Raw genomic sequence first — 288358 nt, 5'->3', positions numbered from 1 at the left:
CAGAAACCTGTAAACTGACAGTCTTGAGCATTGAAGTCCTAACATAAGTTTTTGTGCATATAACTTCTAACACATTATAAACTGTCTTACAGCATTGCAAAAACATTGTATTTCATAAGGCATAAGCATCTTTCAGTTTGGCAAGATTTGCACTGAACATTGAATGAAGCAGCTCTAACTCACAGAGAGACAAGCTTTTGAGCAGATTTGGGCTAGATTTCACTTCATTTGAACAGAAGCACTATTTCAACATTACTGGTCTCAGAAACCTGTAAACTGACAATCTTGAGCATTGAAGTCCTAACATAAGTTTTTGTGCATATAACTTCTAAACACATTAAAAACTGTCTTACAGCATTGCAAAAACATTGTATTTCATAAGGCATAAGCATCTTTCAGTTTGGCAAGATTTGCACTGAATATTGAATAAAGCAGCTTTCTCTCATAGAGAGACAACCTTTTGAGCAGATTTGGGCTAGATTTTACTTAATTTGAACAGAAGCTCTATTTCAACATTACTGGTCTCAGAAACCTGTAAACTGACAGTCTTGAGGATTGAAGTCATAACATAACTTTTTGTGCATATAACTTCTAATACATTAAAAACTGTCTTACAGCATTGCAAAAACAATGTATTTCATAAGGCATAAGCATCTTTCAGTTTGGCAAGATTTGCACTGAATATTGAATAAAGCAGCTTTCTCTCATAGAGAGACAAGCTTTTGAGCAGATTTGGGCTAGATTTCACTTCATTTGAAAAGAAGCACTATTTCAACATTACTGGTCTCAGAAACCTGTAAACTGACAGTCTTGAGGATTGAAGTCATAACATAACTTTTTGTGCATATAACTTCTAATACATTAAAAACTGTCTTACAGCATTGCAAAAACAATGTATTTCATAAGGCATAAGCAGCTTTCAGTTTGGCAAGATTTGCACTGAATATTGAATAAAGCAGCTTTCTCTCATAGAGAGACAAGCTTTTGAGCAGATTTGAGCTAGATTTCACTTCATTTGAACAAAAGCACTATTTTAACATTACTGGTCTCAGAAACCTGTAAACTGACAATCTTGAGCATTGAAGTCCTAACATAAGTTTTTGTGCATATAACTTCTAACACATTAAAAACTGTATTACAGCATTGCAAAAACAAAGCATTTCATAAGGCTTAAGCATCTTTCAGTTTGGCAAGATTTGCACTGAACATTGAATGAAGCAGCTCTAACTCACAGAGAGACAAGCTTTTGAGCAGATTTGGGCTAGATTTCACTTCATTTGAACAGAAGCACTATTTCAACATCACTGGTCTCAGAAACCTGTAAACTGACTATCTTGAGCATTGAAGTCCTAACATAAGTTTTTGTGCATATAACTTCTAACACATTAAAAACTGTCTTACAGCATTGCAAAAACATTGTATTTCATAAGGCATAAAGCATCTTTCAGTTTGGCAAAATTTGCACTGAATATTGAATGAAGCAGCTTTCTCTCATAGAGAGACAAGCTTTTGAGCAGATTTGGGCTAGATTTCACTTCATTTGAACAGAAGCACTATTTCAACATTACTGGTCTCAGAAACCTGTAAACTGACAGTCTTGAGCATTGAAGTCCTAACATAAGTTTTTGTGCATATAACTTCTAACACATTAAAAACTGTCTTACAGCATTGCAAAAACAATGTATTTCATAAGGCATAAGCATCTTTCAGTTTGGCAAGATTTGCACTGAATATTGAATAAAGCAGCTTTCTCTCATAGAGAGACAAGCTTTTGAGCAGATTTGGGCTAGATTTCACTTCATTTGAACAGAAGCACTATTTTAACATTACTGGTCTCAGAAACCTGTAAACTGACAATCTTGAGCATTGAAGTCCTAACTTATGTTTTTGTGCATAGAACTTCTAATACATTAAAAACTGTCTTACAGCATTGCAAAAACATTGTATTTCATAAGGCATAAGCATCTTTCAGTTTGGCAAGATTTGCACTGAATATTGAATGAATTAGCTTTCTCTCATAGAGAGACAAGCTTTTGAGCAGATTTGGGCTAGATTTCACTTCATTTGAACAGAAGCACTATTTTAACATTACTGGTCTCAGAAACCTGTAAACTGACAATCTTGAGCATTGAAGTCCTAACATAAGTTTTTGTGCATATAACTTCTAACACATTAAAAACTGTCTTAAAGCATTGCAAAAACAATGTATTTCATAAGGCATAAGCATCTTTCAGTTTGGCAAGATTTGCACTGAATATTGAATAAAGCAGCTTTCTCTCATAGAGAGACAAGCTTTTGAGCAGATTTGGGCTAGATTTCACTTCATTTGAACAGAAGCACTATTTTAACATTACTGGTCTCAGAAACCTGTAAACTGACAATCTTGAGCATTGAAGTCCTAACATACGTTTTTGTGCATATAACTTCTAACACATTAAAAACTGTCTTACAGCATTGCAAAAACATTGTATTTCATAAGGCATAAGCATCTTTCAGTTTGGCAAGATTTGCACTGAATATTGAATGAAGCAGTTTTCTCTCATAGAGAGACAAGCTTTTGAGCAGATTTGAGCTAGATTTCACTTCATTTGAACAGAAGCACTATTTCAACATCACTGGTCTCAGAAACCTGTAAACTGAAAGTCTTGAGGATTGATGTCCTAACATAACTTTTTGTGCATATAAGTTCTAACACATTAAAAACTGTATTACAGCATTGCAAAAAAAAATGCATTTCATAAGGCATAAGCATCTTTCAGTTTAGCAAGATTTGCACTGAACATTGAATGAAGCAGCTCTAACTCACAGAGAGACAAGCTTTTGAGCAGATTTGGGCTAGATTTCACTTCATTTGAACAGAAGCACTATTTCAACATTACTGGTCTCAGAAAACTGTAAACTGACAATCTTGAGCATAGAAGTCAAAACATTTGTTTTTGTGCATATAACTTCTAACACATTAAAAACTGTCTCACTGCGTTGCAGAAATCATTTTATTTCATAAGACATAAGCATCTTTCAGTTTGGCAAAATTTGTACTGAATATTGAATGAAGCAGCTTTCTCTCATAGAGAGACAAGCTTTTGAGCAGATTTGGGCTAGATTTCACTTCATTTGAACAGAAGCACTATTTCAACATAACTGGTCTCAGAAACCTGTAAACCGACAATCTTGAGCATTGAAGTCCTAACATAAGTTTTTGTGCATATAACTTCTAACACATTAAAAACTGTCTTACAGCATTGCAAAAACAATGTATTTCATAAGGCATAAGCATCTTTCAGTTTGGCAAGATTTGCACTGAATATTGAATAAAGCAGCTTTCTCTCATAGAGAGACAAGCTTTTGAGCAGATTTGGGCTAGATTTCACTTCATTTGAACAGAAGCACTATTTTAACATTACTGGTCTCAGAAACCTGTAAACTGACAATCTTGAGCATTGAAGTCCTAACTTATGTTTTTGTGCATAGAACTTCTAATACATTAAAAACTGTCTTACAGCATTGCAAAAACATTGTATTTCATAAGGCATAAGCATCTTTCAGTTTGGCAAGATTTGCACTGAATATTGAATGAATTAGCTTTCTCTCATAGAGAGACAAGCTTTTGAGCAGATTTGGGCTAGATTTCACTTCATTTGAACAGAAGCACTATTTTAACATTACTGGTCTCAGAAACCTGTAAACTGACAATCTTGAGCATTGAAGTCCTAACATAAGTTTTTGTGCATATAACTTCTAACACATTAAAAACTGTCTTAAAGCATTGCAAAAACAATGTATTTCATAAGGCATAAGCATCTTTCAGTTTGGCAAGATTTGCACTGAATATTGAATAAAGCAGCTTTCTCTCATAGAGAGACAAGCTTTTGAGCAGATTTGGGCTAGATTTCACTTCATTTGAACAGAAGCACTATTTTAACATTACTGGTCTCAGAAACCTGTAAACTGACAATCTTGAGCATTGAAGTCCTAACATACGTTTTTGTGCATATAACTTCTAACACATTAAAAACTGTCTTACAGCATTGCAAAAACATTGTATTTCATAAGGCATAAGCATCTTTCAGTTTGGCAAGATTTGCACTGAATATTGAATGAAGCAGTTTTCTCTCATAGAGAGACAAGCTTTTGAGCAGATTTGAGCTAGATTTCACTTCATTTGAACAGAAGCACTATTTCAACATCACTGGTCTCAGAAACCTGTAAACTGAAAGTCTTGAGGATTGATGTCCTAACATAACTTTTTGTGCATATAAGTTCTAACACATTAAAAACTGTATTACAGCATTGCAAAAAAAAATGCATTTCATAAGGCATAAGCATCTTTCAGTTTAGCAAGATTTGCACTGAACATTGAATGAAGCAGCTCTAACTCACAGAGAGACAAGCTTTTGAGCAGATTTGGGCTAGATTTCACTTCATTTGAACAGAAGCACTATTTCAACATTACTGGTCTCAGAAAACTGTAAACTGACAATCTTGAGCATAGAAGTCAAAACATTTGTTTTTGTGCATATAACTTCTAACACATTAAAAACTGTCTCACTGCGTTGCAGAAATCATTTTATTTCATAAGACATAAGCATCTTTCAGTTTGGCAAAATTTGTACTGAATATTGAATGAAGCAGCTTTCTCTCATAGAGAGACAAGCTTTTGAGCAGATTTGGGCTAGATTTCACTTCATTTGAACAGAAGCACTATTTCAACATAACTGGTCTCAGAAACCTGTAAACCGACAATCTTGAGCATTGAAGTCCTAACATAAGTTTTTGTGCATATAACTTCTAACACATTAAAAACTGTCTTACAGCATTGCAAAAACAATGTATTTCATAAGGCATAAGCATCTTTCAGTTTGGCAAGATTTGCACTGAATATTGAATGAAGCAGCTTTCTCTCATAGAGAGACAAGCTTTTGAGCAGATTTGAGCTAGATTTCACTTCATTTGAACAAAAGCACTATTTTAACGTTACTGGTCTCAGAAACCTGTAAACTGACAATCTTGAGCATTGAAGTCCTAACATAAGTTTTTGTGCATATAACTTCTAACACATTAAAAACTGTCTTACAGCATTGCAAAAACATTGTATTTCATAAGGCATTAGCATCTTTCAGTTTGGCAAGATTTGCACTGAATATTGAATGAAACAGCTTTCTCTCATAGAGAGACAAGCTTTTGAGCAGATTTGGGCTAGATTTCACTTCATTTGAACAGAAGCACTATTTCAACATCACTGGTCTCAGAAACCTGTAAACTGACAATCTTGAGCATTGAAGTCCTAACATAAGTTTTTGTGCACATAACTTCTAACACATTAAAAACTGTCTTACAGCATTACAAAAACATTGTATTTCATAAGGCATAAGCATCTTTCAGTTTGGCAAGATTTGCACTGAACATTGAATGAAGCAGCTCTAACTCACAGAGAGACAAGCTTTTGAGCAGATTTGGGCTAGATTTCACTTCATTTGAACAGAAGCACTATTTCAACATTACTGGTCTCAGAAAACTGTAAACTGACAATCTTGAGCATTGAAGTCAAAACATATGTTTTTGTGCATATAACTTCTAACACATTAAAAACTGTCTCACTGCGTTGCAGAAATCATTTTATTTCATAAGACATAAGCATCTTTCAGTTTGGCAAAATTTGCACTGAATATTGAATGAAGCAGCTTTCTCTCATAGAGAGACAAGCTTTTGATCAGATTTGGGCTAGATTTCACTTCATTTGAACAGAAGCACTATTTCAACATAATTGGTCTCAGAAACCTGTAAACCGACAATCTTGAGCATTGAAGTCCTAACATAAGTTTTTGTGCATATAACTTCTAACACATTAAAAACTGTCTTACAGCATTGCAAAAACAATGTATTTCATAAGGCATAAGCATCTTTCAGTTTGGCAAGATTTGCACTGAATATTGAATAAAGCAGCTTTCTCTCATAGAGAGACAAGCTTTTGAGCAGATTTGGGCTAGATTTCACTTCATTTGAACAGAAGCACTATTTTAACATTACTGGTCTCAGAAACCTGTAAACTGACAATCTTGAGCATTGAAGTCCTAACATAAGTTTTTGTGCATATAACTTCTAACACATTGAAAACTGTCTTACAGCATTGCAAAAACATTGTATTTCATAAGGCATAAGCATCTTTCAGTTTGGCAAGATTTGCACTGAATATTGAATAAAGCAGCTTTCTCTCATAGAGAGACAAGCTTTTGAGCAGATTTGGGCTAGATTTCACTTCATTTGAACAGAAGCACTATTTCAACATAACTGGTCTCAGAAACCTGTAAACTGACAATCTTGAGCATTGAAGTCCTAACATAAGTTTTTGTGCATATAACTTCTAACACATTAAAAACTGTCTTACAGCATTGCAAAAACAATGTATTTCATAAGGCATAAGCATCTTTCAGTTTGGCAAGATTTGCACTGAATATTGAATAAAGCAGCTTTCTCTCATAGAGAGACAAGCTTTTGAGCAGATTTGGGCTAGATTTCACTTCATTTGAACAGAAGCACTATTTCAACATAACTGGTCTCAGAAACCTGTAAACCGACAATCTTGAGCATTGAAGTCCTAACATAAGTTTTTGTGCATATAACTTCTAACACATTAAAAACTGTCTTACAGCATTGCAAAAACATTGTATTTCATAAGGCATAAGCATCTTTCAGTTTGGCAAGATTTGCACTGAATATTGAATAAAGCAGCTTTCTCTCATAGAGAGACAAGCTTTTGAGCAGATTTGGGCTAGATTTCACTTCATTTGAACAGAAGCACTATTTTAACATTACTGGTCTCAGAAACCTGTAAACTGACAATCTTGAGCATTGAAGTCCTAACATAAGTTTTTGTGCATATAACTTCTAACACATTAAAAACTGTCTTACAGCATTGCAAAAACATTGTATTTCATAAGGCATAAGCATCTTTCAGTTTGGCAAGATTTGCACTGAATATTGAATGAAACAGCTTTCTCTCATAGAAAGACAAGCTTTTGAGCAGATTTGGGCTAGATTTCACTTCATTTGAACAGAAGCACTATTTTAACATTACTGGTCTCAGAAACCTGTAAACTGACAATCTTGAGCATTGAAGTCCTAACATAAGTTTTTGTGCACATAACTTCTAACACATTAAAAACTGTCTTACAGCATTACAAAAACATTGTATTTCATAAGGCATAAGCATCTTTCAGTTTGGCAAGATTTGCACTGAATATTGAATGAATTAGCTTTCTCTCATAGAGAGACAAGCTTTTGAGCAGATTTGGGCTAGATTTCACTTCATTTGAACAGAAGCACTATTTTAACATTACTGGTCTCAGAAACCTGTAAACTGACAATCTTGAGCATTGAAGTCCTAACATAAGTTTTTGTGCATATAACTTCTAACACACTAAAAACTGTCTCACAGCATTGCAAAAACATTGTATTTCATAAGGCATAAGCATCTTTCAGTTTGGCAAGATTTGCACTGAATATTGAATAAAGCAGCTTTCTCTCATAGAGAGACAAGCTTTTGAGCAGATTTGGGCTAGATTTCACTTCATTTGAACAGAAGCACTATTTTAACATTACTGGTCTCAGAAACCTGTAAACTGACAATCTTGAGCATTGAAGTCCTAACATAAGTTTTTGTGCATATAACTTCTAACACATTAAAAACTGTCTTACAGCATTGCAAAAACATTGTATTTCATAAGGCATAAGCATCTTTCAGTTTGGCAAGATTTGCACTGAATATTGAATGAAACAGCTTTCTCTCATAGAAAGACAAGCTTTTGAGCAGATTTGGGCTAGATTTCACTTCATTTGAACAGAAGCACTATTTTAACATTACTGGTCTCAGAAACCTGTAAACTGACAATCTTGAGCATTGAAGTCCTAACATAAGTTTTTGTGCACATAACTTCTAACACATTAAAAACTGTATTACAGCATTACAAAAACATTGTATTTCATAAGGCATAAGCATCTTTCAGTTTGGCAAGATTTGCACTGAATATTGAATGAATTAGCTTTCTCTCATAGAGAGACAAGCTTTTGAGCAGATTTGGGCTAGATTTCACTTCATTTGAACAGAAGCACTATTTTAACATTACTGGTCTCAGAAACCTGTAAACTGACAATCTTGAGCATTGAAGTCCTAACTTATGTTTTTGTGCATTTAACTTCTAACACATTAAAAAATGTCTTACAGCATTGCAAAAACATTGTATTTCATAAGGCAATAAGTATCTTTCAGTTTGGCAAGATTTGCACTGAATAATTAAACGAAACAGCTTTCTCTCATAGAGAGACAAGCTTTTGAGCAGATTTGGGCTAGATTTCACTTCATTTTGAACAAAAGTACTATTTTAACATTACTGGTCTCAGAAACCTGTAAACTGACAATCTTGAGCATTGAAGTCCTAACATAAGTTTTTGTGCATATAACTTCTAACACATTAAAAACTGTCTTACAGCATTGCAAAAACATTGTTCTTCATAAGGCATAAGCATCTTTCAGTTTGGCAAGATTTGACATGAATATTGAATGAATTAGCTTTCTCTCATAGAGAGACAAGCTTTTGAGCAGATTTGGGCTAGATTTCACTTCATTTGAACAGAAGCACTATTTCAACATTACTGGTCTCAGAAACCTGTAAACTGACAGTCTTGAGGATTGAAGTCATAACATAACTTTTTGTGCATATAACTTCTAATACATTAAAAACTGTCTTACAGCATTGCAAAAACAATGTATTTCATAAGGCATAAGCATCATTCAGTTTGGCAAGATTTGCACTGAATATTGAATAAAGCAGCTTTCTCTCATAGAGAGACAAGCTTTTGAGCAGATTTGGGCTAGATTTCACTTCATTTGAACAGAAGCACTATTTTAACATTACTGGTCTCAGAAACCTGTAAACTGACAATCTTGAGCATTGAAGTCCTAACATAAGTTTTTGTGCATATAACTTCTAACACATTATAAACTGTCTTACAGCATTGCAAAAACATTGTATTTCATAAGGCATAAGCATCTTTCAGTTTGGCAAGATTTGCACTGAATATTGAATGAAGCAGCTTTCTCTCATAGAGAGACAAGCTTTTGAGCAGATTTGAGCTAGATTTCACTTCATTTGAACAAAAGCACTATTTTAACATTACTGGTCTCAGAAACCTGTAAACTGACAATCTTGAGCATTGAAGTCCTAACATAAGTTTTTGTGCATATAACTTCTAACACATTATAAACTGTCTTACAGCATTGCAAAACATTGTATTTCATAAGGCATAAGCATCTTTCAGTTTGGCAAGATTTGCACTGAACATTGAATGAAGCAGCTCTAACTCACAGAGAGACAAGCTTTTGAGCAGATTTGGGCTAGATTTCACTTCATTTGAACAGAAGCACTATTTCAACATCACTGGTCTCAGAAACCTGTAAACTGACAATCTTGAGCATTGAAGTCCTAACATAAGTTTTTGTGCATATAACTTCTAACACATTATAAACTGTCTTACAGCATTGCAAAACATTGTATTTCATAAGGCATAAGCATCTTTCAGTTTGGCAAGATTTGCACTGAATATTGAATAAAGCAGCTTTCTCTCATAGAGAGACAAGCTTTTGAGCAGATTTGGGCTAGATTTCACTTCATTTGAACAGAAGCACTATTTTAACATTACTGGTCTCAGAAACCTGTAAACTGACAATCTTGAGCATTGAAGTCCTAACATAAGTTTTTGTGCATATAACTTCTAACACATTAAAAACTGTCTTACAGCATTGCAAAAACATTGTATTTCATAAGGCATAAGCATCTTTCAGTTTGGCAAGATTTGCACTGAATATTGAATGAAGCAGCTTTCTCTCATAGAGAGACAAGCTTTTGAGCAGATTTGAGCTAGATTTCACTTCATTTGAACAGAAGCACTATTTCAACATTACTGGTCTCAGAAACCTGTAAACTGACAGTCTTGAGCATTGAAGTCCTAACATAAGTTTTTGTGCATATAACTTCTAACACATTATAAACTGTCTTACAGCATTGCAAAAACATTGTATTTCATAAGGCATAAGCATCTTTCAGTTTGGCAAGATTTGCACTGAATATTGAATGAAGCAGCTTTCTCTCATAGAGAGACAAGCTTTTGAGCAGATTTGAGCTAGATTTCACTTCATTTGAACAAAAGCACTATTTTAACATTACTGGTCTCAGAAACCTGTAAACTGACAATCTTGAGCATTGAAGTCCTAACATAAGTTTTTGTGCATATAACTTCTAACACATTATAAACTGTCTTACAGCATTGCAAAACATTGTATTTCATAAGGCATAAGCATCTTTCAGTTTGGCAAGATTTGCACTGAACATTGAATGAAGCAGCTCTAACTCACAGAGAGACAAGCTTTTGAGCAGATTTGGGCTAGATTTCACTTCATTTGAACAGAAGCACTATTTCAACATCACTGGTCTCAGAAACCTGTAAACTGACTATCTTGAGCATTGAAGTCCTAACATAAGTTTTTGTGCATATAACTTCTAACACATTAAAAACTGTCTTACAGCATTGCAAAAACAATGTATTTCATAAGGCATAAGCATCTTTCAGTTTGGCAAGATTTGCACTGAATATTGAATAAAGCAGCTTTCTCTCATAGAGAGACAAGCTTTTGAGCAGATTTGGGCTAGATTTCACTTCATTTGAACAGAAGCACTATTTTAACATTACTGGTCTCAGAAACCTGTAAACTGACAATCTTGAGCATTGAAGTCCTAACTTATGTTTTTGTGCATAGAACTTCTAATACATCAAAAACTGTCTTACAGCATTGCAAAAACATTGTATTTCATAAGGCATAAGCATCTTTCAGTTTGGCAAGATTTGACCTGAATATTGAATGAATTAGCTTTCTCTCATAGAGAGACAAGCTTTTGAGCAGATTTGGGCTAGATTTCACTTCATTTGAACAGAAGCACTATTTTAACATTACTGGTCTCAGAAACCTGTAAACTGACAATCTTGAGCATTGAAGTCCTAACTTATGTTTTTGTGCATAGAACTTCTAATACATTAAAAACTGTCTTACAGCATTGCAAAAACATTGTATTTCATAAGGCATAAGCATCTTTCAGTTTGGCAAGATTTGCACTGAATATTGAATGAATTAGCTTTCTCTCATAGAGAGACAAGCTTTTGAGCAGATTTGGGCTAGATTTCACTTCATTTGAACAGAAGCACTATTTCAACATTACTGGTCTCAGAAACCTGTAAACTGACAGTCTTGAGGATTGAAGTCATAACATAACTTTTTGTGCATATAACTTCTAATACATTAAAAACTGTCTTACAGCATTGCTAAAACAATGTATTTCATAAGGCATAAGCATCTTTCAGTTTGGCAAGATTTGCACTGAATATTGAATAAAGCAGCTTTCTCTCATAGAGAGACAAGCTTTTGAGCAGATTTGGGCTAGATTTCACTTCATTTGAAAAGAAGCACTATTTCAACATTACTGGTCTCAGAAACCTGTAAACTGACAGTCTTGAGGATTGAAGTCATAACATAACTTTTTGTGCATATAACTTCTAATACATTAAAAACTGTCTTACAGCATTGCAAAAACAATGTATTTCATAAGGCATAAGCATCTTTCAGTTTGGCAAGATTTGCACTGAATATTGAATAAAGCAGCTTTCTCTCATAGAGAGACAAGCTTTTGAGCAGATTTGAGCTAGATTTCACTTCATTTGAACAAAAGCACTATTTTAACATTACTGGTCTCAGAAACCTGTAAACTGACAATCTTGAGCATTGAAGTCCTAACATAAGTTTTTGTGCATATAACTTCTAACACATTATAAACTGTCTTACAGCATTGCAAAAACATTGTATTTCATAAGGCATAAGCATCTTTCAGTTTGGCAAGATTTGCACTGAATATTGAATGAAACAGCTTTCTCTCATAGAGAGACAAGCTTTTGAGCAGATTTGGGCTAGATTTCACTTCATTTGAACAGAAGCACTATTTCAACATCACTGGTCTCAGAAACCTGTAAACTGAAAGTCTTGAGGATTGAAGTCCTAACATAACTTTTTGTGCATATAAGTTCTAACACATTAAAAACTGTATTACAGCATTGCAAAAACAATGCATTTCATAAGGCATAAGCATCTTTCAGTTTGGCAAGATTTGCACTGAACATTGAATGAAGCAGCTCTAACTCACAGAGAGACAAGCTTTTGAGCAGATTTGGGCTAGATTTCACTTCATTTGAACAGAAGCACTATTTCAACATCACTGGTCTCAGAAACCTGTAAACTGACTATCTTGAGCATTGAAGTCCTAACATAAGTTTTTGTGCATATAACTTCTAACACATTAAAAACTGTCTTACAGCATTGCAAAAACAATGTATTTCATAAGGCATAAGCATCTTTCAGTTTGGCAAGATTTGCACTGAATATTGAATAAAGCAGCTTTCTCTCATAGAGAGACAAGCTTTTGAGCAGATTTGGGCTAGATTTCACTTCATTTGAACAGAAGCACTATTTTAACATTACTGGTCTCAGAAACCTGTAAACTGACAATCTTGAGCATTGAAGTCCTAACTTATGTTTTTGTGCATAGAACTTCTAATACATCAAAAACTGTCTTACAGCATTGCAAAAACATTGTATTTCATAAGGCATAAGCATCTTTCAGTTTGGCAAGATTTGACCTGAATATTGAATGAATTAGCTTTCTCTCATAGAGAGACAAGCTTTTGAGCAGATTTGGGCTAGATTTCACTTCATTTGAACAGAAGCACTATTTTAACATTACTGGTCTCAGAAACCTGTAAACTGACAATCTTGAGCATTGAAGTCCTAACTTATGTTTTTGTGCATAGAACTTCTAATACATTAAAAACTGTCTTACAGCATTGCAAAAACATTGTATTTCATAAGGCATAAGCATCTTTCAGTTTGGCAAGATTTGCACTGAATATTGAATGAATTAGCTTTCTCTCATAGAGAGACAAGCTTTTGAGCAGATTTGGGCTAGATTTCACTTCATTTGAACAGAAGCACTATTTCAACATTACTGGTCTCAGAAACCTGTAAACTGACAGTCTTGAGGATTGAAGTCATAACATAACTTTTTGTGCATATAACTTCTAATACATTAAAAACTGTCTTACAGCATTGCAAAAACAATGTATTTCATAAGGCATAAGCATCTTTCAGTTTGGCAAGATTTGCACTGAATATTGAATAAAGCAGCTTTCTCTCATAGAGAGACAAGCTTTTGAGCAGATTTGGGCTAGATTTCACTTCATTTGAAAAGAAGCACTATTTCAACATTACTGGTCTCAGAAACCTGTAAACTGACAGTCTTGAGGATTGAAGTCATAACATAACTTTTTGTGCATATAACTTCTAATACATTAAAAACTGTCTTACAGCATTGCAAAAACAATGTATTTCATAAGGCATAAGCATCTTTCAGTTTGGCAAGATTTGCACTGAATATTGAATAAAGCAGCTTTCTCTCATAGAGAGACAAGCTTTTGAGCAGATTTGAGCTAGATTTCACTTCATTTGAACAAAAGCACTATTTTAACATTACTGGTCTCAGAAACCTGTAAACTGACAATCTTGAGCATTGAAGTCCTAACATAAGTTTTTGTGCATATAACTTCTAACACATTATAAACTGTCTTACAGCATTGCAAAAACATTGTATTTCATAAGGCATAAGCATCTTTCAGTTTGGCAAGATTTGCACTGAATATTGAATGAAACAGCTTTCTCTCATAGAGAGACAAGCTTTTGAGCAGATTTGGGCTAGATTTCACTTCATTTGAACAGAAGCACTATTTCAACATCACTGGTCTCAGAAACCTGTAAACTGAAAGTCTTGAGGATTGAAGTCCTAACATAACTTTTTGTGCATATAAGTTCTAACACATTAAAAACTGTATTACAGCATTGCAAAAACAATGCATTTCATAAGGCATAAGCATCTTTCAGTTTGGCAAGATTTGCACTGAACATTGAATAAAGCAGCTCTAACTCACAGAGAGACAAGCTTTTGAGCAGATTTGGGCTAGATTTCACTTCATTTGAACAGAAGCACTATTTCAACATCACTGGTCTCAGAAACCTGTAAACTGACTATCTTGAGCATTGAAGTCCTAACATAAGTTTTTGTGCATATAACTTCTAACACATTAAAAACTGTCTTACAGCATTGCAAAAACATTGTATTTCATAAGGCATAAAGCATCTTTCAGTTTGGCAAAATTTGCACTGAATATTGAATGAAGCAGCTTTCTCTAATAGAGAAACAAGCTTTTGAGCAGATTTGGGCTAGATTTCACTTCATTTGAACAGAAGCACTATTTCAACATTACTGGTCTCAGAAACCTGTAAACTGACAATCTTGAGCATTGAAGTCCTAACATAAGTTTTTGTGCATATAACTTCTAAACACATTAAAAACTGTCTTACAGCATTGCAAAAACATTGTATTTCATTAGGCATAAGCATCTTTCAGTTTGGCAAGATTTGCACTGAATATTGAATAAAGCAGCTTTCTCTCATAGAGAGACAACCTTTTGAGCAGATTTGGGCTAGATTTCACTTAATTTGAACAGAAGCTCTATTTCAACATTACTGGTCTCAGAAACCTGTAAACTGACAGTCTTGAGGATTGAAGTCATAACATAACTTTTTGTGCATATAACTTCTAATACATTAAAAACTGTCTTACAGCATTGCAAAAACAATGTATTTCATAAGGCATAAGCATCTTTCAGTTTGGCAAGATTTGCACTGAATATTGAATAAAGCAGCTTTCTCTCATAGAGAGACAAGCTTTTGAGCAGATTTGGGCTAGATTTCACTTCATTTGAAAAGAAGCACTATTTCAACATTACTGGTCTCAGAAACCTGTAAACTGACAGTCTTGAGGATTGAAGTCATAACATAACTTTTTGTGCATATAACTTCTAATACATTAAAAACTGTCTTACAGCATTGCAAAAACAATGTATTTCATAAGGCATAAGCATCATTCAGTTTGGCAAGATTTGCACTGAATATTGAATAAAGCAGCTTTCTCTCATAGAGAGACAAGCTTTTGAGCAGATTTGGGCTAGATTTCACTTCATTTGAACAGAAGCACTATTTTAACATTACTGGTCTCAGAAACCTGTAAACTGACAATCTTGAGCATAGAAGTCCTAACTAATGTTTTTGTGCATAGAACTTCTAATACATTAAAAACTGTCTTGCAGCATTGCAAAAACATTGTATTTCATAAGGCATAAGCATCTTTCAGTTTGGCAAGATTTGCACTGAATATTGAATGAATTAGCTTTCTCTCATAGAGAGACAAGCTTTTGAGCAGATTTGGGCTAGATTTCACTTCATTTGAACAGAAGCACTATTTCAACATTACTGGTCTCAGAAACCTGTAAACTGACAGTCTTGATGATTGAAGTCATAACATAACTTTTTGTGCATATAACTTCTAATACATTAAAAACTGTCTTACAGCATTGCAAAAACAATGTATTTCATAAGGCATAAGCATCTTTCAGTTTGGCAAGATTTGCACTGAACATTGAATGAAGCAGCTCTAACTCACAGAGAGACAAGCTTTTGAGCAGATTTGGGCTAGATTTCACTTCATTTGAACAGAAGCACTATTTCAACATCACTGGTCTCAGAAACCTGTAAACTGACTATCTTGAGCATTGAAGTCATAACATAACTTTTTGTGCATATAACTTCTAACACATTAAAAACTGTCTTACAGCATTGCAAAAACAATGTATTTCATAAGGCATAAGCATCTTTCAGTTTGGCAAGATTTGCACTGAATATTGAATAAAGCAGCTTTCTCTCATAGAGAGACAAGCTTTTGAGCAGATTTGGGCTAGATTTCACTTCATTTGAACAGAAGCACTATTTTAACATTACTGGTCTCAGAAACCTGTAAACTGACAATCTTGAGCATTGAAGTCCTAACTTATGTTTTTGTGCATAGAACTTCTAATACATCAAAAACTGTCTTACAGCATTGCAAAAACATTGTATTTCATAAGGCATAAGCATCTTTCAGTTTGGCAAGATTTGACCTGAATATTGAATGAATTAGCTTTCTCTCATAGAGAGACAAGCTTTTGAGCAGATTTGGGCTAGATTTCACTTCATTTGAACAGAAGCACTATTTTAACATTACTGGTCTCAGAAACCTGTAAACTGACAATCTTGAGCATTGAAGTCCTAACTTATGTTTTTGTGCATAGAACTTCTAATACATTAAAAACTGTCTTACAGCATTGCAAAAACATTGTATTTCATAAGGCATAAGCATCTTTCAGTTTGGCAAGATTTGCACTGAATATTGAATGAATTAGCTTTCTCTCATAGAGAGACAAGCTTTTGAGCAGATTTGGGCTAGATTTCACTTCATTTGAACAGAAGCACTATTTCAACATTACTGGTCTCAGAAACCTGTAAACTGACAGTCTTGAGGATTGAAGTCATAACATAACTTTTTGTGCATATAACTTCTAATACATTAAAAACTGTCTTACAGCATTGCAAAAACAATGTATTTCATAAGGCATAAGCATCTTTCAGTTTGGCAAGATTTGCACTGAACATTGAATGAAGCAGCTCTAACTCACAGAGAGACAAGCTTTTGAGCAGATTTGGGCTAGATTTCACTTCATTTGAACAGAAGCACTATTTCAACATCACTGGTCTCAGAAACCTGTAAACTGACTATCTTGAGCATTGAAGTCCTAACATAAGTTTTTGTGCATATAACTTCTAACACATTAAAAACTGTCTTACAGCATTGCAAAAACAATGTATTTCATAAGGCATAAGCATCTTTCAGTTTGGCAAGATTTGACCTGAATATTGAATGAATTAGCTTTCTCTCATAGAGAGACAAGCTTTTGAGCAGATTTGGGCTAGATTTCACTTCATTTGAACAGAAGCACTATTTCAACATCACTGGTCTCAGAAACCAGTAAACTGAAAGTCTTGAGGATTGAAGTCCTAACATAACTTTTTGTGCATATAAGTTCTAACACATTAAAAACTGTATTACAGCATTGCAAAAACAATGCATTTCATAAGGCATAAGCATCTTTAAGTTTGGCAAGATTTGCACTGAACATTGAATGAAGCAGCTCTAACTCACAGAGAGACAAGCTTTTGAGCAGATTTGGGCTAGATTTCACTTCATTTGAACAGAAGCACTATTTCAACATCACTGGTCTCAGAAACCTGTAAACTGACTATCTTGAGCATTGAAGTCCTAACATAAGTTTTTGTGCATATAACTTCTAACACATTAAAAACTGTCTTACAGCATTGCAAAAACAATGTATTTCATAAGGCATAAGCATCTTTCAGTTTGGCAAGATTTGCACTGAATATTGAATAAAGCAGCTTTCTCTCATAGAGAGACAAGCTTTTGAGCAGATTTGGGCTAGATTTCACTTCATTTGAACAGAAGCACTATTTTAACATCACTGGTCTCAGAAACCTGTAAACTGACAATCTTGAGCATTGAAGTCCTAACTTATATTTTTGTGCATAGAACTTCTAATACATTAAAAACTGTCTTACAGCATTGCAAAAACATTGTATTTCATAAGGCATAAGCATCTTTCAGTTTGGCAAGATTTGACCTGAATATTGAATGAATTAGCTTTCTCTCATAGAGAGACAAGCTTTTGAGCAGATTTGGGCTAGATTTCACTTCATTTGAACAGAAGCACTATTTCAACATTACTGGTCTCAGAAACCTGTAAACTGACAGTCTTGAGCATTGAAGTCCTAACATAAGTTTTTGTGCATATAACTTCTAACACATTAAAAACTGTCTTACAGCATTGCAAAAACAATGTATTTCATAAGGCATAAGCATCTTTCAGTTTGGCAAGATTTTCACTGAATATTGAATAAAGCAGCTTTCTCTCATAGAGAGACAAGCTTTTGAGCAGATTTGGGCTAGATTTCACTTCATTTGAACAGAAGCACTATTTTAACATTACTGGTCTCAGAAACCTGTAAACTGACAATCTTGAGCATTGAAGTCCTAACTTATGTTTTTGTGCATAGAACTTCTAATACATTAAAAACTGTCTTACAGCATTGCAAAAACATTGTATTTCATAAGGCATAAGCATCTTTCAGTTTGGCAAGATTTGCACTGAATATTGAATGAATTAGCTTTCTCTCATAGAGAGACAAGCTTTTGAGCAGATTTGGGCTAGATTTCACTTCATTTGAACAGAAGCACTATTTTAACATTACTGGTCTCAGAAACCTGTAAACTGACAATCTTGAGCATTGAAGTCCTAACATAAGTTTTTGTGCATATAACTTCTAACACATTAAAAACTGTCTTACAGCATTGCAAAAACAATGTATTTCATAAGGCATAAGCATCTTTCAGTTTGGCAAGATTTGCACTGAATATTGAATAAAGCAGCTTTCTCTCATAGAGAGACAAGCTTTTGAGCAGATTTGGGCTAGATTTCACTTCATTTGAACAGAAGCACTATTTTAACATTACTGGTCTCAGAAACCTGTAAACTGACAATCTTGAGCATTGAAGTCCTAACATACGTTTTTGTGCATATAACTTCTAACACATTAAAAACTGTCTTACAGCATTGCAAAAACATTGTATTTCATAAGGCATAAGCATCTTTCAGTTTGGCAAGATTTGCACTGAATATTGAATGAAGCAGTTTTCTCTCATAGAGAGACAAGCTTTTGAGCAGATTTGAGCTAGATTTCACTTCATTTGAACAAAAGCACTATTTTAACATTACTGGTCTCAGAAACCTGTAAACTGACAATCTTGAGCATTGAAGTCCTAACATAAGTTTTTGTGCATATAACTTCTAACACATTATAAACTGTCTTACAGCATTGCAAAAACATTGTATTTCATAAGGCATTAGCATCTTTCAGTTTGGCAAGATTTGCACTGAATATTGAATGAAACAGCTTTCTCTCATAGAGAGGCAAGCTTTTGAGCAGATTTGGGCTAGATTTCACTTCATTTGAACAGAAGCACTATTTCAACATCACTGGTCTCAGAAACCTGTAAACTGAAAGTCTTGAGGATTGATGTCCTAACATAACTTTTTGTGCATATAAGTTCTAACACATTAAAAACTGTATTACAGCATTGCAAAAAAAATGCATTTCATAAGGCATAAGCATCTTTCAGTTTGACAAGATTTGCACTGAACATTGAATGAAGCAGCTCTAACTCACAGAGAGACAAGCTTTTGAGCAGATTTGGGCTAGATTTCACTTCATTTGAACAGAAGCACTATTTCAACATTACTGGTCTCAGAAAACTGTAAACTGACAATCTTGAGCATAGAAGTCAAAACATATGTTTTTGTGCATATAACTTCTAACACCTTAAAAACTGTCTCACTGCGTTGCAGAAATCATTTTATTTCATAAGACATAGGCATCTTTCAGTTTGGCAAAATTTGTACTGAATATTGAATGAAGCAGCTTTCTCTCATAGAGAGACAAGCTTTTGAGCAGATTTGGGCTAGATTTCACTTCATTTGAACAGAAGCACTATTTCAACATAACTGGTCTCAGAAACCTGTAAACCGACAATCTTGAGCATTGAAGTCCTAACATAAGTTTTTGTGCATATAACTTCTAACACATTAAAAACTGTCTTACAGCATTGCAAAAACAATGTATTTCATAAGGCATAAGCATCTTTCAGTTTGGCAAGATTTGCACTGAATATTGAATGAAGCAGCTTTCTCTCATAGAGAGACAAGCTTTTGAGCAGATTTGAGCTAGATTTCACTTCATTTGAACAAAAGCACTATTTCAACATCACTGGTCTCAGAAACCTGTAAACTGACAATCTTGAGCATTGAAGTCCTAACTTATGTTTTTGTGCATAGAACTTCTAATACATTAAAAACTGTCTTACAGCATTGCAAAAACAATGTATTTCATAAGGCATAAGCATCTTTCAGTTTGGCAAGATTTGCACTGAACATTGAATAAAGCAGCTCTAACTCACAGAGAGACAAGCTTTTGAGCAGATTTGGGCTAGATTTCACTTCATTTGAACAGAAGCACTATTTCAACATCACTGGTCTCAGAAACCTGTAAACTGACTATCTTGAGCATTGAAGTCCTAACATAAGTTTTTGTGCATATAACTTCTAACACATTAAAAACTGTCTTACAGCATTGCAAAAACATTGTATTTCATAAGGCATAAAGCATCTTTCAGTTTGGCAAGATTTGCACTGAATATTGAATGAATTAGCTTTCTCTCATAGAGAGACAAGCTTTTGAGCAGATTTGGGCTAGATTTCACTACATTTGAACAGAAGCACTATTTCAACATCACTGGTCTCAGAAACCTGTAAACTGAAAGTCTTGAGGATTGAAGTCCTAACATAACTTTTTGTGCATATAAGTTCTAACACATTAAAAACTGTATTACAGCATTGCAAAAACAATGCATTTCATAAGGCATAAGCATCTTTCAGTTTGGCAAGATTTGCACTGAACATTGAATAAAGCAGCTCTAACTCACAGAGAGACAAGCTTTTGAGCAGATTTGGGCTAGATTTCACTTCATTTGAACAGAAGCACTATTTCAACATCACTGGTCTCAGAAACCTGTAAACTGACTATCTTGAGCATTGAAGTCCTAACATAAGTTTTTGTGCATATAACTTCTAACACATTAAAAACTGTCTTACAGCATTGCAAAAACATTGTATTTCATAAGGCATAAAGCATCTTTCAGTTTGGCAAAATTTGCACTGAATATTGAATGAAGCAGCTTTCTCTAATAGAGAGACAAGCTTTTGAGCAGATTTGGGCTAGATTTCACTTCATTTGAACAGAAGCACTATTTCAACATTACTGGTCTCAGAAACCTGTAAACTGACAATCTTGAGCATTGAAGTCCTAACATAAGTTTTTGTGCATATAACTTCTAAACACATTAAAAACTGTCTTACAGCATTGCAAAAACAATGTATTTCATAAGGCATAAGCAGCTTTCAGTTTGGCAAGATTTGCACTGAATATTGAATGAATTAGCTTTCTCTCATAGAGAGACAAGCTTTTGAGCAGATTTGGGCTAGATTTCACTTCATTTGAACAGAAGCACTATTTCAACATTACTGGTCTCAGAAACCTGTAAACTGACAGTCTTGAGGATTGAAGTCATAACATAACTTTTTGTGCATATAACTTCTAATACATTAAAAACTGTCTTACAGCATTGCAAAAACAATGTATTTCATAAGGCATAAGCATCTTTCAGTTTGGCAAGATTTGCACTGAATATTGAGTAAAGCAGCTTTCTCTCATAGAGAGACAAGCTTTTGAGCAGATTTGAGCTAGATTTCACTTCATTTGAACAAAAGCACTATTTTAACATTACTGGTCTCAGAAACCTGTAAACTGACAATCTTGAGCATTGAAGTCCTAACATAAGTTTTTGTGCATATAACTTCTAACACATTATAAACTGTCTTACAGCATTGCAAAAACATTGTATTTCATAAGGCATAAGCATCTTTCAGTTTGGCAAGATTTGCACTGAATATTGAATGAAACAGCTTTCTCTCATAGAGAGACAAGCTTTTGAGCAGATTTGGGCTAGATTTCACTTCATTTGAACAGAAGCACTATTTCAACATCACTGGTCTCAGAAACCTGTAAACTGAAAGTCTTGAGGATTGAAGTCCTAACATAACTTTTTGTGCATATAAGTTCTAACACATTAAAAACTGTATTACAGCATTGCAAAAACAATGCATTTCATAAGGCATAAGCATCTTTCAGTTTGGCAAGATTTGCACTGAACATTGAATAAAGCAGCTCTAACTCACAGAGAGACAAGCTTTTGAGCAGATTTGGGCTAGATTTCACTTCATTTGAACAGAAGCACTATTTCAACATCACTGGTCTCAGAAACCTGTAAACTGACTATCTTGAGCATTGAAGTCCTAACATAAGTTTTTGTGCATATAACTTCTAACACATTAAAAACTGTCTTACAGCATTGCAAAAACATTGTATTTCATAAGGCATAAAGCATCTTTCAGTTTGGCAAGATTTGCACTGAATATTGAATGAATTAGCTTTCTCTCATAGAGAGACAAGCTTTTGAGCAGATTTGGGCTAGATTTCACTTCATTTGAACAGAAGCACTATTTCAACATTACTGGTCTCAGAAACCTGTAAACTGACAGTCTTGAGGATTGAAGTCATAACATAACTTTTTGTGCATATAACTTCTAATACATTAAAAACTGTCTTACAGCATTGCAAAAACAATGTATTTCATAAGGCATAAGCATCTTTCAGTTTGGCAAGATTTGCACTGAATATTGAATAAAGCAGCTTTCTCTCATAGAGAGACAAGCTTTTGAGCAGATTTGGGCTAGATTTCACTTCATTTGAAAAGAAGCACTATTTCAACATTACTGGTCTCAGAAACCTGTAAACTGACAGTCTTGAGGATTGAAGCCATAACATAACTTTTTGTGCATATAACTTCTAATACATTAAAAACTGTCTTACAGCATTGCAAAAACAATGTATTTCATAAGGCATAAGCATCTTTCAGTTTGGCAAGATTTGCACTGAATATTGAATAAAGCAGCTTTCTCTCATAGAGAGACAAGCTTTTGAGCAGATTTGAGCTAGATTTCACTTCATTTGAACAAAAGCACTATTTTAACATTACTGGTCTCAGAAACCTGTAAACTGACAATCTTGAGCATTGAAGTCCTAACATAAGTTTTTGTGCATATAACTTCTAACACATTATAAACTGTCTTACAGCATTGCAAAAACATTGTATTTCATAAGGCATAAGCATCTTTCAGTTTGGCAAGATTTGCACTGAATATTGAATGAAACAGCTTTCTCTCATAGAGAGACAAGCTTTTGAGCAGATTTGGGCTAGATTTCACTTCATTTGAACAGAAGCACTATTTCAACATCACTGGTCTCAGAAACCTGTAAACTGAAAGTCTTGAGGATTGAAGTCCTAACATAACTTTTTGTGCATATAAGTTCTAACACATTAAAAACTGTATTACAGCATTGCAAAAACAATGCATTTCATAAGGCATAAGCATCTTTCAGTTTGGCAAGATTTGCACTGAACATTGAATAAAGCAGCTCTAACTCACAGAGAGACAAGCTTTTGAGCAGATTTGGGCTAGATTTCACTTCATTTGAACAGAAGCACTATTTCAACATCACTGGTCTCAGAAACCTGTAAACTGACTATCTTGAGCATTGAAGTCCTAACATAAGTTTTTGTGCATATAACTTCTAACACATTAAAAACTGTCTTACAGCATTGCAAAAACATTGTATTTCATAAGGCATAAAGCATCTTTCAGTTTGGCAAAATTTGCACTGAATATTGAATGAAGCAGCTTTCTCTAATAGAGAGACAAGCTTTTGAGCAGATTTGGGCTAGATTTCACTTCATTTGAACAGAAGCACTATTTCAACATTACTGGTCTCAGAAACCTGTAAACTGACAATCTTGAGCATTGAAGTCCTAACATAAGTTTTTGTGCATATAACTTCTAAACACATTAAAAACTGTCTTACAGCATTGCAAAAACAATGTATTTCATAAGGCATAAGCAGCTTTCAGTTTGGCAAGATTTGCACTGAATATTGAATAAAGCAGCTTTCTCTCATAGAGAGACAAGCTTTTGACCAGATTTGAGCTAGATTTCACTTCATTTGAACAAAAGCACTATTTTAACATTACTGGTCTCAGAAACCTGTAAACTGACAATCTTGAGCATTGAAGTCCTAACATAAGTTTTTGTGCATATAACTTCTAACACATTAAAAACTGTATTACAGCATTGCAAAAACAATGCATTTCATAAGGCATAAGCATCTTTCAGTTTGGCAAGATTTGCACTGAACATTGAATGAAGCAGCTCTAACTCACAGAGAGACAAGCTTTTGAGCAGATTTGGGCTAGATTTCACTTCATTTGAACAGAAGCACTATTTCAACATCACTGGTCTCAGAAACCTGTAAACTGACTATCTTGAGCATTGAAGTCCTAACATAAGTTTTTGTGCATATAACTTCTAACACATTAAAAACTGTCTTACAGCATTGCAAAAACATTGTATTTCATAAGGCATAAAGCATCTTTCAGTTTGGCAAAATTTGCACTGAATATTGAATGAAGCAGCTCTAACTCACAGAGAGACAAGCTTTTGAGCAGATTTGGGCTAGATTTCACTTCATTTGAACAGAAGCACTATTTCAACATCACTGGTCTCAGAAACCTGTAAACTGACTATCTTGAGCATTGAAGTCCTAACATAAGTTTTTGTGCATATAACTTCTAACACATTAAAAACGGTCTTACAGCATTGCAAAAACATTGTATTTCATAAGGCATAAAGCATCTTTCAGTTTGGCAAAATTTGCACTGAATATTGAATGAAGCAGCTTTCTCTCATAGAGAGACAAGCTTTTGAGCAGATTTGGGCTAGATTTCACTTCATTTGAACAGAAGCACTATTTCAACATTACTGGTCTCAGAAACCTGTAAACTGACAGTCTTGAGCATTGAAGTCCTAACATAAGTTTTTGTGCATATAACTTCTAACACATTAAAAACTGTCTTACAGCATTGCAAAAACAATGTATTTCATAAGGCATAAGCATCTTTCAGTTTGGCAAGATTTGCACTGAATATTGAATAAAGCAGCTTTCTCTCATAGAGAGACAAGCTTTTGAGCAGATTTGGGCTAGATTTCACTTCATTTGAACAGAAGCACTATTTTAACATTACTGGTCTCAGAAACCTGTAAACTGACAATCTTGAGCATTGAAGTCCTAACTTATGTTTTTGTGCATAGAACTTCTAATACATTAAAAACTGTCTTACAGCATTGCAAAAACATTGTATTTCATAAGGCATAAGCATCTTTCAGTTTGGCAAGATTTGCACTGAATATTGAATGAATTAGCTTTCTCTCATAGAGAGACAAGCTTTTGAGCAGATTTGGGCTAGATTTCACTTCATTTGAACAGAAGCACTATTTTAACATTACTGGTCTCAGAAACCTGTAAACTGACAATCTTGAGCATTGAAGTCCTAACATAAGTTTTTGTGCATATAACTTCTAACACATTAAAAAACTGTCTTACAGCATTGCAAAAACAATGTATTTCATAAGGCATAAGCATCTTTCAGTTTGGCAAGATTTGCACTGAATATTGAATAAAGCAGCTTTCTCTCATAGAGAGACAAGCTTTTGAGCAGATTTGGGCTAGATTTCACTTCATTTGAACAGAAGCACTATTTTAACATTACTGGTCTCAGAAACCTGTAAACTGACAATCTTGAGCATTGAAGTCCTAACATACGTTTTTGTGCATATAACTTCTAACACATTAAAAACTGTCTTACAGCATTGCAAAAACATTGTATTTCATAAGGCATAAGCATCTTTCAGTTTGGCAAGATTTGCACTGAATATTGAATGAAGCAGTTTTCTCTCATAGAGAGACAAGCTTTTGAGCAGATTTGAGCTAGATTTCACTTCATTTGAACAAAAGCACTATTTTAACATTACTGGTCTCAGAAACCTGTAAACTGACAATCTTGAGCATTGAAGTCCTAACATAAGTTTTTGTGCATATAACTTCTAACACATTATAAACTGTCTTACAGCATTGCAAAAACATTGTATTTCATAAGGCATTAGCATCTTTCAGTTTGGCAAGATTTGCACTGAATATTGAATGAAACAGCTTTCTCTCATAGAGAGGCAAGCTTTTGAGCAGATTTGGGCTAGATTTCACTTCATTTGAACAGAAGCACTATTTCAACATCACTGGTCTCAGAAACCTGTAAACTGAAAGTCTTGAGGATTGATGTCCTAACATAACTTTTTGTGCATATAAGTTCTAACACATTAAAAACTGTATTACAGCATTGCAAAAAAAATGCATTTCATAAGGCATAAGCATCTTTCAGTTTGACAAGATTTGCACTGAACATTGAATGAAGCAGCTCTAACTCACAGAGAGACAAGCTTTTGAGCAGATTTGGGCTAGATTTCACTTCATTTGAACAGAAGCACTATTTCAACATTACTGGTCTCAGAAAACTGTAAACTGACAATCTTGAGCATAGAAGTCAAAACATATGTTTTTGTGCATATAACTTCTAACACATTAAAAACTGTCTCACTGCGTTGCAGAAATCATTTTATTTCATAAGACATAAGCATCTTTCAGTTTGGCAAAATTTGTACTGAATATTGAATGAAGCAGCTTTCTCTCATAGAGAGACAAGCTTTTGAGCAGATTTGGGCTAGATTTCACTTCATTTGAACAGAAGCACTATTTCAACATAACTGGTCTCAGAAACCTGTAAACCGACAATCTTGAGCATTGAAGTCCTAACATAAGTTTTTGTGCATATAACTTCTAACACATTAAAAACTGTCTTACAGCATTGCAAAAACAATGTATTTCATAAGGCATAAGCATCTTTCAGTTTGGCAAGATTTGCACTGAATATTGAATGAAGCAGCTTTCTCTCATAGAGAGACAAGCTTTTGAGCAGATTTGAGCTAGATTTCACTTCATTTGAACAAAAGCACTATTTTAACATTACTGGTCTCAAAAACCTGTAAACTGACAATCTTGAGCATTGAAGTCCTAACATAAGTTTTTGTGCATATAACTTCTAACACATTAAAAACTGTCTCACTGCGTTGCAGAAATCATTTTATTTCATAAGACATAAGCATCTTTCAGTTTGGCAAAATTTGCACTGAATATTGAATGAAGCAGCTTTCTCTCATAGAGAGACAAGCTTTTGATCAGATTTGGGCTAGATTTCACTTCATTTGAACAGAAGCACTATTTCAACATAACTGGTCTCAGAAACCTGTAAACCGACAATCTTGAGCATTGAAGTCCTAACATAAGTTTTTGTGCATATAACTTCTAACACATTAAAAACTGTCTTACAGCATTGCAAAAACAATGTATTTCATAAGGCATAAGCATCTTTCAGTTTGGCAAGATTTGCACTGAATATTGAATAAAGCAGCTTTCTCTCATAGAGAGACAAGCTTTTGAGCAGATTTGGGCTAGATTTCACTTCATTTGAACTGAAGCACTATTTTAACATTACCGGTCTCAGAAACCTGTAAACTGACAATCTTGAGCATTGAAGTCCTAACATAAGTTTTTGTGCATATAACTTCTAACACATTAAAAACTGTCTTACAGCATTGCAAAAACATTGTATTTCATAAGGCATAAGCATCTTTCAGTTTGGCAAGATTTGCACTGAATATTGAATGAAACAGCTTTCTCTCATAGAAAGACAAGCTTTTGAGCAGATTTGGGCTAGATTTCACTTCATTTGAACAGAAGCACTTTTTTAACATTACTGGTCTCAGAAACCTGTAAACTGACAATCTTGAGCATTGAAGTCCTAACATAAGTTTTTGTGCACATAACTTCTAACACATTAAAAACTGTATTACAGCATTGCAAAAACAATGCATTTCATAAGGCATAAGCATCTTTCAGTTTGGCAAGATTTGCACTGAACATTGAATAAAGCAGCTCTAACTCACAGAGAGACAAGCTTTTGAGCAGATTTGGGCTAGATTTCACTTCATTTGAACAGAAGCACTATTTCAACATCACTGGTCTCAGAAACCTGTAAACTGACTATCTTGAGCATTGAAGTCCTAACATAAGTTTTTGTGCATATAACTTCTAACACATTAAAAACTGTCTTACAGCATTGCAAAAACATTGTATTTCATAAGGCATAAAGCATCTTTCAGTTTGGCAAGATTTGCACTGAATATTGAATGAATTAGCTTTCTCTCATAGAGAGACAAGCTTTTGAGCAGATTTGGGCTAGATTTCACTTCATTTGAACAGAAGCACTATTTCAACATTACTGGTCTCAGAAACCTGTAAACTGACAGTCTTGAGGATTGAAGTCATAACATAACTTTTTGTGCATATAACTTCTAATACATTAAAAACTGTCTTACAGCATTGCAAAAACAATGTATTTCATAAGGCATAAGCATCTTTCAGTTTGGCAAGATTTGCACTGAATATTGAATAAAGCAGCTTTCTCTCATAGAGAGACAAGCTTTTGAGCAGATTTGGGCTAGATTTCACTTCATTTGAAAAGAAGCACTATTTCAACATTACTGGTCTCAGAAACCTGTAAACTGACAGTCTTGAGGATTGAAGTCATAACATAACTTTTTGTGCATATAACTTCTAATACATTAAAAACTGTCTTACAGCATTGCAAAAACAATGTATTTCATAAGGCATAAGCATCTTTCAGTTTGGCAAGATTTGCACTGAATATTGAATAAAGCAGCTTTCTCTCATAGAGAGACAAGCTTTTGAGCAGATTTGAGCTAGATTTCACTTCATTTGAACAAAAGCACTATTTTAACATTACTGGTCTCAGAAACCTGTAAACTGACAATCTTGAGCATTGAAGTCCTAACATAAGTTTTTGTGCATATAACTTCTAACACATTATAAACTGTCTTACAGCATTGCAAAAACATTGTATTTCATAAGGCATAAGCATCTTTCAGTTTGGCAAGATTTGCACTGAATATTGAATGAAACAGCTTTCTCTCATAGAGAGACAAGCTTTTGAGCAGATTTGGGCTAGATTTCACTTCATTTGAACAGAAGCACTATTTCAACATCACTGGTCTCAGAAACCTGTAAACTGAAAGTCTTGAGGATTGAAGTCCTAACATAACTTTTTGTGCATATAAGTTCTAACACATTAAAAACTGTATTACAGCATTGCAAAACAATGCATTTCATAAGGCATAAGCATCTTTCAGTTTGGCAAGATTTGCACTGAACATTGAATAAAGCAGCTCTAACTCACAGAGAGACAAGCTTTTGAGCAGATTTGGGCTAGATTTCACTTCATTTGAACAGAAGCACTATTTCAACATCACTGGTCTCAGAAACCTGTAAACTGACTATCTTGAGCATTGAAGTCCTAACATAAGTTTTTGTGCATATAACTTCTAACACATTAAAAACTGTCTTACAGCATTGCAAAAACATTGTATTTCATAAGGCATAAAGCATCTTTCAGTTTGGCAAAATTTGCACTGAATATTGAATGAAGCAGCTTTCTCTAATAGAGAGACAAGCTTTTGAGCAGATTTGGGCTAGATTTCACTTCATTTGAACAGAAGCACTATTTCAACATTACTGGTCTCAGAAACCTGTAAACTGACAATCTTGAGCATTGAAGTCCTAACATAAGTTTTTGTGCATATAACTTCTAAACACATTAAAAACTGTCTTACAGCATTGCAAAAACAATGTATTTCATAAGGCATAAGCAGCTTTCAGTTTGGCAAGATTTGCACTGAATATTGAATAAAGCAGCTTTCTCTCATAGAGAGACAAGCTTTTGACCAGATTTGAGCTAGATTTCACTTCATTTGAACAAAAGCACTATTTTAACATTACTGGTCTCAGAAACCTGTAAACTGACAATCTTGAGCATTGAAGTCCTAACATAAGTTTTTGTGCATATAACTTCTAACACATTAAAAACTGTATTACAGCATTGCAAAAACAATGCATTTCATAAGGCATAAGCATCTTTCAGTTTGGCAAGATTTGCACTGAACATTGAATGAAGCAGCTCTAACTCACAGAGAGACAAGCTTTTGAGCAGATTTGGGCTAGATTTCACTTCATTTGAACAGAAGCACTATTTCAACATCACTGGTCTCAGAAACCTGTAAACTGACTATCTTGAGCATTGAAGTCCTAACATAAGTTTTTGTGCATATAACTTCTAACACATTAAAAACTGTCTTACAGCATTGCAAAAACATTGTATTTCATAAGGCATAAAGCATCTTTCAGTTTGGCAAAATTTGCACTGAATATTGAATGAAGCAGCTCTAACTCACAGAGAGACAAGCTTTTGAGCAGATTTGGGCTAGATTTCACTTCATTTGAACAGAAGCACTATTTCAACATCACTGGTCTCAGAAACCTGTAAACTGACTATCTTGAGCATTGAAGTCCTAACATAAGTTTTTGTGCATATAACTTCTAACACATTAAAAACGGTCTTACAGCATTGCAAAAACATTGTATTTCATAAGGCATAAAGCATCTTTCAGTTTGGCAAAATTTGCACTGAATATTGAATGAAGCAGCTTTCTCTCATAGAGAGACAAGCTTTTGAGCAGATTTGGGCTAGATTTCACTTCATTTGAACAGAAGCACTATTTCAACATTACTGGTCTCAGAAACCTGTAAACTGACAGTCTTGAGCATTGAAGTCCTAACATAAGTTTTTGTGCATATAACTTCTAACACATTAAAAACTGTCTTACAGCATTGCAAAAACAATGTATTTCATAAGGCATAAGCATCTTTCAGTTTGGCAAGATTTGCACTGAATATTGAATAAAGCAGCTTTCTCTCATAGAGAGACAAGCTTTTGAGCAGATTTGGGCTAGATTTCACTTCATTTGAACAGAAGCACTATTTTAACATTACTGGTCTCAGAAACCTGTAAACTGACAATCTTGAGCATTGAAGTCCTAACTTATGTTTTTGTGCATAGAACTTCTAATACATTAAAAACTGTCTTACAGCATTGCAAAAACATTGTATTTCATAAGGCATAAGCATCTTTCAGTTTGGCAAGATTTGCACTGAATATTGAATGAATTAGCTTTCTCTCATAGAGAGACAAGCTTTTGAGCAGATTTGGGCTAGATTTCACTTCATTTGAACAGAAGCACTATTTTAACATTACTGGTCTCAGAAACCTGTAAACTGACAATCTTGAGCATTGAAGTCCTAACATAAGTTTTTGTGCATATAACTTCTAACACATTAAAAACTGTCTTACAGCATTGCAAAAACAATGTATTTCATAAGGCATAAGCATCTTTCAGTTTGGCAAGATTTGCACTGAATATTGAATAAAGCAGCTTTCTCTCATAGAGAGACAAGCTTTTGAGCAGATTTGGGCTAGATTTCACTTCATTTGAACAAAAGCACTATTTTAACATTACTGGTCTCAGAAACCTGTAAACTGACAATCTTGAGCATTGAAGTCCTAACATAAGTTTTTGTGCATATAACTTCTAACACATTATAAACTGTCTTACAGCATTGCAAAAACATTGTATTTCATAAGGCATAAGCATCTTTCAGTTTGGCAAGATTTGCACTGAATATTGAATGAAACAGCTTTCTCTCATAGAGAGACAAGCTTTTGAGCAGATTTGGGCTAGATTTCACTTCATTTGAACAGAAGCACTATTTCAACATCACTGGTCTCAGAAACCTGTAAACTGAAAGTCTTGAGGATTGAAGTCCTAACATAACTTTTTGTGCATATAAGTTCTAACACATTAAAAACTGTATTACAGCATTGCAAAACAATGCATTTCATAAGGCATAAGCATCTTTCAGTTTGGCAAGATTTGCACTGAACATTGAATAAAGCAGCTCTAACTCACAGAGAGACAAGCTTTTGAGCAGATTTGGGCTAGATTTCACTTCATTTGAACAGAAGCACTATTTCAACATCACTGGTCTCAGAAACCTGTAAACTGACTATCTTGAGCATTGAAGTCCTAACATAAGTTTTTGTGCATATAACTTCTAACACATTAAAAACTGTCTTACAGCATTGCAAAAACATTGTATTTCATAAGGCATAAAGCATCTTTCAGTTTGGCAAAATTTGCACTGAATATTGAATGAAGCAGCTTTCTCTAATAGAGAGACAAGCTTTTGAGCAGATTTGGGCTAGATTTCACTTCATTTGAACAGAAGCACTATTTCAACATTACTGGTCTCAGAAACCTGTAAACTGACAATCTTGAGCATTGAAGTCCTAACATAAGTTTTTGTGCATATAACTTCTAAACACATTAAAAACTGTCTTACAGCATTGCAAAAACAATGTATTTCATAAGGCATAAGCAGCTTTCAGTTTGGCAAGATTTGCACTGAATATTGAATAAAGCAGCTTTCTCTCATAGAGAGACAAGCTTTTGACCAGATTTGAGCTAGATTTCACTTCATTTGAACAAAAGCACTATTTTAACATTACTGGTCTCAGAAACCTGTAAACTGACAATCTTGAGCATTGAAGTCCTAACATAAGTTTTTGTGCATATAACTTCTAACACATTAAAAACTGTATTACAGCATTGCAAAAACAATGCATTTCATAAGGCATAAGCATCTTTCAGTTTGGCAAGATTTGCACTGAACATTGAATGAAGCAGCTCTAACTCACAGAGAGACAAGCTTTTGAGCAGATTTGGGCTAGATTTCACTTCATTTGAACAGAAGCACTATTTCAACATCACTGGTCTCAGAAACCTGTAAACTGACTATCTTGAGCATTGAAGTCCTAACATAAGTTTTTGTGCATATAACTTCTAACACATTAAAAACTGTCTTACAGCATTGCAAAAACATTGTATTTCATAAGGCATAAAGCATCTTTCAGTTTGGCAAAATTTGCACTGAATATTGAATGAAGCAGCTCTAACTCACAGAGAGACAAGCTTTTGAGCAGATTTGGGCTAGATTTCACTTCATTTGAACAGAAGCACTATTTCAACATCACTGGTCTCAGAAACCTGTAAACTGACTATCTTGAGCATTGAAGTCCTAACATAAGTTTTTGTGCATATAACTTCTAACACATTAAAAACGGTCTTACAGCATTGCAAAAACATTGTATTTCATAAGGCATAAAGCATCTTTCAGTTTGGCAAAATTTGCACTGAATATTGAATGAAGCAGCTTTCTCTCATAGAGAGACAAGCTTTTGAGCAGATTTGGGCTAGATTTCACTTCATTTGAACAGAAGCACTATTTCAACATTACTGGTCTCAGAAACCTGTAAACTGACAGTCTTGAGCATTGAAGTCCTAACATAAGTTTTTGTGCATATAACTTCTAACACATTAAAAACTGTCTTACAGCATTGCAAAAACAATGTATTTCATAAGGCATAAGCATCTTTCAGTTTGGCAAGATTTGCACTGAATATTGAATAAAGCAGCTTTCTCTCATAGAGAGACAAGCTTTTGAGCAGATTTGGGCTAGATTTCACTTCATTTGAACAGAAGCACTATTTTAACATTACTGGTCTCAGAAACCTGTAAACTGACAATCTTGAGCATTGAAGTCCTAACTTATGTTTTTGTGCATAGAACTTCTAATACATTAAAAACTGTCTTACAGCATTGCAAAAACATTGTATTTCATAAGGCATAAGCATCTTTCAGTTTGGCAAGATTTGCACTGAATATTGAATGAATTAGCTTTCTCTCATAGAGAGACAAGCTTTTGAGCAGATTTGGGCTAGATTTCACTTCATTTGAACAGAAGCACTATTTTAACATTACTGGTCTCAGAAACCTGTAAACTGACAATCTTGAGCATTGAAGTCCTAACATAAGTTTTTGTGCATATAACTTCTAACACATTAAAAACTGTCTTACAGCATTGCAAAAACAATGTATTTCATAAGGCATAAGCATCTTTCAGTTTGGCAAGATTTGCACTGAATATTGAATAAAGCAGCTTTCTCTCATAGAGAGACAAGCTTTTGAGCAGATTTGGGCTAGATTTCACTTCATTTGAACAGAAGCACTATTTTAACATTACTGGTCTCAGAAACCTGTAAACTGACAATCTTGAGCATTGAAGTCCTAACATACGTTTTTGTGCATATAACTTCTAACACATTAAAAACTGTCTTACAGCATTGCAAAAACATTGTATTTCATAAGGCATAAGCATCTTTCAGTTTGGCAAGATTTGCACTGAATATTGAATGAAGCAGTTTTCTCTCATAGAGAGACAAGCTTTTGAGCAGATTTGAGCTAGATTTCACTTCATTTGAACAAAAGCACTATTTTAACATTACTGGTCTCAGAAACCTGTAAACTGACAATCTTGAGCATTGAAGTCCTAACATAAGTTTTTGTGCATATAACTTCTAACACATTATAAACTGTCTTACAGCATTGCAAAAACATTGTATTTCATAAGGCATTAGCATCTTTCAGTTTGGCAAGATTTGCACTGAATATTGAATGAAACAGCTTTCTCTCATAGAGAGGCAAGCTTTTGAGCAGATTTGGGCTAGATTTCACTTCATTTGAACAGAAGCACTATTTCAACATCACTGGTCTCAGAAACCTGTAAACTGAAAGTCTTGAGGATTGATGTCCTAACATAACTTTTTGTGCATATAAGTTCTAACACATTAAAAACTGTATTACAGCATTGCAAAAAAAATGCATTTCATAAGGCATAAGCATCTTTCAGTTTGACAAGATTTGCACTGAACATTGAATGAAGCAGCTCTAACTCACAGAGAGACAAGCTTTTGAGCAGATTTGGGCTAGATTTCACTTCATTTGAACAGAAGCACTATTTCAACATTACTGGTCTCAGAAAACTGTAAACTGACAATCTTGAGCATAGAAGTCAAAACATATGTTTTTGTGCATATAACTTCTAACACATTAAAAACTGTCTCACTGCGTTGCAGAAATCATTTTATTTCATAAGACATAAGCATCTTTCAGTTTGGCAAAATTTGTACTGAATATTGAATGAAGCAGCTTTCTCTCATAGAGAGACAAGCTTTTGAGCAGATTTGGGGTAGATTTCACTTCATTTGAACAGAAGCACTATTTCAACATAACTGGTCTCAGAAACCTGTAAACCGACAATCTTGAGCATTGAAGTCCTAACATAAGTTTTTGTGCATATAACTTCTAACACATTAAAAACTGTCTTACAGCATTGCAAAAACAATGTATTTCATAAGGCATAAGCATCTTTCAGTTTGGCAAGATTTGCACTGAATATTGAATGAAGCAGCTTTCTCTCATAGAGAGACAAGCTTTTGAGCAGATTTGAGCTAGATTTCACTTCATTTGAACAAAAGCACTATTTTAACATTACTGGTCTCAGAAACCTGTAAACTGACAATCTTGAGCATTGAAGTCCTAACATAAGTTTTTGTGCATATAACTTCTAACACATTAAAAACTGTCTCACTGCGTTGCAGAAATCATTTTATTTCATAAGACATAAGCATCTTTCAGTTTGGCAAAATTTGCACTGAATATTGAATGAAGCAGCTTTCTCTCATAGAGAGACAAGCTTTTGATCAGATTTGGGCTAGATTTCACTTCATTTGAACAGAAGCACTATTTCAACATAACTGGTCTCAGAAACCTGTAAACCGACAATCTGGAGCATTGAAGTCCTAACATAAGTTTTTGTGCATATAACTTCTAACACATTAAAAACTGTCTTACAGCATTGCAAAAACAATGTATTTCATAAGGCATAAGCATCTTTCAGTTTGGCAAGATTTGCACTGAATATTGAATAAAGCAGCTTTCTCTCATAGAGAGACAAGCTTTTGAGCAGATTTGGGCTAGATTTCACTTCATTTGAACTGAAGCACTATTTTAACATTACCGGTCTCAGAAACCTGTAAACTGACAATCTTGAGCATTGAAGTCCTAACATAAGTTTTTGTGCATATAACTTCTAACACATTAAAAACTGTCTTACAGCATTGCAAAAACATTGTATTTCATAAGGCATAAGCATCTTTCAGTTTGGCAAGATTTGCACTGAATATTGAATGAAACAGCTTTCTCTCATAGAAAGACAAGCTTTTGAGCAGATTTGGGCTAGATTTCACTTCATTTGAACAGAAGCACTTTTTTAACATTACTGGTCTCAGAAACCTGTAAACTGACAATCTTGAGCATTGAAGTCCTAACATAAGTTTTTGTGCACATAACTTCTAACACATTAAAAACTGTATTACAGCATTACAAAAACATTGTATTTCATAAGGCATAAGCATCTTTCAGTTTGGCAAGATTTGCACTGAATATTGAATGAATTAGCTTTCTCTCATAGAGAGACAAGCTTTTGAGCAGATTTGGGCTAGATTTCACTTCATTTGAACAGAAGCACTATTTTAACATTACTGGTCTCAGAAACCTGTAAACTGACAATCTTGAGCATTGAAGTCCTAACATAAGTTTTTGTGCATATAACTTCTAACACATTAAAAACTGTCTCACAGCATTGCAAAAACATTGTATTTCATAAGGCATAAGCATCTTTCAGTTTGGCAAGATTTGCACTGAATATTGAATGAAGCAGCTTTCTCTCATAGAGAGACAAGCTTTTGAGCAGATTTGGGCTAGATTTCACTTCATTTGAACAGAAGCACTATTTTAACATTACTGGTCTCAGAAACCTGTAAACTGACAATCTTGAGCATTGAAGTCCTAACTTATGTTTTTGTGCATTTAACTTCTAACACATTAAAAAATGTCTTACAGCATTGCAAAAATATTGTATTTCATAAGGCAATAAGTATCTTTCAGTTTGGCAAGATTTGCACTGAATATTGAATGAAGCAGCTTTCTCTCATAGAGAGACAAGCTTTTGAGCAGATTTGGGCTAGATTTCACTTCATTTGAACAGAAGCACTATTTCAACATAACTGGTCTCAGAAACCTGTAAACCGACAATCTTGAGCATTGAAGTCCTAACATAAGTTTTTGTGCATATAACTTCTAACACATTAAAAACTGTCTTACAGCATTGCAAAAACATTGTAGGCTATTTCATAAGGCATAAGCATCTTTCAGTTTGGCAAGATTTGCACTGAATATTGAATAAAGCAGCTTTCTCTCATAGAGAGACAAGCTTTTGAGCAGATTTGGGCTAGATTTCACTTCATTTGAACAGAAGCACTATTTTAACATTACTGGTCTCAGAAACCTGTAAACTGACAATCTTGAGCATTGAAGTCCTAACATAAGTTTTTGTGCATATAACTTCTAACACATTAAAAACTGTCTTACAGCATTGCAAAAACAATGTATTTCATAAGGCATAAGCATCTTTCAGTTTGGCAAGATTTGCACTGAATATTGAATAAAGCAGCTTTCTCTCATAGAGAGACAAGCTTTTGAGCAGATTTGGGCTAGATTTCACTTCATTTGAACAGAAGCACTATTTTAACATTACTGGTCTCAGAAACCTGTAAACTGACAATCTTGAGCATTGAAGTCCTAACTTATGTTTTTGTGCATAGAACTTCTAATACATTAAAAACTGTCTTACAGCATTGCAAAAACATTGTATTTCATAAGGCATAAGCATCTTTCAGTTTGGCAAGATTTGCACTGAATATTGAATGAATTAGCTTTCTCTCATAGAGAGACAAGCTTTTGAGCAGATTTGGGCTAGATTTCACTTCATTTGAACAGAAGCACTATTTTAACATTACTGGTCTCAGAAACCTGTAAACTGACAATCTTGAGCATTGAAGTCCTAACATACGTTTTTGTGCATATAACTTCTAACACATTAAAAACTGTCTTACAGCATTGCAAAAACATTGTATTTCATAAGGCATAAGCATCTTTCAGTTTGGCAAGATTTGCACTGAATATTGAATGAAGCAGTTTTCTCTCATAGAGAGACAAGCTTTTGAGCAGATTTGAGCTAGATTTCACTTCATTTGAACAAAAGCACTATTTTAACATTACTGGTCTCAGAAACCTGTAAACTGACAATCTTGAGCATTGAAGTCCTAACATAAGTTTTTGTGCATATAACTTCTAACACATTATAAACTGTCTTACAGCATTGCAAAAACATTGTATTTCATAAGGCATTAGCATCTTTCAGTTTGGCAAGATTTGCACTGAATATTGAATGAAACAGCTTTCTCTCATAGAGAGGCAAGCTTTTGAGCAGATTTGGGCTAGATTTCACTTCATTTGAACAGAAGCACTATTTCAACATTACTGGTCTCAGAAACCTGTAAACTGACAATCTTGAGCATTGAAGTCCTAACATAAGTTTTTGTGCATATAACTTCTAAACACATTAAAAACTGTCTTACAGCATTGCAAAAACAATGTATTTCATAAGGCATAAGCAGCTTTCAGTTTGGCAAGATTTGCACTGAATATTGAATAAAGCAGCTTTCTCTCATAGAGAGACAAGCTTTTGACCAGATTTGAGCTAGATTTCACTTCATTTGAACAAAAGCACTATTTTAACATTACTGGTCTCAGAAACCTGTAAACTGACAATCTTGAGCATTGAAGTCCTAACATAAGTTTTTGTGCATATAACTTCTAACACATTAAAAACTGTATTACAGCATTGCAAAAACAATGCATTTCATAAGGCATAAGCATCTTTCAGTTTGGCAAGATTTGCACTGAACATTGAATGAAGCAGCTCTAACTCACAGAGAGACAAGCTTTTGAGCAGATTTGGGCTAGATTTCACTTCATTTGAACAGAAGCACTATTTCAACATCACTGGTCTCAGAAACCTGTAAACTGACAATCTTGAGCATTGAAGTCCTAACTTATGTTTTTGTGCATAGAACTTCTAATACATTAAAAACTGTCTTACAGCATTGCAAAAACAATGTATTTCATAAGGCATAAAGCATCTTTCAGTTTGGCAAAATTTGCACTGAATATTGAATGAAGCAGCTCTAACTCACAGAGAGACAAGCTTTTGAGCAGATTTGGGCTAGATTTCACTTCATTTGAACAGAAGCACTATTTCAACATCACTGGTCTCAGAAACCTGTAAACTGACTATCTTGAGCATTGAAGTCCTAACATAAGTTTTTGTGCATATAACTTCTAACACATTAAAAACGGTCTTACAGCATTGCAAAAACATTGTATTTCATAAGGCATAAAGCATCTTTCAGTTTGGCAAAATTTGCACTGAATATTGAATGAAGCAGCTTTCTCTCATAGAGAGACAAGCTTTTGAGCAGATTTGGGCTAGATTTCACTTCATTTGAACAGAAGCACTATTTCAACATTACTGGTCTCAGAAACCTGTAAACTGACAGTCTTGAGCATTGAAGTCCTAACATAAGTTTTTGTGCATATAACTTCTAACACATTAAAAACTGTCTTACAGCATTGCAAAAACAATGTATTTCATAAGGCATAAGCATCTTTCAGTTTGGCAAGATTTGCACTGAATATTGAATAAAGCAGCTTTCTCTCATAGAGAGACAAGCTTTTGAGCAGATTTGGGCTAGATTTCACTTCATTTGAACAGAAGCACTATTTTAACATTACTGGTCTCAGAAACCTGTAAACTGACAATCTTGAGCATTGAAGTCCTAACTTATGTTTTTGTGCATAGAACTTCTAATACATTAAAAACTGTCTTACAGCATTGCAAAAACATTGTATTTCATAAGGCATAAGCATCTTTCAGTTTGGAAAGATTTGCACTGAATATTGAATGAATTAGCTTTCTCTCATAGAGAGACAAGCTTTTGAGCAGATTTGGGCTAGATTTCACTTCATTTGAACAGAAGCACTATTTTAACATTACTGGTCTCAGAAACCTGTAAACTGACAATCTTGAGCATTGAAGTCCTAACATAAGTTTTTGTGCATATAACTTCTAACACATTAAAAACTGTCTTACAGCATTGCAAAAACAATGTATTTCATAAGGCATAAGCATCTTTCAGTTTGGCAAGATTTGCACTGAATATTGAATAAAGCAGCTTTCTCTCATAGAGAGACAAGCTTTTGAGCAGATTTGGGCTAGATTTCACTTCATTTGAACAGAAGCACTATTTTAACATTACTGGTCTCAGAAACCTGTAAACTGACAATCTTGAGCATTGAAGTCCTAACATACGTTTTTGTGCATATAACTTCTAACACATTAAAAACTGTCTTACAGCATTGCAAAAACATTGTATTTCATAAGGCATAAGCATCTTTCAGTTTGGCAAGATTTGCACTGAATATTGAATGAAGCCGTTTTCTCTCATAGAGAGACAAGCTTTTGAGCAGATTTGAGCTAGATTTCACTTCATTTGAACAAAAGCACTATTTTAACATTACTGGTCTCAGAAACCTGTAAACTGACAATCTTGAGCATTGAAGTCCTAACATAAGTTTTTGTGCATATAACTTCTAACACATTATAAACTGTCTTACAGCATTGCAAAAACATTGTATTTCATAAGGCATTAGCATCTTTCAGTTTGGCAAGATTTGCACTGAATATTGAATGAAACAGCTTTCTCTCATAGAGAGGCAAGCTTTTGAGCAGATTTGGGCTAGATTTCACTTCATTTGAACAGAAGCACTATTTCAACATCACTGGTCTCAGAAACCTGTAAACTGAAAGTCTTGAGGATTGATGTCCTAACATAACTTTTTGTGCATATAAGTTCTAACACATTAAAAACTGTATTACAGCATTGCAAAAAAAATGCATTTCATAAGGCATAAGCATCTTTCAGTTTGACAAGATTTGCACTGAACATTGAATGAAGCAGCTCTAACTCCCAGAGAGACAAGCTTTTGAGCAGATTTGGGCTAGATTTCACTTCATTTGAACAGAAGCACTATTTCAACATTACTGGTCTCAGAAAACTGTAAACTGACAATCTTGAGCATAGAAGTCAAAACATATGTTTTTGTGCATATAACTTCTAACACATTAAAAACTGTCTCACTGCGTTGCAGAAATCATTTTATTTCATAAGACATAAGCATCTTTCAGTTTGGCAAAATTTGTACTGAATATTGAATGAAGCAGCTTTCTCTCATAGAGAGACAAGCTTTTGAGCAGATTTGGGCTAGATTTCACTTCATTTGAACAGAAGCACTATTTCAACATAACTGGTCTCAGAAACCTGTAAACCGACAATCTTGAGCATTGAAGTCCTAACATAAGTTTTTGTGCATATAACTTCTAACACATTAAAAACTGTCTTACAGCATTGCAAAAACAATGTATTTCATAAGGCATAAGCATCTTTCAGTTTGGCAAGATTTGCACTGAATATTGAATGAAGCAGCTTTCTCTCATAGAGAGACAAGCTTTTGAGCAGATTTGAGCTAGATTTCACTTCATTTGAACAAAAGCACTATTTTAACATTACTGGTCTCAGAAACCTGTAAACTGACAATCTTGAGCATTGAAGTCCTAACATAAGTTTTTGTGCATATAACTTCTAACACATTAAAAACTGTCTCACTGCGTTGCAGAAATCATTTTATTTCATAAGACATAAGCATCTTTCAGTTTGGCAAAATTTGCACTGAATATTGAATGAAGCAGCTTTCTCTCATAGAGAGACAAGCTTTTGATCAGATTTGGGCTAGATTTCACTTCATTTGAACAGAAGCACTATTTCAACATAACTGGTCTCAGAAACCTGTAAACCGACAATCTTGAGCATTGAAGTCCTAACATAGGTTTTTGTGCATATAACTTCTAACACATTAAAAACTGTCTTACAGCATTGCAAAAACAATGTATTTCATAAGGCATAAGCATCTTTCAGTTTGGCAAGATTTGCACTGAATATTGAATAAAGCAGCTTTCTCTCATAGAGAGACAAGCTTTTGAGCAGATTTGGGCTAGATTTCACTTCATTTGAACTGAAGCACTATTTTAACATTACCGGTCTCAGAAACCTGTAAACTGACAATCTTGAGCATTGAAGTCCTAACATAAGTTTTTGTGCATATAACTTCTAACACATTAAAAACTGTCTTACAGCATTGCAAAAACATTGTATTTCATAAGGCATAAGCATCTTTCAGTTTGGCAAGATTTGCACTGAATATTGAATGAAACAGCTTTCTCTCATAGAAAGACAAGCTTTTGAGCAGATTTGGGCTAGATTTCACTTTATTTGAACAGAAGCACTTTTTTAACATTACTGGTCTCAGAAACCTGTAAACTGACAATCTTGAGCATTTGAAGTCCTAACATAAGTTTTTGTGCACATAACTTCTAACACATTAAAAACTGTATTACAGCATTACAAAAACATTGTATTTCATAAGGCATAAGCATCTTTCAGTTTGGCAAGATTTGCACTGAATATTGAATGAATTAGCTTTCTCTCATAGAGAGACAAGCTTTTGAGCAGATTTGGGCTAGATTTCACTTCATTTGAACAGAAGCACTATTTTAACATTACTGGTCTCAGAAACCTGTAAACTGACAATCTTGAGCATTGAAGTCCTAACTTATGTTTTTGTGCATTTAACTTCTAACACATTAAAAAATGTCTTACAGCATTGCAAAAATATTGTATTTCATAAGGCAATAAGTATCTTTCAGTTTGGCAAGATTTGCACTGAATATTGAATGAAGCAGCTTTCTCTCATAGAGAGACAAGCTTTTGAGCAGATTTGGGCTAGATTTCACTTCATTTGAACAGAAGCACTATTTCAACATAACTGGTCTCAGAAACCTGTAAACCGACAATCTTGAGCATTGAAGTCCTAACATAAGTTTTTGTGCATATAACTTCTAACACATTAAAAACTGTCTTACAGCATTGCAAAAACATTGTAGGCTATTTCATAAGGCATAAGCATCTTTCAGTTTGGCAAGATTTGCACTGAATATTGAATAAAGCAGCTTTCTCTCATAGAGAGACAAGCTTTTGAGCAGATTTGGGCTAGATTTCACTTCATTTGAACAGAAGCACTATTTTAACATTACTGGTCTCAGAAACCTGTAAACTGACAATCTTGAGCATTGAAGTCCTAACTTATGTTTTTGTGCATAGAACTTCTAATACATTAAAAACTGTCTTACAGCATTGCAAAAACATTGTATTTCATAAGGCATAAGCATCTTTCAGTTTGGCAAGATTTGCACTGAATATTGAATGAATTAGCTTTCTCTCATAGAGAGACAAGCTTTTGAGCAGATTTGGGCTAGATTTCACTTCATTTGAACAGAAGCACTATTTTAACATTACTGGTCTCAGAAACCTGTAAACTGACAATCTTGAGCATTGAAGTCCTAACATAAGTTTTTGTGCATATAACTTCTAACACATTAAAAACTGTCTTACAGCATTGCAAAAACAATGTATTTCATAAGGCATAAGCATCTTTCAGTTTGGCAAGATTTGCACTGAATATTGAATAAAGCAGCTTTCTCTCATAGAGAGACAAGCTTTTGAGCAGATTTGGGCTAGATTTCACTTCATTTGAACAGAAGCACTATTTTAACATTACTGGTCTCAGAAACCTGTAAACTGACAATCTTGAGCATTGAAGTCCTAACATACGTTTTTGTGCATATAACTTCTAACACATTAAAAACTGTCTTACAGCATTGCAAAAACATTGTATTTCATAAGGCATAAGCATCTTTCAGTTTGGCAAAATTTGCACTGAATATTGAATGAAGCAGCTTTCTCTCATAGAGAGACAAGCTTTTGATCAGATTTGGGCTAGATTTCACTTCATTTGAACAGAAGCACTATTTCAACATAACTGGTCTCAGAAACCTGTAAACCGACAATCTTGAGCATTGAAGTCCTAACATAAGTTTTTGTGCATATAACTTCTAACACATTAAAAACTGTCTTACAGCATTGCAAAAACAATGTATTTCATAAGGCATAAGCATCTTTCAGTTTGGCAAGATTTGCACTGAATATTGAATAAAGCAGCTTTCTCTCATAGAGAGACAAGCTTTTGAGCAGATTTGGGCTAGATTTCACTTCATTTGAACTGAAGCACTTTTTTAACATTACTGGTCTCAGAAACCTGTAAACTGACAATCTTGAGCATTGAAGTCCTAACATAAGTTTTTGTGCACATAACTTCTAACCCATTAAAAACTGTATTACAGCATTACAAAAACATTGTATTTCATAAGGCATAAGCATCTTTCAGTTTGGCAAGATTTGCACTGAATATTGAATGAATTAGCTTTCTCTCATAGAGAGACAAGCTTTTGAGCAGATTTGGGCTAGATTTCACTTCATTTGAACAGAAGCACTATTTTAACATTACTGGTCTCAGAAACCTGTAAACTGACAATCTTGAGCATTGAAGTCCTAACATAAGTTTTTGTGCATATAACTTCTAACACATTAAAAACTGTCTCACAGCATTGCAAAAACATTGTATTTCATAAGGCATAAGCATCTTTCAGTTTGGCAAGATTTGCACTGAATATTGAATGAAGCAGCTTTCTCTCATAGAGAGACAAGCTTTTGAGCAGATTTGGGCTAGATTTCACTTCATTTGAACAGAAGCACTATTTTAACATTACTGGTCTCAGAAACCTGTAAACTGACAATCTTGAGCATTGAAGTCCTAACTTATGTTTTTGTGCATTTAACTTCTAACACATTAAAAAATGTCTTACAGCATTGCAAAAATATTGTATTTCATAAGGCAATAAGTATCTTTCAGTTTGGCAAGATTTGCACTGAATATTGAATGAAGCAGCTTTCTCTCATAGAGAGACAAGCTTTTGAGCAGATTTGGGCTAGATTTCACTTCATTTGAACAGAAGCACTATTTCAACATAACTGGTCTCAGAAACCTGTAAACCGACAATCTTGAGCATTGAAGTCCTAACATAAGTTTTTGTGCATATAACTTCTAACACATTAAAAACTGTCTTACAGCATTGCAAAAACATTGTAGGCTATTTCATAAGGCATAAGCATCTTTCAGTTTGGCAAGATTTGCACTGAATATTGAATAAAGCAGCTTTCTCTCATAGAGAGACAAGCTTTTGAGCAGATTTGGGCTAGATTTCACTTCATTTGAACAGAAGCACTATTTTAACATTACTGGTCTCAGAAACCTGTAAACTGACAATCTTGAGCATTGAAGTCCTAACATAAGTTTTTGTGCATATAACTTCTAACACATTAAAAACTGTCTTACAGCATTGCAAAAACAATGTATTTCATAAGGCATAAGCATCTTTCAGTTTGGCAAGATTTGCACTGAATATTGAATAAAGCAGCTTTCTCTCATAGAGAGACAAGCTTTTGAGCAGATTTGGGCTAGATTTCACTTCATTTGAACAGAAGCACTATTTTAACATTACTGGTCTCAGAAACCTGTAAACTGACAATCTTGAGCATTGAAGTCCTAACTTATGTTTTTGTGCATAGAACTTCTAATACATTAAAAACTGTCTTACAGCATTGCAAAAACATTGTATTTCATAAGGCATAAGCATCTTTCAGTTTGGCAAGATTTGCACTGAATATTGAATGAATTAGCTTTCTCTCATAGAGAGACAAGCTTTTGAGCAGATTTGGGCTAGATTTCACTTCATTTGAACAGAAGCACTATTTTAACATTACTGGTCTCAGAAACCTGTAAACTGACAATCTTGAGCATTGAAGTCCTAACATAAGTTTTTGTGCATATAACTTCTAACACATTAAAAACTGTCTTACAGCATTGCAAAAACAATGTATTTCATAAGGCATAAGCATCTTTCAGTTTGGCAAGATTTGCACTGAATATTGAATAAAGCAGCTTTCTCTCATAGAGAGACAAGCTTTTGAGCAGATTTGGGCTAGATTTCACTTCATTTGAACAGAAGCACTATTTTAACATTACTGGTCTCAGAAACCTGTAAACTGACAATCTTGAGCATTGAAGTCCTAACATACGTTTTTGTGCATATAACTTCTAACACATTAAAAACTGTCTTACAGCATTGCAAAAACATTGTATTTCATAAGGCATAAGCATCTTTCAGTTTGGCAAGATTTGCACTGAATATTGAATGAAGCAGTTTTCTCTCATAGAGAGACAAGCTTTTGAGCAGATTTGAGCTAGATTTCACTTCATTTGAACAAAAGCACTATTTTAACATTACTGGTCTCAGAAACCTGTAAACTGACAATCTTGAGCATTGAAGTCCTAACATAAGTTTTTGTGCATATAACTTCTAACACATTATAAACTGTCTTACAGCATTGCAAAAACATTGTATTTCATAAGGCATTAGCATCTTTCAGTTTGGCAAGATTTGCACTGAATATTGAATGAAACAGCTTTCTCTCATAGAGAGGCAAGCTTTTGAGCAGATTTGGGCTAGATTTCACTTCATTTGAACAGAAGCACTATTTCAACATCACTGGTCTCAGAAACCTGTAAACTGAAAGTCTTGAGGATTGATGTCCTAACATAACTTTTTGTGCATATAAGTTCTAACACATTAAAAACTGTATTACAGCATTGCAAAAAAAATGCATTTCATAAGGCATAAGCATCTTTCAGTTTGACAAGATTTGCACTGAACATTGAATGAAGCAGCTCTAACTCACAGAGAGACAAGCTTTTGAGCAGATTTGGGCTAGATTTCACTTCATTTGAACAGAAGCACTATTTCAACATTACTGGTCTCAGAAAACTGTAAACTGACAATCTTGAGCATAGAAGTCAAAACATATGTTTTTGTGCATATAACTTCTAACACATTAAAAACTGTCTTACAGCATTGCAAAAACAATGTATTTCATAAGGCATAAGCATCTTTCAGTTTGGCAAGATTTGCACTGAATATTGAATGAAGCAGCTTTCTCTCATAGAGAGACAAGCTTTTGAGCAGATTTGAGCTAGATTTCACTTCATTTGAACAAAAGCACTATTTTAACATTACTGGTCTCAGAAACCTGTAAACTGACAATCTTGAGCATTGAAGTCCTAACATAAGTTTTTGTGCATATAACTTCTAACACATTAAAAACTGTCTTACAGCATTGCAAAAACATTGTATTTCATAAGGCATTAGCATCTTTCAGTTTGGCAAGATTTGCACTGAATATTGAATGAAACAGCTTTCTCTCATAGAGAGACAAGCTTTTGAGCAGATTTGGGCTAGATTTCACTTCATTTGAACAGAAGCACTATTTCAACATCACTGGTCTCAGAAACCTGTAAACTGACAATCTTGAGCATTGAAGTCCTAACATAAGTTTTTGTGCACATAACTTCTAACACATTAAAAACTGTCTTACAGCATTACAAAAACATTGTATTTCATAAGGCATAAGCATCTTTCAGTTTGGCAAGATTTGCACTGAACATTGAATGAAGCAGCTCTAACTCACAGAGAGACAAGCTTTTGAGCAGATTTGGGCTAGATTTCACTTCATTTGAACAGAAGCACTATTTCAACATTACTGGTCTCAGAAAACTGTAAACTGACAATCTTGAGCATTGAAGTCAAAACATATGTTTTTGTGCATATAACTTCTAACACATTAAAAACTGTCTCACTGCGTTGCAGAAATCATTTTATTTCATAAGACATAAGCATCTTTCAGTTTGGCAAAATTTGCACTGAATATTGAATGAAGCAGCTTTCTCTCATAGAGAGACAAGCTTTTGATCAGATTTGGGCTAGATTTCACTTCATTTGAACAGAAGCACTATTTCAACATAACTGGTCTCAGAAACCTGTAAACCGACAATCTTGAGCATTGAAGTCCTAACATAAGTTTTTGTGCATATAACTTCTAACACATTAAAAACTGTCTTACAGCATTGCAAAAACAATGTATTTCATAAGGCATAAGCATCTTTCAGTTTGGCAAGATTTGCACTGAATATTGAATAAAGCAGCTTTCTCTCATAGAGAGACAAGCTTTTGAGCAGATTTGGGCTAGATTTCACTTCATTTGAACTGAAGCACTATTTTAACATTACCGGTCTCAGAAACCTGTAAACTGACAATCTTGAGCATTGAAGTCCTAACATAAGTTTTTGTGCATATAACTTCTAACACATTAAAAACTGTCTTACAGCATTGCAAAAACATTGTATTTCATAAGGCATAAGCATCTTTAAGTTTGGCAAGATTTGCACTGAATATTGAATGAAACAGCTTTCTCTCATAGAAAGACAAGCTTTTGAGCAGATTTGGGCTAGATTTCACTTCATTTGAACAGAAGCACTTTTTTAACATTACTGGTCTCAGAAACCTGTAAACTGACAATCTTGAGCATTGAAGTCCTAACATAAGTTTTTGTGCACATAACTTCTAACACATTAAAAACTGTATTACAGCATTACAAAAACATTGTATTTCATAAAGCATAAGCATCTTTCAGTTTGGCAAGATTTGCACTGAATATTGAATGAATTAGCTTTCTCTCATAGAGAGACAAGCTTTTGAGCAGATTTGGGCTAGATTTCACTTCATTTGAACAGAAGCACTATTTTAACATTACTGGTCTCAGAAACCTGTAAACTGACAATCTTGAGCATTGAAGTCCTAACATAAGTTTTTGTGCATATAACTTCTAACACATTAAAAACTGTCTCACAGCATTGCAAAAACATTGTATTTCATAAGGCATAAGCATCTTTCAGTTTGGCAAGATTTGCACTGAATATTGAATGAAGCAGCTTTCTCTCATAGAGAGACAAGCTTTTGAGCAGATTTGGGCTAGATTTCACTTCATTTGAACAGAAGCACTATTTTAACATTACTGGTCTCAGAAACCTGTAAACTGACAATCTTGAGCATTGAAGTCCTAACTTATGTTTTTGTGCATTTAACTTCTAACACATTAAAAAATGTCTTACAGCATTGCAAAAATATTGTATTTCATAAGGCAATAAGTATCTTTCAGTTTGGCAAGATTTGCACTGAATATTGAATGAAGCAGCTTTCTCTCATAGAGAGACAAGCTTTTGAGCAGATTTGGGCTAGATTTCACTTCATTTGAACAGAAGCACTATTTCAACATAACTGGTCTCAGAAACCTGTAAACCGACAATCTTGAGCATTGAAGTCCTAACATAAGTTTTTGTGCATATAACTTCTAACACATTAAAAACTGTCTTACAGCATTGCAAAAACATTGTATTTCATAAGGCATAAGCATCTTTCAGTTTGGCAAGATTTGCACTGAATATTGAATAAAGCAGCTTTCTCTCATAGAGAGACAAGCTTTTGAGCAGATTTGGGCTAGATTTCACTTCATTTGAACAGAAGCACTATTTTAACATTACTGGTCTCAGAAACCTGTAAACTGACAATCTTGAGCATTGAAGTCCTAACATAAGTTTTTGTGCATATAACTTCTAACACATTAAAAACTGTCTTACAGCATTGCAAAAACATTGTATTTCATAAGGCATAAGCATCTTTCAGTTTGGCAAGATTTGCACTGAATATTGAATGAAACAGCTTTCTCTCATAGAAAGACAAGCTTTTGAGCAGATTTGGGCTAGATTTCACTTCATTTGAACAGAAGCACTATTTTAACATTACTGGTCTCAGAAACCTGTAAACTGACAATCTTGAGCATTGAAGTCCTAACATAAGTTTTTGTGCACATAACTTCTAACACATTAAAAACTGTATTACAGCATTACAAAAACATTGTATTTCATAAGGCATAAGCATCTTTCAGTTTGGCAAGATTTGCACTGAATATTGAATGAATTAGCTTTCTCTCATAGAGAGACAAGCTTTTGAGCAGATTTGGGCTAGATTTCACTTCATTTGAACAGAAGCACTATTTTAACATTACTGGTCTCAGAAACCTGTAAACTGACAATCTTGAGCATTGAAGTCCTAACTTATGTTTTTGTGCATAGAACTTCTAATACATTAAAAACTGTCTTACAGCATTGCAAAAACATTGTATTTCATAAGGCATAAGCATCTTTCAGTTTGGCAAGATTTGCACTGAATATTGAATGAATTAGCTTTCTCTCATAGAGAGACAAGCTTTTGAGCAGATTTGGGCTAGATTTCACTTCATTTGAACAGAAGCACTATTTTAACATTACTGGTCTCAGAAACCTGTAAACTGACAATCTTGAGCATTGAAGTCCTAACATAAGTTTTTGTGCATATAACTTCTAACACATTAAAAACTGTCTTACAGCATTGCAAAAACAATGTATTTCATAAGGCATAAGCATCTTTCAGTTTGGCAAGATTTGCACTGAATATTGAATAAAGCAGCTTTCTCTCATAGAGAGACAAGCTTTTGAGCAGATTTGGGCTAGATTTCACTTCATTTGAACAGAAGCACTATTTTAACATTACTGGTCTCAGAAACCTGTAAACTGACAATCTTGAGCATTGAAGTCCTAACATACGTTTTTGTGCATATAACTTCTAACACATTAAAAACTGTCTTACAGCATTGCAAAAACATTGTATTTCATAAGGCATAAGCATCTTTCAGTTTGGCAAGATTTGCACTGAATATTGAATGAAGCAGTTTTCTCTCATAGAGAGACAAGCTTTTGAGCAGATTTGAGCTAGATTTCACTTCATTTGAACAAAAGCACTATTTTAACATTACTGGTCTCAGAAACCTGTAAACTGACAATCTTGAGCATTGAAGTCCTAACATAAGTTTTTGTGCATATAACTTCTAACACATTATAAACTGTCTTACAGCATTGCAAAAACATTGTATTTCATAAGGCATTAGCATCTTTCAGTTTGGCAAGATTTGCACTGAATATTGAATGAAACAGCTTTCTCTCATAGAGAGGCAAGCTTTTGAGCAGATTTGGGCTAGATTTCACTTCATTTGAACAGAAGCACTATTTCAACATCACTGGTCTCAGAAACCTGTAAACTGAAAGTCTTGAGGATTGATGTCCTAACATAACTTTTTGTGCATATAAGTTCTAACACATTAAAAACTGTATTACAGCATTGCAAAAAAAATGCATTTCATAAGGCATAAGCATCTTTCAGTTTGACAAGATTTGCACTGAACATTGAATGAAGCAGCTCTAACTCACAGAGAGACAAGCTTTTGAGCAGATTTGGGCTAGATTTCACTTCATTTGAACAGAAGCACTATTTCAACATTACTGGTCTCAGAAAACTGTAAACTGACAATCTTGAGCATAGAAGTCAAAACATATGTTTTTGTGCATATAACTTCTAACACATTAAAAACTGTCTCACTGCGTTGCAGAAATCATTTTATTTCATAAGACATAAGCATCTTTCAGTTTGGCAAAATTTGTACTGAATATTGAATGAAGCAGCTTTCTCTCATAGAGAGACAAGCTTTTGAGCAGATTTGGGCTAGATTTCACTTCATTTGAACAGAAGCACTATTTCAACATAACTGGTCTCAGAAACCTGTAAACCGACAATCTTGAGCATTGAAGTCCTAACATAAGTTTTTGTGCATATAACTTCTAACACATTAAAAACTGTCTTACAGCATTGCAAAAACAATGTATTTCATAAGGCATAAGCATCTTTCAGTTTGGCAAGATTTGCACTGAATATTGAATGAAGCAGCTTTCTCTCATAGAGAGACAAGCTTTTGAGCAGATTTGAGCTAGATTTCACTTCATTTGAACAAAAGCACTATTTTAACATTACTGGTCTCAGAAACCTGTAAACTGACAATCTTGAGCATTGAAGTCCTAACATAAGTTTTTGTGCATATAACTTCTAACACATTAAAAACTGTCTTACAGCATTGCAAAAACATTGTATTTCATAAGGCATTAGCATCTTTCAGTTTGGCAAGATTTGCACTGAATATTGAATGAAACAGCTTTCTCTCATAGAGAGACAAGCTTTTGAGCAGATTTGGGCTAGATTTCACTTCATTTGAACAGAAGCACTATTTCAACATCACTGGTCTCAGAAACCTGTAAACTGACAATCTTGAGCATTGAAGTCCTAACATAAGTTTTTGTGCACATAACTTCTAACACATTAAAAACTGTCTTACAGCATTACAAAAACATTGTATTTCATAAGGCATAAGCATCTTTCAGTTTGGCAAGATTTGCACTGAACATTGAATGAAGCAGCTCTAACTCACAGAGAGACAAGCTTTTGAGCAGATTTGGGCTAGATTTCACTTCATTTGAACAGAAGCACTATTTCAACATTACTGGTCTCAGAAAACTGTAAACTGACAATCTTGAGCATTGAAGTCAAAACATATGTTTTTGTGCATATAACTTCTAACACATTAAAAACTGTCTCACTGCGTTGCAGAAATCATTTTATTTCATAAGACATAAGCATCTTTCAGTTTGGCAAAATTTGCACTGAATATTGAATGAAGCAGCTTTCTCTCATAGAGAGACAAGCTTTTGATCAGATTTGGGCTAGATTTCACTTCATTTGAACAGAAGCACTATTTCAACATAACTGGTCTCAGAAACCTGTAAACCGACAATCTTGAGCATTGAAGTCCTAACATAAGTTTTTGTGCATATAACTTCTAACACATTAAAAACTGTCTTACAGCATTGCAAAAACAATGTATTTCATAAGGCATAAGCATCTTTCAGTTTGGCAAGATTTGCACTGAATATTGAATAAAGCAGCTTTCTCTCATAGAGAGACAAGCTTTTGAGCAGATTTGGGCTAGATTTCACTTCATTTGAACTGAAGCACTATTTTAACATTACCGGTCTCAGAAACCTGTAAACTGACAATCTTGAGCATTGAAGTCCTAACATAAGTTTTTGTGCATATAACTTCTAACACATTAAAAACTGTCTTACAGCATTGCAAAAACATTGTATTTCATAAGGCATAAGCATCTTTAAGTTTGGCAAGATTTGCACTGAATATTGAATGAAACAGCTTTCTCTCATAGAAAGACAAGCTTTTGAGCAGATTTGGGCTAGATTTCACTTCATTTGAACAGAAGCACTTTTTTAACATTACTGGTCTCAGAAACCTGTAAACTGACAATCTTGAGCATTGAAGTCCTAACATAAGTTTTTGTGCATATAACTTCTAACACATTAAAAACTGTCTCACAGCATTGCAAAAACATTGTATTTCATAAGGCATAAGCATCTTTCAGTTTGGCAAGATTTGCACTGAATATTGAATGAAGCAGCTTTCTCTCATAGAGAGACAAGCTTTTGAGCAGATTTGGGCTAGATTTCACTTCATTTGAACAGAAGCACTATTTTAACATTACTGGTCTCAGAAACCTGTAAACTGACAATCTTGAGCATTGAAGTCCTAACTTATGTTTTTGTGCATTTAACTTCTAACACATTAAAAAATGTCTTACAGCATTGCAAAAATATTGTATTTCATAAGGCAATAAGTATCTTTCAGTTTGGCAAGATTTGCACTGAATATTGAATGAAGCAGCTTTCTCTCATAGAGAGACAAGCTTTTGAGCAGATTTGGGCTAGATTTCACTTCATTTGAACAGAAGCACTATTTCAACATAACTGGTCTCAGAAACCTGTAAACCGACAATCTTGAGCATTGAAGTCCTAAAATAAGTTTTTGTGCATATAACTTCTAACACATTAAAAACTGTCTTACAGCATTGCAAAAACATTGTATTTCATAAGGCATAAGCATCTTTCAGTTTGGCAAGATTTGCACTGAATATTGAATGAAACAGCTTTCTCTCATAGAAAGACAAGCTTTTGAGCAGATTTGGGCTAGATTTCACTTCATTTGAACAGAAGCACTATTTTAACATTACTGGTCTCAGAAACCTGTAAACTGACAATCTTGAGCATTGAAGTCCTAACATAAGTTTTTGTGCACATAACTTCTAACACATTAAAAACTGTATTACAGCATTACAAAAACATTGTATTTCATAAGGCATAAGCATCTTTCAGTTTGGCAAGATTTGCACTGAATATTGAATGAATTAGCTTTCTCTCATAGAGAGACAAGCTTTTGAGCAGATTTGGGCTAGATTTCACTTCATTTGAACAGAAGCACTATTTTAACATTACTGGTCTCAGAAACCTGTAAACTGACAATCTTGAGCATTGAAGTCCTAACATAAGTTTTTGTGCATATAACTTCTAACACATTAAAAACTGTCTCACAGCATTGCAAAAACATTGTATTTCATAAGGCATAAGCATCTTTCAGTTTGGCAAGATTTGCACTGAATATTGAATGAAGCAGCTTTCTCTCATAGAGAGACAAGCTTTTGAGCAGATTTGGGCTAGATTTCACTTCATTTGAACAGAAGCACTATTTTAACATTACTGGTCTCAGAAACCTGTAAACTGACAATCTTGAGCATTGAAGTCCTAACTTATGTTTTTGTGCATTTAACTTCTAACACATTAAAAAATGTCTTACAGCATTGCAAAAACATTGTATTTCATAAGGCAATAAGTATCTTTCAGTTTGGCAAGATTTGCACTGAATAATTAAACGAAACAGCTTTCTCTCATAGAGAGACAAGCTTTTGAGCAGATTTGGGCTAGATTTCACTTCATTTTGAACAAAAGTACTATTTTAACATTACTGGTCTCAGAAACCTGTAAACTGACAATCTTGAGCATTGAAGTCCTAACATAAGTTTTTGTGCATATAACTTCTAACACATTAAAAACTGTCTTACAGCATTGCAAAAACATTGTTTTTCATAAGGCATAAGCATCTTTCAGTTTGGCAAGATTTGACCTGAATATTGAATGAATTAGCTTTCTCTCATAGAGAGACAAGCTTTTGAGCAGATTTGGGCTAGATTTCACTTCATTTGAACAGAAGCACTATTTCAACATTACTGGTCTCAGAAACCTGTAAACTGACAGTCTTGAGGATTGAAGTCATAACATAACTTTTTGTGCATATAACTTCTAATACATTAAAAACTGTCTTACAGCATTGCAAAAACAATGTATTTCATAAGGCATAAGCATCATTCAGTTTGGCAAGATTTGCACTGAATATTGAATAAAGCAGCTTTCTCTCATAGAGAGACAAGCTTTTGAGCAGATTTGGGCTAGATTTCACTTCATTTGAACAGAAGCACTATTTTAACATTACTGGTCTCAGAAACCTGTAAACTGACAATCTTGAGCATAGAAGTCCTAACTAATGTTTTTGTGCATAGAACTTCTAATACATTAAAAACTGTCTTGCAGCATTGCAAAAACATTGTATTTCATAAGGCATAAGCATCTTTCAGTTTGGCAAGATTTGCACTGAATATTGAATGAATTAGCTTTCTCTCATAGAGAGACAAGCTTTTGAGCAGATTTGGGCTAGATTTCACTTCATTTGAACAGAAGCACTATTTCAACATTACTGGTCTCAGAAACCTGTAAACTGACAGTCTTGAGGATTGAAGTCATAACATAACTTTTTGTGCATATAACTTCTAATACATTAAAAACTGTCTTACAGCATTGCAAAAACAATGTATTTCATAAGGCATAAGCATCTTTCAGTTTGGCAAGATTTGCACTGAACATTGAATGAAGCAGCTCTAACTCACAGAGAGACAAGCTTTTGAGCAGATTTGGGCTAGATTTCACTTCATTTGAACAGAAGCACTATTTCAACATCACTGGTCTCAGAAACCTGTAAACTGACTATCTTGAGCATTGAAGTCCTAACATAAGTTTTTGTGCATATAACTTCTAACACATTAAAAACTGTCTTACAGCATTGCAAAAACAATGTATTTCATAAGGCATAAGCATCTTTCAGTTTGGCAAGATTTGCACTGAATATTGAATGAAGCAGCTTTCTCTCATAGAGAGACAAGCTTTTGATCAGATTTGGGCTAGATTTCACTTCATTTGAACAGAAGCACTATTTCAACATAACTGGTCTCAGAAACCTGTAAACCGACAATCTTGAGCATTGAAGTCCTAACATAAGTTTTTGTGCATATAACTTCTAACACATTAAAAACTGTCTTACAGCATTGCAAAAACAATGTATTTCATAAGGCATAAGCATCTTTCAGTTTGGCAAGATTTGCACTGAATATTGAATAAAGCAGCTTTCTCTCATAGAGAGACAAGCTTTTGAGCAGATTTGGGCTAGATTTCACTTCATTTGAACTGAAGCACTATTTTAACATTACCGGTCTCAGAAACCTGTAAACTGACAATCTTGAGCATTGAAGTCCTAACATAAGTTTTTGTGCATATAACTTCTAACACATTAAAAACTGTCTTACAGCATTGCAAAAACATTGTATTTCATAAGGCATAAGCATCTTTAAGTTTGGCAAGATTTGCACTGAATATTGAATGAAACAGCTTTCTCTCATAGAAAGACAAGCTTTTGAGCAGATTTGGGCTAGATTTCACTTCATTTGAACAGAAGCACTTTTTTAACATTACTGGTCTCAGAAACCTGTAAACTGACAATCTTGAGCATTGAAGTCCTAACATAAGTTTTTGTGCACATAACTTCTAACACATTAAAAACTGTATTACAGCATTACAAAAACATTGTATTTCATAAGGCATAAGCATCTTTCAGTTTGGCAAGATTTGCACTGAATATTGAATGAATTAGCTTTCTCTCATAGAGAGACAAGCTTTTGAGCAGATTTGGGCTAGATTTCACTTCATTTGAACAGAAGCACTATTTTAACATTACTGGTCTCAGAAACCTGTAAACTGACAATCTTGAGCATTGAAGTCCTAACATAAGTTTTTGTGCATATAACTTCTAACACATTAAAAACTGTCTCACAGCATTGCAAAAACATTGTATTTCATAAGGCATAAGCATCTTTCAGTTTGGCAAGATTTGCACTGAATATTGAATGAAGCAGCTTTCTCTCATAGAGAGACAAGCTTTTGAGCAGATTTGGGCTAGATTTCACTTCATTTGAACAGAAGCACTATTTTAACATTACTGGTCTCAGAAACCTGTAAACTGACAATCTTGAGCATTGAAGTCCTAACTTATGTTTTTGTGCATTTAACTTCTAACACATTAAAAAATGTCTTACAGCATTGCAAAAATATTGTATTTCATAAGGCAATAAGTATCTTTCAGTTTGGCAAGATTTGCACTGAATATTGAATGAAGCAGCTTTCTCTCATAGAGAGACAAGCTTTTGAGCAGATTTGGGCTAGATTTCACTTCATTTGAACAGAAGCACTATTTCAACATAACTGGTCTCAGAAACCTGTAAACCGACAATCTTGAGCATTGAAGTCCTAACATAAGTTTTTGTGCATATAACTTCTAACACATTAAAAACTGTCTTACAGCATTGCAAAAACATTGTATTTCATAAGGCATAAGCATCTTTCAGTTTGGCAAGATTTGCACTGAATATTGAATAAAGCAGCTTTCTCTCATAGAGAGACAAGCTTTTGAGCAGATTTGGGCTAGATTTCACTTCATTTGAACAGAAGCACTATTTTAACATTACTGGTCTCAGAAACCTGTAAACTGACAATCTTGAGCATTGAAGTCCTAACATAAGTTTTTGTGCATATAACTTCTAACACATTAAAAACTGTCTTACAGCATTGCAAAAACATTGTATTTCATAAGGCATAAGCATCTTTCAGTTTGGCAAGATTTGCACTGAATATTGAATGAAACAGCTTTCTCTCATAGAAAGACAAGCTTTTGAGCAGATTTGGGCTAGATTTCACTTCATTTGAACAGAAGCACTATTTTAACATTACTGGTCTCAGAAACCTGTAAACTGACAATCTTGAGCATTGAAGTCCTAACATAAGTTTTTGTGCACATAACTTCTAACACATTAAAAACTGTATTACAGCATTACAAAAACATTGTATTTCATAAGGCATAAGCATCTTTCAGTTTGGCAAGATTTGCACTGAATATTGAATGAATTAGCTTTCTCTCATAGAGAGACAAGCTTTTGAGCAGATTTGGGCTAGATTTCACTTCATTTGAACAGAAGCACTATTTTAACATTACTGGTCTCAGAAACCTGTAAACTGACAATCTTGAGCATTGAAGTCCTAACATAAGTTTTTGTGCATATAACTTCTAACACATTAAAAACTGTCTCACAGCATTGCAAAAACATTGTATTTCATAAGGCATAAGCATCTTTCAGTTTGGCAAGATTTGCACTGAATATTGAATGAAGCAGCTTTCTCTCATAGAGAGACAAGCTTTTGAGCAGATTTGGGCTAGATTTCACTTCATTTGAACAGAAGCACTATTTTAACATTACTGGTCTCAGAAACCTGTAAACTGACAATCTTGAGCATTGAAGTCCTAACTTATGTTTTTGTGCATTTAACTTCTAACACATTAAAAAATGTCTTACAGCATTGCAAAAACATTGTATTTCATAAGGCAATAAGTATCTTTCAGTTTGGCAAGATTTGCACTGAATAATTAAACGAAACAGCTTTCTCTCATAGAGAGACAAGCTTTTGAGCAGATTTGGGCTAGATTTCACTTCATTTTGAACAAAAGTACTATTTTAACATTACTGGTCTCAGAAACCTGTAAACTGACAATCTTGAGCATTGAAGTCCTAACATAAGTTTTTGTGCATATAACTTCTAACACATTAAAAACTGTCTTACAGCATTGCAAAAACATTGTTTTTCATAAGGCATAAGCATCTTTCAGTTTGGCAAGATTTGACCTGAATATTGAATGAATTAGCTTTCTCTCATAGAGAGACAAGCTTTTGAGCAGATTTGGGCTAGATTTCACTTCATTTGAACAGAAGCACTATTTCAACATTACTGGTCTCAGAAACCTGTAAACTGACAGTCTTGAGGATTGAAGTCATAACATAACTTTTTGTGCATATAACTTCTAATACATTAAAAACTGTCTTACAGCATTGCAAAAACAATGTATTTCATAAGGCATAAGCATCATTCAGTTTGGCAAGATTTGCACTGAATATTGAATAAAGCAGCTTTCTCTCATAGAGAGACAAGCTTTTGAGCAGATTTGGGCTAGATTTCACTTCATTTGAACAGAAGCACTATTTTAACATTACTGGTCTCAGAAACCTGTAAACTGACAATCTTGAGCATAGAAGTCCTAACTAATGTTTTTGTGCATAGAACTTCTAATACATTAAAAACTGTCTTGCAGCATTGCAAAAACATTGTATTTCATAAGGCATAAGCATCTTTCAGTTTGGCAAGATTTGCACTGAATATTGAATGAATTAGCTTTCTCTCATAGAGAGACAAGCTTTTGAGCAGATTTGGGCTAGATTTCACTTCATTTGAACAGAAGCACTATTTCAACATTACTGGTCTCAGAAACCTGTAAACTGACAGTCTTGAGGATTGAAGTCATAACATAACTTTTTGTGCATATAACTTCTAATACATTAAAAACTGTCTTACAGCATTGCAAAAACAATGTATTTCATAAGGCATAAGCATCTTTCAGTTTGGCAAGATTTGCACTGAACATTGAATGAAGCAGCTCTAACTCACAGAGAGACAAGCTTTTGAGCAGATTTGGGCTAGATTTCACTTCATTTGAACAGAAGCACTATTTCAACATCACTGGTCTCAGAAACCTGTAAACTGACTATCTTGAGCATTGAAGTCCTAACATAAGTTTTTGTGCATATAACTTCTAACACATTAAAAACTGTCTTACAGCATTGCAAAAACAATGTATTTCATAAGGCATAAGCATCTTTCAGTTTGGCAAGATTTGCACTGAATATTGAATAAAGCAGCTTTCTCTCATAGAGAGACAAGCTTTTGAGCAGATTTGGGCTAGATTTCACTTCATTTGAACAGAAGCACTATTTTAACATTACTGGTCTCAGAAACCTGTAAACTGACAATCTTGAGCATTGAAGTCCTAACTTATGTTTTTGTGCATAGAACTTCTAATACATTAAAAACTGTCTTACAGCATTGCAAAAACATTGTATTTCATAAGGCATAAGCATCTTTCAGTTTGGCAAGATTTGCACTGAATATTGAATGAATTAGCTTTCTCTCATAGAGAGACAAGCTTTTGAGCAGATTTGGGCTAGATTTCACTTCATTTGAACAGAAGCACTATTTCAACATTACTGGTCTCAGAAACCTGTAAACTGACAGTCTTGAGGATTGAAGTCATAACATAACTTTTTGTGCATATAACTTCTAATACATTAAAAACTGTCTTACAGCATTGCAAAAACAATGTATTTCATAAGGCATAAGCATCTTTCAGTTTGGCAAGATTTGCACTGAATATTGAATAAAGCAGCTTTCTCTCATAGAGAGACAAGCTTTTGAGCAGATTTGAGCTAGATTTCACTTCATTTGAACAAAAGCACTATTTTAACATTACTGGTCTCAGAAACCTGTAAACTGACAATCTTGAGCATTGAAGTCCTAACATAAGTTTTTGTGCATATAACTTCTAACACATTATAAACTGTCTTACAGCATTGCAAAAACATTGTATTTCATAAGGCATAAGCATCTTTCAGTTTGGCAAGATTTGCACTGAACATTGAATAAAGCAGCTCTAACTCACAGAGAGACAAGCTTTTGAGCAGATTTGGGCTAGATTTCACTTCATTTGAACAGAAGCACTATTTCAACATCACTGGTCTCAGAAACCTGTAAACTGACTATCTTGAGCATTGAAGTCCTAACATAAGTTTTTGTGCATATAACTTCTAACACATTAAAAACTGTCTTACAGCATTGCAAAAACATTGTATTTCATAAGGCATAAAGCATCTTTCAGTTTGGCAAAATTTGCACTGAATATTGAATGAAGCAGCTTTCTCTAATAGAGAGACAAGCTTTTGAGCAGATTTGGGCTAGATTTCACTTCATTTGAACAGAAGCACTATTTCAACATTACTGGTCTCAGAAACCTGTAAACTGACAATCTTGAGCATTGAAGTCCTAACATAAGTTTTTGTGCATATAACTTCTAACACATAAAAAACTGTCTTACAGCATTGCAAAAACATTGTATTTCATAAGGCATAAAGCATCTTTCAGTTTGGCAAAATTTGCACTGAATATTGAATAAAGCAGCTTTCTCTCATAGAGAGACAACCTTTTGAGCAGATTTGGGCTAGATTTCACTTCATTTGAAAAGAAGCACTATTTCAACATTACTGGTCTCAGAAACCTGTAAACTGACAGTCTTGAGGATTGAAGTCATAACATAACTTTTTGTGCATATAACTTCTAATACATTAAAAACTGTCTTACAGCATTGCAAAAACAATGTATTTCATAAGGCATAAGCAGCTTTCAGTTTGGCAAGATTTGCACTGAATATTGAATAAAGCAGCTTTCTCTCATAGAGAGACAAGCTTTTGAGCAGATTTGAGCTAGATTTCACTTCATTTGAACAAAAGCACTATTTTAACATTACTGGTCTCAGAAACCTGTAAACTGACAATCTTGAGCATTGAAGTCCTAACATAAGTTTTTGTGCATATAACTTCTAACACATTAAAAACTGTATTACAGCATTGCAAAAACAATGCATTTCATAAGGCATAAGCATCTTTCAGTTTGGCAAGATTTGCACTGAACATTGAATGAAGCAGCTCTAACTCACAGAGAGACAAGCTTTTGAGCAGATTTGGGCTAGATTTCACTTCATTTGAACAAAAGCACTATTTCAACATCACTGGTCTCAGAAACCTGTAAACTGACTATCTTGAGCATTGAAGTCCTAACATAAGTTTTTGTGCATATAACTTCTAACACATTAAAAACTGTCTTACAGCATTGCAAAAACATTGTATTTCATAAGGCATAAGCATCTTTTAGTTTGGCAAGATTTGCACTGAATATTGAATAAAGCAGCTTTCTCTCATAGAGAGACAAGCTTTTGAGCAGATTTGGGCTAGATTTCACTTAATTTGAACAGAAGCTCTATTTCAACATTACTGGTCTCAGAAACCTGTAAACTGACAGTCTTGAGGATTGAAGTCATAACATAACTTTTTGTGCATATAACTTCTAATACATTAAAAACTGTCTTACAGCATTGCAAAAACAATGTATTTCATAAGGCATAAGCATCTTTCAGTTTGGCAAGATTTGCACTGAATATTAAATAAAGCAGCTTTCTCTCATAGAGAGACAAGCTTTTGAGCAGATTTGGGCTAGATTTGCACTGAATATTGAATAAAGCAGCTTTCTCTCATAGAGAGACAAGCTTTTGAGCAGATTTGGGCTAGATTTCACTTCATTTGAACAGAAGCACTATTTTAACATTACTGGTCTCAGAAACCTGTAAACTGACAATCTTGAGCATTGAAGTCCTAACTTATGTTTTTGTGCATAGAACTTCTAATACATTAAAAACTGTCTTACAGCATTGCAAAAACATTGTATTTCATAAGGCATAAGCATCTTTCAGTTTGGCAAGATTTGCACTGAATATTGAATGAATTAGCTTTCTCTCATAGAGAGACAAGCTTTTGAGCAGATTTGGGCTAGATTTCACTTCATTTGAACAGAAGCACTATTTTAACATTACTGGTCTCAGAAACCTGTAAACTGACAATCTTGAGCATTGAAGTCCTAACATAAGTTTTTGTGCATATAACTTCTAACACATTAAAAACTGTCTTACAGCATTGCAAAAACATTGTATTTCATTAGGCATAAGCATCTTTCAGTTTGGCAAGATTTGCACTGAATATTGAATGAATTAGCTTTCTCTCATAGAGAGACAAGCTTTTGAGTAGATTTGGGCTAGATTTCACTTCATTTGAACAGAAGCACTATTTCAACATTACTGGTCTCAGAAACCTGTAAACTGACAGTCTTGAGGATTGAAGTCATAACATAACTTTTTGTGCATATAACTTCTAATACATTAAAAACTGTCTTACAGCATTGCAAAAACAATGTATTTCATAAGGCATAAGCATCTTTCAGTTTGGCAAGATTTGCACTGAATATTGAATAAAGCAGCTTTCTCTCATAGAGAGACAAGCTTTTGAGCAGATTTGGGCTAGATTTCACTTCATTTGAACAGAAGCACTATTTTAACATTACTGGTCTCCGAAAACTGTAAACTGACAATCTTGAGCATTGAAGTCCTAACTTATGTTTTTGTGCATAGAACTTCTAATACATTAAAAACTGTCTTACAGCATTGCAAAAACATTGTATTTCATAAGGCATAAGCATCTTTCAGTTTGGCAAGATTTGACCTGAATATTGAATGAATTAGCTTTCTCTCATAGAGAGACAAGCTTTTGAGCAGATTTGGGCTAGATTTCACTTTTTTGAACAGAAGCACTATTTTAACATTACCGGTCTCAGAAACCTGTAAACTGACAATCTTGAGCATTGAAGTCCTAACATAACTTTTTGTGCATATATGTTCTAACACATTAAAAACTGTATTACAGCATTGCAAAAACAATGTATTTCATAAGGCATAAGCATCTTTCAGTTTGGCAAGATTTGCACTGAATATTGAATAAAGCAGCTTTCTCTCATAGAGAGACAAGCTTTTGAGCTGATTTGGGCTAGATTTTACTTCATTTGAACAGAAGCACTATTTTAACATTACTGGTCTCAGAAACCTGTAAACTGACAATCTTGAGCATTGAAGTCCTAACTTATGTTTTTGCGCATAGAACTTCTAATACATTAAAAACTGTCTTACAGCATTGCAAAAACATTGTATTTCATAAGGCATAAGCATCTTTCAGTTTGGCAAGATTTGATCTGAATATTGAATGAATTAGCTTTCTCTCATAGAGAGACAAGCTTTTGAGCAGATTTGGGCTAGATTTCACTTCATTTGAACAGAAGCACTATTTCAACATTACTGGTCTCAGAAACCTGTAAACTGACAGTCTTGAGGATTGAAGTCATAACATAACTTTTTGTGCATATAACTTCTAATACATTAAAAACTGTCTTACAGCATTGCAAAAACAATGTATTTCATAAGGCATAAGCATCTTTCAGTTTGGCAAGATTTGCACTGAATATTGAATAAAGCAGCTTTCTCTCATAGAGAGACAAGCTTTTGAGCAGATTTGGGCTAGATTTCACTTCATTTGAACAGAAGCACTATTTTAACATTACTGGTCTCAGAAACCTGTAAACTGACAATCTTGAGCATTGAAGTCCTAACTTATGTTTTTGTGCATAGAACTTCTAATACATTAAAAACTGTCTTACAGCATTGCAAAAACATTGTATTTCATAAGGCATAAGCATCTTTCAGTTTGGCAAGATTTGACCTGAATATTGAATGAATTAGCTTTCTCTCATAGAAGAGACAAGCTTTTGAGCAGATTTGGGCTAGATTTCACTTCATTTGAACAGAAGCACTATTTCAACATCACTGGTCTCAGAAACCTGTAAACTGACAGTCTTGAGGATTGAAGTCATAACATAACTTTTTGTGCATATAACTTCTAATACATTAAAAACTGTCTTACAGCATTGCAAAAACAATGTATTTCATAAGGCATAAGCATCTTTCAGTTTGGCAAGATTTGCACTGAATATTGAATAAAGCAGCTTTCTCTCATAGAGAGACAAGCTTTTGAGCAGATTTGGGCTAGATTTCACTTCATTTGAACAGAAGCACTATTTTAACATTACTGGTCTCAGAAACCTGTAAACTGACAATCTTGAGCATTGAAGTCCTAACTTATGTTTTTGCGCATAGAACTTCTAATACATTAAAAACTGTCTTACAGCATTGCAAAAACATTGTATTTCATAAGGCATAAGCATCTTTCAGTTTGGCAAGATTTGACCTGAATATTGAATGAATTAGCTTTCTCTCATAGAGAGACAAGCTTTTGAGCAGATTTGGGCTAGATTTCACTTCATTTGAACGGAAGCACTATTTCAACATTACTGGTCTCAGACACCTGTAAAACTGACAATCTTGAGCATTGAAGTCCTAACATAAGTTTTTGTGCATATAACTTCTAACACATTAAAAACTGTCTCACAGCATTGCAAAAACATTGTATTTCATAAGGCATAAGCATCTTTCAGTTTGGCAAGATTTGCACTGAATATTGAATGAATTAGCTTTCTCTCATAGAGAGACAAGCTTTTGAGCAGATTTGGGCTAGATTTCACTTCATTTGAACAGAAGCACTATTTTAACATTACTGGTCTCAGAAACCTGTAAACTGACAATCTTGAGCATTGAAGTCCTAACATAAGTTTTTGTGCATATAACTTCTAACACATTAAAAACTGTCTTTCAGCATTGCAAAAACATTGTATTTCATAAGGCATAAAGCATCTTTCAGTTTGGCAAGATTTGCACTGAATATTGAATGAAGCAGCTTTCTCTCATAGAGAGACAAGCTTTTGAGCAGATTTGGGCTAGATTTCACTTCATTTGAACGGAAGCACTATTTCAACATTACTGGTCTCAGACACCTGTAAACTGACAATCTTGAGCATTCAAGTCCTAACATAAGTTTTTGTGCATATAACTTCTAACACATTAAAAACTGTCTTACAGCATTGCAAAAACATTGTATTTCATAAGGCATAAGCATCTTTCAGTTTGGCCAGATTTGCACTGAATATTGAATAAAGCAGCTTTCTCTCATAGAGAGACAAGCTTTTGAGCAGATTTGGGCTAGATTTCACTTCATTTGAACAGAAGCACTATTTTAACATTACTGGTCTCAGAAACCTGTAAACTGACAATCTTGAGCATTGAAGTCCTAACTTATGTTTTTGTGCATAGAACTTCTAATACATTAAAAACTGTCTTACAGCATTGCAAAAACATTGTATTTCATAAGGCATAAGCATCTTTCAGTTTGGCAAGATTTGCACTGAATATTGAATGAATTAGCTTTCTCTAATAGAGAGACAAGATTTTGAGCAGATTTGGGCTAGATTTCACTTCATTTGAACAGAAGCACTATTTTAACATTACTGGTCTCAGAAACCTGTAAACTGACAATCTTGAGCATTGAAGTCCTAACATAAGTTTTTGTGCATATAACTTCTAACACATTAAAAACTGTCTTACAGCATTGCAAAAACAATGTATTTCATAAGGCATAAGCATCTTTCAGTTTGGCAAGATTTGCACTGAATATTGAATGAATTAGCTTTCTCTAATAGAGAGACAAGATTTTGAGCAGATTTGGGCTAGATTTCACTTCATTTGAACAGAAGCACTATTTTAACATTACTGGTCTCAGAAACCTGTAAACTGACAATCTTGAGCATTGAAGTCCTAACATAAGTTTTTGTGCATATAACTTCTAACACATTAAAAACTGTCTTACAGCATTGCAAAAACATTGTATTTCATAAGGCATAAGCATCTTTCAGTTTGGCAAGATTTGCACTGAATATTGAATGAAGCAGCTTTCTCTCGTAGAGAGACAAGCTTTTGAGCAGATTTGAGCTAGATTTCACTTCATTTGAACAAAAGCACTATTTTAACATTACTGGTCTCAGAAACCTGTAAACTGACAATCTTGAGCATTGAAGTCCTAACATAAGTTTTTGTGCATATAACTTCTAACACATTAAAAACTGTCTCACAGCATTGCAAAAACATTGTATTTCATAAGGCATAAGCATCTTTCAGTTTGGCAAGATTTGCACTGAATATTGAATAAAGCAGCTTTCTCTCATAGAGAGACAAGCTTTTGAGCAGATTTGGGCTAGATTTCACTTCATTTGAACAGAAGCACTATTTCAACATTACTGGTCTCAGAAAACTGTAAACTGACAGTCTTGAGGATTGAAGTCATAACATAACTTTTTGTGCATATAACTTCTAATACATTAAAAACTGTCTTACAGCATTGCAAAAACAATGTATTTCATAAGGCATAAGCATCTTTCAGTTTGGCAAGATTTGCACTGAATATTGAATAAAGCAGCTTTCTCTCATAGAGAGACAAGCTTTTGAGCAGATTTGGGCTAGATTTCACTTCATTTGAACAGAAGCACTATTTTAACATTACTGGTCTCCGAAACCTGTAAACTGACAATCTTGAGCATTGAAGTCCTAACTTATGTTTTTGTGCATAGAACTTCTAATACATTAAAAACTGTCTTACAGCATTGCAAAAACATTGTATTTCATAAGGCATAAGCATCTTTCAGTTTGGCAAGATTTGACCTGAATATTGAATGAATTAGCTTTCTCTCATAGAGAGACAAGCTTTTGAGCAGATTTGGGCTAGATTTCACTTCATTTGAACAGAAGCACTATTTTAACATTACTGGTCTCAGAAACCTGTAAACTGACAATCTTGAGCATTGAAGTCCTAACATAACTTTTTGTGCATATAAGTTCTAACACATTAAAAACTGTATTACAGCATTGCAAAAACAATGTATTTCATAAGGCATAAGCATCTTTCAGTTTGGCAAGATTTGCACTGAATATTGAATAAAGCAGCTTTCTCTCATAGAGAGACAAGCTTTTGAGCAGATTTGGGCTAGATTTCACTTCATTTGAACAGAAGCACTATTTTAACATTACTGGTCTCAGAAACCTGTAAACTGACAATCTTGAGCATTGAAGTCCTAACTTATGTTTTTGCGCATAGAACTTCTAATACATTAAAAACTGTCTTACAGCATTGCAAAAACATTGTATTTCATAAGGCATAAGCATCTTTCAGTTTGGCAAGATTTGACCTGAATATTGAATGAATTAGCTTTCTCTCATAGAGAGACAAGCTTTTGAGCAGATTTGGGCTAGATTTCACTTCATTTGAACGGAAGCACTATTTCAACATTACTGGTCTCAGACACCTGTAAACTGACAATCTTGAGCATTGAAGTCCTAACATTAGTTTTTGTGCATATAACTTCTAACACATTAAAAACTGTCTTACAGCATTGCAAAAACATTGTATTTCATAAGGCATAAGCATCTTTCAGTTTGGCAAGATTTGCACTGAATATTGAATGAAGCAGCTTTCTCTCATAGAGAGACAAGCTTTTGAGCAGATTTGAGCTAGATTTCACTTCATTTGAACAAAAGCACTATTTTAACATTACTGGTCTCAGAAACCTGTAAACTGACAATCTTGAGCATTGAAGTCCTAACATAAGTTTTTGTGCATATAACTTCTAACACATTAAAAACTGTCTCACAGCATTGCAAAAACATTGTATTTCATAAGGCATAAGCATCTTTCAGTTTGGCAAGATTTGCACTGAATATTGAATGAATTAGCTTTCTCTCATAGAGAGACAAGCTTTTGAGCAGATTTGGGCTAGATTTCACTTCATTTGAACAGAAGCACTATTTTAACATTACTGGTCTCAGAAACCTGTAAACTGACAATCTTGAGCATTGAAGTCCTAACATAAGTTTTTGTGCATATAACTTCTAACACATTAAAAACTGTCTTTCAGCATTGCAAAAACATTGTATTTCATAAGGCATAAGCATCTTTCAGTTTGGCAAGATTTGCACTGAATATTGAATGAAGCAGCTTTCTCTCATAGAGAGACAAGCTTTTGAGCAGATTTGGGCTAGATTTCACTTCATTTGAACAGAAGCACTATTTTAACATTACTGGTCTCAGAAACCTGTAAACTGACAATCTTGAGCATTGAAGACCTAACATAAGTTTTTGTGCATATAACTTCTAACACATTAAAAACTGTCTCACTGCATTGCAAAAACAATGTATTTCATAAGGTATAAAGCATCTTTCAGTTTGGCAAGATTTGCACTGAATATTGAATGAAGCAGCTTTCTCTCATAGAGAGACAAGCTTTTGAGCAGATTTGGGCTAGATTTCACTTCATTTGAACAGAAGCACTATTTTAACATTACTGGTCTCAGAAACCTGTAAACAGACAATCTTGAGCATTGAAGACCTAACATAAGTTTTTGTGCATATAACTTCTAACACATTAAAAACTGTCTCACTGCATTGCAAAAACTATGTATTTCATAAGGCATAAGCATCTTTCAGTTTGGCAAGATTTGCACTGAATATTGAATGAAGAAGCTTTCTCTCATAGAGAGACAAGCTTTTGAGCAGATTTGGGCTAGATTTCACTTCATTTGAACAGAAGCACTATTTCAACATTACTGGTCTCAGAAACCTGTAAACTGACGATCTTGAGCATTGAAGTCCTAACATAAGTTCCCTTTCAAGGGAACTTCGAACTGCGTCCTCTGAGGGGACACTATGGGGAACACCTCGTCGTGACCCGTGTTTGAAGCATACTTTGAAAAACGCCAACGTGTTGGCCGGCGACAGCCTCTGACGTCACTACCAGCGCGACTATAAATACGCGCCCGTAGGACCCGTCACTATCTTCTTCGTCTTCAGTTGACTGTTTTGTTTGAAGCGTGCATCTGAGAAACGACCAAAACGGTAAGAGCGATCTATTACTGTTTTCATCATGGCTTCCACTAGCAAGGCGTTTAGACAGTGTGTGCATCCGTGTCAGCGTTATCTGACACCCGATGACACGCACACTCTTTGCGTCTCTTGTTTGGGCGAAGAGCACGCGCGCGATGTCCTTGAGGGGGCGGTCTGCGTGCACTGCGAGCGTTTCTCTCTGAGAAAGCTCCACTCTCGTTTGTCTCTCTTTTCGAGGAAAGAGGGACAGCCATCTGGATCCCGCGGCTCAGGTCCCGCCGTTGCCGAGGCACGGAGGAGAATGAGCTCGTGGGGATCACAAATGGATCTCGCTGAGGAGTGTAGAGAGGGACCTTCCTTTTCACACTCTCTGGCGGCGAACGAGAGCGAACTTCGGGAGGCAGATGTGGTATCATTAACCCATTCTGACACTGAAGTTAGTGCTCTGCTGGGTTCTACCCAGGAAGAGCAGGAGATGTCTGAGAGTGGTGAAGAAGCTGAGGCTGAGCCTTCTCAATCCTCCTGTCCCGCGTATGAGGAGCTGTTAGAGGTTATGGATCGCGCCACGGCAAAATTAGATTTGCCATGGAAGCGTGCCAGCAAGGTGGCGCCACGAGGTCGCCTTGCTGAGCGGTACTTGTCTGACCATAGCCCTCCAGCCCAGGTGAGCCTTCCATTCTTGCCTGACTTACATGCAGAAGTCGAAAAGGAATGGAAGAGGCCGTTTTCCTCTCGCATCCACCGGTTTCAGCATACGAGCTATGCTAATATCGAGGGCTTGCATGAGAACGGCTATGAGAGGATGCCCCCTGTAGAAGAGACGCTGGCTTGCTATCTCTCCGTGGGGCAAACATCCTCTCTTAAATCTCCCGCTTTGCCATCTAAGCCCCTCCAAGATACATCCCGCTTAAATGGCAGGTCATACGCGGCAGCCGGTCAGGCTGTGGCTTCACTGCACACGATGGCGGTGCTCCAGGCCTACCAGGCTGACCTGCTGAAGGACCTGGATACAGGTGAGGGCCTTTCACCTGACCAGGTAGCCGAGCTGCGCCGCACCACAGACCTCTCTCTCCGAGCTACCAAGCAGGCCGCCTCCGCCATGGGCAGGTCTATGGCGGCCATGGTGGTGACGGAGAGACATCTGTGGGTGAACCTGGCTGACATCGGGAAGGAAGAAAGGGGGTTTCTTCTCGATGCTCCGGTCTCGCCTTCTGAGCTTTTTGGTACCTCCATCGAGATGGTGGTCGGGAAGTTCAGGGAGGCAAGGGCGCGCTCAGCGGCCTTTAAATCCTTCATTCCACGAAGGTCCAGGTCCGAGCCCGAGCAACTCAGGGGTCCTGGCTCATCTCGATCTGAGGGTCGTAGAGGGGCGCAGAAGGCTAGTGTTGCGGCTCGCGCTCCTCCCCCGCCTAAGGGCAGGGGCAAGAGGAACCGCGGGTCACGGAGCGGTAAGCAGGGTCTGAGGGACGTGATTCGGACGAGGCAGCGTCCTCGCCCGGGTCTGCGATGCTTGGGAACCTCTCTGTACACACGCTTGCCTGTGTACTTTCTCAAAGCCACATAATGGTCAGTGTGCACGTTAACGCTTTGCGCACTGTCTGAAATCCACGTAAAGTGGTAAGTGTGCACGCAAGACTCTGCGCACTTTCTGAAATCCACATAAAGTGGTAAGTGTGCACGCAAGACTCTGCGCACTTTTCTAAAATCCTGTATGGTAAGGGTTACGCGCTCCGCTTCGTTCCCTTTCTTGGGATGATTCGCCCCCGGTGTTCCTTGGGCTTCATCCAACCAGTGTGTATTTGTTATGCACCTCAAGCATCGCTTCCCTCAACATGAGGGGCTGGGTGGTCTCCCTGGAGATTTGGCTCCCACATACTGTGCGTCTCCACTAAATAGCATATTGTGGTTTTCAGATAGTAGGCTTCACCAGGTCTCTCTGAAGGTGAGCTCCCACGTTCGGTGGTCGCCAGGTAGTAGGCCTCACCAGGCCTCCCTGGAGATTTAGCTCCCACATACTATGCGTTTCCACGGAATAGCATGTTGTGGCTTTTTTCAGATAGTAGGCTTCACCAGGTCTCTCTGAAGACGAGCTCCCACATACTGTGGTTGCCAGGTAGTAGGCCTCACCAGGCCTCCCTGGAGATTTAGCTCCCACATATTGTGCGTTCCACTAAATAGCACATTGTGGTTTTCAGATAGTAGGCTTCATCAGGTCTCTCTGAAGACGAGCTCCCACATACTGTGGTTGCCAGGTGGTAGGCCTCACCAGGCCTCCCTGGAGATTTAGCTCCCACATATTGTGCGTTCCACTAAATAGCACATTGTGGTTTTCAGATAGTAGGCTTCATCAGGTCTCTCTGAAGACGAGCTCCCACATACTGTGGTTGCCAGGTGGTAGGCCTCACCAGGCCTCCCTGGAGATTTAGCTCCCACATACTGTGCGTTTCATAAAGAAAATACGAGCTCCCGCGATTTGTGGTTGTCAGGTGGTAGGCCTCACCAAGCCTCCCTGGAGTTGAGTTCCATATTGCTTTCAGTTTCCACTGAGGTGGTTATCTGGTAACAGATAGTAAGCCTCTCTAGGCCTCTCTGTAGATGAACTCCCACATATTGTGGTTATCAGGTAGCAGGCTTCACAGGCCTCTCTGAATGTGAGCTCCCACATACTGTGGTTGTCAGGTAACCTTTCAGTACACACGCTTGCCTGTGTACTTTCTCAAATCCACGTAAAGTGGTAAGTGTGCACGCAAGACTCTGCGCACTTTCTGAAATCCACGTAAAGTGGTAAGTGTGCACGCAAGACTCTGCGCACTTTCTAAAATCCTGTATGGTAAGGGTTACGCGCTCCGCTTCGTTCCCTTTCTCGGGATGATTCGCCCCGGTGTTCCTTGGGCTTCATCCAACCGGTGTGTACTTATTGTACACCCCAAGCCCCCTCAACTTGGGGGGGCTGTGTGGGCAATTCTCGGGTAGTTCAGCAGCACCCCCCTTTTCTGAAAGGGTCACCTATGAGCATGCTGCTCGGAGCTCGGAGTCTTCCTCTCTTGGGAGACTGATTCCCGGTTCTTCAGAGCGCTCCAGTACCACATACTGTTTGAGACGCTCTGTGAGAGCAGGCATCCTGCTGAGGCAGGGGCTGAGGCCTCCAATTGCTCTGCTCCCGGGCCATTCTTCTACGAGCTGCTCTGACAGAGTCCCACGAGAACCCCTCCTTAGAACAGTATTTTAAATCCATGTTATGGTAAGTGTGCACGGGAGTCTTTGCGCACTTTCTAAAATCCACATTGTGGTAAGTTCGCACGCTAGTCTCTGCGTTCTTTCTAAAATCCCTAGATGGTAAGGGCTTCGCGCTGCTGCTTCGTGCCCTTTTCTTGAGTTGGTTTAAGCCCCGTTCATCTTGGGCACCACTCCACCTAGGTATCCTCGGATACCTATCTAGAACAGGGCGCCGCTACTAGAGTGCTGTAGGGACAGCCCTTTCGGCAGGTTTTTGCGAAAGCTAGCAGTAGCCCCTGTGTGACAGGCAAAGACTTGGTAGAGGAAAGTGCCAGGCTCTTAGCCGTATCCCTTTAAAGGAATCTCCGTGATTCCAAGCCTTTAGCTCTACCCCGGGCCAAGGCCCTACAGGATAAGTTGGGTATGTAGCTTAGGCCTTTGGCCGTAAGGGATAATGTCATAAGGCAGCCGTCAGACCGTCCCAGGGGCGACTCCCGGTGAAGAGAAAAGCGGTAGAGTTGGTACTTAGTGTTTGCCATGATTCTGGTCTGCACTCCCCTCAGCATGGCGGCGTGGGTATACTGTTCCCCATAGTGTCCCCTCAGAGGACGCAGTTCGAAGTTCCCTTGAAAGGGAACGTCTCAGGTTACGAATGTAACCATGGTTCCCTGAGAGGGAACGAGACACTGCGTCCTCTAGCTCCCTGCCATGCTTCGGACGCAAGCTTCACGAAGAAGATAGTGACGGGTCCTACGGGCGCGTATTTATAGTCGCGCTGGTAGTGACGTCAGAGGCTGTCGCCGGCCAACACGTTGGCGTTTTTCAAAGTATGCTTCAGACACGGGTCACGACGAGGTGTTCCCCATAGTGTCCCCTCAGAGGACGCAGTGTCTCGTTCCCTCTCAGGGAACCATGGTTACATTCGTAACCTGAGACGTTTTTGTGCATATAACTTCTAACACATTAAAAACTGTCTTACAGCATTGCAAAAACATTGTATTTCATAAGGCATAAGCATCTTTCAGTTTGGCAAGATTTGCACTGAACATTGAATGAAGCAGCTCTAACTCACAGAGAGACAAGCTTTTGAGCAGATTTGGGCTAGATTTCACTTCATTTGAACAGAAGCACTATTTCAACATTACTGGTCTCAGAAACCTGTAAACTGACAATCTTGAACATTGAAGTCCTAACATAAGTTTTTGTGCATATAACTTCTAACACATTAAAAACTGTCTTACAGCATTGCAAAAACATTGTATTTCATAAGGCATAAGCATCTTTCAGTTTGGCAAGATTTGCACTGAACATTGAATGAAGCAGCTCTAACTCACAGAGAGACAAGCTTTTGAGCAGATTTGGGCTAGATTTCACTTCATTTGAACAGAAGCACTATTTCAACATTACTGGTCTCAGAAACCTGTAAACTGACAATCTTGAACATTGAAGTCCTAACATAAGTTTTTGTGCATATAACTTCTAACACATTAAAAACTGTCTTACAGCATTGCAAAAACATTGTATTTCATAAGGCATAAGCATCTTTCAGTTTGGCAAGATTTGCACTGAACATTGAATGAAGCAGCTCTAACTCACAGAGAGACAAGCTTTTGAGCAGATTTGGGCTAGATTTCAGTTCATTTGAACAGAAGCACTATTTCAACATTACTGGTCTCAGAAACCTATAAACTGACTATCTTGAGCATTGAAGTCCTAACATAAGTTTTTGTGCAAATAACTTCTAACGCATTAAAAAACTGTCTTACAGCATTGCAAAAACAATGTATTTCATAAGGCATAAGCAACTTTCAGTTTGGCAAGATTTGCACTGAATATTGAATGAAGCAGCTTTCTCTCATAGAGAGACAAGCTTTTGAGCAGATTTGGGCTAGATTTCACTTCATTTGAACAGACGCACTATTTTAACATTACTGGTCTCAGAAACCTGTAAACTGACAATCTTGAGCATTGAAGTCCTAACTTATGTTTTTGTGCATATAACTTCTAACACATTAAAAACTGTCTTACAGCATTGCATAAACATTGTATTTCATAAGGCATAAGCATCTTTCAGTTTGGCAAGATTTGCACTGAATATTGAATGAAGCAGCTTTCTCTCATAGAGAGACAAGCTTTTGAGCAGATTTGGGCTAGATTTCACTTCATTTGAACAGAATCACTATTTTAACATTAATGGTCTCAGAAACCTGTAAACTGACAATCTTGAGCATTGAAGTCCTAACATAAGTTTTTGTGCATATAACTTCTAACACATTAAAAACTGTCTTACAGCATTGCAAAAACATTGTATTTCATAAGGCATAAGCATCTTTCAGTTTGGCAAGATTTGCACTGAATATTGAATGAAGCAGCTTTATCTCATAGAGAGACAAGCTTTTGAGCAGATATGGGCTAGATTTCACTTCATTTGAACAGAAGCACTATTTTAACAATTACTGGTCCTAGAAACCTGTAAACTGACAATCTTGAGCATTGAAGTCCTAACATAAGTTTTTGTGCATATAACTTCTAACACATTAAAAACTGTCTTACAGCATTGCAAAAACATTGTATTTCATAAGGCATAAGCATCTTTCAGTTTGGCAAGATTTGCACTGAATATTGAATGAAGCAGCTTTCTCTCATAGAGAGACAAGCTTTTGAGCAGATTTGGGCTAGATTTCACTTCATTTGAACAGAAGCACTATTTTAACATTACTGGTCTCAGAAACCTGTAAACTGACAATCTTGAGCATTGAAGTCCTAACATAAGTTTTTTTGCATATAACTTCTAACACATTAAAAACTGTCTTACAGCATTGCAAAAACATTGTATTTCATAAGGCATAAGCATCTTTCAGTTTGGCAAGATTTGCACTGAACATTGAATGAAGCAGCTCTAACTCACAGAGAGACAAGCTTTTGAGCAGATTTGGACTAGATTTCACTTCATTTGAACAGAAGCACTATTTTAACATTACTGGTCTCAGAAACCTGTAAACTGACAATCTTGAGCATTGAAGTCCTAACATAAGTTTTTGTGCATATAACTTCTAACACATTAAAAACTGTCTTACAGCATTGCAAAAACATTGTATTTCATAAGGCATAAGCATCTTTCAGTTTGGCAAGATTTGCACTGAATATTGAATGAAGCAGCTTTCTCTCATAGAGAGACAAGCTTTTGAGCAGATTTGGGCTAGATTTCACTTCATTTGAACAGAATCACTATTTTAACATTAATGGTCTCAGAAACCTGTAAACTGACAATTTTGAGCATTGAAGTCCTAACATAAGTTTTTGTGCATATAACTTCTAACACATTAAAAACTGTCTTACAGCATTGCAAAAACATTGTATTTCATAAGACATAAGCATCTTTCAGTTTGGCAAGATTTGCACTGAATATTGAATGAAGCAGCTTTCTCTCATAGAGAGACAAGCTTTTGAGCAGATTTGGGCTAGATTTCAGTTCATTTTAACAGAAGCACTATTTTAACATTACTGGTCTCAGAAACCTGTAAACTGACAATCTTGAGCATTGAAGTCCTAACATAAGTTTTTGTGCATATAACTTCTAACACATTAAAAACTGTCTCACTGCATTGCAGAAATCATTTTATTTCATAAGACATAAGCGTCTTTCAGTTTGGCAAGATTTGCACTGAACATTGAATGAAGCAGCTTTCTCTCATAGAGAGACAAGCTTTTGAGCAAATTTGGGCTAGATTTCACTTCATTTGAACAGAAGCACTATTTCAACATTACTGGTCTCAGAAACCTGTAAACTGACAATCTTGAGCATTGAAGTCCTAACATAAGTTTTTTTGCATATAACTTCTAACACATTAAAAACTGTCTTACAGCATTGCAAAAACATTGTATTTCATAAGGCATAAGCATCTTTCAGTTTGGCAAGATTTGCACTGAACATTGAATGAAGCAGCTCTAACTCACAGAGAGACAAGCTTTTGAGCAGATTTGGGCTAGATTTCACTTCATTTGAACAGAAGCACTATTTCAACATTACTGGTCTCAGAAACCTGTAAACTGACAATCTTGAGCATTGAAGTCCTAACATAAGTTTTTGTGCATATAACTTCTAACACATTAAAAACTGTCTCACAGCATTGCAAAAACATTGTATTTCATAAGGCATAAGCATCTTTCAGTTTGGCAAGATTTGGACTAAATATTGAATGAAGCAGCTTTCTCTTATAGAGAGACAAGCTATTGAGCAGATTTGGGCTAGATTTCACTTCATTTGAACAGAAGCACTATTTCAACATTACTGGTCTCAGAAACCTGTAAACTGACAATCTTAAACATTGAAGTCCTAACATAAGTTTTTGTGCATATAACTTCTAACACATTAAAAAATGTCTTTCAGCATTGCAAAACATTGTATTTCTTAAGGCATAAGCATCTTTCAGTTTGGCAAGATTTGCACTGAATATTGAATGAAACAGCTTTCTCTCATAGAGAGACAAGCGTTTGAGCAGATTTGGGCTAGATTTCACTTCATTTGAACAAAAGCACTATTTCAACATTACTGGTCTCAGAAACCTGTAAACTGACAATCTTGAGCATTGAAGTCCTAACTTATGTTTTTGTGCATATAACTTCTAATAAATTAAAAACTGTCTTACAGCATTGCAAAAACATTGTATTTCATAAGGCATAAGCATCTTTCAGTTTGGCAAGATTTGCACTGAATATTGAATGAAGCAGCTTTCTCTCATAGAGAGACAAGCTTTTGAGCAGATTTGGGCTAGATTTCACTTCATTTGAACAGAAGCACTATTTTAACATTACTGGTCTCAGAAACCTGTAAACTGAGAATCTTGAGCATTGAAGTCCTAACATAAGTTTTTGTGCATATAACTTCTAACACATTAAAAACTGTCTCACCGCATTGCAGAAATCATTTTATTTCATAAGACATAAGCATCTTTCAGTTTGGCAAGATTTGCACTGAACATTGAATGAAGCAGCTCTAACTCACAGAGAGACAAGCTTTTGAGCAGATTTGGGCTAGATTTCAGTTCATTTGAACAGAAGCACTATTTCAACATTACTGGTCTCAGAAACCTGTAAACTGACAGTCTTGAGAATTGAAGTCCTAACATAAGTTTTTGTGCAAATAACTTCTAACGCATTAAAAAACTGTCTTACAGCATTGCAAAAACAATGTATTTCATAAGGCATAAGCAACTTTCAGTTTGGCAAGATTTGCACTGAATATTGAATGAAGCAGCTTTCTCTTATAGAGAGACAAGCTTTTGAGCAGATTTGGGCTAGATTTCACTTCATTTGAACAGAAGCACTATTTCAACATTACTGGTCTCAGAAACCTGTAAACTGACAATCTTAAACATTGAAGTCCTAACATAAGTTTTTGTGCATATAACTTCTAACACATTAAAAAATGTCTTTCAGCATTGCAAAACATTGTATTTCATAAGGCATAAGCATCTTTCAGTTTGGCAAGATTTGCACTGAATATTGAATGAAACAGCCTTCTCTCATAGAGAGACAAGCTTTTGAGCAGATTTGGGCTAGATTTCACTTCATTTGAACAAAAGCACTATTTTAACATTACTGGTCTCAGAAACCTGTAAACTGACAATCTTGAGCATTGAAGTCCTAACTTATGTTTTTGTGCATATAACTTCTAACACATTAAAAACTGTCTTACAGCATTGCAAAAACATTGTATTTCATAAGGCATAAGCATCTTTCAGTTTGGCAAGATTTGCACTGAATATTGAATGAAGCAGCTTAATCTCATAGAGAGACAAGCTTTTGAGCAGATTTGGGCTAGATTTCACTTCATTTGAACAGAAGCACTATTTTAACAATTACTGGTCTCAGAAACCTGTAAACTGACAATCTTGAGCATTGAAGTCCTAACATATGTTTTTGTGCATATAAGTTCTAACACATTAAAAACTGTATTACAGCATTGCAAAAACAATGTATTTCATAAGGCATAAGCATCTTTCTGTTTGGCAAGATTTGCACTGAACATTGAATGAAGCAGCTCTAACTCACAGAGAGACAAGCTTTTGAGCAGATTTGGGCTAGATTTCACTTCATTTGAACAGAAGCACTATTTTAACATTACTGGTCTCAGAAACCTGTAAACTGACAATCTTGAGCATTGAAGTCCTAACATAAGTTTTTTTGCATATAACTACTAACACATTAAAAACTGTCTCACAGCATTGCAAAAACATTGTATTTCATAAGGCATAAGCATCTTTCAGTTTGGCAAGATTTGCACTGAATATTGAATGAGGCAGCTTTCTCTCATAGAGAGACAAGCTTTTGAGCAGATTTGGGCTAGATTTCACTTCATTTGAACAGAAGCACTATTTCAACATTACTGGTCTCAGAAACCTGTAAACTGACAATCTTAAACATTGAAGTCCTAACATAAGTTTTTGTGCATATAACTTCTAACACATTAAAAAATGTCTTTCAGCATTGCAAAACATTGTATTTCATAAGGCATAAGCATCTTTCAGTTTGGCAAGATTTGCACTGAATATTGAATGAAACAGCTTTCTCTCATAGAGAGACAAGCTTTTGAGCAGATTTGGGCTAGATTTCACTTCATTTGAACAGAAGCACTATTTCAACATTACTGGTCTCAGAAACCTGTAAACTGACAATCTTAAACATTGAAGTCCTAACATAAGTTTTTGTGCATATAACTTCTAACACATTAAAAAATGTCTTTCAGCATTGCAAAACATTGTATTTCATAAGGCATAAGCATCTTTCAGTTTGGCAAGATTTGCACTGAATATTGAATGAAACAGCTTTCTCTCATAGAGAGACAAGCTTTTGAGCAGATTTGGGCTAGATTTCACTTCATTTGAACAAAAGCACTATTTCAACATTACTGGTCTCAGAAACCTGTAAACTGACAATCTTGAGCATTGAAGTCCTAACTTATGTTTTTGTGCATATAACTTCTAATAAATTAAAAACTGTCTTACAGCATTGCAAAAACATTGTATTTCATAAGGCATAAGCATGTCAATGTCAATGTCAATGTCAATGTCACCTTTATTTATATAGCGCTTTAAACAAAATACATTGCGTCAAAGCAACTGAACAACATTCATTAGGAAAACAGTGTCAATAATGCAAAGATGATAGTTAAAGGCAGTTCATCATTGGATTCAGTTATGTCATCTCTGTTCAGTTAAATAGTGTCTGTCCATTTATTTGCAATCAAGTCAACGATATCGCTGTAGATGAAGTGTCCCCAACTAAGCAAGCCAGAGGCGACAGCGGCAAGGAACCGAAACTCCATCGGTGACAGTATGGAGAAAAAAACCTTGGGAGAAACCAGGCTCAGTTGGGGGGCCAGTTCTCCTCTGACCAGACGAAACCAGTAGTTCAATTCCAGGCTGCAGCAAAGTCAGATTGTGCAGAAGAATCATCTGTTTCCTGTGGTCTTGTCCTGGTGCTCCTCTGAGACAAGGTCTTTACAGGGGATCTGTATCTGGGGCTCTAGTTGTCCTGGTCTCCGCTGTCTTTCAGGGATGTAGAGGTCCTTTCTAGGTGCTGATCCAGCATCTGGTCTGGATACGTACTGGATCCGGGTGACTGCAGTGACCCTCTGATCTGGACACAGACTTGATCTGGTGGCCACGGTGACCTCGGAACAAGAGAGAAACAGACAAATATTAGCGTAGATGCCATTCTTCTAATGATGTAGCAAGTACATAGGTTGTTATGGGAAGTGTTTCCGGTTCCGGTTTACCTAATTAATGCAGCCTAAAAATCCTTTAACGGATTTGGATAATAAAAGCATATTAGTATGTTATGTGTATGCCAGGTTAAAGAGATGGGTCTTTAATCTAGATTTAAACTGCAAGAGTGTGTCTGCCTCCCGAACAATGTTAGGTAGGTTATTCCAGAGTTTGGGCGCCAAATAGGAAAAGGATCTGCCGCCTGCAGTTGATTTTGATATTCTAGGTATTATCAAATTGCCTGAGTTTTGAGAACGTAGCGGACGTAGAGGATTATAATGTAAAAGGAGCTCATTCAAATACTGAGGTGCTAAACCATTCAGGGCTTTATAAGTAATAAGCAATATTTTAAAATCTATACGATGCTTGATAGGGAGCCAGTGCAGTGTTGACAGGACCGGGCTAATATGGTCATACTTCCTGGTTCTAGTAAGAACTCTTGCTGCTGCATTTTGGACTAGCTGTAGTTTGTTTACTAAGCGTGCAGAACAACCACCCAATAAAGCATTACAATAATCTAACCTTGAGGTCATAAATGCATGGATTAACATTTCTGCATTTGACATTGAGAGCATAGGCCGTAATTTAGATATATTTTTGAGATGGAAAAATGCAGTTTTACAAATGCTAGAAACGTGGCTTTCTAAGGAAAGATTGCGATCAAGTAGCACACCTAGGTTCCTAACTGATGACGAAGAATTGACAGAGCAACCATCAAGTCTTAGACAATGTTCTAGGTTATTACGAGCAGAGTTTTTAGGTCCTATAATTAACACCTCTGTTTTTTCAGAATTTAGCAGTAAGAAATTACTCGTCATCCAGTTTTTTATATCGACTATGCAATCCATTAGTTTTTCAAATTGGTGTGTTTCACCGGGCTGCGAAGAAATATAGAGCTGAGTATCATCAGCATAACAGTGAAAGCTAACACCATGTTTCCTGATGATATCTCCCAAGGGTAACATATAAAGCGTGAAGAGTAGCGGCCCTAGTACTGAGCCTTGAGGTACTCCATACTGCACTTGTGATCGATAGGATACATCTTCATTCACTGCTACGAACTGATGGCGGTCATATAAGTACGATTTAAACCATGCTAATGCACTTCCACTGATGCCAACAAAGTATTCAAGTCTATGCAAAAGAATGTTGTGGTCAATTGTGTCAAACGCAGCACTAAGATCCAATAAAACTAATAGAGAGATACACCCACGATCAGATGATAAGAGCAGATCATTTGTAACTCTAAGAAGAGCAGTCTCAGTACTATGATACGGTCTAAATCCTGACTGGAAATCCTCACATATACCATTTTTCTCTAAGAAGGAATATAATTGTGTGGATACCACCTTTTCTAGTATCTTGGACAGAAAAGGGAGATTCGAGATTGGTCTATAATTAACTAGTTCTTTGGGGTCAAGTTGTGGTTTTTTGATGAGAGGCTTAATAACAGCCAGTTTGAAGGTTTTGGGGACATGTCCTAATGACAATGAGGAATTAATAATAGTCAGAAGAGGATCTATGACTTCTGGAAGCACCTCTTTCAGGAGCTTAGATGGTATAGGGTCTAACATACATGTTGTTGGTTTAGATGATTTAACAAGTTTATACAATTCTTCCTCTCCTATGGTAGAGAATGAGTGGAACTGTTCCTCAGGGGGTCTATAGTGCACTGTCTGATGTGATACTGTAGCTGACGGCTGAATGGTTGCAATTTTATCTCTAATAGTATCGATTTTAGAAGTAAAGTAGTTCATAAACTCATTACTGCTGTGGTGTTGGGAAATGTCAACACTTGTTGAGGCTTTATTTTTCGTTAATTTAGCCACTGTATTGAATAAATACCTGGGGTTATGTTTGTTTTCTTCTAAAAGAGAAGAAAAGTAATCGGATCTAGCAGTTTTTAATGCTTTTCTGTAGGATATGTTACTTTCCCGCCAAGCAATACGAAATACCTCTAGTTTTGTTTTCCTCCAGCTGCGCTCCATTTTTCGGGCTGCTCTCTTTAGGGTGCGAGTATGCTCATTATACCATGGTGTCAAACTGTTTTCCTTAACCTTCCTTAAGCGTAAAGGAGCAACTTTATTTAAAGTGCTAGAAAAGAGAGAGTCCATAGTTTCTGTTACATCATCAAGTTGTTCTGAGGTTTTGGATATGCTAAGGAATTTGGATACATCAGGAAGATAACTTAAAAAGCAGTCTTTTGTGGTAGAAGTGATGGTTCTTCCATACTTGTAACAAGAAGTAGAATTTACAATTTTGGCTATATGAATTTTGCAAAGAACTAAATAATGATCTGAGATATCATCACTTGGCTGAATAATTTCAACACCATCAACATCAATTCCATGTGACAGTATTAAATCTAGAGTATGATTTCGACAATGAGTAGGTCCTGAAACGTGTTGTCTAACACCAATAGAGTTCAGAATGTCTATAAATGCTGATCCCAATGCATCGTTTTCATTATCAACATGGATATTAAAATCACCAACTTTCAGCATCTTTCAGTTTGGCAAGATTTGCACTGAATATTGAATGAAGCAGCTTTCTCTCATAGAGAGACAAGCTTTTGAGCAGATTTGGGCTAGATTTCACTTCATTTGAACAGAAGCACTATTTTAACATTACTGGTCTCAGAAACCTGTAAACTGAGAATCTTGAGCATTGAAGTCCTAACATAAGTTTTTGTGCATATAACTTCTAACACATTAAAAACTGTCTCACCGCATTGCAGAAATCATTTTATTTCATAAGACATAAGCATCTTTCAGTTTGGCAAGATTTGCACTGAACATTGAATGAAGCAGCTCTAACTCACAGAGAGACAAGCTTTTGAGCAGATTTGGGCTAGATTTCAGTTCATTTGAAAAGAAGCACTATTTCAACATTACTGGTCTCAGAAACCTGTAAACTGACAATCTTGAGCATTGAAGTCCTAACATAAGTTTTTGTGCATATAACTTCTAACACATTAAAAACTGTCTTACAGCATTGCAAAAACATTGTATTTCATAAGGCATAAGCATCTTTCAGTTTGGCAAGATTTGCACTGAACATTGAATGAAGCAGCTCTAACTCACAGAGAGACAAGCTTTTGAGCAGATTTGGGCTAGATTTCACTTCATTTGAACAGAAGCACTATTTCAACATTACTGGTCTCAGAAACCTGTAAACTGACAATCTTAAACATTGAAGTCCTAACATAAGTTGTTGTGCATATAACTTCTAACACATTAAAAACTGTCTCACTGCATTGCAGAAATCATTTTATTTCATAAGACATAAGCATCTTTCAGTTTGGCAAGATTTGCACTGAACATTGAATGAAGCCGCTCTAACCCACAGAGAGACAAGCTTTTGAGCAGATTTGGGCTAGATTTCACTTCATTTGAACAGAAGCACTATTTCAACATAACTGGTCTCAGAAACCTGTAAACTGACAATCTTGAGCATTGAGGTCCTAACATATGTTTTTGTGCATATAACTTCTAACACATTAAAAACTGTCTCACTGCATTGCAGAAATCATTTTATTTCATAAGACATTAGCATCTTTCAGTTTGGCAAGATTTGCACTGAATATTGAATGAAGCAGCTTTCTCTCATAGAGAGACAAGCTTTTGAGCAGATTTGGGCTAGATTTCACTTCATTTGAACAGAAGCACTATTTCAACATTACTGGTCTCAGAAACCTGTAAACTGACAATCTTAAACATTGAAGTCCTAACATAAGTTTTTGTGCATATAACTTCTAACACATTAAAAAATGTCTTTCAGCATTGCAAAACATTGTATTTCATAAGGCATAAGCATCTTTCAGTTTGGCAAGATTTGCACTGAATATTGAATGAAACAGCTTTCTCTCATAGAGAGACAAGCTTTTGAGCAGATTTGGGCTAGATTTCACTTCATTTGAACAGAAGCACTATTTCAACATTACTGGTCTCAGAAACCTGTAAACTGACAATCTTAAACATTGAAGTCCTAACATAAATTTTTGTGCATATAACTTCTAACACATTAAAAAATGTCTTTCAGCATTGCAAAACATTGTATTTCATAAGGCAAAGTATCTTTCAGTTTGGCAAGATTTGCACTGAACATTGAATAAAGCAACTTTCTCTCATAGAGAGACAAGCTTTTGAGCAGATTTGGGCTAGATTTCACTTCATTTGAACAGAAGCACTATTTCAACATTACTGGTCTCAGAAACCTGTAAACTGACAATCTTGAGCATTGAAGTCCTAACATAAATTTTTGTGCATATAACTTCTAACACATTAAAAAATGTCTTTCAGCATTGCAAAAACATTGTATTTCATAAGGCATAAGCATCTTTCAGTTTGGCAAGATTTGCACTGAATATTGAATGAAACAGCTTTCTCTCATAGAGAGACAAGCTTTTGAGCAGATTTGGGCTAGATTTCACTTCATTGGAACAAAAGCACTATTTCAACATTACTGGTCTCAGAAACCTGTAAACTGACAATCTTGAGCATTGAAGTCCTAACTTATGTTTTTGCGCATATAACTTCTAATAAATTAAAAACTGTCTTACAGCATTGCAAAAACATTGTATTTCATAAGGCATAAGCATCTTTCAGTTTGGCAAGATTTGCACTGAATATTGAATGAAGCAGCTTTCTCTCATAGAGAGACAAGCTTTTGAGCAGATTTGGGCTAGATTTCACTTCATTTGAACAGAAGCACTATTTTAACATTACTGGTCTCAGAAACCTGTAAACTGAGAATCTTGAGCATTGAAGTCCTAACATAAGTTTTTGTGCATATAACTTCTAACACATTAAAAACTGTCTCACCGCATTGCAGAAATCATTTTATTTCATAAGACATAAGCATCTTTCAGTTTGGCAAGATTTGCACTGAACATTGAATGAAGCAGCTCTAACTCACAGAGAGACAAGCTTTTGAGCAGATTTGGGCTAGATTTCACTTCATTTGAACAGAAGCACTATTTCAACATTACTGGTCTCAGAAACCTGTAAACTGACAATCTTAAACATTGAAGTCCTAACATAAATTTTTGTGCATATAACTTCTAACACATTAAAAAATGTCTTTCAGCATTGCAAAAACATTGTATTTCATAAGGCATAAGCATCTTTCAGTTTGGCAAGATTTGCACTGAATATTGAATGAAACAGCTTTCTCTCATAGAGAGACAAGCTTTTGAGCAGATTTGGGCTAGATTTCACTTCATTTGAACAAAAGCACTATTTCAACATTACTGGTCTCAGAAACCTGTAAACTGACAATCTTGAGCATTGAAGTCCTAACTTATGTTTTTGTGCATATAACTTCTAATAAATTAAAAACTGTCTTACAGCATTGCAAAAACATTGTATTTCATAAGGCATAAGCATCTTTCAGTTTGGCAAGATTTGCACTGAATATTGAATGAAGCAGCTTTCTCTCATAGAGAGACAAGCTTTTGAGCAGATTTGGGCTAGATTTCACTTCATTTGAACAGAAGCACTATTTCAATATTACTGGTCTCAGAAACCTGTAAACTGACAATCTTGAGCATTGAAGTCCTAACATAAGTTTTTGTGCATATAACTTCTAACACATTAAAAACTGTCTTACAGCATTGCAAAAACATTGTATTTCATAAGGCATAAGCGTCTTTCAGTTTGGCAAGATTTGCACTGAATATTGAATGAAGCAGCTTTCTCTCATAGAGAGACAAGCTTTTGAGCAGATTTGGGCTAGATTTCACTTCATTTGAACAGAAGCACTATTTCAACATTACTGGTCTCAGAAACCTGTAAACTGACAATCTTAAACATTGAAGTCCTAACATAAGTTGTTGTGCATATAACTTCTAACACATTAAAAACTGTCTCACTGCATTGCAGAAATCATTTTATTTCATAAGACATAAGCATCTTTCAGTTTGGCAAGATTTGCACTGAACATTGAATGAAGCAGCTCTAACCCACAGAGAGACAAGCTTTTGAGCAGATTTGGGCTAGATTTCACTTCATTTGAACAGAAGCACTATTTCAACATAACTGGTCTCAGAAACCTGTAAACTGACAATTTTGAGCATTGAGGTCCTAACATATGTTTTTGTGCATATAACTTCTAACACATTAAAAACTGTCTCACTGCATTGCAGAAATCATTTTATTTCATAAGACATTAGCATCTTTCAGTTTGGCAAGATTTGCACTGAATATTGAATAAAGCAACTTTCTCTCATAGAGAGACAAGCTTTTGAGCAGATTTGGGCTAGATTTCACTTCATTTGAACAGAAGCACTATTTCAACATTACTGGTCTCAGAAACCTGTAAACTGACAATCTTGAGCATTGAAGTCCTAACGTAAGTTTTTTTGCATATAACTTCTAACACATTAAAAACTGTCTCACAGCATTGCAAAAACATTGTATTTCATAAGGCATAAGCATCTTTCAGTTTGGCAAGATTTGCACTGAATATTGAATGAAGCAGCTTTCTCTCATAGAGAGACAAGCTTTTGAGCAGATTTGGGCTAGATTTCACTTCATTTGAACAGAAGCACTATTTTAACATTACTGGTCTCAGAAACCTGTAAACTGAGAATCTTGAGCATTGAAGTCCTAACATAAGTTTTTGTGCATATAACTTCTAACACATTAAAAACTGTCTCACCGCATTGCAGAAATCATTTTATTTCATAAGACATAAGCATCTTTCAGTTTGGCAAGATTTGCACTGAACATTGAATGAAGCAGCTCTAACTCACAGAGAGACAAGCTTTTGAGCAGATTTGGGCTAGATTTCACTTCATTTGAACAAAAGCACTATTTCAACATTACTGGTCTCAGAAACCTGTAAACTGACAATCTTGAGCATTGAAGTCCTAACTTATGTTTTTGTGCATATAACTTCTAATAAATTAAAAACTGTCTTACAGCATTGCAAAAACATTGTATTTCATAAGGCATAAGCATCTTTCAGTTTGGCAAGATTTGCACTGAATATTGAATGAAGCAGCTTTCTCTCATAGAGAGACAAGCTTTTGAGCAGATTTGGGCTAGATTTCACTTCATTTGAACAGAAGCACTATTTCAATATTACTGGTCTCAGAAACCTGTAAACTGACAATCTTGAGCATTGAAGTCCTAACATAAGTTTTTGTGCATATAACTTCTAACACATTAAAAACTGTCTTACAGCATTGCAAAAACATTGTATTTCATAAGGCATAAGCGTCTTTCAGTTTGGCAAGATTTGCACTGAATATTGAATGAAGCAGCTTTCTCTCATAGAGAGACAAGCTTTTGAGCAGATTTGGGCTAGATTTCACTTCATTTGAACAGAAGCACTATTTCAACATTACTGGTCTCAGAAACCTGTAAACTGACAATCTTAAACATTGAAGTCCTAACATAAGTTGTTGTGCATATAACTTCTAACACATTAAAAACTGTCTCACTGCATTGCAGAAATCATTTTATTTCATAAGACATAAGCATCTTTCAGTTTGGCAAGATTTGCACTGAACATTGAATGAAGCAGCTCTAACCCACAGAGAGACAAGCTTTTGAGCAGATTTGGGCTAGATTTCACTTCATTTGAACAGAAGCACTATTTCAACATAACTGGTCTCAGAAACCTGTAAACTGACAATTTTGAGCATTGAGGTCCTAACATATGTTTTTGTGCATATAACTTCTAACACATTAAAAACTGTCTCACTGCATTGCAGAAATCATTTTATTTCATAAGACATTAGCATCTTTCAGTTTGGCAAGATTTGCACTGAATATTGAATAAAGCAACTTTCTCTCATAGAGAGACAAGCTTTTGAGCAGATTTGGGCTAGATTTCACTTCATTTGAACAGAAGCACTATTTCAACATTACTGGTCTCAGAAACCTGTAAACTGACAATCTTGAGCATTGAAGTCCTAACGTAAGTTTTTTTGCATATAACTTCTAACACATTAAAAACTGTCTCACAGCATTGCAAAAACATTGTATTTCATAAGGCATAAGCATCTTTCAGTTTGGCAAGATTTGCACTGAATATTGAATGAAGCAGCTTTCTCTTATAGAGAGACAAGCTTTTGAGCAGATTTGGGCTAGATTTCACTTCATTTGAACAGAAGCACTATTTCAACATTACTGGTCTCAGAAACCTGTAAACTGACAATCTTAAACATTGAAGTCCTAACATAAGTTTTTGTGCATATAACTTCTAACACATTAAAAAATGTCTTTCAGCATTGCAAAACATTGTATTTCATAAGGCATAAGCATCTTTCAGTTTGGCAAGATTTGCACTGAATATTGAATGAAACAGCCTTCTCTCATAGAGAGACAAGCTTTTGAGCAGATTTGGGCTAGATTTCACTTCATTTGAACAGAAGCACTATTTCAACATTACTGGTCTCAGAAACCTGTAAACTGACAATCTTGAGCATTGAAGTCCTAACTTATGTTTTTGTGCATATAACTTCTAATAAATTAAAAACTGTCTTACAGCATTGCAAAAACATTGTATTTCATAAGGCATAAGCATCTTTCAGTTTGGCAAGATTTGCACTGAATATTGAATGAAGCAGCTTTCTCTCATAGAGAGACAAGCTTTTGAGCAGATTTGGGCTAGATTTCACTTAATTTGAACAGAAGCACTATTTTAACATTACTGGTCTCAGAAACCTGTAAACTGAGAATCTTGAGCATTGAAGTCCTAACATAAGTTTTTGTGCATATAACTTCTAACACATTAAAAACTGTCTCACCGCATTGCAGAAATCATTTTATTTCATAAGACATAAGCATCTTTCAGTTTGGCAAGATTTGCACTGAACATTGAATGAAGCAGCTGTAACTCACAGAGAGACAATCTTTTGAGCAGATTTGGGCTAGATTTCACTTCATTTGAACAGGAGCACTATTTCAACATCACTGGTCTCAGAAACCTGTAATCTGACAATCTTGAGCATTGACGTCCTAACATAAGTTTTTGTGCATATAACTTCTAACACATTAAAAACTGTCTCACAGCATTGCAAAAACATTGTATTTCATAAGGCATAAGCATCTTTCAGTTTGGCAAGATTTGCACTGAATATTGAATGAAGCAGCTTTCTCTCATAGAGAGACAAGCTTTTGAGCAGATTTGGGCTAGATTTCACTTCATTTGAACAGAAGCACTATTTCAACATTACTGGTCTCAGAAACCTGTAAACTGACAATCTTAAACATTGAAGTCCTAACATAAGTTGTTGTGCATATAACTTCTAACACATTAAAAACTGTCTCACTGCATTGCAGAAATCATTTTATTTCATAAGACATAAGCATCTTTCAGTTTGGCAAGATTTGCACTGAACATTGAATGAAGCAGCTCTAACTCACAGAGAGACAAGCTTTTGAGCAGATTTGGGCTAGATTTCAGTTCATTTGAACAGAAGCACTATTTCAACATTACTGGTCTCAGAAACCTGTAAACTGACAGTCTTGAGAATTGAAGTCCTAACATAAGTTTTTGTGCAAATAACTTCTAACGCATTAAAAAACTGTCTTACAGCATTGCAAAAACAATGTATTTCATAAGGCATAAGCAACTTTCAGTTTGGCAAGATTTGCACTGAATATTGAATGAAGCAGCTTTCTCTTATAGAGAGACAAGCTTTTGAGCAGATTTGGGCTAGATTTCACTTCATTTGAACAGAAGCACTATTTCAACATTACTGGTCTCAGAAACCTGTAAACTGACAATCTTAAACATTGAAGTCCTAACATAAGTTTTTGTGCATATAACTTCTAACACATTAAAAAATGTCTTTCAGCATTGCAAAACATTGTATTTCATAAGGCATAAGCATCTTTCAGTTTGGCAAGATTTGCACTGAATATTGAATGAAACAGCCTTCTCTCATAGAGAGACAAGCTTTTGAGCAGATTTGGGCTAGATTTCACTTCATTTGAACAGAAGCACTATTTTAACAATTACTGGTCTCAGAAACCTGTAAACTGACAATCTTGAGCATTGAAGTCCTAACATATGTTTTTGTGCATATAAGTTCTAACACATTAAAAACTGTATTACAGCATTGCAAAAACAATGTATTTCATAAGGCATAAGCATCTTTCTGTTTGGCAAGATTTGCACTGAACATTGAATGAAGCAGCTCTAACTCACAGAGAGACAAGCTTTTGAGCAGATTTGGGCTAGATTTCACTTCATTTGAACAGAAGCACTATTTTAACATTACTGGTCTCAGAAACCTGTAAACTGACAATCTTGAGCATTGAAGTCCTAACATAAGTTTTTTTGCATATAACTACTAACACATTAAAAACTGTCTCACAGCATTGCAAAAACATTGTATTTCATAAGGCATAAGCATCTTTCAGTTTGGCAAGATTTGCACTGAATATTGAATGAGGCAGCTTTCTCTCATAGAGAGACAAGCTTTTGAGCAGATTTGGGCTAGATTTCACTTCATTTGAACAGAAGCACTATTTCAACATTACTGGTCTCAGAAACCTGTAAACTGACAATCTTAAACATTGAAGTCCTAACATAAGTTTTTGTGCATATAACTTCTAACACATTAAAAAATGTCTTTCAGCATTGCAAAACATTGTATTTCATAAGGCATAAGCATCTTTCAGTTTGGCAAGATTTGCACTGAATATTGAATGAAACAGCTTTCTCTCATAGAGAGACAAGCTTTTGAGCAGATTTGGGCTAGATTTCACTTCATTTGAACAGAAGCACTATTTCAACATTACTGGTCTCAGAAACCTGTAAACTGACAATCTTAAACATTGAAGTCCTAACATAAGTTTTTGTGCATATAACTTCTAACACATTAAAAAATGTCTTTCAGCATTGCAAAACATTGTATTTCATAAGGCATAAGCATCTTTCAGTTTGGCAAGATTTGCACTGAATATTGAATGAAACAGCTTTCTCTCATAGAGAGACAAGCTTTTGAGCAGATTTGGGCTAGATTTCACTTCATTTGAACAAAAGCACTATTTCAACATTACTGGTCTCAGAAACCTGTAAACTGACAATCTTGAGCATTGAAGTCCTAACTTATGTTTTTGTGCATATAACTTCTAATAAATTAAAAACTGTCTTACAGCATTGCAAAAACATTGTATTTCATAAGGCATAAGCATGTCAATGTCAATGTCAATGTCAATGTCACCTTTATTTATATAGCGCTTTAAACAAAATACATTGCGTCAAAGCAACTGAACAACATTCATTAGGAAAACAGTGTCAATAATGCAAAGATGATAGTTAAAGGCAGTTCATCATTGGATTCAGTTATGTCATCTCTGTTCAGTTAAATAGTGTCTGTCCATTTATTTGCAATCAAGTCAACGATATCGCTGTAGATTAAGTGTCCCCAACTAAGCAAGCCAGAGGCGACAGCGGCAAGGAACCGAAACTCCATCGGTGACAGTATGGAGAAAAAAACCTTGGGAGAAACCAGGCTCAGTTGGGGGGCCAGTTCTCCTCTGACCAGACGAAACCAGTAGTTCAATTCCAGGCTGCAGCAAAGTCAGATTGTGCAGAAGAATCATCTGTTTCCTGTGGTCTTGTCCTGGTGCTCCTCTGAGACAAGGTCTTTACAGGGGATCTGTATCTGGGGCTCTAGTTGTCCTGGTCTCCGCTGTCTTTCAGGGATGTAGAGGTCCTTTCTAGGTGCTGATCCAGCATCTGGTCTGGATACGTACTGGATCCGGGTGACTGCAGTGACCCTCTGATCTGGACACAGACTGGATCTGGTGGCCACGGTGACCTCGGAACAAGAGAGAAACAGACAAATATTAGCGTAGATGCCATTCTTCTAATGATGTAGCAAGTACATAGGTTGTTATGGGAAGTGTTTCCGGTTCCGGTTTACCTAATTAATGCAGCCTAAAAATCCTTTAACGGATTTGGATAATAAAAGCATATTAGTATGTTATGTGTATGCCAGGTTAAAGAGATGGGTCTTTAATCTAGATTTAAACTGCAAGAGTGTGTCTGCCTCCCGAAAAATGTTAGGTAGGTTATTCCAGAGTTTGGGCGCCAAATAGGAAAAGGATCTGCCGCCTGCAGTTGATTTTGATATTCTAGGTATTATCAAATTGCCTGAGTTTTGAGAACGTAGCGGACGTAGAGGATTATAATGTAAAAGGAGCTCATTCAAATACTGAGGTGCTAAACCATTCAGGGCTTTATAAGTAATAAGCAATATTTTAAAATCTATACGATGCTTGATAGGGAGCCAGTGCAGTATTGACAGGACCGGGCTAATATGGTCATACTTCCTGGTTCTAGTAAGAACTCTTGCTGCTGCATTTTGGACTAGCTGTAGTTTGTTTACTAAGCGTGCAGAACAACCACCCAATAAAGCATTACAATAATCTAACCTTGAGGTCATAAATGCATGGATTAACATTTCTGCATTTGACATTGAGAGCATAGGCCGTAATTTAGATATATTTTTGAGATGGAAAAATGCAGTTTTACAAATGCTAGAAACGTGGCTTTCTAAGGAAAGATTGCGATCAAGTAGCACACCTAGGTTCCTAACTGATGACGAAGAATTGACAGAGCAACCATCAAGTCTTAGACAATGTTCTAGGTTATTACGAGCAGAGTTTTTAGGTCCTATAATTAACACCTCTGTTTTTTCAGAATTTAGCAGTAAGAAATTACTCGTCATCCAGTTTTTTATATCGACTATGCAATCCATTAGTTTTTCAAATTAGTGTGTTTCACCGGGCTGCGAAGAAATATAGAGCTGAGTATCATCAGCATAACAGTGAAAGCTAACACCATGTTTCCTGATGATATCTCCCAAGGGTAACATATAAAGCGTGAAGAGTAGCGGCCCTAGTACTGAGCCTTGAGGTACTCCATACTGCACTTGTGATCGATAGGATACATCTTCATTCACTGCTACGAACTGATGGCGGTCATATAAGTACGATTTAAACCATGCTAATGCACTTCCACTGATGCCAACAAAGTATTCAAGTCTATGCAAAAGAATGTTGTGGTCAATTGTGTCAAACGCAGCACTAAGATCCAATAAAACTAATAGAGAGATACACCCACGATCAGATGATAAGAGCAGATCATTTGTAACTCTAAGAAGAGCAGTCTCAGTACTATGATACGGTCTAAATCCTGACTGGAAATCCTCACATATACCATTTTTCTCTAAGAAGGAATATAATTGTGTGGATACCACCTTTTCTAGTATCTTGGACAGAAAAGGGAGATTCGAGATTGGTCTATAATTAACTAGTTCTTTGGGGTCAAGTTGTGGTTTTTTGATGAGAGGCTTAATAACAGCCAGTTTGAAGGTTTTGGGGACATGTCCTAATGACAATGAGGAATTAATAATAGTCAGAAGAGGATCTATGACTTCTGGAAGCACCTCTTTCAGGAGCTTAGATGGTATAGGGTCTAACATACATGTTGTTGGTTTAGATGATTTAACAAGTTTATACAATTCTTCCTCTCCTATGGTAGAGAATGAGTGGAACTGTTCCTCAGGGGGTCTATAGTGCACTGTCTGATGTGATACTGTAGCTGACGGCTGAATGGTTGCAATTTTATCTCTAATAGTATCGATTTTAGAAGTAAAGTAGTTCATAAACTCATTACTGCTGTGGTGTTGGGAAATGTCAACACTTGTTGAGGCTTTATTTTTCGTTAATTTAGCCACTGTATTGAATAAATACCTGGGGTTATGTTTGTTTTCTTCTAAAAGAGAAGAAAAGTAATCGGATCTAGCAGTTTTTAATGCTTTTCTGTAGGATATGTTACTTTCCCGCCAAGCAATACGAAATACCTCTAGTTTTGTTTTCCTCCAGCTGCGCTCCATTTTTCGGGCTGCTCTCTTTAGGGTGCGAGTATGCTCATTATACCATGGTGTCAAACTGTTTTCCTTAACCTTCCTTAAGCGTAAAGGAGCAACTTTATTTAAAGTGCTAGAAAAGAGAGAGTCCATAGTTTCTGTTACATCATCAAGTTGTTCTGAGGTTTTGGATATGCTAAGGAATTTGGATACATCAGGAAGATAACTTAAAAAGCAGTCTTTTGTGGTAGAAGTGATGGTTCTTCCATACTTGTAACAAGAAGTAGAATTTACAATTTTGGCTATATGAATTTTGCAAAGAACTAAATAATGATCTGAGATATCATCACTTGGCTGAATAATTTCAACACCATCAACATCAATTCCATGTGACAGTATTAAATCTAGAGTATGATTTCGACAATGAGTAGGTCCTGAAACGTGTTGTCTAACACCAATAGAGTTCAGAATGTCTATAAATGCTGATCCCAATGCATCGTTTTCATTATCAACATGGATATTAAAATCACCAACTTTCAGCATCTTTCAGTTTGGCAAGATTTGCACTGAATATTGAATGAAGCAGCTTTCTCTCATAGAGAGACAAGCTTTTGAGCAGATTTGGGCTAGATTTCACTTCATTTGAACAGAAGCACTATTTTAACATTACTGGTCTCAGAAACCTGTAAACTGAGAATCTTGAGCATTGAAGTCCTAACATAAGTTTTTGTGCATATAACTTCTAACACATTAAAAACTGTCTCACCGCATTGCAGAAATCATTTTATTTCATAAGACATAAGCATCTTTCAGTTTGGCAAGATTTGCACTGAACATTGAATGAAGCAGCTCTAACTCACAGAGAGACAAGCTTTTGAGCAGATTTGGGCTAGATTTCAGTTCATTTGAAAAGAAGCACTATTTCAACATTACTGGTCTCAGAAACCTGTAAACTGACAATCTTGAGCATTGAAGTCCTAACATAAGTTTTTGTGCATATAACTTCTAACACATTAAAAACTGTCTTACAGCATTGCAAAAACATTGTATTTCATAAGGCATAAGCATCTTTCAGTTTGGCAAGATTTGCACTGAACATTGAATGAAGCAGCTCTAACTCACAGAGAGACAAGCTTTTGAGCAGATTTGGGCTAGATTTCACTTCATTTGAACAGAAGCACTATTTCAACATTACTGGTCTCAGAAACCTGTAAACTGACAATCTTAAACATTGAAGTCCTAACATAAGTTGTTGTGCATATAACTTCTAACACATTAAAAACTGTCTCACTGCATTGCAGAAATCATTTTATTTCATAAGACATAAGCATCTTTCAGTTTGGCAAGATTTGCACTGAACATTGAATGAAGCCGCTCTAACCCACAGAGAGACAAGCTTTTGAGCAGATTTGGGCTAGATTTCACTTCATTTGAACAGAAGCACTATTTCAACATAACTGGTCTCAGAAACCTGTAAACTGACAATCTTGAGCATTGAGGTCCTAACATATGTTTTTGTGCATATAACTTCTAACACATTAAAAACTGTCTCACTGCATTGCAGAAATCATTTTATTTCATAAGACATTAGCATCTTTCAGTTTGGCAAGATTTGCACTGAATATTGAATGAAGCAGCTTTCTCTCATAGAGAGACAAGCTTTTGAGCAGATTTGGGCTAGATTTCACTTCATTTGAACAGAAGCACTATTTCAACATTACTGGTCTCAGAAACCTGTAAACTGACAATCTTAAACATTGAAGTCCTAACATAAATTTTTGTGCATATAACTTCTAACACATTAAAAAATGTCTTTCAGCATTGCAAAAACATTGTATTTCATAAGGCATAAGCATCTTTCAGTTTGGCAAGATTTGCACTGAATATTGAATGAAACAGCTTTCTCTCATAGAGAGACAAGCTTTTGAGCAGATTTGGGCTAGATTTCACTTCATTTGAACAGAAGCACTATTTCAACATTACTGGTCTCAGAAACCTGTAAACTGACAATCTTGAGCATTGAAGTCCTAACATAAATTTTTGTGCATATAACTTCTAACACATTAAAAAATGTCTTTCAGCATTGCAAAAACATTGTATTTCATAAGGCATAAGCATCTTTCAGTTTGGCAAGATTTGCACTGAATATTGAATGAAACAGCTTTCTCTCATAGAGAGACAAGCTTTTGAGCAGATTTGGGCTAGATTTCACTTCATTGGAACAAAAGCACTATTTCAACATTACTGGTCTCAGAAACCTGTAAACTGACAATCTTGAGCATTGAAGTCCTAACTTATGTTTTTGCGCATATAACTTCTAATAAATTAAAAACTGTCTTACAGCATTGCAAAAACATTGTATTTCATAAGGCATAAGCATCTTTCAGTTTGGCAAGATTTGCACTGAATATTGAATGAAGCAGCTTTCTCTCATAGAGAGACAAGCTTTTGAGCAGATTTGGGCTAGATTTCACTTCATTTGAACAGAAGCACTATTTTAACATTACTGGTCTCAGAAACCTGTAAACTGAGAATCTTGAGCATTGAAGTCCTAACATAAGTTTTTGTGCATATAACTTCTAACACATTAAAAACTGTCTCACCGCATTGCAGAAATCATTTTATTTCATAAGACATAAGCATCTTTCAGTTTGGCAAGATTTGCACTGAACATTGAATGAAGCAGCTCTAACTCACAGAGAGACAAGCTTTTGAGCAGATTTGGGCTAGATTTCACTTCATTTGAACAGAAGCACTATTTCAACATTACTGGTCTCAGAAACCTGTAAACTGACAATCTTAAACATTGAAGTCCTAACATAAATTTTTGTGCATATAACTTCTAACACATTAAAAAATGTCTTTCAGCATTGCAAAAACATTGTATTTCATAAGGCATAAGCATCTTTCAGTTTGGCAAGATTTGCACTGAATATTGAATGAAACAGCTTTCTCTCATAGAGAGACAAGCTTTTGAGCAGATTTGGGCTAGATTTCACTTCATTTGAACAAAAGCACTATTTCAACATTACTGGTCTCAGAAACCTGTAAACTGACAATCTTGAGCATTGAAGTCCTAACTTATGTTTTTGTGCATATAACTTCTAATAAATTAAAAACTGTCTTACAGCATTGCAAAAACATTGTATTTCATAAGGCATAAGCATCTTTCAGTTTGGCAAGATTTGCACTGAATATTGAATGAAGCAGCTTTCTCTCATAGAGAGACAAGCTTTTGAGCAGATTTGGGCTAGATTTCACTTCATTTGAACAGAAGCACTATTTCAATATTACTGGTCTCAGAAACCTGTAAACTGACAATCTTGAGCATTGAAGTCCTAACATAAGTTTTTGTGCATATAACTTCTAACACATTAAAAACTGTCTTACAGCATTGCAAAAACATTGTATTTCATAAGGCATAAGCGTCTTTCAGTTTGGCAAGATTTGCACTGAATATTGAATGAAGCAGCTTTCTCTCATAGAGAGACAAGCTTTTGAGCAGATTTGTGCTAGATTTCACTTCATTTGAACAGAAGCACTATTTCAACATTACTGGTCTCAGAAACCTGTAAACTGACAATCTTAAACATTGAAGTCCTAACATAAGTTGTTGTGCATATAACTTCTAACACATTAAAAACTGTCTCACTGCATTGCAGAAATCATTTTATTTCATAAGACATAAGCATCTTTCAGTTTGGCAAGATTTGCACTGAACATTGAATGAAGCAGCTCTAACCCACAGAGAGACAAGCTTTTGAGCAGATTTGGGCTAGATTTCACTTCATTTGAACAGAAGCACTATTTCAACATAACTGGTCTCAGAAACCTGTAAACTGACAATCTTGAGCATTGAGGTCCTAACATATGTTTTTGTGCATATAACTTCTAACACATTAAAAACTGTCTCACTGCATTGCAGAAATCATTTTATTTCATAAGACATTAGCATCTTTCAGTTTGGCAAGATTTGCACTGAATATTGAATAAAGCAACTTTCTCTCATAGAGAGACAAGCTTTTGAGCAGATTTGGGCTAGATTTCACTTCATTTGAACAGAAGCACTATTTCAACATTACTGGTCTCAGAAACCTGTAAACTGACAATCTTGAGCATTGAAGTCCTAACGTAAGTTTTTTTGCATATAACTTCTAACACATTAAAAACTGTCTCACAGCATTGCAAAAACATTGTATTTCATAAGGCATAAGCATCTTTCAGTTTGGCAAGATTTGCACTGAATATTGAATGAAGCAGCTTTCTCTTATAGAGACAAGCTTTTGAGCAGATTTGGGCTAGATTTCACTTCATTTGAACAGAAGCACTATTTCAACATTACTGGTCTCAGAAACCTGTAAACTGACAATCTTAAACATTGAAGTCCTAACATAAGTTTTTGTGCATATAACTTCTAACACATTAAAAACTGTATTACAGCATTGCAAAAACATTGTATTTCATAAGGCAAAGTATCTTTCAGTTTGGCAAGATTTGCACTGAACATTGAATAAAGCAACTTTCTCTCATAGAGAGACAAGCTTTTGAGCAGATTTGGGCTAGATTTCACTTCATTTGAACAGAAGCACTATTTCAACATTACTGGTCTCAGAAACCTGTAAACTGACAATCTTGAGCATTGAAGTCCTAACATAAATTTTTGTGCATATAACTTCTAACACATTAAAAAATGTCTTTCAGCATTGCAAAAACATTGTATTTCATAAGGCATAAGCATCTTTCAGTTTGGCAAGATTTGCACTGAATATTGAATGAAACAGCTTTCTCTCATAGAGAGACAAGCTTTTGAGCAGATTTGGGCTAGATTTCACTTCATTGGAACAAAAGCACTATTTCAACATTACTGGTCTCAGAAACCTGTAAACTGACAATCTTGAGCATTGAAGTCCTAACTTATGTTTTTGCGCATATAACTTCTAATAAATTAAAAACTGTCTTACAGCATTGCAAAAACATTGTATTTCATAAGGCATAAGCATCTTTCAGTTTGGCAAGATTTGCACTGAATATTGAATGAAGCAGCTTTCTCTCATAGAGAGACAAGCTTTTGAGCAGATTTGGGCTAGATTTCACTTCATTTGAACAGAAGCACTATTTTAACATTACTGGTCTCAGAAACCTGTAAACTGAGAATCTTGAGCATTGAAGTCCTAACATAAGTTTTTGTGCATATAACTTCTAACACATTAAAAACTGTCTCACCGCATTGCAGAAATCATTTTATTTCATAAGACATAAGCATCTTTCAGTTTGGCAAGATTTGCACTGAACATTGAATGAAGCAGCTCTAACTCACAGAGAGACAAGCTTTTGAGCAGATTTGGGCTAGATTTCACTTCATTTGAACAGAAGCACTATTTCAACATTACTGGTCTCAGAAACCTGTAAACTGACAATCTTAAACATTGAAGTCCTAACATAAATTTTTGTGCATATAACTTCTAACACATTAAAAAATGTCTTTCAGCATTGCAAAAACATTGTATTTCATAAGGCATAAGCATCTTTCAGTTTGGCAAGATTTGCACTGAATATTGAATGAAACAGCTTTCTCTCATAGAGAGACAAGCTTTTGAGCAGATTTGGGCTAGATTTCACTTCATTTGAACAAAAGCACTATTTCAACATTACTGGTCTCAGAAACCTGTAAACTGACAATCTTGAGCATTGAAGTCCTAACTTATGTTTTTGTGCATATAACTTCTAATAAATTAAAAACTGTCTTACAGCATTGCAAAAACATTGTATTTCATAAGGCATAAGCATCTTTCAGTTTGGCAAGATTTGCACTGAATATTGAATGAAGCAGCTTTCTCTCATAGAGAGACAAGCTTTTGAGCAGATTTGGGCTAGATTTCACTTCATTTGAACAGAAGCACTATTTCAATATTACTGGTCTCAGAAACCTGTAAACTGACAATCTTGAGCATTGAAGTCCTAACATAAGTTTTTGTGCATATAACTTCTAACACATTAAAAACTGTCTTACAGCATTGCAAAAACATTGTATTTCATAAGGCATAAGCGTCTTTCAGTTTGGCAAGATTTGCACTGAATATTGAATGAAGCAGCTTTCTCTCATAGAGAGACAAGCTTTTGAGCAGATTTGGGCTAGATTTCACTTCATTTGAACAGAAGCACTATTTCAACATTACTGGTCTCAGAAACCTGTAAACTGACAATCTTAAACATTGAAGTCCTAACATAAGTTGTTGTGCATATAACTTCTAACACATTAAAAACTGTCTCACTGCATTGCAGAAATCATTTTATTTCATAAGACATAAGCATCTTTCAGTTTGGCAAGATTTGCACTGAACATTGAATGAAGCAGCTCTAACCCACAGAGAGACAAGCTTTTGAGCAGATTTGGGCTAGATTTCACTTCATTTGAACAGAAGCACTATTTCAACATAACTGGTCTCAGAAACCTGTAAACTGACAATCTTGAGCATTGAGGTCCTAACATATGTTTTTGTGCATATAACTTCTAACACATTAAAAACTGTCTCACTGCATTGCAGAAATCATTTTATTTCAAAAGACATTAGCATCTTTCAGTTTGGCAAGATTTGCACTGAATATTGAATAAAGCAACTTTCTCTCATAGAGAGACAAGCTTTTGAGCAGATTTGGGCTAGATTTCACTTCATTTGAACAGAAGCACTATTTCAACATTACTGGTCTCAGAAACCTGTAAACTGACAATCTTGAGCATTGAAGTCCTAACGTAAGTTTTTTTGCATATAACTTCTAACACATTAAAAACTGTCTCACAGCATTGCAAAAACATTGTATTTCATAAGGCATAAGCATCTTTCAGTTTGGCAAGATTTGCACTGAATATTGAATGAAGCAGCTTTCTCTTATAGAGAGACAAGCTTTTGAGCAGATTTGGGCTAGATTTCACTTCATTTGAACAGAAGCACTATTTCAACATTACTGGTCTCAGAAACCTGTAAACTGACAATCTTAAACATTGAAGTCCTAACATAAGTTTTTGTGCATATAACTTCTAACACATTAAAAAATGTCTTTCAGCATTGCAAAACATTGTATTTCATAAGGCATAAGCATCTTTCAGTTTGGCAAGATTTGCACTGAATATTGAATGAAACAGCCTTCTCTCATAGAGAGACAAGCTTTTGAGCAGATTTGGGCTAGATTTCACTTCATTTGAACAAAAGCACTATTTCAACATTACTGGTCTCAGAAACTTGTAAACTGACAATCTTGAGCATTGAAGTCCTAACTTATGTTTTTGTGCATATAACTTCTAATAAATTAAAAACTGTCTTACAGCATTGCAAAAACATTGTATTTCATAAGGCATAAGCATCTTTCAGTTTGGCAAGATTTGCACTGAATATTGAATGAAGCAGCTTTCTCTCATAGAGAGACAAGCTTTTGAGCAGATTTGGGCTAGATTTCACTTAATTTGAACAGAAGCACTATTTTAACATTACTGGTCTCAGAAACCTGTAAACTGAGAATCTTGAGCATTGAAGTCCTAACATAAGTTTTTGTGCATATAACTTCTAACACATTAAAAACTGTCTCACAGCATTGCAAAAACATTGTATTTCATAAGGCATAAGCATCTTTCAGTTTGGCAAGATTTGCACTGAATATTGAATGAAGCAGCTTTCTCTCATAGAGAGACAAGCTTTTGAGCAGATTTGGGCTAGATTTCACTTCATTTGAACAGAAGCACTATTTCAACATTACTGGTCTCAGAAACCTGTAAACTGACAATCTTAAACATTGAAGTCCTAACATAAGTTGTTGTGCATATAACTTCTAACACATTAAAAACTGTCTCACTGCATTGCAGAAATCATTTTATTTCATAAGACATAAGCATCTTTCAGTTTGGCAAGATTTGCACTGAACATTGAATGAAGCAGCTCTAACCCACAGAGAGACAAGCTTTTGAGCAGATTTGGGCTAGATTTCACTTCATTTGAACAGAAGCACTATTTCAACATAACTGGTCTCAGAAACCTGTAAACTGACAATCTTGAGCATTGAGGTCCTAACATATGTTTTTGTGCATATAACTTCTAACACATTAAACACTGTCTCACTGCATTGCAGAAATCATTTTATTTCATAAGACATTAGCATCTTTCAGTTTGGCAAGATTTGCACTGAATATTGAATAAAGCAACTTTCTCTCATAGAGAGACAAGCTTTTGAGCAGATTTGGGCTAGATTTCACTTCATTTGAACAGAAGCACTATTTCAACATTACTGGTCTCAGAAACCTGTAAACTGACAATCTTGAGCATTGAAGTCCTAACTTATGTTTTTGTGCATATAACTTCTAACACATTAAAAACTGTCTTACAGCATTGCAAAAAAATTGTATTTTTATAAGGCATAAGCATCTTTCAGTTTGGCAAGATTTGCACTGAATATTGAATGAAGCAGCTTTCTCTCATAGAGAGACAAGCTTTTGAGCAGATTTGGGCTAGATTTCACTTCATTTGAACAGAATCACTATTTTAACATTAATGGTCTCAGAAACCTGTAAACTGACAATCTTGAGCATTGAAGTCCTAACATAAGTTTTTGTGCATATAACTTCTAACACATTAAAAACTGTCTTTCAGCATTGCAAAAACATTGTATTTCATAAGGCATAAGCATCTTTCAGTTTGGCAAGATTTGCACTGAACATTGAATGAAGCAGCTTTCTCTCATAGAGAGACAAGCTTTTGAGCAGATTTGGGCTAGATTTCACTTCATTTGAACAGAAGCACTATTTTAACATTACTGGTCTCAGAAACCTGTAAACTGACAATCTTGAGCATTGAAGTCAAAACATATGTTTTTGTGCATATAACTTCTAACACATTAAAAACTGTCTCACTGCATTGCAGAATTCATTTTATTTCATAAGACATAAGCATCTTTCAGTTTGGCAAGATTTGCACTGAACATTGAATGAAGCAGCTTTCTCTCATAGAGAGACAAGCTTTTGAGCAAATTTGGGCTAGATTTCACTTCATTTGAACAGAAGCACTATTTCAACATTACTGGTCTCAGAAACCTGTAAACTGACAATCTTGAGCATTGAAGTCCTAACATAAGTTTTTGTGCATATAACTTCTAACACATTAAAAACTGTCTTACAGCATTGCAAAAACATTGTATTTCATAAGGCATAAGCATCTTTCAGTTTGGCAAGATTTGCACTGAACATTGAATGAAGCAGCTCTAACTCACAGAGAGACAAGCTTTTGAGCAGATTTGGGCTAGATTTCACTTCATTTGAACAGAAGCACTATTTCAACATTACTGGTCTCAGAAACCTGTAAACTGACAATCTTGAGCATTGAAGTCCTAACGTAAGTTTTTGTGCATATAACTTCTAACACATTAAAAACTGTCTCACAGCATTGCAAAAACATTGTATTTCATAAGGCATAAGCATCTTTCAGTTTGGCAAGATTTGCACTGAATATTGAATGAAGCAGCTTTCTCTTATAGAGAGACAAGCTTTTGAGCAGATTTGGGCTAGATTTCACTTCATTTGAACAGAAGCACTATTTCAACATTACTGGTCTCAGAAACCTGTAAACTGACAATCTTAAACATTGAAGTCCTAACATAAGTTTTTGTGCATATAACTGCTAACACATTAAAAAATGTCTTTCAGCATTGCAAAACATTGTATTTCATAAGGCATAAGCATCTTTCAGTTTGGCAAGATTTACACTGAATATTGAATGAAACAGCTTTCTCTCATAGAGAGACAAGCTTTTGAGCAGATTTGGGCTAGATTTCACTTCATTTGAACAGAAGCACTATTTCAACATTACTGGTCTCAGAAACCTGTAAACTGACAATCTTGAGCATTGAAGTCCTAACTTATGTTTTTGTGCATATAACTTCTAATAAATTAAAAACTGTCTTACAGCATTGCAAAAACATTGTATTTCATAAGGCATAAGCATCTTTCAGTTTGGCCAGATTTGCACTGAATATTGAATGAAGCAGCTTTCTCTCATAGAGAGACAAGCTTTTGAGCAGATTTGGGCTAGATTTCACTTCATTTGAACAGAAGCACTATTTTAACATTACTGGTCTCAGAAACCTGTAAACTGAGAATCTTGAGCATTGAAGTCCTAACATAAGTTTTTGTGCATATAACTTCTAACACATTAAAAACTGTCTCACCGCATTGCAGAAATCATTTTATTTCATAAGACATAAGCATCTTTCAGTTTGGCAAGATTTGCACTGAACATTGAATGAAGCAGCTCTAACTCACAGAGAGACAAGCTTTTGAGCAGATTTGGGCTAGATTTCAGTTCATTTGAACAGAAGCACTATTTCAACATTACTGGTCTCAGAAACCTGTAAACTGACAATCTTGAGCATTGAAGTCCTAACATAAGTTTTTGTGCATATAACTTCTAACACATTAAAAACTGTCTTACAGCATTGCAAAAACATTGTATTTCATAAGGCATAAGCATCTTTCAGTTTGGCAAGATTTGCACTGAATATTGAATGAAGTAGCTTTCTCTCATAGAGAGACAAGCTTTTGAGCAGATTTGGGCTAGATTTCACTTCATTTGAACAGAAGCACTATTTCAATATTACTGGTCTCAGAAACCTGTAAACTGACAATCTTGAGCATTGAAGTCCTAACATAAGTTTTTGTGCATATAACTTCTAACACATTAAAAACTGTCTTACAGCATTGCAAAAACATTGTATTTCATAAGGCATAAGCATCTTTCAGTTTGGCAAGATTTGCACTGAACATTGAATGAAGCAGCTCTAACTCACAAAGAGACAAGCTTTTGAGCAGATTTGGGCTAGATTTCAGTTCATTTGAACAGAAGCACTATTTCAACATTACTGGTCTCAGAAACCTATAAACTGACTATCTTGAGCATTGAAGTCCTAACATAAGTTTTTGTGCAAATAACTTCTAACGCATTAAAAAACTGTCTTACAGCATTGCAAAAACAATGTATTTCATAAGGCATAAGCAACTTTCAGTTTGGCAAGATTTGCACTGAATATTGAATGAAGCAGCTTTCTCTCATAGAGAGATAAGCTTTTGAGCAGATTTGGGCTAGATTTCACTTCATTTGAACAGACGCACTATTTTAACATTACTGGTCTCAGAAACCTGTAAACTGACAATCTTGAGCATTGAAGTCCTAACTTATGTTTTTGTGCATATAACTTTTAACACATTAAAAACTGTCTTACAGCATTGCAAAAACATTGTATTTCATAAGGCATAAGCATCTTTCAGTTTGGCAAGATTTACACTGAATATTGAATGAAGCAGCTTTATCTCATAGAGAGACAAGCTTTTGAGCAGATTTGGGCTAGATTTCACTTCATTTGAACAGAAGCACTATTTTAACAATTACTGGTCTCAGAAACCTGTAAACTGACAATCTTGAGCATTGAAGTCCTAACATAAGTTTTTGTGCATATAACTTCTAACACATTAAAAACTGTCTTACAGCATTGCAAAAACATTGTATTTCATAAGGCATAAGCATCTTTCAGTTTGGCAAGATTTGCACTGAATATTGAATGAAGCAGCTTTCTCTCATAGAGAGACAAGCTTTTGAGCAGATTTGGGCTAGATTTCACTTCATTTGAACAGAATCACTATTTTAACATTAATGGTCTCAGAAACCTGTAAACTGACAATCTTGAGCATTGAAGTCCTAACATAAGTTTTTGTGCATATAACTTCTAACACATTAAAAACTGTCTTACAGCATTGCAAAAACATTGTATTTCATAAGGCATAAGCATCTTTCAGTTTGGCAAGATTTGCACTGAATATTGAATGAAGCAGCTTTCTCTCATAGAGAGACAAGCTTTTGAGCAGATTTGGGCTAGATTTCACTTCATTTGAACAGAAGCACTATTTTAACATTACTGGTCTCAGAAACCTGTAGACTGACAATCTTGAGCATTGAAGTCAAAACATATGTTTTTGTGCATATAACTTCTAACACATTAAAAACTGTCTCACTGCATTGCAGGATTCATTTTATTTCATAAGACATAAGCATCTTTCAGTTTGGCAAGATTTGCACTGAACATTGAATGAAGCAGTTCCCTTTCAAGGGAACTTCGAACTGCGTCCTCTGAGGGGACACTATGGGGAACACCTCGTCGTGACCCGTGTCTGAAGCATACTTTGAAAAACGCCAACATGTTGGCCGGCGACAGCCTCTGACGTCACTACCAGCGCGACTATAAATACGCGCCCGTAGGACCCGTCAATATCTTCTTCGTCTTCAGTTGGCTGTTTTGTTTGAAGCGTGCATCTGAGAAACGACCAAGACGGTAAGAGCGATCTATTACTGTTTTCATCATGGCTTCCACTAGCAAGGCGTTTAGACAGTGTGTGCATCCGTGTCAGCGTTATCTGACACCCGATGACACACACACTCTTTGCGTCTCTTGTTTGGGTGAACAGCACGCGCGCGATGTCCTTGAGGGGGCGGTCTGCGTGCACTGCGAGCGTTTCTCTCTGAGAAAGCTCCACTCTCGTTTGTCTCTCTTTTCGAGGAAAGAGGGACAGCCATCTGGATCCCGCGGCTCAGGTCCCGCCGTTGCCGAGGCACGGAGGAGAATGAGCTCGTGGGGATCACAAATGGATCTCGCTGAGGAGTGTAGAGAGGGACCTTCCTTTTCACACTCTCCGGCGGCGAACGAGAGCGAACTTCGGGAGGCAGATGTGGTATCATTAACCCATTCTGACACTGAAGTTAGTGCTCTGCTGGGTTCTACCCAGGAAGAGCAGGAGATGTCTGAGAGTGGTGAAGAAGCTGAGGCTGAGCCTTCTCGATCCTCCTGTCCCGCGTATGAGGAGCTGTTAGAGGTTATGGATCGCACCACGGCAAAATTAGATTTGCCATGGAAGCATGCCAGCAAGGTGGCGCCACGAGGTCGCCTAGCTGAGCGGTACTTGTCTGACCATAGCCCTCCAGCCCAGGTGAGCCTTCCATTCTTGCCTGACTTACATGCAGAAGTCGAAAAGGAATGGAAGAGGCCGTTTTCCTCTCGCATCCACCGGTTTCAGCATACGAGCTATGCTAATATCGAGGGCTTGCATGAGAACGGCTATGAGAGGATGCCCCCTGTAGAAGAGACGCTGGCTTGCTATCTCTCTGTGGGGCAAACGTCCTCTCTTAAATCTCCCGCTTTGCAATCTAAGCCCCTCCAAGATACATCCCGCTTAAATGGCAGGTCATACGCGGCAGCTGGTCAGGCTGTGGCTTCACTGCACACGATGGCGGTGCTCCAGGCCTACCAGGCTGACCTGCTGAAGGACCTGGATACAGGTGAGGGCCTTTCACCTGACCAGGTAGCCGAGCTGCGCCGCACCACAGACCTCTCTCTCCGAGCTACCAAGCAGGCCGCCTCCGCCATGGGCAGGTCTATGATGGCCATGGTGGTGACGGAGAGACATCTGTGGGTGAACCTGGCTGACATCGGGAAGGAAGAAAGGGGGTTTCTTCTCGATGCTCCAGTCTCGCCTTCTGAGCTTTTTGGTACCTCCGTCGAGATGGTGGTCGGGAAGTTCAGGGAGGCAAGGGCGCGCTCAGCGGCCTTTAAATCCTTCATTCCACGAAGGTCCAGGTCCGAGCCCGAGCAACTCAGGGGTCCTGGCCCATCTCGATCTGAGGGTCGTAGAGGGGCGCAGAAGGCTAGTGTTGCGGCTCGCGCTCCTCCCCCGCCTAAGGGCAGGGGCAAGAGGAACCGCGGGTCACGGAACGGTAAGCAGGGTCTGAGGGACGTGATTCGGACGAGGCAGCGTCCTCGCCCGGGTCAGAGCGGTAGGATGACCTAGTAGCTCCGGATGTTTTTAACCTCTGTTTTTAACCTCTGTTTTTTGTCCTCCCCTGCCTAATTCCCCTGTAGCCACCAGCTTTCCACCTGATCGAGGTTAGGTGGACGGTCTCTCACATAACAGTCTCCTTCTGGACCTATGATGTTTTGGTTGGTTCTATGTTCATAGCAACCGCCTTACTGACGGTCCGGACCAGAAGGGGGCGCCCCGCAGCGGGACTCCAGTACAGGAGGGTGGGTGAGTACGTAATCCTTGCTCTACCTGTTTATGGACGTTATGTTGCTGGTGGTTATATGTCTACTAACAATCTCTGTGAGTTTCCTTTACAGTAGCTAGGTGGCCAAAGAATTGGCACAGCACTGCAGGGAATTCCATAGATGTCCGGCCAGGTCACCCTGAGGGGCCGCCTGGCCGCTTGGCGCATCCGGGGAGGTGGTGGTTACGGCAAGAAGCTCTGTATTTACTGCCTCAGGTGATGCTCCCCTCGCCTAGAAAAGAGGGTTGGAGCTCACCGCTCCCGTACGATTCAGCGCCTCTGCGACGCTTGGGAACCTCTCTGTACACACGCTTGCCTGTGTACTTTCTCAAAACCACATAGTGGTCAGTGTGCACGTTGACGCTTTGCGCACTGTCTGAAATCCACGTAAAGTGGTAAGTGTGCACGCATGACTTTGCGCACTTTCTAAAATCCTGTACGGTAGGGGTTACGCGCTTCGCTTCGTTCCCTTTCTTGTGATGATTAGCCCTGGGTTCCATGGGCTTCATTCAACCAGTGTGTATTTGTTATACACCTCAAGCATCGCTTCCCTTAACATGAGGGGCTGGGTGGACTCCCACATACTGTGGTTATCAGGTGGTAGGCTTCATCAGGCCTCCCTGATGGTGAGCTCCCACATACTGTGGTTGCCAGGTAGTAGGCCTCACCAGGCCTCCCTGGAGATTTAGCTCCCACATACGGTGCGTCTCCACTAAATAGCATATTGTGGTTTTCAGATAGTAGGCTTCACCAGGTCTCTCTGAAGGTGAACTCCCACGTTCGGTGGTCGCCAGGTAGTAGGCCTCACCAGGCCTCCCTGGAGATTTAGCTCCCACATACTATGCGTTTCCACGGAATAGCATATTGTGGCTTTTTCAGATAGTAGGCTTCACCAAGTCTCTCTGAAGATGAGCTCCCACATACTGTGGTTGCCAGGTAGTAGGCCTCACCAGGCCTCCCTGGAGATTTAGCTCCCACATACTATGCGTTTCTACGGAATAGCACATTGTGGTTTTCAGATAGTAGGCTTCATCAGGTCTCTCTGAAGACGAGCTCCCACATACTGTGGTTGCCAGGTAGTAGGCCTCACCAGGCCTCCCTGGAGATTTAGCTCCCACATATTGTGCGTTCCACTAAATAGCACATTGTGGTTTTCAGATAGTAGGCTTCATCAGGTCTCTCTGAATACGAGCTCCCACATGCTGTGGTTGCCAGGTAGTAGGCCTCACCAGGCCTCCCTGGAGATTTAGCTCCCACATACTGTGCGTTTCCTAAAAAGCGAGCTCCCGCGATTTGTGGTTGTCAGGTAGTAGGCCTCACCAGGCCTCCCTGGAGTTGAGTTCCATATTGCTTTCAGTTTCCACTGAGGTGGTTATCTGGTAACAGATAGTAGGCCTCTCTAGGCCTCTCTGTAGGTGAACTCCCACATATTGTGGTTATCAGGTAGCAGGCTTCACAGGCCTCTCTGAATGTGAGCTCCCACATACTGTGGTTGTCAGGTAACCTTTCAGTACACACGCTTGCCTGTGTACTTTCTCAAATCCACATGGTGGTCAGTGTGCACGTTAACGCTTTGCGCACTGTCTGAAATCCACGTAAAGTGGTAAGTGTGCACGCAAGACTCTGCGCACTTTCTAAAATCCTGTATGGTAAGGGTTACGCGCTCCGCTTCGTTCCCTTTCTTGGGATGATTCGCCCCGGTGTTCCTTGGGCTTCATCCAACCAGCGTGTATTTGTTATACACCTCAAGCATCGCTTCCCTTAACATGAGGGGCTGGGTGGACTCCCATATATTGTGGCTGTCAGGTGGTAGGCTTCATCAGGCCTCCCTGATGGTGAGCTCCCACATACTGTGGTTGCCAGGTAGTAGGCCTCACCAGGCCTACCTGGAGATTTAGCTCCCACATACTGTGCGTTTCCTAAAAAGCGAGCTCCCGCGATTTGTGGTTGTCAGGTAGTAGGCCTCACCAGGCCTCCCTGGAGTTGAGTTCCATATTGCTTTCAGTTTCCACTGAGGTGGTTATCTGGTAACAGATAGTAGGCCTCTCTAGGCCTCTCTGTAGGTGAACTCCCACATATTGTGGTTATCAGGTAGCAGGCTTCACAGGCCTCTCTGAATGTGAGCTCCCACATACTGTGGTTGTCAGGTAACCTTTCAGTACACACGCTTGCCTGTGTACTTTCTCAAATCCACATGGTGGTCAGTGTGCACGTTAACGCTTTGCGCACTGTCTGAAATCCACGTAAAGTGGTAAGTGTGCACGCAAGACTCTGCGCACTTTCTGAAATCCACGTAAGGTGGTAAGTGTGCACGCAAGACTCTGCGCCCTTTCTAAAATCCTGTATGGTAAGGGTTACGCGCTCCGCTTCGTTCCCTTTCTCGGGATGATTCGCCCCGGTGTTCCTTGGGCTTCATCCAACCGGTGTGTACTTATTGTACACCCCCAAGCCCCCTCAACTTGGGGGGGCTGTGTGGGCAATTCTCGGGTAGTTCAGCAGCGCTCCCCTTTTCTGAAAGGGTCACCTATGAGCATGCTGCTCGGAGCTCGGAGTCTTCCTCTCTTGGGAGACTGATTCCCGGTTCTTCAGAGCGCTCCAGTACCACATACTGTTTGAGACGCTCTGTGAGAGCAGGCATCCTGCTGAGGCAGGGGCTGAGGCCTCCAATTGCTCTGCTCCCGGGCCATTCTTCTACGAGCTGCTCTGACAGAGTCCCACGAGAACCCCTCCTTAGAACAGTATTTTAAATCCATGTTATGGTAAGTGTGCACGGGAGTCTTTGCGCACTTTCTAAAATCCACATTGTGGTAAGTTCGCACGCTAGTCTCTGCGTTCTTTCTAAAATCCCTAGATGGTAAGGGCTTCGCGCTGCTGCTTCGTGCCCTTTCTTGAGTTGGTTTAAGCCCCGTTCATCTTGGGCACCACTCCACCTAGGTATCCTCGGATACCTATCTAGTACAGGGCGCCGCTACTAGAGTGCTGTGGGGACAGCCCTTTCGGCAGGTTTTTGCGAAAGCTAGCAGTAGCCCCTGTGTGACAGGCAAAGACTTGGTAGAGGAAAGTGCCAGGCTCTTAGCCGTATCCCTTTAAAGGAATCTCTGTGATTCCAAGCCTTTAGCTCTACCCCGGGCCAGGGCCCTACAGGATAAGTTGGGTATGTAGCTTAGGCCTTTGGCCGTAAGGGATAATGTCATAAGGCAGCCGTCAGACCGTCCCAGGGGCGACTCCCGGTGAAGAGAAAAGCGGTAGAGTTGGTACTTAGTGTTTGCCATGATTCTGGTCTGCACTCCCCTCAGCATGGCGGCGTGGGTATACTGTTCCCCATAGTGTCCCCTCAGAGGACGCAGTTCGAAGTTCCCTTGAAAGGGAACGTCTCAGGTTACGAATGTAACCATGGTTCCCTGAGAGGGAACGAGACACTGCGACCTCTAGCTCCCTGCCATGCTTCGGACGCAAGCTTCACGAAGAAGATATTGACGGGTCCTACGGGCGCGTATATATAGTCGCGCTGGTAGTGACGTCAGAGGCTGTCGCCGGCCAACACGTTGGCGTTTTTCAAAGTATGCTTCAGACACGGGTCACGACGAGGTGTTCCCCATAGTGTCCCCTCAGAGGACGCAGTGTCTCGTTCCCTCTCAGGGAACCATGGTTACATTCGTAACCTGAGACGCTTTCTCTCATAGAGAGACAAGCTTTTGAGCAAATTTGGGCTAGATTTCACTTCATTTGAACAGAAGCACTATTTCAACATTACTGGTCTCAGAAACCTGTAAACTGACAATCTTGAGCATTGAAGTCCTAACATAAGTTTTCTTGCATATAACTTCTAACACATTAAAAACTGTCTTACAGCATTGCAAAAACATTGTATTTCATAAGGCATAAGCATCTTTCAGTTTGGCAAGATTTGCACTGAACATTGAATGAAGCAGCTCTAACTCACAGAGAGACAAGCTTTTGAGCAGATTTGGGCTAGATTTCACTTCATTTGAACAGAAGCACTATTTCAACATTACTGGTCTCAGAAACCTGTAAACTGACAATCTTGAGCATTGAAGTCCTAACATAAGTTTTTGTGCATATAACTTCTAACACATTAAAAAATGTCTTTCAGCATTGCAAAACATTGTATTTCATAAGGCATAAGCATCTTTCAGTTTGGCAAGATTTGCACTGAATATTGAATGAAACAGCTTTCTCTCATAGAGAGACAAGCTTTTGAGCAGATTTGGGCTAGATTTCATTTCATTTGAACAGAAGCACTATTTCAACATTACTGGTCTCAGAAACCTGTAAACTGACAATCTTAAACATTGAAGTCCTAACATAAGTTTTTGTGCATATAACTTCTAACACATTAAAAAATGTCTTTCAGCATTGCAAAACATTGTATTTCATAAGGCATAAGCATCTTTCAGTTTGGCAAGATTTGCACTGAATATTGAATGAAACAGCTTTCTCTCATAGAGAGACAAGCTTTTGAGCAGATTTGGGCTAGATTTCACTTCATTTGAACAAAAGCACTATTTCAACATTACTGGTCTCAGAAACCTGTAAACTGACAATCTTGAGCATTGAAGTCCTAACTTATGTTTTTGTGCATATAACTTCTAACACATTAAAAACTGTCTCACCGCATTGCAGAAATCATTTTATTTCATAAGACATAAGCATCTTTCAGTTTGGCAAGATTTGCACTGAACATTGAATGAAGCAGCTCTAACTCACAGAGAGACAAGCTTTTGAGCAGATTTGGGCTAGATTTCAGTTCATTTGAACAGAAGCACTATTTCAACATTACTGGTCTCAGAAACCTGTAAACTGACAATCTTGAGCATTGAAGTCCTAACATAAGTTTTTGTGCATATAACTTCTAACACATTAAAAACTGTCTTACAGCATTGCAAAAACATTGTATTTCATAAGGCATAAGCATCTTTCAGTTTGGCAAGATTTGCACTGAATATTGAATGAAGCAGCTTTCTCTCATAGAGAGACAAGCTTTTGAGCAGATTTGGGCTAGATTTCACTTCATTTGAACAGAAGCACTATTTCAATATTACTGGTCTCAGAAACCTGTAAACTGACAATCTTGAGCATTGAAGTCCTAACATAAGTTTTTGTGCATATAACTTCTAACACATTAAAAACTGTCTTACAGCATTGCAAAAACATTGTATTTCATAAGGCATAAGCATCTTTCAGTTTGGCAAGATTTGCACTGAACATTGAATGAAGCAGCTCTAACTCACAGAAAGACAAGCTTTTGAGCAGATTTGGGCTAGATTTCACTTCATTTGAACAGAAGCACTATTTCAACATCACTGGTCTCAGAAACCTGTAATCTGACAATCTTGAGCATTGAAGTCCTAACATAAGTTTTTGTGCATATAACTTCTAACACATTAAAAACTGTCTCACAGCATTGCAAAAACATTGTATTTCATAAGGCATAAGCATCTTCCAGTTTGGCAAGATTTGCACTGAATATTGAATGAAGCAGCTTTCTCTTATAGAGAGACAAGCTTTTGAGCAGATTTGGGCTAGATTTCACTTCATTTGAACAGACACACTATTTTAACATTACTGGTCTCAGAAACCTGTAAACTGACAATCTTGAGCATTGAAGTCCTAACTTATGTTTTTGTGCATATAACTTCTAACACATTAAAAACTGTCTTACAGCATTGCAAAAACATTGTATTTCATAAGGCATAAGCATCTTTCAGTTTGGCAAGATTTGCACTGAATATTGAATGAAGCAGCTTTATCTCATAGAGAGACAAGCTTTCGAGCAGATTTGGGCTAGATTTCACTTCATTTGAACAGAAGCACTATTTTAACAATTACTGGTCTCAGAAACCTGTAAACTGACAATCTTGAGCATTGAAGTCCTAACATAAGTTTTTGTGCATATAACTTCTAACATATTAAACACTGTCTCACAGCATTGCAAAAACATTGTATTTCATAAGGCATAAGCATCTTTCAGTTTGGCAAGATTTGCACTGAATATTGAATGAAGCAGCTTTCTCTCATAGAGAGACAAGCTTTTGAGCAGATTTGGGCTAGATTTCACTTCATTTGAACAGAAGCACTATTTCAACATTACTGGTCTCAGAAACCTGTAAACTGACAATCTTGAGCATTGAAGTCCTAACATATGTTTTTGTGCATATAAGTTCTAACACATTAAAAACTGTATTACAGCATTGCAAAAACAATGTATTTCATAAGGCATAAGCATCTTTCCGTTTGGCAAGATTTGCACTGAATATTGAATGAAGCAGCTTTCTCTCATAGAGAGACAAGCTTTTGAGCAGATTTGGGCTAGATTTCACTTCATTTGAACAGAAGCACTATTTCAACATTACTGGTCTCAGAAACCTGTAAACTGACAATCTTAAACATTGAAGTCCTAACATAAGTTTTTGTGCATATAACTTCTAACACATTAAAAAATGTCTTTCAGCATTGCAAAACATTGTATTTCATAAGACATAAGCATCTTTCAGTTTGGCAAGATTTGCACTGAATATTGAATGAAACAGCTTTCTCTCATAGAGAGACAAGCTTTTGAGCAGATTTGGGCTAGATTTCACTTCATTTGAACAGAAGCACTATTTCAACATTACTGGTCTCAGAAACCTGTAAACTGACAATCTTAAACATTGAAGTCCTAACATAAATTTTTGTGCATATAACTTCTAACACATTAAAAAATGTCTTTCAGCATTGCAAAACATTGTATTTCATAAGGCATAAGCATCTTTCAGTTTGGCAAGATTTGCACTGAATATTGAATGAAACAGCTTTCTCTCATAGAGAGACAAGCTTTTGAGCAGATTTGGGCTAGATTTCACTTCATTTGAACAAAAGCACTATTTCAACATTACTGGTCTCAGAAACCTGTAAACTGACAATCTTGAGCATTGAAGTCCTAACTTATGTTTTTGTGCATATAACTTCTAATAAATTAAAAACTGTCTTACAGCATTGCAAAAACATTGTATTTCATAAGGCATAAGCATCTTTCAGTTTGGCAAGATTTGCACTGAATATTGAATGAAGCAGCTTTCTCTCATAGAGAGACAAGCTTTGGAGCAGATTTGGGCTAGATTTCACTTCATTTGAACAGAAGCACTATTTTAACATTACTGGTCTCAGAAACCTGTAAACTGAGAATCTTGAGCATTGAAGTCCTAACATAAGTTTTTGTGCATATAACTTCTAACACATTAAAAACTGTCTCACCGCATTGCAGAAATCATTTTATTTCATAAGACATAAGCATCTTTCAGTTTGGCAAGATTTGCACTGAACATTGAATGAAGCAGCTCTAACTCACAGAGAGACAAGCTTTTGAGCAGATTTGGGCTAGATTTCAGTTCATTTGAACAGAAGCACTATTTCAACATTACTGGTCTCAGAAACCTGTAAACTGACAATCTTGAGCATTGAAGTCCTAACATAAGTTTTTGTGCATATAACTTCTAACACATTAAAAACTGTCTTACAGCATTGCAAAAACATTGTATTTCATAAGGCATAAGCATCTTTCAGTTTGGCAAGATTTGCACTGAATATTGAATGAAGCAGCTTTCTCTCATAGAGAGACAAGCTTTTGAGCAGATTTGGGCTAGGTTTCACTTCATTTGAACAGAAGCACTATTTCAATATTACTGGTCTCAGAAACCTGTAAACTGACAATCTTGAGCATTGAAGTCCTAACATAAGTTTTTGTGCATATAACTTCTAACACATTAAAAACTGTCTTACAGCATTGCAAAAACATTGTATTTCATAAGGCATAAGCATCTTTCAGTTTGGCAAGATTTGCACTGAATATTGAATGAAGCAGCTTTCTCTCATAGAGAGACAAGCTTTTGAGCAGATTTGGGCTAGATTTCACTTCATTTGAACAGAAGCACTATTTCAACATTACTGGTCTCAGAAACCTGTAAACTGACAATCTTAAACATTGAAGTCCTAACATAAGTTGTTGTGCATATAACTTCTAACACATTAAAAACTGTCTCACTGCATTGCAGAAATCATTTTATTTCATAAGACATAAGCATCTTTCAGTTTGGCAAGATTTGCACTGAACATTGAATGAAGCAGCTCTAACCCACAGAGAGACAAGCTTTTGAGCAGATTTGGGCTAGATTTCACTTCATTTGAACAGAAGCACTATTTCAACATAACTGGTCTCAGAAACCTGTAAACTGACAATCTTGAGCATTGAGGTCCTAACATATGTTTTTGTGCATATAACTTCTAACACATTAAAAACTGTCTCACTGCATTGCAGAAATCATTTTATTTCATAAGACATTAGCATCTTTCAGTTTGGCAAGATTTGCACTGAATATTGAATAAAGCAACTTTCTCTCATAGAGAGACAAGCTTTTGAGCAGATTTGGGCTAGATTTCACTTCATTTGAACAGAAGCACTATTTCAACATTACTGGTCTCAGAAACCTGTAAACTGACAATCTTGAGCATTGAAGTCCTAACGTAAGTTTTTGTGCATATAACTTCTAACACATTAAAAACTGCTCACAGCATTGCAAAAACATTGTATTTCATAAGGCATAAGCATCTTTCAGTTTGGCAAGATTTGCACTGAATATTGAATGAAGCAGCTTTCTCTTATAGAGAGACAAGCTTTTGAGCAGATTTGGGCTAGATTTCACTTCATTTGAACAGAAGCACTATTTCAACATTACTGGTCTCAGAAACCTGTAAACTGACAATCTTAAACATTGAAGTCCTAACATAAGTTTTTGTGCATATAACTTCTAACACATTAAAAAATGTCTTTCAGCATTGCAAAACATTGTATTTCATAAGGCATAAGCATCTTTCAGTTTGGCAAGATTTGCACTGAATATTGAATGAAACAGCCTTCTCTCATAGAGAGACAAGCTTTTGAGCAGATTTGGGCTAGATTTCACTTCATTTGAACAAAAGCACTATTTCAACATTACTGGTCTCAGAAACCTGTAAACTGACAATCTTGAGCATTGAAGTCCTAACTTATGTTTTTGTGCATATAACTTCTAATAAATTAAAAACTGTCTTACAGCATTGCAAAAACATTGTATTTCATAAGGCATAAGCATCTTTCAGTTTGGCAAGATTTGCACTGAATATTGAATGAAGCAGCTTTCTCTCATAGAGAGACAAGCTTTTGAGCAGATTTGGGCTAGATTTCACTTCATTTGAACAGAAGCAGTTTTTTAACATTACTGGTCTCAGAAACCTGTAAACGGAGAATCTTGAGCATTGAAGTCCTAACATAAGTTTTTGTGCATATAACTTCTAACACATTAAAAACTGTCTCACCGCATTGCAGAAATCATTTTATTTCATAAGACATAAGCATCTTTCAGTTTGGCAAGATTTGCACTGAACATTGAATGAAGCAGCTCTAACTCACAGAGAGACAAGCTTTTGAGCAGATTTGGGCTAGATTTCAGTTCATTTGAACAGAAGCACTATTTCAACATTACTGGTCTCAGAAACCTGTAAACTGACAATCTTGAGCATTGAAGTCCTAACATAAGTTTTTGTGCATATAACTTCTAACACATTAAAAACTGTCTTACAGCATTGCAAAAACATTGTATTTCATAAGGCATAAGCATCTTTCAGTTTGGCAAGATTTGCACTGAATATTGAATGAAGCAGCTTTCTCTCATAGAGAGACAAGCTTTTGAGCAGATTTGGGCTAGATTTCACTTCATTTGAACAGAAGCACTATTTCAACATTACTGGTCTCAGAAACCTGTAAACTGACAATCTTAAACATTGAAGTCCTAACATAAGTTGTTGTGCATATAACTTCTAACACATTAAAAACTGTCTCACTGCATTGCAGAAATCATTTTATTTCATAAGACATAAGCATCTTTCAGTTTGGCAAGATTTGCACTGAACATTGAATGAAGCAGCTCTAACCCACAGAGAGACAAGCTTTTGAGCAGATTTGGGCTAGATTTCACTTCATTTGAACAGAAGCACTATTTCAACATAACTGGTCTCAGAAACCTGTAAACTGACAATCTTGAGCATTGAAGTCCTAACATAAGTTTTTTTGCATATAACTTCTAACACATTAAAAACTGTCTCACAGCATTGCAAAAACATTGTATTTCATAAGGCATAAGCATCTTTCAGTTTGGCAAGATTTGCACTGAATATTGAATGAAGCAGCTTTCTCTCATAGAGAGACAAGCTTTTGAGCAGATTTGGGCTAGATTTCACTTCATTTGAACAGAAGCACTATTTCAACATTACTGGTCTCAGAAACCTGTAAACTGACAATCTTAAACATTGAAGTCCTAACATAAGTTGTTGTGCATATAACTTCTAACACATTAAAAACTGTCTCACTGCATTGCAGAAATCATTTTATTTCATAAGACATAAGCATCTTTCAGTTTGGCAAGATTTGCACTGAACATTGAATGAAGCAGCTCTAACCCACAGAGAGACAAGCTTTTGAGCAGATTTGGGCTAGATTTCACTTCATTTGAACAGAAGCACTATTTCAACATAACTGGTCTCAGAAACCTGTAAACTGACAATCTTGAGCATTGAGGTCCTAACATATGTTTTTGTGCATATAACTTCTAACACATTAAAAACTGTCTCACTGCATTGCAGAAATCATTTTATTTCATAAGACATTAGCATCTTTCAGTTTGGCAAGATTTGCACTGAATATTGAATAAAGAAACTTTCTCTCATAGAGAGACAAGCTTTTGAGCAGATTTGGGCTAGATTTCACTTCATTTGAACAGAAGCACTATTTCAACATTACTGGTCTCAGAAACCTGTAAACTGACAATCTTGAGCATTGAAGTCCTAACTTATGTTTTTGTGCATATAACTTCTAACACATTAAAAACTGTCTTACAGCATTGCAAAAACATTGTATTTCATAAGGCATAAGCATCTTTCAGTTTGGCAAGATTTGCACTGAATATTGAATGAAGCAGCTTTCTCTCATAGAGAGACAAGCTTTTGAGCAGATTTGGGCTAGATTTCACTTCATTTGAACAGAATCACTATTTTAACATTAATGGTCTCAGAAACCTGTAAACTGACAATCTTGAGCATTGAAGTCCTAACATAAGTTTTTGTGCATATAACTTCTAACACATTAAAAACTGTCTTACAGCATTGCAAAAACATTGTATTTCATAAGGCATAAGCATCTTTCAGTTTGGCAAGATTTGCACTGAATATTGAATGAAGCAGCTTTCTCTCATAGAGAGACAAGCTTTTGAGCAGATTTGGGCTAGATTTCACTTCATTTGAACAGAAGCACTATTTTAACATTACTGGTCTCAGAAACCTGTAAACTGACAATCTTGAGCATTGAAGTCAAAACATATGTTTTTGTGCATATAACTTCTAACACATTAAAAACTGTCTCACTGCATTGCAGAATTCATTTTATTTCATAAGACATAAGCATCTTTCAGTTTGGCAAGATTTGCACTGAACATTGAATGAAGCAGCTTTCTCTCATAGAGAGACAAGCTTTTGAGCAAATTTGGGCTAGATTTCACTTCATTTGAACAGAAGCACTATTTCAACATTACTGGTCTCAGAAACCTGTAAACTGACAATCTTGAGCATTGAAGTCCTAACATAAGTTTTTGTGCATATAACTTCTAACACATTAAAAACTGTCTTACAGCATTGCAAAAACATTGTATTTCATAAGGCATAAGCATCTTTCAGTTTGGCAAGATTTGCACTGAACATTGAATGAAGCAGCTCTAACTCACAGAGAGACAAGCTTTTGAGCAGATTTGGGCTAGATTTCACTTCATTTGAACAGAAGCACTATTTCAACATTACTGGTCTCAGAAACCTGTAAACTGACAATCTTGAGCATTGAAGTCCTAACGTAAGTTTTTGTGCATATAACTTCTAACACATTAAAAACTGTCTCACAGCATTGCAAAAACATTGTATTTCATAAGGCATAAGCATCTTTCAGTTTGGCAAGATTTGCACTGAATATTGAATGAAGCAGCTTTCTCTTATAGAGAGACAAGCTTTTGAGCAGATTTGGGCTAGATTTCACTTCATTTGAACAGAAGCACTATTTCAACATTACTGGTCTCAGAAACCTGTAAACTGACAATCTTAAACATTGAAGTCCTAACATAAGTTTTTGTGCATATAACTTCTAACACATTAAAAAATGTCTTTCAGCATTGCAAAACATTGTATTTCATAAGGCATAAGCATCTTTCAGTTTGGCAAGATTTGCACTGAATATTGAATGAAACAGCTTTCTCTGATAGAGAGGCAAGCTTTTGAGCAGATTTGGGCTAGATTTCACTTCATTTGAACAAAAGCACTATTTCAACATTACTGGTCTCAGAAACCTGTAAACTGACAATCTTGAGCATTGAAGTCCTAACTTATGTTTTTGTGCATATAACTTCTAATAAATTAAAAACTGTCTTACAGCATTGCAAAAACATTGTATTTCATAAGGCATAAGCATCTTTCAGTTTGGCAAGATTTGCACTGAATATTGAATGAAGCAGCTTTCTCTCATAGAGAGACAAGCTTTTGAGCAGATTTGGGCTAGATTTCACTTCATTTGAACAGAAGCACTATTTTAACATTACTGGTCTCAGAAACCTGTAAACTGAGAATCTTGAGCATTGAAGTCCTAACATAAGTTTTTGTGCATATAACTTCTAACACATTAAAAACTGTCTTACAGCATTGCAAAAACATTGTATTTCATAAGGCATAAGCATATTTCAGTTTGGCAAGATTTGCACTGAATATTGAATGAAGCAGCTTTCTCTCATAGAGAGACAAGCTTTTGAGCAGATTTGGGCTAGATTTCACTTCATTTGAACAGAATCACTATTTTAACATTAATGGTCTCAGAAACCTGTAAACTGACAATCTTGAGCATTGAAGTCCTAACATAAGTTTTTGTGCATATAACTTCTAACACATTAAAAACTGTCTTACAGCATTGCAAAAACATTGTATTTCATAAGGCATAAGCATCTTTCAGTTTGGCAAGATTTGCACTGAATATTGAATGAAGCAGCTTTCTCTCATAGAGAGACAAGCTTTTGAGCAGATTTGGGCTAGATTTCACTTCATTTGAACAGAAGCACTATTTTAACATTACTGGTCTCAGAAACCTGTAGACTGACAATCTTGAGCATTGAAGTCAAAACATATGTTTTTGTGCATATAACTTCTAACACATTAAAAACTGTCTCACTGCATTGCAGGATTCATTTTATTTCATAAGACATAAGCATCTTTCAGTTTGGCAAGATTTGCACTGAACATTGAATGAAGCAGTTCCCTTTCAAGGGAACTTCGAACTGCGTCCTCTGAGGGGACACTATGGGGAACACCTCGTCGTGACCCGTGTCTGAAGCATACTTTGAAAAACGCCAACGTGTTGGCCGGCGACAGCCTCTGACGTCACTACCATCGCGACTATTACTGTTTTCATCATGGCTTCCACTAGCAAGGCGTTTAGACAGTGTGTGCATTCGTGTCAGCGTTATCTGACACCCGATGACACACACACTCTTTGCGTCTCTTGTTTGGGCGAAGAGCACGCGCGCGATGTCCTTGAGGGGGCGGTCTGCGTGCACTGCGAGCGTTTCTCTCTGAGAAAGCTCCACTCTCGTTTGTCTCTCTTTTCGAGGAAAGAGGGACAGCCATCTGGATCCCGCGGCTCAGGTCCCGCCGTTGCCGAGGCACGGAGGAGAATGAGCTCGTGGGGATCACAAATGGATCTCGCTGAGGAGTGTAGAGAGGGACCTTCCTTTTCACACTCTCCGGCGGCGAACGAGAGCGAACTTCGGGAGGCAGATGTGGTATCATTAACCCATTCTGACACTGAAGTTAGTGCTCTGCTGGGTTCTACCCAGGAAGAGCAGGAGATGTCTGAGAGTGGTGAAGAAGCTGAGGCTGAGCCTTCTCGATCCTCCTGTCCCGCGTATGAGGAGCTGTTAGAGGTTATGGATCGCGCCACGGCAAAATTAGATTTGCCATGGAAGCATGCCAGCAAGGTGGCGCCACGAGGTCGCCTCGCTGAGCGGTACTTGTCTGACCATAGCCCTCCAGCCCAGGTGAGCCTTCCATTCTTGCCTGACTTACATGCAGAAGTCGAAAAGGAATGGAAGAGGCCGTTTTCCTCTCGCATCCACCGGTTTCAGCATACGAGCTATGCTAATATCGAGGGCTTGCATGAGAACGGCTATGAGAGGATGCCCCCTGTAGAAGAGACGCTGGCTTGCTATCTCTCTGTGGGGCAAACGTCCTCTCTTAAATCTCCCGCTTTGCAATCTAAGCCCCTCCAAGATACATCCCGCTTAAATGGCAGGTCATACGCGGCAGCTGGTCAGGCTGTGGCTTCACTGCACATGATGGCGGTGCTCCAGGCCTACCAGGCTGACCTGCTGAAGGACCTGGATACAGGTGAGGGCCTTTCACCTGACCAGGTAGCCGAGCTGCGCCGCACCACAGACCTCTCTCTCCGAGCTACCAAGCAGGCCGCCTCCGCCATGGGCAGGTCTATGACGGCCATGGTGGTGACGGAGAGACATCTGTGGGTGAACCTGGCTGACATCGGGAAGGAAGAAAGGGGGTTTCTTCTCGATGCTCCAGTCTCGCCTTCTGAGCTTTTTGGTACCTCCGTCGAGATGGTGGTCGGGAAGTTCAGGGAGGCAAGGGCGCGCTCAGCGGCCTTTAAATCCTTCATTCCACGAAGGTCCAGGTCCTAGCCCGAGCAACTCAGGGGTCCTGGCCCATCTCGATCTGAGGGTCGTAGAGGGGTGCAGAAGGCTAGTGTTGCGGCTCGCGCTCCTCCCCCGCCTAAGGGCAGGGGCAAGAGGAACCGCGGGTCACGGAACGGTAAGCAGGGTCTGAGGGACGTGATTCGGACGAGGCAGCGTCCTCGCCCGGGTCAGAGCGGTAGGATGACCTAGTAGCTCCGGATGTTTTTAACCTCTGTTTTTAACCTCTGTTTTTTGTCCTCCCCTGCCTAATTCCCCTGTAGCCACCAGCTTTCCACCTGATCGAGGTTAGGTGGACGGTCTCTCACATAACAGTCTCCTTCTGGACCTATGATGTTTTGGTTGGTTCTATGTTCATAGCAACCGCCTTACTGACGGTCCGGACCAGAAGGGGGCGCCCCGCAGCGGGACTCCAGTACAGGAGGGTGGGTGAGTACGTAATCCTTGCTCTACCTGTTTATGGACGTTATGTTGCTGGTGGTTATATGTCTACTAACAATCTCTGTGAGTTTCCTTTACAGTAGCTAGGTGGCCAAAGAATTGGCACAGCACTGCAGGGAATTCCATAGATGTCCGGCCAGGTCACCCTGAGGGGCCGCCTGGCCGCTTGGCGCATCCGGGGAGGTGGTGGTTACGGCAAGAAGCTCTGTATTTACTGCCTCAGGTGATGCTCCCCTCGCCTAGAAAAGAGGGTTGGAGCTCACCGCTCCCGTACGATTCAGCGCCTCTGCGATGCTTGGGAACCTCTCTGTACACACGCTTGCCTGTGTACTTTCTCAAAACCACATAGTGGTCAGTGTGCACGTTGACGCTTTGCGCACTGTCTGAAATCCACTTAAAGTGGTAAGTGTGCACGCATGACTTTGCGCACTTTCTAAAATCCTGTACGGTAGGGGTTACGCGCTTCGCTTCGTTCCCTTTCTTGTGATGATTAGCCCTGGGTTCCATGGGCTTCATTCAACCAGTGTGTATTTGTTATACACCTCAAGCATCGCTTCCCTTAACATGAGGGGCTGGGTGGACTCCCACATACTGTGGTTATCAGGTGGTAGGCTTCATCAGGCCTCCCTGATGGTGAGCTCCCACATACTGTGGTTGCCAGGTAGTAGGCCTCACCAGGCCTCCCTGGAGATTTAGCTCCCACATACGGTGCGTCTCCACTAAATAGCATATTGTGGTTTTCAGATAGTAGGCTTCACCAGGTCTCTCTGAAGGTGAACTCCCACGTTCGGTGGTCGCCAGGTAGTAGGCCTCACCAGGCCTCCCTGGAGATTTAGCTCCCACATACTATGCGTTTCCACGGAATAGCATATTGTGGCTTTTTCAGATAGTAGGCTTCACCAAGTCTCTCTGAAGATGAGCTCCCACATACTGTGGTTGCCAGGTAGTAGGCCTCACCAGGCCTCCCTGGAGATTTAGCTCCCACATACTATGCGTTTCTACGGAATAGCACATTGTGGTTTTCAGATAGTAGGCTTCATCAGGTCTCTCTGAAGACGAGCTCCCACATACTGTGGTTGCCAGGTAGTAGGCCTCACCAGGCCTCCCTGGAGATTTAGCTCCCACATATTGTGCGTTCCACTAAATAGCACATTGTGGTTTTCAGATAGTAGGCTTCATCAGGTCTCTCTGAATACGAGCTCCCACATGCTGTGGTTGCCAGGTAGTAGGCCTCACCAGGCCTCCCTGGAGATTTAGCTCCCACATACTGTGCGTTTCCTAAAAAGCGAGCTCCCGCGATTTGTGGTTGTCAGGTAGTAGGCCTCACCAGGCCTCCCTGGAGTTGAGTTCCATATTGCTTTCAGTTTCCACTGAGGTGGTTATCTGGTAACAGATAGTAGGCCTCTCTAGGCCTCTCTGTAGGTGAACACCCACATATTGTGGTTATCAGGTAGCAGGCTTCACAGGCCTCTCTGAATGTGAGCTCCCACATACTGTGGTTGTCAGGTAACCTTTCAGTACACACGCTTGCCTGTGTACTTTCTCAAATCCACATGGTGGTCAGTGTGCACGTTAACGCTTTGCGCACTGTCTGAAATCCACGTAAAGTGGTAAGTGTGCACGCAAGACTCTGCGCACTTTTTGAAATCCACGTAAAGTGGTAAGTGTGCACGCAAGACTCTGCGCACTTTCTAAAATCCTGTATGGTAAGGGTTACGCGCTCCGCTTCGTTCCCTTTCTTGGGATGATTCGCCCCGGTGTTCCTTGGGCTTCATCCAACCAGCGTGTATTTGTTATACACCTCAAGCATCGCTTCCCTTAACATGAGGGGCTGGGTGGACTCCCACATATTGTGGCTGTCAGGTGGTAGGCTTCATCAGGCCTCCCTGATGGTGAGCTCCCACATACTGTGGTTGCCAGGTAGTAGGCCTCACCAGGCCTACCTGGAGATTTAGCTCCCACATACTGTGCGTTTCCTAAAAAGCGAGCTCCCGCGATTTGTGGTTGTCAGGTAGTAGGCCTCACCAGGCCTCCCTGGAGTTGAGTTCCATATTGCTTTCAGTTTCCACTGAGGTGGTTATCTGGTAACAGATAGTAGGCCTCTCTAGGCCTCTCTGTAGGTGAACTCCCACATATTGTGGTTATCAGGTAGCAGGCTTCACAGGTCTCTCTGAATGTGAGCTCCCACATACTGTGGTTGTCAGGTAACCTTTCAGTACACACGCTTGCCTGTGTACTTTCTCAAATCCACATGGTGGTCAGTGTGCACGTTAACGCTTTGCGCACTGTCTGAAATCCACGTAAAGTGGTAAGTGTGCACGCAAGACTCTGCGCACTTTCTGAAATCCACGTAAGGTGGTAAGTGTGCACGCAAGACTCTGCGCCCTTTCTAAAATCCTGTATGGTAAGGGTTACACGCTCCGCTTCGTTCCCTTTCTCGGGATGATTCGCCCCGGTGTTCCTTGGGCTTCATCCAACCGGTGTGTACTTATTGTACACCCCCAAGCCCCCTCAACTTGGGGGGGCTGTGTGGGCAATTCTCGGGTAGTTCAGCAGCGCTCCCCTTTTCTGAAAGGGTCACCTATGAGCATGCTGCTCGGAGCTCGGAGTCTTCCTCTCTTGGGAGACTGATTCCCGGTTCTTCAGAGCGCTCCAGTACCACATACTGTTTGAGACGCTCTGTGAGAGCAGGCATCCTGCTGAGGCAGGGGCTGAGGCCTCCAATTGCTCTGCTCCCGGGCCATTCTTCTACGAGCTGCTCTGACAGAGTCCCACGAGAACCCCTCCTTAGAACAGTATTTTAAATCCATGTTATGGTAAGTGTGCACGGGAGTCTTTGCGCACTTTCTAAAATCCACATTGTGGTAAGTTCGCACGCTAGTCTCTGCGTTCTTTCTAAAATCCCTAGATGGTAAGGGCTTCGCGCTGCTGCTTCGTGCGTTTTCTTGAGTTGGTTTAAGCCCCGTTCATCTTGGGCACCACTCCACCTAGGTATCCTCGGATACCTATCTAGAACAGGGCGCCGCTACTAGAGTGCTGTGGGGACAGCCCTTTCGGCAGGTTTTTGCGAAAGCTAGCAGTAGCCCCTGTGTGACAGGCAAAGACTTGGTAGAGGAAAGTGCCAGGCTCTTAGCCGTATCCCTTTAAAGGAATCTCTGTGATTCCAAGCCTTTAGCTCTACCCCGGGCCAGGGCCCTACAGGATAAGTTGGGTATGTAGCTTAGGCCTTTGGCCGTAAGGGATAATGTCATAAGGCAGCCGTCAGACCGTCCCAGGGGCGACTCCCGGTGAAGAGAAAAGCGGTAGAGTTGGTACTTAGTGTTTGCCATGATTCTGGTCTGCACTCCCCTCAGCATGGCGGTGTGGGTATACTGTTCCCCATAGTGTCCCCTCAGAGGACGCAGTTCGAAGTTCCCTTGAAAGGGAACGTCTCAGGTTACGAATGTAACCATGGTTCCCTGAGAGGGAATGAGACACTGCGTCCTCTAGCTCCCTGCCATGCTTCGGACGCAAGCTTCACAAAGAAGATATTGACGGGTCCTACGGGCGCGTATATATAGTCGCGCTGGTAGTGACGTCAGAGGCTGTCGCCGGCCAACACGTTGGCGTTTTTCAAAGTATGCTTCAGACACGGGTCACGACGAGGTGTTCCCCATAGTGTCCCCTCAGAGGACGCGGTGTCTCGTTCCCTCTCAGGGAACCATGGTTACATTCGTAACCTGAGACGCTTTCTCTCATAGAGAGACAAGCTTTTGAGCAGATTTGGGCTAGATTTCACTTCATTTGAACAGAAGCACTATTTCAACATTACTGGTCTCAGAAACCTGTAAACTGACAATCTTAAACATTGAAGTCCTAACATAAGTTTTTGTGCATATAACTTCTAACACATTAAAAAATGTCTTTCAGCATTGCAAAACATTGTATTTCATAAGGCATAAGCATCTTTCAGTTTGGCAAGATTTGCACTGAATATTGAATGAAACAGCTTTCTCTCATAGAGAGACAAGCTTTTGAGCAGATTTGGGCTAGATTTCACTTCATTTGAACAGAAGCACTATTTCAACATTACTGGTCTCAGAAACCTGTAAACTGACAATCTTAAACATTGAAGTCCTAACATAAGTTTTTGTGCATATAACTTCTAACACATTAAAAAATGTCTTTCAGCATTGCAAAACATTGTATTTCATAAGGCATAAGCATCTTTCAGTTTGGCAAGATTTGCACTGAATATTGAATGAAACAGCTTTCTCTCATAGAGAGACAAGCTTTTGAGCAGATTTGGGCTAGATTTCACTTCATTTGAACAAAAGCACTATTTCAACATTACTGGTCTCAGAAACCTGTAAACTGACAATCTTGAGCATTGAAGTCCTAACTTATGTTTTTGTGCATATAACTTCTAATAAATTAAAAACTGTCTTACAGCATTGCAAAAACATTGTATTTCATAAGGCATAAGCATCTTTCAGTTTGGCAAGATTTGCACTGAATATTGAATGAAGCAAATTTCTCTCATAGAGAGACAAGCTTTTGAGCAGATTTGGGCTAGATTTCACTTCATTTGAACAGAAGCACTATTTTAACATTACTGGTCTCAGAAACCTGTAAACTGAGAATCTTGAGCATTGAAGTCCTAACATAAGTTTTTGTGCATATAACTTCTAACACATTAAAAACTGTCTCACCGCATTGCAGAAATCATTTTATTTCATAAGACATAAGCATCTTTCAGTTTGGCAAGATTTGCACTGAACATTGAATGAAGCAGCTCTAACTCACAGAGAGACAAGCTTTTGAGCAGATTTGGGCTAGATTTCAGTTCATTTGAACAAAAGCACTATTTCAACATTACTGGTCTCAGAAACCTGTAAACTGACAATCTTGAGCATTGAAGTCCTAACATAAGTTTTTGTGCATATAACTTCTAACACATTAAAAACTGTTTTACAGCATTGCAAAAACATTGTATTTCATAAGGCATAAGCATCTTTCAGTTTGGCAAGATTTGCACTGAATATTGAATGAAGCAGCTTTCTCTCATAGAGAGACAAGCTTTTGAGCAGATTTGGGCTAGATTTCACTTCATTTGAACAGAAGCACTATTTCAATATTACTGGTCTCAGAAACCTGTAAACTGACAATCTTGAGCATTGAAGTCCTAACATAAGTTTTTGTGCATATAACTTCTAACACATTAAAAACTGTCTTACAGCATTGCAAAAATATTGTATTTCATAAGGCATAAGCATCTTTCAGTTTGGCAAGATTTGCACTGAACATTGAATGAAGCAGCTCTAACCCACAGAGAGACAAGCTTTTGAGCAGATTTGGGCTAGATTTCACTTCATTTGAACAGAAGCACTATTTCAACATAACTGGTCTCAGAAACCTGTAAACTGACAATCTTGAGCATTGAGGTCCTAACATATGTTTTTGTGCATATAACTTCTAACACATTAAAAACTGTCTCACGGCATTGCAGAAATCATTTTATTTCATAAGACATTAGCATCTTTCAGTTTGGCAAGATTTGCACTGAATATTGAATAAAGCAACTTTCTCTCATAGAGAGACAAGCTTTTGAGCAGATTTGGGCTAGATTTCACTTCATTTGAACAGAAGCACTATTTCAACATTACTGGTCTCAGAAACCTGTAAACTGACAATCTTGAGCATTGAAGTCCTAACTTGTGTTTTTGTGCATATAACTTCTAACACATTAAAAACTGTCTTACAGCATTGCAAAAACATTGTATTTCATAAGGCATAAGCATCTTTCAGTTTGGCAAGATTTGCACTGAATATTGAATGAAGCAGCTTTCTCTCATAGAGAGACAAGCTTTTGAGCAGATTTGGGCTAGATTTCACTTCATTTGAACAGAAGCACTATTTTAACATTACTGGTCTCAGAAACCTGTAAACTGACAATCTTGAGCATTGAAGTCCTAACATAAGTTTTTGTGCATATAACTTCTAACACATTAAAAACGGTCTTACAGCATTGCAAAAACATTGTATTTAATAAGGCATAAGCATCTTTCAGTTTGCCAAGATTTGCACTGAATATTGAATGAAGCAGCTTTCTCTCATAGAGAGACAAGCTTTTGAGCAGATTTGGGCTAGATTTCACTTCATTTGAACAAAAGCACTATTTTAACATTACTGGTCTCAGAAACCTGTAAACTGACAATCTTGAGCATTGAAGTCCTAACATAAGTTTTTGTGCATATAACTTCTAACACATTAAAAACTGTCTTACAGCATTGCAAAAACAATGTATTTCATAAGGCATAAGCATCTTTCAGTTTGGCAAGATTTGCACTGAATATTGAATGAAGCAGCTTTCTCTCATAGAGAGACAAGCTTTTGAGCAGATTTGGGCTAGATTTCACTTCATTGAACAGAAGCACTATTTCAACATTACTGGTCTCAGAAACCTGTAAACTGACAATCTTGAGCATTAAAGTCCTAACTTATGTTTTTGTGCATATAACTTCTAACACATTAAAAACTGTCTTACAGCATTGCAAAAACATTGTATTTCATAAGACATAAGCATCTTTCAGTTTGGCAAGATTTGCACTGAATATTGAATGAAGCAGCTTTCTCTCATAGAGAGACAAGCTTTTGAGCAGATTTGGGCTAGATTTCACTTCATTTGAACAGAAGCACTATTTTAACATTACTGGTCTCAGAAACCTGTAAACTGACAATCTTGAGCATTGAAGTCCTAACATAAGTTGTTGTGCATATAACTTCTAACACATTAAAAACTGTCTCACTGCATTGCAGAAATCATTTTATTTCATAAGACATAAGCATCTTTCAGTTTGGCAAGATTTGCACTGAACATTGAATGAAGCAGCTCTAACCCACAGAGAGACAAGCTTTTGAGCAGATTTGGGCTAGATTTCACTTCATTTGAACAGAAGCACTATTTCAACATTACTGGTCTCAGAAACCTGTAAACTGACAATCTTAAACATTGAAGTCCTAACGTAAGTTTTTGTGCATATAACTTCTAACACATTAAAAAATGTCTTTCAGCATTGCAAAAACAATGTATTTCATAAGGCATAAGCATCTTTCAGTTTGGCAAGATTTGCACTGAATATTGAATGAAGCAGCTTTCTCTCATAGAGAGACAAGCTTTTGAGCAGATTTGGGCTAGATTTCACTTCATTTGAACAGAAGCACTATTTTAACATTACTGGTCTCAGAAACCTGTAAACTGAGAATCTTGAGCATTGAAGTCCTAACATAAGTTTTTGTGCATATAACTTCTAACACATTAAAAACTGTCTCACCGCATTGCAGAAATCATTTTATTTCATAAGACATAAGCATCTTTCAGTTTGGCAAGATTTGCACTGAATATTGAATGAAGCAGCTTTCTCTCATAGAGAGACAAGCTTTTGAGCAGATTTGGGCTAGATTTCAGTTCATTTGAACAGAAGCACTATTTCAACATTACTGGTCTCAGAAACCTGTAAACTGACAATCTTGAGCATTGAAGTCCTAACATAAGTTTTTGTGCATATAACTTCTAACACATTAAAAACTGTCTTACAGCATTGCAAAAACATTGTATTTCATAAGGCATAAGCATCTTTCAGTTTGGCAAGATTTGCACTGAACATTGAATGAAGCAGCTCTAACTCACAGAGAGACAAGCTTTTGAGCAGATTTGGGCTAGATTTCACTTCATTTGAACAGAAGCACTATTTCAACATCACTGGTCTCAGAAACCTGTAATCTGACAATCTTGAGCATTGAAGTCCTAACATAAGTTTTTGTGCATATAACTTCTAACACATTAAAAACTGTCTCACAGCATTGCAAAAACATTGTATTTCATAAGCCATAAGCATCTTCCAGTTTGGCAAGATTTGCACTGAATATTGAATGAAGCAGCTTTCTCTCATAGAGAGACAAGCTTTTGAGCAGATTTGGGCAAGATTTCACTTCATTTGAACAGAAGCACTATTTCAACATTACTGGTCTCAGAAACCTGTAAACTGACAATCTTGAGCATTGAAGTCCTAACTTATGTTTTTGTGCATATAACTTCTAACACATTAAAAACTGTCTTACAGCATTGCAAAAACATTGTATTTCATAAGGCATAAGCATCTTTCAGTTTGGCAAGATTTGCACTGAATATTGAATGAAGCAGCTTTCTCTCATAGAGAGACAAGCTTTTGAGCAGATTTGGGCTAGATTTCACTTCATTTGAACAGAAGCACTATTTTAACATTACTGGTCTCAGAAACCTGTAAACTGAGAATCTTGAGCATTGAAGTCAAAACATATGTTTTTGTGCATATAACTTCTAACACATTAAAAACTGTCTCACTGCATTGCAGAATTCATTTTATTTCATAAGACATAAGCATCTTTCAGTTTGGCAAGATTTGCACTGAACATTGAATGAAGCAGCTTTCTCTCATAGAGAGACAAGCTTTTGAGCAAATGTGGGCTAGATTTCACTTCATTTGAACAGAAGCACTATTTCAACATTACTGGTCTCAGAAACCTGTAAACTGACAATCTTGAGCATTGAAGTCCTAACATAAGTTTTTGTGCATATAACTTCTAACACATTAAAAACTGTCTTACAGCATTGCAAAAACATTGTATTTCATAAGGCATAAGCATCTTTCAGTTTGGCAAGATTTGCACTGAACATTGAATGAAGCAGCTCTAACTCACAGAGAGACAAGCTTTTGAGCAGATTTGGGCTAGATTTCACTTCATTTGAACAGAAGCACTATTTCAACATTACTGGTCTCAGAAACCTGTAAACTGACAATCTTGAGCATTGAAGTCCTAACATAAGTTTTTGTGCATATAACTTCTAACACATTAAAAAATGTCTTTCAGCATTGCAAAACATTGTATTTCATAAGGCATAAGCATCTTTCAGTTTGGCAAGATTTGCACTGAACATTGAATGAAGCAGCTCTAACTCACAGAGAGACAAGCTTTTGAGCAGATTTGGGCTAGATTTCACTTCATTTGAACAGAAGCACTATTTCAACATTACTGGTCTCAGAAACCTGTAAACTGACAATCTTGAGCATTGAAGTCCTAACATAAGTTTTTGTGCATATAACTTCTAACACATTAAAAACTGTCTTACAGCATTGCAAAAACATTGTATTTCATAAGGCAAAGTATCTTTCAGTTTGGCAAGATTTGCACTGAATATTGAATGAAGCAGCTCTCTCTCATAGAGAGACAAGCTTTTGAGCAGATTAGGTCAAGATTTCACTTCATTTGAACAGAAGCACTATTTCAACATTACTGGTCTCAAAAACCTGTAAACTGACAATCTTGAGCATTGAAGTCCTAACTTATGTTTTTGTGAATATAACTTCTAACACATTAAAAACTGTCTTACAGCATTGCAAAAACATTTTATTTCATAAGGCATAAGCATCTTTCAGTTTGGCAAGATTTGCACTGAATATTGAATGAAGCAGCTTTCTCTCATAGAGAGACAAGCTTTTGAGCAGATTTGGGCTAGATTTCACTTCATTTGAACAGAAGCACTATTTTAACATTACTGGTCTCAGAAACCTGTAAACTGACAATCTTGAGCATTGAAGTCCTAACATAAGTTTTTGTGCATATAACTTCTAACACATTAAAAACGGTCTTACAGCATTGCAAAAACATTGTATTTAATAAGGCATAAGCATCTTTCAGTTTGCCAAGATTTGCACTGAATATTGAATGAAGCTGCTTTCTCTCATAGAGAGACAAGCTTTTGAGCAGATTTGGGCTAGATTTCACTTCATTTGAACAAAAGCACTATTTTAACATTACTGGTCTCAGAAACCTGCAAACTGACAATCTTGAGCATTGAAGTCCTAACATAAGTTTTTGTGCATATAACTTCTAACACATTAAAAACTGTCTTACAGCATTGCAAAAACATTGTATTTCATAAGACATAAGCATCTTTCAGTTTGGCAAGATTTGCACTGAACATTGAATGAAGCAGCTTTCTCTCATAGAGAGACAAGCTTTTGAGCAGATTTGGGCTAGATTTCACTTCATTTGAACAGAAGCACTATTTCAACATAACTGGTCTCAGAAACCTGTAAACTGACAATCTTGAGCATTGAGGTCCTAACATATGTTTTTGTGCATATAACTTCTAACACATTAAAAACTGTCTCACTGCATTGCAGAAATCATTTTATTTCATAAGACATTAGCATCTTTCAGTTTGGCAAGATTTGCACTGAATATTGAATAAAGCAACTTTCTCTCATAGAGAGACAAGCTTTTGAGCAGATTTGGGCTAGATTTCACTTCATTTGAACAGAAGCACTATTTCAACATTACTGGTCTCAGAAACCTGTAAACTGACAATTTTGAGCATTGAAGTCCTAACATAAGTTTTTGTGCATATAACTGTTAAGAGTGCATATGGCTGTGAATTTCCCTTGTCACAGCAGGACAGTCTGTGGTTGAACTATCTTTTAACCCATATTAAACAGCGCATCATGTTAAAAAGTATGTTTTGCTGCTATTATCACATCAGTAATATATTAAGTCAACAATTAAGTGTTGCTATGTTGAAAAAAATTACATCTTTAGTGATATCCTAACTCTAACCCTAAGCATAACTTTAATGAACTACAAAAAAAGCGCATAGTTTTGCTTTTTTATTGATACAATGACAGAGGCTTGTCGGTAATGTAGCTTAAAACTTTTTCTTAACGAAATGAAATAAATTATTTATTTAATGGACATCTGGATATCTAAATATGTTAATTGTGCAAACCTCTTTGATATAATTGAGAGGCAGGCTGAAATTTGTTATTTTAAGTGAGCATTATTTAAAATAAAAAAAATGCCTTTATGCCAGCTTTCCATTTATTTCTGAAAACTTTGTTTATTCTGAAAACAACATTATTTTATCAGCATAGTTAATTGGATTTTAATTTATAGCCATTTGAAATATACAGTTCTTGGCTCTTCCGGGGTGTGCTACTGGGCCCCTGGGGGTATAAGGTCAGTAAAACCTACATATATGTGTGTGTTCTACTCATCATGGATAACAAACTGAGCTGTCACATTTATATCTGACAGTTTTCACAGACAAACCTTTTCTATTCTTACATCAAGGCTAGTATAGCTTTTGACAGGACATTGTGAGGCCATCTGAAGAAAAATGGAAAATTTGATAGAAATTATTTAATAATAAAAAGAATAGATTATTTCTTTGAATTTTAAGTAAATGGCAATAAATATAACGGATGAACCTGCAAAAACTTGCCATTATTTATTCCCCGCTGTTAAGCCATAATCAAGGGCATTGTATACACATTGTGATAATTCACTATTACACAAGGAAAAATTAATGCAGTACTAAGAATACTAATATATATATATATATATATATATATATATATATATATATATATATATATATATTATTTATACATACATATATAAATAAAAAAAAAATAAAAAAAATAAATATATATATATATATATACAGTACAGACCAAAAGTTTGGACACACCTTCTCATTCAAAGAGTTTTCTCTATTTTCATGACTATGAAAATGGTAGAGTCACACTCAAGGCATCAAGGGCTATTTGACCAAGAAGGAGAGTAATGGGGTGCTGCGCCAGATGACCTGGCCTCCACAGTCTCCGGACCTGAACCCAATCGAGATGGTTTAGGGGTGAGCTGGACCGCAGACAGAAGGCAAAAGGGCCAACAAGTGCTAAGCATCTTTCGGGAAACTCCATCAAGACTGTTGGAAGACCATTTCAGGTGACTACCTCTTGAAGCTCATCAAGGAAATGCCAAGAGTGTGCAAAGCAGTAATCAAAGCAAAAGGTGGCTACTTTGAAGAACCTAGAATATGACATATTTTCAGTTGTTTCACACGTTTTTTTGTGCCCAAACTTTTGGTCTGTACTGTATGTATATAAACTAATTATCAAGAGTCAGTGTAAAAATATCATCCTCACCCCCTTATCTTGCTCCTCACTTCCTGGACATCAGTAATGTGCATGCTTTTTTAATGCAGTACAAGATCCATGTTGATTATTCCTGCTACATTCTCAGTTATTCCTCAAGTGTTTGTAACAATAAAGCCCATGGCACCATCTTGTTATGCAAAAAAATTAAAATAAATAAGATCTTGGAACTACGTTTATTTCACAAAAAAATGGCATATTTGTTACTAAATATAAACAATAATAAATTTCTGGTGTATTGATGTCCCAGATGCATTAATGTGATCACGTGTATGTCTTAAGTAAAAAATAATCCTGATCATTAATAATATGTTGTTTTTCCAAGTCTAAAATAAACACATATGAGCCTACCTAGTAAAATGATGTATTTACCAAGAATCTTCAGAACATAATATTCACTATATTCATTTTATTGAAGCATAGACTATAAATTTGATAATGTAGCATCAAGACAAATAAGATTCAAGGAAAATAATTATCATCAAAAATACATTAACCTCATATATTAATCAGTTCACACAGATGAGTGATAAAAATGTCCTTAAAAGTCACACAATCTCATCCAGTCAACTGTGATACATATTGTGATACATATAAGACATTGGATACTGTTTCAGAAAATAATGATTCCTTATCATCACAACTAAACTGGTTTCATCTCCCCATCGTGATCTTCTTCTCTCATGTCTGTAAACAGTTTGTGATTGATATCCAGCACTGATGTGGTGTAGCTTTTCTCAGCCAGAGGATCTCTCAGTCCTAACATCCCAGACCTGGTCAAAGTAAAACAAACAATCCAGATGAAGTTGTTTAATGGACAAAGAGCTCAGCTTATGTTCTGCGTGATATAAGCAAAGTGAGCAACTATGACCCTTGTAGTACTGTACACATACCATTCTTCAAGCTGTTTTAAGACCTTTTGAGATGTTTTTTTCAAGCCAATTAACCACATCCTCTTCTTTCACTCCTTTCAAGAGCATCACTTGATCAAAACCCCTCAGTTGGCTGATGAGATCATCTGTACAAATTAAAATACTGCAATAAAAATTTGTTTCTGCAAGAATTAAGAAAAAGTTACAGTTCAATTCAATTCAATTCAAGTTTATTTGTATGGCGCTTTTTACAAATCGTTACAAAGCAACTTTACAGAAAATGATGTTTCTACAATATTTAGTAGTAGCTTATAAGTGGTGAATGTCAGTTTGTGCACGTATGACAGGATTTTTAGAAAAATTAATACAAGACGTAGTCAGCCAGAAGATTAACATTATTCATATTATTAATAATTAATAATTATTATATGATGCAGTCACACTTGCAGCAGTATTTGTTAGTTATGTTTGTTGATTAGGGTTAGCATCATCTGGGGTCCTCTGAGGGTCAGCATCATCTCTTCTCAGGTGTTCTGGATTCAGACTGGAGCTTGTGTAAATCCTAGTTACCACGCAAAATATAGAAACAAAATAGAGACATCATTAGCATAGCTGCTGATCCAACCAAGTAAAAACACCTTTAGGTCACGAATCTGCTTCTCCACGGCCTCGAGCTCGAGCTGCACCGAATGCAGCTCAAACGTGTCCTCACCTGCAATCAAACGAAGACATTCATCCGCCATTAAAGCAAGTAACAGTGAGTAGGCTACAGCAGTGGTAATGTGTGTGAATAGAGTATTAGCAATGTAAGTGCGTTTAGCAACAACCACGCTTGCTGATGCTAACGGGGTATAAGCTAATAGCGGACCCGGGAGATCAAAATAAAACTAGTGATAGGGAGGCGCGCTGATTGTTTTTGTTGTAGAATACAATAGAGGATATATTCACACGTTATATAAACGGAAATGATGGTGTATAAAATTGATTTTTAAGTTAAAAATAGTCGATAAAAAGAATATAGTGACAGAGCTCAAACGCAGTACAGACGCCAACAACAAACAGGAAGTAACGTATGACAGGAAGTATTACAGAGGCAAAAGACTTGCTCATGAGACTCCATTAGCATGTGTAGTTCTCAGAGATAGGAGTTTTTGTCTCTAGAATTCATCTATTGTTGCAGTAAATGTGCCCTTTTCCTCTAGAATCTTTCTCCAAAGTTCATGACTTCTCTCACAAATGTGTTTTAGTCTGTGCAGTATAATACCTGGCTTGAAACCAATTAACTATCAATCCACAATTTATAACACATTTACAAAACAATGAAATAATGTCATCCAGTGTTTATATCAACTAAACCAATTTCATGACAATTGTCTGCTTTTAAAACAGGTGGTGTGGTTTAAAAAAAAAAAACATTATAAAGAATAATCAAGGCTTAAATTACCAGTCCTGTGAGAGATAATAATAAAGTGCTGTATAACACAGCATTGCTTCAAAACACACATACCAGTGGAGTTCGTCTTTGTTTGGGCACAAGATGGCCATCTTGGTCCTGTCAACACTGCACTGGCTCCCTGTCAATCATCGTATAGATTTTAAAATATTGCTTATTACTTATAAATGGCCCTGAATGGTTTAGCACCTCAGTCTTTGAATGAGCTCTTGTTACTTTATAATCCTCCCCGTCTGCTGCGTTCTCAAAACCAAAATCAACTGCCGGCAGCAGATCCATTTCCTATTTGGTGCCTAAACTCTGAAATAACCTACAGTACCTAACATTGTTCGGGAGGCAGACACACTCTTGCAGTTTAAATCTAGATTAAAGACCCATCTCTTTAACCTGGTTTACACATAACACACTAATATGCTTCTAATATCCAACTCCGTTAAAGGATTTTTAGGCTGCATTAATTAGGTAAACCGGAACCTGGAACACTTCCCATAACACCCGATATACTTGCTACATCATTAGAAGAATGGCATCTACGCTAATATTAGTCTGTTTCTCTCTTATTCCAAGGTCACCGTAGCCACCAGATCCAGTCTGTATCAAGATCAGAAGGTCACTGCAGTCACCCGGATCCAGTACATATCCAGACCAGATGGTTATAGCTCAGGGAGTCCAGTACATTATTCGGTTCCGGCAACAGAGCCCCCGCAGCAGGGCAACTGTGTGACAGTGAGGCGGCATAGGTGAATCGCTGTTCACATTAAACAGGTTCTCCCCACTCAATGATGCACCCACTGAGAAACCTGATTAAAAAGTGCTCTTATTATTGGAAATTCTATTGTACGGAACGTGCATATAGAGACACCAGCCATCATAGTCAAATGTTTACCGGGAGCCAGAGCGCCTTACATCTTGGAAAATCTAAAAGTGCTGGCTAATGCTAAACGTAAATACAGTAAGTTTGTTATTCATGCCGGCGCTAATGATGTCCTACTTCGCCAGTTGGAGATCACTAAAAATAACATTAAAGAGGTGTGTGAACTTGCAAGCATGATGTCGGACACTGTAATATGGTCTGGTCCCCTCCCTGCTTACTGTGGTGATGAGATGCATAGCAGATTGTCATCTTTCAATGGCTGGATGTCTAAGTTGTGCCCACAAAATAACAATAGGTTTCATAGACAATTGGACGAGATTTTGGGGCAGACCTGACCTGTTAAAAGGAGATGGTCCTCATCCCTCCTGGGGTGGTGCTGCTCTTCTCTCTAGAAATATTCACATATTCTTAGAGTTTGTACTTGACTAACAGGGGCCCAAGTCAGGAAGCAGACAGAATGGCTAAACCGACCGTCTGCTTGCTTCCTCACGTCACAGAATACAGTTAATTCTCAGCACATATAGACTCTTTCACCTAGATATCACACTATAGAGACTGTGTCTGTTTCCAGAACTAGAAAATACAAAAAACGTTCAGATATATGATCCCTACGAAATCACTTTTAATAACAATATGATCACTGATCATAATCTAGATGTGCTCTGTTTGACAGAAACCTGGCTAAAATCTGATGATTACATTATTTTAAATGAGTCCACCCCTCAAGATTACTGTTATAATCACGAGCCACATCCAAAAGGCAAAGGGGGAGGTGTGGCTTCAATTTATACCAATGTTTTCAGGATTTCTCATAGGACAGTCTTCAAGTATGAAGAAATGGAGCTTCATATAACATTATCCAGAGAAACCAATGTTATTGATAAATCCCCTGTGATGTTTTTTCTGGCTACTCTATACAGGCCATCAGGGCCCCATACAGACCTTATTAAAGAGTTTGCTGATTTTACATCAGAGTTGTTGCTGGCTGCAGATAAAGGTTTAAGAGTTGGTGATTTTAAGATCCATGTTGATAATGAAAAAGATGCATTTGGATCAGCATTTATAGACATTCGGAGCTCTATTGCACAGACACTATTTAACTTTGACTTTGACTATTGGGGTTAGACAACATGTCTCAGGACCAACTCATTGTCGAAATTATACTCTTGATTTAATACTGTCACATGGAATTGATGTTGATGGTGTTGAAATTATGCAGCAAAGTGATGATATCTCAGATCAAAGTCAAAGTCAAAGTCACCTTTATTTATATAGCGCTTTAAACAAAATACATTGCGTCAAAGCAACTGAACAACATTCATTAGGAAAACAGTGTCAATAATGCAAAAATGATAGTTAAAGGCAGTTCATCATTGGATTCAGTTATGTCATCTCTGTTCAGTTAAATAGTGTCTGTGCATTTATTTGCAATCAAGTCAACGATATCTCTGTAGATGAAATGTCCCCAACTAAGCAAGCCAGAGGCGACAGCGGCAAGGAACCGAAACTCCATCGGTGACAGAATGGAGAAAAAAACCTTGGGAGAAACCAGGCTCAGTTGGGGGGCCAGTTCTCCTCTGACCAGACGAAACCAGTAGTTCAATTCCAGGCTGCAGCAAAGTCAGATTGTGCAGAAGAATCATCTGTTTCTTGTGGTCTTGTCCTGGTGCTCCTCTGAGACAAGGTCTTTACAGGGGATCTGTATCTGGGGCTCTAGTTGTCCTGGTCTCCGCTGTCTTTCAGGGCAGTAGAGGTCCTTTCTAGGTGCTGATCCAGCATCTGGTCTGGATACGTACTGGATCCGGGTGACTGCAGTGACCCTCTGATCTGGACACAGACTGGATCTGGTGGCCACGGTGACCTCGGAACAAGAGAGAAACAGAGAAATATTAGTGTAGATGCCATTCTTCTAATGATGTAGCAAGTACATAGGGTGTTATGGGAAGTGTTTCCGGTTCCGGTTTACCTAATTAATGCAGCCTAAAAATCCTTTAACGGATTTGGATAATAAAAGCATATTAGTATGTTATGTGTATGCCAGGTTAAAGAGATGGGTCTTTAATCTAGATTTAAACTGCAAGAGTGTGTCTGCCTCCCGAACAATGTTAGGTAGGTTATTCCAGAGTTTGGGTGCCAAATAGGAAAAGGATCTGCCGCCTGCAGTTGATTTTGATATTCTAGGTATTATCAAATTGCCTGAGTTTTGAGAACGTAGCGGACGTAGAGGATTATAATGTAAAAGGAGCTCATTCAAATACTGAGGTGCTAAACCATTCAGGGCTTTATAAGTAATAAGCAATATTTTAAAATCTATGCAATGCTTGATAGGGAGCCAGTGCAGTGTTGACAGGACCAGGCTAATATGGTCATACTTCCTGGTTCATTATCCATTATTTAGATCATTATTTAGTTTTGTGCAAACTTAATATAGCCAAAACTGTAAATTCTACTTTTGTTACAAGTATGGTAGAACCATCACTTCTACCACAAAAGACTGCTTTGTAAGTAATCTTCCTGATGTATCCGATTCCAGAGCATATCCAAAACCTCAGAACAACTTGATGATGTAACAAAAACTATGGAGTCTCTCTTTTCTAGCATTTTAAATACAGTTGCTCCTTTATGCTTAAGGAAGGTTAAGGAAAACAGTCTGACACCATGGTATAATGAGCACCTTAAAGACACCAGCCCGGAAAATGGAGCGCACCTGGAGGAAAACAAAACTAGAGCTATTTTTCTTATTGCGCGGTGGGAAAGTAACTTATCCTACAGAAAAACATTAACAACTGCTAGATCTGATTACTTTTCTTGTCTTGTAGAAGAAAAAAAACTTAACCCCAGGTATTTATTCAATACAGTGTCTCAATTAACGAAAAATAAAGCATCAACAAGTGTTGACATTTCCCAACATCTAAGCAGTAATGACTTCATGAACTGCATTACTTCTAAAGTTGATACTATTAGGGATACATTTTTAACCAATTAGCTATCAGCTACAGTATCGCATCAGACAGTGCACTATAGATCCCCTGAGGAACAGTTTCACTCTTTCTCTACTATAGGAGAGGAAGAATTGTATAAACTTGTTAAATCATCTAAACCAACAACATGTATGTTAGACCCTATTCCATCTAAGTTCCTAAAAAAGGTGCTTCCAGAAGTTATAGATCCACTTCTGACTATTATTAATTCCTCATTTTCATTAGGATATGTCCTCAAAAAAACACAATTTGACCCCAAAGAATTAGTTAATTATAGACCGATCTCGAATCTCCCTTTTCTGTCCAAGATACTAGAAAAGGTAGTATCCTCACAATTATATACCTTCTTAGAGAAAAATTGTATCTGTGAGGATTTCCAGGATTTAGACCATATAATAGTACTGAGACTGCTCTCTTTAGAGTTAAAAATGATCATCTGATCGTGGTTGTATCTCTCTCTATTAGTGCTATTGGATCTTAGTGCTGCGTTAGACACTATTGACCACAACATTCTTTTGCATAGACTAGAACACTTTGTTGGCATTAATGGAAGTGCATTAGCATGGTTAAAATTGGAACTTATTTGACCGCAATCTATTCGTAGCAGTGAATGAAGAGGTGTCATATTGATCACAAGTGCAGTATGGAGTACCTCAAGGGTCAGTTCTAGGGCCATTACTCTTCATGCTTTACATGTTACCCTTCTGAGATATCATCAGGAAACGTGGTGATAGCTTTCACTGTTATGCTGATGATACTCTCTATATTTCTTCGCAGCCCGGTGAAACACACCAATGAAAAAAACAGAGGCGTTAATTATAGGACCTAAAAACTCTGCATGTAATTACCTAGAACACTGTCTAAGACTTGATGTCTGCTCTGTCAATTCTTCGTCATCAGTTAGGAACCTAGGTGTGCTATTTTATAGCAATCTTTCCATAGTAAGCCATGTTTCTAGCATTTGTAAAACTGCATTTTTCCATCTCAAAAATATATAAAAATTATGGCCTATGCTCTAAATGTCAATTGCAGAAATGTTCATCCATGCATTTATGACCTCAAGGTTAGATTATTGTAATGCTTTATTGGGTGGTTGTTCTTACAAGAGTTCTTACTAGAACAAGGAAGTATGACCATATTAGCCCGGTCTTGTCAACACTGCACTGGCTCCCTATCAAACTTTGTATAGATTAAAATATTGCTTATTACTTATAAAGCCCTGAATGGTTTAGCACCTCAGTATTTGAATAAGCTCTTGTTACATTATAATCCTCCACGTCTGCTGCGTTCTCAAAACTCAGGCAATTTGATACTACCTAGAATATCAAAATCAACTGCGGGCGGCAGATCCTTTTCTTATTTGGCGCCTAAACTCTGGAATAACTTACCTAACATTGTTCGGGAGGCAGACACACTCTTGCAGTTTAAATCTAGATTAAAGACCCATCGCTTTAACCTGGTTTACACGTAACACACTACTGTGTGGAACACTTCCCATAACACCTGATGTACTTGCTACACCATCAGAAGAATGGCATCTACGCTAATTTTAGTCTGTTTCTCTCTTATTCCGAGGTCACCGTAGCCACCAGATCCAGTCTGTATCCAGATCAGATGGCTGATCAGCACCCAGAAAGGACCTTTAAAACCCTGAAAGACAACGGAGACCAGGACAACTAGACCCCCAGATATAGATCCCCTGTAAAGACCTTTTCTAAGATGACCACCAGGACAAGACCACAGCAAACAGATGATTCTTCTGCACAATCTGACTTTGCTGCAGCCTGGAATTGAACTGCTGGTTTCATCTGGTCAGAGGAGAACTGGCCCCCCAACTGAGCCTGGTTTCTCCCAAGGTTTTTTTCTCCATTCTGTCACCGATTGAGTTTCGGTTCCTTGCCGCTGTCGCCTCTGGCTTGCTTAGTTGGGGTCACTTCATTTACAGCTATATCATTGAATTGATTGCAAATGATTGGAAAGACACTATTTAGGCAAGGCGAGGCAAGGCAAGTTTATTTATATAGCACATTTCGTACACAATGGTAATTCAAAGTGCTTTACATAAAAAAAAGGTAAAATAATAATGAGGAAAAATAATAACAAGAATAAAACAAGCAATTTGTTTTAAACTGTATTTAAACTGAACTGAGATGACATCACTAAATTCAATGATGAACTTTCTTTAACTGTCATTTTGCATTATTGACACAGTTTTCCTAATTAATGTTGTTCAGTTGCTTTGACACAATGTATTTTGTTTAAACTGCTATATAAATAAAGGTGACTTGACTTGTTTCTTCACTACGCTGGATACCTTCACTCCTGTATCCCCGTCCACTCACCTCTAAACTGGATCACCCATCTCAGTTCCTGCGACTCGCTCTCCTGCTGTCCAGTTCCACCTCTACTCTCTGGCCATCCGTGACTTTACCTCTCTCCATCCAGTTGTCCTGTTGGTTACCCTCTTGTCTGTATCACTATCCATTAAATATTACTTACACTCAGAGTCGGACAGTAACGGAATACATTTACTTGAGTACAGTACTTAAGTACAATTTTGAGGGATCTGTACTTTACTCGAGTATAATTTTTGGGGAGTACTCATGACTTTATGCAAGTAAATTTGAGAGGCAAATATTGTACTCTTTACTCTGCTACAATTTTATAACCCTAAGTACCCATTACTTCTAAAAGGAAAAAAGAAAAATCTCGGGAACCCTCAATTTGTTGTTTCCCTTTCAAACATGATTGGATTGTGCAGGCGCCACTGATTGGGACAACCTATCAGTAATCTCCTTCAGCTTTCTGCCAAAGACTTCATGACATTTGATTGAATTGAAGTACTGTAGAGTCAATTCACGCACACACACACACACACACACACACACACACACAGACACACACAAACACACACAAAGTTGTCACGCATAGTGCCCTATTTTAACTATCTAAACGCAAAGTGTAAAGCGCATGGCACAGGAGCACTCGTGTCCAAATCACTTTTGCTATTTTAACAATGGAAAAACGGCCCGTGCACCAGGGCACATTTTTGGAATGGGTTGTCCCTATTCTGACTGAAACTAGCAAACATGTTGCGCCTTGAGTCGCATTGCGCCGGGATGATAAGGCCCATAGATTGTGTGTGTGAAAATGGTGTTATTCAGCTGAAAGTATTTTCTCCTGCCTTTGCCTGTGTCAATGTAAGAGAAAGGGGCTTAATACTGTCACTCAAATGAGCTGAGTTTTATTTTTCCTTCTTTGTACACTGACCTAAACAGCTGATTAGCTGATTTACTTTGAGCATTATTATTTTCTCTTCTATGCTGAGTGTATAACACTGTCAGGTTCAGAGATGTGTCGGAGCATTGCTATATTGGCTTCTTTGCTGGTTTAGGTTTATTTATTTGATTGATGAAAAAAACAGAGAAACTCACATTTACACACATTTGTTAGCTGAATTTTCTTTTCTGATATTACACATTCATGTAAGCTGAGCATTTGCTTTGATGTTCTTGAGTAAGCGGTGTGTTTAACACAGTCAGGTTCAAATGTGGGTGCAAAAAATCCATTAAAACTCTAGCAGAGGTTTGTCAGAGCGTTGCCATTGTGCTATTGCCTTGTGGGCAAGTGAGAAATGTTAAATAAAGCAACATGCCAAAAAGATGAAAATGACTTGATTTTACTTTCAATTCCTTTTGCATTCTCCATGGTATTAACATTAATATTTTTCATAACTCCATGTAGAACGTTTCTGTACATAAATGTAAGCACTGTGGCAGTAGTAATGTAATATTTAGAAAATGTACTCTTGTACTCTTGATACTCAAGTACTTTAAAAAATGAGTACTTCAGTACTTTTAACTAAGTAGACATCTGACTGTAGCACTTTTACTTGTACTTGAGTAAAATTTAGCAAGGGTTATCTGTGCTTTTACTCAAGTAATGAAGCTGTGTACTCTGTCCGCCTCTGCTTACACTTGCATTTGCTTCCTCACCCATTCCTTGTCATTACATCCTGGTTCCGGTTTACCTAATTAATGCAGCCTTTAACGAATTTGGATATTAGAAGCGTATTAGTGTGTTAAGTGTAAGCCAGGTTAAAGAGATGTGTCTTTAATCTAGATTTAAAATGCAAGAGTGTGTCTGCAGCCTGAACAATTTTAGGTAGGTTATTCCAGAGTTTAGGAACTAAATATGAAAAGGAACTGCCGCCCACAGTTGATTTTAATATTTTAGGTAATTTCAAATTGTCAGAGTTTTGCGAACACAGTGGACATGGAGGATTTATAATGTAACAAGAGCATTTTCAAATACTGAGGTGCTAAACCATTCAGGGCTTTATAAGTAATAAGCAAGATTTCAAGTAAGCAAGATTTTGCAGTGTTGACAGAACCGGGCTAATATGATCATACTTCCTAGTTCTACTAAGAACTCTAGCTGCTGCATTTTGGACTAGCTGGAGTTTTACAGAACAACCACCCAATAAAGTATTACAATAATCTAACCTTGAGGTCATAAACGGATGGATTAACATTTTCTGCATTTGACATTGAGAGCATAGGCCATAATTTTGATATAATTTTGAGATGGAAAAATGCAGTTTTACAAATGCTAGAAATGTGGCTTTCTAAGGAAAGATTGCTATTAAATAGCACTTCACGAGTTCACGCTTACATATAATTAGCTTAGGTATGGTATGCGTATTTGGCGTGCAGTCCGGCGAAGGGCTCCGAGCTCGGGAATGGCCCGAACCTAGAGTACCCCCCCTTCCCCGTCTAATTATAAGGTGAAATCGAAGTGAGGAGATGGGGTGGAGGAGGGATGCTGATTAACCGTCAATGGATAGAGGTAAGTCAGCAATATTTATACTGTGGGATTGATTACTAGATTGTGGTCCACCTGTGTTGATGAGGCTAAGTATCTGACGCACTCCTCCCAAACCTTGTTAACGAGAACATCATTTCATGAGTTCACGCTTACATATAAATTAGCTTAGGTATGGTATGCGTATTTGGCGTGCGGTCCGGGGAAGGGCTCCGAGCTCGGGAATGGCCCGAACCTAGAGTACCCCCCCTTCCTCGTCTAATTATAAGGTGAACTCGAAGTGAGGAGATGGGGTGGAGGAGGGATGCTGATTAACTGTCAATGGATAGAGGTAAGTCAGCGATATTTATACTGTGGGATTGATTACTAGATTGTGGTCCACAATACCAATCTGGTAAGCGTATTTGGCGTGCTGTCCGGGGAAGGGCTCCGAGCTCGGGAATGGCCCAAACCTAGAGTACCCCCCATAAAGCAAATGGACAAGAGGATAGCCGCCAGATTAAGGATGCCCCCCAAAATAGCATTGAGTACTGGCGGGGGCTGATTTTATTTTCTGAGAAGTCATCTTGCTGGCGGGCCGGAAGAGCCTACGTACTCCAATGGGAGTGACTTAAGCGTTGGGAAGGTAGGCCCTACCGGCTGTAGGTACTGGACTATGTGGTTAGAGGCGCTCGGTCGGTAGGGCTCGAGCCAATGCTCAACGGGGGCTCACAGCGTTGGAACGCTGAGTCCTACCAGCCAATTAGGAGGAGCGGCGTGGTTGTATGGCCCGACCGGGAGGGCCCGAGCTGCCTCGACTGGAATAGGTCACGGTGTCGGCGTACGGGCCGTACTGGCTGATAAGCCCCTGCTATTCAGAGGCCGAAGGGCAATGGCTAACCGAGAGGGCCCATGAAGCCTCTGACTGGAGATTAAGACTCAGGACGACGGACGTCTGGGTCCTCTCGGTTTGGCAGGTAAAAAGGTTTTTGGGCTGACCGACAAGGAGACTCTGGCGACATCCGATGGGAGGTCGATACTCACGACATCGGATGGATGAGACTCGCTTGCGGCCAGCAAGTATGGAACCCGATCGGGAGAACTCTCGCCGACGTCTGACGGGAGCACACGCATCAGACGAGTAAGCCTCGCCGGATGGGGAGAGGAAAAGAAAACCCGTGCTGGGAGGCTCTCGCTGCATCTGATGGGGTATCAACTCAGAACATCGAACGGGTACATCGCCAGGTGGGGGGAAAAGATGTGTGTGTGAGGGTAGCAGAGGGTTTCTTTTGTTGTTGTTTTTTTTTACAGTATTTGACAGGAGGTTGAGACCCGTGGCATCAGGCGGTTAAGCCTCGCCTATTGTCAAATGGAAAGGTAAAGTCATGTGGCCGGGAGACTCTCGCCAACGACCGACGGGAGCACGCATGACCAAATGGGTAAGTCTCTCCGACCATAGATTGGAAAATAAGGTTGTCTGGCCAGGAGGCTCTCGCCGACGTTCGACGGGAGCACACACGATCGAACGGGTAAGCCTCTCTGACCATAGAAAAGGAAAAGGTAAGTTTGTCTAGCCGGGAGACTCTCGCCGACGTCCGATGGGAGCTTGTACTCACGGCATCGAACGGGTTTTTGCCGGTCTCCCGCGGGATCTGGATAGTGCATGGTGGAAATGACAGCTTGCGGCTGTAAGGAGAAAGGAAAGGTAGTCTGTTCAGGAGGCTCTCGCCGGCATCCGATGGGAGCACACGCATCAAATGGGTAAGCCTTCTGGCTGAAGAATGGAAAAGGTAAGTTTGTCTAGCCGGGAGGTTCTCGCCGACATCCGATGGGAGCTTCCTACTCGCGCCATCGAATGGGTAAACCTCTCTGGGCGTAGATGGAAAGGTAAGTTGTGTGGCTGGGAGGCTCTCGCCAGCATTCGATGGGAGCACGCGCATCGAATGGGTAAGTCTCGCTGGCCGTAGGAAGAAAAGGTAAGGTTTACCTAGCCTGGAGACTCTCGCCGATGTCCGAAGGGAGCACACGCATTGAACGGGTAGCCTTGCTGTCTGTCGAGTAGAAAGTCTCGCCCGCGTCTGGTGGGAGCTCTATACTCCCGGCACCAGATAAGTAAGTCTCGACGACTGTAAAGAGGAAGTTAAGGATGTAACTGGTGGGCTCTCGCCGATGTAGGATGGGAGAACATTGCATCAAATAGGTAAGCCTATGCTGGCCGTAAATCGAAAAGGTAAGGTTGTCTAGCCGGAAGGCTCTCGCTGGCATTCGGTGGGAGATCAATGTTTGCGGCACTGAATGGGTACACCTGTAGTCGGACGTGAAGGCCAAGGATGTTTGACCAAAGCTCTTGCAGCCTTTGGAGTTCAATATTCGCGCACGGATGTGTAAGCAACGCCGTTAGTTGGAGGGAAACATCCATTCAACCGGGACATCTCTTGCGGCATCTGACGGGATTTAAATACTCACGGCATCAGACGGGTAACTGCTCTGGTAGTTTGTAGGAAAAGGCAAGTTTTGCTTGACCGAGAGGCAATCTGGCGGGAATTCAATAGTCACTTTATTGGATGGGTGAGCCTTGCGTGTGTGTGTAGTTGGAGAAGGTATTTATTTTGTTTTATTATTATTATTTATTTATTTTTTTATTTTTTTTACTGGGAGCGCTTTGCAGCACCTGGCGGAGAGTTCAATACTCAGAGCAATTTGAGTTGTCTAAAGGGGATGCTATGAGGGCTACTTGCATAGTGGTTTAGCAAATCCAATACGCTGCTTCTGATAATGTCGGAAAATCTTTGATCGGCTTGCATTCGGAAATGGAATTCCGTCCTGTCAGTGTACCTCGAATAAGTGCCATGAATCTGGATGCATGGGCATAGCTTAAAGCAGAGGTGATGTCATCTTTCCTAGCCGAGAGCTTGAGAATGATTATTTATTTATTTTTTTCTCTCGCTCTATCTCTCTCCATACTGATTGCGTGATCATTGTTCTACGGTTGTGAAAGAGAATTCATCAAGAGCCATCGAGGTGATTGTGCTTTTAAATGGCAAATTATATGGAGCTGATGGATTTATTAAGAGTTTTCAAATTCTTGGTTAAGAATTTTCAGATTAACCACTCCAGTGGGCTAATGAGAAAACGAGAAGGCGGGGCTTCAAAAGGGTTCATGAGCATCTTTTTTCTTCGCCACGTATAGGGGAAATCTGAAAATATTATTTCGGAGAATAGCTGAAACGTATAGCAACATTTGAGGTCACGACTTATGATTGCTTTACATGCCTGTTGTAAAGAATTGTCCAATATTAAAGATAGTGTACATTTGAATTAGATGTTAAGCAAAACGAGGACTAGGTTGTACAGTGACGTGTAGAAACTAGTGTCGGGAATGTTTGGGCCCTTGAAGGCTTTTGATATGATTAGCATGTTTGTTAGATTGTTAGCGATGCGTTACGTTAAGTTTATTCTATGGAACAGTATGTTTTTTTTAATTTTTATTTTTTTATATATCCTGCGTCAGCAAGAACTAAAATTACAGAAAAGAGATACAGATGCTACTACAGGAGTGGATAAATATAGATAGAGGCTCCTGTGGGCTGCGGCAGTGGAGAAATATAGATATAGATAGAGACGCTGCTGCGGCGGTGGAGAAATATAAGTGAAAGTGAAAGTGAAGTGACATTCAGCCAAGTATGGTGACCCATACTCAGAATTCGTGCTCTGCATTTAACCCATCCGAAGTGCACACACACAGAGCAGTGAACACACACACACACTGTGAACACACACCCGGAGCAGTGGGCAGCCTTTTATGCTGCGGCGCCCGGGGAGCAGTTGGGGGTTCAGTGCCTTGCTCAAGGGCACCTAAGTCGTGGTACTGAGGGTGGAGAGAGCACTGTACATGCACTCCCCCCACCTACAATTCCTGCCGGCCCGAGACTCAAACTCACAACCCTTCGATTGTGAGTCCGAGTCCGATTCTCTAACCACTAGGCCACGACTTCCCCAAATAGATAGAGGCTCCTGTGGGAGAAGACACTGCTGCGGCGGTGGAGAAATATAGATAGAGGCTACTGCGGGAGCAGACGCTGCTGCGGCGGTGGAGAAATATAGATAGAGGCTCCTGCGGGAGCAGACGCTGCTGCGGCAGTCTTGAAATATAGAAGAGGCTCCTGGGGGAGCAGACGCTGCTGCGGCGGTGGATAATTATAGATAGAGGCTCCTGCGGGAGCAGACACTGCTGCGGCAGTGGAGAAATATGGATAGAGGCTCCTGCGGGAGCAGACAATGCTGCCTCAGTGGAGAAATGTGGATAGAGGCTCCTGCGGGAGCAGACGCTGCTGTGGTGGTGGATAATTATAGATAGAGGCTCCTGCGGGAGCAGACACTACTGCGGCAGTGGAGAAATATGGATAGAGGCTCCTGTGGTAGCAGACACTGCTGCGGCAGTGGAGAAATATGGATAGAGGCTCCTGCGGGAGCAGACAATGCTGCGGCAGTGGAGAAATGTGGATAGAGGCTCCTGGGTTAGTAACAATTGATGGGGCAAGCTAAAAAATAAATAAATAAATAAAAAATAAAAAGTGCCTGGGTAGCCTACTGTGTTGCCAGCTTAGCAATTGGTTGCCTGGTTTGACAATACCTCAAGCCTTGTCCACATTAGTACGTTCCTGCTGTTTTCCGCTCGTTTTGGCCTTCTGGCCTTTTTTAACGGTCTCCGTAGCAGATAGATTTGGAATGCTGTTTTCGCATTGTAGGATGGAATGTGGAAACAGGGGCTTTGAAAACGATGAAGCAAGTTTAGTCTTGTAAAACATTTACCAACCGACGTGGTTATAAAGGTAAAGATGATTGCAGTTATGTGCTATTTACTTTCAAGAAGATTCTAAAGATATTTACTTTGCGTGCTTTTCGAATTACAGTCCTGAAAAGACAACAGAAATTTTACTCACCCTTGCTGTCCTGCGGCAAAACACGAGGGTAGTTGTGTATTAGATAAATTCTGAGTGATCACGCAAGTAAATGGTGAAATATGTCCCTTAATGAATTGCAGATATGTTCACTGAATATAAACCTAACAGAGCACACAGATCACTAGGATTGAGTCAGTATGAAATACCAAAGGTTCATGCAAACAAGGGGAGTCGGCTTTTAACATTTAAGTTACTATGCTGCCCGCAGTTGGAATCAGCTTCCAGAAGAGATCAGATGTGCTAGTCACATTTAAATCTAGATTTAAAACTCATATGTAAAGCTGTGCATTTATTGAATGAGAACTTGTGCAATGTCCGAACTGGTTGCCCTTTTTTTTTTTTTTGGCAAAATCATTTTCTGTTTCTAACGTTTTTTAAATTTGTTTTTTAAAAAGTTAAAAAATTGCTTGTTTTATTTATTTATTATATTATTATTTCCCTTAATAATTATTTCACTTGTTTTATGTAAAGCACTTTGAATTACCATTGTGTTTGAAATGTGCTATATAAATAAACTTGCCTTACCTAAATAAATAGTTCCTGCCAGAATAATTGCATGCAACTTATGTCTGTATCATCTCAGTGAGGTTTAAACATGCACAGTAGGGCAAATGTAATGTCTCCAGACATTTCGGTGTGGATGGCCTGCTTTGAAAAAATGCCTTGGCTTCGTGGTTAAATGGCATGGTCATCCGACAGAATTATGTCATGACGTCGTTTAACAACTTTGGCCGCGAAACCTGGCTTAGCGTCTTCACCTGAAGAATGTATTGATTTACGACCGGCGTTCTGCGCTGCTAGAGGAGGCAGCCTCAAACTGCACTGCGACCGGAAAAGCCACGGTGAAAAGGCTGAGCCGCGACAGGAAGCGAGAGAGACTTGCTGCGGTGAGAACTGTGGTGCGGTCCAGGCTGGTTGAATGCCTGCTGTCTATTGGTCACAACGTGTAGCTTTGCGAGAAGAGCAGCTGTCGCGATAACGCTTAATGGTGTTCGGCGGCCGTGTTTGGCGAGGTAGGAGTGATCGTGGGTCCAGAAAAAGTGGCAGATCTGAAAAATCCCCGGTACAGATCTCTTCGTTGGAAGGAAGATTGGGTCTGTGATAAGATGACAGACAGGGCAAATCGAATGCTGATTAACCATCAATGGATAGAGGTAAGCCCCGAAGAAATATAGAGCTGAGTATCATCAGCATAACAGTGAAAGCTAACACCATGTTTCATGATGATATCTCCCAAGAGTAATATGTAAAGCATGAAGAGTAATGGCCCTAGTAATGGATCTAGCCGTTTTTATTGCTTTTCTGTAGGATAGGTTACTTTCCCTTCAAGCAATACGAAATACCTCTAGTTTTTTTTTTTCCTGCAGCTGAGCTCCTTTTTCCAGGCTGCTCTCTTAAGTGTGCGAGTGTGCTCAATATACAACAGTGTCAGACTGTTTTCCTTAATCTTCCTTAAGCATAAAGGAGCAACCGTATTTAAAATTCTAAAAAAGTGAGACTCCATACTTTCTGTTACATAATCAAGTTGTTCTGAAGTTTTGGAAATGCTAAGGAATTGGGATACATCAGGAAGGTTACTTACAAAGCAGTCTTTTGTGGTAGAAGTGATGGTTCTGGCATACTTGTAACAAGAAGTTTAATTTACAGCTTTAGCTATATGATTAGCATAATTTAGCATAATTTCAACACCATTAACATCAATTCCATGTGACAGTATTAAATCTTGAGTATGGTTTGGACAATGAGTTGGTCCTGAGACATGTTCAGTGGTGTAATGTAATGAGGTAAAAATACTTAAGTACTTAAACAGTACTTAAGTATTTTTTGGGAGTATCTATACTTTACTAGAATTTTTATATTTCATTCAAATTTTACTTTTACTCCAGTACATTTAATTAAAATGTTTACTTTTACTCCGATACATTTCCCCTAAGTATATTTGTTACTTCCTACAAAATAGTCAGAAGAACACAGACTGCAGTAAAGCAGGTTTGACAAATCAGTGGTCTGGCATTTGCCAGTTAGACTCCTAAAAAACATCTTTGTTCACATGAAAACAAGCGCGTGCCGTGCACAACCATAGATGATTTCTTTTTCAAGTCAAGTCAGGGGTGTGCGACCAGGGGTGTGTTATTCTAATGATGTGCAGTCTGATGTTATCGAGCACATTTATTTATAAGTCTATTAAAATTTTCAATATTCCAGGCATTCTAAATTATAGACGGCAAAGGTGCTTCTCTATGCTTTTAAAATTTATATAATTTAATGTAAACCTAGTTAACTTACTCTATATCACACAAAGAGTACCGTTTTTTTTGCAGATGCATGAACACAATTAATAATGATTTTATACAAGTTCAGTAAAGCAATAAGTGACTTACATTTTAGACATAATATTGTTTGTTTTTCTAAATTTTGCTAATGGAAAATAGTTACAATGATCACAGCACTGCTTTGTGTCTCTGAGCAATGGACGGTGTTTACTTATGCTGGGTACACACCAAAAGATAATCAGGCTGATTTTGGCATGATTTTCCCCCTTCCGACAATTCTAGCTATGTCCCGATCATCTTGATGGTTCTACAGATTATTTTATCAGATTTTCCCTTGGTTGAGGTGTGTTAAGAGTGTCCGAACTTGATCGGAAGAACATAAGAGCCGCCATGATCGCAAATCGTAAATATTCAACATGAAATCCTGATGTGTGGGGGGAACACCAAAGACAAACGCGCACAAGCTCTGGAGATTATTACGTGAAACGCAACAATATCCAATCAGAAAGTGAGATAATGGAAAACGGAAGCAGTCCTGGCACAGCACAAAGTGAAATTGATGTGGACAGCAGATCAGGGGATAAGCTTGTTGATTTGTGGCAACAGCACACGTTTATACAACGTATCATGTATAAAATCATTCCAAACACTATCATTGCAATTTCTTCCTGCATATCATCCACCATGCTCATTCTGAAGTCTTGCGAGATTTTGCAAGATTTCCTGTGCTCACTGTTGAGACTTTGTTCGAAAATCTGTTCGTGTGGTGTGCTGTCTTTGTTACATCAAGGCAAACCACACACTATAGGAGCAAATGGTTAAATCTAGGATTTTTTAACCTCATGTCTGTGGTCTATCACATTTTGAAAATCTTATAAGATGCAAAAAATATTTTGGTGTGTACCCAGCATTATTGTTGGAATTGATTTTGGACCAATCAGTTGAATAAATGATTCAGTGATTCACTTATTAACACAGTTAAATGCTTTGTTTCTGAATGAATCAGCTGTTTGAATGAATCAGTTGAATCTCAATGACTTACTCATTAACATTCAGTCCCCCCCCCCATGTTTCAAATTATTTCAAATGACGTATTCAATGTTTTATGTTAAAGACAAAAAAATTGGCCTTTTTATACATCTGTATCTACAGTTTAAATGAATCCATGTCCCCTCTTGAGATACATAAACTGTGTAAATACATGCTATTTCAGTTGCAGATTCCAGGAATGTTTTCTAATGTTGGGATGAAAGACACAAAGAAGGAAATTTACAGAATATTTTCATGGAACATGATCTTTACCTAATATTCAAAATATTTTTTAGCCAGATAATCAGGGCTGTAAATGGGGTTTGTGGGGCCCTGGTGTTTGAAAGTGTTTAATTTGTATGTTCGTTAATTTTTATTTCTTTGTGCTATGTACACAATGTTTAAGTTTTTTGCAAGTTTGTAGGTGTCCAGGTACAGAAAACGAATAATTAAATGTAAAATAGCACTGTATAGTCTGTATATGCAATCAAACCAAAATTCTCACATTATTACAGTTTATTTGCTATCGCTTGTAAAATGGGTATAAAATATGATAAGAACTTAGACTGTCAGAACAAATTTGTCTTGATAAAGTCATAACTGATAGAAATGTACGTAATGACAACTGTTATTACGACAATATTTAGACAACTATCAATACTTTGTTGACCAATTACCAAGTAATGCTTAATTTTATTCATACTGTGGTGTGAAAAGGTTGCATTAGCTATTCAGAAAAATATATATATATAAGCAATACATGGTGCTTTATAAGGTGCTGAATAATTTTTGGTCCCAATTTTGTATATATATATGTCAGGGACTCTCAGAGCAGCTGGCAGCGGTTTGTTTGTGCTTTAAACATGACCCCAGTCTTTACTCTGATCCCTCAAAAGCCACTTGTCTTTCTTGTCTTTGACTTAACGTGCAGACATGTTCTATGTATTATTTTAATAATTTTCTTAAAGAGAGAATGAGAATACAGTCTCACTGTCCCATTACCCTTTACTTATTAAAGGGTTAGTTCACCCAATAATCAAAATTATGTCATTAATAACTCACCCTCATGTCGTTCCAAACCTGTGAGACCGAAAGATAAGAAAAACATCACCAAAGTAGTCCATGTGACATCAGAAGGTCAGAATTTTTTGAAGCATCGGAAATACATTTTGGTCCAAAAATAGCAAAAACTACGACTTTATTCAGCATTGTCTTCTCTTCCGGGTCTGTTGTGAGATTTCAAAACGCTGCAGTTTAGTGATATCCGGTTCGCGAACGAATTATTCGATGTAACTGAATCTTCTTGAACCAGTTCACCAAATCGAACTGAATCGTGTAAAATGGTTCACGTCTCCAATAAGCATTAATCCACAAATGAGTTAAGCTGTTAACTTTTTTAATGTGGCTGACACTCCCTCTGAGTTAAAACAAATGAATATCCCGGATTAATTAAGTTGGCTTGAGAAAGCCAATTTACTAAAATCCTATTTAAACTTATTCTTCTTCTTCTTATTATTATTATTCTTCTGACCCAAAATTTTCAACTCTTACTCCTTCTAGAGCTTTAACTCTACAAACTCCAATCTCGGGTCAGACTTTCAGACTGTTCTGACTTGGTGTTCTATATCTTTTCAGACTGATTTGTTGTTGGCGTTTGCACTGCGTTTGAGCTCTGTCACTATATTCTTTTTATCAACTATTTTTTATCTTAAAAATCTATTTTGTACACCATTGTTTCCGTTTCTATAATGTGTGAATATATCCTCTATCGTATTCTATAACAAAAATAATCAGAGCGCCTCGTTATCACTAGTTTTATTTTGATCTCCTGGGTCCGCAATTAACTTAAAGCCCGTTAGCATCAGCAGCGTGGTTGTTGCTAAACGTGCTATTACCATTGCTATGCCCACTGTTACTTGCTTTAATGGCATGTGAATGTCTACCTTTGATTGCAGGTAAGGACACGTTTGAGCTGCATTCGGTGCAGCTCAAGCTGGAGGCCGTGGAGAAGCAGATTCACGACCTGTATGTGAGGCAGGCCTAGCTGAGCGGAGATCCGCACTGGAATCATCCCGGGCTGACGCTCACAAGTAAGTAAGTATACAGCGCGCTGCTAACAGTCCCAACACGTCTACTCCGTGTGTTTCTCTGCAGAGGCCCAGTGCACCCAGGACGCGATCTTCCCAGATGTCCTTCACTCCTGCGCCAGGACACCATGGACCCTGGGTGCATCCACAGCGGAGGACGCGAATCCAGGCCCCGGGCGACGACTTCTCCCCCACGGTCTTCGAGATCTCCACCCGGAACCGCTTCGCTCCCCTCTGCGAGATGGGACGCAAACACTGTGATCATCGGAGACTCGATCGTTCGACACGTCCGTGCTACATTAGCCGAAGGTAAAGTGCACACTCATTGTTTCCCTGGTGCTTGTGTTCTCTATGTTTCTGAACAGATACCCGCGATCCTGAAGGCCAACGAGAGCCCCAGAGTGGTCATGCTTCACGCCTGGGTTAACAGACGTCTCCACGCACCCCTCCCCCAGCCCGCTAATTCGGCTGCCCATCATTGAGGTGCCCTTCGAACGGAAGGGAATGGACCTAGTGGGGCTGCTGTCGAAGTTCGCCCGGGGACACGAACACATCCTGGTCATCCTGGACTATGCCACCCGCTACCATGAGGCCATCCCCCTCTGCAAAGCCACCGCGAAAGCCATCGCCCAGGAGCTCTTCCAACTGAGTAGTCCGGTCGGCCTACCATCCCAGATACTCACTGACCAAGGCACCCCCTTCAGGTCCCGGGTGATGGCTGACCTCTGCAAGCTCCTCCAAATCAGACAGCTCCGCACCACCATATACCACCCGCAAACGGACGGCCTGGTCGAGCGATTCAACCAAACGCTCAAGCAGATGCTGCGTCGAGTGGCTACTGAGGACAAGCGCGATTGGGACAAGATGCTGCCCTATGTCCTGTTCGGCTAAGTCCTAAATGTGTGAGAAACAAATTACAGGAGAGTGTGTTTTATGTTATCCATGGAAAATTACAGCTGCTAAGACTTTGTAACCTTGACCCAGCAGAGGGATATAAGGTGGAGGACTGCCCTCTTCCTGGGTCGGTTTCACTCTGCAGTAATCACTTGTATTCTGTACGACTGTCTGACCTTCTTTATAAAAAATAAAAGCTTTCTTTTTTTATTATAATCTGAGAGTGAGTCTGTCTCTTATGCTGATGAGAGTTGATTTTAATTTTGCCATGACAATTTGGTGTCAGAAGTGGGATTCCTTGGATTTGTCTTCTGGACCTGTGAGCGGACGGTGACTGATCATCCTGGACTATAGAAGTTCAGCCCTAACCCCGATTAGGTTTGAGGGAGTAAGGGACTGACCGCCGGGGCCCGGAGGGGACACCACTGGAATCAGAAAAGAACCTGAGTGGCAACAGAACTCTCGGGTAAGAGACAGTTCATGGTATTCAAAATTATTTTTTTTTTTTTAGAAATAAGGATTGGAATTTAAATTAGAAGAGGGACGAACCAAAGCGGTGGGTCCTTCTCTGGGGGAAGCTAAAATCGTTTTACACGATTGATAAAGACATGCATTTGAATTTGAGGGCAAAGGTTACACCTGCACTCGAATGCCACAAGGGTATTGCAACGCCCCTAGCGATTACAACGAAGCCCTAAGAAGGTGTCACAGTGTCTGGGTTGTGTTCCCTGGGTTTCCACTAGGTGTCCTCCTGTTCCCACGGTGTGTATCATATTATCACTTCCTGTCTCCTTATTTGGTCACCTTCCTCCTTGTTTAGTTAATTGATTGTTCCCCACCTGTCTCCAGTTTCCCCATTAACCTTGTAATAAATCTCACACCTGCAATTGGATCTCTCCTTGTTTCTTGTATCACCGTACGTGACAGAAGGACTCTGTCATGCCTAGATCCAGCGGTGTGGGATTTCGTATCTGTTCCCCAGCCACCATGGAACCCAGGAACGGAGGGGGAGATTCCGGAATTTGTTAAGTAAGTTAACATTAACGTTACATATTTTTGAGCAACAAGTAACGTAACTAGCTAGCCTATTCGTTCTGTAGCTAACGCCTTAGCAACACTTGTGATGCTGAACGCCCGACACTCATTTTAAAACTTTTAATCTTTAAAAACTGCATCTTAGACAACTAACGTTAGGCTAACTGAATCATAACATAATTGTTTTCACATGTACAAGTACATGTGAAAACAATTATGTTATGATTCAGTTAGAAAATATGTAACGTTAATGTTAACTTACTTAACAAAACGTAGGCTTCATCGGTCGCTAATATATTCATCGATGGTAATTGATTTAACTATGATCTGTGCAGCATTTTATATGTACAGAGACATTTTATGTATATTAGAAACCCATTCTAATTCGTTCCCACTCTTCTTTGGTGGTAACTTAACCCAACTCCTTGCTTCCTGTAATGAGAGCTGTCAATCAAGGCACAAGGATGTCCCTGTGTGAAAGTGACCAATCATAAGAGGGTCAGTGCCCTCCTTGGTTTCCGCCCCCCAAATTGTCAAAAGTCATGTAGACTCGAGGGAGCAGAAATCAGCTGAGCGAGCAGAAATCCACTGCGCAAGCAAAACAGCACTCCGCGAGCAGAAGCCTGCTGCGCGCGAGCAGGATTCCACTGTACAAATAGAGTTAACCTATGAGAGTATGCCAGGCGCTCGCAGCTACATGTACACCTCTCGGTTGTTGAATTTGTTCGCAAGTACTTTTATCATGCCAGCTGAAGGTTCATTTTTGCGCGTGTGAAATAACATAATGTGCCCATGAGCATGTCTTACATGCTCATAACTTTTGACTAAAAAATAACGCCATACTTACGGATCCCACAAGGACCCCTGCAGAATGGAATTGAAGGAGGAAACCAACAGACTTCAAAAGGCTCTGACAGCTGCTGAACAACAAGAGCAGCTGGAAAAGGCATCCAGAAAGGTCCTAGAAAAGCTGGACAAAACTCAAGACGAACCTGTCCAGAGAGAAATCAGGTACTCTTATAGACTGTGAAAGGAACCACAGTGGTAGAGATACCCTACTACCTCACCCTCGCTCAGCAGTGTAAATTTTCCCAGGAATGCACCCGACCACGAAGGACGAGCCAGCACTTTCTGCTTAACAACTCAGCAGACAGACAGAACCATAATACCTCCAGCAACCACAGAGGGGAGGGGGTCCCTTCCAAGCATCCCTGCAGCAGTGCATGATGTGACCCCCAAAGACCTTGACAAGCTAGCCAGTAACATCCCAGCATTCACATAACCAGGAAAATAAAGTTTTCCAACTTTATGTAGTACTAGCAGTAATTTAGAATGGTAATTCATCATTGCCTGTGAAGTTAATTTGCTGTTTTGAATTGTGAGTTACATGTGACGTCATGACTGAGCGTATCTCTTCCGACCACATGTGAGTTTCCTATGCACACTGACAGTGCAGATCAATCGCTGCTCCGCTTGGGCTGTGATGTGAGCTTGCATTGGTCTCCTAGCAACATGTGACCCCTGAAGTGTGAGCAGACTCTTCCGGGTTAATCTGATAACAGAACTCACTTCACAGACCTTTGTGTAAACAAAGATCTGTGTGTATCCAAAGCGAACTCTTTTAGCAGCTATACACGCTAAGATAATCCATTTACCTCTCTCCCTCTCACTCTTGGTTTCACTTCCTGTTTGTGCTAACACCTGTTAGCCCCTTATCAAATATGTTGGTTCTATTTATGTTATTTTTATTTTGACTTTATTCTACCTCTCTGTCATTCTATTTCATTTATTTACTTTTTAGCTTGAAGGTACAGATTCAAACCTGAGTTTTAATTAAATCAATTTGTTTATTTTTTAATCATTCCTTTTAGTTTCCTAAAGCTATCAGGACATTTTCATTTTCATTTTATCTTTTCCTTATTTTAGTTATTGGACCATTCAATTCAATTCAAGTTTATTTGTATAGCGCTTTTTACAATACAAATCATTACAAAGCAACTTTACAGAAAATTAAGTTTCTACAATATTTAGTAGTAGCTTATAAGTGGTGACTGTCAGTTTGTGCGCATATGACAGGATTTTTCAGAAAAATTAATAGTTATTATATGATGCAGTCACACTTGAAGCAATATTTGTTAGTTCTGTTTGTTGATTCAGGGTTTGCATCATGGTCCTCTGAGGGGTCAGCATCATCTCTTCTCAGGTGTTCTGGATCCAGACTGGAGCTTGTGTAAATCCTAATTACCGTGGCAAAACATAGAAACAAATAGAGACATAATTAGCATAGCTGATGTTCCAACAAAGTAAAATTAATTAATTTAACCCAAGCTAAAGAATAAGAATGCGCATTTGATCAGATACAACTTCAGTCACAATTTAAGAGATACAGTATTCGAATGCTTGGCGAAAGAAATGCGTTTTTAATCTAGATTTAAACAGAGAGAGTGTGCCTGAACCCCGAACATTATCAGGAAGGCTATTCCAGAGTTTTGGAGCCAAATGTGAAAAAGCTCTATCTCCTTTAGTGGACTTTGCTCTTGGTAGGAACTACCAAAAGTCCAGCGTATTGTGACCTCGGGGACCGTGATGGATTGTAACGTGGTAGAAGGCTAGTTAGGTATGCAGGAGCTTAACCATTTAGGGCCTTATAGGTAAGTAATGATAATTTGTAACTGATACGGAACTTAATAGATAGCAAGGGCAGAGACTGTAAAATTGGGGTAATATGATATTTTCTTATTTTCATATTTTCTTGACCTGGTAAGGACTCTAGCTGCTGCATTTTGGACTACCTGTAGCTTGTTTATTGAAGATGCAGGACAACCACCTAGAAGTGCATTACAATAGTCCAGTCTAGAGGTCATGAATGCATGAACTAGCTTTTCTGCATCAGAAACAGGTAACATGTTTCATAGCTTGGCAATGTTTCGAAGATGGAAGAATGCAGTTTTTGTAAAATATTAAATATAATTTTCAAAAAAGACAAATTACTGTCTAATATAACACCCAGATTTTTGAATGTACACTAAGTAGAAAAAAACGCCTCTTTTACCGCCGCGGATACCGCCGCTGCGCCGTCTATAAAGTGCATTTGCAGCTTTTGACCGCTGAGTGGCGCTTTAACCACAAGTTATCAAACAAGCGCATCAAAGCACATTTTAGCAAATAGACGTCAGTTTTGCCTCACTGATGTGTTACATTTGACTGCTTCAGTCACGGAAAATGAAAGAAAAACACTATAGTTTAAATATTTAATATATTTAATATTCACAGATGAAAGTTTGGTATTTATGAAGTTATGTGCATAGAACGAATTCAAGCAGGATAAATGTCAAGCCTGTGCCTGAGTCTGTGCTTATATTTTCTAAGCTACATGGTATTAAACCATATTTTAGATTTGACACATTTAAAAGGTGTGCAGTATTATTTATATTACATTAATTATGCGTTATATTATTCAAAAGAAATTGTGGTTTACTTTGCATCGGAGCATTAAAAGTGGTAGCCTATTTTAGGGGGGTAGGCTACATGGATTAATATGCAAAATGTCAATATTTTAATATTTCATGCCTATATTTTAATTTATATTTTAAATATAAATATATGTTTTCCTTTAATAAAACAACATGCATTTTTGTTATTTGTTACCTGTCCTTTATTTTGACATAACTTATTGGGAAAAAGACATTTGTCTGTAAACTGATTAAGAAATTGTTGCATGTTTAAATGTGAAGCACTGTATAATTTCGTTCCCATTATTTAGGCCTAATTTGCTTAAAACAATAAACGAATAAAATTAAACCAGCACGATTAAATCTTTGAAACTCTAAAGAATTAATAAAACGTCCTCACGATTAAACTCAAGTTCTCTCATTATAATCAACAACATTCACACGAAGTAAAAAAAAAAGCTTTAGTAGCCTAATTGACAACTTAAGTGATTTTAAAGGGAACATTCTTTACTTGCTTTTAAAGTACGGTAATGTCATATGGCCAAAAAAAAAAATCCCAGTTTTTTTTTTTTTTTTTTTAGAAAAAAAAAATCTGATTCATGATTTAAACCGATTTTTAAATCAATATTCAAATGACGAAGAAATTTTACAAAACAAGTTTTAATATAGTTCTTTATCATTAAATTAGCAGTCAAATGTATATGTCACGGAGCGCGCGCCTGTCACTGAGCACGCGCCTTCACCTCTCTCCGGTCTCATGCGCTCCTTGTCACCTGAGTTCTAGGACTGCAATTCCCATCCTTCCCTTCTGCTATCATTAGTTTCCAGCCCTGTCTGGTTTTCTCATCAGCATCATCATATCCACCTGTTAATCATTATCCCCCCTTTATCTGGACTGCCTGGTTCTGTGTTTCTCTGTGAAGTCAAAGTCAAAGTCACCTTTATTTATATAGCGCTTTAAACAAAATACATTGCGTCAAAGCACCTGAACAACATTCATTAGGAAAACAGTGTCAATAATGCAAAAATGATAGTTAAAGGCAGTTCATCATTGGATTCAGTGATGTCATCTCTGTTCAGTTAAATAGTGTCTGTGCATTTATTTGCAATCAAGTCAACGATATCGCTGTAGATGAAGTGTCCCCAACTAAGCAAGCCAGAGGCGACAGCGGCAAGGAACCGAAACTCCATCGGTGACAGAATGGAGAAAAAAACCTTGGGAGAAACCAGGCTCAGTAGGGGGGCCAGTTCTCCTCTGACCAGACGAAACCAGTAGTTCAATTCCAGGCTGCAGCAAAGTCAGATTGTGCAGAAGAATCATCTGTTTCCTGTGGTATTGTTCTGGTGCTCCTCTGAGACAAGGTCTTTACAGGGGATCTGTATCTGGGGCTCTAGTTGTCCTGGTCTCCACTGTCTTTCAGGGATGTAGAGGTCCTTTCTAGGTGCTGATCCAGCATCTGGTCTGGATACGTACTGGATCCGGGTGACTGCAGTGACCCTCTGATCTGGATACAGACTGGATCTGGTGGCCACGGTGACCTCGGAACAAGAGAGAAACAGACAAATATTAGCGTAGATGCCATTCTTCTAATGATGTAGCAAGTACATAGGGTGTTATGGGAAGTGTTCTCGGTTCCGGTTTACCTAATTAATGCAGCCTAAAAATCCTTTAACGGATTTGGATAATAAAAGCATATTAGTATGTTATGTGTATGCCAGGTTAAAGAGATGGGTCTTTAATCTAGATTTAAACTGCAAGAGTGTGTCTGCCTCCCGAACAATGTTAGGTAGGTAGAGTTTGGGCGCCAAATAGGAAAAGGATCTGCCACCTGCAGTTGATTGTGATATTCTAGGTATTATCAAATTGCCTGAGTTTTGAGAACGTAGCGGACGTAGAGGATTATAATGTAAAAGGAGCTCATTCAAATACTGAGGTGCTAAACCATTCAGGGCTTTATAAGTAATAAGCAATATTTTAAAATCTATGCGATGCTTGATAGGGAGCCAGTGCAGTGTTGACAGGACCGGGCTAATATGGTCATACTTCCTGGTTCTAGTAAGAACTCTTGCTGCTGCATTTTGGACTAGCTGTAGTTTGTTTACTAAGCGTGCAGAACAACCACCCAATAAAGCATTACAATAATCTAACCTTGAGGTCATGAATGCATGGATTAACATTTCTGCATTTGACATTGAGAGCATAGGCCGTAATTTAGATATATTTTTGAGATGGAAAAATGCAGTTTTACAAATGCTAGAAACGTGGCTTTCTAAGGAAAGATTGCGATCAAATAGCACACCTAGGTTCCTAACTGATGACGAAGAATTGACAGAGCAACAATCAAGTCTTAGACAGTGTTCTTGGTTATTACAAGCAGAGTTTTTAGGTCCTATAATTAACACCTCTGTTTTTTCAGAATTTAGCAGTAAGAAATTACTCGTCATCCAGTTTTTTATATCGACTATGCAATCCATTAGTTTTTCAAATTGGTGTGTTTCACCGGGCTGCGAAGAAATATAGAGCTGAGTATCATCAGCATAACAGTGAAAGCTAACACCATGTTTCCTGATGATATCTCCCAAGGGTAACATATAAAGCGTGAAGAGTAGCGGCCCTAGTACTGAGCCTTGAGGTACTTCATACTGCACTTGTGATCGATAGGATACATCTTCATTCACTGCTACGAACTGATGGCGGTCATATAAGTACGATTTAAACCATGCTAATGCACTTCCACTGATGCCAACAAAGTGTTCAAGTCTATGCAAAAGAATGTTGTGGTCAATTGTGTCAAACGCAGCACTAAGATCCAATAAAACTAATAGAGAGATACACCCACGATCAGATGATAAGAGCTGATCATTTGTAACTCTAAGGAGAGCAGTCTCAGTACTATGATACGGTCTAAATCCTGACTGGAAATCCTCACATATACCATTTTTCTCTAAGAAGGAATATAATTGTGTGGATACCACCTTTTCTAGTATCTTGGACAGAAAAGGGAGATTCGAGATTGGTCTATAATTAACTAGTTCTTTGGGGTCAAGTTGTGGTTTTTTGATGAGAGGCTTAATAACAGCCAGTTTGAAGGTTTTGGGGACATATCCTAATGACAATGAGGAATTAATAATAGTCAGAAGAGGATCTATGACTTCTGGAAGCACCTCTTTTAGGAGCTTAGATGGTATAGGGTCTAACATACATGTTGTTGGTTTAGATGATTTAACAAGTTTATACAATTCTTCCTCTCCTATGGTAGAGAATGAGTGGAACTGTTCCTCAGGGGGTCTATTGTGCACTGTCTGATGTGATACTGTAGCTGACGGCTGAATGGTTGCAATTTTATCTCTAATAGTATCGATTTTAGAAGTAAAGTAGTTCATAAAGTCATTACTGCTGTGGTGTTGGGAAATGTCAACACTTGTTGAGGCTTTATTTTTCGTTAATTTAGCCACTGTATTGAATAAATACCTGGGGTTATGTTTGTTTTCTTCTAAAAGAGAAGAAAAGTAATCGGATCTAGCAGTTTTTAATGCTTTTCTGTAGGATATGTTACTTTCCCGCCAAGCAATACGAAATACCTCTAGTTTTGTTTTCCTCCAGCTGCGCTCCATTTTTTGGGCTGCTCTCTTTAGGGTGCGCGTATGCTCATTATACCATGGTGTCAAACTGTTTTCCTTAACCTTCCTTAAGCGTAAAGGAGCAACTTTATTTCAAGTGCTAGAAAAGAGAGAGTCCATAGTTTCTGTTACATCATCAAGTTGTTCTGAGGTTTTGGATATGCTAAGGAATTTGGATACATCAGGAAGATAACTTAAAAAGCAGTCTTTTGTGTTAGAAGTGATGGTTCTTCCATACTTGTAACAAGAAGTAGAATTTACAATTTTGGCTATATGAATTTTGCAAAGAACTAAATAATGATCTGAGATATCATCACTTGGCTGAATAATTTCAACACCATCAACATCAATTCCATGTGACAGTATTAAATCTAGAGTATGATTTCGACAATGAGTAGGTCCTGAAACGTGTTGTCTAACCCCAATAGAGTTCAGAATGTCTATAAATGCTGATCCCAATGCATCGTTTTCATTATCAACATGGATATTAAAATCACCAACTATTAAAACTTTATCTGCAGCCAGAACTAACTCGGATGTAAAATCACCAAACTCTTTAATAAAGTCTGTATGGTGCCCTGGTGGCCTGTATACAGTAGCCAGTACAAACATAACAGGGGATTTATCATTAACATTTGTTTCTCTGGATAATGTTATATGAAGCACCATTACTTCAAACGAGTTATACTTGTAGCCTGCCCTCTGAGAAATCCTGAAAATGTTGTTATAAATTGAAGCAACACCTCCACCTTTGCCTTTTAGACGTGGCTCATGTTTATAACAGTAATCTTGGGGGGTGGACTCATTTAAAATAATGTAATCATCAGGTTTTAGCCAGGTTTCTGTCAAACAGAGTACATCTATATTATGATCAGTGATCATATTATTTACAAAAAGTGTTTTCGTAGAAAGCGATCTGATATTCAATAGGCCAAGCTTTATCATTTGTTTATCCATATTGCTTCTGTTTTTTATTTGTTGAACCTCAATTAAATTGTTAATCTTAACTTGGTTTGGACGTTTTTTGTTTTTTCTAGTTCGGGGAACAGACACAGTCTCTATAGTGTGATATCTAGTGGAAAGAGTCTCTATGTGCTGAGAATTAGCTGACCTCTGTGACGGGAGGCAGCTAGCAGATGGTCGGTTTAGCCAGTCTGTCTGCTTCTAAAAGTGTTGTTTTACCACGCTGCATGTTGCTTCGTGCTACCTTAGTGTTTTATGCTCTGTGCATCCTTGGTTTGATACCTGCTTCAATAAAGTCCTGCAGATGGATCCGACTGCCTCTACTTCGTCATTACAGAACACTTCACCACCACAATATCCAGCAGACTTCCTGAGTCTTGCTTCCGAGGTTCATTCCCAGGCATCTGTGTTACACACACACCAACAGCAGCTGACCAAGTTAACGAATCTCACCGAAGAACTTGTGAGGTCTGTTCATACTCTCACTCTGCAGAGCGCGGTCGCTAATTCAGCTCAAGCTCCCGCTGCACCTGTGCCCGTCACATCAAGCATGAGTACGGCTGCATGCAATCCCAAATTATCTCTACCAGAGAAGTTTAATGGCTCACCAGCTGCCTGTAGAGGATTTCTGTTGCAGTGTGAATTATTCATCAGCCAGCAACCCCAGCTGTATCCCAATGACGCGTCCCGCGTTTCATTCATCTGCTCACTACTCACCGGGAGGGCATTGGAGTGGGCGACTGCTTTCTGGTCTGGGGGTCATCATACCTTTCCCTCCTTTAATGTGTTTATGTCTCAATTCAGAGAGGTATTTGAACATCCCGCTGGCGGCAAGGAACCAGGGGAACAACTCCTCACATTAAGTCAAGGGAATTCCACCGCAGCGGATTACACGCTTTCCTTCCGCACCCTGGCAGCGCAGACGGGGTGGACAGAGTCAGCGCTTAAACTGCTGTATCGTAGGGGGCTGCAAACGCATCTGCAAGGGGAATTGGCGTGTCGCGATGATGGGATGTCCCTCGGAGAACTTATGGAGCTTGCCATTCGCCTTGACAATCTCATCCGCTCTCGACGCACGCCTCTCACATCCAGCTTTTTCACTCCTCCCCCTTCCGGCACGGATTACGAGCCTATGCAGGTCGGCTTCACACATCTCACCACAGAGGAACGTGAGAGAAGGATGCGGAGTAAATTATGCCTGTACTGTGGCCAAGCCGGTCATCAGAGAGTTTCATGTCCTGTAAGACCCAGATCCAGTGATACCTCTGCGGTCCTTTGATTAATTCTCCACGTTCTCTCACCCTCGAAGTTTCATTGTATTTTAATGGGAGTAGTTGTGAAACAAGAGCTTTAATTGACTCTGGTGCCGCTGGTAATTTTGTCGATTTGGAGTTTGTCTTGTCTAAAAATATCTCTCTCATTCCTTGTGAGTCTCATGTGGCTGTGGCCGCTCTGGATGGACGCCCCCTGGGGACAGGGGAGGTACAATACATCACGCAGCCTCTGACGCTCAACTTCGGGTCTCGTCACACGGAGAGAATTCAGTTGTACTCAATAAACTCACCCCTTCATCCTGTGATTCTGGGATTGCCATGGCTGGAGAGACACAACCCTCTCATTTCCTGGGTCGACAGGAGAATCAATCCATGGTCCCCTTTCTGTCACGCCCACTGCTTGCCTGCTCTCCATGGTCCTGAATCTAGCCACAGTTCCCCCGAGAGAGTGAATCTGCAAGGAGTTCCTGCTGTATATCATGATCTGGCTCAGGCTTTCAGCGAGAGAGAGGCTTCACTTTTACCCCCGCACTGGTCCAGTGACTGCGTCATTGAACTTCTACCTGGAGCCGTTCCCCCGCACGGCCGTGTGTATCCACTTTCGCAACCGGAGACTGAGGCCATGAGAGCGTATATCGAGAAACAGCTTGCTAAAGGATTTATCACCACTTCCACATCCCCGGCGTCCGCGGGGTTTTTCTTAGTCAAGAAGAAGGACGGGAGTCTTCAGCCCTGCATCGATTTCCATGGTCTCAATGAGGTAACTGTGAAATATCGATACCCTCTGCCTTTAGTCCCTGCAGCACTGGAGATGCTTCGCTCAGCCCGGTACTTCACCAAATTGGATTTGAGGAACGCTTACAACCTCATTCGCATACGGAGAGGTGACGAGTGGAAGACGGCCTTTTCTACGACTACTGGCCACTATGAGTATCGGGTAATGCCCTTTGGGCTGTCCAATAGTCCTTCTGTGTTTTCAGTCTTTCGTTAATGAGGTCTTCCGGGACATGCTGAATCAGAGGGTTATTGTTTATATTGATGATATCTTGATTTTTTCAGAGACTCTCGAAGCTCATGTACGGGACGTGCGTGCAGTTCTCAAACGTTTGATTAAGAATCAGCTCTACGCCAAAACTCAGAAGTGCGAGTTTCATCAGACGCGCATCACCTTCCTGGGATATGTCATCAGCGCTGAGGGGGTTCTCATGGATGACAGCAAGGTCAAGGCCGTGGTGGACTGGCCTCAACCTTCTTCTGTGAAGGAGTTACAGCGATTTCTGGGGTTCGCCAACTTTTATCGTAGGTTCATTCGTAACTTCAGTCTCATTGTGGCTCCTCTCACATTTCTTCTCCAGGGCAGGAAGCGCTTCCGATGATCTTCTGAGTGTACTGCAGCGTTTAATCAGCTGAAAGAGAGATTCACTGCCGCACCCATCCTCCATCATCCAGACCCGGAGAGGGAGTTCGTCGTGGAGGTTGACACCTCGAACACTGGAGTGGGTGCGATCCTGTCCCAACGTCACGGTAACCCTGCAAGAATGTTTCCCTGTGCCTTTTACTCCTGCAAGTTAAGCTCGGCAGAGCGCAATTATGATGTGGGTGACCGGGAGCTTCTAGCCATGAAGGCTGCCCTGGAGGAATGGAGGCACTGGCTGGAGGGGGCACGTCAACCTTTCACCGTCCTCACAGACCACCGAAACCTTGAATACATCAGGTCTGCCAAGCGTTTGAATGCTCGCCAGGCTCGCTGGTCACTGTTTTTCTCCCGTTGCAATTTCAGGATCACGTACAGACCTGGGTCCAAGAACGGGAAGGCTGATGCTCTGTCTCGTCAGTTCGAGGATTTCAACGAAATCACCAAGCCAGAACCCATCCTACCTCCCACTCTGATCGTGGCACCTGTGCAGTGGGATATTATCTCTGAGGTCACTGAGGATCAACAAGCTCTTCCTGTACCGGCCGAGTGTCCTGTGGACCGCCTTTTCGTGCCTCTCGAGCTCCGTGAGTGGGTGCTTCAATGGGTTCACTGCACACCCAGCGCGGGACACCCAGGTATCACTGCTACTGTACAGTTAGTCTCCAACCGCTTCTGGTGGTCCACACTCCGGGCTGATGTTATCAAATTCGTATGTTTGGTCTCCCCGAGGACATTGTCTCTGACCGTGGCCCTCAGTTCACTTCCCGTGTATGGAGGGGACTTTGCTCCAAACTCAATATCAACATCAGCCTCACCTCTGGATACCACCCGCAGTCTAATGCCCTTCCAATGTGTCTTAGGTTTCCAACCCCCTCTCTTCCCGTGGTCAGGAGAGCCGTCAGACCTCCCTGCAGTGGATACGTGGTTGCAACGCAGCGAGGCCACTTGGAATACCGCTCATGTCCATCTCATGACGTGCCATCCGCCACTTTCAACTTCATGCGGATCGTAGGAGACGTGAGGGTCCGCGGTATAGGCCTGGACAGTGGGTGTGGCTCTCCACCCGTGATCTGCGTTTAAGGCTCCCAAGCAAGAAGTTGTCCTCTCGCTTCATTGGGCCCTTCAAGATTCTTCGACAGATCACTCCGGTCTCATTTCGTTTGGCTCTCCCAGCACATTATAGAATCTCACCCACCTTTCATATGTGTCTTTTCAGACCCGCTGCCGCTCCCAGGAGAGAGGAGGCTCAGGAGGGGATCGGTTCCGTGCAGGCTCCCCGAATTGAGGTCGGAGGCGAGGAGGCATACCGGGTACGAGACATCCTGGACTCCAGACGTCGCGGCGGGGTACTGCAATACTTGATTGACTGGGAGGGCTATGGCCCTGAGGAACATTCCTGGGTCAGGTCTCAGGACGTCCTGGACCCTGCTCTTCTTACCACCTACCATCACACTCACCCAGATCGTCCCGCTCCAAGACCCCGTGGAAGACCCCGCCGTCGTTCAGGTCCTCGCTTCCGGAGCCGCTCGCAGGGTGGGGGCTCTGTCACGGAGCGCGCACCTGTCACTGAGCGCGTGCCTTCACCTCTCTCCGGTCTCAAGCGCTCCTTGTCACCTGAGTTCTAGGACTGCAATTCCCATCCTTCCCTTCTGCTATCATTAGTTTCCAACCCTGTCTGGTTTTCTCATCAGCATCATCATATCCACCTGTTAATCATTATCCCCCCTTTATCTGGACTGCCTGGTTCTGTGTTTCTCTGTGAAGTGTTGTTTTACCACGCTGCATGTTGCTTCGTGCTACCTTAGTGTCTTATGCTCTGTGCATCCTTGGTTTGATACCTGCTTCAATAAAGTCCTGCAGATGGATCCGACTGCCTCTACTTCGTCATTACAGTATAACTGCAACAAGATGATTTAAAAAAACAGTACTGTTATACCTAAATGCTGGAAAGACCTTTATTTTATTTATTTATTTATTTTTTTAATAGGCTACTAGCCCATCATGCATCTAACCACCCACTCAGCTTTAAGAGCTGTTCAGATTAAAACTGCCAGCTCCGCAGTAAGTCAGTGTCATGGACGGAGGACCTGTTAATATATTTTCTAGTTTATATTTCCATCTCGTTATGCCACTGGTTTAGATTTTTTTTTTTTTTAGAACTTGTTTGTAAATAGAGCAGAAACTTTTTGTGTCTACACTGGACGCGAAAGTTGTCATCTGTGCACCACAGCGAAAAGTGTGTCTAAACTTGATGACACTATAGTGTCATTATAGTGTCAAATCATCTGAACACAGTGTTAGAACATTTTGTCATAAACAAAACGAGCATCAGTTCACTGATGGGGATCATGTCCAGTGTATCCATCACTGTGTTCTGTTGTCTTTTGTTGGATCGTTCCACTTGTGTGCGGTGTAGACCTGGCGTGCGTTTTTTATTGTTTTATTTTACAGCCCTGCTTGTTTTAATGTTTTTATTAAATATTTGTATTGACTGCATGGTCATATTATCGAATTATTTACTGCCATGCGACCTACAAAAGTAAAGCTTGACGAGTCGATCAACGAGCATTGCTGCAGGTTGATTTTTGGCGGATGTGCTGTGCTTGTGTTCAAGCGGTCGTCTTCATTTCGTTGGGTGAAACATCTCTCACTCGCAGCAGAGTCTATGAGCAGCAAAAACTTTCCCTCCACGCGCACTGATACCAGAAACACGCTTCACCAATACTCCGTGAATAAAGTATTTCAGTATGTTTGAAATGTTATTTTCATAACATAGCATATAAAATAATAATAAAAAAAATAACAGGAGAGTTTCAAAGTGGCTTAAGCTATGTGTAAACTTTTTTCCTTATATCACATGCCAAACTAATAACATTGTAAGCATTACATCTTTAATTGCTGCTTTCTGCTGTGAAAATTTTGTTCGTGATGAAAATAACATCTTTGTCAGTTATTTTATCTAAAAAGATCGATTAACTTCTTCAAGATTTCTAAATCAGATAGCATGCTGATAATGTAGTAGCACTGTAAGATTACATTTGTTTGAACGCATTATTGCAAAAGTGGTTGAGTGTGAATCTGTTTAAATCATGCTTTAACCCAAAAATAATCAGTAAAAGAAACAGACAAACTCTTAACATCCCGCTCGACTCTTGCAGTCATTGTAACCTTCTGATCAAGCTAAATATGTTTAACATGAATTCTTGCTGAATATGCAGTTATAAGGCTGTTGGCATGAATTGTACTCGTGATGGAGTCTCGATCACTTTAATTTTTACATGATAATGAATGTATAATTTTTTTATTAACATAATATCGTGGTGTCTCACATACATTAAAAATATATCTACAGAAAGCTTGAAATGTTTTTAAACGAAAACGAATTGTGTAATATGTGAATGTTGCATTTCTCTCGTCGGAGAGAGCCAGCACTGTGAATATAACCAAAACAACAGTCCTATATAAACCGGTTCAGCAAGTGAAAGCCTGATAAGACACTGTCCATATGAAAGAGCAATTCACACCTTTATCTCGACCCCCACAAGCCATGCATAACCCAAAACCCAACCCCCTCCAGCTGAACAGAATTCGGTCTGTGTTTTGGCTCTGAGGAACTGGGCTGAAACATGCCTGCACTCAGCAGCACTACTCTTTGTATTCATAATTTTCTCACAGCCCATATTATTATTTTCACAAGACCATAATGATAATTATGTTATTCATTGTTATTTGTGATCGTGGATGTTTGCGGAAGGCTTTAAGACCGAGCGGAATCCTCTGTTCCCGCCTCACAGCGCGCGGGTCTCGAGGCTTCACTGTCTGCGGTTTGACTTTACTGAATCAGATTGAGGCGAATACAATTTATTGATCATGAGCCCAACATTTAGCAAGGCAGGAAAACATTCATTCTAACGGGAGGAAGACGTATTTCACTGAGCTAATGCTGTTAGAGAGAGAGAGAGAGAGAAACGAGTCTAGGGCTATTCTTAAACTTGGAGCTCATTATATTGAAGTACAAATCCAAACACCAGAAACGTTATGCATTTTATTTGTTCACATGTTGTATGGTTGAAATAATATTTTAGTTCACAACTTTAACTTCCGTTGTTTAAAAAGGATTGCTTTATTGGCTAATGTTTCATAAACCTTCAGTTGTTATGTTCTAAAATCCATGCCATTATTAATTTCACAGTATTTTTACCACCTAAATGACTAATCTTTAAAGTCACAATTCTATAATGGTCAAAATTACTCAGGCCAATGGTATTTTTTAATGACATAATTTTATTATTTTTTATTTTATTTTTTTGAATAATTGTAGCCTACATAAATAGGTAAAGCAAAACAAATATTCGGATTGTCCCTTATTTTTTCCCTTGTTTTCTTAAAGAATAAACACGTATTTTTTACAAGAATAAACATGATAACATATTATTAATTAATAAAAATAATTTATTTAAGCAATTAAAACCTTTTTGATTGTAACGCCTGTGTTATACTTTCCACATGAGAAACCCGGACGCAGACACGGCCAGCGCGGACGCAGACTTCTTCAATTTATACTTCTGAATCCGCAGGCTGATGGCCAGCTCTGCAATTGCCCACAATTATTGCACATCTGACTGTCTTCATATTCTTTTATTGACGGATTGCACAGTCTCGAGTAGCAATGAGCTTCTTCACTCTGCCTGCACATGTGCAATTTTGCTTTTGAAGCCTACTGACCACGCGCACCTGTCCGCACGGTCGTCTGCTCAGAGCCTCGGCACACACTCTCCAATGACAATTTTTACGTCACGCCTACCTAGCGGTCCATAGCGGACTCGTGGACGCTGAAAGTTTGAAAGAGGCTTTAAGATGCAGGCTTGCATGACCTGACACGCAACATTTCAGAAAATGTGCGTTCACAAATGTAGCCTATTTTGATCCAAATATGGAAAGCACTTTTGAATTTAATAATATGAGGTTCTCTCCAGAGATGTTTTGCCACATTTCTTCAATTAAGGATTGCTACGTAGTGTATGGTGTTTCTATTTGCCTGAACTTCAAGTGAGTTGCGCGACAAAAAAAAAACGAAAATCCAGAACTTCTCCTTCAATACTGATACAGCGACTATTCACAGTTTGTACATGTTCATTCGCTGGCATTTTTTGAATTTCTTTTTTTTCTCCCTTAAAAAACAAATGTGTCCATTCTGATGCGCAATTTTACCTTAAAGGCAATTTACCTAATGGCTGTTGATGACTATTTGAATTGAATTCTGCCAAAGTGCGCGCTTGTATGTGTTTGTTAAATGCTTATGCCATTAGGTCTGCTCATGTCTGAAAATAATATATGAAGAAAAAAAATTCACATAAAAACATTAGAATATAGCGTATATTTCATTAGTAGCATTTTTTTTTTAATTGATGTAAAAATAAAATTTTACAAACTGATAAAGTTTTTTTTTTTTTTTTTTTTAATTCAGCATGTGGTGCGGGCCGCATTTGAATTTGTGACGGGCCGCGGGTTGAGAACCACTGCTTTATATCAAACATTTTTAAATCGTCCACAGCTGAGCATCGCGGGAGGCTGATCTGCACCAGAGCGCATGAAGTGAATGTAATGAACAGTCATTTTCAGATGCAATGAAAAAAAAAAGAAAAGAAAAAACCCTGGTTAGCCTAGATTAGTCCCAGGCTCTGTTCTGAAGTAAAATAATTATAATTACTATTAACCAAGAGTATCAAATTTTAACGGATTAATCGCCTATTTTCATTTGCTGAATGTTTTCTTTATTTTTTATTTTTTAAACACGCTAAAAAATAAATTAAGTTTGTCACAGGAAAAAAATATATGAGTCTTCATTTTAAGGGATTAATCACCTATTTTCGTTTGCTGCATGTTTTTTTTTAAACGCTAAAAAATAAATCAGTTTGTGAGAGGAAAAAAATAGGCTATAAGAAAATATTTTACAACCAATCCTTTAAATTTAACAAATTTATCAGAACAAAACAATAATTAAAATATATAATTCTAATGGATAAATATAATTGCAGTATATAATAATATAGGCTTACTAATAAAAAAAAAAAATAATAATAATTTAAAGCTAAGCATAAGGTAAGCTTGGGCTTTCTCAATCGGGAGAAATCCAAACGTTTCCATATTCGTGATGTTGCCCATTTGAAGCTTAACTATTATTCATGAGGTAAATAGGCTGTGTGCGTTTCATTATCGATGAAAAAAAAAATCATAATTAACAATATGTCAAAGTGCTCACGCCAAATGTCTGGTGAACGACTGCTGTTTCCAGTGAACATGTGCGCGAAGCAGCAGCGATCAAACAGATGAAACAAATAATACTTAATTTTTGGTCACACATAAGGCATAATTCAAAAATGCAAAGTGTTGGTAGTTTAAAAAATCAAGAATAATAACAGAGTTAATACTAATTATTGCTAAATGCTGGACCGTTCCCATTTCGCTCTGCAAATGGAACCTGAAGATTTTTTTAAACCGAGAATGAACCGAAATGAAAATGAAATTAAAACATTTAGCTTATATATATATATATATATATATATATATATATATATATATATATATATAGGCCTTATATTTATTTACTGTTTAATAAAAATATATGATCCTTTGTGTAAAGTTCTTCTTTTAATTTTTGTTTAGTAGACTATAGCCTAAGACTATCCTACATTTTAAAAATAAACAAATTGTAAAAAAAAATTATGTTCTTTTTTTTAATGTTACAATGTTATATCATAATGTTAAATATGACTGACAAATTAGGTAACTTGCTCAGCCCTGATAAAAAATAATGAAACAGAAGAGAGCAAATGCTGTAAACAGTTTGGCTCTGAAGCTCTGACTTTAAAAATATTCTATGAATTCATTGAAAGAATGGTCAGTCTGAGCTTTGATTCTGATTGTAATGTTAAAACAAAACCTTGATTGGCTTTAAACGTAGAAAGAACCAGAGAGATAAATTTTTTTTTTTAAATATGTGTGCTGATTTGTTAAAAATTATCCCAGAAGTTATTGAGTGATGATTTAATCTGATTCTTTGTGCATAGGTTTAAATGACAAAGAATGATACCATAAGATCTGTTCTAGTTCCATAATTGTTGAAAGAAAAACTGTATAGGCACACAAATTAGCAGTAGCATTTTGGAAAAACTTGGAAGCTTATTTTTTGCTTTAAAAGATAAGATTGCTTTGACTGCGATGAAGCAGTTGTTTTTATCTCATTCTGGTCCCCACCATGACTCTGGCTTAAGCAGTAAAAATACCAGAGACATGTTCTGAGTGGAAAATTTGTAATTCCTATATTTACTAATGTTTGGCCAAAAGAGTAATTTTATTGTTGGATTGCAAAATTGTAGCCATGCAGCATCATTAAAAAACAAAAACAAAAAAAAACAACAAAAAAAAAGAAGAGAAAAGAAAATTATTGTTTGTTTATTAGATGATAAAGTTGTAAACAAGTAACATTAACGGGGGTTTCAAAGTAACTTTGAAGACAGCATGCTAGCAAGACCCAAAGTAATATACCTGGGTCAGATAACCTCAGATTTAAAACCAATGTTGAAATTCTGAAGCCATGGCCAGAATTAAGTGAATGAATAAATACAAGTTGATGTAAAAGTAATGACAATGACTGCAAAGAACTTTGAGAAACATTTGAGTTGCGAAAATAAAGTAAAAATACAAATATAAAGATGTTTATTTTTAAAATGCATATAATTTCTGACAAGTTTTAAACTGAGTAAAATGATAGTACGATGCAATTATGTTAAAAATGAATGAAAATGCATTGTTACGAGTCCTGAATCCCTCAGAGTTCTCTCTCTCATTCAAAGTAAGCTAAAATGCCGTTATCTGAGCCTGTGTTTAAGTGAGAAGCTATTTATAGTACAGCAGTGTTTCAGTCAAATCATAGGCACTGAGATGCTAAAGGACATGATAAAAAGAGTTCAGATTTAATGCATTAGGGGGGAAATGGTTAGTTAAATGTTCAACTGCCCAATGCATGTAAGAAATTAGAGATTATAAAAATAATGAATAACAATTTAGGAGCAATTGTTGAAGAGACATGAGGTCTTTAAAATCATAATACAGACCCTGAGCTATAGATGTAATAATTTTGAATAGTTAAACAGTTGTATTGCTATTTGTTCTATGACCAGTAACGTCTCTGTCTTATTTTTAGTCTCCACCATTATACAGGGCCTGATGGCTGCAGCTACAGAAGCAACAGAAAATTACAATGAATGGAGGGGTGTGAAAAATAAATTCACTGAGTAATGTCAGCATGATAGTTTGGAGGTATCCAATTGATTTTAGCGATTAAATATTAGTTTGATTAACCTTTTTCAATGTTTTAACACAAGTAGGTGCTGTCAATGGCTCTCATGGTTCTTGAGTGCACCTTTCCTAAGCTGCAGGAAATACTGGATTCTGGAAGAAGACTGTCGAGGATGTTGCAACGGGAAAGAGTGGTTACCAGTGTGCATGAGGTGATTTCTCAATGACGGGTAAGATTCTCTTCTGGCCAATAGGGGACAACCTAAGGCAGGGGGTCACCGCCACTGGGCACCTGCCCAGAAGGGACGTGTTATATGTGAGATGGTACTGGAGTTGAGCGGATGCTTGATAGGCCTAGAGCATCATTAAGAGGGGAACTGTAGGAAGTACAGCAATCTGCCTCAAAAATGTGAGCTCCTCCAGACCTGATCACCAGCAACCGCATTCCTTGATTGCTTGTTGTGACAAGCGTCCACAACTTGATGCAACTATGCCAAGGGATCAGACCCTGAGGAAAAGAGGCTTATTTATAAAGAGTTAATGGCAATGGGCTGTCAAGAACCATCTGAGACCATGTGATGACAGCCATTATTTTGAGACAAAATTTCTTATGAGGCTGAGATGATATTGAACTAATATGTCTATATCATAGTCTTTACTCATGCAGGTCATTAGGCATGGCATAAGATGATTACAAGATACGGTGGTGGCTAAAAATGAGGACTGCTTTTGCTGAATCAAGAGATGGTTTAGATAACAAAGGTTAATGGAATTAAGCATGTAAGATAAAAATAATTTTAAAGAAATGTTCCTAGCATTATGTATTTTAAACCGTCTAAACTGAGATTTGAGATATAGAAACTTTGACATTTTTAATCTATTTGAATGATTAAGGGTTATATGTTGTAATGAATTTGATATTATAGTCTAAGTTTAAGTTTGGTGAAAACTGTCAAATAAATAAATAACTAATATTTTGCACAGTAAGAGAGAGAGTGAGTGCTTGAATGGAGGCAGGGATGGTGCTCTGCTTCTCTTATCGGCCTGCTAAGTAAGAGTAACCAAAACAGAGCAATGATTTTAAGACCAAAACAACCCAGCTGATTTTTCTCTAAATAAAAAGCATTAATGAACAGGCAAACTTTGATACTAGATAAGAGACTAGGAACAAACTAGGTAAGACGTACAGAATTTTTTTTTTAAGTTTAAATCCTTCTGATTTAACACCAAAAGCAAACCTTGAATATGAGATGTTAAATATTTATGTTAAGTATGTGCACGCATGAGGATGACTACTGTATATTTTGGAGGACAATTCTGTTTGTGCTTTGTGTATATTGAGTCACTAACCTCTGGAATGAGTGTTTTATCATTACAGATGTGTTAAGTGAAATTACTTTACAGAAGTCGATAATTCTGAGTGAAACTAATGAAAAGACAATGACGAACATGGGACGAGCTTTAAGTGGATTGGTTATCCAGCTCTGTCTGCTACTGGTAATAATGACTTGTTTTGTCTTTTATAATGCTGATTTAAATCACTCTCTGGATTAATATGTTTAAGAGTGTTTATATGATTGGATTTGTGAAATTTAGACTGGTAAATATTTTAGACTTGAGGGCAGAAAAACAGTGACAGATTGGCTAAGTCACTAACCAAATTATCCAGAGAGCACCCTCACATAAAGAAGCCTGGTGGGAAAACAAAGGAGTGAATCCTCTTTATGTAATAAAGTGCAAAAGCAAAAGCAGCCATAAGGCTTTGTGGCTCCTCAAAGTCTGAATTACGCAATAGTTGGTTTATGTAGAACAGAGATAAGTTGAACAAAAACGTGTGGATCTCCTGGGAATAGCCCCTTAATGGAGGAATACCATAACAAGAGGTTTGAATTAATTGGAATAGCACAGCAAAAAAAAATTATGTTTAAACAACACAATTGTAATAGGCTCTATGGAGCTGCTTATGAACACCTGTCAAGTCAAATCAAATTAATATTGTGAACACTGACAGGGCTTTTTGATAATGTATACTGTTTCAATACAGATTTACAGAAACTGAGGATGTTTCTTTAATAAATATTTGGCCGTTTAGAACTAAGTAATAGTATTGTTCATTTAGTAATAGTATTGGGAAATCTGTCTGCTCTTTTTCAGTTTATAATAATTTCGAGTAAATAAATATCACTGCCAAATGACAAACATGAACGAAGGGTTTTTAAGACATTGATCAGGTAGATGACCTGTAAGCATTTCTAACTGACAAAACAGTGAGAACTAAATTGACTTTATACGAAGTATTGAGGATTTGCTTCTGAATGTGTCGTTAATATAGTCTGAGTACACTAATATGGTATGATAATTGACAAGATTTGCATAAAAAAAGTAATAATAATAATAAGGCAATGAGTATGATTAACAGTAATGTCATGGTATAAAAATACATGCATGACAATAAGTGGACAGGTTAGTTGTATTTTTGAAGTTAGAGACTTCTATACTTAAAATGTAATTTTGACCAAATGTTGTTAACAATGACAAGTTTAGGATTATGGTTCATGTATGTTTAACCCTTAGGGTACTAAGCCCTTTTTGGTCCGTTTTCTCTATTTTTACATTTCGGCTTATAAACCATATGTAATGATGATGGACCACCATGTATTTGGTATCGATGGATTCAGAAGACCCTAAGCTACCATAAGCATGCATGCAATATGTTTATAAAGGAAGTATGAGTGAAAAATTGTACAATAAACTAGAGAATTTCAAAACAAAAATGAGATTTTTGTCATTTATTACTGAAAATCCTACCTCACACAACAAAAGTGAAAAGTTTTTGACCCAAAAATATATTTTTCAAACCCTTTGCTTGACAGAAATGGGTTAATGTTCAATCAAATGTGTAAAGAACAATTCAATAATTAACTTTATTTACAAACAGTCCTAGGCGTTTTTTCATTTTTGGGACTAAGCCCTTTTTGGTCTGTTTTCTCTATTTTTACATTTCGGCTTATAAACCATATGTAATGATGATGGACCACCATGTATTTGGTATCGATGGATTCAGAAGACCCTAAGCTACCATAAGCATGCATGCAATGTGTTTATAAAGGAAGTATGAGTGAAAAATTGTACAATAAACTAGAGAATTTCAAAAACGAAAATTAGATTTTTTTTTGTCATTTATTACTGAAAAACACACAATATAGAACAGTTTTTGAAAAAAAATTTTTTTTTCAAACTCTTTGCTTGACAGAAATGTGTTATTGTTTAATCAAATGTGTAAAGAACAATTAAATAATTAACTTTTTTTACAAACAGTCCTAGGCATGCCAGTGAGCAAAGCAAGGCCAGGAGGTCTTGTTGTACACTTTGCTTGCCTTGCAGTGCTCACAGTACTTTCTGACATCTGCAGGCTTGTGTGCAGGGTTTGCTGGGTCCAAGGGACAATGGGTAGGGGTGTGCGGCGAGTTGTCCTGTCTGCATCCTGCATCAGAGCAAATACACAATCAAACTGGAAGCTTTTTTTGTGTCAAAATTGAATGTAGAAAAAATAACTCCTATAAACTCATGTAACCCTATGAAACTCCACTGTACACTAAACACACATTTCACCTCTCTTGACCTGAGCAGTTTACTTAGTTGAGTAAGTCAGTCTATTGAAACAAATTGCACACCACTCTTGAACTGAGTTTACAGGGAAAGAGTAGTATGGTACACTAAAACAAATATTTCATGCCTCAATCGCTATCTGACTAAAAATCCAAAACATATACATACTCAAGATGTATGATATAATAAATTATAATGATAAAGAGGTTATTTGAAGTTACATACCAGTCCTCAAATGGATCTTCCCCATCCTGGTAAAATACTTCGTCATCTGTGTAAAAGCTGTCTGCTCCAGATTTCCCCTCGTCACTTTCCAGTAATTGTTCCAGAGCTTGTTCTGCCCTAAATCTTTTACTGCTTGCAATTTTGATAAAACAATTCTGTAATAATGCTATATCTCTCTCGAATTTATCTCTTTGTGCTCGCTAATACTCCGATCGTTCTCTGTAACACTCCGATCGCTTTCTGCTTTCTCCACTTCATGCTGATTCTCCGATCGGTTATTGATTACACCTGGCTGGAGGTCGTTTTACTATAGTCTAGCTCAGCTTTTACAAGGCTACAGCAGAGCTACAGAGTCCTCTGAATGGCTAGAATAAATCATGGTAACCTTCCTCTGATTGGGTTAGAAAAATATTCCTCCCAGCGGTTTTTACATTGGTTGTTGCGTGTTGAATCTGCCTAACATAATAGTTTTCATTGGCCTGTTTACGCAGTGGTATTGCGCAATAAGGGAAGCGTGTTTAATATACAAACTGGATACCGCTGTTTTCAGTGGAATCTGAGGAAGACGGCAAAAAAAACCGCATCTCTCTAGCATTAATAGTTTTTGAGATAACTACACATTTGTAAAAGTATGCCATTTTGGGCGGTACCGCCCAATCCGTCCCCAGAGGGTTAAACAGCATGTGAACTATGATGACTGCAAATGGATTCGTGGTGAAGTAAAACTTAATAAAAGGGCTATTAAGTAATAAACTAGGAACTGCTCTAGGTTTTCGAGGAAATAATGATTATGATTATTTTAATTTTTATTTTTAAAGATGGCTCAATATTGATCTTGCTTATTTTTGGTTTGTTTATTTTTGTGTTTTTAACACCAAGTTTGGAGTGAAAGGGTATAATGGATATTCAATCCCTCTAATTGCACCATTGACCAGGAAAATGATAGATTTTCATAAAATAAGGGTATCTTTACTGGGATTTAGGTTATAAGCAATGTCTGTATTTGGTATCTGTGAGGTGACTGAGGGTCTGACATATGTCAGGAATGCAATAACAGTGGTTATTCATTTAGCCCGGCTTTCAGAGAAGAATATATATAAGTTTATTGTAATGAGTTTATTTTACGATATGACCAAATTAACTAAAATTAATCATAGTTGTATAAGACATGTTAAAAGAAAACAAATAAGGCAAATATCCTTCTAAAGGGTAAAAAAAAAATGAATTGGTTATAGTGTATGCGGTTTTCTTTAATGATTTGTTAAATCTGGTTCATGAATATGCAAATTTAGTCTTAAGGCTGTTGGATAAATGTTTTGTTTTAGAGGGTAAGTGTGAAGTAGCTGTAGTAGGAAGAGAGGTATTTACAAAGGTATGTTGATGAAAGTATATATGGATGGAGGACACTTTTCCAGGTAGAGGGACACACAGAATGATTCACTGGAAAAGACATTATGTGAAGAAAGACTAGTGCAAGTGCAGATATTGTGGGATTAAGTAGATGAATGTATATGGGAAGTAAGAATGTATATGGGAAGTATTTTGTACAAAATAATGTGTTTATTACTAGAAATGTCAGACAGTACCAGAGATGTTAAGTATATGCACCTGCTAAAATTGACCAACAGCCTGCATTATTAGCATGCATCACAACTACACCTGACCTCATTTATTAGACCAGATGTGGGGTATTAGACCCCACATTGATCTAAAACGGGGGACTGAAGGAGTGGATGCCGAGTTGCCATATCCTTATACTGATATTAATTATATTATTACATGATTTCTTGTTTGATATAATCATAATTAATCAAGTTATGGCAAAAGTGAAATATAAAAGTGAAAGTAACCTTATGTGCGCTTATAAGATATTAAAGAATCCTGTTCTACCCTGTATTTCTTTTCCTCAAGATTAATGTCCACATATTATGTGTGTGTATCCAACCATAATGATAAGACACTCGCCAGTGCTAGAAAGCCTTGAATTTTATATAAGTTCTCTGTGTATGTGTGTTAGTATCTGTCTGTACAGGGAGAAGCTCAGACAGTCCCAGGACAAACGATCAACTGCCAGTTTCCAGCGTATCAGATATACGTCTTTGGAGAGTTTATCTAGGTTTTGGAACCAATCAGAATTTTGTTGACTTATGTATTGACGCAATTAGTATCCACTGTCAGGTTATAACTGTGGTTGATTTTGAGTTGTACGGGGAGCGGCCTACGAACTCCGTCGAGAGTATTGAAGCTGACTTCTGCATATGAAACTGCAAAGTATTTTCTTTAAGTAAAATTATTATTATTAATTGAACTCATCTCTGACTCCTGGTCTTCATTGTGACAACACCTGGTCCTTGAGTTATAACTGTAAATTCCCCTAACAGGGGCTCTAGTTGTCCTGGTCTCCACTGCCTTTCAGGGATGTAGAGGTCCTTTCTAGGTGCTGATCCACCATCTGGTCTGGATACGTACTGGATCCGGGTGACTGCAGTGACCCTCTGATCTGGATACAGACTGGATCTGGTGGCTACGGTGACCTCAGAATAAGAGAGAAACAGACTAATATTAGCGTAGATGCCATTCTTCTAATGATGTAGCAAGTACATCGGGTGTTATGGGAAGTGTTCCCCGTTCCGGTTTACTTAATTAATGCAGCCTAAAAATTTGGATATTAAAAGCATATTAGTATGTTATGTGTAAGCCAGGTTAAAGAGATGGGTCTTTAATCTAGATTTAAACTGCAAGAGTGTGTCTGCCTTCCGAACAATATTAGGTAGGTTATTCCAGAGTTTATGCGCCAAATAGCAAAAGGATCTGCCCCCCGCAGTTGATTTTGATAGTCTAGGTATTATCAAATTGCCTGAGTTTTGAGAACGTAGCGGACGTAGAGAATTATAATGTAAAAGGAGCTCATTCAAATACTGAGGTGCTAAACCATTCAGGGCTTTATAAGTAACAAGCAATATTTTAAAATCTATACGATGTTTGATGAGGAGCCAGTGCAGTGTTGACAGGACCGGGCTAATATGGTCATACTTCCTGGTTCTAGTAAGAACTCTTGCTGCTGCATTTTGGACTAGCTGTAGTTTGTTTACTAAGCGTGCAGAACAACCACCCAATAAAGCATTACAATAATCTAACCTTGAGGTCATAAATGCATGGATTAACATTTCTGCATTTGACATTGAGAGCATAGGCCATCATTTAGATATATTTTTGAGATGGAAAAATGCAGTTTTACAAAAGCTAGAAACGTGGCTTTCTAAGGAAAGATTGCAATCAAATAGCACACCTAGGTTCCTAACAGATGACGAAAAAAAGACAGAGCAACCATCAAGTCAGACAGTGTTCTAGGTTATTACATGCAGAGTTTTTAGGTCCTATAATTAACACCTCTGTTTTTTCAGAATTTAGCAGTAAGAAATTACTCGTCATCCAGTTTTTTATATCGACTATGCATTCCATTAGTTTTTCAAATTGGTGTGTTTCACCGGGCCGTGAAGAAATATAGAGCTGAGTATCGTCAGCATAACAGTGAAAGCTAACACCATGTTTCCTGAGGATATCTCCCAAGGGTAACATATAAAGCGTGAAGAGTAGCGGCCCTAGTACTGAGCCTTGAGGTACTCCATACTGCACTTGTGATTGATATGATACATCTTCATTCACTGCTACGAACTGATGGCGGTCATATAAGTACGATTTAAACCATGCTAATGCACATCCATTAATGCCAACAAAGTGTTCTAGTCTATGCAAAAGAATGTTGTGGTCAATTGTGTCAAACGCAGCACTAAGATCCAATAAAACTAATAGAGAGATACAACCATGATCAGATGATAAGAGCAGATCATTTGTAACTCTACGGAGAGCAGTCTCAGTATCATAATACATATATGTATATTGAAAATAGAAGGGGACCTAGGACGGATCCTTGTGGCACTCCATATTTTACTGGTGATAAATGAGATGACTCCCCATTTAAATATACAAAGTAGTGATCAGATAGGTAGGATCTAAACCATCTTAAGAGCCTGCCCTTGAATATCTGTATAGGTTTGTAATCGATCTATGAGTATGTCATGATCTATGGTGTCGAACGCAGCACTAATATCAAGTAAAACTAGCAATGAAATGCAGCCTTGATCTGACGCAAGAAGCAGTTCATTTGTAATTTTAACAAGTGCAGTTTCTGTGCTATGGTGGGGCCTGAAACCTGACTGAAATTCTTCATACAGCTCAATTGAGCAGACACAACTTTTTCAAAATTTGTAAACATACAACCCGAATTCCGGAAAAGTTTGGACGTTTTTTAAATTTTAATAAAATGAAAACTAAAAGACTTTCAAATCACATGAGCCAATATTTTATTCACAATAGAACATAGATAACATGGCAAATGTTTAAACTGAGAAAGTTTACAATTTTATGCACAAAATGAGCTCATTTCAATTTTGATTTCTGCTACAGGTCTCAAAATAGTTGGGACGGGGCATGTTTACCATGGTGTAGCATCTCCTTTTCTTTTCAAAACAGTTTGAAGACGTCTGGGCATTGAAGTTATGAGTTGCTGGAGTTTTGCTGTTGGAATTTGGTCCCATTCTTGCCTTATATAGATTTCCAGCTGCTGAAGAGTTTGTGGTCGTCTTTGACGTATTTTTCGTTTAATGATGCGCCAAATGTTCTCTATAGGTGAAAGATCTGGACTGCAGGCAGGCCAGGTTAGCACCCGGACTCTTCTACGATGAAGCCATGCTGTTGTTATAGCTGCAGTATGTGGTTTTGCATTGTCCTGCTGAAATAAACAAGGCCTTCCCTGAAATAGACGTTGTTTGGAGGGAAGCATATGTTGCTCTAAAACCTTTATATACCTTTCAGCATTCACAGAGCCTTCCAAAACATGCAAGCTGCCCATACCGTATGCACTTATGCACCCCCATACCATCAGAGATGCTGGCTTTTGAACTGAACGCTGAAAACATGCTGGAAGGTCTCCCTCCTCTTTAGCCCGGAGGACACGGCGTCCGTGATTTCCAACAAGAATGTCAAATTTGGACTTGTCTGACCATAAAACACTATTCCACTTTGAAATAGTCCATTTTAAATGAGCCTTGGCCAACAGGACACGACGGCGCTTCTGGACCATGTTCACATATGGCTTCCTTTTTGCATGATAGAGCTTTAGTTGGCATCTGCTGATGGCACGGCGGATTGTGTTTACCGACAGTGGTTTCTGAAAGTATTCCTGGGCCCATTTAGTAATGTCATTGACACAATCATGCCGATGAGTGATGCAGTGTCGTCTGAGAGCCCGAAGACCACGGGCATCCAATAAAGGTCTCCGGCCTTGTCCCTTACGCACAGAGATTTCTCCAGTTTTTCTGAATCTTTTGATGATGTTATGCACTGTAGATGATGAGATTTGCAAAGCCTTTGCAATTTGACGTTGAGGAACATTGTTTTTAAAGTTTTCCACAATTTTTTTACGCAGTCTTTCATAGATTGGAGAGCTTCTGCCCATCTTTACTTCTGAGAGACTCTGCTTCTCTTAGACAAAGCTTTTATAGCTAATCATGTTACAGACCTGATATCAATTAACTTAATTAATCACTAGATGTTCTCCCAGCTGAATCTTTTCAAAACTGCTTGCTTTTTTTAGCCATTTGTTGCCCCCGTGCCAACTTTTTTGAGACCTGTAGCAGGCATTAAATTTTAAATGAGCTAATTAAGTGGATAAAAGTGTAAAATTTCTTAGTTTAAACATTTGCTACGTTATCTATGTTCTATTGTGAATAAAATATTGGCTCATGTGATTTGAAATTCCTTTAGTTTTCATTTTATTAAAATTTAAAAAACGTCCCAACTTTTCCGGAATTCGGGTTGTAAATGGAAGATTTGAAATAGGCCTATAATTTGCCAGTTCACTAGGATCTAGTTTCGGTTTCTTAATAAGAGGCTTAATAACCGCCAGCTTAAATGATTTTTGGCCGTGACCTAAAGATAACGACGAGTTAATAATATTGAGAAGTGGTTCTTCGGTACAGGTAATAACTCTTTCAGTAATTTAGTGGGTACAGGATCTAATAAACACGTTGTTGGTTTAGATACAGTGATAAGTTTATTTAGCTCTTCCTGTCCTATAGTTGTAAAGCACTGCAGTTTATCTTTGGGTGAGATGGATGAAACTGAAGTGTTAGACGCTGTAGAATCTACATTCGCTGTTGTATTTCTAATGTTATCTATTTTATCAGTGAATAAATTCATGAAGTCATTACTATTAAACATTGATGGAATATTTGAACCAAGTGGCGTCTGGTTATTTGTTAATTTAGCCACTGTGCTAAATAAAAACCTTGGATTGTTTTGGTTATTTTCTATGAGTTCGTCGATATACTCTGCCCTAGCAGTTTTTAGAGCCTGTCTATAGCTGGACGTACTGTTTTTCCATGCAATTCTAAAACCTCCAAGTTAGTTTTTCTCCATTTGCATTCAAGACTACGAGACCAAGGCACAGTACGTTTTTCTCTAACCCCCTTTTCAATTTGATGGGGGCAACAGCTTCTGATGTATTAGAGAAAATAGTGCCCATGTTGCCAGTCATTTCGTCTAGTTCATGTGTATTTTTGGGTACAAATAGCAGCTGAGATAAATCAGGCAGGTTATTTGCGAATCTGTCTTTGGTGGCTGGAACAATAGTTCTGCCCAGACGGTAACGCTGAGACATATAGTTAATATCAGTGATACGCAGCATGCACAATACAAGGAAATGGTCTGTAACATCATCACTTTCAGGTACGATATCTATATCAGTAAGATCGATTCCATGCAAAATAATTAAATCTAGTGTATGATTAAAATGATGAGTGAGACCGGTGACATTTTGCTTGACTCCAAAAGAGTTTATTAGGTCAGTAAATGCAAGTCCTAATGCATCATTTGTATTATCAACGTGAATATTAATTTACTATCACCATCTTCCCTCTAGGTTATAGGTTAGAGCAGTTCTCACAACTGTTTTAGTAGCCTAGCTCCTGTCTCTTCTATTACCCTTCTTACACCAGTCCCCTGAGCAAACTAGAAACACTTCCTATTGTTTCTGTTAATAACCTTGATATATTTGATGTGTCCCTGCTAGTGCAGCTAACAGTCTCCCTAGGTTTCATGACCATGCTACATTCCTTTGAACAAGTGATAACCGCTTAGTCATATCTCCTAGCTTTAACTAAATAAGGAAATCCCTTTTCATTTGCCCTCTGTCTCTTTCTGATTTGATTTCAGTTTTGTTTTATTTGATACCTTCATAGTGACCAAACCTGTGAACCATCAGTGCTTTAAGTAATAGGTTGACCACACATATGGCCCAGTCATTAAATGACTCCTGCTTACAGCCCCAACAACAAAGTTACTCAAACTCTCTCTATGTGTTCACAAACACAAAAACACAGCAACCTACCTCCCTAGCTGCCCCTCACCAGCTATTCACCTTACATGGCCTACACAGCCGTTCCCCATTCAGATAGCTTTACACGTCTGTACGTACATGCATTTGTCTTGTGTTTCTCTCTATCTCTAGTATTCGCACAAGTGTGCCAGTATGTCACAGACATTCCACAGACATCCAGCCCTGCCAGCTCAACAGGACCACCTGGAAACCCAGCAGGGAACTGTGATGGACATCCTTCAGCCCAAAGCAGCCAACGACCTGCAATGGCAGAGAAAGGAACAGCGAGACTGCAACACAAGTGGATGCTCAAAGAGAGAAAGCACAGAATGGATGCAAAGAACCTTATAGAATGGCACAACAGAAGGAAATCACCAGTCTTCAGGAGGCTCTAATAGCTGCTGGACACCATGCAGAGAAAAAGTCATCAGACAGGACTTGGAAAGAGAACTGTTTCACACAAAGTCACCTTTAAAAAACGGCATATGTGGAATTTAATGAGAGAGACACCAGAGCTGAGGCCTTAGAAGGTCCTTTGCATGCAGCCAAAACTGAAGTCCAAACTCTGACTCACCAATTCTGCAACATTAAAAAGGAGCTTGAAATGGTTCAGAGAACTGAAACAGTCTTGCTGACTGCGCATGGACTCACATGAAAGACATGAACATCACGCCGCCAGCAGTGCATGCCCCCTCACCTCGTACAGAGCTGCGAAGGGGGAAACCGAAGCCTTCTGCTGGACACTTCAAGTTGTCTCCTTTAAAACCTCTGCAGATGCAGAATATAAACTGAATTCAGGCAAACCGAAACAATGCCTGTGAATGCCACCTGCAAGCAGCCCGAGCTGGAATCCAAGTCCTTGCTCATCAACAGAGACCGTGAGGACATCAAAGGAACTGATCCTAAGAGTGGCCTCACCAGAAGCTTAAACAAGCGATCATAAAGGAATTCAGACCCAGAGTCTGAACATGGACTGATCACTGCCCTAGACACCAAACAGGGCAAGCATGAAAATCTCCATGCTTACTACCACAGACTTAAATGAGTTTTCTTCGAATCTTGCAATTACCCTGGCATGGAGGAGGACTCCAGCTTCAAGTGCCTTTTCCTCCAAAACCTCCATCCTATCATAAGTCACCATTTAGGCATTATGGCCTGTCACACAATGCCTATTCAACCACTGTGTTATCTGACATAGAAGGCCATTAACAAGCACAAGGCCTCCACTAAAGGTTTGTGTAAGACCCCACTGATTCTGAACTAGACATCCCAGAATCCAAAGCAGGCACAAGAAGGCACCCAGCATAGCCATAATGCAAGGCCCTTCTGCAGAAAACCGCTAGCCAGCGGAGGACAGAGCCATCACCATGACAACAGACCCAGGTTCCAGACCAACCACTGGTAGAAGTCATGAAAAAGGGCATCCTCATCCTGCAAACACCACAGGATGTCCAACAGCAGTCCACCACAACATCCTCCTCCACACCATTTACACAGGTGCAGAACAGAGGCTACACAAGGACAGCTGAGTTACTTATGCCTACTTCTGAGTTACAGGAGCTGCTGACAATAGCAAAAGAGCTCTTTGAACAAAACTCAACTGAGGAGTACTGGGAAGGACAAACTTCTGACTCCTTGCCTGAAGCAAAACACCATCAGACCCCTCCAAGGGAGGAGCATCCATTAAAACCAGTAGGCACCCCAGAAGCAGCCAAACAACATTGGATGGATCAACGGGCCCACATGCCAAAAAGCGAAACCTCTACCAACACAACTCAGGCAAGCTCAAGTCGGTGCCATCACAAGATCCAAGCCACAAACATCAGATTTATCTGCACACTACAGAAACTCAGTAGCAATTCCCTGCCATTCCTGGAACCACCGACTGTTCCACATCGCGGGTATCACACATCGACAAAAATCCATCTTACCTAGACCAACTCACTTCAGGATGACAGGTGACACTGACACGGGTCAGGGTGCCCTCTGGCTCCCTCTGCTGTATCATTTCTTTTTTCAGCAGCTTATGATCAGTGCAATCAGTGCTGATCTGGCGGTGGGGCTGTGCTGATCACTGGCTGCCTCCACTCCACCTGTCGCTGATTACCCAATTCCTTTATAATCCTCTTCCGTCCTGTCCTTGTTGTGAGTAGATTGTTTTGGTGTTCAATGTGTTTGGTGTGCTAAGTGCGGTTTGTGTCATTCTGTGGTGTTACACTCACCTGTGTCTTCCCTGCTCCCAGGACACATAAAGGGAAGGACTGCCCCTCTCTGCTTCAGTCAACTCAGAAGTTGTTGGTCCTGTGTGAACACTGGGTCTTGGGGCAATCTTCTACCTCCTTGGTCTGCATCTAATTGCTGACTGAAGTTGGATTACTCCAGAGAATGGCTCGCTATTTTGGTTAGTTTATTTGTTTTGATTATCTTCGGATAATAAACTTTCCTTGCATCTATCCTCTGCCTTTGAGTCCTCTGTCCTCATTTCCCTGTCACAGACACCACCTCGACACCTGCTGCATAGGCTCAATGACCAACACCTTGCTACAGCCTACATCACCAAAGCGCACCAACTGACAGCATCCACCACACCACTACAACCACTCCTGGGGCCCGTTGCACAAAAGTAGAATTAAGAAATCAAGGATAACAGAACAGTCGCGGCTTGACCTAGTTTAATCCATGCATCCTGGCTTAATCCGTTGCACATTTGCTGAGCCAGGATGAGAATGCGCGGATATGTCAAGCCAATTTTATATAGTTTGGATAAATGCACGTTCATGGCATTCTTAAAAAGATTACGAAATCGGTCACCGAATCACTGATGCAAAATGGACAAAACGCGTGCGGCATACTTTTCGCCTAATGAGCAACAGCTTCTTATGGAAACGTATGAAGAAGTGAAACATATAATATGTAAAAAAGGCAATACAGCTGTTGTAATAAAGCAAAGAGAGAATGCCTGGCAAACAATAGCAGACCGACTGAATGCGTAAGTAGTCCAAATAACCAGTGCTCCACTGAAACCCTCATAATTACAATCCAAGGAGTTTCTTGTCATTTTCAAAAATAATTGTTTACTTTGCTTTAAATGTGACAAGTGGACATGCATTTAACATGAAGAATAATTGCAAACACTTACCCACTATGTGCATCTATTTGATCTATTTAGTTTCTTTTATGTCTATAATCTGTTAAATCTTTTTTACTCTTATGTATTTGTATGTAGGTTTTGTTTTAAATTGATTTGATGTAATCTATAATCAGATAATTTGCTCTATTTTTATCCATCTAATCTATTTTATCATTTGTATCTATCTATTTCTCTTAAAGAACAAACATGTCTGGCCAAAAAAGGACTTGGCAGCAAGTCAAGATTAAATACAAGAATATTTTGCACACTGGTGCAAAAGTGACTTGTTTGCGGAGAACATACAGTAGGTGACATGTTTGATGACATTTTATTGTCTGTGCTGATTTTAGCAATAATAAAAAAATATATATATATCTGGTATGGGGGGTGGCCCTCCAACCCAAGATTTCACCACAGCAGAGGAGCTGGCCCTGGACTTAAATAAAGGGAAGCCAGTGATTGAAGGGATCCAGAGAGGGACAGCCACTGACTCTGGCCCATCAAGGGATACTGGCCTCCTCATACAAGGTACATTATTGCCATACTACTGCACATGGAAAATATTTAAATCCATGTATATTTATTTATGTGGACTGTGTGACTTTGCCTTACCTTGCAGTGGCTGGTAAGACCCTTACACTTTTTTGGAGCCACCAGACTATAATTCGTAGGGGAATACTCTTTATTAAATCGTAGGCTTTGCATGTCTTGTCAAAAATATCAATACAAGTATTGAATATGGAAAAGGAAAGCCACATGATGAGACCACATTGCTGGACTCCAGAAGACTTGAGGTATCATGTCAATTTTGTGGAAATAGATACATTTAAGTTCATAATAGATAAGAAGTCAGGGAAGTGGTACTAATAGAAAATATTTGTTACAGGTTCCTGACACTGGGCAGCCTGATAACATAGGGAGTATTGCCGACAGTAAATTTACATTATTGAAAAAATTATGCTATGCTAACTAAAAGGTGTTCATAAAAGAACTGGAACTGGAAATCCAAAACTAGAAAGAGAAGTGACTTCAGTTCATACTGGAACCCTTACTGTAACACAATGTATTAATCATCATAATTTTTCTCTCCAAAGCTCCAAGCTGATAAGTGATAACAGCAAAATAAAAGAAAAATATTCCAAAACCATTGCGGTCTTGTAACTTTTTTTTTTAATGTCAAGTACACTATAGTTATTGATTCAGTGAAGTGGAACTAGAATTTGGGAAGATAACCACAGTGTGTGCTACCGATGCCAAAAAAAATGCATGTACACATGAAAGTTATATAGCTTCATTATCCTTTATTAAGGGATGGGCTAAATCAAAACTAAATTAACTGAAATAATTTGCAATGTATTGTTCTCTAAAAAGTCTACAATTTCTGTTATCTGGGAATATGGCAGCATTGTCCCAATCAACATCCAAAGCAACTCTGGGAACCCCTTTCTTTTCTTAGGCTGGCCATATTGTGCAGCACTGTGCAGGCAACAATCATGTCACATGCTCTGTCTGCAGACAGAGCATGTGACATGATTGTTGCCTGCACAGTGCTGCACCATTACTTCAAACGAGTTTGAAGTAATGGTGAAGACGGCATTTAACACCCCTTCGGGACACTACGAGTACTTGGCTCTTCCGTTTGGTCTTACCAATGCTCCTGCTCCTTTTTCCAGGGACTCGTCAACAGCGTGTTGGGTGACATGATTAATCAATTTGTCTTTGTGTATTTGGATGATATTTTGATTTTCTCCTCTTCTCTCCAATTACACACCCAGCATGTCAGACGGGTTCTCCAGCGATTACTAGAGAACCAGTTGTTTGTCAAGGCGGAGAAGTGCGAATTCCACGCTGAGTCAGTTACGTTCCTTGGCCACATTATTTTTACGGAGGGGATCAAGCCTGATCCCGCTAAGATTGAAGCTGTTGCCCAGTGGCCGGTCCCTGACTCCCGGAAGGCTCTGCAGCGTTTCCTGGGTTTTGCCAACTTCTACCGGCGATACATCCGGAATTTTGGTCAGATCGCTGCACCGCTGACAGCCTTAACCTCCACTAAGGTGTCCTTCCGGTGGAACCGGGAAGCGCAGGTAGCCTTTGACATTTTAAAGTCCCGTTTTGTCTCTGCACCTGTTCTGATGGTTCCAGATCCGGAGGCCCAGTTCATTGTCGAGGTTGATGCTTTGGACGTTGGGGTTGGCGCAGTTCTATCTCAGCGTTCCCTCCATGATGGGAAGGTTCATCCTTGTGCATTCTTCTCTCGTCGTCTCAGCCCTGCAGAAAGTAACTATGACATCGGCAACAGAGAGCTGCTGGCAGTACGATTGGCCTTGGGTGGCGTCATTGGTTGGAGGGGTCAGCGCAGCCCTTCTTGGTCTGGACAGATCACAAGAACCTAGAATACATCCATTCGGCCAAGAGGCTGAGCTCGCGTCAGGCCCGCTGGGCGCTCTTCTTTGCCAGATTCAACTTCACCCTTTCGTACCGGCCAGGATCTAAGAACACCAAGCCCGATGCCCTCTCTCGCCTGTTCGGTGCTCCGGGGGGGGAGTTTGCGGCCGAGGCCATCCTTCCTGAGGGGGTGGTGGTCGGGGCTCTTTTGTGGGGTATCGAGCAGCGAGTTGAGGAGGCCGGTCGAGGGGTGCAGGTGCCGGGAGAGTGCCCAGCGGGCAGGTTGCCGGTGCCGGCTGCGCTGCGCTCTGAGGTTAGTCTGATCTAACTCATCCAGGTTAGTCTGCCATCCAGGTATTCGGAGAACGTTGTCTACCATCCGACAGTGTTTTTGGTGGCCTACTATGGCCGCAGATGTTAGACAGTTTGTGTTGGCCTGCCCCACATGTGCCCAGAGTAAGCCTGTCAATCGCCCTCCTGATGATCTACTGCATCCTATCCCTTCCCGTCCTTGGTCACACATTGCCCTTGAATTCGTCTCTGGGCTTCCTCCGTCGAAGGGAAACACTGTAATCCTCACGAGGTGGATCGCTTTTCCAAAGCGGTTCATTTTATTCCCCTGCCCAAGCTGCCCTCTGCCCGGGAGACCGCCCAACTGGTGGTGGATCACGTCTTCCGTCTCCACGGGTTACCGGTAGATGTGGTTTCAGATAGGGGTCCCCAGTTCGTCTCCCGGTTCTGGAGGGAATTTTGTAGACAGATTGGGGCCTCTGCAAGTCTGTCTTCTGGTTTTCATCCTCAGACCAATGGGCAGTGTGAGCGGGCCAACCACGATCTAGGAAGAATGCTCCGCTGTCTAGCATCCAACAATCCGAGTTCCTGGTGTCAGCAGCTCTCCTGGGCAGAATACGCTCATAACACCCTTCCTGCGGCCGCGTCAGGTATGTCCCCTTTTGAGTGTGCTGTTGGTTATAATCAACCTCTGTTCCCATCACAGGAACCCGACGCAGCGGTTCCATCCGCCCTGGCTTTCGTCCAGCGCTGCCGTCGCACCTGGGAGAAAGTCAGGAGGATTTTGGTCCAAACCTCTGGCAGAACCAAGGCTGCAGCTGATCGTCGCCGGTCCTCTCCTCCTGCCTATGTGTGTGGTCAACGGGTTTGGCTCTCTACCAAGGATCTGCCTCTCCGGGCGCCTTCTCGTAAGCTGGCACCCAGATTCATTGGGCCATTCCGCATCACCAAGGTGGTTAGTCCGGTGGCGATCAGGCTCAAGCTCCCTCCTACTCTTGGTCGGGTTCACTCGGTGTTTCATGTTTCCAGGGTCAAGCCTGTGTTCTCTTCCCCCTTTAATCCTGCTTGCAGTCGCCCCACCCCCCCACCCCCTCGTCTTGTGGATGGATCTCCTACCTATACGGTTAAGTGATTACTCGATGAGCGGCGCCGAGGCAGGGGGTTTCAGTATCTTGTGGACTGGGAGGGGTATGGTCCAGAGGAGAGGTGTTGGGTGCCGTCCCGGGACATTCTGGACCGCTCGTTGATTGAGGACTTCCGGCGGCATCGAGGTAGGCCCCTTCCTAGAGCGCCAGGTGACGCTCCTGGGAGGGGGGGTACTGTCGGGTCTCTGGGCTAATCACCTGTCTTTTTGGTGTGTGTGTGGGTGTGTGTGTGTTGGGATGGTTTGACAGCTCACCGCGTCTGCCTGTTTGTGTTTTCCCCGCCTCCCTTGTTTCCCCGTTGTTAACCTTAATTGCTCGCCACCTGTTCTCTATGTCCTTCTAATTTTTTCCCCTTTATTATTACCTGTGTTTCTCTGTCTATTGTCAGACTGTTGTTATTCATACCAATAGCTCCAATCATCTAGCAGCTCTTTGTACTCACCTTGTCGTGTCTTGTCCTCAGGCTCCAGTGTGTTTAGCTGATTTCTCTGCCCTTGTTCTTACAAGCCCAGAGCTCCTAGTAGCTGCCAGCTGTCATCCCTCCGGTTCAGCTGTTATACGTACTTCTGTGAAACGTGACTCATCTGCTGTTCATCCTGTCACTGCGAGTTAAACCTGTGAAACGTGACTCATCTGGTACTCATCCTGTCACTGCGAGTTAACCTGTGAAACGTGACTCATCTTCTCTGTCTCCGCTGTGTGAATAAAGCCTTGAGTTTACCCGCATCTGAATCCAGCCTGCTTTCTCCTGACAGAGTTATACTTGAAGCCTGCCCTCTTAGAAATCCTGAAAACGTTGTTATAAATTGAAGCAACACCTCCCCCTTTGCCTTTTGGATGTTGCTCATGTTTATAACAGTAATCTTGGGGGGTGGACTCATTTAAAATAATGTAATCATCAGGTTTTAGCCAGGGTTCTGTCAAACAGAGCACATCTATATTATGATCAGTGATCATATTATTTACAAAAAGTGTTTTCGTAGAAAGGGATCTGATATTCAATAAGCCATACACAGTCTCTATAGTGTGATTTCTAGGTGAAAGAGTCTCTATGTGCTGAGAATTAACTGACCTCTGTGACGTGAGGCAGCTAGCAGATGATCTAGGTAAGCCACCCCATTTTTTTTGAATTAAAATGACCTTCGACCTCCTGAAATCTCCTCCATGGGGAGACACTCAGGTGGTGCAGGCACTAAAATCGTGATTTCAGGAGGTCGAAGGTCATTTCAATTCGAGCCCTGGTTTTGGCATGACTTCTGTGTTGGCATTCATTTGGCATGGTTGTAAGCTTGCTGTGCTGGGGTTTAGGGGTCTGTAAGGGGAGTCATCAGAAGTGTCTCACAGGCATAGCCTTTGTCCCCCAGCAGCAGACCAGGGAACTCACCTGCGAATACAAAACTTAATTCTTACAAGTACTGTACTCTTGATGTTCAAGGTGCTTAAAAAAAATGGGGTGGCTTACCTAGATCGTCTGCTAGCTGCCTCACGTCACAGAGGTCAGTTAATTCTCAGCACATAGAGACTCTTTCACCTAGAAATCACACTATAGAGACTGTGTATGTTCCCCGAACTAGAAAATACAAAAAACGTCCAAACCAAGTTAAGATTAACAATTTAATTGAGGTTCAACAAATAAAAAACAGATGCAATATGGATAAACAAATGATAAAGCTTGGCTTATTGAATATCAGATCCCTTTCTACGACAACACTTTTTTAAAAATAATATGATCACTGATCCAATCCAATCCAATCCAAATTTATTTATATAGCACAATTTAAATAAACACATGGTGTCCAAAGTGCTGCACACAAAGATACAAATACAATAATAATAAATAACAACCAGAAGCATAATAATACAATGGACTCAATAGATAAAGTTTAAAAAAATTTAAACAACAAATAAATATGAAATCCTTAAGATAAAATAAATGAATGAAGTCAACTTCCTACTAGGTGTTAAAAGCCAAGGAAAAGATGTGGGTCTTTAGGTGGGATTTAAAAACAGACAGAGAGGAGGCCTGTCTGATGTGCTGAGGCAGACTGTTCCAAAGTTTTGGAGCTGCAACTGCGAAGGCACGATCCCCTCTGAGCTTCCGCTTTGTTTTAGGCTCTCTCAGGAGCAGCTGATCTGCTGACCTGAGAGACCGGGAAGGAGTATAAAATTGTACAAGCTCAGAGAGGTATAGCGGGGCAAGACCATTGCAGGATTTAAAAACAAAAAGAAGAATTTTGAAGTTAATTCTAAAATGAATGGGCAACCAGTGGAGTGAGGCTAAAATGGGGGTCATGTGCTCATGTTTTCTTGTGCCAGTTAAAAGTCGAGCTGCAGCGTTCTGTACCATCTGTAGCCGAGAGATGGTCGACGCACTGACCCCCACATACAGTGCGTTACAGTAATCCAGCCGAGTGGTTATGAAAGCATGGACTACTGTTTCAAAATGCTGTCTGGAAAGAATTGGTCTTATTTTGGCCAGCTACCTCAGGTGAAAGAAACTTGATTTCACGACAGACCTGATCTGGCTCTCAAGTTTAAAATCGGGGTCCATCTTCACCCCAGGTTTGTAATTGTGGGTTTCATGTACTGTGTTAGGGGACCAAGATCTGGCAGGGGGGTTCCAGTGGATCCATTAAAAACCATCACCTCTGTTTTATCATGATTAAAATTTAAAAAGTTAAAAGACATCCAGGCCTTGATGTCATCCAGACATTTCAGTAATGCAATAACAGAGCTGGTGTCATTTTTCTTAAGAGGTACATAAATTTGGCTGTCGTCCGCATAACAGTGGAATAGAATCCCATGCTTCCTAATTATGGAGCCAAGCGGGAGTAGGTAAAGAGAGAAGAGGAGAGGGCCAAGCACTGAGCCCTGTGGGACCCCACATGAGAGGGGAGCAGAGGATGACACAGAGTCCCCGAGGCTAACACAAAACGTTCTATCAGCCAGGTACGACCTGAACCAATCCAATGCCACACCTCTAATACCCACCCACTGGTCCAGGCGAGAAATTAGGATCTCATGGTCTACTGTGTCGAAGGCAGCAGTTAAATCTAAAAGCACGAGAATCACAGAATCACCAGAGTCTGTAGCTAACAAGATATAATTAAAAACTCTTAAAAGTGCTGTTTCAGTGCTATGCAGGGATTTAAAACCAGATTGGAAAATCTCGAGAATATTTTGGTGTTCCAAAAAGGCCATTAATTGACCATAAACTACTTTCTCAATGATTTTTGAAAAATAAGGGAGTTTAGAGATGGGCCTGTAATTGGAAAAAACAGCAGGATCTAGCCCTGGTATTTTAATCAGTGGCTGCACCACTGCATGTTTAAAATTCAAAGGGACCACACCTGAGAACAGACTACTGTTAATGACTGAGGTAACATAAGGACCTACAGTAGGGAAGATCTCCTTAAAAAATCGCGCAGGGACAGCATCATTTGGAGAACCTGAGGGCTTCATATGACCAACAATCTCCTGTACGAACGACAGCGTCACAGGCTCAAACTGGTTAAAAATAGCAGAGTAGGTGACAGAGTTTGAAGGGTCATACGCAGAGGGGGAAATTAAAGCCCTAGTAGAACAAACCTTGTTGATAAAAAAATGAAGAAAATTTTCACAAACAACAGGGGAGGACTCCATACTGACAGATTGTGGGTCATTCAGGACAGAGTCAATAGTCTTGAACAAGATGCGAGGCTTGTGGCAGTTTGACACGATGATTTCAGACAAATATTTTCTTTTAGCAGCTTTCACAGTAATTTGATAGCGTCGCCAACAGTCCCTAAGCATTTCAAAAAACACCTGCAGTTTGTCCCTCTTCCACCGGCGCTCAGCTCTGCGACACTCACGTCTAATAGCCCGAGTTGCGTCATTCAACCAGGGCTCAGATCTGATTTTAGGCTTCCTGGTTTTTAATGGAACCACAGTGTCTATTACATGCTTACAAGTGGAGTGAAACCATGAACTGAGCTCCTCAGTAGAGGAGACAGTCTCAGTAAAGACGCAGCTAAGATTGAAGGCAGTGGAGAACTGAGCGGCAGTGGAAGGGTTAATAATACGACAGCGCCGAACAGCAGCAGCAGATCTAACTGTAGTATTACAGGCAACCTCGAACAGAACGGGCATATGATCAGAGAAAGTTGCATCACATATCTCAAGATTAAGAACAGGCAGACCATAAGATAAAACAAGATCAAGTGTGTGTCCGCATTCTTGTGTAGGTCCGGACACAGACTGTACAAGATTAAAAGAATCAATAAGGTTTAAAAATTCCGTTGCCATTGGCTTATCAGGACAACATACATGAACATTAAAATCACCGACAATAAGGACACGGTCATATTTAGGCATAATTTCAGCCAAAAAAACAGAAAATTCATTTATGAAGCCCTTGTTGTACTTCGGAGGTCGATAGACCACGGCACACAGTACGATGTGAGGGTGACCCAGCACAAATAAAGTGAGTTCAAAGCTGGTAAAAGAGGATGACAGAGATTGCATTTTACACTTATAAGAACTCTTAAAAAGAGTGGCTGTACCTCCACCTCGACCCGACATCCGAGGTGAGTTAAAATAACAGCAATCATGTGGTAATAGTTCAATGAAGGCGCTGGACTCACTAACAGTCATCCACATCTCAGTCACGAAGAGAAAATCCAATTTTCTGGAAGTGAAGAGATCCTTTAGAATAAAAGACTTGTTCGCTAGTGATCTAGCGTTCACCAGACCGAGTCTGGCAGGAACATGTGGATCTGCGGTATCAGCTGTCCGGGGAGTCCGACATATAGGCCGCAGGTTGCAGTGATTCACCCCGCGCCAGCGGGGGCGAGGAGAGCAGCGACCGCAGGCCTGAAACCCATCATCCGGGCCAACGACAGGTATCAGCCAGGGGTCGTCAGGTTCCAGTAAGCGCCGGGAAATAAGGCCGCCACGTACGCCTCCAAACTCGGTCCAAGGAGCAGAAGAAAGGTCCACCACAGAAGCCTTCAGCCTCACCAGCCGACCGCTACGTCTACCCCGACGTCTACCCCGACGACGGGTGCACTTACGCCGAGGAAGTGGGTGCGGGAAGCGGCATAGGTGAGCAGGGATTCCCGCCAGGAATGGGGGTAAATTCCCACGTCCAGATTGATCCGACTTCACTAAAACTTCGGCGTAAAGTCGTAGATCCAGCAGTGTTTGGCGATTGTACACCAGCAGAGAGTTGACATTCAGAGCAACAAGTGATACATACAGCACAAACACACAGAGTGCAAGCAGAGACAGACGGCAGGCCATACACACTGGCGCCATCTTACAGAGATTGTTGCAATGCTTATTCTGATCATAATATAGATGTGCTCTGTTTGACAGAAACCTGGCTAAAACCTGATGATTACATTATTTTAAATGAGTCCACCCCCCAAGATTACTGTTATAAACATGAGCAGCGTCTAAAAGGCAAAGGTGGAGGTGTTGCTTCAATTTATAACAACGTTTTCAGGATTTCTAAGAGGGCAGGCTTTAAGTATAACTCGTTTGAAGTAATGGTGCTTCATATAACATTATCCAGAGAAACAAACGTTAATGATAAATCCCATGTTATGTTTGTACTGGCTACTGTATACAAGCCACCAGGGCACCATACAGACTTTATTAAAGAGTTTGGTGATTTTACATTCGAGTTAGTTCTGGCTGCAGATAAAGTTTTAATAGTTGGTGATTTTAATATCCATGTTGATAATGAAAAAGATGCATTGGAATCAGCATTTATAGACATTCTGAACTCTATTGGGGTTAGACAACACGTTTCAGGACCTACTCATTGTTGAAATCATACTCTAGATTTAATACTGTCACATGGAATTGATGTTGATAGTGTTGAAATTATGCAGCCAAGTGATGATATCTCAGATCATTATTAAGTTTTGTGCAAACTTCATAAAGCCAAAATTGTAAATTCTACTTCTTGTTACAAGTATGGAAGAACAATCACTTCTACCACATAAGACTGCTTTTTAAGTTATCTTCCTGATGTATCCAAATTCCTTAGCATATCCAAAACCTCAGAACAACTTGATGATGTTACAGAAACTATGGACTCTCTCTTTTCTAGCACTTTAAATACAGTTGCTCCTTTACGCTTAAGGAAGGTTAAGGAAAACAGTTTGACACCATGGTACGTATAATGAGCATACTTGCACCCTAAAGAGAGCAGCCCGAAAAATGGAGCGCAGCTGGAGGAAAACGTACTCGGTTACTAACGTAACCTCGGTTCTCTCTAGAAGAGGGAACGAGTACTGCGTCTTAGCTAAGACGCTACGGGAAAAGTCTCTTTTCACGAAATACTGAAGCAAAAAAGTATCCTTAATTTAGAATTTTTGTAAAGCGCATTTGCAGCAGTACACAGCCATAGGCGAGACGGCTCGCTCGCTCATTGGCTGCTCTGCGGCAAGTGCACAGCCTATCGAGCGCAGGCTGATGCCATATCAGACCAATAAGGGCGCTTCGCGCCCTTCACGCCACTTCCCGCCGAAACGGGTGTGGCCCAACCTTATAAAAGGAGCTCGAAAAGGCTGACTCACCTGATTTATTTCATCGCCGAAGCGAACCAGAGTGAATCGTACGCACGGCAGAGAACGCAGTACTCGTTCTTCTAGAGAGAACCAAGGTTACGTTAGTAACCGAGTACGTTCTCTTACGAGAGTTCTCTCGTACTGCGTCTTAGCTAAGACGCTACGGAACCCCATGTAAAACGCCGTGCATGCAGGGATCACACACCAATAAACCTGAAGCAACGCCCAGGATTTACAGTGCACAGTCACCCGAGGGACTCACAGAGAGCCCAGGACAGGAGAGGGGGGGGAGCCCTCCGTCCCATATCTAGCAGCACCCGTAGATGCGGCAATACAATCATCACACAGTCGAGGCAAGGCCTGACCAATGTGGCAATGCGGGTCTTACGCAATACTGCCCATATAACAGTCGGCAGCGCATAACGCTCACGAACTCAGAATTCCCATCAGGGCCCTGATTTGGCTATACCGACAGTAGCCTTGCTTGCAAGGCGGGAACCTCCAGGTTATAGAACCTGATAAATGTAGATGGCGAGGCCCATACTGCTGCCATACATATATCCTGCAAGGAGATCCCAATAGACCACGACGAGGCGACGCCCCTCGTGGAGTGTGCTCTGACGCCCGGTGGGCACTGAAGGCCCCTGGAAGCGTAAGCCAACGCTATGGCGTCAACTATCCATCTGGATAGAGTCTGTCTCGAAACAGCCATTCCCTTGGAACATCCACTGAACGAGACAAACAGCTGCTCAGTCTGTCTAAAGACAGCGGAGCGAGACACATAAGCTCTTAAAACCCTAACAGGGCAAAGAAGACTCGAGTCTCCATCCTCTCCTGACACCGACAGGGCAGACAGGGTAATAACCTGAGCCCGAAACGGCGTGTTGAGGGACTTTGGCACATAACCGCGCCTAGGTTTGAGTATGACCCTTGAGTCACTAGGCCCAAACTCCAAGCACGACTGGCTCACCGAGAGCGCGTGCAGGTCACCCACACGCTTCACTGAAGCGAGAGCCAACAAGAATACCGTCTTGAACGACAGATGCTGGAGGCTAATCGATTGGATAGGCTCCAAAGGGGGACCCTTCATGGCCTCCAAAAACCGCCGCGAGGTCCCATATAGGGACTGACGGAGGTCTGGGAGGATTCAGCCTCATAGCTCCTCTAAGGAAGCGGATGACCAAATCGTTCCTTCCTATTGACTGACCGAGTGCTGTTTCAGAAAACGCTGCGATGGCCGCCACATAAACTTTGAGCGTGGATGGGGTTCTGCCCTTATCCAACAGCTCCTGTAGAAAGGAGAGAATCTCCGTCACCTCACAACTAAGGGGTGAACATCCACCAGCTGTGCACCAGCTGGAAAACACCGACCACTTCGAGGCATACAGCCATCGTGTCGAACGAGCTCTAGCCAGAGTGATGGTATTTAGCACTCCCACTGAGAGATCAGCGGGTAAGCGTTGAGCGCCCACACATGGAGGGACCACAACTCCGGTTGAGGGTGCCAAATCGAGCCCCTGGCCTGCGAGAGGAGGTCCCTCCTCAATGGCACTGGCCACGGGGCGATGCCTGCTAACCGCATCAAATCTGGGAACCATGGTTAGTTCTTCCAAAAAGGTGCTACAAGCAGCATTGAACATCTTGTTTCTCTCACCCATTCTATCACCTGCGGAAGGAGGGAGACGGGAGGGAAAGCATAAAGCGGGCAGCACGGCCATCTCCGTGACAGCGCGCTTTCGTTCTTGGGAAAGAACACGGGGCAGTGAACGTTTTCGTGGGACGCGAAGAGGTCCACCTCCGCCCTGCCAAATCTCTCCCACAACAGGACTGTAAACTGGTATGCCTGGCTCTCGAAGGGGAATCTCAAATATCGCCTGTGACTTGACGCTATCTGTATTTGAAAATATGCGTCCTTCAGATCTATTGACAAGAACCAGTCTCCTCTGCAAACTGGTCGTAAGCATTCCGAAACTGCGTTTCACCAATGCCTTGTTCAGCTGTCTTAGATCCAGTATGGGTCTGAGACCCCCGTCTCTCTTGGGCACTAGAAAGCATCTGCTGTACAGCCCCCCCCTCGCTTTGAGCTTGAGACACAGGCTCTACAGCCCCTTTGCTCAACAGTTTTGATATTTCGGCCCGAAGTATGTGTGCTACTTCTGTTTTGACCGTGGTTTCGACGCGCGCTAAAAAGCGCGGAGGGCTTCGAAAAAACTGTAGCGAGTAGCCTCTCCTTATAATGCCTAGCACCCAATCCGAAACCCCTGGAAGCGCTGAACATGCATCTGCATGAATGGCTAAGGGCTGGATGCGAAGCGCGCTCTGTTGACTGGGCAACGGCGGCGCTTTGGTGTGCTGTAACATGGGAGTTACGCCTGTGGCATTTTGAGGCGGGGAGCGCGCTGATCACAGCGGGCAGATCGCTCCTCCTCGACCCCGTCCCGGCGCTTAACCGATTGAGCGAGGGCTGAGCGGGTCCCGTGGGACTCGTGATGTCTGTGAGTAACTGTGGGCTGCAAGTGTGCACATTTACTGCTTTCGACTCGCTGTCTGCCTGGGCAGAGCGTACGTGCACGGGCTTCGTTTTTACAGAAACCACATGACGCGTGTGACATAGTGATTGTGGGCACTGAGGAGTGGGCACATTTACTATGCAGTGCGCCATCGACTTGAATCGCTTTTATGGGCACGAGCCCTGTGTGAAGGGCTGTGCTTATATGTGGAGATGGGCACTGAGCAGTGGGCATCGTCACCACATTTATAGCACCATCGGCCGTGGCCGGAACACCAGAAATTACACCTCCTTCGAGAAATATCTGGGCAGCCGTGATAACGGTTTTGTGTGCAGGCAAGCGGGCAACCGTACAGGCTTGCGCATTGCAAAAGACGCTGAAACAGTCACAATCCCTGGAACTGAAACAGCGGCGCGCTTAGGTGAGAGTTCGGCCGCGGCGACTCGTACACCGGCGCTTTCCTAGGACGGCTTCGGGGCTCCCGGCCTCACCGTAATCCTCTGCCGCGGTCCCCGCGGCACGGGGCGACGGCCGGTAGAGCGAGAACAGGGGTCTCGAGCTGCATTGCTGAAGCTGTTGTGATAACAGCTTTTGTGTGCAGGCAAGCGGGCAACCATGCAGGCTTGCGCGTTGCAGAAAACGCTGAGACAGTCACAATTCCTGGAACTGAAACAGCGGCGCGCTTGGGTGAGAGCTCGGCCACAGCGGAACTCGTACACCAGCCTGCTCAGCAGCAGAAAGATTCGCACGAGCAGAGGTGACGTCATGCAGCAGGCTTCAGATGGCAACACCGCTTTCGTCCGCCGTCCAGCAGAGGGCGGACAAAGGTGCGTCGCTATCGCCTGTTCCACGGGCGGAAGCGATTGGTATTTCCTGTTTTTAGCATCATCCAGTGTGGAGAATGCTTGTGCGGAGCGTTCCAAGCCTTTGCCACCTCTTCGTGAAGCTCAGGAAGAAATGAGGCGGCTTTGAGAAGTACGCTCATCCGAGAGGAAACTACCATCCAGCCGGGAACGAGAGGAGGGGCGCCGGTGCAGACCACTCGAGGCCGAGACTCGTCGCGGCCAGCGTGAGCACTCGCCTCGGCTCCTTCTCAATGTCAGCTCGTTTGCTGGGCTTCTGAGCAGAAGCCGCGAGATCCTCTGAGCTCGCCCAGCCCTCTGGAAGCGGCGCTTTTACGGCGCTTCAGCGCAGCGGAGAATGCAGGCTCAGGGAAAAAGGCCAAGCGAGTCCTCAGAGTCACCATGGCAACAACTCGCAGTGAGGGCATCCGCCGTCAGCGAGCGCGAGCGCTGCATGATCTTCACCCAGGCAGGAGACACAGATGACGAGCCGCAGGAAGGCATCTTAAAAAAGACGCAAGCTCTTTTACGAGTGTGTGTCGCAGGGCGAACACACACACACACGCATAAAGAACAGCTGGATATAACAGAATTGAAAGGATATAGGCGCCGGACAGCGCAGCAGGAACGGCAGTGGAAGGCGGCGAAAGCCAGCAGCTTCAGAATGGCTCGTCCCGCTGATATGCTTCTCAGACGGCGCTTGCTTCCTCTGTGATCCAGCGATACGTGAGCTTCGCTGAAGAGATGAAAAATCAGGTGAGTCAGCCTTTTCGAGCTCCTTTTATAAGGTTGGGCCACACCCGTTTCGGCGGGAAGTGGCGTGAAGGGCGCGAAGCGCCCTTATTGGTCTGATATGGCATCAGCCTGCGCTCGATAGGCTGTGCACTTGCTGCAGAGCAGCCAATGAGCGAGCGAGCCGTCTCGCCTATGGCTGTGTACTGCTGCAAATGCGCTTTACAAAAATTCAAAATTAAGGATAATGTTTTGCTTCAGTATTTCGTGAAAAGAGACTTTTCCCGTAGCGTCTTAGCTAAGACGCAGTACGAGAGAACTCTCGTAAGAGAACAAAACTAGAGGTATTTCATATTGCTTGGCGGGAAAGTAACCTATCCTACATAAAAGCATTAAAAACTGCTAGATCCGATTACTTTTCTTCTCTTTTAGAAGAAAACAAACATAACCCCAGGTATTTATTCAATACAGTGGCTAAATTAACTAAAAATAAAGCCTCAACAAGTGTTGACATTTCCCAACACCAAAGCAGTAATGACTTTATGAACTACTTTACTTCTAAAATCAATGCTATTAGAGATAAAATTGCAACCATTCAGCCGTCAGCTACAGTTTCGCATCAGACAGTGCACTATAGACGCCCTGAGGAACAGTTCCACCCATTCTCTACTATAGGAGAGGAAGAATTGTATAAACTTGTTAAATCATCTAAACCAACAACATGTATGTTAGACCCTATACCATCTAAGATCCTAAAAGGTACTTCCAGAAGTCATGGATCCTCTTCTGACTATTATTAATTCCTCATTGTCCTTCGGATATGTCCCCAAAACATTCAAACTGGCTGTTATTAAGCCTCTCATCAAAAAACCACAACTTGACCCCAAAGAACTAGTTAATTATAGACCAATCTCGAATCTCCCTTTTCTGTCCAAGATACTAGAAAAGGTGGTATCCTCACAATTATATTCCTTCTTAGAGAAAAATGGTATATGTGAGGATTTTCAGTCAGGATCAAGACCGTATCATAGTACTGAGACTGCTCTCCTTAGAGTTACAAATGATCTGCTCTTATCATCTGATCGTGGGTGTATCTCTCTATTAGTTTTATTGGATCTTAGTCATAGTCGATATAAAAAACTGGATGACGAGTAATTTCTTACTGCTAAATTCTGAAAAAACAGAGGTGTTAATTATAGGACCTAAAAATTCCACTTGTAATAACCTAGAACACTGTCTAAGACTTGATGGTTGCTCTGTCGATTCTTCGTCATCAGTTAGGAACCTAGGTGTGCTATTTGATCGCAATCTTTCCTTAGAAAGCCACGTTTCTAGCATTTGTAAAACTGAATTTTTCCATCTAAAAAATATATCTAAATTACGCCTATGCTCTCATTGTCAAATGCAGAAATGTTAATCCATGCATTTATGACCTCAAGGTTAGATTATTGTAATGCTTTATTGGGTGTTTGTTCTGCACGCGTAGTAAACAAACTACAGCTAGTCCAAAATGCAGCAGCAAGAGTTCTTACTAGAACCAGGAAGTATGACCATATTAGCCCGGTCCTGTCAACACTGCACTGGCTCCCTATCAAACATCGTATAGATTTTAAAATATTGCTCATTACTTATAAAGCCCTGAATGGTTTAGCACCTCAGTATTTGAATGAGCTCCTTTTACATTATAATCCTCTACGTCCGCTACGTTCTCAAAACTCAATTTGATAATACCTAGAATATCAAAATCAACTGCGGGCGGCAGATCCTTTTCCTATTTGGCACCTAAACTCTGGAATAACCTACCTAACATTGTTCGGGAGGCAGACACACTCTTGCAGTTTAAATCTAGATTAAAGAACCATCTCTTTAACCTGGCATGCACATAACATACTAATATGCTTTTAATATCCAAATCCGTTAAAGGATTTTTAGGCTGCATTAATTAGGTAAACCAGAATCGGAAACACTTCCCATAACACCCTATGTGCTTGCTACATCATTAGAAGAATGGCATCTACGCTAATATTTGTCTGTTTCTCTCTTGTTCCAAGGTCACCGTGGCCACCAGATCCAGTCTGTGTCCAGATCAGAGGGTCACTGCAGTCACCCGGAACCAGTACGTATCCAGACCAGATGGTGGATCAGCACCTAGAAAGGACCTCTACATCCCTGAAAGACAGCGGAGACCAGGACAACTAGAGCCCCAGATACAGATCCCCTGTAAATACCTTGTCTCAGAGGAGCACCAGGACAAGACCACAGGAAACAGATGATTCTTCTGCACAATCTCCTGCCTGCGGGTGTCGCTATTGGACAGTGTTTTCTCTACTTCCTGTTGGCCTTCTGTAGCAAATTGTAGCTCCGTGTAGCTGTTTTTATTTTATTTTTTCTCTAGAATCTTTATCTTACTATCACCCTCTGTTTTTAAAGTGGTAAAATATAACTTAATTCACACCATATTTCTGATATTATCGATCAATCTTATCAGACTAACTTTGACCGTTCACTTCTATTTTATATCCGTGAGTGCAGTACACCTGCAAAGCGTTAGCACTCGTTAGCTTGTCATTAGTGTTTTCATTCGAACCTATCGCTGTTTTCTTTTCTCCTCTCCCTCGCTCCAGTTTTTCACAAGTTCATCAAACAACCGCAGTAAGAATATTTCATCAAGCACGGTGAGTAATGGCTTCTCCCGTCATTGTTACTTGCACCTCTTGCCACATGTACAGTTTATCTATCTCTGTCGCTGATGAGGGATTCACATGTGATAAATGCAGGGAAATAGTTAGGCTGACAGAGAAGATTTCAGAATTAGAGACACGCATCCAAACTTTAATTGAGGACAGTAAGAATGTTAGGGCTCTAGATACGGCTTTGGATGCATCTAGCTCAGGGATTCCTGTACATTGTTCGGTTCCGGAAACAGAGCCCCTGCAGCAAGGCAACTGGGTGACGGTGAGGCAGCGTAGTCGTGGGTCAAAACACCGCTCTTCTGTTTCCGATCAAAACATTAAACAGGTTCTCCCCACTCAGTGATGCACCCACTGAGAAACCTGATGAAAGTGCTCTAGTTATTGGTGATTCTATTGTACGGAACGTGAATATAGAGACACCAGCCACCATAGTCAAATGTTTACCGGGAGCCAGAGCGCCTGACATCTTGGCAAATTTAAAAGTGCTGGCTAATGCTAAACGTAAATACAGTAAGATTGTTATTCATGCCGGCGCTAATGATGTTCGACTTCGCCAGTCGGAGATCACTAAAAATAACATTAAAGAGGTGTGTGAACTTGCAAGCACGATGTCAGACACTGTAATATGCTCTGGTCCCCTCCCTGCTTACCGTGGTGATGAGATGCATAGCAGATTGTCATCACTCAATGGCTGGATGTCTAAGTGGTGCCCACAGAATAACATAGGTTTCATAGACAATTGGACGAGCTTTTGGGGCAGACCTGACCTGTTTAAAAGAGATGGTCTTCATCCCTCCTGGGGTGGCGCCACTCTTCTCTCTAGAAATATGGCAAATAGTCTTAGTGTTTATACTTGACTAACTGGGGCCCAGGTCAGGAAGCAGACAGACTGGCTAAACCGACCGTCTGCTAGCTGCCTCCCGTCACAGAGGTCAGTTAATTCTCAGCACATAGAGACTTTTTCACCTAGATATCACACTATAGAGACTGTGTCTGTTCCCCGAACTAGAAAAAACAAAAAACGTCCAAACCAAGTTAAGATTAACAATTTAATTGAGGTTCAACAAATAAAAAACAGAAGCAATATGGATAAACAAATGATAAAGCTTGGCTTATTGAATATCAGATCCCTTTCTACGAAAACACTTTTTGTAAATAATATGATCACTGATCATAATATAGATGTGCTCTGTTTGACAGAAACCTGGCTAAAACCTGATGATTACATTATTTTAAATGAGTCCACCCCCCAAGATTACTGTTATAAACATGATCCGCGTCTAAAAGGCAAAGGTGGAGGTGTTGCTTCAATTTATAACAACGTTTTCAGGATTTCTCAGAGGGCAGGCTACAAGTATAACTCGTTTGAAGTAATGGTGCTTCATATAACATTATCCAGAGAAACAAATGTTAATGATAAATCCCCTGTTATATTTGTACTGGCTACTGTATACAGGCCACCAGGGCACCATACAGACTTTATTAAAGAGTTTGGTGATTTTACATCCGAGTTAGTTCTGGCTGCAGATAAAGTTTTAATAGTTGGTGATTTTAATATCCATGTTGATAATGAAAACGATGCATTGGGATCACCATTTATAGACATTCTGAACTCTATTGGTGTTAGACAACACGTTTCAGGACCTACTCATTGTCGAAATCATACTCTAGATTTAATACTGTCACATGGAATTGATGTTGATGGTGTTGAAATTATTCAGCCAAGCGATGATATCTCAGATCATTATTTAGTTTTGTGCAAAATTCATATAGCCAAAATTGTAAATTCTACTTCTTGTTACAAGTTTGGAAGAACCATCACTTCTAACACAAAAGACTGCTTTTTAAGTTATCTTCCTGATGTAACCAAATTCCTTAGCATATCCAAAACCTCAGAACAACTTGATGATGTAACAGAAACTATGGACTCTCTCTTTTCTAGCACTTTAAATAAAGTTGCTCCTTTACGCTTAAGGAAGGTTAAGGAAAACCGTTTGACACCATGGTATAATGAGCATACTCGCACCCTAAAGAGAGCAGCCCGAAAAATGGAGCGCAGCTGGAGGAAAACAAAACTAGAGGTATTTCGTATTGCTTGGCGGGAAAGTAACACATCCTACAGAAAAGCATTAAAAACTGCTACATCCGATTACTTTTCTTCTCTTTTAGAAGAAAACAAACATAACCCCAGGTATTTATTCAATACAGTGGCTAAATTAACGAAAAATAAAGCCTCAACAAGTGTTGACATTTCCCAACACCACAGCAGTAGTGACTTTATGAACTACTTTACTTCTAAAATCGATACTATTAGAGATAAAATTGCAACCATTCAGCCGTCAGCTACAGTATCACATCAGACAGTGCACTATAGACCCCCTGAGGAACAGTTCCACTCATTCTCTACCATAGGAGAGGAAGAATTGTATAAACTTTTTTGTAAAAAAACAAAAAACAATTCTTCTTTTTTGAAGAATTGTAAAAACTTACGAGCAGTATATCACCTGCGCAACAACTAAGAACAATACTACTCTTGACCTGTGCCTAGGCTCAGTACCTGGCGCTTTTAAATCTATGCCCAAGCCTGCTTTTGGCGCATCGTATCATAACAGTATCCTCCTGATACCTACGTACAGTCCCATCTGCAATTGACAGGAGAAGACTGTAAAAACAGTGAAATGCTGGACAGAAAATAGCATTGCCAGCTTACAGGCATGTTTTGAATGTACAGACTGGGACGTGTTTTACAGCTCCTGCAATGATTTAAATGAACTAACACAAACTGTGACATCTTATATATCTTTCTGTGTAGACAGTAATATCCCATGTAAAAATATAACAATATTCCCTAACAACAAACCATGGGTTACTAAAGAATTAAAGAGCATTCTAAATAAAAAGAAACGTATTTTTTATACAGGGAGTAGCCAGGAAAAGAAAGAAATTAATAGAGAAGTAAGGAATGGGATAAGGAAAGCAAAAAGGGCGTATAAGGATAAGATAGAGCACAAGTACAGCAGTGGAGACCTTCGGGCAGCGTGGAGGGGAATTAAAGAAATGTCCTCAGTCACCCAGGGAAATGGAGACAGGAGGAAACCTATAACAATTACGGGGACAATTGATGCTAATCTCCCGAACGCTTTTAATACTTTTTATTCTCGTTTCGAAAAAAATGACCCTTCAAGAAACGTTACTTGTACAGGAGAAACAATATTGTCTCAAAATGAGATCATTATCAGTCAAGAGTACGTTAGGGACCATCTGAAGAGAGTAAATATAAGGAAGGCACCTGGCCCTGATTTGCTTTGCGGGCGGACACTGCGCTATTGTGCTGATCAATTGAGCAGCGTATTCCAGCACATCTTTCAGATGTCACTGAAGTGTAGTGTGGTTCCCACTCTTTGGAAATCATCCATAGTGATTCCAGTTCCTAAAAAGATGAGCAAACCAGGGACAGTAAACGACTTTAGGCCTGTTGCTCTAACTTCGTTAATTATGAAGGTATTTGAAAAAATTATTAAACATTTAGTGCAAACATCTATAGAGGAGAGATTAGATCCCCTGCAATTCGCTTATCAAACAGGGAGGGGAGTGGAGGACGCAAAGCTGTTTATCTTGAACAGCATATACAAGCACTTAGATAAACCAAAATCACATGCAAGGTTATTGTTTGCAGATTTTTTCATCAGCTTTTAATACAGTGCAAACACATATTTTAATTAACAAGCTGTTAAGTGATTTCAACCTGCCTCATCAACTTGTTTCATGGATTCTAGATTTTTTAACCGCCAGAGAACAGAGGGTAGCAGTAAATGGCAATCTATCAGATCCCTTACTGCTCTCTACAGGACTACCTCAAGGGTGTGTTCTTTCACCCCTTTTTTTTATTATGTACACAAATGATTGTAGAAGCACCCAGGAGAAAAGCTACCTGGTTAAATTTTCCGATGACACTGTGTTGCTGTCACTATTACAGAGTCCAGCATCGGATCATGGAAATGCTCTAAATGAATTCATCTCATGGTGTGATAACCATTGTTTAGAACTAAATGTATCTAAAACTAAAGAAATAATTATTGACTTCAGGAGAAATCGGGATATTGTTTTTGAGAGCACTATACATAATGCAAAGGTTGAAATTGTCTCCTCATACAAATACTTGGGCACTGTCTTTGATGAACATCTTAGATTTGATCTTAACAGCGCTACCATTGCAAAGAAAGGGCAACAGAGAATTCACCTCCTTCGTAAATTAAATACTTTCTCTGTCTCGCCGGTAATTCTGTGCAGATTTTATCAGTCTTTTATTGAGAGTCTTTTAAACTTTTCTTTTATCTGCTGGTTCCATAATTTGAGCATCAAAGACAGGAATAGCCTGAATAACATTGTAAAGATTTGCTCTAAAATTATCGCCGTAAAACAGAGAGACTTAAATGTCTTTTGTAACCAGCAAATACTGCGGAAGGCAAAGAGCATCCTGGCTGCTCCAGGTCACGCTTTGGCAGGTGAATTCTCTCTGCTGCCTTCTGGGCGTCGTTATGCGCTCCCGGTATGTAAGACGAATCGCCATTCTAAATCTTTCATTCCTTATGCGATCAAACTTTTAAATTCCGCATAGAGCTCCTGGAGAAGGGAAAAATTGCACATGCTGATGAATACTGTGCACTGTACGTTATGTGTGCGTGTGTGTGATGGACTGATGGACTTTGTTACGTGTGTGAGTAATGCGTGTGATTTATATTATTTATTGTTATTTACATGCTGCTCTTAATCAATTGCCCCCTGTGGGATCAATAACGTTGATTGATTGATTGATTGATTGATAAACTTGTTAAATCATCTAAACCAACAACATGTATGTTAGACCCTATAATATCTAAGCTCCTAAAAGAGGTGCTTCCAGAAGTCATAGATCCTCTTCTGACTATTATTAATTCCTCATTGTCATTAGGATATGTCCCCAAAACCTTCAAACTGGCTGTTATTAAGCCTCTCATCAAAAAACCACAACTTGACCCCTAAGAACTAGTTAATTATAGACCAATCTCGAATCTCCCTTTTCTGTCCAAGATACTAGAAAAGGTGGTATCCTCTCAATTATATTCCTTCTTAGAGAAAAATGGTATATGTGAGGATTTCCAGTCAGGATTTAGACCGTATCATAGTACTGAGACTGCTCTCCTTAGAGTTACAAATGATCTGCTCTTATCATCTGATCGTGGGTGTATCTTTCTATTAGTTTTATTGGATCTTAGTGCTGCGTTTGACTTGATGGTTGCTCTGTCAATTCTTCGTCATCAGTTAAGAACCTAGGTGCGCTATTTGATCGCAATCTTTCCTTAGAAAGCCATGTTTCTAGCATTTGTAAAACTGCATTTTTCCATCTCAAAAATATATCTAAATTACGGCCTATGCTCTCAATGTCAAATGCAGAAATGTTAATCCATGCATTTATGACCTCAAGGTTAGATTATTGTAATGCTTTATTGGGTGGTTGTTCTGCACGCTTAGTAAACAAACTACAGCTAGTCCAAAATGCAGCAGCAAGAGTTCTTACTAGAACCAGGAAGTATGATCATATTAGCCCGGTCCTGTCAACACTGCACTGGCTCCCTATCAAGCATCGCATAGATTTTAAAATATTGCTTATTACTTATAAAGCCCTGAATGGTTTAGCACCTCAGTATTTGAATGAGCTCCTTTTACATTATAATCCTCTACGTCCGCTACGTTCTCAAAACTCAGGCAATTTGATAATACCTAGAATATCAAAATCAACTGCAGGCGGCAGATCCTTTTCCTATTTGCCGCCCAAACTCTGGAATAACTTACCTAACATTGTTCGGGAGGCAGACACACTCTTGCAGTTTAAATCTAGATTAAAGACCCATCTCTTTAACCTGGCATACACATAACATACTAATATGCTTTTATTATCCAAATCCGTTAAAGGATTTTTAGGCTGCATTAATTAGGCAAACCGGAACCGGAAACACTTCCCATAACACCCTATGTACTTGCTACATCATTAGAAGAATGGCATCTACGCTAATATTTGTCTGTTTCTCTCTTGTTCCGAGGTCACCGTGGCCACCAGATCCAGTCTGTGTCCAGATCAGAGGGTCACTGCAGTCACCCGGATCCAGAACGTTTCCAGACCAGATGCTGGATCAGCACCTAGAAAGGACCTCTACATCCCTGAAAGACAGCGGAGACCAGGACAACTAGAGCCCCAGATACAGATCCCCTGTAAAGACCTTGTCTCAGAGGAGCACCAGGACAAGATCACAGGAAACAGATGATTCTTCTGCACAATCTGACTTTGCTGCAGCCTGGAATTGAACTACTGGTTTCGTCTGGTCAGAGGAGAACTGGCCCCCCAACTGAGCCTGGTTTCTCCCAAGGTTTTTTTCTCCATTCTGTCACCGATGGAGTTTCGGTTCCTTGCCGCTGTCGCCTCTGGCTTGCTTAGTTGGGGACACTTCATCTACAGCGATATCGTTGACTTGATTGCAAATAAATGCACAGACACTATTTAACTGAACAGAGATGACATAACTGAATCCAATGATGAACTGCCTTTAACTATCATTTTTGCATTATTGACACTGTTTTCCTAATGAATGTTGTTCAGTTGCTTTGACGCAATGTATTTTGTTTAAAGCGCTATATAAATAAAGGTGACTTTGACTTTGACAATCTGACTTTGCTGCAGCCTGGAATTGAACTACTGGTTTCGTCTGGTCAGAGGAGAACTGGCCCCCCAACTGAGCCTGGTTTCTCCCAAGGTTTTTTTTCTCCATTCTGTCACCGATGGAGTTTCGGTTCCTTGCCGCTGTCGCCTCTGGCTTGCTTAGTTGGGGTCACTTCATCTACAGCAATATCGTTGACTTGATTGCAAATAAATGCACAGACACTATTTAACTGAACAGAGATGACATCACTGAATTCAATGATGAACTGCCTTTAACTGTCATCTTGTATTATTGACACACTGTTCTCTTAATGAATATGTTGTGTTCTTCTATGCATATTGGCCAGTAGGTGGCGGTAGAGGTTTGTAATATGTGAGACTGAGAACAGGAGATAAGGAGAGTCTGAAGTATTGCATCAGCTGCTATCTATGCTGTTCTATTTGCTATTCCTATTGTTCATTAAATAAGTTCTTATTTCAGAAAGCCTTTCATTCCTTCTTACTAAGGACATAATAAATTGGCGACGAGGTATTTTTTTTGGAGATGGCAGCTGTTTCTACTTTTTCCACGCCATTTTTGCCATGTCCTGGTGAACCAACTATTCCTTTCGACACGTGGCTACGGATGTTTCAGAATTATTTGCTTGCTGTTGGTGCTTCTGGAGATGCATGGCCAGTTGAGCGCAAACGAGCACTACTGCTACATTGTTTGGGGACTGAAGGACAAAGATTATTCTATTCCTTGCCGAATCAAGGTGATACGATGGAAGATGCGATTGCGGCCTTGAAAGCGCATTTTACCCCTCGACGGAACATAGTGGCTGAGCGCCATGCTTTCAGGAAACGTGTTCAGGCACCAGGAGAAACTATAATTCAGTACGTAGCTGCTCTACGGGATTTAGCAGTTACTTGTGACTTTGCAGCTACTTTGGACGACATGTTGCGTGATCAGCTCGTGGAGAATGTGTCCAGTCATCGGATTCGTGAGAGACTGCTTTTAGAATCTGAATTGACTCTGGAAAAAGCCATTACTATAGCCACCCAAACAGAAGCTGCTGGTGAACAAGCCAAATTATTATCGAATACTCGTTCAGTTCCTGTGCAAGTGATACATGCAAAGCCTCCACCTGCAGCTGGACGTTTCCGTCGTAGACCACCTTTAAAACCACCGTCTACAATGCGTTCTTCAAAGCCTTCGTCAACTACTGCACCTGCTTCGTCCTCTCGTGAATGCTATCGTTGTGGATCTAAGAAACACCTCGCGAATGATCGTAGTTGTCCTGCTGCATCGGCACAGTGTAATAACTGTCATAAGATGGGACATTATTCGCGGGTGTGTCGTTCAGGACCAGCTTGCTCAGTGCGTGAAATTGACTTGCCTGAAGTTCAGATCCTTTATATGCATGACTCACTAACTGATAAAATTCGGTGCACTGCTCTCATTGCGACCGCAACTACGTCTGTGCCTATCGAGCTTACCGTGGATTCTGGGTCATCTGTTTCTATATTGCCTAAAATTGTGTATGATACACACTTCCAGAAAGATGCTCTGCTGCCTCCTTCATTGAAACTGGTGACGTATTCTCGTGCTCCGATTCCTGTGCTTGGCTGCTTACCTGCCACTGTCTCTATGGATGACATCACCTGCTCCACATCATTCTTTGTGGTGGAATCTGGCACAGCTCTGCTTGGGATGGATCTTATTAATGGCTTACATCTTCGTTTTGAAGGCAATTCAATTTTGCCAGCGCAGTCATCAACACCTGTGCTGCGATTGTCTGCGTTGACGCCTTCAGCTGCTTTGGGATGTGCAAAAGGCTTTGTGCACAGAGTAAAGACTTCTCCAGCTGTGGCTCCTGTGCGCCTCCGCCGCTTACCGTTGTCTGTTAGAGCCGCAGTCAGTGAGGAAATTCATCGCCTTCTCGAGTCTGACATTATAGAGAGAGTGGACGCTTCGCCGTGGGTCTCCCCGATAGTAGTAGTACAGAAAAAGTCGGGTGCCATTCGAATGTGCGTGGATCTGCGAGAACCCAACAAGGCTGTAGTTACGGATAGCTACTCACTACCACATATTGAGGAACTTTTGTCTTTGTTAAGGGGAGCGACTGTATTTTCCACTATCGATTTGGAGAGTGCTTATTTTCAGTTGCCCTTACATGAGGAGAGCCGCGATCTGACAGCCTTCATTACTCACGAAGGACTTTTCAGATTTTGTCGTGTACCGTACGGACTTGCTTCAGCACCTTATGCTTTTCAGAGGATGTTGGTAACAGTTTTGCAGGGACTTCCGAATGTTGCCAATTACCTTGATGATATCATTCTCTGGGGACGTACGCAAACTGAACATGATCACACGCTCAAAGCCGTTGTTCAGCGCTTACAGGATGCTGGACTGAAGCTGAATCAATCGAAATGTCAGTTCAACAAAACCAGTCTGCGCTTCCTGGGCCATCTAGTGAATGCGCAAGGAATTCAACCTGATGAGGATCACCTTTCTGCCATTCTTCATGCACCCGCTCCAAAAGATGCACCTCAACTCCGCTCTTTCATCGGGCTACTATCATGGTACAATAAGTTTATTCCCAACTTTGCCACGGTAGTTGAACCTCTGCGTGCATGCATCAGGCAGGGCTCAGATTTCGTCTGGTCGGAGGAAGCTCAGCAATGCTTTGATGCTGTAAATAGTTGCTCATTGACAGTCCTGCACTTTCATTGTTCGACCCTGATTTGCCTACGGTGGTATCTACAGATGCCTCTGATTATGGTCTGGGCGCTGTTCTCGCTCAAGTTCATGAGAATAAGACTGAGCGCGTCGTCGCTTTTGCATCCCGGACATTGTCGCCTGCTGAACACAAGTACTCAACCATTGAAAAGGAAGCACTTGCGTGTGTCTGGGCAGTTGAAAAGTGGCGAACCTACTTGTGGGGTCGTAAATTCCTCCTGCGGACGGACCACCAGGCATTAACTTTGCTCCTCTCATCCAAAGGTACTGATCGCGCCGGAATGCGCATTGCGCGCTGGGCAGCACGGTTACTGTGCTTTAACTATGATGTGATTTACCGGCCTGGGGCTCAAAATTGCACTGCCGACTGTCTTTCTCGTCTGCCTTTGCCTGCTTCGGATGAAGACTGCATGGACGCTGAACCTGAGGTTTGTGGCGTTTATGTCTCCTGTAATGTCAGCTCTGTCACCGGCAGAGTTTGCTTCTGCCTCCGCGACGTGCTCTGAACTGAGTGCATTACGCACACAAATAGCTCGCGGTTGGCCTTCCTCTTCAACTTCTGTGGATAATATTCTACGTCCATACTTCAAACTACGTGATGAATTGAGTGTGCAGCACGATTATGTGTTCAGAGGATCACGTCTGGTTGTGCCTGTTGCGCTAAGGCACACGATGGTGAAGTTAGCTCATGAAGGCCACCAGGGAATTGTGCGCACAAAACAACGTCTTCGTGAACTGTACTGGTGGCCAGGCATAGATTGTCTGGTTAAAGAGCACATACAGACCTGTCAAATGTGTCTGTCCTCTGACAAAACTGCCAACACTTCTGCTGCGCCGCTGCAGCCAGTGCCTTTTCCGTCTGTACCGTGGGACAAGGTAGCTGTAGATGTCGACTATGCAATCCATTAGTTTTTCAAATTGGTGTGTTTCACCGGGCTGCGAAGAAATATAGAGCTGAGTATCATCAGCATAACAGTGAAAGCTAACACCATGTATCCTGATGATATCTCCCAAGGGTAACATATAAAGCGTGAAGAGTAGCGGCCCTAGTACTGAGCCATGAGGTACTCCATACTGCACTTGTGATCGATAGGATAGAAAGATACACCCACGATCAGATGATAAGATCAGATCATTTGTAACTCTAAGAAGAGCAGTCTCAGTACTATGATACGGTCTAAATCCTGACTGGAAATCCTCACATATACCATTTTTCTCTAAGAAGGAATATTATTGTGTGGATACCACCTTTTCTAGTATCTTGGACAGAAAAGGGAGATTCGAGATTGGTCTATAATTAACTAGTTCTTTGGGGTCAAGTTGTGTTTTTTTGATGAGAGGCTTAATATCAGCCAGTTTGAAGGTTTTGGGGACATGTCCTAATGACAATGAGGAATTAATAATAGTCAGAAGAGGATCTATGACTTCTGGAAGTACCTCTTTCAGGAGCTTAGATGGTATAGGGTCTAACATACATGTTGTTGGTTTAGATGATTTAACAAGTTTATACAATTCTTGCTCTCCTATGGTAGAGAATGAGTGCAACTGTTCCTCAGGGGGTCTATAGTGCACTGTCTGATGTGATACTGTAGCTGACGGCTGAATGGTTGCAATTTTATCTCTAATAGTATCGATTTTAGAAGTAAAGTAGTTCATAAAGTCATTACTGCTGTGGTGTTGGGAAATGTCAACACTTGTTGAGGCTTTATTTTTCGTTAATTTAGCCACTGTATTGAATAAATACCTGGGGTTATGTTTGTTTTCTTCTAAAAGAGAAGAAAAGTAATCGGATCTAGCAGTTTTTAATGCTTTTCTGTAGGATATGTTACTTTCCCGCCAAGCAATACGAAATACCTCAAGTTTTGTTTTCCTCCAGCTGCGCTCCATTTTTCGGGCTGCTCTCTTTAGGGTGCGAGTAGATGTGGTGGGTCCATTTGAAACCGCTGTGTGGGACTGTCGTTATGCGCTGACATTAGTTGATTATCCCAGTAAGTGGCCTGAAGTAGAAAATGAAAGCATACACTGACTCCAGACGTGTGGCTCGCACTCCTGATTTCAAAGTGGGAGATTGGGTGCGTGTGCGCATTCCAACTCACGTTCCGAAAGCGCATCCAAGATTGACCAACCCACGTCAAATTGTGCGTAAACTGGGTGCGTGTACTTACCTGTTATCAGACGGGAAGAACTGGCATGCTTCTCACCTGGCTCGTTCTGTTGCACCTGTTTCGGAGACTACCGATATGGATGCTGTGGACTTGTCATTTCAGTTTCGTCCTCCTCCTCCTCCGGCGCCTCAAGCTCGTCAGGCTCCTCAAGCTGCTGAAGCATTTCAAAGGGGTTCTACCCGTGTGAGACGACCTCCTCGTTGGCTGGAAGACTGTGTTACTTAGTCACTTGCATTGCGAGAATATAAAGGATGAGTAATTCATTAAGTCACCTTGTTGTTTATTTTAATATGAATACTACATTCTTGTGATTATCGTGAAACTTATTTTGTTCTTTAGTCTGATTGAGATAAGTAGTTATGTTACATAACCAAGTGAATGCTTTGGTAATTTTGTAACTTTGTTATTGTGTTCCTTTTGTTCTTAAAAATCTGGGTAGACAGTTTGCTTTAAGTGATGGGGGAATATGTTGTGTTCTTCTGTGCATATTGGCCAGTAGGTGGTGGTAGAGGTTTGTAATATGTGAGACTGAGAACAGGAGAATAGGAGAGTCTGAAGTATTGCATCAGCTGCTATCTATGCTGTTCTATTTGCTATTCCTATTGTTCATTAAATAAGTTCTTATTTGAGAAAGCCTTTCATTCCTTCTTACTAAGGACATAATAGAATGTTGTTCAGTTGCTTTGACGCAATGTATTTTGTTTAAAGCGCTATATAAATAAAGGTGACTTGACTTGACTAGAGAGAGTCTCTGGTAAATTCTACTGGCCCGAAAGATTCTGGAGTCATGGACTGAGCACTTTGCCTCTAAATTTGTGATAAGGCAGTCAGCATCACAGATCATCTGTAAAAATATATAGCTTATTAAGGTAATTAAATGCACAGAATAATTATGTAGCTGACAGTAACCATAAGTCATTCTTACCTGAACTTTGACAATATGGAAGGATTTCCTGTTAACATAATCTCCCTCATGTGCCCCTGAGGGGCGTTGGATATGAATATAGGTGCAATCCATTGTCAATGTCAATGTCACCTTTATTTATATAGCGCTTTAAACAAAATACATTGCGTCAAAGCAACTGAACAACTTTCTTAGGAAAACAGTGTCAATAATGCAAAAATGATAGTTAAAGGCAGTTCATCATTGGATTCAGTTATGTCATCTCTGTTCAGTTAAATAGTGTCTGTGCATTTATTTGCAATCAAGTCAACGATATCGCTGTAGATGAAGTGTCCCCAACTAAGCAAGCCAGAGGCGACAGCGGCAAGGAACCGAAACTCCATCGGTGACAGAATGGAGAAAAAAACCTTGGGAGAAACCAGGCTCATTTGGGGGGCCAGTTCTCCTCTGACCAGACGAAACCAGTAGTTCAATTCCAGGCTGCAGCAAAGTCAGATTGTGCAGAAGAATCATCTGTTTCCTGTGGTCTTGTCCTGGTGCTCCTCTGAGACAAGGTCTTTACAGGGGATCTGTATCTGGGGCTCTAGTTGTCCTGGTCTCCGCTGTCTTTCAGGGATGTAGAGGTCCTTTCTAGGTGCTGATCCACCATCTGGTCTGGATACGTACTGGATCCGGGTGACTGCAGTGACCCTCTGATCTGGACACAGACTGGATCTGGTGGCCACGGTGACCTCGGAACAAGAGAGAAACAGACAAATATTAGCGTAGATGCCATTCTTCTAATGATGTAGCAAGTACATAGGTTGTTATGGGAAGTGTTTCCGGTTCCGGTTTACCTAATTAATGCAGCCTAAAAATCCTTTAACGGATTTGGATAATAAAAGCATATTAGTATGTTATGTGTATGCCAGGTTAAAGAGATGGGTCTTTAATCTAGATTTAAACTGCAAGAGTGTGTCTGCCTCCCGAACAATGTTAGGTAGGTTATTCCAGAGTTTGGGCGCCAAATAGGAAAAGGATCTGCCGCCTGCAGTTGATTTTGATATTCTAGGTATTATCAAATTGCCTGAGTTTTGAGAACGTAGCGGACGTAGAGGATTATAATGTAAAAGGAGCTCATTCAAATACTGAGGTGCTAAACCATTCAGGGCTTTATAAGTAATAAGCAATATTTTAAAATCTATGCGATGCTTGATAGGGAGCCAGTGCAGTGTTGACAGGACCGGGCTAATATGGTCATACTTCCTGGTTCTAGTAAGAACTCTTGCTGCTGCATTTTGGACTAGCTGTAGTTTGTTTACTAAGCGTGCAGAACAACCACCCAATAAAGCATTACAATAATCTAACCTTGAGGTCATAAATGCATGGATTAACATTTCTGCATTTGACATTGAGAGCATAGGCCGTAATTTAGATATATTTTTGAGATGGAAAAATGCAGTTTTACAAATGCTAGAAACGTGGCTTTCTAAGGAAAGATTGCGATCAAGTAGCACACCTAGGTTCCTAACTGATGACGAAGAATTGACAGAGCAACCATCAAGTCTTAGACAGTGTTCTAGGTTATTACAAGCAGAGTTTTTAGGTCCTATAATTAACAGCTCTGTTTTTTCAGAATTTAGCAGTAAGAAATTACTCGTCATCCAGTTTTTTATATCGACTATGCAATCCATTAGTTTTTCAAATTGGTGTGTTTCACCGGGCTGCGAAGAAATATAGAGCTGAGTATCATCAGCATAACAGTGAAAGCTAACACCATGTTTCCTGATGATATCTCCCAAGGGTAACATATAAAGCGTGAAGAGTAGCGGCCCTAGTACTGAGCCTTGAGGTACTCCATACTGCACTTGTGATCGATAGGATACATCTTCATTCACTGCTACGAACTGATGGCGGTCATATAAGTACGATTTAAACCATGCTAATGCACTTCCACTGATGCCAACAAAGTATTCAAGTCTATGCAAAAGAATGTTGTGGTCAATTGTGTCAAACGCAGCACTAAGATCCAATAAAACTAATAGAGAGATACACCCACGATCAGATGATAAGAGCAGATCATTTGTAACTCTAAGAAGAGCAGTCTCAGTACTATGATACGGTCTAAATCCTGACTGAAAATCCTCACATATACCATTTTTCTCTAAGAAGGAATATAATTGTGTGGATACCACCTTTTCTAGTATCTTGGACAGAAAAGGGAGATTCGAGATTGGTCTATAATTAACTAGTTCTTTGGGGTCAAGTTGTGGTTTTTTGATGAGAGGCTTAATAACAGCCAGTTTGAAGGTTTTGGGGACATGTCCTAATGACAATGAGGAATTAATAATAGTCAGAAGAGGATCTATGACTTCTGGAAGCACCTCTTTCAGGAGCTTAGATGGTATAGGGTCTAACATACATGTTGTTGGTTTAGATGATTTAACAAGTTTATACAATTCTTCCTCTCCTATGGTAGAGAATGAGTGGAACTGTTCCTCAGGGGGTCTATAGTGCACTGTCTGATGTAATACTGTAGCTGACGGCTGAATGGTTGCAATTTTATCTCTAATAGTATCGATTTTAGAAGTAAAGTAGTTCATAAAGTCATTACTGCTGTGGTGTTGGGAAATGTCAACACTTGTTGAGGCTTTATTTTTCGTTAATTTAGCCACTGTATTGAATAAATACCTGGGGTTATGTTTGTTTTCTTATAAAAGAGAAGAAAAGTAATCGGATCTAGCAGTTTTTAATGCTTTTCTGTAGGATATGTTACTTTCCCGCCAAGCAATACGAAATACCTCTAGTTTTGTTTTCCTCCAGCTGCGCTCCATTTTTCGGGCTGCTCTCTTTAGGGTGCGAGTATGCTCATTATACCATGGTGTCAAACTGTTTTCCTTAACCTTCCTTAAGCGTAAAGGAGCAACTTTATTTAAAGTGCTAGAAAAGAGAGAGTCTATAGTTTCTGTTACATCATCAAGTTGTTCTGAGGTTTTGGATATGCTAAGGAATTTGGATACATCAGGAAGATAACTTAAAAAGCAGTCTTTTGTGTTAGAAGTGATGGTTCTTCCATACTTGTAACAAGAAGTAGAATTTACAATTTTGGCTATATGAATTTTGCAAAGAACTAAATAATGATCTGAGATATCATCACTTGGCTGAATAATTTCAACACCATCAACATCAATTCCATGTGACAGTATTAAATCTAGAGTATGATTTCGACAATGAGTAGGTCCTGAAACGTGTTGTCTAACACCAATAGAGTTCAGAATGTCTATAAATGCTGATCCCAATGCATCGTTTTCATTATCAACATGGATATTAAAATCACCAACTATTAAAACTTTATCTGCAGCCAGAACTAACTCAGATGTAAAATCACCAAACTCTTTAATAAAGTCTGTATGGTGCCCTGGTGGCCTGTATACAGTAGCCAGTACAAACATAACAGGGGATTTATCATTAACATTTGTTTCTTTGGATAATGTTATATGAAGTACCATTACTTCAAACGAGTTATACTTGTAGCCTGCCCTCTGAGAAATCCTGAAAACGTTGTTATAAATTGAAGCAACACCTCCACCTTTGCCTTTTAGACGTGGCTCATGTTTATAACAGTAATCTTGGGGGGTGGACTCATTTAAAATAATGTAATCATCAGGTTTTAGCCAGGTTTCTGTCAAACAGAGTACATCTATATTATGATCAGTGATCATATTATTTACAAAAAGTGTTTTCGTAGAAAGGGATCTGATATTCAATAAGCCAAGCTTTATCATTTGTTTATCCATATTGCTTCTGTTTTTTATTTGTTGAACCTCAATTAAATTGTTAATCTTAACCTGGTTTGGACGTTTTTTGTTTTTTCTAGTTCGGGGAACAGACACAGTCTGTTGACACATTGTACCAGTTACATTAGGAAAAGCTGTAACACAAAATAATGGGTGTCATACAGTACTGTGACTGTGCTAATGTAACATTTAATTATTATTCATGTTACCTGCAATCATAGATCTCCTCCTTGATGTGGAGGAATCTTCTGTGACCAGGGAAGGTGATAAATATGTGCACAAGAGATTTAATTGCCAGACTTACATTTCTTATCGTGCGGCAAATAGTGGCTTTATTGAGGTTTTCTGCATCACCGACAGAATACAGAAACATGCCACTTGCAAAGAATCGCAGTGCAACGCAGACCAGCTGTGGGACAGTGAGAGCATGGCTCCGTGCTGTCCTGTGCTGTATGTTTGGACCCAGCAGCCTACACAAATATCTGATGCCATCACCTGAGAATCTGTACCTCTCAGTCAGATGTTCGTCTGAAAAGGCCAATGGATCTGCCCTATCTCGGAAGACTCTTTCATGCCTAAATGTTCGTCTGAGTATTAAAACGTCCTCATCAACTACATCATTCAACAAAGGGCAAGCCATTGTGAATAGGAAACACACAAATCTTTTGTCTATATATACTACATACTGACGTTCAACAGTACATTTCTACTCTATACTTGCATATACAGATATACATAGTCTATATTCTATTTCTCATATTGTATAGTCAAGTCAAGTCAAGTCACCTTTATTTACATAGCGCTTTAAACAAAATACATTGTGTCAAAGCAACTGAACAACATTCATTAGGAAAACAGTGTGTCAATAATGCAAAATGATAGTTAAAGGCAGTCCATCATTGAATTCAGTGATGTCATCTCTGTTCAGTTAAATAGTGTCTGTGCATTTATTTGCAATCAAGTCAACGATATCGCTATAGATGAAGTGACCCCAACTAAGGCCTGGTTCACACTGGACGCGGAAGCGGCGCGGAACGGAGGCCGCTTCCTTTTGGCGCCCATGTTAACCTATAGTGTCGTTCACACCAGACGCGGAGCGCCGCGGCCGGCCCACGCCGTGAAGCACCAGTTTCGGCATCTGGTCTATTTTTTGCGCGAGCCGCGAGTGATCCGCGTCAATTCCGACAGGAAGTCACACCAAGAAACACGAGACAATCCGGTCAATTGTCAAAATATAAGCAATTTTCAAATTAAAATACCGCGAGTGACAAATGCGATCATATTTGTGTATCTAAACAGACTAGAAAAAAAAAAAAAACACAACACACACGCACGCACATGCACACACAGAGCAACGGGAGTGGGCGGACTACAGGGCGGGTGGGACAGGGTGGGGGTTATTTATTTACCCATGATGTGCTCTGAATAAACAACAACAGAGCAGAAGCGCTTGTTGATTTTCCGTTCCGCACCGCTTCCGCGTCGCTTCGCCGTCCGGTGTGAACCAGGCGTAAGCAAGCCAGAGGCGACCGCGGCAAGGAACCGAAACTTCATCGGTGACAGAATGGAGAAAAAAACCTTGGGAGAAACCAGGCTCAGTTGGGGGGCCAGTTCTCCTCTGATCAGACGAAACCAGTAGTTCAATTCCAGGATTATAATGTAAAAGGAGCTCATTCAAATACTGAGGTGCTAAACCATTCAGGGCTTTATAAGTAATAAGCAATATTTTAAAATCTATACGATGTTTGATAGGGAGCCAGTGCAGCGTTGACAGGACCGGGCTAATATGGTCATACTTCCTGGTTCTAGTAAGAACTCTTGCTGCTACATTTTGGACTAGCTGTAGTTTGTTTACTAAGCGTGCAGAACAACCACCCAATAAAGCATTACAATAATCTAACCTTGAGGTCATAAATGCATGGATTAACACTTCTGCATTTGACATTGAGAGCATGGGCCGTAATTTAGATATATTTTTGAGATGGAAAAATGCAGTTTTACAAAAGCTAGAAACGTGGCTTTCTAAGGAAAGATTGCGATCAAATAGCACACCTAGGTTCCTAACAGATGACAAAAAAAAGACAGAGCAACCATCAAGTCTTAGACAGTGTTCTAGGTTATTACATGCAGAGTTTTTAGGTCCTATAATTAACACCTCTGTTTTTTCAGAAATAAGCAGTAAGAAATTACTCGTCATCCAGTTTTTTATATCGACTATGCATTTCATTAGTTTTTCCAATTGGTGTGTTTCACCGGGCCGCGAAGAAATATAGAGCTGAGTATCATCAGCATAATAGTGAAAGCTAACACCATGTTTCCTGATGATATCTCCCAAGGGTAACATATAAAGCGTGAAGAGTAGCAGCCCTAGTACTGAGCCTTGAGGTACTCCATACTGCACTTGTAATCGATATGATACATCTTCATTCACTGCTACGAACTGATGGCGGTCATATAAGTACGATTTAAACCATGCTAATGCACTTCCATTAATGCCAGTAAAGTGTTCAAGTCTATGCAAAAGAATGTTGTCGTCAATTGTGTCAAACGCAGCACTAAGATCCAATAAAACCACTTAACCACCAGATCCTCCTATCAACCCTACTGGCTGGCATCTCAGGAACCACACTTCAATGGTTGAGTCTTACCTATCAGATAGGTCCTTCAAAGTATCTTGGAGAGGTGAGGTGTCCAAGTCTCAACATCTATCTACTGGGGTGCCTCAGGGCTCAGTTCTTGGACCACTTCTCTTCTCTGTCTACATGGCATCATTAGGTTCTGTCATTTAGAAACATGGCTTTTCATACCACTGCTATGCTGATGACACTCAACTCTACCTCTCATTCCATCCTGATGATCCGACGGTAGCTATTCACATCTCAGCTTGTCTAACAGACATTTCTTCCTGGATGATGGACCATCACCTTCAACTCAACCTTGCAAAGACAAAACTGCTTGTGATTCCAGCAAACCCATCGTTCCATCACAATTTCACCATCAAGTTAGGCACATCAACCATAACTCCTTCAAAAACAGCTAGAAGCCTTGGAGTTATGATTGATGATCAGCTGACTTTCTCAGACTACATTGCTAAAACTGTCCGATCCTGCAGATTTGCTTTATTCAACATCAAGAAGATCAAGCCCTTTCTTTCGGATCATGCTGCACAACTCCTTGTTCAAGCTCTTGTTCTGTCCAGGCTGGACTATTGCAATGCCCTCTTGGCAGGTCTTCCAGCCAATTCTATCAAACCTTTACAATTAATTCAGAACGCGGCCGCAAGATAAATTTTTAATGAGCCAAAAAGAATACACGTCACACCTCTGTTTATCAATTTGCACTGGCTTCCAATAGCTGCTCGCAAAAAAAATTCAAGGCATTGATGTTTGCCTACAAAACTACCACTGGCTCTGGACCCATTTACCTAAATTTGTTACTTCAGACTTATGTGCCCTCTAGAAGCTTGCGTTATGCAAGTGAACGTCGCTTGATTGTGCCATCCCAAAGAAGCACAAAGTCACTTTTACGGACTTTTAAGTTAAATGTTCCCTTCTGGTGGAATGAACTCCCCAACTCAATCCGAGCAGCTGAGTCCTTAGCCATCTTCAAGAATCGGCTTAAAACACATCTCTTCCACCTTTATTTGACCCTCTAACTTTAACACTCACTATTCTAATTCTATTCTTAAAAAAATCTAACTACCTTTCTAATCTTTTTATATTCTATTTTCTTTTCATTCATTATGCAATTGTATATGTATGTGTGTATATATGTGCAAAGACCTCTAACTAGCTTGCTCTATTCTTTTTTATTTTTATTTTTTATTCTATCTGTTTTCTTTTTATTTATTAAATTATTTAAAATCCCATGCTACATGTACTGTGTTAGCCTAACTGAGACTTGATATAGCACTTATATATCACTAATCTTTTTGTTGTTTTTGATTGCTTCCACTGTCTTCATCTGTAAGTCGCTTTGGATAAAAGCGTCTGCTAAATGAATAAATGTAAATGTAAATGTAAAACTAATAGACAGATACACCAAAGATCAGATGATAAGAGCAGATCATTTTTTAACTCTAAGGAGAGCAGTCTCAGTACTATGATACGGTCTAAATCCTGACTGGAAATCCTCACATATACCATTTTTCTCTAAGAAGGAATATAATTGTGAGGATACCACCTTTTCTAGTATCTTGGACAGAAAAGGGAGATTCGAGATTGGTCTATAATTAACTAGTTATTTGGGGTCAAGTTATGGTTTTGTGATGAGAGGCTTAATAACAGCCCGTTTTGGGGACATATCCTAATGACAATGTGGAATTAATAATAGTCAGAAGAAGATCCATGACTTCTGGAAGCACCTCTTTTAGGAGCTTAGATGGTATAGGGTCCAACATACATGTTGTTGGTTTAGATGATTTAACAAGTTTATACAATTCTTCCTCTCCTATAGTAGAGAATGAGTGGAACTGTTCCTCAGGGGGTCTATAGTGGACTAATTTAGTTAATTTAGCCACTGTATTGAATAAATACCTGGGGCTATGTTTGTTTTCTTCTAAAAGAGAAGAAAAGTAATCGGATCTAGCAGTTTTTAATGCTTTTCTGTAGGATAGGTTACTTTCCCGCCAAGTAATACGAAATACCTCTAGTTTTGTTTTCCTCCAGCTGCGCTCCATTTTTTGGGCTGCTCTCTTTAGGGTGTGAGTATGCTCATTATACCATGGTGTCAAGCTGTTTTCCTTAACCTTCCTTAAGTGTAAAGGAGCAACTGTATTTAAAGTGCTAGAAAAAAAGAGAGAGTCCATAGTTTCTGTTACATCATCAAGTTGTTCTGAGGTTTTGGATATGCTAAGGAATTTGGATACATCAGGAAGACAACTTAAAAAGCAGTCTTTTGTGGTAGAAGTGATGTTTCTTCCATACTTGTAACAAGAAGTAGAATTTACAATTTTGGCTATATGAAGTTTGCACAAAACTGAATAATGATCTGAGATATCATCACTTGGCTGCATCATTTCAACACTATCAACATCAATTCCATGTGACAGTATTAAATCTAGAGTATGATTTCGACAATGAGTCCTAAAACGTGTTGTCTAACCCCAATATAGTTCAGAATGTCTATAAATGCTGATCTCAATGCATCTTTTTCATTATCAACATTGATATTAAAATCACCAACTATTAAAACTTTATCTGCAGCCAGAACTAACTCGGATGTAAAATCACCAAACTCTTTGATAAAATTTGTATGGTGCCCTGGTGGCCTGTATACAGTAGCCAGTACAAACATAACAGGGGATTTATCATTAACATTTGTTTCTCTGGATAATGTTATATGAAGCACCATTACTTCAAACGAGTTATACTTGAAGGCTGCCCTCTGAGAAATCCTGAAAACGTTGTTATAAATTGAAGCAACACCTCCACCTTTGCCTTTTACACGCGGCTCATGTTTATAACAGTAATCTTGGGGGGTGGACTCATTTAAAATAATGTAATCATCAGGTTTTAGCCAGGTTTCTGTCAAACAGAGCACATCTATATTATGATCAGTGATCATATTATTTACAAAAAGTGTTTTCGTAGAAAGGGATCTGATATTCAATAAGCCAAGCTTTATCATTTGTTTATCCATATTGCATCTGTTTTTTATTTGTTGAACCACAATTAAATTGTTAATCTTAACTTGGTTTGGACGTTTTTTGTATTTTCTAGTTCGGGGAACAGACACAGTCTCTATAGTGTGATATCTAGGTGAAAGAGTCTCTATGTGCTGAGAATTAGCTGATCTCTGTGACATGAGGCAACAGTGTAAATCTCCATAGTAACTTAATGTAGATTAATTTAGCCTGCCTTCATGCAACCGAGTAAGGGCTAAATTCAGCCAGGATAACTGGAAAATCCCAGCTTAATCCCTTATCTTGCTTTTGTGCAATACCCCCCAGGGGTATTTTCATGATCTAAATGAGAGTTTATAATATATGTTGATGCCTATCTAACACATTAGTTTTATAAGTATCTTAAAGGTTCTTCTCTTGAACCCCCCAATCTAATTTCATATTCAAGACACCATACTAGGAACAAAGCGTTTGAAACTTCCATCCAAAAGGTACCATTCCACATTGTCTCTCTCAAATCTTGAGGGTGTGACATCATCCCCCTATATAGATCACTGATCAACAGATCAGGGCAGTTCTAGATTCAGGAATTCCAGGAGAAGATGCTGAGCTAAGAGCTTTCAAAACCATGCTAAGCTTGTGCCAGGCTTCGGCCTTGACATATTCAACATTCTCTGATTCAAACTTGTCTCTTCAATTCAATTCAGCAGAGACCAACTGGAGCCCAAAGCCCATCAGGACTCTTTATCAAACAGGCGAGACTTGCAAGTATCAAACTTAGTCTTATTAATTGATACATTAAGTATCATATGCCCCTTTTACAAAGGTGTGTTTGAACTAAGAAACTGATGTTTCCTTCAGGCTGTAGATCTGCTGAATACCAAATTGTACCATAGCTTCATGTCTTCATTTCTTTTCTAAAAGCTTTAAATCTTTTTCATATGCCCATTGTACTGTATGCATGTGTATGTGAATGTGTGTGTGTGTTTGTGTGTGTAAGTTAGACTAGTTTAAGTGTTTATGTAGTTAATAAAGTCTTATTTGTATCACACTTGAGGTTGTTCATTGTTTGCTCATATTTTTGCTACATGCTCTGAGTAGTATTGTACAGTAAGAAAGTTATCTTCCTTAACCAGGAAATTAACGTTCTTAGAATTGATAGACAGTTGACAATAAGAGGTTGAGTAAAAACTTAGAGTGGATCTAAATATTTATAATTACTCATAACTAGTTATGATTGATTATTCATATTTCCCCCTTGAGCTGAATCGCAACAATTAACCGGGAACACTTCCCATAACACCTGATGTACTTGCTAAATCATTAGAAGAATGGCATCTACACTAATATTAGTCGGTTTCTCTCTTATTCCGAGGTCACCATAGGTCACCAGGATCCAGTACATATCCAGCCCAGATGGTGGATCAGCACCTAGAAAGGACCTCTACTGCCCTGAAAGACAGCGGACAACAGGACAACTAGAGCTCCAGATACAGATCCACAGTCAAGACCTTGTCTCCTAGACGGCCACCGGGACAAGACCACAGGAAACAGATGATTCTTCTGCCAATCTGACTTTGCTGCAGTCTGGAATTGATCTGCTGGTTTCATCTGTTCAGAGGAGAACTGGCTCCCCGACTGAGCCTGGTTTCTCCCAAGGTTTCTTCTCCATTCTGTCACCGATGGAGTTTCGGTTCCTTGCTGCTGTCGCCTGTGGCTTGCTTAATTGAAACACTTCATTTACAGCGATATCGTTGACTTGATTGCAAATGATTGCACAGATACTATTTAAACTCAGTCAAGCAGGCTCGGGTAAGCCCAATGCTCAAGAAACCATCTCTAAATCCAGCGCTTCTTGAAAACTACAGACCGGTATCCCTTCTTCCATTCATTGCAAAGACACTTGAGCGAGCTGTGTTCAACCAGCTTTCTATGTTCCTTGTACAGAACAACCTCCTGGACAGCAACCAATCTGGCTTCAAAAGTGGCCACTCAACTGAGACTGCTCTGCTCTCGGTTACTGAAGCCCTGCGACTAGCAAGAGCAGCTTCAAAATCCTCAGTACTCATCTTACTGGACCTTTCTGCTGCTTTTGACACTGTTAATCACCAGATTCTCCTGTCCACCCTCAGAAAGATGGGCATCTCTGGAACAGCACTCCTGTGGGTTAGTCCTACCTCTCTGACAGATCCTTCAGTGTGTCTTGGAGGGGTGATGTTTCAAAGTCACACCACCTTGCTACTGGGGTTCCTCAAGGCTCAGTACTTGGACCACTTCTCTTCTCAATCTACATGACATCATTAGGATCTGTCATTCAGAAGCATGGCTTTTCTTATCACTGCTACGCTGATGACACCCAACTCTACCTCTCATTCCAACCAGATGACCCGACGGTAGCTGCTCGCATTTCAGCCTGTCTGAATGACATCTCTAGCTGGATGAATGACCATCACCTTCAGCTTAACCTTACGAAGACAGAACTCCTGGTGATTCCAGCTAACCAATTGCTTCATCACAACTTCTCTATACAGCTGGGCTCATCAACCATTACTCCTTCGAGGACAGCTAGAAACCTAGGAGTTGTGATGGATCATCAGTTAAGCTTCACAGACCACATTGCTACAACTACCCGGTCCTGCAGGTTTGCCTTATACAACATTAGGAAGATTAGACCCTTCCTGTCAGAGCAAGCAACCCATCTTCTTGTCCAAGCTCTTGTTCTCTCCAGACTGGACTATTGTAATGCTCTCCTGGCGGGCCTTCCTGCATGTACTGTCAAGCCTCTGCAATTGATCCAGAATGCAGCAGCGAGGGTTGTCTTCAATGAGCCAAAAAAAGCTCACGTTACTCCTCTCCTCATCAGGTTACACTGGCTACCAGTAGCTGCTCGCATCAAATTCAAGGTACTGATGCTAGCCTACAAGACGACCACTGGCACGGCACCAACTTACCTAAACTCATTGGTTAAATCTTATGTGCCCTCCAGAAGTTTGCGCTCTGCAAGTGATCAACGCCTTGTGGTACCATCCCAAAGAAGTTCAAAATCACTCTCATGGACCTTTTCCTGGACTGTGCCCAGCTGGTGGAATGACCTCCCAATCTCAATTCGTACAGCTGAGTCTTTACTCATTTTCAAGAAACAGCTAAAGACTCATCTTTTTCGCCTGCACTTAACCAACGAACACTAGCACTTTTCCTTTTCTTGTCTTTTAATTAAAAAAAAAAAAAAAAAAACCTACCTATGCGTTCTATACTAGACTAACTGAGACTTGTCATGGCACTTGTATACTGTTGTTGTTCTCTTGTTGACCTGACTGCTTCTATTGTTCTCATTTGTAAGTCGCTTTGGATAAAAGCGTCTCTGCTAAATGATTAAATGTAAATGTAAACTGAGATGATGACATCACTGAATTCAGTGATGAACTGCCTTTGAGTGTAATTTTGCATTATTGACACACTGTTTCCCTAATTAATGTTGTTCAGTTGCTTTAACACAATCTTTTTTGTTTAAAACGCTATATAAATAAAGGTAACTAGTAGCTTGTATTTTGTTATTATTATTGGTATTTATTGGAATGTAATTGTACAGTTGTTGTGATGTTTAGAATGTTTTAAAACTAAAACTGTGTGTGTGTGTGTGTGTGTGTGTGTGTGTCAAAGTCAAAGTCAAAGTCACCTTTATCTATATAGCGCTTTAAACAAAATACATTGCGTCAAAGCAACTGAACAACGTTCATTAGGTGTCATGCCGCTTGAAAATGTGTTTGTTTCAGCAGTTCAGTGTGGTTTGTTTATCTTGTAACCATAGTAACTTAGTACTAGTGCATGTGGGGAAATAGGAAGTAAAATTGCCATGCGGTAATCAGCTACAGGAATGTGTGAGCTCTATCAGTCGTTCTGAGTCGATCGCTTTTCCTTTTTCCTTTTTGCTAAGGCAACGTCTGTAAGTATTTCTCATCGTGTAATATTTGGTTACTGCTTACTTTTAAGTTAGTAAGATTATTGAGACGGTTAAATTAGTTTGTTTATTGCTGCTGGTTGTTTCTACTAGCTTGATTGTGTTTATCATATAGGCTACACTGCTATGTTAGTTAAGTGGTGCTACTTACACTGTTATTGTGTATTTGAGTTTGATTAATAATATAGACATCTCATTGTACTGTATTGCAGTTTCACAAAATTCCCAGTAAACTTCATGGAAATGAATCAACTGTGTCCTGGAGTTTCTTGGGAGTGTTTAAGCTGAATGGAACATAGCCCATGACAGTGAAAAGACGGCATCACAGCTAATGAGGGACACAAGGATTGCCATCCTACAGAGCAACTCAATACCAAGAGATAAGCAGCTAACGCTACAGCTCCCTGTCAGCTACATACTAGCTTCCTTCTCCTGATATTGAAAACGCGGTGAGTCACAATGTCACAACGTAACAACAATAAAAAAGGAAATGGAGATAACCAGACTGAGACTGTGCGCTCAAGAAGCAGTCGCTCATCTGGTACATCGTCCAGCTCGAAGATGAGCATGGCCGTCGCCATGGCAAAGGCAAAGGCCGAAGCAGCGCAAGCTAGAGCGGTACATGCGCTAAAGGAAATTGAACTTAAAGTGGAGCAGGCACGAGTTCAAGCTAATCTTGATGCATTAAATGACGAAAAAGAAAAGGATGCTGCCATTGCAGAGGCAAATGCTCTCGTGGCTGGTTTACAAGATATGGGCTTTGAAGTATGCAGTAAGGCTAACAGCCCAGTCCCCCAATCGGTCAAAGACCAGCTCGTCGCCGCCTATGTGTCGACACAAGCCAGCCTATGCAGCAGGGGTCTATCCGTCAGAAGAGGGAGTGACTATGCTTCGCCAACGCTTCATCCTCCACACCAACCAATCAATGTTATCCCTTCAACACACCACCCACTCAATGCAAGTCAAATCCAAGCTGCTGCTTCCGCTGACATTATGCCACACCAAGTTCCTCAGACCAGTGGGGCACTGCCACAACAAAGCTTCAAGCAGCCTCTCAACTCCTCTCCAGCTCCTCAGCTTGGTGGGAATCTTCCGCAACAGAACATCAAGAAAGATTCCTCATCTCCTGCACACCTGCCTGCTCACAGGACGCCTTATGGAGGTAGCTATGGCCATTCTACGTCCACTGGAGACCTCATCAAATACCTTGCTCGCAGCCGCCTGGTGACTTCAGGCATCACCACATATGATGACCAGCCAATGAACTATTGGGCCTGGAAAACATCGTTCCTGAACGCTATCGCCGATCTAGACTTGTCTGCTGCAGGAGAACTCGACCTCCTCACCAAGTATCTGGGAAAAGAGTCAGCAGAACAAGTAAGAAGGATAAAAACAGTCAACATTAAGGATCCAGTGATTGGACTGAACATGGCATGGGGGCGCCTCGACGAAATATATGGCTCGCCAGAGGCCGTCGAGCAGGCTCTGTTCAACAAACTAGAAAACTTTCCAAAAGTCACAACAAAGGATCCACAGAGACTCAGGGATCTAGCCGACCTGTTGTCAGAGCTACAAGCTGCCAAGGAAGATGGCTACCTTGCAGGCTTGTCATACTTGGATACCTCCAGAGGAATTAAGCCTATCATTGAGAAACTCCCATACAACATGCAAGAAAAGTGGCTTTACTTTGGTACCAGATACAAACAGGAACATTTCGTTAGCTTCCCACCCTTCTCCGTGTTTGTAAACTTCATCGCCATGGAGGCAAGGGCTCGCACCGATCCAAGCTTTAACCTCTTCACGCAAGCTCCAGCAAAGAGAAAGAGTAAATGGGAGAGGCCCATAAAGACATCGGTTTATGTTCACAAGACGCAGGTCTCGGGAACTGCTAAGGCCGAGTGCAGAGAAAGTATGGAACGAATTGATCCAAATAAATACTGCCCTTTGCATAAAAAGCCCCACCCTCTGAGGAAATGCAGAGGCTTCCGTGAGAAGAGCATAAACGATCGCAAACAGCTTTTGAAAGAGCATTACATCTGCTTTCGCTGTTGCTCCTCCACAGAGCATCTTGCAAAGAACTGCACTGCTGAGTTAAAATGTACAGAGTGTGAGAGCACTGCTCATGTGACAGCGCTCCACCCCTGCCCACCTACCTGGAAATCTAAGTCGTCCCCTTCCACTTCAGAGGACGGCGGCGAGGAGGACAGAGCAGACATCCAGGAGGTCAAGTCGACGTGCACTCAAGTATGTGGTGAAGGATTGAGTGCCAGAGCATGTGCCAAGATCTGTCTCGTCAGCGTGTTCCCAAATGGATGCAGGGAGGAGTCCAAAAGAATGTACGCCATACTGGACGAGCAGAGCAATCGCTCCCTGGCGCGGTCGGAGTTCTTCGAGGTTTTTAAGATCTCCGGAAGCTCCTACTCATATACTCTCAAGACCTGTGCGGGGCGTTCAGAGACAGCGGGGAGGAGAGCCACTGTGGAGCCGGTGGACAAGAAATTGAGCATTCCTCTGCCTACACTCCTCGAGTGCAACCAAATCCCTAACGTTCGCTCCGAGATTCCTACGCCGGAAGCAGCCTACCATCATGCCCACCTGAAGCGCATCGCCGACAAGATTCCACCTCTGGATCCAGACGCCAAAATACTCCTCTTACTGGGTAGAGACATCTTACAGGCACACAAGGTCCGAGAACAGATAAGTGGCCCAGGAGATGCACCGTTTGCTCAAAGGCTTGACCTAGGATGGGTTGTCGTCGGCGATGTGTGTCTTGGAGGTGCCCACAGACCACTTGAAGTGAGGAGTTACAAAACAGCCATCTTAGAGAACGGTCGTACGTACGAGTTATCTTCAGCCATGCAACAACCAGATCAGAGTGAAAGAGGTATTTGGTCAAGTGCCTAAAACTCAGCATCATCCTGCACCTACCTCCACCTGTGGCTTAATGATGCTCAGTGGAGACTGCCTGGGGCAGACTGTCTTCGCTCGTACTCCCGATGACCACAGACTCGCTCCATCCATGGAGGATCTAGAGTTTCTGAAGATAATGGAAGCTGAGTGCTATCAGGACAGCTCCAAAAGTTGGGTTGCACCTTTACCCTTCCGGTCGCCAAGACAGCGGCTGCCTAACAACAGGAAACAGGCTTTCGACCGTCTTGTCTCACTCCGGCGCTCATTGGAAAAACGACCACAGATGAAAGCCGATTTCCTAGAATTTATGGAGAGGATGCTTAAGAAGGCACATGCAGAAGTTGCCCCGCCAGTGCAGCCTGGACAAGAGTGCTGGTACCTGCCCCTGTTCGGTGTGTACCATCCTAGGAAGCCAGATAAAATCCGTGTGGTTTTTCGACAGCAGCGCGTCATGTGAAGGAGTGTCACTCAACGATGTTTTGCTCACTGGGCCCGACCTTAATAATAGCCTTCTAGGTGTTTTTTATGAGGTTCAGGAAGGAACAGGTGGCGATCACCGCCGACATTGAGCACATGTTCCACTGCTTTGTCGTTAAGGAGGACCACCGCGATTTTCTCCGCTTCCTGTAGTATAGAAACAACGACCCTACATCCGACATAGTGGACTATAGAATGCGAGTTCACCTCTTTGGGAACAGTCCCTTGCCTGCCGTTGCAGTGTATGGTCTGCGACGGGCAGCTAAGGAAGCAGAAGCCGACTATGGCAGTGATGCAAGAAGATTCATCGACCGCGAGTTCTACGTTGACGACGCTTTAATGTCCTTCGGCACAGAGGAAGAGGCCATCAGCGTCCTCGGGCGAGCACAGAAGATGCTTGCAGCTTCTAACCTCAGGCTGCACAAAATTGCCTCAAATCGACTGGGCAGTCATCGAAGCATTTCCAACCGAAGATCGCACCAAGGACGTCAACAACCTAGATCTCTTTGTTGATGATCTGCCCATTCAACGTAGCCTTGGATTGTTCTGGAACATGCGCACAGACACCTTCATGTTTCAAATCAAAGATGATCAGAAGCCATTCACTCGCAGAGTGGTACTCTCAACCGTGAACAGCCTCTACGATCCTCTAGGGTTCCTTGCACCCATCATGGTTCATGGAAGACTGATACTCAGGGAACTCACCACGCAATCAGAGGACTGGGACTCACCTCTTCCCAAAGACATGGAGATTGAGTGGACTAGATGGAAACAGTCACTCCAAGACCTAGAGGGGCTCCAGATACCACGCCCCTATACGTCCTTCTCCACCGCAGGTGCGCTAAGAAGAGAGCTCTGTGTCTTTGCAGACGCATCAGTCAAGGCTATAGCAGCCGTTGCCTACATAAAGGTGACAAGCCACCAAGAACAGACTGAGATTGGCTTCGTCTTCGGGAAGGCAAAGTTGGCCCCCCAACCTGGTTTAACTATCCCTAGACTTGAGCTCTGTGCGGCTGTACTCGCCATTGAGATCGCCGAGATGGTAGTCACAGAGATGGACACAACATTCGACAACATCACCTACTACACAGATAGCAAGGTTGTATTAGGGTACATCCAGAACCAAACAAGGAGATTTTATGTCTATGTACACAACAGGATCCAACGAATCCATCAATCACCTTGTTCTGGTCAGTGGAAGTACGTCCCAACGCACCTCAACCCAGCTGACATTGGGTCAAGAACTGTGACACCAGCTTTGCTTAGCAGCACAACTTGGCTCAAAGGACCAGCCTTTCTCCATGATGCATCTTTGTATTCACCTGAGTTTCCAGAGACTTATAACCTTATTGACCCTGACACTGACTCTGAAGTGCGTCCTCAGGTGGTGAAAAGTCTCACACATGTTACCAGAGATGTGGTGCACCCACAACGCTTTGAACGCTTCTCCAAGTTCAGCACTCTCCTCACGGCCATAGCGCACCTCATCCACGTGGCTCGTTCCTTTGCCCACTCCACCCAGAATGAATGTCAGGGCTGGCACATCTGTCGCTCTACAGAGGAAGAGTTGCTAAGGGCCAAAGTGTGCATTGTGAAGAGTGTCCAGAATGAGTGCTATGCAGAGGAACTTAAGTGTATCAACTCAGGATCCAACATCCCATCTTCCAGCAGCCTGTGGAAATTGCACCCCATCATGGACCACGATCAACTTCTTAGAGTGGGAGGTCGGATTGGAAAGTCAGATCTGAGCACGGACGAGGCTCATCCCATCATCATTCCTGGCCGACATCATCTCGCAACCCTGCTTGTGTCTCACTATCATGAAGCGGTGAAACACCAAGGAAGACATCTGACCGAAGGTGCCATTCGAGTGGCAGGGTTCTGGCTGGTAGGAGCTAAACGCTGCATCAGCAGTCTGCTTCACAGATGTGTCACTTGTAGAAGGCTGAGGGGGAAGACTGAACATCAGCAGATGGCAGCTCTGCCGGCAGAACGGTTACAAGTAGCACCTCCTTTCACCTACGTAGGTGTCGACGTCTTTGGACCATGGGACATTGTCTCACGCCGCACAAGAGGAGGAGTCTCCAACTCTAAACGATGGGCTGTGATGTTCTCATGCATGTGCTCAAGGGCAGTTCACATCGAGGTAATTGAAGCAATGAGTACCAGCAGCTTTATCAATGCCTTGAGGAGGTTCTTTGCAGTCAGGGGCCCTGCAAAGCAGATTCGCTCTGACTGCGGAACTAACTTCGTCGGCGCCTCTCGTGAGCTGGAGATGGACAAGACTAATCCAGGCTTCAACAGTGTGGAAGAGTACCTGGACACACAGAGCTGCACCTGGGTATTCAACCCGCCCCACGCGTCCCATATGGGTGGCGCCTGGGAACGCATGATTGGCATTGCCCGCCGTATTTTGGACTGCATGCTGCTTGAGCAGAGGAGGTCTCACCTTACACATGAAGTTCTGACCACACTTATGGCTGAGGTAGCTGCAATCATGAATGCTAGACCGCTCATCCCAGTATCATCGGATCCGGAATCGCCTGTCATCCTCACCCCAGCAATGCTCCTGATTCTCAAGACAGGATCTGCTCCTCCTCCTCTGTCAGGAAGCTTTGAGGAAGCGCATCTCATCAGAGAGGAATGGAAGCGGGTTCAGGGCCTAGCAGACATGTTTTGGAACAGGTGGAAACATGAATACCTCAAAACATTGCAGCTTCGGCACAAATGGCAAGGAAAAAGGCAGAACCTCCAGGAAGGAGACATAGTTCTCTTGAAAGACAATCAGGCAAAGAGAAATCAATGGCCTACGGGCATCATCACAAAAACCTTTCCAGGAGAAGATGGACTGGTCCGGAAGGTTCAAGTGGAAGTCGTCAAGGATGGAACCAGAAAGGCTTTTTCTCAGCCCATTAAAGAAGTGGTTCTGCTTCTCTCTCCAAAGACTGATTCTGTTAATTAATGTGGGCTCTTTAAAGACCCCAAGCGGGGAGTGTCATGCCGCTTGAAAATGTGTTTGTTTCAGCAGTTCAGTGTGGTTTGTTTATCTTGTAACCATAGTAACTTAGTACTAGTGCATGTGGGGAAATAGGAAGTAAAATTGCCATGCGGTAATCAGCTACAGGAATGTGTGAGCTCTATCAGTCGTTCTGAGTCGATCGCTTTTCCTTTTTCCTTTTTGCTAAGGCAACGTCTGTAAGTATTTCTCATCGTGTAATATTTGGTTACTGCTTACTTTTAAGTTAGTAAGATTATTGAGACGGTTAAATTAGTTTGTTTATTGCTGCTGGTTGTTTCTACTAGCTTGATTGTGTTTATCATATAGGCTACACTGCTATGTTAGTTAAGTGGTGCTACTTACACTGTTATTGTGTATTTGAGTTTGATTAATAATATAGACATCTCATTGTACTGTATTGCAGTTTCACAAAATTCCCAGTAAACTTCATGGAAATGAATCAACTGTGTCCTGGAGTTTCTTGGGAGTGTTTAAGCTGAATGGAACATAGCCCATGACATTAGGAAAACAGTGTCAATAATGCAAAAATGATAGTTAAAGGCAGTTCATCATTGGATTCAGTTATGTCTCTCTGTTCAGTTAAATAGTGTCTGTGCAAGTCAACGATATCGTTGTAGATGAAGTGTCCCCAACTAAGCAAGCCAGAGGCGACAGCGGCAAGGAACCGAAACTCCATCGGTGACAGAATGGAGAAAAAAACCTTGGGAGAAACCAGACTCAGTTGGGGGGCCAGTTCTCCTCTGGCCAGACGAAACCAGTAGTTCAATTCCAGGCTGCAGCAAAGTCAGATTGTGCAGAAGAATGATCTGTTTCCTGTGGTCTTGTCCTGGTGCTCCTCTGAGACAAGGTCTTTACAGGGGATCTGTATCTGCGGCTCTAGTTGTCCTGGTCTCCGCTGTCTTTCAGGGATGTAGAGGTCCTTTCTAGGTGCTGATCCACCATCTGGTCTGGATACGTACTGGATCCGGGTGACTGCAGTGACCCTCTGATCTGGACACAGACTGGATCTGGTGGCCACGGTGACCTCGGAACAAGAGAGAAACAGACAAATATTAGCGTAGATGCCATTCTTCTAATGATGTAGCAAGTACATAGGGTGTTATGGGAAGTGTTTCCGGTTCCGGTTTACCTAATTAATGCAGCCCAAAAATCCTTTAACGGATTTGGATAATAAAAGCATATTAGTATGTTATGTGTATGCCAGGTTAAAGAGATGGGTCTTTAATCTAGATTTAAACTGCAAGAGTGTGTCTGCCTCCCGAACAATGTTAGGTAGGTTATTCCAGAGTTTAGGTGCCAAATAGGAAAAGGATCTGCCGCCCGCAGTTGATTTTGATATTCTAGGTATTATCAAATTGCCTGAGTTTTGGGAACGTAGCGGACGTAGAGGATTATAATGTAAAAGGAGCTCATTCAAATACTGAGGTGCTAAACCATTCAGGGCTTTATAAGTAATAAGCAATATTTTAAAATCTATACGATGCTTGATAGGGAGCCAGTGCAGTGTTGACAGGACCGGGCTAATATGGTCATACTTCCTGGTTCTAGTAAGAACTCTTGCTGCTGCATTTTGGACTAGCTGTAGTTTGTTTACTAAGCATGCAGAACAACCACCCAATAAAGCATTACAATAATCTAACCTTGAGGTCATAAATGCATGGATTAACATTTCTGCATTTGACATTGAGAGCATAGGCCGTAATTTAGATATATTTTTGAGATGGAAAAATGCAGTTTTACAAATGCTAGAAACGTGGCTTTCTAACGAAAGATTGCGATCAAATAGCACACCTAGGTTCCTAACTGATGACGAAGAATTGACAGAGCAACCATCAAGTCTTAGACAGTGTTCTAGGTTATTACGAGCGGAGTTTTTAGGTCCTATAATTAACACCTCTGTTTTTTCAGAATTTAGCAGTAAGAAATTACTCGTCATCCAGTTTTTTATATCGACTATGCAATCCATTAGTTTTTCAAATTGGTGTGTTTCACCGGGCTGCGAAGAAATATAGAGCTGAGTATCATCAGCATAACAGTGAAAGCTAACACCATGTTTCCTGATGATATCTCCCAAGGGTAACATATAAAGCGTGAAGAGTAGCGGCCCTAGTACTGAGCCTTGAGGTACTCCATACTGCACTTGTGATCGATAGGATACATCTTCATTCACTGCTACGAACTGATGGCGGTCATATAAGTACGATTTAAACCATGCTAATGCACTTCCATTAATGCCAACAAAGTGTTCAAGTCTATGCAAAAGAATGTTGTGGTCAATTGTGTCAAACGCAGCACTAAGATCCAATAAGACTAATAGAGAGATACACCCACGATCAGATGATAAGAGCAGATCATTTGTAACTCTAAGGAGAGCAGTCTCAGTACTATGATACGGTCTAAATCCTGACTGGAAATCCTCACATATACCATTTTTCTCTAAGAAGGAATATAATTGTGAGGATACCACCTTTTCTAGTATCTTGGACAGAAAAGGGAGATTCGAGATTGGTCTATAATTAACTAGTTCTCTGGGGTCAAGTTGTGGTTTTTTGATGAGAGGCTTAATAACAGCCAGTTTGAAGGTTTTGGGGACATATCCTAATGACAATGAGGAATTAATAATAGTCAGAAGAGGATCTATGACTTCTGGAAGCACCTCTTTTAGGAGCTTAGATGGTATAGGGTCTAACATACATGTTGTTGGTTTAGATGATTTAACAAGTTTATACAATTCTTCCTCACCTATAGTAGAGAATGAGTGGAACTGTTCCTCAGGGGGTCTATAGTGCACTGTCTGATGCGATACTGTAGCTGACGGCTGAATGGTTGCAATTTTATCTCTAATAGTATCGTGCTGTGGTGTTGGGAAATGTCAACACTTGTTGAGGCTTTATTTTTCGTTAATTTAGCCACTGTATTGAATAAATACCTGGGGTTATGTTTGTTTTCTTCTAAAAGAGAAGAAAAGTAATCGGATCTAGCAGTTTTTAATGCTTTTCTGTAGGACAGTGGTTTTCAACCTGTGGGCCGCGGCCCCCTAGTGGGTCGGCATGGTATTGCAGGTGGGCCGCCAATTGCTATTAAAAGAAATAATGGTAACACTTTAGAATAATGGCCCATTAGTTAATGTTAGTTAATTCATTAATTCACATGAACAAACAATGAACAATACATTTATTATTGTATTTATTCACCTTTGTTAATGTTAGTTAATAAAAATACAGTTATTCATTGTTAGTTCATGCTAATTCACAGTGTATTAACTAATGTTAACAAGCACAACTTTTGATTTGAAAAATGCATTAGTATATGTTATGATGTTATGATATTAACATCAACTAAGATTAATAAATGCTGTAGAAGGATTGTTCTTGCTTAGATCATGTTAACTAAAAAAGTTACCTACTGTAACATCAACTAATTGACCATTATTCTAAAGTGTTACCGAAATAATAATATTGATCATATATGTAAAAATGTCTAAGTCATAACATAATAACATAATTTCATATATAGAATTAAATAAGAAAAAAATAATATTAAACTGTAACTATGCTTCCACTATTTGAGCTCGCTGATTGGTTTAAGAATAAACCGCTAATTTATCTTAGATATTTTTGCTGAAAAAACAGCACAACAGAACAGTTGTTTTACAGAACAACAGCAGTTGTGCCAAGCGATGCCAGCCTGAGTTATTTTCTGTTCATTGCCAGTTCATTCAATAAAGACAGTTAATAATCTAGCTTCTGGGGTAGGCTTGTTGCGAAAGTCGGTGTTACCGGTGATACACGGTGTTTAACCCACCTACCGGTCATAGCACTTGACCACCGGCACCGTCCCCATCGTGTTGAAGTTTTAGCCTATAGCGATAAAGCACTTAATTCAGTTAGTGACTACGTGCCTTCGTAATTTAGCGTAAGCGGAACGAGCGCCGCAGTAAAGCAGCAGGTGTCCGATTTCATTTATCATTTGAGCAGAAGATCTGGTTTCAAAGCGAACTGTTGCAATTTAAAATGAAGGTTTTTCGTTTATTGTTTCTCATTTAGCCTATTTATAATTTTTTGTACGGTGTAGGCTATGCAGTTAATAGGCCTACCTCTTTTTTTTAACAGCTTAACGTGAGTTAAATTTTTATATTAGTTTTTTTTTTGCACTTAAGTGTCCAGTGGTATATTTCGGGTAGGCTACCTTATTTAACGAAGTTTTTGATGTTCGTTCGTTTCATATTCGATGGTTGTGCGGTGTGTTTTTTTTTTTTTTTTGCTGAAAAAGGCAGGCACTTTATTTAACGAATATTTATAATTATTTAACGAGTCTTGTTTGATACTTGCACGATGTGTGCAGTGGTTCGTTTTGTTAATAAATGCACTTTAAAGGTGTTTCATAAGTGCTTTCGTTTAGTTTTTGCATGGTGTGTTAAGTTATTATTCATTTTGCAATAAAGATGTGTGTAATACAAGCGAGTGTCTTATTGTTTTGTGTATTTTTATTAAGAATAAAATAAATTAACCCATGATTAATTCAAACAAATGCTACTGAATTGCCGCTAATTAAAGTGAAAGTAAATTGAGACGTGTGCACGTCTGCACGACCGCATTTTCGGCCTCCCGAAATCCCCGACACGCAACCCCGGTGACACCGGGATTACCGTTTTTTTTTACACGTCGATTAACCGGTGGAAAAAATCCGTCACCGCAACATCCCTATTCTGGGGTCAGTGAATTTTTTTGCAGTGGGCCGCGCAAACATATGTGTTTGGTTGTGTGGGCCGCGAGATGAAAAAGGTTGGGAACCACTGCTGTAGGATATGTTACTTTCCCGCCAAGCAATACGAAATACCTCTAGTTTTGTTTTCCTCCAGCTGCGCTCCATTTTTCGGGCTGCTCTCTTTAGGGTGCAAGTATGCTCATTATACCATGGTGTCAAACTGTTTTCCTTAACCTTCCTTAAAGTAACTAAACCCCTGCTCAGAGCCTGACTCCACCCACTGACAATATTTGAAAAATGCTGAAAAGTGGGCAGATCACACCGGAGATAGAGGGGACGAACCTAGGGCGGGGCTGAGCGAGTGCGGCGTGATCCTGAGACTCGCAGTGATGGATTGATTGACAGCTGCTGTCAGAGACGCTTAAATGGAGAGTGACTGTAGTGACGCAAGTAGCTTTGCAACAGAGCGATCATTTGAAGTAGAGGACTTTTCTCCCCCACTTTCACCTGAAGTGGAGGATGTCGAGGTGTCTGTTCATATCAATTCGAGCCGCTGGCTCAAACTGCGGTCTTAACTCCCGCACAGCGTCGCTTTTCAGCGCGAGCTGTGTGGAGAAGCCCATTTCCACCTCCATTGCGTTGGAGAAGCAATCCCGTGTAAAATGCAGTTTGCACACTCGAGCTCTAGGGGGAAACTTGCGGTCTTCCAGGCCAAGTGCATGCAACCACTGGCTCCTAATTTTAAAGTCTGCTGGTAAACTATGCAGTCCAGCAGTGCTGTCGCAACCAGCAACACACCTCCGTACCATCCTGACCACTGTACTAAATACAGATAAATCTACGCTAACTTGAAGATCTAAATAACTATATAATTGCTATGCTAAAGAGATGCTATAATAGTCTATCCTGGTCGTTACCAATACTTGCAATTCCAGCTCCTGACTCACTACAGTGATTTTGATGGTTTTATACTGCCAAGGGCGTGGTAGCTCGTACCAAGGGGCGTGGTGAGCTGGAAACTGCTTACGTCACCTGCCACCGCTTACGTCACTTGCCACCGCAACATCCAATAGGAAAAATCAACTGCAGTAGCCACCGTTAAACCTGAAGAGGGCAGCACTCAGACGTTTTTACACCATATATTGTAGAATTAAAACACTTTATACTCAAATGTCAAAAAAGTTACTCGAATCAATGAACAGCACTAATAAAGCCCCATTATTATAGATCATTAACTAAAAAAAGTTGGTTTAGGGTTTAGTTACTCTTTAAGCGTAAAGGAGCAACTTTATTTAAAGTGCTAGAAAAGAAAGAGTCCATAGTTTCTGTTACATCATCAAGTTGTTCTGAGGTTTTGGATATGCTAAGGAATTTGGTTACATCAGGAAGATAACTTAAAAAGCAGTCTTTTGTGTTAGAAGTGATGGTTCTTCCATACTTGTAACAAGAAGCAGAATTTACAATTTTGGCTATATGAAGTTTGCACAGAACTAAATAATGATCTGAGATATCATCACTTGGCTGAATAATTTCAACACCATCAACATCAATTCCATGTAACAGTATTAAATCTAGAGTATGATTTCGACAATGAGTAGGTCCTGAAACGTGTTGTCTAACACCAATAGAGTTCAGAATGTCTATAAATGCTGATCCCAATGCATCTTTTTCATTATCAACATGGATATTAAAATCACCAACTATTAAAACTTTATCTGCAGCCAGAACTAACTCGGATGTAAAATCACCAAACTCTTTAATAAAGTCTGTATGGTGCCCTGGTGGCCTGTATACAGTAGCCAGTACAAACATAACAGAGGATTTAACATTAACATTTGTTTCTCTGGATAATGTTATATGAAGCACCATTACTTCAAACGAGTTATACTTGAAGCCTGCCCTCTGAGAAATCCTGAAAACGTTGTTATAAATTGAAGCAACACCTCCACCTTTGCCTTTTAGACGCGGCTCATGTTTATAACAGTAATCTTGGGGGGTGGACTCATTTAAAATAATGTAATCATCAGGTTTTAGCCAGGTTTCTGTCAAACAGAGTACATCTATATTATGATCAGTGATCATATTATTTACAAAAAGTGTTTTCGTAGAAAGGGATCTGATATTCAATAAGCCAAGCTTTATCATTTGTTTATCCATATTGCTTCTGTTTTTTATTTGTTGAACCTCAATTAAATTGTTAATCTTAACTTGGTTTGGACGTTTTTTGTTTTTTCTAGTTCGGGGAACAGACACAGTCTCTATAGTGTGATATCTAGGTGAAAAAGTCTCTATGTGCTGAGAATTAACTGACCTCAGTGACGGGAGGCAGCTAGCAGACGGTCGGTTTAGCCAGTCTGTCTGCTTCCTGACCTGGGCCCCAGTTAGTCAAGTATAAACACTAAGACTATTTGCCATATTTCTAGAGAAATTTCTAGAGAGAAGAGTGGCGCCACCCCAGGAGGGATGAAGACCATCTCTTTTAAACAGGTCAGGTCTGCCCCAAAAGCTCGTCCAATTGTCTATGAAACCTATGTTATTCTGTGGGCACCACTTAGACATCCAGCCATTGAGTGATGACAATCTGCTATGCATCTCATCACCACGGTAAGCAGGGAGGGGACCAGAGCATATTACAGTGTCTGACATCGTGCTTGCAAATTCACACACCTCTTTAATGTTATTTTTAGTGATCTCCGACTGGCGAAGTCGAACATCATTAGCGCCGGCATGAATAACAATCTTACTGTATTTACGTTTAGCATTAGCCAGCACTTTTAAATTTGCCAAGATGTCAGGCGCTCTGGCTCCCGGTAAACATTTGACTATGGTGGCTGGTGTCTCTATATTCACGTTCCGTACAATAGATCACCAATAACTAGAGCACTTTCATCAGGTTTCTCAGTGGGTGCATCACTGAGTGGGCAGAACCTGTTTAATGTCTTGATCGGAACAGAAGAGCGGTGTTTTGACCCACGACTACTCTGCCTCACCGTCACCCAGTTGCCCTGCTGCAGGGGCTCTGTTTCCGGAACCGAACAATGTACAGGAATCCCTGAGCTAGACGCATCCAAAGCTGTATCTAGAGCCCTAACATTCTTACTGTCCTCAATTGAAGTTTGGATGCGTGTCTCTAATTCTGAAATCTTCTCTGTCAGCCTAACTATTTCCCTGCATTTATCACATGTGAATCCCTCATCAGTGACAGAGATAGATAAACTGTACATGTGGCAAGAGGTGCAAGTAACAATGACAGGAGAAGCCATTACTCACCGTGCTTGATGAAAACTCTTACTGTGGTTGTTTGATGAACTTGTGAAAAACTGGAGCGAGAGGAGAAAAGAAAACAGCGATAGGTTCGAATGAAAACGGTAATGACAAGCTAACGAGTGCTAACGCATTGCAGGTGTACTGCACTCACGGATATAAAATAAAAGTGAATGATCAAAGTTAATCTGATAAGATTGATCGATAATATCAGAAATATGGTGTGAATTAAGTTATATTTTACCACTATAAAAATAGAGAGTGATAGTAAGATGTGTGTGTGTGTGTGTGTGTGTGGATGTAGATGTAGATGTAAAAAAAAAACACATACAAACATTCACAACAAGTATATATTTAAAAGATTATGTTTTGAGAAGGGGTGGATTTTTAAACCCCTCCTCTTCTAGTAATGAATAACCTACTCTGAATAACAACTTGAGAACAACTATGAATGAATAATGAATAACCTTATAATAATGAATAACCTTACTATGATAGGTAAAAATTGATAGACTGAATGCACTGTAAGTCGCTTTGGATAAAATTTTAATACAATTTTTAATTTTACTCAATCAGTTTTCTCAAAACTATTCTGGTAGCCTTTTTATGTTATGTTATGTGTTAGCTTTCACTGTTATGCTGATGGTACTCAGCTCTATATTTCTTCGCAGCCCGGTGAAACACACCAATTTGAAAAACTAATGGATTGCATAGTCGATATAAAAAACTGGATGACGAGTAATTTCTTACTGCTAAATTCTGAAAAAACAGAGGTGTTAATTATAGGACCTAAAAACTCTGCTTGTAATAACCTGGAACACTGTCTAAGACTTGATGGTTGCTCTGTCAATTCTTCATCATCAGTTAGGAACCTAGGTGTGCTACTTGATCGCAATCTTTCATTAGAAAGCCACGTTTCTAGCATTTGTAAAACTGCATTTTTCCATCTCAAAAATATATCTAAATTACGGCCTATGCTCTCAATGTCAAATGCAGAAATGTTAATCCATGCATTTATGACCTCAAGGTTAGATTATTGTAATGCTTTATTGGGTGGTTGTTCTGCACGCTTAGTAAACAAACTACAGCTAGTCCAAAATGCAGCAGCAAGAGTTCTTACTAGAACCAGGAAGTATGACCATATTAGCCCGGTCCTGTCAACACTGCACTGGCTCCCTATCAAGCATCGCATAGATTTTAAAATATTGCTTATTACTTATAAAGCCCTGAATGGTTTAGCACCTCAGTATTTGAATAAGCTCCTTTTACATTATAATCCTCTACGTCCGCTACGTTCTCAAAACTCAGGCAATTTGATAATACCTAGAATATCAAAATCAACTGCGGGTGGCAGATCCTTTTCCTATTTGGCGACCAAACTCTGGAATAACCTACCTAACATTGTTCGGGAGGCAGACACACTCTTGCAGTTTAAATCTAGATTAAAGACCCATCTCTTTAACCTGGCATACACATAACATACTAATATGCTTTTATTATCCAAATCCGTTAAAGGATTTTTAGGCTGCATTAATTAGGTAAACCGGAACCGGAAACACTTCCCATAACAACCTATGTACTTGCTACATCATTAGAAGAATGCATCTACGCTAATATTTGTCTGTTTCTCTCTTGTTCCGAGGTCACCGTGGCCACCAGATCCAGTCTGTGTCCAGATCAGAGGGTCACTGCAGTCACCCGGATCCAGTACGTATCCAGACCAGATGGTGGATCAGCACCTAGAAAGGACCTCTACATCCCTGAAAGACAGCGGAGACCAGGACAACTAGAGCCCCAGATACAGATCCCCTGTAAAGACCTTGTCTCAGAGGAGCACCAGGACAAGACCACAGGAAACAGATGATTCTTCTGCACAATCTGACTTTGCTGCAGCCTGGAATTGAACTACTGGTTTCGTCTGGTCAGAGGAGAACTGGCCCCCCAACTGAGCCTGGTTTCTCCCAAGGTTTTTTTCTCCATTCTGTCACCGATGGAGTTTCGGTTCCTTGCCGCTGTCGCCTCTGGCTTGCTTAGTTGGGGACCCTTCATCTACAGCGATATCGTTGACTTGATTGCAAATAAATGCACAGACACTATTTAACTGAACAGAGATGACATAACTGAATCCAATGATGAACTGCCTTTAACTCTCATTTTTGCATTATTGACACTGTTTTCCTAATGAATGTTGTTCAATTGCTTTGACGCAATGTATTTTGTTTAAAGCGCTATATAAATAAAATAAATAAAGATGTACTATGTCTGTATCTGCATAACATAACGTAAATGCATAATACACCTTCTTGCAATACTTTACAAAACAGCTCTGTCTTATTTAAAATTGATTCGAATTTGACAGTTGAGAGAGAGAGGTTTCCCGTGGGTGGCCGTGGTTTCAGCGACGCCAGCAGACACGCCTACAGCTTTGAGCCGAGAATACTTAAGGAATATTATTATATTAATTATTATATTAATTATTCCATTTATACTAGTTACCACACATCAAGACATCGATCAGATGATTTATTTAAAGGGATTCCTCTGGTTTTTGTACTTAAATCGCTATTGTGAATAGGACTATTTCTTCCCCATCTCATCCGATGCCCCTTTTGCTAGTACCAAAACATAATTTAAAGGTCACGTTTTTTGTGGGGCTTTTTTAAGCTTTGATTGTGTTGCCAGTGTGCAATATAACATGTATTCATGTTTCGCGTGTAAAAAAACAGTATTTTTCACACAATTAACTTATCTGTATACCGCTGTTTTCACTGTCATAAAAACGGGCTGATGTCTTCCTTGTTCTATAAAGCGACAGCAACTTAGCACACGCTGCCCTCCTGGAAACGCGATTGGGCTAGTTTTGGAGTAGTTTTGAGAAGCAAGTGGGTAGGATTTGTTTTGAAAACCTGGCAATCCTGATCTAATCGCACGTGCTGGAGATTTACTTCTAATAGCAGAACGCCTTTACTGACGAGATGCTCATGAAAATCGCATTCGATTTTTTGCACAGCCCTGCCATAGTTAACAACGCTAAACAGCATTGCCCTTTGTGTAATAAGTTACAGAAACTGTTAAACGCACCAACTTAAATAATAAAATACACTTACCGGTTGTGGTCCAGAAACAACGCTTTCTTCAGACAAAGAGGGAACTGCTCCATCTTTCAAGAATAATCTTTGTGCGAATCCGGCATTATAAACTGATTAAGATTGAGGAAGCTGTCCTCAGCAAAATGAGCTACACATAGTTTTACATGTGGATTATAATTTTCGGGAACCGAGTAAAACATAAATTGTAACCATTGATCTCTAAGTACAGCGTCCCTGGGAAGGCCAAACAAAGATGACTGGACTCCGAGATTAAAATAACAGCGTTTCGATGACATGGCGACAAACACAAACGCAACTCTTCCGCTTCTCTGTCGGAGTGCAACAAGACTACGCCACCTTTTTTGTGTATTCCTGTGGGCGGAGGTTAGTCAAAAAACGGTTCTGGTGATGTTATTACCGCAGGAAGTAGAGGGATGTAGTCCAAACTGGTCATTCGATGTAGGCGAATTCTGTTAAATAAAATATCTCGCTTGGCATTGAACTTTGAGCTTTAGAATTTTAAAGATATTATTTATACTCTAACAACAACATTACACACTAACTAAAGTTTGAAACATGGGATCACGAAGAACGGGACCTTTAAAGCTGGTAATGAAGGTTTGAGCCATTGATAGCATTCTACTGCAGTTATTAATGAAGTTATTAGAAAGAGAGCGAGAGCGACAAAGACACACACACACAGACAGAGAGAGAGAGAGAGAGAGTTGTGTGAATTAAGCTAACGTACCTCTGTTCATCTCTACACACTCTTCTGCTGCAGCATATCTAAACTGCGCTGTTATTACCTCGCTATTGAGAAATGTGATATTTAGCCTTTAAGCCGCTATACTATATGGCTAACTAATAAAATCATCAGGGCAGCGCTGACAACACATTTTTGTGCAAACTGTGTGACCGTTATTACTGTTAACAATGCAAAATGATATGGAACTGTAATGCAGTCAGGAGAGCTGCCTGGAACTACGTTCGCCGTGTGTTTCCCAGAAAATAATTGCACACCTCAGAACGTTCGTCAGCCAATCAGGTTCAAGCATTAAACTGCCCCGTAGTATAATGCTTGTTTTTTTTTTTTTTTCAAGAATTTGATGACTAATTTTATTTACTTAGCAGCTTTTTAATCATTCAAATATGGCTTGGTGGTTAATAACACATTTTAATGTGGAGTGTAATGCTCAGAATACATATTTTATATTACTTTACGTGGAATTATTAAATAATTATAAAAAATTATAAAAATTATAAAGTTAAACAAATAAAACATTTAAGAAATAATACAACAAAAATCACACTAAAACTAAAAAACAAAAGTACACTGGAGATACAAAGCTTTGGCCTACACTCCAGTGCAGTAGGTGGCATAAATTCACTTTAAATGTTTAAAAGTTGCCAAGAAGACAGCCCAGTCTTCCGGTTTGGTCATGTGACGTATTGATTACTCATATTACATATTACTCATATTACATATTACATTATTATAAATAACATGTCTTTATATTCAGTTTTCCAATATGTTCAACGGAATGAATAAGGATCTAAATTTGTATTACACTACTGTAAAACAGTCATGAAAACAATCGTGTGTTTGTTTTTATTTATTTATTTATTTATTTATTTATTTATTTATTTATTTATTTTCTTGATCAAGGGTTCCTACTTGCAAATTGCTTTTATTGGTACAACCACTGGTTAATTTAGTCAAATCACATGACAAATATAAATAAATACAATTCGGAGAAACCTCGGCTAATGTAGAAAAAAAAAAACTTAGAATAACGAAGATTAAATGAACCGTCCAGTAACTGATTCGTTCAATTGAATGACCCAGAGAAGCGATCATGTGTCAGAAGTGAAAGTGAAAGAAGGATACACTGTCGTTTTGGGCCTAAAAACGCTGACGCACCGACTCTTTGTGTAAAGCCGAGACGAGTAAACGTTCAAAAGCGGTGTTTAGAAACACCTTTACTCTGGACTGATTGTTAGAGCAATAATTTTACGTAGGCTATCATACAGTTTGCAGGTGAAAGATGCTAAAAACATCGACAAAGACACCGACAGGAGGATTCTCTTTTGAGAACACCCGCAGGTGAGACATAGTTAGGTAATTACAATCTGGTCAAGACATAAAACTACAGTTCACGATGTTTGATAAGTACTTACATTCATGCTGTTATGTTTTGCACGTTTGTGGTGTTAGAAATGCTGTTCTTGAAGCAAACTTATCAGAGAAGGGGTACAGTGCGCCAAACGCCAGGAAGACTGGCACGACCATCGCTGGCCTGATATTCAAAGTATGTTTTATCAAATCGCTGTTTATGTAATTACTGATTAATTACTGATGTTTATGTTTTTGACTGGTTGTAAATAAACATAGCAATATTAAAGTAATAAAACGGTGTTTAATATTTAATTGTAATAAATAAAATAAAATGTGTTTTATTTTATAGGATGGAGTGATTTTAGGTGCAGACACCAGAGCCACAGATGATATGGTCGTAGCTGATAAAAACTGCATGAAAATCCACTACATAGCTCCCAAAATCTAGTAAGTCAATTCCTTGGTTGCTCATCATTAGAGTTCAAGTCTCCGTCTGAACCTTTTTTTGCGGGGTTTGTTTTTTTATTTTATTTTTCTCCACAATAGTTGTTGCGGTGCAGGTGTTGCGGCAGATGCTGAGGTCACTACTCAGATGATGTCGTCAAACGTGGAACTGCACTCACTCAGCACAGGACGACCTCCTCTTGTGGCCATGGTGACCCGACAGCTCAAACAGATGCTGTTTAGGTGAAGGAATGTTTGCCATATATTAAATTAATTTGATTCTGCTGATCATGCAAAAATGATTGATACATAATTAAATCATCCTGTATTTAAGTTATTGCTTTCTAGTTAACCAAATATATTTGTTTACTATGAAGAACAATTTCCAAATAGTCCTAGGACTAAGACTGGTTGTGTCCCATTTGTGTAGGTATCAGGGGCACATTGGTTCTTCTCTAATTGTTGGAGGTGTGGATGTTAACGGGCCACAGCTCTATAGCGTCTATCCTCACGGTTCCTATGATAAGCTTCCTTTCCTGACAATGGGTACAGTTTCTTTTTCCTTACCTTCTTTCTTCGAAATAACACAATCTTAGCAAAATGTAGATCTTCACAATTTTAAAACATATATTTCAGGGTCTGGAGCAGCTTCTTCCATTTCTGTATTTGAGGATCGTTACAAGCCAAACATGGAGGTCAGACAGCTATTTATAGACACTCTTAATGATATTTTCAAACGTGGTAATGCATATTTGTTGTAATTGTAGTTGTGCTCAAGGGGGTCTGAGGACTGATATAACATAAAAAAACATTCTATGTATTCTAAAATTGATTTCTGTGTAGTTGTTTTTCCATGGGAAAATTTGGATAATGCACTCTTATATTCTCTAAAACTAATTTCTTAACGTGTTTAAAAAATTGTTCCATGGAACACATTTTGAACAATGTTCACACTGCTGTTTTCCATACAATGATTACATAATTAACCAGGAGCTCAAAAAAAATAAAGTATCCATGAGTAATCTTCCCCTCTGCCTTACTGTAGCTTTAAAAACTAATTTGCACTATATCTGAACCACAGCATGACCAGTTACATGGCACATGAGAACCAGTCTATTCACAAATTATGAAAACGCAAATATGACAGAATTTAATGTAACAAAGTCAAAGTCACCTTTATTTATATAGCGCTTTAAACAAAATACATTGCGTCAAAGCAACTGAACAACATTCATTAGGGAAAACAGTGTGTCAATAATGCAAAATGATAGTTAAAGGTAGTTCATCATTGAATTCAGTTATGTCATCTCTGTTCAGTGTCAGTGTATTAACACCAAATAATATTCTCACATTTTACAATACTACAATCTTTATGTGATACTGTAATCACTTTCTATTTTAGTGACCTGGTATTTTTCTATTCCTTCTTTAAATAATGATTTTAAAACAAAATCAAAAGTCAAACCATCTATCTCAGAAATCCGGAACTTGAAACTGAAGTATATAAAAATATGGAAAAATGGAAAAGGTAAAAGAACAATTTTTATATGGAAATGAACAATTAACATAATAACTATGAATAATGCAACAGTACAATATAAAACTATTGATTTACAGCATATGTATTATAAACATTTTTAAATAAATTTTTCCCACCAAAATATTCATGTGAATGTCCAGTGTCCTGAATGTGCTCTTTTTTTAATTCTACTTCACAAATTCATGTTCTGTATTTGTTTTTGTTTTTCAATCCCACACCTACATAAACTCTTGGGAATGAAAAGCTGGAGGAAGCAAAGCAGCTGGTGAGGGATGCCATCACTGCAGGCATCTTCTGTGATCTGGGTTCTGGAAGTAATGTAGACCTGTGTGTGATCACAGACAAAACTGTGGATTATCTAAGAGGATATGACCAGCCCGTTCAGAAAGGACTGAGGTGAGATATATAGACCAGTGTATGTGGAAGACACTGTAACATTATCTAAGTTTTCACTCTAAAAATGCTGGATAGTTTCAACCCATCTTAGGCTCAAATATGGACCCAAATTTAACCCAACAGCCGTGTTAGTCCATATTTGACTCAAAGTTGGGTTGAAACAACCCAGTATTTTTAAGTTTTCAGAATTTTAACATCAGAGCTTTTCTCATATACATATTGTCCTGGGGTTGGGAGGGAGGGGGGTGCATTCCGAAAAGCAGGGACATCTTGCCATCATATAAACCCCAAACTCTTGGTATTTCTCAATCTTTACACACAAGGAAGGTCCCAGTAGAACTCTGTAGTGATGACATATTGTTGTAGGCCATCCTTGAAGTTAGCATCAGCCTGGTTCCAAAAGTGTTTTTCTGTTGGCTTTTGGATTATGAGAAAATAAGGTGATTCTTACATGTTTTGTTCATCGTTATAATCCTCACAAATAAACACAACTTTTAACTTTTAAAACTGAAATACAATCAGTAGAAGAAAAAAGCTAAACATGAACTACACTCCAGAATTAAGAATAACCATCACTAAGCTTCCAACAACTATTTCAGTAAAAAAAAAAAAAAAACACTTTCTCTAAAAGTTTAACGGTCATCAGCATCATAAATCCTCAAAGGTTTTTCCATATTTGTACATTTATAACACTATTCTTTGTATTATATCACCTTTGCATCAAATCACAAAAAAACACTTAACGCTAATCCAAGGGTGTTTCTAATGCAGCGTCTATAGGAAGGATGGTAAATTGCACATCGTTCTCTCTTCAGTGTCTTTCAGTTTTTTTTTCTTTTATTAAAAAGTCATGAAAACACTACTGTGGAGTAGTAGCCTTTTTTAAGACAAGGAAATGCTTTTTTTAAGAATTACAAAGGAGTAGTATTGATGTATTTTATGTCATAAACAAAACCTGAAAATTCCTAAAGCTTATATTAACCTCAATTTTTTAGGCATTTAACCAAAAACTCATTCAAAAAACACTGCCTTTGGGATAATGGAACCAGAAGTGCTAAAATGCTAATTTGTTTCCAGGTTTTGGCCTACAAACAAAATAAATAAAAAACATCCCTGCAGCATTCTGTTTCTGTACTTTGCCCTATGCTAGACAATTATTTTGTATAAATAGTGTACGTAGTTTGTTTTTACTGTAATGTCAATGTCACCTTTATTTATATAGCGCTTTAAACAAAATACATTGCGTCAAAGCAACTGAACAACATTCATTAGGAAAACAGTGTCAATAATGCAAAAATGATAGTTAAAGGCAGTTCATCATTGGATTCAGTTATGTCATCTCTGTTCAGTTAAATAGTGTCTGTGCATTTATTTGCAATCAAGTCAACGATATCGCTGTAGATGAAGTGTCCCCAACTAAGCAAGCCAGAGGCGACAGCGGCAAGGAACCGAAACTCCATCGGTGACAGAATGGAGAAAAAAACCTTGGGAGAAACCAGGCTCAGTTGGGGGGCCAGTTCTCCTCTGACCAGACAAAACCAGTAGTTCAATTCCAGGCTGCAGCAAAGTCAGATTGTGCAGAAGAATCATCTGTTTCCTGTGGTCTTGTCCTGGTGCTCCTCTGAGACAAGGTCTTTACAGGGGATCTGTATCTGGGGCTCTAGTTGTCCTGGTCTCCGCTGTCTTTCAGGGATGTAGAGGTCCTTTCTAGGTGCTGATCCACCATCTGGTCTGGATACGTACTGGATCCGGGTGACTGCAGTGACCCTCTGATCTGGACACAGACTGGATTTGGTGGCCACGGTGACCTCGGAACAAGAGAGAAACAGACAAATATTAGCGTAGATGCATTCTTCTAATGATGTAGCAAGTACATAGGTTGTTATGGGAAGTGTTTCCGGTTCCGGTTTACCTAATTAATGCAGCCTAAAAATCCTTTAACGGATTTGGATAATAAAAGCATATTAGTATGTTATGTGTATGCCAGGTTAAAGAGATGGGTCTTTAATCTAGATTTAAACTGCAAGAGTGTGTCTGCCTCCCGAACAATGTTAGGTAGGTTATTCCAGAGTTTGGGCGCCAAATAGGAAAAGGATCTGCCGCCTGCAGTTGATTTTGATATTCTAGGTATTATCAAATTGCCTGAGTTTTGAGAACGTAGCGGACGTAGAGGATTATAATGTAAAAGGAGCTCATTCAAATACTGAGGTGCTAAACCATTCAGGGCTTTATAAGTAATAAGCAATATTTTAAAATCTATGCGATGCTTGATAGGGAGCCAGTGCAGTGTTGACAGGACCGGGCTAATATGGTCATACTTCCTGGTTCTAGTAAGAACTCTTGCTGCTGCATTTTGGACTAGCTGTAGTTTGTTTACTAAGTGTGCAGAACAACCACCCAATAAAGCATTACAATAATCTAACCTTGAGGTCATAAATGCATGGATTAACATTTCTGCATTTGACATTGAGAGCATAGGCCGTAATTTAGATATATTTTTGAGATGGAAAAATGCAGTTTTACAAATGCTAGAAACGTGGCTTTCTAAGAAAAGATTGCGATCAAATAGCACACCTAGGTTCCTAACTGATGACGAAGAATTGACAGAGCAACCATCAAGTCTTAGACAGTGTTCTAGGTTATTACAAGCAGAGTTTTTAGGTCCTATAATTAACACCTCTGTTTTTTCAGAATTTAACAGTAAGAAATTACTCGTCATCCAGTTTTTTATATCGACTATGCAATCCATTAGTTTTTCAAATTGGTGTGTTTCACCGGGCTGCGAAGAAATATAGAGCTGAGTATCATCAGCATAACAGTGAAAGCTAACACCATGTTTCCTGATGATATCTCCCAAGGGTAACATATAAAGCGTGAAGAGTAGCGGCCCTAGTACTGAGCCTTGAGGTACTCCATACTGCACTTGTGATCGATAGGATACATCTTCATTCACTGCTACGAACTGATAGCGGTCATATAAGTACGATTTAAACCATGCTAATGCACTTCCACTGATGCCAACAAAGTATTCAAGTCTATGCAAAAGAATGTTGTGGTCAATTGTGTCAAACGCAGCACTAAGATCCAATAAAACTAATAGAGAGATACACCCACGATCAGATGATAAGAGCAGATCATTTGTAACTCTAAGAAGAGCAGTCTCAGTACTATGATACGGTCTAAATCCTGACTGGAAATCCTCACATATACCATTTTTCTCTAAGAAGGAATATAATTGTGTGGATACCACCTTTTCTAGTATCTTGGACAGAAAAGGGAGATTCGAGATTGGTCTATAATTAACTAGTTCTTTGGGGTCAAGTTGTGGTTTTTTGATGAGAGGCTTAATAACAGCCAGTTTGAAGGTTTTGGGGACATGTCCTAATGACAATGAGGAATTAATAATAGTCAGAAGAGGATCTATGACTTCTGGAAGCACCTCTTTCAGGAGATGGTATAGGGTCTAACATACATGTTGTTGGTTTAGATGATTTAACAAGTTTATACAATTCTTCCTCTCCTATGGTAGAGAATGAGTGGAACTGTTCCTCAGGGGGTCTATAGTGCACTGTCTGATGTGATACTGTAGCTGACGGCTGAATGGTTGCAATTTTATCTCTAATAGTATCGATTTTAGAAGTAAAGTAGTTCATAAAGTCATTACTGCTGTGGTGTTGGGAAATGTAAACTCCAAAGAGAAAAAATGTAATTAAAATCTTTGACTTGATAGATTTTGTTTTACTTATTTACATGTGAAAATGAAATGTGGAAGTGAAACACTGGACACTTTATGCTCTCAACCGTTTAATTAAATACCAGAAGGGGAGATGCTACCATTCTCACACATAGTCATACTCAGTACATAGTGTCTAGTATACATTTTTTTTGTGTATTTTTTTTGTAATTTGGGACACAAATACATTTTCAGCAGAGCTCCAAATCCAGAAGTCACTATAGAAACAGATGCTAAGGCCCCTTTCCCAAATTGCGGTCTTCTTCTGAGTCCACAATTTGGTGACATAATGCTGCTTTGACTGTCGGGTAAAAAAGTCTGCTGCAGAGCTCGCCTCAGTGCAGGTTCGGCAGAAGTGCACATCAAGGGCACATAGCACATGCAAATGAGGCACTCGTGAGCACCCTCCTTAAAGCTAAAATGACGAATGGGACACCCTGAGTTTTTGAAGTGGTGGCATTTGTAAGTCCTCAAGACCACAAGTGCACATGAAGTGAGACATGGGACAGGGCCTAAGAAGCAGCATTCCATACATATTCTTTTTCTTTCTTTTGTTTAATGGCAGTTAACATTATTTTTGCATTTGGCCACCAACTGGGCAGTCATTGCAAATAAAACCTTTTGAATGCATCAACTCTCATTTGGCTCATCCAAAATAAATTGCTGTTCAATACAAAACTGCAATGGTCTTTTAATAACCTTCTGAGTTTACAGTTAAAAATATGTATTCATAAAATATCTTAAGACTCAACTAAATATTCTCTCTTTCTTCCAATGAACCAGGGAGGGTACATACAGATACAAGCCAGGCACTACTGCTGTGCTCACAAAAACAGTGACTCCATTAACACTGGATGTTGTGGATGAATCTATCCAAGTGATGGACACCGAATGAGACATTTGTACACTGTTTGCTTCAGTGATTGGAAAATATGAGGTCTGTGTGTAGTTTAAAAATTGAGATTAAAGAAAGAAAAGATATGTTTCCCTTTTGGGTTAAAAATGTTTTGGTAACCTTTCCCCTGTATTCAATCTTTTGCATTTGAGCTGCTCAAAACTGTTTTGAAAAAAGAGAGATTTGTGTAGTTTCATGGTTAATTTAATAAAATGTAAGAAAAAAAGGAAAGAGTGTAATTTTTTCATGTCAGAGTGACATTTTTTTTAAACTGAGCTGTCATGTATTTGATAGATGAAAAGGTGAAATTATACCATTAGTCCATATTTATGAATATTAACCAATAAAAGGCTTTATACATTTATAAAAGTTTTATATTTCAACATAATGGAAAATGTCCCATTATGTTATTCCAAAACTGAAACAAAACTTTCCATTTATCCATTTAATGCCATATATCTTTAGCTACTCTAAATTAATATATTATTATATGTATTTTTTAAGTTAGTGAAAGTATTAGATTTATTTTTGGTTACAGTTGTTACCAACGAGAAGCTGAAAATCTGTCAAAACACATAACATTGAAAACTTCATAAAGAAGGATTTAAGGAGTTTCACCAGCCTGTGAGTGACTAAGATCTTTTTTTTTTCTTTAATTTAAATATTCAGTCATTTAATTATTCAAATTAATTACATGACAATTTATTAATTTTATTGACTCTAATTTATTAACTTATTTACCTACATATTTTTCTTATTGGTGATTAATCTTACTATTGTGTTACTTCAATGGATTTTTGTTTTCATAAGAGATTTCAAGGTTTTTAAAGTCAGATCACAATGTTGTAAAGAAGTTATTTTGCACTGCCTTTTCTTTGGTATATAATCACACTTGTTGGAAATGTTCTGGTCAGAAGAAGAACAGGACTGAAGTCCAAGAAAAGTTCAGATGAAGTCTGAGTATAAAAACATACACTAAAATAAGTGTTCAACCCTGGTCATTTTTATAATCATAACTTATTCTCGTGCTTTTTGCTGTTCCTTGGCTTCATTGGTCAACCTCTGACTGTTAATACAGACTATTGATAGATTTGGCTTCTAGAAAAAATACAGTTTTTATCAGACAAGAAATTGTTTATAAGACCAAACTCTGCTGACAGTTTTGGATACCAGACGAAAAATATGTCTTCTGATGGGATCTAGTATCCAAGGATTCCTGCCGTGGAGGTCTCATCTAACAGTAGTAACATAACTGTATATTTTTAAGTGCATGCAGATATGAGGGCATCATAAACTAAGAATAAATGTATATGTATTTTGCTTTTTTCATGTAAGGTAACAACAGATCTGCAATTTTATTAAAGGATTTAATTAGTCACCTATTCAAAAATGAGGCTCTTCAGTGTTTTCACACTGTTTACATTGCTACCACCTATGTTTACATCATGTGATCGAGCAATTAATAATCAATTATATATTTACCATCAAATATGGTAACTCAGTATTTTGATGATGATGATGATGATGATATGATGAAATAGAAAAAAAAAGTTATAACCACCCATGTTATAATGTTAATGTTTAAGGATTAAATTAAGGATTTTCATATAATTTTTCACTTATATAACTGACAACTCGGTGTAAAATAGTCAATTTAGACCCTTCAACGCTCAAAATAAATTCTGACTGGATGAAATGTCAACCTCTGGGATTAAATAACACACAGAAGCACAGTGAAATTAAAATTAATAATAAATAATTTACATAAATTAAATATCTCTGTACTTTTTTTTTTTATTGCTTAATTAACATAACAAGACAGGGAAATATCTCTGTACTTTGAACCAAAGATGACGTGATAATCCATATATATATATATAAAACATAACATAATATTTGAGCATTAGAAACATATTATATTAGAAACAACTATGATTGGTCCATCTGGACCAGCGCTGATAAAAATAACAAAAACCACATGGGTAATCTCATTGCGCTAAAACCCTCCCATTTCCATCATTCTTTGTTTTCTACTCTTTCTACTGTTTCTAACTCTCACTCTATTGAATTGTAATACTGGATCAGATGTAGTTGATAACACTTTGAAGGTGATAATTCTTCTTGGGAAGTTTCATGTACATAAAGCAAGAATAATGTCCATTACTCCCTCCTTTAAATTTTTTTTGTAAAGAACTTAAAATATTTTATGACTCACTGATTTCAAGTACCAGAAACAAGAAATGTATAAAAACATCCCTCATATTAAAAAATGTCATTTGTAAACTGTAATTTTTTTTTCTCTTACTGTCCATGATGTATATCTGTTATATGTATCCCCCTTTTTTTATGTTCTAATTGGTGTTAAGTTTTTGTTTGTTTGTTTCTAAAAGAGAGAAAAAAAAAAAACTCTCACTCTATTTCTTTTAAAGGACACACGCGCACACACACACACACACACACGTATATATATATATATATATATAACTGTATTACTAGTTCTTAGTCTTTCACATCAAAATAAAATTGTGTTGTATCAAAACACCCGGGGTAGCCCAATCAAAATGTGTCCTCATGACGTCATGCGTGTAGTGGCTCCTCATTGGCCCGGGAACTGTGTTGGCAGCTTGTAGCACTGTTTGAATTCTTGCTTGATAGAACAGAAGACCTCGAAACAACGATTTTAAAGTGCTGGTAAATAACGCTTTGGTTTTGTGTTTTGATTGCCTGAAATTTGTAGACATTGCGAAACATAGGGTCTCGTCGCGCAGTAGTTTTGCATTTACCAATTGTAATAGTTTTGTATGTGAACTGAAGAATACGTTTTGTTTTCCGATATTTAATGTGAGATAAGCGCTTTGAATGTACGTATTGGCGTGGGTTTTTAACGCATACGCACTAATTTCACAGGTGAAAACTGTTCAGTTGTCTAGCGAGAGTATAAGAGAACACTGTGATTAGCATCCTGCAACTATCAGTTGGTTGCTTTTGGTCTGTTGCAGTCTAGTACTATTGAGCTGACGTTGTGTGGCCATGCGGCACAATAAATCGGCACATAAGCGAAAGCCATCGACCCCCAGGCGCCGATCTCCCCCAGAGCCGCTACCGCCTCCCTCGACATCCAGAGCCCGGCGCACCAGCGGACCCTCCGGTGAGCTCTCTCGTGTTGGCTTCCTTCTCTTAACAGTATGCGTAATGCAAGTATTCATGCAATGCATGTTTCCATGCTATTTATGGGTCAGGTGGGTGACGTAGTGATTAAATACACAATCATTAGCGTAATGTAAACTGCTTTTTTTTATTACGTGGTTATTTACACCAGCCATGAGAACATTTCAATCAAGAGAGCTTGCAATTTTATATTTGTCTATTTTGGCTAAAATATAACTTGAGTTATTTCAATAGCAAACAAATTCTGCGTTGTGTGTGTATAATATTTTTTTCTCTCCTTTTCTATATAGCTAATTTCCATAATTAAACACGTGATAAATCTTACAACAAATTTGAAGGGGAAAAAAACCTTATCATATTTACAAACTTATTGCAGACTTGTTTAATCTGTTTTATTCAGTTTTTTTTTTTTCATTCATATTATTCGTTAAAACGCAACATAATTCTTGTTTCTATTCTATGTAATAGTAAAAGTAATTTAAATACTAAAGATAAGAAGTTAATTTTAAAACAGGATTTCACATTCAGCAGTTGGAGACAAGCACTGAATGTTAATCTTTTCGAACTCTGCTCTCTGTTAAGAATCTCTTTTCTCTGTTTACTGTTAAAAATAGTAAACTGAAATCTCTCCCAGGGGCATTTTTTGGTTTTGGTCATATTAACCCTATTTTCTGGTGAACTGAACATGTAAAATGTGAACTGTTTACTGTGCTTTCTGTACTAGAAGCGTCCCCGCGCAAGAAACACAGGTTTCGCCCTGGCACTCGAGCTCTGATGGAGATCCGCAAATATCAGAAGTCTACTGATTTGTTGCTGCGCAAGGCCCCGTTTTCAAGACTGGTACTGCTGCATCAGTGCATCCTTCAGCAAGCACCTCAGATCTCATGACAAGCCTTTTAAGACCTAATAATTAAAAACGTGAAAAAGCTGTTTTCATTGATGTATCAGTAATGTAATTATTTTTTTCCTCCTGACAGGTGCGAGAGGTGTGTCAGACATTCAGTCGAGAACACATGATGTGGCAGGGATATGCTCTAATGGCTTTACAGGAGGTTGGTGACAATTAAATATATATAATTTTTTTTAAAATTATTTATATTGTTTATACAAAGGAGAGTTCCCGCCCAGGTCGGAAATAGCTAATATATCTTACTCACTGCCAGAGGCCAACTGTTAACTTGAAATCGCATCATATGACCCCTTTAAAGTGTTACAAGCTGTTTGTGAATAGCTAAGATCCCTAAAGTTGCAAAGACTCAAACCTAAGACTGGTCCATGCCCTCCTAAAATGCCTTGTTTAACTTTGGACGTAGTGTCCATGACATCACCCGTAGACTCCTGAAGAGAGTTTTTGAAGCATGTTCAGAAAGTGTGCAGAGCGGGCCTTTGCCATTTTGGCAGCACGTCAACGCGCGACTCTTCAGGACAATCGAAAATGGGCAAAAAGGCGGGAGCTGGTTGCTAAAGCCACGCCCACCTAACTAGACAGTGGTCACAGCAGCGGCAATCCACCTGTCACTCAAGTGATCACGCCCTGAATTATGCAGAACTTTAAGGCTTAATATAATTTAGACGGATGAGTTATAAAAAATATTCACCTCTTTCACAGTTGTCATGAAGGACAAAATTTGCTATATAGACCAAACAGATTATTTGCACCAGGATGTAAACGTTTTTGTCTTATGTAAAGTTGGGCATTTTAACATGGGGAGTCTATAGAATTGACTTACTTTTGCAGCCAGCCTCAAGCGGCCAGTTGATGAACCAGTTGATGAGTTTGTCACTTCCTTGTTGGGTTCACGAGAGAGAGCGGGAGGTTGCCGCTCGGTTTAAAAGCATGTCTACATCACTATGTGGGAAGATTTGCATAACGACACCTGAATGTTCACGCAAACAAAGGAGTAACTTTATTATTGCTGCCTTTGCAGCCGCCGTGTTACAAAAAATACTTTTGTTTGGCCTTCCAAAAGAGGACACAACTAAAAATCAATGGTTACGTTGTTTTACAACGATGGCTGTTCTGAATCACAGTCTGTAAATGTTTACATATTTACAGGATTTGCCACTGATGATTCAAACGCGGGTTTTGAGCAGAGTAGAGAAGCGCTTGTTTGTTGTTTCTCCGATCACAATGCAGAAATGGTTTTATGTTTATGCGGCATGATGCTGGTTTTGTCTCATCGTGCCGGTGTTCTGACGATTTGTGCTGCCCTGTCAGATTTTGCTACCTCCCATTAAAACCGATGGTAGCATATTTAGGAAGCAAAATCCTTTATTAACATGTACACCTACCCCAACCCGTAAACCTACCCTTAAAGTAGGATAAATAGAGTGTTGGTAGCATAATCCGATAGGTAGCATTATCTGTTAGAACACTGGGAGACAGTATCACAGTATGGTAAGGGCGTGACATTGCCGTCACAAGCTTGAAGTATTCGGCCAATAGCAAAGCACTGGATAGCTGGCCAATCAGAGCACACCTTGCTTTTTAGAACAATGAGCTTTGTTAAAATCAACCCATTTCAGAAAGGCAGGGCTTAGAGGAGAAGCAATAATGTACAGAATGTAAAGTTTTTCAACCTTGTAAACACATTTCATTACACAGAATACACAAACTTATTTTCTTTTTAGCAACATCAAATAACCCCTTTAAATTAACTATTAAAATGTGCGTCTTCTGTATTTTTATTATGTTTGAAGGTGATCGAAAATCAAAAAGTGTAAGAAGATTTAAAGAGTAAAAATCTTTTTTTTAAAGAAAAGGAAGTATATTTTTAGGCCATTAATACAAAGGTAAAAAGTCACTGTAATTTGTTCTGAGGTTTTAAATTTTGTAATTTAATTTCAACTGAAAGATGAGGGTAGTAATAAAGTTGTCCAATCATAGCAACCATAGCTAAGCACAGGAGGTCTGGCAAGCTTTCGAGCGAGGAAAACATGCCGAAGCATTGTGCAAACAAATATAGTTGTTCTCTCGTTTGACAACAAATACCTTTTAATTAAATCCGTAACAATTGACTCTGGTGTCATGGCAACATCACCTCCTCAGGTGTGCATTTTCCAGATATTTTATTTCAAGACATCTTTAAGAAGTTTGTCTTTTAAAAAACATTTGCTTTTAGGACTAATTTCTTATGAATACTCTTCTCATGCTTATTTCACTTGCACTTTAACTTGTTAATTGTTAAAATTAACAATTTTAACATCACTTTTGATATTTTTGATATTTATAAGCCACTGGTCCAATTTGATTTGTTGTTTTTTCTCTAACTCAGTCGCACCAAATCTGCTGTATAGGTGACCAGATCTCTTTTGTTATTGTTTATGAATTAAAAACATGGGGACAGTACATTTAATTGTGTTTTTAACTGTAGATTCCGTATACTGTTATTAAAATTATTAAAATTTAGACCTATGGAAATGATTAATAGCAACCATTGTAAATAGCATACAGTTTAAAACATTATCTCCTGAAATTAAGACTTCACATAAACAGCTTACAAAACAAAACTAAAATATGAGCAATATTGTAAATAAAACTTAATTTAATACTTTTTTATTGTATTTTAATATTTTCACAAACTAATTACACTGTGTATACACACACATACACACACACACACATATATATATATATATACAGGGCGTAAAACAAACTTTTTTTGCCACACCTGCCAATGGCCGGTGACATGAAACATGACATGAAAAACAGGCAGTTATAACTACTACAATAACTAAACAAATTTACAATGTTTTTTATTTGTCCTGCTGGTGCATTTTCCCTCAATCTTACCTATGAATTATAGCCATTCAACATTATGGTATAATTGAAAGCCATTATTTCAAAAAAATTTCAGAAGGTTGAACTTTAAAATCAGCGCTGTCTCTTTAAAACCTGATGCATATAACGCGGATCTGACACACAAATTTTCTCCCAACTTTTTATGGTCATTTAACACTTTATAACTCATTTATGACTGTTAACTAGGGCCTCATTTACACTTCAGATCTTTATTCCCAATTTTGATTTGTTTCCTACATCAGATTTTTTTTTTTTTTGGCTGTGCGTTCACACGTTCTTTCAATTGTAACCCAAATCCGATTAATGCGTTTACACTTGCCATACCATCTGAAACATTGCACATGCATTGTTGCCATTTATAACCTCCACATGTGTTTCCTCCTAAGAATAATGTGACCTGTGCTGACAAAATGAGTCAGAATTACATTCTCCATTAAAAGACCTTCAAAATGATTTGATTTGTTGACAAAAAATGACTGAGCCACAGCCGTTTGAAGTCGATAGAGTGAAGTCCTCCGTCTTTTATTATTAATTTTTGTAGTAATAATCACAATACAGCTAATTTTTTATTTTTCTTTGCTATTATGAATAAAAACAGATGCAAAAAAAAACAAAAAAACAGTAAAACAAATAGCCTAGAAACAATGCATTACCTTTATCATTTTATATCTAAAGTAAAGCATTCATGTACGAAAAACAAATCAAATGTAAAAATAACTTAAGTGTGTTCATTACAAACAAATTATTAAAACTACAAAAGCAGTTCAGCGAGTGATTCCCTTTTTTCTTTTGTTGCTAGATTAACATATAATACATGATATTAGACATCCTATAGCCTGCTGCAGGGGTTTTCAAACTTTTTTGACAGCTTATCGCATTTGACCTAAATTATGTACTTGAAGTACCCCCTGAGATTTTAAATAAATATTTCAATTATTAAATGGCACCTTTGCAAGTTTAACTTTAAATACATGTATTTATTTTTTTATCAGTTTTAAAGTTTTAGTAGTATTTACACAGCTATTATTATTACTCTCAACAAATCATAAAAATTCATATTGCTGTAATTTACAATGCAGTTACATTTCTTTCCCCAAAAGATTTTTTTATAACGGATAATTATTTTTACACATTTAAGATTTTTACATTTACATCACATTTGTATAAACCTGTAACATTTCTTTGCATTTTTTTGTATTATTATTATTATTATTATTATTATTATATATCTTTTATTTATTCGTTATTGGTATTTATTCATATGCATACCATGTACACCAACTCACAATCCCTCACGAACCACCAGGGGTTCGTGAAACCCACTTTGGGAAACCCTGGCCTACTGTAATGTACAGATCTAATATAATGTACACATCAGAAGGTTTCCCCCAACAGTTCACCAAGTGTTCAGTTAAGACAGAACAGATTGTGTTTGCGTGAATACTGAAATACTTTAATTCTGCATATGTGTGTATGTTTCGGGATTGCGTGCCGGCATAAGCGCGGCAAGCGCCATTATGCACTCACTTCGGATGAGAGCCAGCACCAGAAGTGAGCGGAGAAAAGGTGATCCTCTCACAAAATGTACAAATAATGTCAGATGTCGAATTACTACCGGGACCATTTTTTTCACAGGTGTTTTATTTTTTTTTTATTTTTTTTTTGCTTCCTGTAATATAGCCAGTGTCTCGCCAGAAAATTTTAACAGGGGTTGCCAGATGAGGCCACAGTAAATCGTGGAGTGGCACACCAAAATGAAGAAATGAAGAAAAAAAAATTCTCTGCAAGTTGTCGTAGCACAGTGTGACTAATCAAGTTAACTTTGCACACTTGATCTTACAGTGCTGTAGCGGTCACATGACCGAAACTCATCAGCGGGAGTGAGCTCGCCTCGTGCTGCGCTGCCATTTGATTTCTGAACCGAGATAACAGCGCAATTATCTGCGTTATCGTTTTATCGCCCAGCCCTAATTCAAAACTGTAAAAACTTTGTTGAGTAACTTTTAGATTGCCAGAAAAGTTCATTGAGAACATACATTCATGTCTTTTACTATATGTAATTATTATGTGGTATACATCTGTCTCTCCAAAATGTGCAGGTGCTCTCAAGTGATCGATCAGTCTTGCTTTTTGCCCTGTCTAGTCAACGAGCTACTCTGGTGCCGCCAATCTGCTATCTATTTTAGTGACTGCAGCGGGTGCTGCATTTGTATTTTAATTAAGTATAACCAGTATTTAATTGAGTATAACCAGTGCAAATTTACACAAATTTGTCCAGTACGGGTCACACATGACATCATTAAACTGTGAAGACGTACCAAATTGTTAGTTTTAATGTCATACAGAATGCAATGCCTCAAATCCGATATGTTTACATGACAGTCACATTGGCACATATCTGATTTATATCCAATTTATTTCCACATATGAATGAGGCCTGAACCCGATCTCGAAATATCTGAATGCATGCATTTATTTTCCCCTGTTTACTCTATTTGTGGCACAGATCTGATCTGTTCTATGATAAACTCAGAGTTGGGTCACATTTAACTGGCAGTGTAAACAAGGCCAAGGTAACTGACAAAAACCACGCATTTTGACATAATTGTTTGTGTTTTCGTGCATTGAAGCGCTACTGGTGGAACTGTATGAAGTAGATCAGCATCTATGTCTAGGGACAAGCTGGCCATTACTGCTCTGACCTTATCTATAAGAAGACTTCTGTAACTGCCACCTCCACTTCCTGCTGGATGCGTCAGCACAACTAAATGGCCAGGAGACCCCTCAGCAGTGCTGTGCCAGGCCTGATGATCAAGGAGGCTCCCACAGAAACCTGTGATCTCAGCCACCTAAAACCGCAACATGAAGCCGGATGGCTGGTGCTGACGAGTGTTTAGTAAACACTGTAACTGAGCACTACAAAGGGAACTCACAGAGTTTATTAGTAGACACATAACCACCAGAAATGTAATACACAAGTATATACAGAGAGGGTTACATACTCACCCACCCTCCTGCGCTGGAGCCCCGCTCAAGGGGTGCCTCCTTTTAGTCTGGACCAACATTAAGGAGGTTGCTATGAAAATAGAACCAGCCAAAAACATTATAGGTCCAGCATAGGAGACTGTTATGCGAGAGGTTTCCTCCTGACCTCGATTAGGTGAAGAGCTGATGGTTACAGGGGAATTAGGAAGGGGAGGATAAAAGCAGAAGTTAAAAATCCCCAAAGGAAATGAGTAGATACCTAGGTATCGCTCTGATTCGGCTTCCTGGTCTGGATCACATCCTTTAGGTTCTGCTTACTTCCTCGTGACCCATGATTTCTCTTACTCCTGCCCGCAGGTGAGGTAGGACCGCAAGTCGCGACACTAGCCTTCTGTGTCCGTCTTTGATCCTCAGATTGAGACAGGGAAAGACCCCTGTTTGTTCGGGCTCAGACCTGGAGGGATCTGAAAGCAGCGAAGCACGCCTTCGTCTCCCTGAACTTCTCGATCACAGTCTCAACAGAAATACCAAAAAGTTCAGAAGGTGAAACCTGAGCATCGAGAAGAAAGCCTTTTCTTTCTTCCCGATGTCTGCCAGGTTTATCCACAGATGTCTCTCCGCTACCACCATGGTCCTGCCCATGGTGGAGGCGGCCTGCTTGGTAGCCTGGAGAGAAATTTGTGGTGCAGTTCGGCTACCTGATCAGGAGAAAGGCCTCTATCCAGGTCTCTTAGCAGATCAGTCTGATATGCTTGAAGCACCACCATCGTGTGTAATAAAGCCACAGCCTGACCTGCTGCTGTGTATGCCTTGCCATTTAAGTGAGATGTATTTCTTGAAGGGGCTTAGATGACAAGGAGGGAGATTAAGGCCCAATCCCAATTCTACCTCTTAGCCCTTCCCCTTTCCCCTACCCCTCTGTTTCACGCGTTCACATGAAAGGGTAGGGGTGTCTCGATTCTCTTTTGGTTGGAGGGGAAGGGGTAGGGGGAAGGGCAAGATAGCTCTTCAAACTAAGATTTTTTGGAACCACACTTCAAACAAAGGGGTATGAATTATCTCGGCAAGAGGGCTGCTACAGTGAGCAAAAAGACACATAAATGTAAGCTTTTTTGGCATGGGATTCTGACTCTGTTTCAAGGGACAAGGGGAAGGGGTAGGCGGAGGGGTAGGGGTAGGGGAAGGGGTATGAAATAGAATTGGGATTGGGCCTAAGAGAGGGTGTCTCCCCCACAGAAAGAAAGCTCTTTGTACAGGGGGCATCCTCTCATAGCCGCTTTCAAGCATTGTCTCGATGTCGGCACGACTCTAATGCCAAAACTGATGTATGTGAGAAGAAAATGGCGTCTTTCATTTCTTTTCGATCTACTGCTCTCTCGGGGCAATGTCCAACTTTGCCGTGGCACGATCCATAACCTCCAGCAGCTTTACCAACACAGGGCAGGAGGATTGAGAAGGCTCAGCCTCAGCTTCTTCACCATCCTCAAATATCTCCTGTTTTCTGGGTAAAAACCCAGCAAAGCACTAACCTCAGTATCAGAAAGTGTTAAAGATATAACATCATCCTCCCGAGGCTCTCTCTCCTCCGCCACCATTACGAGCGCTAAAGGGAAAATCCCTCTCTAAACCATTCAGACAGATCCACCTGTAATTCTCATGAGCTCATTCTCTTCCGTGCCTCAGCAGCGGTGGGTCCTGAACCACAGGAAGTAGATGGCTGTCTTTTTTCCTTTTTTTTTCTCAGAAAGAGACTAACGAGAGAGGAGCCATTTTATTGAAAAAAACACTCACAATGGACGCAGATTGCCTCTTCAAAGACATCACTTGCGTGCTCTTCACCCAAACAAATGACGCAAATATTGTGTGTGTCATCGGGTGTCAAATAACACCGACACGAATGCAGACATTGTCTAAATGCTTGCTAGTAGTCACCATGATAAACCGAGAAAGATCGCTCTTACCAGTTCTTTCAGATGCACGCTTCAAACAGAACAGTCAGTGAAGATGAAGAAGAGATTGACGTGTTCTCCCGGTGCATGTTTATAGTCTTCACGGTAGTGACGTCAAAACACCTCATGGGGTTTTTTTCAATGTATACTTCAGACACTGGTCATGACGAGGTGTTCCCCATAGCGAACCCTAGAGGACGCAGATCGAAGTTCCCTTGAAAGGGAACTAAAGCTACATTGGGATTAACTATGATTTATTTGTCTCATCCACAATTCATATTGCCATATTTTTGTACTGCAGTATATAATTTTTTTTTTTTTTATAATTTACAATATGTTATTGTTTAATGCTCTTTCATGTGTTTTTAGGCTGCAGAAGCATTTATGGTCCGTCTGTTTTCTGATGCCAACCTCTGTGCCATTCATGCCAAGAGGGTGACATTGTTTCCACGTGACATACAACTCGCCCGGCGAATCAGAGGTGTTGAAAACATGTGAAGTTGGATAATCTTTGTTTTGTTTTTGTTTTTTGATGAATTTCCTTACAGACACCTGTAAGGACACTTTCAATATTTGGTTGCATGTAATCTGTTTTCAGACCTCAAATCAAATGTTAAAATAGTTGAATATATGCAGCCAAAGAAACCAAATGTTCATATGGCATGGGAGTGTACTGCTATGAACTCCTTTTTAAACATTTTTAAGAATTGTAATATAAAGCATTTTATTTTGTGTTGTAAATTTGCAAAGAAAATGTTTGTTCTGATGATGTTTTTTGATAATAAACTAATAGTTGCAGTATTGCAGTTTGTGTTGGTTGCTCTTTGGCCAGTCCACATCAGTATGTTTGAGTGTTTTAATCAGCTTTGTTCTTGAATCACATTATATTAATAATATATAGTTTTGCTTAAATTATTAAAGTTTTTGGACATGGATTGCTAACATCCTACTAAATCGCGACACATCCTTGCACTTCCAAGTGCCACATTATCAAAGCTTATTATATTAGAGTTAGTTTCAGTCCTTTTATCTGATTAGATGCAGCACTGATTTTTATTTTATGTAATTTTTTTGCTGTTTAATATTTTGTGATTTTTTTTTTTTTTTTTTTTATATATTCCAAATCGTTAAACCTATCAAGGAAGGGCACATAATAATAACAACAGAACTATTATTGTCATCAAAAATACATAAAGTATCATAAAAATATTGAATAGCAATTGGCTCCTTATGATACCTCTGGCAAATCATTAGTTGGAAAAGTTAAAGAACACAACACAAGACACAGAAGGCCTATATAATTTTATTTTAATTTACCAGTCATAAAACAGTTTCTGTAGTCTGGAAAGCGTGTGCTAATTTCCAAAGTGTCACTTTAACATGAAATCGGAAACTGTGCTGGCTATTGCAACTGAATATTTCAGACACAGAACAAGATGCAATGGCAAATAGCTGCATAATTCCAGTTCACTTTCTAATGGCCTCTATTGTTTCATTAAATAAATTAATATGTTGTTAGTGAGAGAATGTTTGGTTCAGTTGCTTTGTTCCTGTTGATCTGGGCACAGTACTAAATAAATACCTGGGACTGTTTTTTTTTTACTTTACTTTTTTTTTTTTTTTTTTACTATTTGCATGCTGAAATAAACATTTCACAGCTTTCCAAGTCCATTGGTGCCTAGAAATACCTCTGAATTGTACTATTCCTGCTCTCCAGTTTTTGAGCTGCTTTCTTAAAAGCATTGTGTGAAAATGTGTTATCATTGCCCTATTTTTCTGCTTCTTCATGTAATCCCAGACAGACTGGATGATGATGGTGAGATCAGATCTCCGTGTGGAGCACTGGCTGTTGTCAGACTCATTGTGCAAACAAAAATCTCTCTGGATTAATACAATTAATGGTAAAAATGTAAACTGATGATCCCTACTGTCACACTACAGCAAAAAATACAAAATAAATGGCTTAAAACCTTTTTTTTTTTTTGGTGAAAGTACTAATAGCCTAAGACTTTTGAACAGTACTGTATGTTATAAGTTTATATAATATGGAAATTGTGTACTCTATGACCTCTCTTTCAGCTTTATGCACCTGAATGGTGTTATGTTTTTAATTTATGTATATGCTCAATAAAGACTGAGCAAGATTCATCACAATGAACAAATACACATGAACAAACTCCTCATTGAATAATAAGACTATTTCACAGACACATCTCTGAAAACATGGTATACACTCACAATATATGTCTGTTATCTGTATTAAATATAGGTAAATGGGTGACAAATATTTAAAGAAATTAAATGTATCTGCATAGACTATATATATATATATATATATATATATATATATATATATATATATATATATATATATATATATATATATATGCGCACACACACACTTAAAAATTTGTCCAATTAGTATACAGGCATTTGCTAAATGTGGCAGAATGGTGCAAGTACATCAGTGATAGCTGTACTGAAAAAAAACCTATCAACCCTTGACACTTCATACGTCCTGAATTAAAGAGTCTTATCTTTATGACCCTTCAAATTCAAAGTATTTGAAAATCAATTCCCCTACGGTCAGACAGGTAGGATCTAAACCATCCTAAAGCTTGCCCTTGAATACCCATATTTTGTAATCGATCTGTAAGTATATCAAAAAAATAAAAGATGTATCATGATCTATAGTGTCAAATGCTGCAGCAGGATTAAGTAAAACTAGTATTGAGATGTAGCCTTGGCCTGATGCATGAAGCAAGTAATTTGTAAATTTAACGAATGCAGTTTCTGAGCTATGATGGGATCTGAAATCCGACTGAAGGTCTTTATAGATATCCTTTTTCTTTTTTCTTTTCTTTTTTTGTGCAGGAAGGAGCACAATTGAACAGACACAACTTTTTCTAATAAAGCAAAAAGGAAGTTCATTTAATTCATTGATGTCATCATCCAGCTCAGTTCAGTTTTAATAGTATTTGTGCAATCAAGTCAACAAAAACGCTGGTAATGAAGTGTCCCCAACTAAGCCAGAGGCGACAGCAGCAAGGAACCAAAACTCCATCGGTTACAGAATGGAGAAAAAACCTTGGGAGAAACCAGGCTCAGTTGGGGGGCCAGTTCTCCTCTGACCAGACGAAACCAGTAGTTCAATTCCAGGCTGCAGCAAAGTCAGATTGTGCAGAAGAATCATCTGTTTACTGTGGTCTTGTCCTGGTGGTCCTCTGAGACAAGGTCTTTACAGGGGATCTGTATCTGGGGCTCTAGTTGTCCTGGTCTCCACTGTCTTTCAGGGCAGTAGAGGTCCTTTCTAGGTGCTGATCCAGCATCTGGTCTGGTTATGTACTGGATCCGGGTGACTACAGTGACCCTCTGATCTGGATACAGACTGGATCTGGTGGCTACAGTGACCTCGGAATAAGAGAGAATCAGACTAATATTAGCGTAGATGCCATTCTTCTAACGATGTAGTGTATAAGTATTGTATATTATGGGAAGTGTTCCGGGTTCCGGTTTACCTAATTAATGCAGCTTAAAAATCCTTGACAAGAGTGTGTCTGCCTCCCAAACAATGTTAGGTAAGTTATTCCAGAGTTTAGGGGCTTATTAGGAAAAGGATCTGCCATCCGCAGTTGATTTTGATATTCTAGGTATTAACAAACTGAGCTTTTTAGAATGCAGCGGACATGGCGGACTATTTTGCAGTAAGAACTTGTTCAAATACTGAGGTGTTAAACCATTCAGGGCTTTTTTTTCTATACAATGTTTAATAGGGAGCCAGTGCAGTGATATTGGGTACAGGATTTAACCAACATGTTGATGGTTTAGAGGCAGTGATAAGTTTATTAAGATTCCTATCCTGTCCTGTAGTTGAACGAAGCTGAATTACAAGACGCTGTAGATTCTTAATTCGTTCAGGTAAAGTTTCTGATGCTATTTGATTTATTAGAAGAGAAATGCATAAAGTCATCACAACTAAACTGTGAGGGATTTTTTCGTTTGGGTGACATCAGGATATTTATTAATCTAGCCACTGTTCTAAATAAAAACCTTGGATTGCTTCAATTATTTTCTATGAGTTTTAGATCTTGTCTTTAGCTGGACATACTGTTTTTCCACACAATTCTAAAAAGTTTTCTTCATTTGTGCCCAAGATTATGAGTTTCTTTCTTGAGACACAAAGAATCTTAATTGGATTCATGTCTGGGGAACGTGAGGGCCAGTCATTGGCATCAATGCTTTCCAGAAACTGTCTACACTCTTTCGTCACACGGGGCACCAATGACTGACTTGCCAATTCAGGTGGTCTCTGGCAAACGCCCTTCAAGCTGTACAGTGCTGAGTTGTGAGAAAGAGTCCCACTACAGGATTTCAAGCCCTCGTGCTGCCTTGAATGAGTCTGTATCTGACAGTTTGGTCAGAAACATCACACCAGTAAGTAGCCCGCTGGAGGTCATTTTAGAGGGCTCTGGCAGTGCTGCTCCTGTACACAAAGGAGCAGATACTGGTTTTGTCCCTGGGTTTTTTCCTTTTTTATATCTCTGTCCAGTTATCCTCATGTAATGGCCTGTTATCCAGTTCATGTATAAAAGTATTTACAAAGACGAAAAATAAATTATAATCTATTACATTTCCTGAATTCTAATGTTTAGCTCCATTGTTAAGTGGTATTTTGAGAGCACGTCCTGACAGGAATACTGTTGGGTCACTTCTGTGGAATCAGTGAGCTGAGCAAATCTGCCAAATTTTAAAAGACTGTCAAACTTAAAGCCTTGCCTGAAGGTTAACAAAGGCCTAATGTTTGAATGTTTGGACAGTACTGGACAGGACAGGACAGGACAGACAGACAATTTAACTTTCACCATGAAAAATGTATGTGTGTAGTAGGTAGTGGTAGAGCATTGTGTTAGCAGTGCAAAAGGTTGTGGGTTCAATTCCCAGGGTTAGAAGCTTTGGATAAAAGCATCTGCCAAATATGTACATACAATTTAGACATGCAGCTGTGTCACTGTTTCCCACTATTTATGAAACTGATGACTCCTCTTCCATGGCTTCATGGGAAGTGTCCATCTGATGTGCATGGGAAAATATTGGAAGAGGCAGTAAGTATTTGTTTGCTTAGATCAAGTATTAGAGTAAGCAATAAGTATTTGAACATTTGCCTTTTTCATACTTTATAGTATAGGAGTAGTTGTTGTGAGGATGTTGCTAAGTGGTTATCAGTGTGTACTAAACATTTTCTTGAATGCTGCTATTGCAGCTGGATATACACTGTCAGAAAAAATGTCAAAAACCCTTTAGAGGTTTACAACAGCTTGGAAATGGGGCATAAAGGGACAACTTATACCATATTTTACTACTATGAACCTAGTGACAAACTGTTGTACCCCTAAAGGTAAAATTTTTGCACTTTTTTAATGATGGATGGATGGGCACTAACATGGCCTGATGATCTTAATTTTATACTGACCATGAGGAGACAACTGCAAAATTCTTTCTGATGTTTTTGAGCCCTCCTGGTGAGCAGCAAACTCAAAACACACTTGAGGCTTTGTGTGTGTGTGTGTGTGTGTGTGTGTGTGTGTGTGTGTGTGTGTGTGTGTGTGTGTGTGTGTGTGTGTGTGTGTATGTGTGTGTGTGTGTGTTAGATTGCATATGTGCCTGTTTTTCAGTAATTGTCTACTTCACCTCTGCCAGTTAAGCTGACTGTGTATCCTTGTTAAAAGAATTTTGATGACATTGTGGAGATGGTCTTGTGCGTCATAGGGATGATGTAACCAATTACCGAACAGCTATCTAGTCATTGACAATGGACAAATCTAGCATGGGTAGGGTATTTAAAGAAGCTGCAAAGAGATGACTTCATGGAGATTCTGAACACTCTGCAAGGTAAGTCTTAATATCAGCTCAATGAGAAAAATTTGTTAAGGATTATGTATGGCTTTTTTGGATGGAATTTTCTCAACTCTCATCTATTCCTTTAATTTCAGATGAAATTCCAGGTTATTCATCTCTCTTCCACTCTTCAAACCACAATCCTTTTCTTGCTGGTGCTGCTCGTTCAGCCTCCCAGAGGTCTAATGCTGCCACACCATCCCATGGTTTATCTGCCTATGCTGGACAACCCTGAATGGGAGGCTGCATTGCTCCAGCTTCAGGCTTCACTGGGAGCTGCAGGCGGGAAACCAGTAGTGGAGCTCCAGCCCTGGACTTTGATTAAGGAGCCGGGACCCAAGGAGCTTCTGGAAAGAGTGAAGGCAGAACTGGGATGGGGACAGAGGGGCATTGTGAAGGGCCAAAAGAGAGAGGAGCTGGGATGGAAACCAATGGGGACATTCCCATACAACCATATAGTGGATGTGCCGTATCCTCAAGGGGGAGAGGTTGAAGAAGAGGGTGGAGAAAAGCAGAACGAGGCACTTACTTCCATTGCAGGAGGTTTACAAGCCTTCAACAGACAGAAAGGAGGATTTGGCTTTCGATTTGGCAAAAAGTGAAGGGGAAGGAGTGTGTATGTACATTATGTATGTTGGGGTTTATGTAGATATACTTTGGGGACAAATTTGTCCCTAAAATTGAGCTAAGTCTGATGAAACCACCCTTTGGGAGGGCTTGGGGGGAGGGTTGATGACATAAATAATGTTTATTTCATGGGAAAAATAAAGATTATATGACATTTATTAAAAATTGTTAACAAATATTATGTGGTCCACACTCATTTTTCCACGAAACATCTTTCTCACTTAAAGTTTTATGGATGTGTGTACTCTCTCTGACATGCTCAACTTGATGTACGTTGCCAGTGAGAAAATCGTTTAACTATATATTCAAAATAGAGATGTCCTGAAAATAGTTTCTATAAAGAGAAAAACTGAAATATTGAGTAGGTACACAGTGGCGGGGTTTCACAAAACCATAGCGATGGTGGGGGGGTGGGGTGAGGGGTGAGGGGGGTGTTGATAAATAAAACAATTCCATTGCACACTCTACTAAAATGCAGGGGGAAAAAGAAAGAAAGGGGAGAAAAGTCAATAATTAAACACATCTGCATTGTCAGTCTTAGCATGGTATCAGACACTTAACATTATATAAAAAACAAGCTCAAACAGAGTAACAAGATTTTGGTCGGCAAAAGTATATTGGCTAGATGGCACATACCCTACTTCTCCAGCCTTTAAACACACAAAAACATTAGCCTTTCAGAGACATAGTGTTTGGGTAAAGAAAACACTGTAATGTTCAAACAACATCAGTTTCTGACAGAATTATATTTTTGGCCATGAAATATGAAAGTCAATGTCATAGACAGAGTTAACTCATTGGGGCCAAAATTTATACAACTAAATTGCTACATATCTTGCTATTCTTGACATCTAATCTATGGATTGAAAGAGGATTGTGCAGTAAATATACTGGACTCTATATAAACAAAACAAATATGGGCTTGAATAGATAATAATAAATTGGTTGAAACATACTCAGTCTTAAAAGAGGTGCTTCCAGAAGTCATAGATCCTTTTCTGACATTAATCTGTCATTGTCATTAGGATATGTCCCCAAAACCTTCAAACTGGCTGTTATTAAGCCTTTCATCAAAAAACCACAACTTGACCCCAAAGAACTAGTTAATTATAGACTGATCTCAAATCTCCCTTTTCTGTCCAAGATACTAGAAAAGCTAGTATCCTCAAAATTATATTCCTTCTTAGAGAAAAATTGTATCAGTAGTGATTTTTCAGTCCATTTAGACTGTATAATAGTACGGAGACTGCTCTCCTTAGAGTTACAAATGACCTTCTCTTATCCTCTGATCGTGGTTGTATCTCTCTATTAGTGCTCTTGGATATTAGTTTTGCATTTGACACAATTGACCACAACATTCTCCTGAATAGACTGGAAAACTTTGCTGGCGTTAATGGAAGTGCATTAGCATGGTTCAAATCAGTTAAATTCTGAAAAAACAGAGGTGTTAAGTATAGGACCTAAAAACTCACTAAGACTTGATGGCTGCTCTGTCAATTCTTCGTCATCAGTTAGGAACCTATGTGTGCTATTTGATCGCAATCTTTCCTTTGAAAGCCACATTTATAGCATTTGTAAAACAGCATTTTTCCATCTCAAAAATATATCTAAATTACGACCTATGCTCTCAATGTCAAATGCAGAAACGTTCATTCACACGTTTATGACCTCAAGGTTAGATTATTGTAATGCTTTATTGGGTGGTTGTTCTTCACACTTAATAAACAAACTACAGTTAGTCCAAAATGCAGCAGCAAGAGTTCTTACTAGAACCAGGAAGTATGACCATATTAGCCCGGTCCTGTCAACTGCACTGGCTCCATAAAAAGCCGTCAGCAGCGGAAGACGCACGGAGGCAATAAAGCCTTAACAGACTTTAAAAATGGCATCTTTCACTGTTTTGTGTTTGTTAGTTCTGATCGGTGCTGCTGTACCTGTCTGGAGTGGTGAGTTAACTGTTTCGACGTAAAAAAATAGGCTACTTTTATTTTTTTCTTAAAACTGAAAGTAAAACAAATTTTTTTTCTTAAAACTGAAAGTAAAACAAGCGTTCATCATTTTTACGGTTTCTCAACATGTTATTCTATATATTACCATTATGAGTGTTAACAAGACTAAAATACTAAACATATTATATATAAAGAGGAATATCACACATGCTATTCAAATAAAAGACTCTTAAGTTATGAACTTCTGTTTTCTCTTTTTTTCTGCTTGTCATATCCTTGATTCGTTCAGAATATTTATATTTTTCATTTGTATAGATGGAACATTCAAAGACTGCCCACCAAAGACTATTTTGGGTATGATCGGAGGACTGATTGGGGGACTGATTGTGCTGGCAGTCGTACTAGTAGTGGTTTTCATCTTAAAGAAGAAAAATATTATTGGTGAGTATTGACTGATTAATGATAATCCACACACATTCTTATATTTGGTTTTGTTTTCAAAATAATATTTTCCCCCAAGATAATTTTTATATTGTTTGTAGTCATTTGAGTTCCACTGAACAAACATGTAGCATTCTGGTTCATAACAAATTGTGAGTGAATGATGACACGACATTTCATTTACATTCATTTTATTTTACTATTCCTTTAACAAATACAAATCTTAATAGAGACGTTTAAACAAATATTATTGGATGTACTTGTATAGATAAGATTATAGTGGGGAAAATGCCATTTTATGTAACATGTTTCTGCCTCAGAGCTTTTGGACCACTGTTATTTTTACATTAGTATTACAGTGCAAATAGTATTCAGAATATTTTTTTTTCCTGTCATCCCCTTTAGGTTTCAACTGCAGTAATAACCAGGAATGTAGCATTAATGAAGAGCATGTTTCTCTGCAAGGTACCAGTATCCCTCTACCAATATTTAATTAGTCTTATGCAACAGGCTATGTTAAAATACACTTTAACATCTCACTGTTTCTTCATCAAGGACCAGCGAATGCTAGTAATAGATCTGACAGCAATGCGAGCTCATCTCAGGTGGATGGAACCACTTCTGGTAGTTATGATATTCCATTTACCAGGGAGTTGTTAATTATATGTATATACAAATTGTTAATTAAATGTCTGCTGTAAGCAAAATGTACAGGCATTGGTGATACATGTCGAGTGGAGATACCTTTTACTACTCCAGAATCTCTGATGTGACTTGTATTGATGCTTTACTTGAACTTACGATTGTTACACTACATCTAGATGATGGACTCAATACAGTAACTGCAAGAAGGGAGCGCAGTGCTGACTCTGACTCAGGTGAATATGCCACTCATGCTTTTCTTTAAATAATGCACCAAAATCAGAATGCATCATTTAATACACAATTTGTCTTCCTGTAATCTAAACTGGTCTCATTGTAAATCTCATTGCACACACACACACACACACACACACACACACACACACACACACACACAGCAAAGTATCATTAGTTGTATATGCAAGCTTATCAACACTGTACATGCTGCCTTTTTCTTTTTCTTTTTTGCATTTTTATTTTATTCTTATTTTTTATTGACTGATTGATGCATCCCTAGTTATTATGGCTTCTCATGCACAGCACTGAAGAACTTTTATATTTTACTGTTCCTCAACAGGAATAGAGATTGGTTCAACTCCAGACAACAGTTCTACTAATTCTCAGGATGCAGTAAACCACATGGTAACTATATTTTACATGTAATATTAGTGGAGCCAAAGAGATCACATTGACACTTTTCTATTTTTCCATAGCCTAGGGTAGCACAGGAAAAATATCTTGTGGTCAACAAAATGTAAGATTAGACTTGTTATGGGGTTAGAGATTTGAACTAGCAGGGATAGGGAACCAGTGGGAGGTGCAGAGAACACAAGTTACATATGAACATTTGGGAAGGCTGAACATCAGCTTGAGACTGCAGCATCCTGGAAGAACTGCAAATATTTGATTACACACCTGGATAGACAACCCAAAGCAAGTCAAGAGTTTTCAGACAAAAGCAGACCTTAGGGTCAGTACCAGGATGTGTAGCTAATTTTACTGAGAGTCCCTACACATTGAAGTGAACTCTATTCTACATTTGGGAATAGCGGAAATACATTGATTTCAAACAGGATGGTGTAGAGTAGTGTAGTTAGCTCTGAATAAAAAATTTCTTAGATATATACTCACATGGAAATGATCAAACATTGGTTGCCTAATGTTTAGCCACTACTAATAGTAAATTCAATGACAAATATTTATGTCTGTGTTTCAGTGTGAGGACTCCAGTAGTCAAAGCCAGCCTGCAGATGCACAATAAATACTACAACAGACAACAGACTGATTCAGACTCATAACATCACTGAACATCTGTTATGGCGGATCTGTGGTATTTGTCATTGTCAGTGCTGACAATCATGACAAATATTATGTTTTTGGAGGTTGCATGTAGATAAATCATCTCTGTCTTTCTGTCCCATTTTTCATATAATCTGGATCTTTTAAAATAATTTGTTTGAGATACAGTTTTCCAGATTAAACACCCAAAGAAAATTATTTTTATATGAAAAGAGCTGATGTTTCAGATTTATTATTATTATAAAGGGCCAGAGAGAATTTCGCACTGCAAAGCCAACCCCATAAAGTCGGCGCTTGTCTTGCTCCAGTCCTTGCCAGAAGAAAGTGTAATCTCTCTCCTTCAGACTTCCACTGGATGGAAGACGTGTCTCTTGAAGGGCAGCAACGTCGATGTTGAGCCTTAACAGCTCGTGATTGATGAAAGCTGTTTTTCTAGCATCGTCAACTTGCTGAAGATCGTCACAGAGGCCAGGGCACAATGTTCTGACATTCCAGGTTGCCAGCCGCAGGGCTGGTGACTTTGTGGTCTTTTGATTATTTCTTTTATTTCCTGGTGCTGGGTTTTACAACCTGCCTGTCGATTTTGTCTAAGCTCCATGCACCCGATGAAGCAAGCAGGTTGTGGCGGGGTAGTACCTAACTGCCTGGGGGCTGCCCGGGTTAAGGCGGGCGGTAACGACCCAATGGAGCACGATGATTCCTCCCACCATCGGGAGCAACCCCTAGCGCCCGGCTCGACGCCAAATGAGCCACGACTTAACACTGGTAGACTGCTGCTCCCCATGTTGTTTCTGCACTGAGACAGTGCAGCTGGAGTGACCTCTCCAGGTGCAGGCCTGCGCTAATAATATGTAGATCCTGGGTTGCCCAGACCCCCCTCTTGGCTTTGCTGGCAGGGTCTGACAGTAAGGCGAGCCAATACGGTCAATGTCAGCGCAGCTGCAGGAGTTGCCGGATGGTGACATGTTCCTTCGCCATCCACCTGAGGGGCTCCACTCCTGATTTTCTGTTGGGGTTTACTCCCTTAGCCTTTGCTTTCCCTGGAGCTAACCACAAGGCAGTGGCTCACGAGGGTTTCTGTACAGAGTTTTCCTTCTCTGTTGAGGTATGATGGTATATCCCTTGAGTCGCTCTTTGTCTGGAACCTCCCCCTCGACCTTACCGCCATGGGTGACCCTACCAGGAGCTTAAGCTCCAGACGGCATCACTCTCAAGGTGGTGACCAAAAGGAGAGCATATATATATATATATATATATATATATATATATATATATATATATATATATATATATATATATATCTGGAATACCCTATGCATATATATATATATATATATATCGAAATGGAAAAATTCAGTTTTAAAAATGCTAGAAATGTGGATTTCTAAGGAAAGATTGCGATCAAATAGCACACCTAGGTTCCTAACTGATGACGAAGAATTGACAGAGCAGCCATCAAGTCTTAGACAGTGTTCTAGGTTATTACAAGCAGAGTTTTTAGGTCCTATAATTAACAACTATAATTAACAACAAAATTTTTTTTTCCAGAATTTAGCAGTAAGAAATTACTTCTCATCCAGGTTTTTACATCGACTATGCATTCCGTAAATTATTCAAATTGGTATGTTTCTCCGGGCCTCGAAGAAATATAGAGCTGAGTATCATCAGCATAACAATGAAAGCTAACACTGTGCCTCCTGATCATATCTAACAAGGGTATGATGTAAAGCGTGAAAAGTAATGGCCTTAGTACTGAGTCATCTGTCATTTTGCATTATTGACACACTGTTTTCCTAATGAATGTTGTTCAGTTGCTTTGACGCAATGTATTTTGTTTAAACTGCTATATAAATAAAGGTGACTTGACTTGACTTGACCTTGAGGTACTCAATACTGCACTAGTCATCGATATGATACATCTTCATCCACTGCAACGAATTGAAGGTGGTCAGATAAGTACAATTTGAACCATGCCAACGCATTTCCATTAATGCCAGCAAAGTGTTCAAGTCTATGCAAAAAAATGTTGTGGTCAATTGTGTCAAACGCAGCACTAAGATCCAGTAAAACTAATAGAGAGATACAACCACGATCAGATGATAAGAGCAGGTCATTTGTAACTCTAAGGAGAGCAGTCTCAGAATTCCTCAAAGATATCACTTTTCTCTAAGAAGGAATATAATTGTGAGGATACTTTTCTAGTATCTTGGACAGAAAAGGACAATTTGAGATCAGTCTGTAATTTACTAGTTAACTATTCTAACTAGTATCTAACACTTTTATTAATTATATACCAGGATAGCAGTTATTAAACAGGGTTATGTTTCAGGTTTTTGCCTTGAATTAATTTATTAAAACAAGATCCTATCGGATAAACAGAAATTATGACAAAACAAATGGAGAATTAGGAATTTCAGTTTATCCATGTTCTTTATTAATCCTGTAAGCATTGCTTTCAAATATTGGTAAATGTTGAGTATTAATTTATAGTATTATTAAACGCATTATAATAATAGATTTAGTCTGTTTAGAACAATTAATTCATGTGAACTAGGGGCTCATTAACACACAGGCTTCAACGGGCTGAAGCCCAGGGACCTACACATCGGAGGGGCCTAATGGCTGCAGGAAAATTATATTTGTGAATAATTATTGTATGTATGGGTGTTTGCAGTGACAACAGCATTCTGTAAACTAACTAACACACTCATTTTCAGTGATGCCCTGCAATGCATGGTTCATGTATTGTTATTTATTTTCAGTATTTGTTTTATTTTTATTTATTTTTTACCATAAAATGAGACGACACACACAGGTTCACATGCTTTTTCTTTCATTACTTATTGTTTCCAATGTATGCATTATTATCATTACATATTACACTGGAAGAAATTACATCCACATTTTTTTTTACAGTTATCTAAACATTCAGTAATGCATTAACTACATAAGCATTATCGCTTAACTATATAATTAAACCTTTACTCTGATGCATTTATATCAGTGACTATTTTACAATTACATTTAGTCATTTACCAGATGCTCTTATACAAAGCGACTTACAAATGACGCCAATAAAAGCACATAAAATGAACAAAAGAACAACAATATATAAGTGCAATTGACAATTCTCAGTTAGCCTAACGCAATACACGTAGTTATATATATACACACACACATATACAAAAATATATATACATACATATATATATATATATATATATATATATATATATATATATATATATATATATATATACATATATACTGTATATACACACACACAAACACACACAAAGAACACGTAGATAGAATAGAAAAAAAGAGAAAGCTATTTTTTTTATAAAGAAATAAAGTAGAATTAAAAAAGAATAGAAAGTGCTAGAGTTAGAGGGTCAAATGAAGATGGAAACAGATGTTTTTTCAGTTGTTTCTTGAAGATGGCTAGGGACGGATTAAGTTGGGCAGGTCATTCAGTCAACAGTTAATGAAAAAGTCAGTGAAAGTGATTTTGTGGCTCTTTAAGATGGATTTTTGAAACAACAAGCAGTTCGGTCTTAGCCAGGTTGAGTTAAAGGTGATGGTCTGTCATCCAACAAGAAATTACTGTTAGACATGCTGATATGCGAGCAGCTATCGTCGGATCATCAGACTGGAATGAGAGGTAGAGTTGATAGTCATCAGCATAGCAGTGAAAAAGCCTTGTTTCACATACAGTTAAATAATATGAAAATCACCACAGTGGTATGTAAGGACATATACAACAAAAGTCTGGTGGATATTACAACAAAACAATTTGATTAAATTTTTTTATGATTTTTTTTTGGCATGCAATTATTAAATAATGAAATAGTGAAATTACATGAAAACAGTTTGGTTTTGTCCTTTTTAATAATGTTTCCCCCTCACTTTATGTTGATTTTCTCCACATAAGCAGGATACACTATACAATAGCAGGTACAGATCGAATGATAACATGCACTTATAATGCTTAAAATGTGAATGAATTCCGTCATTCTTAAAAAAAAGAAAAATTTTAAA

At 38.7% G+C, this 288358-nt stretch overlaps 2 protein-coding genes and 1 long non-coding RNA gene across 7 annotated transcripts; 2 read left to right on the top strand and 1 right to left on the bottom strand.

Annotated features, from left to right (window-relative positions):
- Nucleotides 1-135471: 135471 nt before the first annotated feature.
- LOC132104552 (uncharacterized) lies at nt 135472-254744 on the bottom strand. Of its 3 annotated transcripts, none has more exons than XR_009423541.1 (3): nt 160664-160683; nt 136172-136296; nt 135472-136051 (listed from the first exon to the last, which is right to left on the bottom strand). It is a non-coding gene; the product is annotated as an uncharacterized LOC132104552 (long non-coding RNA). The 3 variants fall into 3 exon arrangements; XR_009423542.1 differs by lacking the exon at nt 160664-160683 and adding an exon at nt 136594-136635; XR_009423540.1 differs by lacking the exon at nt 160664-160683 and adding an exon at nt 254615-254744 and having other exon boundaries at nt 135473-136051.
- On the top strand, nt 254243-261722 carry LOC132104548 (proteasome subunit beta type-7-like). The gene is made up of 8 exons (XM_059510109.1): nt 254243-254540; nt 254652-254745; nt 254902-254999; nt 255099-255239; nt 255427-255542; nt 255633-255691; nt 256781-256932; nt 261449-261722. The coding sequence occupies exons 1-8, from the start codon at nt 254482-254484 to the stop codon at nt 261558-261560; spliced, it is 831 nt and encodes a 276-aa protein (XP_059366092.1). The 5' UTR covers nt 254243-254481; the 3' UTR covers nt 261561-261722.
- A 2378-nt stretch (nt 261723-264100) lies between these two features.
- LOC132104540 (histone H3-like centromeric protein A) lies at nt 264101-274265 on the top strand. 3 transcript variants are annotated; one of them, XM_059510098.1, is made up of 5 exons: nt 264101-264251; nt 264560-264708; nt 265456-265568; nt 265706-265780; nt 273834-274265. In XM_059510098.1, exons 2-5 carry the CDS (start codon nt 264591-264593, stop codon nt 273960-273962), a joined length of 435 nt encoding a protein of 144 aa, XP_059366081.1. In that variant the 5' UTR covers nt 264101-264251; nt 264560-264590; the 3' UTR covers nt 273963-274265. The 3 variants fall into 3 exon arrangements, with proteins under 3 accessions (XP_059366081.1, XP_059366078.1, XP_059366080.1); XM_059510095.1 differs by having other exon boundaries at nt 264102-264251; nt 265453-265568; XM_059510097.1 differs by lacking the exon at nt 264101-264251 and adding an exon at nt 264258-264467 and having other exon boundaries at nt 265453-265568.
- Nucleotides 274266-288358: the final 14093 nt, after the last annotated feature.

Source organism: Carassius carassius, chromosome 25 (genome assembly GCF_963082965.1).
Source record: "Carassius carassius chromosome 25, fCarCar2.1, whole genome shotgun sequence".
NCBI classification, from domain to species: Eukaryota; Metazoa; Chordata; class Actinopteri; order Cypriniformes; family Cyprinidae; genus Carassius; species Carassius carassius.
This window is presented reverse-complemented; position numbering and strand designations above follow the sequence as displayed.

What these genes read in the sequence shown, in the direction of transcription:
- LOC132104548 (XM_059510109.1), top strand. Translation starts at nt 254,482, where the DNA reads ATGCTAAAAACATCGACAAAGACACCGACAGGAGGATTCTCTTTTGAG. An exon ending in TCGCTGGCCTGATATTCAAA is followed by an intron (nt 254,746 to 254,901) that starts GTATGTTTTATC and finishes TTTATTTTATAG; the next exon opens with GATGGAGTGATTTTAGGTGC. An exon ending in CCCGTTCAGAAAGGACTGAG is followed by an intron (nt 256,933 to 261,448) that starts GTGAGATATATA and finishes CCAATGAACCAG; the next exon opens with GGAGGGTACATACAGATACA.
- LOC132104540 (XM_059510095.1), top strand. Translation starts at nt 264,591, where the DNA reads ATGCGGCACAATAAATCGGCACATAAGCGAAAGCCATCGACCCCCAGG. An exon ending in GCGCACCAGCGGACCCTCCG is followed by an intron (nt 264,709 to 265,452) that starts GTGAGCTCTCTC and finishes TTTCTGTACTAG; the next exon opens with AAGCGTCCCCGCGCAAGAAA. An exon ending in CTCTAATGGCTTTACAGGAG is followed by an intron (nt 265,781 to 273,833) that starts GTTGGTGACAAT and finishes ATGTGTTTTTAG; the next exon opens with GCTGCAGAAGCATTTATGGT.